This window comes from Oryctolagus cuniculus, chromosome 4, assembly GCF_051225735.1.
Source record: "Oryctolagus cuniculus isolate XC-2025 breed Fujian yellow rabbit chromosome 4, ASM5122573v1, whole genome shotgun sequence".
NCBI lineage: Eukaryota > Metazoa > Chordata > Mammalia > Lagomorpha > Leporidae > Oryctolagus > Oryctolagus cuniculus.
The window spans coordinates 75,992,947-76,210,239 of record NC_142870.1 but is presented as its reverse complement, the minus strand read 5'-3'; the positions used below and the strand labels follow the sequence as shown (position 1 = coordinate 76,210,239).

General features: G+C 45.3%; 5 protein-coding genes, 1 long non-coding RNA gene and 1 pseudogene across 17 annotated transcripts; 3 read left to right on the top strand and 4 right to left on the bottom strand.

Moving 5' to 3' along the window:
* Positions 1 to 1,388: 1,388 nt before the first annotated feature.
* On the bottom strand, positions 1,389 to 33,430 carry NR1I2 (nuclear receptor subfamily 1 group I member 2). 2 transcript variants are annotated; one of them, NM_001082067.2, is given in 9 exon segments: positions 1,389 to 1,936; positions 3,240 to 3,345; positions 3,620 to 3,736; positions 3,931 to 4,073; positions 6,438 to 6,712; positions 7,520 to 7,707; positions 9,295 to 9,428; positions 10,559 to 10,774; positions 33,101 to 33,267. In NM_001082067.2, coding segments are annotated over 8 exon segments (1,236 nt in total). In that variant the 5' UTR covers positions 10,687 to 10,774; positions 33,101 to 33,267; the 3' UTR covers positions 1,389 to 1,791.
* Positions 33,431 to 42,505: 9,075 nt separating this feature from the next.
* Positions 42,506 to 104,255, bottom strand: CFAP91 (cilia and flagella associated protein 91). 4 transcript variants are annotated; one of them, XM_070072179.2, is made up of 18 exons: positions 103,940 to 104,255; positions 100,995 to 101,071; positions 100,001 to 100,158; positions 98,812 to 98,895; positions 97,420 to 97,476; positions 89,091 to 89,272; positions 84,639 to 84,816; positions 80,231 to 80,388; positions 78,478 to 78,660; positions 75,525 to 75,667; positions 67,855 to 67,971; positions 66,397 to 66,468; positions 64,952 to 65,098; positions 61,031 to 61,252; positions 57,259 to 57,407; positions 56,596 to 56,687; positions 52,847 to 53,020; positions 42,506 to 42,832 (listed from the first exon to the last, which is right to left on the bottom strand). In XM_070072179.2, the coding sequence occupies exons 1-17, from the start codon at positions 104,061 to 104,063 to the stop codon at positions 52,848 to 52,850; spliced, it is 2,316 nt and encodes a 771-aa protein (XP_069928280.2). In that variant the 5' UTR covers positions 104,064 to 104,255; the 3' UTR covers positions 42,506 to 42,832; position 52,847. The 4 variants fall into 4 exon arrangements, with proteins under 4 accessions (XP_069928280.2, XP_069928283.2, XP_069928281.2 ...); XM_070072182.2 differs by having other exon boundaries at positions 42,506 to 42,623; XM_070072180.2 differs by lacking the exon at positions 42,506 to 42,832 and adding an exon at positions 46,513 to 46,636.
* On the bottom strand, positions 47,051 to 48,391 carry LOC149127013 (eukaryotic initiation factor 4A-II pseudogene; annotated as a pseudogene).
* Positions 104,256 to 115,207: 10,952 nt separating the features above from the next.
* On the top strand, positions 115,208 to 121,695 carry COX17 (cytochrome c oxidase copper chaperone COX17). Its single transcript, XM_002716664.6, has 3 exons — positions 115,208 to 115,405; positions 117,375 to 117,462; positions 121,577 to 121,695. Exons 1-2 carry the CDS (start codon positions 115,299 to 115,301, stop codon positions 117,457 to 117,459), a joined length of 192 nt encoding a protein of 63 aa, XP_002716710.1. The 5' UTR covers positions 115,208 to 115,298; the 3' UTR covers positions 117,460 to 117,462; positions 121,577 to 121,695.
* Positions 121,696 to 130,452: 8,757 nt separating this feature from the next.
* On the top strand, positions 130,453 to 174,317 carry POPDC2 (popeye domain cAMP effector 2). Of its 7 annotated transcripts, XM_089331754.1 has the most exons (5): positions 130,494 to 131,409; positions 134,978 to 135,177; positions 136,849 to 136,957; positions 143,109 to 143,655; positions 150,382 to 151,068. In XM_089331754.1, the coding sequence occupies exons 3-4, from the start codon at positions 136,904 to 136,906 to the stop codon at positions 143,610 to 143,612; spliced, it is 558 nt and encodes a 185-aa protein (XP_089187880.1). In that variant the 5' UTR covers positions 130,494 to 131,409; positions 134,978 to 135,177; positions 136,849 to 136,903; the 3' UTR covers positions 143,613 to 143,655; positions 150,382 to 151,068. The 7 variants fall into 7 exon arrangements, with proteins under 7 accessions (XP_089187877.1, XP_008265102.1, XP_089187881.1 ...); XM_089331751.1 differs by lacking the exons at positions 134,978 to 135,177; positions 150,382 to 151,068 and adding an exon at positions 172,184 to 174,317 and having other exon boundaries at positions 130,453 to 131,409; XM_008266880.5 differs by lacking the exon at positions 134,978 to 135,177 and having other exon boundaries at positions 130,453 to 131,409.
* Positions 174,318 to 175,210: 893 nt separating this feature from the next.
* On the bottom strand, positions 175,211 to 208,251 carry PLA1A (phospholipase A1 member A). Of its 2 annotated transcripts, XM_008266881.5 has the most exons (11): positions 208,133 to 208,251; positions 194,173 to 194,374; positions 192,005 to 192,182; positions 191,482 to 191,590; positions 190,438 to 190,539; positions 187,964 to 188,053; positions 184,188 to 184,355; positions 182,396 to 182,485; positions 179,104 to 179,212; positions 176,189 to 176,356; positions 175,211 to 175,643 (listed from the first exon to the last, which is right to left on the bottom strand). In XM_008266881.5, exons 1-11 carry the CDS (start codon positions 208,203 to 208,205, stop codon positions 175,559 to 175,561), a joined length of 1,374 nt encoding a protein of 457 aa, XP_008265103.2. In that variant the 5' UTR covers positions 208,206 to 208,251; the 3' UTR covers positions 175,211 to 175,558. The 2 variants fall into 2 exon arrangements, with proteins under 2 accessions (XP_008265103.2, XP_089187876.1); XM_089331750.1 differs by lacking the exon at positions 194,173 to 194,374.
* On the top strand, positions 175,486 to 181,131 carry LOC138849290 (uncharacterized). The gene is made up of 3 exons (XR_016233123.1): positions 175,486 to 175,623; positions 176,104 to 180,442; positions 180,564 to 181,131. It is a non-coding gene; the product is annotated as an uncharacterized LOC138849290 (long non-coding RNA).
* Positions 208,252 to 217,293: the final 9,042 nt, after the last annotated feature.

Sequence of the window (217,293 nt, the reverse complement as noted above, 5' to 3'; positions counted from 1 at the left end):
CAAATGGCCACAACCAGGGCTGGGCTGGGCCAGATGGAAGCCAGGAGACTGGAACTCCATTCAGGTCTCCCACGTGGGTGTCAAGGGCCCAGCGGGTATCAGGGGCATATGGGTGTCAGGGGCCTAGGCATTTGTTCCATCTTCCACTGCTTTCCCAGCTATTAGGGAACAGCCAGTACTTGAATCGGTGGCACTCATAGGGGATGCCAGTGTCTCATGCATCTGCTTAGCTTTGTGCCACAACACTGGCCCCTCAAACTTTTTTTTTTTTTTTATTTGACAGGTAGAGTCATAGAGAGAGAGAGAAAGGTCTTCCTTCTGTTGGTTCATTTCCCAAATGGCCACTACGGCCAATGCTGAGCTGATCCGAAGCCAGGAGCCAGGTTCTTCTTCCTGGTCTCTCATGCAGGTGCAGGGGCCCAAGCACTTGGGCCATCCTCCACTGCACTCCCAGGCCACAGCAGAGAGCTGGACTGGAAGAGGAGCAACTGGGACTAGAACCTGGTGCCCATATGGGATGCTGGCGCCGCAGGTGGAGGATTAACCAAGTGAGCCATGGCGCTGGCCCCAGCCCCTCAAACTTTGAAAAGCATTTTATTCAAAGATGGCTATAAACAAAGCAGGTACTTTCATACTCTAGCTTTGAGGACGCACAGGAATATTAGATGTGTGCAAATGGTTCTGCTCCAACACATTTATTAACTGACTATTACCATAGTCTCAGACCAGAGCAGTCCAGCATTCTGGGCTCAGAGGCAAACACGGACTCCAGTCACATGGGGAACAGACCTGCTCTCACCAAGTCACATGTATTTACCCACAACCACCGTGCCTGTCCTTCCTCTCACATACACAAGTGCCTTAGGGAACCCTCACTTGGATTCCAGATAACCACAGAACCCCAGTACAGCTCAGCATCCAAAGAAATTTCTCATGCTTCTTTTGTCACTTGTCACTTCTCCTTTTGATCCAAATTATTTGGGTTTCTGCTGTGTTTTCTTAACAATAAACTCTCTGAGGCCAGGAAACATGTGGGCCAATGTCAGATGCCCCATAGCAGGTTGCATAACAAGCGTTCTTCAAAAAGGTCATGGAAAATGGAATTACAAGGTAAGTTTACTTTAGCATGCACAAAAAAACTTGAAATTGAAGGTTAGTGATTTTTTATAACATTTTCCATGAAATTTTTTAAGCTCCTCATAATTTACTGCTTAATAAGGTGTTTGAATAAACGTGGAAACACAAAAGAATGTGCCCAGAATAAAGTCACGGCAAGCTTCTGACATTTGTGGCAGGCCTCCTGGCCTCTCGCTAGGAGACCCACACAGCCTTGGAACCCCTGAGCAGGTCGGGACAGGGGGCTGGGGGTTGGGAATGGGTGGGAAAATGGGAGCCCAAAGGGTTTGAGGTAGCAATGAAAAGACTGGAGCTAATGAACTTGGGTGTGGGTGCAGATCTTCAGATTGCCCAGCCCTGGGCACCCCTTCTCGCCTCCCACCACAGCACATGAGTGGATTTGGGATTTCCTGGGATTTGGGGATCTAGTCCAGACCACAGGACCGTTTCTAGGGAGAGGGTAGCCAGTGCACTCTCCATGGACTGAACTGTACTCAGGGCTTAGAGGGGGTGCATGTCCTTTCCTGAGAAATGCTAGTCCCCTGTGGCCACAGCAGCAGGTCTCTGGGAGAGGCAGGCTCACAAGGCATCGTTGACCAATGGTGGTGTCCACATGGGGGCTCGGAGGGCTGTGGGCCTGGCTGCCCTGTTGAGGCCTAGCCCAAAAGCAGCCGCTCAGTCATCTGTGGTGCTGAACAGCTCCCGCATGAGGGGGGTGGCGAAGGGGTGTGTGTCCTGGATCCGCAGCAGCCGCTGTGTGTGCTGGGCGTTGATAGTACGAAGCTCAGTGAGGACAGCCATGATCTTCAGGAACAGGAAGCTGTGGGCCGGCCGGGGCACAGGTCAAGGATGCAGCCACCCTCTCCCAGCCCACCACCCGGGGACCGCCTTGAGGCTGGCCAAGAGACACGGCTTGACTGAACACCTTAAGCTTCCCTTTCAGCATGGGGGTTCAAGTGGCAGCCATACTCTCCCTACTCCCACCCCACCGCAGGGCTGGAATCCTGGCACAAAGGGACCTCAGTGGGAAAATCCAGACACTGAGGCACAAACAATGCAGAGGTAGTTGTGTGGTGAGCAGTGGGGCAGGCAGCAGCTCACTGCCTTGGTTAAAATCCAGGGGCCAGGTCCAAGCAGAGCAGACGTGCAGGTCGAGCACTGCAGGCTAAAATCCCTGCCTGGCTCCAGCTCTGAACCTAGCGTGGAAGACACACCACACCTGTCAGCTCCCCCAAGATGAAAAAGAAGACATCTCCAGCCTAGGGGCTCCACCCTGGGGAGGCCTGAGCAATTACAAACACTGCCGCTCCAGCAGCCCAGGACACTGGGCCAACACAAAAGCTGCTGCAGGCCAGGTAAGGGTTTCAGTGGTAAGTTCACCCCGTGCTGACCTTGGTGTCAATCCTTATGGCCTTGGGCTCAAAGCAGGCCAAGCTCATTCTTGGGTCTATTGACAACAGACTAGGCACTAGGTAGGCCCCAGACTAAGCACTTAGGACCACTGATGGTGTGAAGTGTCTGGGAGTTGAGATCACACACTGAGGAGTTTCCCACCCGCTGTGCAGGTGCGCTTCCTGCCTGGTCAGCAGTCATGGAGAGTTGTACTTGGCACTTGCTTTGGCAGCTCTACCACCTGCAGAGCCTTGGGCAGCAGCTTGCGCCTCGCCCCCTTGCAGGATGGTGGTGGTGTCCACCTCCTGGCAGTGTTTGGAGGATTAAAGATGATGTGGTCCATGCAAAATGCTTCTGATCGATTGACTATGATCGATTTATTTATGATTAGCAGTATTAGTGTGACCATTCCTATCATAGTGGGGTTCCAGCTATTGCTAGAAGACTCTGCCAAAAGACCCCAAAGAATATCTGACTCTTTCCACCTCTTGATGACCACACTAGTAGGGAAGGCGCCGCGCAGAGAAACATCCTAGCAATCAGACACAGCCCCTGGCCCGCCCTAGTTTTCCCCAGGACTTGGCTGGCACTGGGGCTGAGTGGGCAGAAAGCCTCAGGGGAGGTCACAGTCTCCAGACTGCTCTCCCAGAGAGCCCTAGGCAGACAGAGCCCCAGGGAGAAGCCCCTCCATACCCACCCCACACCCTTCCTCCCTCTCTGCTTGTGCTCACCGGTGGGTGGGCTGCGGCCGACTGCACTCGATGTAGGCTTTCAGGGTGATGGCGAATCGCTCCTGAAGCTGGTCCACCACTTCACGCTGCACCACACCTGGGCGGTCTGGCGGGGAGGGGAAAGCAGTGTGGGGCCAGCCAGGCAGTGGAGCCCAGAGCAGGAGCCGCCAGCTAACCAGGTGCCAGAGCAGGAGTCACCAGGCGGGAAGGGAGGGAGGACTTGGGCCTTGCCTCAACCCCCCTTCCCCGGCCCAGGGAGAAACCGGCCAGAGTTCCCATGCTGGCTGTGCAGGGAGTGTGGAGCAAGGGCTGGCGGCTGGCACCTTTCTTGAGGAGGGCAGATCAAGCTGAGGGTGCCAGCAGCCCGGGGAGGCCATCACCTGGGGAGAAAAGGGAGATGGCCTGCATCAGCACGTACTCCTCCTTGTGCAGCTGCAGCTTCTTCAGCATGTAGTGGAATTTCAGCAAGGGATCCACAAGAAGTTGCTGGAAGCCTCCTGAGTATGGATGCAGGAAGGAGGGGCAGCTTTTCAGGATGCAGAGCCAACACCCAGCCTTCCCTCACCAAGGCCCATCGCCCGGTCTTCCTGCCCTTGGTCCCAGACCCCAAAGACCCTGGCAGGGGGCCCTTCCTGCCCCAGCTGTTGGCTTTCCCTCCCCCAGCCAGGGCAGGCAGGCATCCTGCAGGCACCTTCAGGGTCTTCCACGCAGTAGGACAGCCGACCACACTCCCAAGTGCCAGTCTCTGCGTTGAACACGGTGTTGAATCTCAGGAGGCACAGCTCGAGGGTGGCTCCCTTGAGCAAGGAGATCTGGTCCTCGATGGGCAAGTCCCTGGCAGCAGGGAGGGGGAGGGGATGACAGCTCCCAGGGAGGCTGCCCAGAGGATGGCTCCAGGGCTCATCCCCACAACACAGAATATGCATTGGGGGCGGGGTCAGGGAGGTGAGGTAGGATGGGCGCCAGTCCCTGGGGATTGATGCAGCTGCAGATGCTTCCTGGTTGCCTCCCATCTCTCTCCCTCACAGTCCTCTCCTGCGACCTTCACTGCTCACTCACTCAGTCTGGCATCCAAGTTCCAGGCAGCCTGGCCCATCTGCTCCAAATACCCACCCAGCCACTGACCTACCCCTGACAGCTCAGCGCTGGCCTCACCTGTTCTACCTCACTTCCCACCACCCTTGGAATGATGGCTCTGGCCGCCTCACTGCAGTAAACACCCTGCTAGTTCTTCAGGCCAAGCTATGTCTTTGGTCCTGCCATGAATCTTTCCAAGCACAGAGTCCTCCCGCAGGTGCCACTCCCTTGGCAGGAGCTCCATGTGGCTTGCCGCCCATGCTTCCTGCTGTCTCTGTTGGATTTAACAGGTGCATGCTCCTATTTCTGCAGCCTGGAGGTGTTGAGCCCCACTCCCAGTGCCTAGCCATGATGCTGCATAATAAGCCTCCATGGTCAGCCTTCCTATCCGTCCACCCCTGAAGCCATCATTCCTGACACGCAGGAGTCTCTGGGAGCCTGGGAGGGACGGCCTGCAGCGCCACCTCTCAGGAAAGCCCCACCCCGGTTATGGTCTCCTGAGAACTTCATGCCCTGTGCTCCTCACACCCAACCTTGTTTTAGGTCCATAAAACTGAGCTATAAAAGCCAGGGTGTTGACCTTATTCTTCTGTGTCTTCCCAGTGTATGGATCAGGACCTGGTAGGGAGCTGACTCTGAAGTTTGCATTCTGTGATTTTCAAATCTGCCATCTACCACTGATTAGCTGGGACCTTGTTCAAGTTTCTTAACCTTGGTAAAGCTCGGTTTCTATCTGTAGAAGGAAGGTGACAGTGAAGCCTAGGGTCTGTGTGCTCGAAACTGATGGGCACCAGGCAAGCCTTTACCCTAAGACACCTGTCAAGATGCCCGCTGAAGCTTCCCCATCACAAATCTGAGTACCTGGGTTGTCAGATGCCTGGCTCCAGCTCCTGACTCCAGCTTCCTGCTAACGCAGACCATGGGAAGCAGCAGAGATGGCTCAGGTAGCTGGGTTCCTGCTACCCACTTGAGAGATCTACACTGAAATCCTGGCTCCTAGCTTCAGCCCAGCTGAGTTCCAGCACTTGTGGAAATACTGAGTATAAACCAGTGGATAGGAGCTCTCCATCTCTTCCTCTCTCCCCCTCCTCCTCCGTGTGTGTGTGTGTGTGTGTGTTCCAGCCTCTCAAATAAACACATTTAAAAAAATATTGGAGAAGCAACAAACGACCTCTTCCCCTGGCATTACCCTGTGGATCAACATGTATCCACAGGGATCTGCCAATGCTCAAATTGCTAAGTAGCCTTCTGCCCTTGCTGCCTTGATCGAAGCTGCTGCAACCTGAACCCACTCCAGCCTGTTGCCACCCTCACCCCAATAAACCAGCCTTTCCTGTCACCCACAGGGCCACAAGGGGACCTGTGGGCTCCTGGAACACACACAACCTGCCGATGAAATCAGGGAGTCCTTGCATGTTGACTCAGCCCTGTGTGATCAGGCTGAGGAAGTCAAGGTGGCCAACCCTTGGGCTGACACACAGCACCACCCCAGCCCTAGCAGACTGCATCTCATGGATAGGAGCTTCCCAGGCCTCCTGCTGACCCAGCAGTCCCACGCTTGTGCGCTCCACACCTGGCCCCAGGGAGACCCAGCCGTTTGGCCCTCAGGACCACCCACCACCCCCCAGAGCCTTCTCAACCTTCTCTTGGAAGCAGCCTGCTGGAGCCCCGCACCTGTCCCTCGCTCTCTACCCACATTCTTCACTCTCTGGACTTCCTACCAACTCATTCTTTGCTCTAGAACGGCTGACGTGAGATTCCTGCCCTTACAAGGGAAGGAAACGCTAGGGAAAGGGGTTACTATCTGAAGTCCTCCACGGGCCATGCGCTCGTGTGCTCCTCAGACATTTTCTCACGTTATACACCAGCCCTGGAAGAAGGCATTACTGGGGAGGCGGAGATGCAGCTGCATTACATGGCAGGCCTACGGGCACAAAGCTAACGGGACCTGGAGCCAGGCCTCTATATTCTCCAGCAGCACTGGTGTCCTAGGGGCAGAGTTAAAGCAGGATCTTTTGCGCCCATGCCTCCCAAACTCAGGGGGCTCTACCCCAGGCCCTTGAGCCACTTGGTCATTTTTTGTTCTTCTCCACAACCCATTCCCCCAGCCTCATGTCCTACCTGAAGTAGGAGATGACTTTAGCAAAGTTGATGATGCCTTTGAACATGTAGGTTGACATGTCAGCCAAGTGGGGCAGCAGAGAAAAGAGCTTTTTCCCACTTCTGTCAGCTGGGGGCGTATAGTTCCAGACGCTGCCGTCTTCCCCCCGCAGCTGCAGAGAGAGCTTCATGGTGCCCAGCTCTTCTTGGATCTGTCTCCACCTGCCAGCCTCTTCCTCCGTTAGGGCCTGCAGAGATTCTGGAATCTCACAGCCACTGCCAAGCACCTCCGGCAGCTGGGACACAGCCAGGAGGTGGAGAGAAGAGAGACAGCATGTGTTTCCTAGGCCCCCACACGGGCCCCAGCCAGCCAGCCACAGCCCAAGAGGATGCTCGGCTGCTGGTGCTTATTCCTGCATACAGGCGCGTGAACTCAAGCCCCCACACATTTCTCCTCTCTGGCCTTTTCCCAAATGGTGCTTTCGGGATTTAGGCAGTTGCGGTCACGCACAACCCTGCCCAGTGGGAATAAAAGGTGAGAGGGTGTCCACCCATTCTACGTCCCCAGCATCCCAGACACTGAGCTCAGACAACCCAAAGAGGGTTTGGGGAGCTACAAACTGAGAGAGCAGACCTGAGGCCCGTGGGCTAACCTGGGTCTCTGAGATAGCTGAGTACAGGGGGTGGGAGACTTCTGGGAGAACAGACGGGGCTAATGAACACCAGCTCACATGATCACACACACACACACACACACACACACGCACATGCAACAGGTCTTGACCCTACGTAGACAGAGCTCTGAATGCCAGCAGCCCATGGAGCCTCTTAGCTCTTCCTCCATCTCTCGCTCATATCCAATCCCTACCTGCTGCAGACAGAGAGAGAAGCCATTCTCACAATGAGCCAGTCTTGGACCACCTGGGGGTCTTGCCCCTCCCCGGAGTTTCAACTGAGCTGGTCTGCTTGGATTTGCATTTCTAACAAGCCCCAGGGGATGCTGATGTTGCTGACCCAGGGACCACACCTGCAGGAGACTTGGCAATGAGACTGGAGCTTTGAGGAGTGAACCCAGAAGCGGAGCCAGCCCAGAGACCTCCTACCCGAAAATTCTTGAAATGGGAGAAGGTGGTGTCAAAGGTTTTCATCTGAGCGTCCATCAGCTCCTCGATTATCATCCGCTGCTCTCCCGTCAGCCCTTGCATTCCCGGCGGCTGAGCCTCCATCCGTTCTCTCTTCTTCCTCTTGATCAGAGCCCGTCTCTGTGCCACGGCCACATCGGACATGATCACTGCGGGGACATCCGAGCAGGCTCAGCTCCCGGGGGAGCCCCTGCAGAGCCCTCTCAAGGCTACAGAATACGTTAGGTGAAAGGGAGAGTGCTGACCGCAAGGAGCTCCCCCTTGTCCACACTTGGGGTGGTGGGCACGGGATCTGTGGGTTCCTCTGGAGAAACACCTGTGTGAGGGCAGAGGTGAGGCGGGGCTGCGGTGCTGCCCCCTGCAGTGGATTTGTGACCACACTGTGGGGCCCTGGGAGAGTGCAGGCTTCCACTTAAAAGGCACTGGGTTTACAGGAAGCTTTTGCCATTGACCATGACCTCACACAAGCTCCTTAGCCTCGCCTGCCTTAGCCGCGTGCCCTGCACACTGGAGCAAGGATGCTTGTGGTGCTGTTAGGATGAGAAGGCGCACGCAGGGGACCAAAGAGAGTGCCTCCACACATGTTCAGTAAATGGCCCTGAGAGGATTATTTTCTCGTGAATGACGCAGAGACCCCCGAGGGCTCTGAGTCTACAAGACCCTGGAGAGCTGGGACTACTGCCTAGCAAGGAACAGCAACTCTGCTGTTTCCTCTATACCTGGAGGAGGCCACTCGTGTGTGCAAAGCCCAGCTGCTGGGGTGCTTGGAGTGGGCAGATCCGCACACACAATCCTTACTCTCAGCCGGCTGCAGGCCAGGCTCCCTGCCTACGTGGCTAGAGAACCGGACCCCTAAGAGAGGCTGCCTGGGGCGGGGCCGTGAGTTTACAGACCAACACAGCCCTGGTGACTCTAGCCCTCCCCTCACCGTCCCCACCGCCTCCCTGTTGCCCACCCCAGCCTGACTCTCAAGAGCCACCTGGAGGGGCCGGGCTGTGGCGCAGTGGGTTAATGCCCTGGCCTGAAGCACCGGCATCCCATATGGGCGCCGGTTTGAGACCTGGCTGCTCCGTTTCCGATCCAGCTCTCTGCTGTGGCCTGGGAAAGCAGTAGAAGATGACCCAAGTCCTTGGGCCCCTGCGTGTGCATAGGAGACCCAGAAGATGTTCCTGGCTCCTGGCTTTGGATCAGCACAGCTCCGGCCATTGTGGCCAATTGGGGAGTGAACCAGCAGATGAAAGACCTCTCTCTCTGCCTCACCTCTCTCTGCATAACTCTGACTTTCAAATAAATAAATAAATCTTAAAAAAAAAAAAAAAAAAGTCACCCGGAGGCAGAAATGCGAGTATACTAATGTGGAACAGGCAGCACAGACCACCCCATGTCGCCTGCCTGCCGGCAAAACAGTTCCCCTACACAGAGATAGCATCTGAAAGACTGGGGGCCATCCCTCCTTATCCGCGCCTCCCCTTCCTCATTTGGTTGTAGCACCAGGATGAGGATTATGAAGAGGCGGAAAGCCCACCACGCCTCCCAGAGAGCGAGCTACAAGCCCTCCAGCACCCTTCGCATGCGCGTGGCTGCCTCTGGCCCATGCAGCAATCTCCCACGCGCCCCTGGGTTCTCCGGGAACGTGGGTGCACGTGCCACACCCTGTGCACAGGTGTCCCTGGGCGCGCCTGCGCGGGGCACGCCTGACTTCCCCCACCCGCCCGCTCTGGGGACCCGCTGCTCACTCTCCTTCTTCATGCCGCTCTCCAGGCACTTGCGCAGCCGGCAGGCCTGGCACTGGCGCCGGGTCTTCCGGGTGATCTCGCAGGCGCCCTTCCGGAAGGGGCATCTCAGCCGGGCGTTGCGTTTCACGGTCCTCCTGCGGGAGAGCGGGAGCAACGGGGTAGGGGCTGCCGCGGGGCTCCCAGGCCGCGCCCTCCTCTCTTCTGGGCTGCCACGCGAAGGTTGGGGTTCTTCCCTGGGGTTCCAGGACTCAGCTAGAGGAAGGAGAACGGGGAAAGGGGTCTGCCCTGCAACTCTCCCACAGGAAGCCCCTGGGCCACTCTCTGGGCCGCTTAGCCCCAGGCCCCAGATCCCTGTCCCCTGCCCCTGCCATCCCCCCTCCTTCACACCCTTGCAGTGTTTCCATGGAGATTGGCCTCTGCCCAGATTTCTCCTTCTTGGACAAGGAGGCCGGAGGAAACTGAGGCCAGGAGCATGGACGCACAGGAGGCCGCCTTGCCCTACAATCCCACTTCTGGATTCCGGGGTGGGTGGATGGGTGGCCAGGAGCAGCCAGAGGAACTGGTTATCCATGCGGAGGCTTTTCTCCCTCGGAGGACAGGGTGGGTTCTCCTGGTGGTGGGAGGAGGCAGAGAGCCTGAGCCCCTGGCTCTGTGCTCCCTTAAGGGGAGCCAGTGATGATGTCAGAGCTGTCCAGTAAGATGGCGGAAGAGAGACATGGAAAGCACCGAGCCAATGAACTCAGACTTCCTGTTAAGAGCGGCAACACATTTTCCTCATTGTGAAGCTAGCGGAAGGCTCCGTGCTGGGGCTGGGACTTTTCAGTCCTTAATCTTCTGGTCCTTCCTATCAGTAGGGGGGCTTATTTTATTATCTTTTTCACTTATTTTCTGCCGTTCTAACAAGCATCCCCCTAAATGTACATGAATACTCACGCGGTGCATTTTTGAATTCTGTACTTTCACTGACTGACCGTCTGGTTTTTTTCAAGAATGCATGAAAAGATGAAAGAGGGATCGTCATGGAAGGGCACCTTCCCCGAGTAGAGCGGGAAGACCGAGGATGAGGGATTTCTCTGAGATGCAAATGGCTTGGCTCCGGCGAGACTAATGAGAAGCCTTTGGCTGGGCCACCACTCCACACTCAGCCTGGGGACGGATCAAGTGGAGGTCCTGCGGCATTGCCCCGCAGGCTCATGGTCGACCCAGAGAGAGGGACCCAGTGTGCCGATGGTGGCAGGTGGGTGAGAGGCAGAGGGGTAACTACCTGAAAAAGCCCTTGCAGCCTTCACATGTCAGGACGTTGAAGTGGTAACCATTGGCCTTGTCCCCGCATACACGGCAAGTCTGGGGCCCTTCCTCCTCATCTGCACTGATGGTGGGCTTTCCACCCATGGAGTCTGCTTCATCACAGCGCGCAAGGCCAGCTTGTTTCCCACTGCCTTCAGATAGCACCTCCAGGTTGGTTTCTGGGCCTCTTGGGCTAGAAGCAAACAAACAAAACAGCCACATGGAATGAAATGGTTGTACAGTGACAGGCTGACCTTGGAACCCTCTGTTGCCTGTGTGTGTGTGTGTATGTGTGTGGCATTTCAGTCTGATGCTGCAACCAAGAGCTGACGGCTCATGGAATGAATATGAGCGGGGGCTGATGTTATCAAAAAAGATGTGACCGAGACATTCTGTGTACAACAGTAGGGCCTAGGAGAGGACATAGGAAAAAGAGCATGGGGGAGAAGGGTAGGAAGGGAGGGGGAAGGGAGGACATGAGGCTGTCTTGTTTGGATCAGGGAGGGGATTCTTGAGTGGGTTGGGGTTAGGAAGCTGTGAGTTGGTCAGAGGGAGCAGCTTGTGGGACAGACGACTTACGCAAGGTGATTTCTGGGATAGAGGAGATCCAGGGAGGTCGGTGCCTCAGGTGTGGTAGGGCCCAAGATCCCAGAGAGAGCTGGAAAAAGTGGGCTTTCCCCTGAGGAACCAAGCAGCTGGGAGCCAGAACCACAGTGCAGGAGAAAATGGCCTGTGCCCTGGCAGAGCCGGGGCTTAAGTGGATTTCGAAGAACTCGTGCCGGTCATTACTCAGGATGTCCTCCCTGGCTGAGATTCTGCACGGGACCTGCACCGAGGACGATGAGTGGAAGCTGGAGCCTGTCCCGTTCACTTCACCCCTCAAAACTCTCTCCAGGCACTGATTGTTAAGGCCAACCACACCACCGATGATGCTGCCTCTTCCAAAGCCCACATAAAACTGGGAGTGAAATTTCAGGACATACACTTCTACTTCTAATACCATGACAGATGATGGATGCCTGACAGTTCCACCTATGAAGTGACTAAGAAATTAATCTGTCCCTGAGCTTGGCCCTCCAGAAATCAGAATAAAATAGGCTGACTGGAAACTCGAACTGAACAGGTACGCAGGGGCTCGCCCCGATTTTTCTGATCAGAATGCTTGCAGACAAACAAGTATACTTGGAGTGTTCACAAAATCCTCAACCCTCGAATCTGATTTCAAGTGCTCTGGAGTTGGTCGCTGCCCTGGACACTCAGCGAAGTGGATGCCAGTCCTCATCCCACTTTCCAGCTGGGCACCAACAATCACACACATAATTCCCGAGAAATGCAGGTGAACACAAATCATGAGTCAAAGATGAACCCAGCACCATGAGCACGAACCAGCAAAAACAACTAACAGTAGAATGAGACCACAGAGTATGTTTAAATGAAGATGCTGAAGACATTAAGTAAAGATGCAAAGACCATAAAACTACCTGAGCAGATCCGGAAAAAGGAAAAAAATGACTATCAAAATGAGCAATAACTGGGTGGTGAATGGCTCACCTGCCAATAAGACCCACAAAATCATTTGGTCTGGCCCTGCCAAGGCAACGACAGGCAGCACATGAAATTATAAATCTATAGCAGGCTCATTTTTAAGATGATAATTTTGTATGGCCTACAAATGATGTAAATATCCCAATGGCTCTTGGCAGAAAAAAGCTTCCCTACCCTATAAAATAATAATGACAATGTCTTGGGAGTTAGAAAAATCTAAATACAACTAAAGTAAGCATCAAGGGATGTCAGGAAGTGGACAAAGTTTCTCTAAGGTTCTGTGTTATTCAAAGAAAAAAAGGAAATAACTTAGATTTTTATTAATAAGGTATGCTTATTTTTTAAAGATTTATTTATTTACTTGAAAGTCAGAATTACACACAGAGAGAAGGAGAGGCAGAGAGAGAAAGAGGTCTTCCATCTGTTGGTTCACTCCCCAAATGGCCGCAATGGCCAGAACTGTGCCAATCTAAAGCCAAGAGCCAGGAGCTTCTTCTGAGTTTCCCACGCGAGTGCAGGGGCCCAAGGACTTGGGCCATCTTCTACTGCTTTCCTAGGCCATAGCAGAGAGATGGATTGGAAGAAGAGCATCCAGGACTCGAACCGGTGGCCATATGGGATGCTGGAACTTCAGGCAGTGGCCTTACCCACTATGCAACAGCGCTATCCCCATTGATTAATAAAGTATGCGTCTTAAAGTGTCAAGGTAACCAGTAGAAATCTAGAAACAGAATGCATAACTTGGAAGCTAGTAGAAAGGGAGAAAAATGGAAGAAAAAATGCCTGAAAGGAGGCAGCTGGAGATAGAAAAAGAAACTGAAAAGGTGAGGCAGATATGAGAGACCTTAAGACATTCACTGATTCACTCCCCAGATGCCCACCAACAGTCAGGCCTGAGCTAGGCCAAAGCCAGGAACCAGAAGCCAGGAGCTTTATCCAGGTCTCCCAGACCCCTGGGCCAATCTTCACTGCTTTCCCAGGTGCATCAGCGGAGAGCTGAATCGGAAGTGGAGCAGCTGGGACTAAACCACATGGATGCTGGTGGTGCGGGTGGTGGTTTATCCTGCTGTGCCACAATGCAGAGCAGATTAGCATTCAGTGTAGACAGATGTGCACCAAGTGCGGAAGGGTGTACTGGGGAGTCATCTCATTGAAAACAGGAATGATGTGGCTTACAGAAAACTGTTGAGAGGATTAGAGGGGTCACCCAGACGGAGCAGCAACCCTTCTCCTCTCTATGGAGTGCTTCTCTGCCTGCCTCCATGCTGGGTAATGGAAACGAGGAGTCCTCATTTTCCCGATTAAAAACAAAGACAACAGAAAAAAAAAAACATTAAAAAAAAGAAACCAAAACCTTTTAAAATCCAGGAATAGAATGACTCTTTCCAGTGTAAGACAATCTTTCTTACCAACAGCCTATAACATACTCTGTGAAGAAACACTGGAGTTATCTTCAGTGGAATCAGAGAAAAAATAAAACATCTGCTTTAAGAATATTGCAAATAATTAGTCAGGGAGTGACCTAATTCAGTGAGATATGAGACCAGTAAAAAATAAGATACAGCTCTTACAAATCAGGTACAATTAACATTAGGTAGAAACTGTAAGAAAATCAGCTGAAAACTCAGAAAATTAGTTAGTGTTCAATAAAAAGATAGGATACAGAATAAATACGTAAGAACCAGGGGCCAGCGCTGTGGTGTTGCCGGTTAAAACTGCGTCCCATATGGGCGCTGGTTTGAGTCCTGGCTGCTCTGCTTCTGATCCAGCTCCCTGAGCCCCTGCATCCACACGGGAGACCTGGAGGAAGCTCCTGGCTCCTGGCTTCAACCTGTCCCAGCCCCAGTCATTGTGGCCATTTGGAGAGTGAACCATTGGATGGAAGACCTCTTCCTCTCTCTCTCTCTCTCTCTCTCTCTCTCTCTCTCCCCCTCTCTCTCTCCCTCTCTCTCTCTCCCTCTCTCTCTCTCTCTCCCTCTCTCTCTCTCTCTCTCTGCCTCTCCTCTCTCTGTGTTACTCTGACTTTCAAATAAATAAATAAATCTTTAAAAAAAAAGAATCAGAAAAACCAATCCTAATATTCATATGGAAACACAAAAGACTCTCAAGGCCCAAAGCAGTCTTGACCAGAAAAAACAAAGCTGCAGGCATCATAATACCTGGTTTCAAGATGTACTGCACGATTGTAACCAAAGCAGCATGGTACTGACGTGAAAATAGACACAGACACAAAGACCACTGAAACTGAACAACACAAATAAATGCATCCACCTACAACCAACTTAACTGTGACTGAGGTCCTAGAAGCATTCTCTGGAGAAAGAAGAGTATGTTTAATAAGTTGTACTGGGAAAACTGGGTTTCCACGTGCAGAAGTTTGAAAACAGACCCCCTACCTTACACCCCCTACAAAAATCCAATCAAAAGTGATCAAAGACCTCAAAGTAAGATCTGAAATTATGAAACTACTAGAGGAAAACACAGGGTAAACACTCCAGATCATTGGCGATGAATTTTTTGGATAAAACCCCAAAAACACAGTCAATAAAAGCAAAAATAGACAAATGAGACTATATCTAACTAAGAAGCTTCTGCACCACAAAGGAAATAATCAACAGAGTGAAAAGACAACTGGAAGAATGGGAGAAAATATTTGCGAACCATGCATCTGATGAAGGATTAATATACAGAATCTATAAGAAGCTCAAGAAATTCAACAGGACAAACTATGTAGTTAAGACATTTTTCAAAAGAAGAAATATAAATGGCCAATGAACACATGAAAAAATGCACAGTAAAACTAACCATGAGGGATATGTAAATAAAAAAAATAAAAACCACTAGGAAGTATCATCTCACTCCAGTTAGAATGCCTATTATCAAAAAGTAAAAAAAAAAAAAAAAAAAAAAAAAAGGTGGGGGCCTGTGTTGTGGTGTAGGGGATAAAGCCATGGCCTGCAGTGCTGGCATCACTTAGGGGCACTGGTTTGAGTTTTGGCTGCTCCTCTTCTGATCCAGCTCTCTGCTTATGGCCTGGGAAAGCAGAGGAAGATGGCCCAAGTGCTTGGGCCCCTGCACCCATGTGGGAGACCCAGAGGAAGCTCCTGGCTCCTGGCTTCAGATCAGTCCAGCTCCAGCTCCTGCTACCATTTGGAGAGTGAACCAACAGATGGAAGACCTTTCTCTTTGTCTCTCCCTCTGTCTTTTAACTCTGCCTCTCAAGTAAATAAATCAAATCCTTCAAAGAATCCATGAACCGGGCTGGCGCTGTGGCATAGCAGTTAAAGCTGCTGCCTATAACACTAGCATCCCATATGAGCACAGGTTTGAATCCTGGCTGCTCCACTTCTGATATAGTTCTCTGCTAATGGCCTTGGAAAAGCAGTGGAAGATGGCCCAAGTGTGTGGGCCTCTGATATCTACATGGGAGACCTGGAAGAAGCTCCTGGCTTGGGTCTGGCCCAGCTCTGGCCATTGCAGCTGTCTCGGGGAGTGACTCAGCAGACGGAATATCTCTCTCATTTCTCCTCCTCTCTCTGTAACTTTGAGTTTCAAACAAATAAATACATCTTTTAAAAAATGTTTAAAAATACAATGCTGGCAAGGGTGTGGAGAAAGAATTTTTTTAAAGATTTATTTATGGGGTCAGCACTGTGGCACAGTGGGTTAAAGCCCTGGCCTGAAGCGCCGGCATCCCATATGGGCTCCGGTTTGAGTCCTGCTGCTTCTCTTCTGATCCAGCTCTCTACTGTGGCCTGGAAAAGCAGTGGAAGATGGTCCAAGTCCTTGGGCCCCTGCACCCACGTGGGAGATCTGGAAGAAGCTCTTGGCTCCTGGCTTTGGATTGGCGCAGCTCCGGCCGTTGCGGCCATCTGCGGAGTGAACCAGTGGATGGAAGACCTCTCTCTGTGTCTCTACCTCTCTCTGTAACTCTGCCTTTCAAATAAATAAAATAAATCTTTTTTTAAAAAGATTTATTTTATTTTAAAATTTATTTTATTTAAAAAGATTTTACTTATTTGAAAGGCAGAGTTACAGAGAAGCAGAGGCAGAGACTTTCCATCGGCTGGTTCACTCCCCAGATGAACTCAATGGCCAGAGCTGGGCCAGTCCGAAGCCTGGAACCAGGAGATATCTCAACTACTTCAGCTTATGCAATTCTGATTGAAAAATCAAAGTGGAACACAGTTTTTACTCAGTTGGTGCCATATTTTGTGCTCAGACCAGCTGCAAACAAGAGCAGGGAATTAGCTGGAAATTTATTTATTTATTTATTTATTTATTTATTTATTTATTTTTTGACAGGCAGAGTGGACAGTGAGAGAGAGAGAGAGACAGAGAGAAAGGTCTTCCTTTGCCGTTGGTTCACCCTCCAATGGCTGCCGCGGCCGGCGCACTGCGACTGGCGCACCGCGCTGATCCGATGGCAGGAGCCAGGTACTTACCCTGGTCTCCCATGGGGTGCAGGGCCCAAGTACTTGGGCCATCCTCCACTGCACTCCCTGGCCACAGCAGAGAGCTGGCCTGGAAGAGGGGCAACCGAGACAGAATCTGGTGCCCCGACCAGGACTAGAACCTGGTGTGCCGGCGCCACAAGGCGGAAGATTAGCCTAGTGAGCCGCGGCGCCGGCCCGGAAATTTTTAAAAATTTATTTTATTTGTTGGAAACGCAGAGTGATGGGGTGGGGGCAGGGGGAGAGACACAGAGAACCTCTGCTGGTTCACTCCCAAATAGCTGCAACAGGTAGGACTGGGCCTGGCAGAAGCCAGGAGCCTAGAACTCCATCTGGGTCTCCACGTGGGTAGCAGGGTCCCAAGTCCTTGGACCATCCACCATTGCTATCCCAGGCACGCTAGCAGGGAGCTGGACTGGAAGCAGAGCAGCGAGAATTCAAACTGGTGCTCTGATATGGGACGCTGGCGCCACAGGCAGCAGCTACTCCACTGTACCACAACACCGGCCCCAGAGGAAATTTTCAACAAGTAGCATCAAAATCCTGAAGCATTTCTTCAAAGAACTGCTAACGTGAAATGAAATATGGCTTCACAGTACAATCCTTGAAGACGAAGTACAATCAAAGCAATGGCTGCCCGGAGGTGAAAGTGATCCAGCCAAAGCAAAAGTGGACCGGTCACGAGCAAGCGTCGTGGCAATAGTTTAGGTTTTTTGTTTGTTTGTTATTGTTTTTGTCTTTTTGGATGCTCAAGACATGTTTGTTAACTTTCTGGAAGGCCAAAGGATGATAACATCTGTTTGTTGTAAGAAAATTTTGAGAAAATTAGCCAGAAAAGCACACAGGAGATCCAGGCATACAAGGGGACTTCAAAAAGTTCATAGAATTGTGCTTTGTGAAAACACTGTGCATGGGTTTCAGGGTGTTTTTTTTTTTTTTTTCACCAAAACAAACTTATGCTTTAATTCCATTTTTCCATAAACTTTAGAAGTATTCTCAGGTATGTATGTATATGGATGAATTTGCAAGTGCATGTGTGTTTGCAGCTACTTCACCTGCTGAGGAGCCTCATAGCATCTCTTAAAGGAAAAGGGATGTCCTTCATGAATAGCTCCATACAGACACGGGAATAACCATTTCCCAATGGAAAACCATTTCCCACTTGGTCCCCAGCCTCCTGGAAGTTAAAGGACTTGGATTTTCCTCCTTGGAGACGAAAGAGGCCTTGTCTCGATGGCACTGTCACAGGGCCAGGCCTTGGCCCCTACCACGGGAGCTGGACTTATTCACTCTTCCTACTAACTTCCCTGGGGCTCGGTGTCCTCATGATAGGACAGAAGCTGCTGGAAGAGGCCACCGCGGCTTCCGGCATGAAGAGGAAGACAAGGGCGGGGGATGTTAGCGCACACAGGTGCCGCAGGGTGAGAAGTGAAGGAGAGGAGGCTGCTGAGGGCCCTGAAGGCACCTGCCACCCAGAGGCCGCCCCGGGGGAGAAAGTGTGGTCCCCAGGGAAGACAAGCCTGCACCTGGGAGAAAGAAAGAAGGGGAGTGGTGCACCTGCAGATGACAATGGAGGAGAGTCCTGGAGAAAAGGTGGGGTCAGTTTCCTCTAGGGAGGAGCAAGCCTCCCGGGGGTCAGAGGAGAGGAGAGGACAGGAAGCAGGTTGGAAGCAGGTTGGGGCTGGGGTAGGACGCCGGCTGGGGAAACTCAGGGCTGAAAGGAGGAGCGAGGGAAGGCTGCAGAGGCAGTGCTGACGGATGCGAACCAGATGGAATCCCCCTGCAGCTGGGCTCCCGGTGGGCTCCAGGAGGCTCAGCACAGGGCCTGTCGGGGCACCTGCCCTGGCGCTGGGAGAGGAGTCAGGAAGCAGCTCTGGGCTGCACATCGGGGCCTGCGGTTTCCTGTCGTCTGGAGGGTTGAGCCGGGAGACGCAGCACGCTCAGTACAGGCGCTTATGTGACCTGAGAGAATTCAGTGATGTAGAGCAGATCGCAACTACGGAGCAGAAAAAGCAGTCCCCAAACTGTGTGACTCTGTGTGCCTCTCCCCCTCCCCAGGCCCCGGCAGAAGGAACAACTGGAAAGAGGGGAATGACTAAAGGGAAGGGGCTGGGAAGAGACTTTGTGCCTTCAGGAAAATGAGAGGGCAGAGAGCGCTCAACCTTTGGAGCCAAATATTTAGAGACTGGAGGAGAGCACAAGTGAGCGGCGCTGCCCACTGCTCTGGGCCAATGGGCCAGGAATTAGGTATAAACAGGCAAGTGACTGTCTTCAGTGCAAAGAATAAACCTCCCGGGAGAAGCTCCAAGATACTGCTGGGTCTGTGAGTTTAGCAGCGACGGGTCAAGAAGAAGAACTGCCTACTATAGCCCGAAAAAGCAAAACGCTAGAAAGGGGATGAGCAACGGGTTGGAAGCCCTTGCCCGGGAGGAGAGAGAAAACCAAAGAAGTCAGTGTGTGTGGGGAGGGGAGGGGGGCCCGTGTAGAGCAGGTCAAGGGCAGAGTGAAAGGTCAAGGAACACCAAAGACAGCACCGGCAATGGGACTGGGGTGGCAGCTGAGACAAGAGGACCAGGTGGGGGCCCCTGGAGGAACCACAGGTGCTGCGCATGCTCCTTCAGGTAGCTCAAGGGAAGCAGGGCGGCTGCTGTCACCACCTCCTGAGCTGCTGTCACCGCTGACAAGAGTCCCTAAGACAGGCTGCCCAGCTGCAGTGCTGTGATGGCAAGCAAGGGAGAGACGGGGGTCAATCAGTGCGTGCCCGGGGGAATGAGTCAGGGGCCCTCGTCCTGACCTGCCCAGGCACCCGGAACCTGTCTGGCTCGGGACATCCCTGACAGCCTGTCTAGTCGCCCTTTGCCCCGTAAGGGACGCTCCAGGCTCACAGTTCTACCCCCCACTGGCCTGGGTGCTGATCCACCCCCGCCAGCCACTGCCTCCCCAGCTCCTGGAGTTTGCAAGGGAAATTTCAAGGAGTGCTTGGTTTAGTCCCTGTGTGGGCAGAGGTGGCCTTGGTCAGCTTAGGTGGGGGTCTTGAGCTTAAGCAAGTTAAGGACTCCTTTTTTTTTTTTTTTTTTTTTTTTACAAAGAACATGAAATTACACACACAGAAATAAGGTGCCGAGGAGAACGTATTCTTGAGATAAAGAACAAGAAAAGACATCGCAATAAATTATAAATATTAAAAAACCAACAAATTAAAAAAATCACAAAATCAAAGAAAACAGTGTAATGTTGTAATGAATTGCCTGATATGCCTCTAAGACATATATTTTTAAATTTTAAGTTCATAGCATTTATTTTATTTTATTTGAAAGAGATGGAGGGTGAGAAGAAGAGGTAGAGAAAGAGGAAGAGGAAAAGGAAGAAAAAGGAAGAGGAGGAGGAGAGATCTCCCAGCTGTTAGTTCACTCCCCAAATGCTTGCAATGGCCAGGGCTGGGCCAAGCGAAAGCCAGAAACCAGGATCTCAATTCAGGTTTCCCATGGGTGGCAGGAACCCGACTACTTGGGCTGTCACCTGCTGCCACCCAGGGTAACATTAGCAGGAAACAGGAGTCGGGAGCAGAGCCAGGAATCCAACATCCCAAGTGGCATCTTATTGCTAGGGCAAACGACCTGCTTCTGTATTTTGGATTGTGTCCTTGTAGTAGGCGGAACGATGACCCCAAAGATATCTGCTTCTGCATCCCAGCAATGCAGCTATGCTTCCTCATATGGCTAAAGGGTCTTTGCCCATGTGACCCAGCGACAGGGAGAGAATCCTGACTTCTCTTACTGGCTTTGAGGGCAGAAGAATGGAGCCATGAGCCAGGGAACAACACGGTAGCAGCCAGAAGCTGGAGCAGACCCAGAGACTGGTTGTCCCCGGAAACCCCTGGGAGCCCCTGGGAGCCCCCAGGAGGAAGCTGTCAATGGCTCGGCCTGCAGTGGGCTCAGCCCTGCTTCTCTGCCAGGCTGCGCCTCTTGGATCTCGCCTGAGTGGCGCTGGGCTTTCTTAGCAGGTGGCTGCCTATTTTTCTTCTGATGGCTCTGATCATGGGCTTTGGTGAGAGGAGAACGGGTGGGTCGCAAGGTGGGTGTCCAGGATCTGGGATTTTGACCAGAAGTCCATCACACAAGTTCTTCTTAAGGACAGGGTTCAAGGAACGCTTTTCAGAAGGAAAGGTGCTACTCCCTGTCCCCGACAAAGGAACCAGCGTATCGGAGAAACTGCCAGACTTGTGAGCAGTTCTATGAGTGCACACCCGGTGCTTCCTCCTCCGGGCCTGGATAGGAGGCTCTTACAAACCCTGGCTGGACCCCCCCCCCACCGGGAGGAGGCTGCTCTGGAGCCCCTCATCCCCCCCCCCAGCCACAGCTGCCTCTGGGGGCCTCTGGGTGGACCCAGGCCAGGTACCGGGACAAAGGATCCCCAGGTGTTCTGGGACCTGCAAGGGGTGGCACAGTTGCCCTCTCCTGAGAGACAAGGGATCCTCTGACCCAATCAGGGCCTCTCTTAGTGACTCTGAATGTCAGACAGGCAGACAGAGTCAAATCAAAGAGTCAAATGGTTGGCCAGCTGCCCATGGTGCTTCCACATTCGAAGGCATGCAAACGTGGCTGCAAGGAATCAGAAAAGAGGCGAACCGTAAGCTGCTCCCTTTCCTCCTGTGCCGTGGCATTTAAATCCCCACTCCTTGACGGTGTGGGCTGGAGTCCGGCATGCCCAGGGACACTCACACGCCTGTCACACCAGCCACTCCCGTGGAGGACCTCCTGTGGAAATCCGGAGACTGGTCAGAAACCCAGGCCTGGGCGGGGAAGGGCTGTTTGCAGGCCTGAGTGGACTGTCTTCCCATTGAAATCCCGCAACACCCCTTCGAAAAAACTGCACAGAATAAATCGTTTCTTTTGGCCACAAGGACCGTGGCATGTAGCTTTTTAATAAAGGAGCATCCCTTGCCAACACATACTACTCAGCATCACTGATGGGTAGGAGAACGCATCTAAAACCACAAAGAAATGTTGACACTCATTAGGACGGTTGCTATCACACAAACGGAAAACAGGTGTTAACAGGCAAGGATGTGGAGAAAGTGGAATTCTCGCGCCCTCTGGGAATAGAAATGGTGTCACCACTGCAGAAAACACTAAAAATAGAATTTCCATAGGATGCAGCAGCCCCTTTCTTGGTATCTGCCCGAAAGAATTGAGATGAGGGTCTTGACGAGAGGTCTGTTCACTCAAGTCCAGAGCAGCCTGAGTCCTGTGATCTTAGGAATAGAAACTACTGGAAACAGCAGGATTATTTTATATGTGTGTATCTACGCATATACATGATACTGCTGATTATCTTATATCACACACACACACACCCAGAGTCCCTGTATAAATAGCAGAACTGGCCAGAGGACAAAGCAAAGGAAAAGCAGACAATAGAAGGAGACTGGGATTCTAAGAAGTTGGCAAGTAAAGTTTATACAACTGTTTGTGTTGTTTAATGAAGGGAGTTATTTACTAACTCACATTTGCACAGGCTTTGTTGTTTGCAAAAGGATTTCAAAAATCCGGTTTTCCTGTCCAGGTAGCTGTGAGGTAGGCAGAGTGGGTTTGTCCCCCCAACGCAGGGAGCAGCACGGGGGAAGGGGGGGCTCTGGGGTGTGCCTGCATTCACAAAGGCAAGAAGCAACAGAAACCCTTTTCATTTCCCTTTATTCGGATTCTTCCAAAGAGTAAAACAGGTGTACTAAATAGGCTAACTTTTTATTGTAAAATCCGTGGGGATAAAGTGAGATCAGACATTTAAAATTCTTTTGAAATGGATCCAGCACTGGGAACAAGTCTCCTTCTAGTGGCCCTGCCATAGGGTGGGCCCCAGGGGAAGCTGAGCAATGATCACGTTTTATTAAGTCCCGTGAGAGGGACTGTGGCTGCACATGGAAGTTGGCCTCTGGGCCTCGTGCAATGTCACTGTCGGATCCAGCAGGTCCAGGGTTTATGAAAGACTCGGATCAGGGAGGAGAGCTGGCAGCAGCACAGGCAACAGGACACCCAGTACTCTCCACCAGTATTTCACAGGGCACAGGAACCTCTTGAGCTGCCTCTCACTAGCGCTGGTGTGGTGCTGCTGGTGCCAGGAGTTCTTTGTTTGTTTTGTTTTTTAAAATATTTATTTTTTAGGGGCAGGCGCTGTGGTACAGTGGGTTAAAGCCCTGGCCTGCAGTGCCAGCATCCCATATGGACACCAGTTCTAGTCCTAGCTGCTCTGCTTCCAATCCAGCTCTCTGCTATGGCCTGGAAAAGCAGTGGAAGATGGCTCAAGTCCTTGGGTCCCTGTACCTGTGTGGGAGACCTGGAAGAAGCTCCTGGCTCTTAGCTTCGGATTGGTTCATCTCTGGCCACTGCAGTCATTTGGGGAGTAAACCAGCGAATGGAAGACCTCTCTCTCTCTCTCTCTGGCTCTACCTCTCTCTGTAACTCTGCCTCTTAATAAATCTTTTTATTTATTTGAAAGGCAGAGTTACAGAGAGAGGCAGAGAGACAGAGCAAGAGAGAGATCTTCCATCCACTAGTTCACTCCCCAAATGGTCACAATGGCAGATACTGGCCAGGCTGAAGCCAGGAGCCAGGAGCTTCTTCTGGTTCTCCCATGTAGGTGCAGAGGCCCAAGGACTTGGGGCCATTTCTACTGCTCTCCCAGGCACATTAGCAGGGAGACGGATCCGAAGTGGAGTAGTCAGGACTTGACCAGCACTCATGTGGGATGACAGTGCTGCAGGCGGCCACGTAACCTGCTGCACCACAACACTGGTCCCTGGATTTTTACAGTTAGGCTGGTCATTTGGAATTCACAGAGACCCAGGGGAATTCTCTCCTACACTACATGAGGGATTTGGTGACAGCCCCTTGCCTCGGACTTCAGTTGGATTTTCTTCTGCCTGTTGGGTCAGTGTTTCATAGAAGTTCCAGAGATGTGGTGGGTGGATGAGCAGGTATTGGGGGCCGGGGAACTCTTCTCTGTCCCCTTCAAAGCACACCATCCAGAAGGCCCCCACTGGCAGGAGGGAGCCCACAAGCTGTTCTCACACCACATCCAGCGGTGCCCAAGGGGCTGATACCTGGAGTGGGAGGACAAGAGTCCGACAGCTCAGCCTGCAGGATGTGGCGTGGCGACCACACATCCCGTTCCCTGAGCTGACTGCTCTTCCAATGGCACAATCGTGAATCTCCTTTTCATGAGTCTTAGGGGCCTTTGGGTCATTTCTGCTGCCATCGCCCTTGTGCTGAGCCATCTAAGCAAGCAAGTCCAACAGTACTTTATACTTTGTGTGCCTGTGTGGGTGCAAACGTTGAAACCTTTACTCAGAATAGAGTTGATCTTCTGTATATGAAGATGATTAAAAATGAATCTTGATGAAGAATGGGATGGGAGAGGGAGCAGGAGATGGGATGGTTTGTGGGTGGGAGGGAGGTTATGGGGGGAAGAACCTCTAAAATCCAAAAGTTGTACTTTTGAAATTTATATTTATTAAATAAAGGTTTTCTATTAAAAATAAATAAATAAATAAGAAGAAGTCCACTAACTACAATGATAAAGGGAATCAAAATATTTCTGTCGCTCCCCGTCTTCGTGGAGGAACGACAGAGGACCCTGCGCTGTTCTTTCGTCTGCTCGGCCCTCCCCGGGTTTGCTGCTGGTTCTTCCCGGGTTGGCTACCATCCCTTCCACCTCCGTGGAAGGGCGGTTCCCCCTGCCACATTCCCCACTTCCGCGGGGGAGCAGCACACCGCCGGCCGGCTCTCTCGGGGGCTGCACAGGTGTTCCCTCAGATGTTCCCCTTAGATGTTCCTGGTGCATGCCGTCTCTCTCCTCCTTTATAGTCCTCCTCTGCCAATCCCAACTCGGCTGCCCACACGCCGAGTACGCTGCTCTCCTCCAATCAGGAGCAAGTCCTACAGTTTATTGGTTGAACTGGAGGCAGCTGTGTAGAAGCTGTTCTCTCCTCTCCCAGCGCCATATTGTGGGAGAGCAGATGCATAGAACAAGTCTTAATTCCAGTAACTTAGTCCAGTCCGGGTTGCTCCCCACAATTTCTCCCTAAGATATTGAGGATTGTTGAGCTAGACAGTTAAAATGCAGGGAAAAAAACCCTGCCTTGCCTTAGTTTGTCTAAAAGGACTAAAAATTACTAACATAATTTGAAAGACAGAGAGAGAGGGAGAAGGAGGGAGAGAAAAAGGGGGAGACAGAGAGGAGAGAGAGAGAGAGAGAGAGAGAGAGAGAGACATATCATTCATCTGCTGGTTCCCTCCTCAAATGGCTGCAACAGCCAGGGCTGGGCCGGATCAAAGCCAGGGGCCTGAAATCTCATCTGTCTCCCACAGGGGTGGCAGGGACCCACGGAGCTGGGCCCTCATCCTTTGCCCACCAAGTACAACAGCAGGAAGACTGATCAGCAGCAAAGAGAGGCTGGGGCTTGAGCCAGACGCGCTGTGTGGGATGTGGGTGTCCACAGTGGTGGCTTAACCCACGTGCCACAACTCTGCTCCTGGTGACAGCTTTCTGTCAGTTCCGGGAGAGCACAACAGGGCAGAGGAATCTGGGAACTGACGTTGCTTCTTCCTCCGGTTTCTCACCTTTGAAAGCCTGAAACTGCTCCTCTGCCTTCTCACTGCGGTAAGATGTAGGATTCTTTGTTAAGATACCATTTAAGACAGGGCTCAAGCTGCTGCTTGGAGACAGTTACTTTCCAGAGAGAACTGCTTTTCTCCTGTGTGATGCGTAACATTTGCTTGTTTTTCTCTTGTTAATCTGTCCTTTTTTACAGACGTGTCCCAACTATGAATTTGTGAGGGTTGAGGAAAACGTGTCTTTTTTGCCCCCTTCAAAAATAAGATGAGGGAAGTACTAATGTTGCAAAGCATTTAATAAAAACCAATAGTCAATCCTGACTTTAAAATTCTTGGGTAGCCAGGAGGAACAGAAGAGAGCCGCAGCTACCTAATGCGTGACAGCTACCAAACCCTTTTCCTGAGTTTCTTACTCCAGGGAGGAGCACTGGGACATGCACCGCCGGTGCCAGCACAGAGGTGTCCAGAGAAAAATCCCCCTGGTACAGAGCACCTACAACTACTACAGAACATTTTGAAGAATAGTGCTTTTAATGCAGGCTTCGGCTGGTGGGAGAGTAAGGGAGTCTCAGGGAGCCAAAATCTACAAGACCAAGTAAGGGAAGTTAGAAAGAAGAGGCAGCGATTGTCTTGGGGTCTCTACATTCCTGCAAGCCTGGATCCTGGGTGTTCCTGGGAGAACAGGGGACAAAGCCTGGGACCGAGGCGGGCGGCAGTGGAAGACTGGGGTTCTCAGCCGGGTGCCCCCAGAAGGGACACAGGGCAGTCCACGGCCTTTCTGCTTTGGCTCTGCAGGGAGCAGGACAAGGATTCCTAACAACAAGCCTGTCAGCAGGTAGGTTTGGGTTCAAATTCGAGCTACTCAGGAGGTCAGTCACCCCAAGTCACGGCTGTCCTAGTTGCTGCTGGCCCCCGGCCCCTGGCCCCTGGCAAAAGCAAACAGAAATTCTCTGGAGGGAAAAAGGTTTAACTCCAGCCTCAAAGACTAGCACAAAGAAGCTTTTAAGAAATAGGAGTGCACACTTTGTAAATTCACATTTATTAAATAAAAAAATAACTATATAACAAACAAAAAAAAAAGAAAAAAGAACTTAATACTTTACCCTTTTAGTATTTTTTATGTTCTACTTAAAACTATTGGTTGAACTCTGTAATTAATACACAATTACTCTTAGGTGTTTAATTAATGCTATAACTAGTACTCAAACAGTATTTTACACTTTGTGTTTCTGTGTGGGTGCAAACTGTTGAAATCTTTACTTAATATATGCTAAACTGATCTTCTGTATATAAAGAGAATTGAAAATGAATCTTGATATGAATGGAAGGGGAGAGGGCGTGGGAGAGGGGAGGGTTGTGGGTGGGAGGGAAGTTATGGAGGGGGGGAGCTATTATAATCCATAAGCTGTACTTTGGAAATTTATGTTCATTAAATAAAATAAAATAAAAAAAAAGAAATAGGAGTGCACAGCAAAAAGTAAAAAGGGATTTAAAATCGGGAACGTGGCAGGAATGCTCAGGATAGCTAAGTGTTTATGAACAGTACTCCCCAGAATTGTGCAGTGTACAACCCACACAACTGTATAAATCAGTGCTGAGGCTATCCTCTATCACAGCTATCACTTAGCATCGTGCTTGGGGCCTACAAAACGCAATGAGATACACACACACACACACACACACACACGTAATTAAGCTGTATGAAGATCAGAAAGGAAGGAATCAAATTCTCACTAGACATAGATAAATGATTGTCTATTTAGAAATTCCAAAGCAATCAACTGATAAACTTTTGGAAATAGGAGATTCTGTAAGGTAAGCAGACAAAATATCAAACACAAAGTAGATTTCTGATTAGATCAGGAAAATTCAATTAAAGACCCAAATATCTGGGACTGGCCCTGTGGAGGCAGGGATTTAGTGCCTGACAGAGGTGATACTTCAAACAAGTAAGGGAAAGATGGACATTTCAACAAGTGGCACTGGAATAATTCATTGAACTTGGTCCACCCTGGATGGACCAAGGCTCTATCTTTGTAAGTGATAAAAACCAGTGCAAGAAAGCAGTCACCTGTCGCTCTTCCTCTTCGTGGAGGAGCGACACTAAGCCCTGCCTAGGCTTCATATCCGAGTCACGGCACCATTATGTCGCTCCCCCTCTTCATGGAGGAACGACACCAAACCCTGCCTAGGCTTCATATCCGAGTCACGGCACCATTATGTCGCTCCCCCTCTTCGTGGAGGAACGACACAGGACCCTGCGCTGTTCTTTTGTCTGCTCGGCCCTCCCCGGGTTTGCTGCTGGTTCTTCCCGGGTTGGCTACTGTCCCTTCCACCTCCGTGGAAGGGCGGTTCCCCCTGGCCACTTTCCCCACTTCCGCAGGGGAGCGGCACACCGCCGGCCAGCTCTCTCGGGGGCTGCACAGGTGTTCCCCTTAGATGTTCCCCTTAGATGTTCCTCTTAGATGTTCCTGGTGCATGCCGTCTCTCTCCTCCTTTATAGTCCTCCTCTGCCAATCCCAACTCGGCTGCCCACACGCCGAGTACGCTGCTCTCCTCCAATCAGGAGCAAGTCCTACAGTTTATTGGCTGAACTGGAGGCAGCTGTGTAGAAGCTGTTTTCTTCTCTCCCAGCGCCATACTGTGGGAGAGCAGATGCATAGAACAAGTCTTAATTCCAGTAACTTAGTCTAGTCCGAGTTGCTCCCCACAGATCCCCCTTTCTTTTTATTTTTTGGCGTTGATACGCGCCTGTCTTCGGTGTCCCGCGGCACACACTCTGCTCTACTTGCTAGAGTTGCCACAGGTTCTTACAAGTCCTATCAATCAGGCAAACCAAATCCGGGTCCTCTCTTCGCCATGTTGTGAGGAGGTTTTTAGGCGCTGATGCGTGCCTGTCTTCGGTGACCTGCGGCTCATACTCTGGTCGAGCCGCCTGCTGGTGCTTACCGCCTTACTAATCAGGCAGACCGAATCCAAGCTCTCTCATTGCCATGTTGTGGGGTGACTTATTGGTGTTGATAACGTGCCCGTCTTCGGTGACCTGCGGCGCATAAGCTGCTAGCTGCCTGCAGGTGCTCATCGCCTCACTAATCAGGCAGACCGAATCCAAGCCTTCTCATTGCAGTATTGTGGGGAGGCCTTTCTATTTCTCTATTTCTCTATCTCCGGGCATTCCTATTTCTCTCATTTTACTTCTAAATTTCTGTTTCTCTTATCCCTGCGGCTTCCCGGCGCCCGCCCCGAGGCTGCTTCTCGGCGGCTTCCCGGCTGAGCCGCTTCAGCCCGCTTCTCTCATCTGCACGGCTTCGCGGCTCTGCGCGGCTCGGCTTCGCGCGCACACTCCGCGGTCTCGCACTAGCCCAGCGTTCCCTATCTACTTGTGCCCCGCACGCTCTCTCTGCGCGCGGCAGCCTCCGCGAGTCACACAGCGTAGCTTACGTCTCCGCCACTAGCATTCAATCCAAGTTCCCCGGGCTAACCTGGCGAATTCAACCCAGCTCACGTCTCCGCCCCACGATTTGGCTTCCCGTCCTTTGCTCCCTGGGCTAATCAGACGGATCCCAACCGGGCTTACGTTTCCGCTTCTGGTTTTAACTTTTCGCCCCCTATTCCCGGGCTAACTTGAGAATCCCAAAGTGGCTTTCGTTTCCGCCTCGGCCTGCCCCCCGCGGCTTCAATTTCCCTAACATTTTTCTCTACCCGGTATATTTCCCCAAGCTTTCCTCCAACAATACTCCTCCCTCATTTCTCCTGGCCTCTCCCCACAGTCCGCATCCGAGTCTGTTTGTTCTAGCTTTCACTTTCGCTTTCGACCTTAGAGATTTCTCCCAGCTTCCCCCTGTAGTCCGTATCTGAGTCTATGCCTAGGCTTTCAATAGCTCCTTCCAGCACCTTTTTCGTCCGGCTTTTCCCTAGGCTGTTTGCTAGTCTCTCTCTCCGAAATTTTCCCATTTCTTCCCGTTTCTTCCCTCCTAAGTTTCATATCCGTCCTAGGTTTCCTATCCGAGTCACGGCACCATTATGTCGCTCCCCCTCTTCGTGGAGGAGCAATACTAAGCCCTGCCTAGGCTTCATATCCGAGTCACGGCACCATCATGTCGCTCCCCCTCTTCGTGGAGGAATGACACAGGACCCTGCGCTGTTCTTTCGTCTGCTCGGCCCTCCCCGGGTTTGCTGCTGGTTCTTCCCGGGTTGGCTACTGTCCCTTCCACCTCCGTGGAAGGGCAGTTCCCCCTGCCACATTCCCCACTTCCGCAGGGGAGCGGCACACCGCCGGCCGGCTCTCTCGGGGGCTGCACTGGTGTTCCCCTTAGATGTTCCCCTTAGATGTTCCTCTTAGATGTTCCTGGTGCATGCCGTCTCTCTCCTCCTTTATAGTCCTCCTCTGCCAATCCCAACTCGGCTGCCCACACGCTGAGTACGCTGTTCTCCTCCAATCAGGAGCAAGTCCTACAGTTTATTGGCTGAACTGGAGGCAGCTGTGTAGAAGCTGTTTTCTTCTCTCCCAGCGCCATACTGTGGGAGAGCAGATGCATAGAACAAGTCTTAATTCCAGTAACTTAGTCTAGTCCGAGTTGCTCCCCACAGTCACCTTTTTTTTTTTTTTTTTTTTTTTTGGACAGGCAGAGTTAGACAGTGAGAGAGAGAGACAGAGAGAAAGGTTGTCTTTCCGTTGGTTCACCCCCCAGATGGCCGCTACGGCCGGCGCGCTGTGCCGATCTGAAGCCAGGAGCCAGGTGCCTCCTCCTGGTCTCCCATGCAGGTGCAGGGCCCAAGCACTTGGGCCATCCTCCACGGCACTCCCTGGCCACAGCAGAGAGCTGGACTAGAAGAGGAGCAACCGGGACAGAATCCGGCACCCCAACTGGGACTAGAACCCGGGGTGCCAGCGCCACAGGCGGAGATTAGCCAAGTGAGCCACGGCGCCAGCTGCGGTCACCATTTTAGACATTTAGAAAGCTTCCTTAAGTCTCCAAGAGAGCAAGATCCGTAAAGGAGAAAACTGACGAATTTCACTATATCGAGACAACAGCAACAGTAAAAACTTCTCTTGACTAAAAGTATGTTCTAAATGAAGTTTATAAACAAGTGTCAGACTTACAATATATATTACACGTATATCAAAGAACAATGAACTTCAAACAAGTGAGTATAAAAACCTGACATACACGAGGATATACATGGGCTGACAATTGAAGAAGACCAACTGCAATGGCCAAACATCATGTAAGGAGAATGCTCAGCTTCACCAGGAATCAGGAAAATTAAAGTATGAAGCTAATGGGCTACCATGTTCACCTATTTGACTGGAAAGGAATCAGTTATTGACTGCTCTGCAAGCATTGCTCGGAGCATGGAGGAACAGTCACTGCCATTGCTAGTGCTGTTTGACGGAATGAAAAACTGAAATACACATGTCCTGTTACAGAGCAATTTGACTTTCCCCATTTCCTAGAAGGAAACATTTGCGCATGTGCATGAGAGGACATATATATTGAGGTTCAATATATTAGTAACAGCAAAACATTGGAAACAGCTTAAACAGTTCTTAAAAAGGAAATGCTGGAGCTGGGTATTTGGCTAAGTGGTTAGGATGTCCGGGTCCCATATCACAGCGCCTGGGTTCAAGTCCCAGCTCTGGCTCCCGGCTCCAGCTTCTTGCTAATTCATTCCCTGGGAGGCAGTGGTGATGGTTCAAGTAATTGGGTTCTTGACACCCATGTGTAGAACCTGGGTTGGATTCCTGGCTCCTGGTTTGGGCCACAGATGTGACCCTTTGTGGGCATTTGGGGAGTGAACCAGTGGAGGAGACTTCTTTGACTGTCTCTCTGCCTTTCAAATGAATACACTTTAAAAATGTTTTATGGAAATGGTTAAGTAAAAGGACTATACACTATGAAATACTATAAGGAGTTAAAATGAATGAATTACAGCTCTCTACAGATATGGAAAACTCCAAGTCATGTTGTTCATGGAAAAATGAATTCAAAGATAAGTTCATTTGGTGCAAAATATTTTGAAATCCACTATACAAGGGGTCTTTGAAGAGTTCGCAGAAAATACATATTGTGAAAAAACTGTATGAATTCAAAAAATTTTATCAAAATGAATTGTTTTTTAAAATTATTTATTTATTCATTTATTTTATTTGAAAGGCAGAGGGACAGAGATCTTCCATCCACTGGTTAACTCTCCAAATGCCCACAATAGCCAGGACTAGGCCAGCCCAAAGTTGGGAGCCAGGAACTCAGTCTGGGTCCCCCATATGGATGTTAGGGACCCCAGTACTTGAGCCATCACCTGCTGCCTCCCAGAGTGAGCACTGGTAGGAAGCTGGGTGGGAAGCAGAGCTTGGACTCAAACCAGCCCTTCTGATACAGAATGGGGAAGTCCCAAGCTGTGAATTAACCCATGGCGAACTTCTCTTTTAATTCCGTCTTCCATGAACTTTCTGAAGTACCTTAGTGTATTCACTAGTACATATGTATACATGAATGCAAAGGAAACCGCCTGGCAGTAGACACACCAGGCAGATCAGCACTTTACTCCCCGGGGAACAGAGGATTTGGACAGGCAGCCAAAGGAAAATTTAGCTTTATCTATACTGCTTTCTCATTTTATAAGGCGCATGTAATCATGAGTGACTTTATAATTTTAAAAGATATTACCCAGAAATCTAACTTACTTTTGTAATTGCCTATTATGTTTATTCCATAATAATTTAGGGACACATTTGTTGTTTTTGGACTAGCAGTTGACAAATATTTTTTCTATAAATGGCTAGACAGTTAACACTTTGGGCTCTGTGAGCCATCCCACCTCCCTTGCAACTAATCCGTTCTGCTGTTGTGGGGCAGCTGTACGCAATGCATAATGAATGAGCATGCCTGCGTTCCAATAAAACTAAAAAACAGTGGGTGGGCCACATTTGGCCTGTGATCTGTAGTTACCTGCTGTAGACTAAGTTTCTTATATAACTAAAGTATATTTTAAATATTTTTGTGTACAGAGAAATGTTTCTTCTTGACCAACTGGTCAAAAGTAGGTCCTAGCCTCGGGGATGTTGCTCAAAGTGCTTTAGACTCTGGCCGTATTGTTAGAGACCCAGCACTCCCCCACGGAGGGGATAACCCACAGCTGCCTTTGCATGCGGGTGACAGCCACTGACTCCGGAGCAGCAGCCAACCACCCGTGGGGCAGGGGATTGTGCTTGCCACAGCTGATTCACCCAGTCAAGGTTCAGTGGCCTCAGAGGTGGCTCCTGATCAGCCCCACATGCAGAGTGACCCTTAGAGCAATGCCTCTGGCGTCGCCTCAGCCAGGCTGGGCTGTGCTGGGGGAGAAGGAAGGCCTGGTGGCACTGAGCCCTTGCAGGAGAGGCTGGGTGCTGTGGGACCAGGGTCTCCCCCTCACAACTCAAGGTCGAAAACTCACTGGTCCAGAGTCACGTTGGACACAGGGCTGTGGCTGTGTCCACACAGGTAGGGAGGCCTTGGCACTGCCATGCTGCTGTCATTGGTCCCAGAGGCTGCCAACACTAGCCACACGGAGTTCCCATGGCTCCCAGCGCTGCAGTCCCTGACTCTGGTATTTTCTCGGCTAGGGGACTCTAGCCTAGTATCTGAGAGGGGCTGGCTGAACCAGGACTCCCGGTGACTCAAGCGCAATAGAGGTTTGCAGGCAAACGCAGGACCAGGGAGCACTGGGCACAGGGCTCAGGATTGAGTGATTATCTTTGTGTTTATTTCTGCTGGGAACTGAGGAGAGCAGTGTGGCCCAGGTGATTCCCCAGGCCACGGTGATGTTGACCTTACGTGGAAAATACAATGTGTCCCCACACAGGCTTTGCATGGAGCTGGAGTGCAGCCTTCCCCCAGCCCAAGAGAAAGAAAAAACACACTGTACCTGCTTGGCAGTAACTTCCTGGCTCTGACTTCTCCCTTGGGGTCCACTTTGAAGGATCAGGAGCAAAGGATTAATCAGAACACCAGTGCACCTGAGGTAACTCCGTGCAGAAGACGGGAGGAATAGCCGAGTCCTGCGCTGGGCACAGGAGCGAGCGCTCAGTTCGCGGCCAGGAGAGGCTGGGGCTCCCGCTGGAGTGAGGGCAGTGTTTCCTCTTCCTGTCCTAGTCACAGGCTATAACTTCTCCGGATATGAGCCAATCTTGTCCCTCACCTACCCTTTCAGCCCAGGTCTGATGCAGGCTCTAAGCGGCCCCTATGTGGCACACCTAAGTCCCAAGTCCAGCACTTGAACTAGCAAATGAACAGATTACCGTATTTACTCTCATGATGTCCCCCTCCTAGTTTTCTTTCAGATGTCTTCGCTGTGGAACACCCGAGGACGGAATCTGCTCTGTCTGAGCAAACTTCATGCACTTGAGCCACTGGGGGGCAAAGTTCGTTGGAACCTAGATCTTCTAACACTCTCGTCCTAAGTCACCTTCCTGGAGAGGGTCGTTTGCTGTGACAGTGAGCAAAAACTTCAGTTCTCAGTGGTGCTGGTTGGCAGCAAGGTTGCATTAGACCGGAGGCAGGCACACAGGGAGAGAGGGAATGAGAGTAAGGTGAGGAGGGTGCCCACTTCCCTGGAACGCAAGACCCTGCAGCTCCAACCTCAGGGCAGAAAGCTGACCCGGAGCAGGGAGACCTGCACCAGGGGAAGGAGTTCTTAAAGGCCCCTTCCTGTCCCAGCCCCGGGAGCAGGGATGGCGGCTCCCTCTCCCGCCTCATCCGTCCTAGTCCCCAGCAGCAGCTGCTCCCAAGTGAAAATGACAAGAGGCCAAAGCACTGGAAGGCACAGGATACACCGCTTCTACTTGCTAGAGAGCACCACAGACTGATGGTGGGAAAAGACAACTAGAAATTTCCAAAATATTATCTCCATGAGTCACATGCAAAAATTCACGTGCATTTCCTGACTTAAATTGTCACATGCTTAAATCTTGCCCTGATGGCAAAAAAATATATAACTAAAAGGGCCAGCGTTTGGCTTGGCAGTGAGATGCCCCTTGGGGGGCTTGCATCCTATATCAGGGTGCCTAGGTTCCAGTCCTGACTCTACTGCCTGCTCATGCATGCCCTGGGAGACAGCGGGCGATGTCTCAAGTACTTGGGAGACCTGGATCACACTCCAGGCTCCTGGTTTGGGAACCCAGTGGAAACTGTCTGATGTGCATTGGGGTTGGAAGACAGTAGCACGGGAATGTATCCTGGGTGTCTCAGGCACCCCTGAGAGCTACAGATCAGAAAGGCATGGCCATAGCCAAAGGGAGAGGGAAGGCTGAAAAGGATTAAGAGCCCACCACAGGGAACTTCTGCTGAGAGGAAGAGCGGATCTTTCTGATCTGAAGGTCATTCCAGGGACCCGAAGGTCTTTCTGATCTGAAGGTCATTCCAGGGACCCAAAGGTCTGTCCAGGGAAAAAGGCACTGCCCCAGTTCAGGCAGGACAGCTTGGCAGAAGTCCTTGGCTCATGGGTAAAATACACAGCTTTCATCATCTCCCAACTCTCTCTTGGCTCACAAGGGCTTGGCCTTATCTCTCTTATAAAAATGGTGAATTATTTACAGCAGGAACAGGAAACTAAGACTAGGTTATGAAACCCCTGAGGCAAAGGCTCTTTCCTCAAGTTCCAGGTGAGATCTTCTGGCTCTCTGCTACTCTGGCTCTGTTGCCTGGTGTCGTAGACCAGAGGATGGGAGAAGGCTGTGGGGGTGCCAGGCCTCGCTGGTCTGTAACCACAGTGTGAATGTTTGGCATGATTCTATTCTCGAACTGGAAAGCATACTCTAGTTATTAAGGACTCCCAGAAGGGGGAACCACACAAATTGAGCTCAGGGGCCAGCACTGTGGCATATGCTGGCATCCCATATGGGCACTGGCTCATGTCCTGGTTGCTCCACTTCCAACCTACCTCCCTGCTAATGGCTTGGGAAGGCCCAAGTGTTTAGGCCTCAGCCACCCATGCAGGAGACCTGGATGAAGCTCCTGGCCCCAGGTTTGGCCTGGGTCAACTCTGTTATAGTCATCTGGGAAATAAACCAGTGGATGGAATATTTCTCTCTGTCTCTCTCTTTCTCTGATTCTGATTTTTAAATAAATAAATAAATCTTTGAAAAAAAAAATTGCGCTCCAGCTGTTCTAGATTCTATAATTACTCCGAGGCTCCACAAATTACACTTGTGGCAGCTGGAGTTGGTTGCAGCCAGCTTTTCAATGCTACGATGAAATACGCACTATAAGCTCCTATGGAGGAAGGTTTATTTTGGCTTATGTTTTGGACGCTCACAGCCAAGGACTGGGTAGTCCCCATTGGCTTAGCCGTCAGGGGAGGCTGGAGGATGGCACTGATGGAGCATGTGCAGAGGAACAATCATATGGCGAGCCAGGAAGAACAGAAAAAATGGCCAGGCCTGACGCAGGCTTATGTACACAATCCTCCTGCAAATCTGCCTTCCAAGGGCACCTCCCAGGGACCTGAGGATCTCCCACCAGGCCCGCCTCCTCCATGCCATGAGCAGATTGAGATTCCACGCACTAAAAACCATCAGTGTATGACTTTGGGATTTAACCCTCTGTATGGATTTGGAAGTCATGTCCTATTCAAGCCATAGCATTATGCCCTTGGCTCTCCAAAACTCATGTCCTTCTCACATACAGCATATAATCCTATCTCCGATAGTTCCAGTATTAACTCCAACCCAACTTTAATTCAAAGTTCAAAGTCTTGTCTGGGACTCAAGGTGAATTTCTTAGCCTTGAGCCCCTGGGGGGAAAATGTATATTTTCAAGACACAATGATGGGACAGGCAAAAGGTATGCACTCCCATTCCAAAAAGGGAAGACAGGCACATAAAAAAGATTAATCAGACCAAAGCAAAACTGAAAACAGGCAGGGCAAACGTCAACTCCTAAAGCTCCATGCCTGACATGCTGGGCACGCTGTGGCAGGGACAGTCCTGCACATGGCTTTGTTTCTTACAGGTGTGAGCCGCATCTCTGCAGCTCCACTAGGCACTGCCTGGTGGGGACTCTGCAGCAGCTGCACGCCCACATTTCTGCTTGCAACTGACAAGGAGTTGGAGGCTCTTGGCAGTGGCCCACCCCTACGACAGGCCCTGCCTGGAGACCCAGGTTGTCTGAAACTTTAAATCTATGCAGAGGTCTGCCGGTCTCCGTGGCTCTGTTTCCCTCTGTCCACAAGGCTGCTCTATGAGGCTGCATTCTGCCTGCAGCTTCCCCAGCTTGGGAGGCACGCTGCTGGGAGATGTCCTTGGCAGGCATTGCTGGCACCTCCACCTTTCTGGGGTCTCCTGTGTGGCTTCGCTGCCACAGCTCCACCATGCATCGCCCCCTCAGACCTTCCTTTGAAATTCCGGTGGAAGCTGTCTTGCTTTTTTGCATGCCTGCAAAGCCAGCCTCACACGGATGATGCCAAGGTCTGCCGCCAGCACCAGCTGCACCTGGGCCCCCGTGAACCACCTGGGGTACGTGGTGGTGCTGGGCAGGCTTGCTGAAAGAACCCCATGGTTCCACAAAGCCATTCTACACTCCCATGCATCCAGGCCTGTGATGGGAGGGGAAGCCTGGAAGACCCTTGAAAGCCTTCGACGTCGTCTTCCCATTATCTTGCCTAATAGCGCGTGGCTCCCTTTCATCTGGGCTGGTCTCTTCCTGTGCTGAGCACCTTTTTTGCTTCCTTTTTCCCTCTGGCCAGGCTGTGAACTTTCCAAATATTTCTGTTCTGCCTCATTGTACCCTTGATTCTCACTGTAAAATCTCCAAACAGCAGCCAATAACACTCTTATACGCCTGAGTGCATTGCTGTTTTTTTTTTTTTTTTAAGATTTATTTATTTATTTCAGAGGCAGAGTTACAGAGAGAGAGAGAGAGGGAGAGACAGAGAGAGACAGAGAAAGAGAGGTCTTCCATTAACTGGTTCACTCCCCAAATGACCATGACAGATGTCCCAGCCCCTGGGAACACAGGCTGTTGTCTCCAAAACTGCTGCTGAGAGAGAAAGGGGGTGCAGCAGGGGCAAATAAGAACACCACAAAGCTTTATTACCCCTTCCAATATTTAAATTTGTGGTAAATGTTCTACCACTTTTAAGTTCCCTTTTTAAAGTTTATTTTACTGTATTTTTTAAAGATGTATTTATTTTATTATTTGAAAGGCAGAGGTACAGAGAGGCAGAGGCAGAGAGAGAGAGAGAGAGAGAGGGAGAGGTCTTCCACCCACTGGTTCACTCCCTAAATGGCCACAAAGGCCGGAGCTGTGCCGATCCAAAGCCAGGAGCCAGGAGCCAGGAGCCAGGAGCCAGGAGCTTCTTCCAGGTCTCCCATGTGGGTGCAGGGGCCCAAGGACTTGGGCCATCTTCTACTGCTTTCCCAGGCCACGGCAGAGAGCTCAAAAGTAGAGCAGCTGGGTCTCGAACTGGTGGCCATATGGGATGCCAGCACTGCAGGCGGTGTGGCTTTACCCGCTATACCACAATGCCAGCCCCTTACTGTATTTTTTAAAATATTTTTTATATGATTGAATTTTTAAAAAGCTTCATTTAAGGTATGCAAGTTTCATGTATTCCATTCGTTCAGATTTAGGAACACAGTGATACTTCCTCCCTCCTGCCCATGCTCAACCCTTCTTCCTCCTCCTTTTCCCTATTCACATAGATAACTCTACACTAAGCAAAGAGTTAACAAACAATATGAAGAAAAAACACTGTTCCTCAACAGTAGAAACAAGGACTGATTAATTTATTCGAGAGGCACAGTTACAGACAGAGAGAGGTACAGAGAGAGAGAGAGAGAGAGAGAGAGGTCTTCCATCTGCGGGTTCATTCCCCAGATGGCAGAGAGAGAGAGAGAGAGAGAGAGAGAGAGAGGTCTTCTGATGGTTCACTCCCCAGATGGCTACAATGGCTGGAGCTGAGTTGACCCGAAGCCAGGAGCTTCTTGTGGGTCTCCCATGTGCGTGCAGGAGCCTAAGCACTTGGGCCATCCTTTTCTGCTTTCCCAGGTGCATTAGCAGGAATCTGGATCAGAAGTGGAGCAGCTGGGACTTGAACTGATGCACATATGGGATGCTGGTGCCACAGGCACAGGCTTAGCCTACTATGCCACAGCACCATCCCCTATTTTATTTTTGTTTACTTGAAAGACATGGCAGCTGGAATCTGAGATAGAGAGAGACAGAGATCTTTCAGCCATCAGCTCATTCATTTTCTTGCAACAGCACTTTTTCTTAATTGCTGTGAATTTTCAATTCTTTTTCATTGTTCTGACAAAGTTGGTTCTGAGCTGCTGCTTGTTTTTCAGGGTATCTGTGGAGGGATGAGAGTTTGCAGTTGTCTACTCCATCATTTTGTTGATGTCATCAATGCTAGTGGATGACTCATTTTGTAACCTATTTGTGCACGTCTCAGTTCTCCACAAGGAGATGATGCAGGTAGCTTGTGGTGAGGCCTACCTTTTGCGAAGAGGGACAACATAAGAAAAGCCTATGACAGGAGCTTAGGACCCACCTGTGTTGGGCTTCATACCCACATTAGTCAGAACAGTGAATGGTCTCTCTCCTGAAGGAACTTGAGGCATCTAGGAGTCATTTTGTAATTATTAGTATTTGGATCCTGAACAGATGAGTATGATGACATTCCCTTATGTTTTCTTTTAGAAGATTTATAATTTAACCTAAAGTTTCTTTTAATTAATTATTTATTTGAAAGGAAGAGAGATGGGGGAAAGAGAGAGAGAGAGAGAAGAGAGCGCAAGGTCTTCTATCTGCTGGTCACTCTCCAAATTCCTGGAACAATTAGAGCTGGATCACACTGAACTCATGAACCAGAAACTCAGTCTGGTGAGTTATATCAATATGTTGAATGCTGCATCAGTCTTGCATCTCTGGAATAAACCTACTTGGTCCTAATATATTGACTTTTTTTCCTCCTTTGAAAATTCTGGATTTGATTTGTCATATTTTGTTAATGAGTTTTGCAACCATATTCATGAGAGATTTTAGACCTATATACTTATTTTTGTTAGTTTTGTCAGGTTTTAGTATAATGATTATACCAGCCTCCTAAAATCTTAATTTTCTGAAAGATTGGTGTTATCTCTCATTAAATATGTGATAGAATTTACCATGGAAACCACCTGGGCATGGAAGTTTCATTTTGCTAAAGGTTTTTGGTAAGAAATTCAACTTAATCCAAAATATAGATATTCCTGTTTTCTACTTGGCCTTGTATCTGTTTTTGGAAAATCCTGTTTTTCAATGACTTCATCTTATCTAAGCTATCAAATTTACTGTGGTAAAGTTTTCAAAATATTCCTTATTTTCTTTTAATGCCTGTAGGATATGCAGAGGCATTCTATTTTTTTTATTGTAGTTATACCCCTTATTTCACTCTGGGAAATTAATATTTTCTCTATTTTATAATCAGTCTAAGACTTAATTAACTGTATTAACGTTTTCAAAGAATCATATTTTGGCTTTGTTAATTTTTTCTATGGTTTAAGTTTTGCTCATTAATTTCTGCTCTACTTTATCTTTAATATCCCTCCTACCACTTACTCTGGGTTTGCTTTCCTGTTCTTGCATCTTTCTTTGGGAGAGACTTAAGATAACCGGTTTTCAGTCTCTTTCCTAATAAGAGCGCCTATAGCTTACATTTTTCTCTAAGCACTGCTTTTGCTGCATCCCCCAAAGTTTGAAGCTGTATTTTCTCAACCATTCAAGTCAAAGTACTTTCTAATTTCCATTGTCATTTCTGCCTTGTCATTTTTAAAGATTTATTTTATTTATTTGAAAGGCAGCATGACAGAGAGAGGGAGAGACGAGAAAGAGATCTTCCATCAACTGGTTCACTACACAAATGACGTAATGGTTGGGGCTGAGCTAGGCCAAAGCCAAGGAGCCTGAAGCTCCATCCAGGCCTCCCATGCAGGTGGCAGGGGCCTACGTGGGCCATCTTCTGCTGCTCTCACAGGATCATTAGCAAGAAGCTTCATCAGAAGTAGAACAGCAGGGACTCCAAATGGCACTGATATGGGATGCTGGCGTCACAGGTGGAAACTTAACCTGCTATGCCACCACACGGGCCCCTGTCATTTCTTCTTGGACAAAAGTTTGTTTCAAAATGCATTGCTTAACTTTCAATGTTTGGATATGTCCTAAATTGTTGTTTTGTTACTAATTTCAAAGTTAATTCTCTCTGTGGTTGGCAAACATATTCCAGAAGGTGTCAGTCCTGCCGTTGGCTGTCACCTGGCCTCTCTTCAGCACTGGCAGAGAGGCAGTGCCTTTCTTAAAAGGCACCGGGTTTCCCTAAATCTAATGATGTCTCAATACAAAAAAAAAAAAAAAAAAAAAAAAAAAAGCTTTGTCTCAGAAAATACCTTCATTATGATTTTCTATTGCTATTGACTACACCAGTGTAGCACCATCCCAGTCCATGATCGCACGGCTGGAAACAGCAGTTTTTTTCATCACCATTAAGTGTTCTGTTTTCAAGAGCAAAGGTTATAAAGTTGTGTTTTAACTCCAACCATTATACACAGAGGGCTACCAACACCAGGAAAAGTTTTCCTTTCCTGGTAAACTTCAATTTATCGATGAGAATTTTGTAAAAACTCATTTTTAATATTTTCTCAAAGTATGTGCTGATTCTACCTTCAGTTAGGGTGGGCAGACTCTAACCCATAGGCCCAATCAAGCATCCTGGCTTTTCTAAGCAAAGCTTTACTGGGACACAGTACTGCTCAGTCACTGACGCACAACCCAATGCTGCTTCTGCCCTACAGTGGCAGAGCTGAGTAGCTGAAATGGAGATCACCTGACCTGCAAAGCCTGAGGCAGTCAACCTGGCCTTCACAGAAACACTCAGTTCTCTGCTGTGCCCAGCCTCATCGTCTCCTCCCACTCCCCTCTCCCCCTCCCCCCTCCTTCTCCTCTGCTGCTGCTGCTGCTTCTTCTTCTTCTTCTTCTTCTTCTTCTTCTTCTTCTTCTTCTTCTTCTTCTTCTTCTTCTTCTTCTATATTTATTTATTTGAAATGCAGAGTGAAAGAGAGAGAGAGACAAAGACAGAGACAGAGAGAAAGAGATCTTCCATCTGCTGGGTTCCCTCCCCAAATGGCTGTGATGGCTGGGGCTAGGCCAGGCCTAGGCCAGGAGGCCCCTCCCACCTTCTATCATAGCAGCTCTAACTCACTTCTCAGTCTGTGTTCCTGGTGCTTTACTTCAAAAGCGAAAACAACATAATCCTGACCTAGTTCAGGTTAGCTCCTTTCAAGCAACAAAACAAAGTGCAGCTGCTTCCTGCCTGGTGCAGCAGTTTTCTATTTCCTCAGGGGAACATTTTGTCACCATCCTCATTTTCTGAGGAAATGGAAATGGGCAAAGCTTTACAAGTCCATATGATCAATTTGGAAATTTTATTAAACTTTGCTCATTGTTTCTGATTTATTTGTTCTGGTGACTTCTCCTGGAATTCTTATTGCTTGTGAGACCGGTTATCCAGAGCTAACTCCTTTGCCATTTTCATCTCATCGCCCATTTCTCCCTATCCCATATTGGATACTCAGCAAATTTGTCACCAACATCACCAACAGTATTCTCTGTTAATGGCATTTATGTTCTAACTGCATTCAAATGGACATATACATTTTGTCATGGAACTTTTCTTTTTGCATTTTTTTTTCATCTCAGCCAGGTTTCTTTTGCTTTCAGGCTGCATCTGTCTGTTGGCCTTATCTGTCCTTATTATTCCTTATTTCACTTTCCAAAGAGACCCTTTCTTTTTACCTCCTACTTAAACCACCAAGATATCTCTGAAACTTTTCTTGTTTCTTATAGCAAGATATTTCCTAAGGTTGGATTTTATTCTGTTTTTAGGGTAGCATACATTTTCCTTTGTCACTTCTGTACATGGGCTCCATGGTGACTTTGTTGTTGATGGTTTTGTTCATTTATTTTTTTTCCTACTTGCTAATCATTGAACAAAGAGAGCTCTCTTCATCTCCAGCATCTTTCATTACATAGGATGGGTAGTTTCCTTTTAACTTTCTCTGTGGATCTAGAGCTCAATGGTGGGTGGATGTACCATGTCATAGCCAAACCAAAGTGCATTTTTCCATTCCAATGGAGATGAATACTTGAGTTTCCAGTTTGGGGGCCATGCCTGTTAGTGCATATATTCACACTTTTCTTCCAGAGATATCTAGGAGGTTAAATGCTGGGTGATAGAGGGTGCATGTTTTCAACCTTAGTCAATAATCCCAATGTCCTATACAAAACAAAACAAGAATGCACAAGAAATATTCAGTAACATTTATTTTTTGTTTGTTTCAACAAGCCAGCATATCTTTGTAGCTAACAAAATGTTGGAATGAAATATAAGAAAATTTTCTCTTGAGGTTGAACATCTAGAAAAAAAACAAAGAGGACATAGCTCTTCAGCTGACTATTATTACTGAAAATCATTTTAAATTATTGTGAGTTTAAGGAAAATAAATCACTTTTCTCAAGAATCACACAATGACAGGGCCATGACAGCTGCACACTTTGGGAGAAGCACAAACTCCTGGAATTCTTTACAGTGATTCATATGGTGCCTTTAAAAAAAATCAACAATCTGCAATAAAACAACACAGATGCTTATGATTACATCATCTTCTAGAAACACGCATAAACCAGATACATAGATGCAAAACTTACTGTGATACAATAAAATAGAGCCTTTGAAGTCAGACTGCCTCAGACACCTCAAGCCTGCAACTTATGTGCCCAGGGATCTAACAATTTCTTACTTCCCAAGTCTCAATGTCCATATTCCAGCACTTAAAACACAAAAAGCTTTACATTAAACTGGGCTACAAATGAAAACTCAGTATGTTTATATCATAAAATAATTCAGGCTACAAAAGAACATCAACACGAGGGAAGCAAGTTTCTTTCCTCCCAGTATGACCTCCAATCCCCACTTTCCATTCCTAGTAACAACTGCTTATCAATATTTTGTTGATCTTCCCAGAAATATTCACTGTATACTGCAGACATGCATACACACATTTGTATGTACATATTTACATATGTATTTCTAACTTCCTTCAAATATGCATACCTTTATTTTATTACTTAACAATGTTGATGATCAATGGATCATCAATAGTACAGCCAGACATGCACAATAATTAAAGTCATCATCTTTTATTGTTGGCAACTTGAAACCACAAAAAGACCACAGCTGTTTACATGTCTTTCAGTTTTATCATTTTAAGGATATGTGTGTCAAAGTAGGTGGGGAGAATACATTGCACCTAATAGTATGTTAGCTGGATTTATAACTTCTAAATATTTGCATATGACATGAAGCTCTAATTTATTCTAATTTATTGAGCTGGGTCTTGCAAATATTAGGAGCAGGGCTGCTTCTGAATGTCCCAAAGAGCAGTTTGTATGGAACATTTGTTTCAGAAAAGTTGATGCCCAGATGTTGGAGGTCATGAGTATTGTTTCTGAGTCTCTTTCCCTTTCACCTTGACTTTTAGTCAATATATTTCACTATTTTTTAATTGACAAAGACTGTATTTGTTTATCATATATAACATGTTTTTGAAATATGCATGCATTGTGAAATGGCTCAATTGGATTAATTAACATATGAATCACTTCACATTCTTTCTTGGAGGTGAAAACAGTTAAAATCTACTCAGCAATTTTCTTATTTATTTAAATTTTTATTAATATAAAGTGACTAGATTTCATGTGTTTCATAGGTACAGTTCTAAGAAGATATCACACTACCCTCCCTCTTCTCTCTCCCTCAATCCTCCTCCATCCTTTTTTTTTTACTAAAAATATTTTTACAAAGACAAAATTTCAATCCACTCTAAAGTCATGAATTTAATTCACCGCTAACCATAATATTCCACAAGTAAAAAGCAGGAAGACCATAGTTCCACAGGAGTATAAACAAAGGCTAAATATAATAATCATAACATGTCCATTTCATTCCTATACATTTTTTAGTATTCTATATTAACTGCCATATATCAGAGAAAACAATATATTTGTCTTTTTGGGACTGGCTTATTTAACTAAGCATAATGGTTTCCATTTGCATCCATTTTGTTGTAGAAGACAGGATTTCATTCTTTTTTTATAAAGGTTGAGTAGTATTCCATAGTGTATATATACCCCATTTACCCCATTTTCTTTATCCAGTCATTAGTTGATGGACATCTGTGTGGATTCCACATCTTAGCTATTGTGAACTGAGCTACCATAAACATGGGAGTAAAGATCACTCTTTCATTTATTGATTTCATTTCATTTTGGTAAATCCCCAGGAGTGGGGTGGCTGGGTCATATGGTAGATCTATTTTCAGATTTCTGAAAATCTCCATATTGTCTTCCATAATGGCTGCACCAGTTTACATTCCCATCAATAGTGGATTAAGGTACCTTTTCCCCCAAATCCTCACCAGCATCTATTATTCGCTGAATTCTGTATAAGACCATTCTAACTGGGGTGAGGTGAAACCTCACTGTGGTTTTGATTCGCATTTCCCTGATGGCTAGTGATCCTGAGTATTTTTTCATGTGTCTGTTGGTCCTTTGAATTTCCTCTTTTGAAAAATTCCTGTCCAAGTCCTTTGCCCATTTCTTAACTGGATTGTTTATTTTGTTGTTTCTTGAGCTCTTTATAGATTCTGGATATGAATCCTTTATCAGTTGCATAGTTTGCAAATATTTTCACCCATTCTGCTGGTTGTCTCTTCACTTTGTTGAATGTTCCCTTTGCAGTGTAGAAGCTTCTTGGCTTGATGTAATACCATCTGTCTATTTTTGCTTTTATTTTCTGTGCTTCTGGAGTCTTTTCCAAGAAGTCTTTGCCTATGCCAATGTCTTACCAATGTTTTCCTCTAATAATTTGATGATATTGGGTCATATAATTAGATCCTTGGTCCATTTTAAGTTGATTTTTGCATAAGGTGTAAGGTAGGGGTCTTATTTCATACTTCTGCATGCATAGATCCAATTCTCCCAGTAGCATTTGCTGAAAAGACGGCCCTTTCTTCAGGGATTGATTTTAGCTCATTTGTCAAAGATCAGTTGGTTGTAGATATGTGTGTTAGCTTCTGGGGTTTCTATTCTGTTCCACTGGTCTACATGTCTAGTTTTGTGTCAGTATCAGGCTGTTTTGATTATAACTACCCTGTAATATGTTTTGAGATCTGGTATTGTGAAGCCTCTGGCCTTGTTTCTGTTGTTTAAGATTGCTTTAGCTATTTGGAGTTCCCTGTGTTTCCATATGAATTTTAGTATTGTTTTTTCTTGATCTAGGATGAATCTCTAGGTATTTTGATTAGAATGACACTGAATCTGTAAATTGCTTTGGGTAGTATGGACATTTTTATATTAATTTTTCAATCTACAAATATGGAATATTTTTCCATTTTTGTGTCCTCTTCTATTTCTTTAATGTTTTATAATTTTGATTGTAGAGATCTTCTATATCCTTAGTTAAATTTATTTCAAGGTTTTTAAATCTTTTGTAGCTATTATGAATTGTACTGATCTTATAAGTTCTTTCTCAGCCATCGTATTGCTTATGTATACAAGGGCTATTATTTTGTGTGTTGATTTTTAGATCCTGAAAATTTACAAAGCTCTCCTAGGAGTTTCACTAGTCTTAGTGGAGTCTTTTGGTTCTCCTTTATATAGGATCATGTCATATACAAAAAGGGATAATTTAACTTCCTCCTTTCTAATTTCTATCCCTTTGATTTCTTTTTCTTGTCTAATGGCTCTGGCTAAAACTTCCAGAACTACATTAAATAGCAATGGTGAAGTGGGACTCTTTTTTTCTGGTTCCAGATCTTAGTGGAAATGCCTCCAGCTTTTCCTTATTCAATATGATCTTGTTGTGGGTTTGTCATATATTGCCTTGATTGTGTTGAGGACTGTTCCTTCTTTTCCAATTTGCTTAAGGTTTTTATCATGAAAGGATGTTGTATTTTATCAGAAGCTTTCTCTGCATCTATTGAGATAATCATATGATTTTTATTATTCAATTTGTTAATGTTATGTATCACATTTATTGATTTGCATATATTGAACTATCTCCGAATACCAGGGATAAATCCCATTTGGTCTTGGTAAATGATCTTTCTGATGTGTTGTTGGATTTAACTAGCTAGTATTTTGTTGAGAATTTTTGCATCTATGTTCTTCAGGGATATTGGTCTATAGTTCTCTTTTTTTGTTGCTGTACTTTTTTCTAGTTTTGGAATTAAGGTGATGCTGGCTCACAGGAGTTTGAGAGGATTCCCTCCCTTTTGATTGTTTTGTATAGTTTGAGAAGAACTGGAATTATTTCTTCTTTAAGAGGCTGGTAGAATTTAGCATTGTAGACATCTGGTCCTGAGCTTTTCTTTGTTGGGGTGAAAATAGTTAAAATCTACTGTTAGCAATTTTCTTCTTTTTAGCACTAACTAAATACTTAATTGAATAAACACAACAGCAAACAAAATGCATTCTAATATTCTCTTTAAAAAATCAATTTTAAAGGTCTTTCTATTCAGGCTAATGACAAACACATTAAAGGCAGATATGCTAGTTTAACAAAAGTGGTTAATTTTATACAGCACTTATATATTTTAGTCCACAAGTAGATTATTAAATGATAGAAAACATCTAATACAACCATTTCTACAGAACTAGGAAATAAATGTCTAAGAAAGAAAGATTTTACAGACCACATCTTTTATATCCACCCCAACAGTCTAACTCTAAAGAGGAAAAAGCCAATGACTTTCCTCACAACAGCTCACGACTAACGTTGCTTTGCCATCAAAAATCTGTATTTCTGATCCATTATAAGCACTGAGACAAGATTCAAATATTCCCAAAGAAAGAAGCACAAGGCACATTGTGATAGCCTATTCAGCAACAGCAAGCACTGCATTCAAACTACGTCATCCTAGGAATTAAATAAGGACAGCCACATGCATGGGCACTTCCTCCACTAGTACTGTAGAAAGTCTCAGTGTCACAAAGAATCCTCTTGTCTTCTTCAGTAACAAAGTTTATAGCCATACCTTTCCTCCCAAATTGACCCCCTCTACCAATTCTGTGAATATAGTTTCCACCATTGGTAGGTAATCATAGTTTATAACCAAAGACACTTGTTGTACATCAATCCCACGAGCCAACAAGTCAGAAGCAATCAGAACACGGCTGATGCTCGTCAGAATTCTCTCATGATGACATCTATTTCCTCTGGTCCATGTCACCATGTAGAACAGAAACTGAAGTCCCTGACACGCATTTTTCAGTGAGCCAGTCCACTTTGCACCTTGTATTGAGAAAAACAACAGCCTGCGTAATGGTCAGTGTTTCATACAGGTCACAAAGTGCATCCAACTTCCATTCCTCTCCTTCAACGTTAATATAGAACTGTTTGACTCCTTCAAGGGCCAATTCTTCTTTATTCACCAGAATTTGAATTGGATCTCTCATGAATTTTTTGGTCACTTCTAACACATCAGTTGGCATCATGGCAGAAAGCAACACAACCTGAATACTGGTATTTAGTTTTTGAAAAATCTCATAGATTTGATCCTTAAAGCCTTGGCTCAACATTTCATCTGCTTCATCCAAAATGAACACTTTGATCCACTTTGAAGAAAGGTATCTTGTGTTTAATATCACATACTCTCCCTGTGTGCCAACAAAAATATGTGGTGCTTCTGCCTGCAATTTTCAGATTTCATTTCTAACGTTTGTTCCACCAATGCAGGCATGACAGGTTGCTCCCACACAGTTTCCAAGTGCCAGAATTACCTTTTGGATCTTTAATGCAAGGAATAACAGCTCTTTGCTGAATAGCTGAAGGCTTCTCAAAACCATAAGCACAGATGCCCTGGAGAAGAGACTCCTTTAAATTCCTACCATCAAGGTTATTACAATGTCATCCCAGGTGCTCCTGATGACACCATCAGGGTCCATTCCCTCTGAGCCACCATGTTCTTTGTTATAGTCTGCAGAGTCACCAGGCATGTCCAAAGAGCCCCCCAGTACCGAATGAAAAGCTACTGCCAGCAATTTTCAAAACACAATGTGTTCTTAACTCTATCACCACACTGTACAATAGCTCTCTTGTACTTAATCCACCTACCTAGCCAAAAGTCTGTATCCTTTGACTAATATATCCTGGTATGCCACCCCTGGTAACCTCCAATCTACTGTCTACCTGTATGAATTCAACTTTTTTAGATTCCACATATAAGAGAGATCAGACATATATGTGCATATACTTTAGGCCTGGCTGAAGGTATTATGCTGGTACTTCTATGTCTGATTTATTTTACTTAGTATACAGTCATCCAGGTTAATTCATAATGTTGCAAATGACAGGATTTCCTTCTTATATTTAAGTATTTAATCCATTTTGAGTTAATTTTTATACGTGGTGTGAAGTAAAGGTCCAAATTCCTTCTTCTGAACATAGACACTCAGTTTTCCCAGTACCATTTATTGAAGAGACTTTTCTTTCTCCAATGAATATCATTGCTGCCTTTGTTGAAAACAAGTTGGCTGTAGAAGAATGGATTTATTTTTGGATTATCTAGTCTGTTCCATTGGTATGTGTGTCTGTTTTTATGCCAGTACCATGTTGTTCAATTATAACTTTGTAGTAGATTTTGAAGACAGGTATTATAATGCTCCCAGCTTTGTTCTTGCCCAGGATTGCTTTGGATATGAATTTAGTGATTTTCTAATTCTGTGAAGAATGCCATTGGTATTTTGATATTCATTGTCTTGAATTTGTAAATTATTTTCAGTAGTATGAACATTTTAACAATATTAATGTCCAATTAATGAACATATAATATCTTTAATTTTTCAGTGTTCTCTTTACTTTTCTCATCAATATTTTATAACTTTCAGTATGCAGTTATTCCACTTCCTTGGTTACATTTATTATTATATATTTTATTTATTCATTTTTGGAATCTATGGTGAATAGGGTTGCTTACTTGATTTCTTTCTGACAATCTGATTACTGATGTATAAAAAGGCCATTGATTTTTGGATGACAACCCTACTGAATTCATTTTTTCCATTCAAAGTTTTCTGGTGGCATTTTCAAGGTTTTCTACATATTAAACTATATTGTCTACTATGAAGGATGATTTGGATTCCTCCTTTCCTATTCAGATGGTCTTTATATATTTCTCTTGCATAACTGGTGTGGCCAAGACTTCGAATATTATATTGTCTAAAAGCAGTGAAAGTGGACACCTTTGAGGAAATTATTTCATCTTTTCCCATTCAGTATGATGTAGACTGTGGCTCTATCCATCAGACAGTCCCATTCCTAAGATTCTGGACAGAGGCTGTCTGGTCTGTTGGAACTGAAGCAATGGTCCTACTGATTTTGGAATCTCCTTTGGGGTCATTTTCCCTTCTTGAAGACAGGGCATGTTCACAGCACAATAGTTCTATTGTCTCATCCTGTCAAACCCAAGGATTTCAACAGCCTTCCTTAAAATCATCCTGCCTCTGCCCCCTCAATCCAAACTGGCAGTGCTTCCTCTAATATAATCCCAGAAACTACGCAGTGGCTACTCAATCACATCCCTTAGAACATGTTCTCTCATATATTTTGCAATATGGAAAAGCTGAGAATTTTCCAAATCCTCAAGTTTTTGTTCCTTTTTTCTTATCAATTCCTTCTTCAATTCATCTCTTGCCTTTCACATGTTATCATAACAGGAAGAATCAAGTTAGTCTTTTAATACTTTGCTTAGAAATCAATGTTATTGCTTAAAAGTTCTACCTTCCATAAAACAATAGAATACAGTCAAGTTATATACCACTTTATATACAATGGTCCTCCTTCTTCCAGTTTCCAATAGCATCTTCCACATGTATCTGAGACCTCACTGGAATCACTGTTAATAGCAGGCTCAGGAAAGCTTCCTGTGTCTACCCATTACCCAGTTCCAAAGCCGCTTCCCTGTGTTTAGGTACCAAAATCTGTCTTACTCAGTTGGGGCTTCCATAACAAAACACCATAGATGGTAGCTTATCCATAATTTATTTTTTCATAATTCTGGAGGCTATATTTCCATAAGAGTTATTATAAAGTCTGTGTACAATAATTCCAAGATTTTATATCCCTTTTTGTCTGTTTATGTCATCTAGTGTTTCTCCTGCTACCTGTTCACTTGTTATTTCTCCTCACATACCTGGACATCCCTGATTCTGTTTTAGAAATTATATATGAAAAACTGTTTGTAATAATAAATTGACACCTGGGATTATGTTAACTACAAAGGTAAAGCAAGTTTTATTTCTAACAGATTTCTTGAGGCAACAGGAATCAAAGTTCTCCCTAAATCAGCTTCTGGGATTGAGATTTTTGCAAACCATTCGGATGATTAGAAGCTAAACTTTAGTATATATCAAGGCTGACTTACTTCTACTATGCACAGCATTTGAGATCCTAACCAAATTAGGGTGGTTTATTAGGGCCTCAACTCTGACTCCAGTTTTTTTCTCCTTAGTTCTGCAAAGCTTTTAAAATCACTGTACAGTGTTCCAACCATATTTTTCAAAATTGACATATTCCCCCAGGCTCCAAATGCCAGCCCCAACTCTCGGAATGTCTGTCGTCTAAAAGTTGGCTGAGGCACTCTCTCCTTTTACTAGCTTCTCACTGCCTTCAAGTCGATAAAAAATATGTATCTTTTTAAATCAGTGGTCCATGCCTACTGCCTCTTTCCCTACACAGTATTAAATAATCTCACACCTCTCCCTCCATCCTTTCCTCTGTAATACAGAAGAGGGAGGAATATAGACTTTTAAGGCAACTAAGCATTTTATTTCAACCATTTAATTTATTGATCATCTTTGCTGACTGTCTTTATTTAGTTGGACTAGATTTTTTTCAGCTGGATTTTGTAACTGTCATATATGCTTTACATAGGTTTTAATTAAATTAATTTTACTGTAAGTACAAAACAGAGATTTTTTTTGCACTTGTCTGGCTTGATTTCATAAGTCACTATGAATGTCATAAATCAGGTATCATAATCAGAAATAATTGCATGTATATTTATCTCGAACTGTGTAAATTACCAGTCTTATTAAATTTGCAGTTCAGAAAAATGACACCCCAACCCTAAGGCTTACTTTTATCCTATAATAAAGTAGCAAAAATGTTTTGGTTGTTGAATTTGTGTTTTAAAGATACTATATGATGTTACATGGTAACACGTTTATATGGTCAATGATTTCGGAGAAATCATCATTAAAGACAAAAGTTTTTCAGCTGGAATTGACAGCCATAGCATGACATTCAAGAGTCACTTAACAGTTTTCTCACCGTTCTCTTTTTTAACTTTGCCTTCATCTCATTTTTTCTTCCATGACCCCTCTGATGGGGACCTACGATGCCAACAGGCACCCTTGCAGAGGGTTCTTGGTAATATGTTCAGGAGAAGGGAAGTTATGTGTATAAGAGTGCACAGTAGCAGAGCCTGCCAAGCCCCAAAGGACTAAAACGTCTCTCTAGGCCTTGCCGCCTTCCCTCCCACCTGACAGTGAGCACACCCTCAGGGCAGAGTAGCAGAAGCGGTGCCTCTTCGCGGAAGGACTTGGGGAGAAGGTATAGACAAAGGGTCACTCCCTTTCCCCTTCAGTATGACAATTTTACCTTCAATTGACTCTTTAGCTCTGTTTTCCCAGCAACCAGATAATGTGGTTTACACCAGTGAGCTACTAAGCAACTTCACTGAAGGCAAGAATGACCCCTGATTGGTAAATTACCTCTGAACGGGGAAGGTTTACAAATAAATTATTGATACCTAATAGGAAGCAATAGCACCACAGTTCCCTGAGCGTGCTGACTTTTGTCAGTGAGTGCATCTATTGTGGGATCTGGGAAGCTAGTTCTTCAGAATTATTAGAGGAGATTCTGGCTCTGGGGTATCAGGCTTTTAAGCTGGGGCAGCTCCTGCACCTTTCCAATGCGAATCTCTTTTCCTTGTACATGTGTGTATGTGTCACTCTGCCTTTCAAATTAAATAAAAAATTAAATAAACTTTTTCTTTTAAAGGTGAGGCCTATGCTAGCCATGTGAATCTGAATGTTTTGTTGAGCCTGAGACCAAGCCCTCACGGGCATTACAGAAGGTGTTTGGGCTAGAACTGGCAGGCTCTGTGCCTCCTGCTGGGCTTACAACCAGCACCAGCCTTGGGGCATACCTTAACTACCTCCACAAGAGCAAGCTTCTCTTTTCCTTTTAACAACACTGACACATTCTGTAGCTTTATCTGTTCCAAGGTACAGTCATGGGTTGAAAAGACCCATGAAAATAATCAGGAGTCCTTGTTTCCTGGATCACACGAGTTTAATTGCGGTAATATCAACTCTAATTCTTGAATAATTTCAAGAGTAAATGCCATAACCAAGATGAAGCGCCAATTTAAATACAAGTGCTTCATTTGCTTGAACAGTGGGCAACCTTTTTGTACCTTTGTTAGAGCGTGGCACAAAGCTGAACAATGCAACAGTTCCTCCTCCTCCTTCTTTCTCTCTCTCTCCCTCTTTGCAGATAGAAAATCAAACTCACCTTAGCTGTTTTGCTCATTTTGAGTTTCTTCCTCAAGCGCCCTGGCGGCATCTGAGACCTCATTTTGCTCCTGCTCCTGCTGCTGCTCAGCGAGTCTCTGTTGCACCACAGCCTCTGTGTGCCCATGGATGATCTGGTGGGCCGCGAGAATGTGCTTCCGCTGGGCATTCCTCACTGCACCAAAGCCACAGAAGAATGTTCACTCTCAAAGTCTCCATGAAACCACTGCCTAATGCTTTCAAGGGAGTAACGACAGAAACAGTAATTTTGCAAACCAACATTTAGGACTGATTGGGTTAAGTAGAAATGACCTGCTCTCTGTTTTAGAAGGATCTCTTTTCAGGGTAAACCAAATGCACACATTGCCTCTTGCTGCATCCTCTGTCCCCACTCTGGCTTGGTCTGGCCAACCTCCCCACCTGCAGGCTCATCCTCATTCCTGACTCAGCAGTCTCCCTCGCCTGGAAGGCCTGCACTCCAGATCCCAGCCCTCTAGCGGAGCTCAGCTCAGGTTCCAGGTCCCCCAGGAACTCTCTCTTGATTATGTCAGCCCACATTTACCATTTACCCCCTGAATGTGTACCAACCTGTTCACTGTTGAAGCATTTCAGGCGGGCTGCGCTGTGTTTTCCATTTAGACTATAAATGACTTAAAAGTCAAGACTTTGTCTTCTCTGAGACTCAATTCCTAACACGGAGGGTACTTTTTGATTGATGATGAGTTTCTAAGCTCATGATTTTAGAAGGTGATCACAGCTCTGAATTCTAGGGATATTTATGGTCAAGGCTTAGTAGAGACAATACTAAGCATCAGAATCCTTAGAAAGGAGTGGTGATGAAGACGATAATGTTGATGATGTTGTCCTCACACGTGTCAGGCACTGTTTTAAGCAGCTGACATATCACTACTGATTTATCTTCCCAAAACCCTCAAAGAGAATATTATTAATATCTCCACTTTCAGAGAGATAGGAAATTTGTTCAGTCGCACACTAGTAAAGGACAGTAAAAAATGCGTGAATTCTTTGCCATTTTGCTATCAGTGATTTTACAGAGGGTAATTCACACAGCAGCTCATAGCACTTAGCAGTAGTATGGTTGAAAAAGTGGGGTCTTTGGAGACACACAGATAATGGTTCAAATCTTCAAGCTCTGTGTCTCCACACACTAACTTTCTTAACAAAGAGACAAGAATACATCTACAGCTGTTGTAAGACATTGAGATAATGTACATTTTATTTTTTATTTTCAACTTTTATTTAATAAATATAAATTTCCAAAGTACAACTTTTGGATTATAGCAGCTTTTCCCCCCATAACCTCCCTCCCACTTGCAACCATCCCATCTCCCACTCCCTCTCCCATCCCATTCTTCATTAAGATTCATTTTCAATTATCTTTATATACAGAAGATCAACTTAGTATATACTAAGTAAAGATTTCAACAGACTGCACCCACACAGACACACAAAGTATAGAGTACTGTTTGAATAGTAGTTTTACCATTAATTCGCAAAGTACAACACGATAATGTACATTTTAAAATGCTTAGTATGCTCACTAGAACTTAACATGCATTTACGATTGGGTAGTTACTGTTATTTCACAAGTCTCTTTAAGGTCTTTATGACCCCTCAGCTTTTTAAAAAGTGTGATAATTCAAAATGTTCTATATATAATAATATCTTAATTTTGTATAAAGCATAAATATGGGGCCGGCACTGTGGTATAGCACATCTGCAGTACCGGCATCCCCATATGGGCGCTGGTTCAAGTCCCAGCTGCTCCACTTCTGATCCAGCTCTCTGCTATGGCCTGGGAAAGCAGTAGAAGATGGCCCAAGTCCTTGAGCTCCTGCACCTGTGTGGGAGACCCAGAAGAAGCTCCTGGCTCCTGGCTTCAGATGGGCCTAGCTCCAGTCGTGCAACCATTCGGGGAGTGAACCAGGGAATAGAAAACCTCTCTGTCTCTCTTTGTCTCTCTGTCTCTGTCTCTCTCTCTCCTTCTGCTTTTCTGTAACTCTGCTTTTCAAATAAAAATAAAAATAAAGAAATCTTTAAAAAAGAGTAAATACACTAATACATTTCTTTTGTTCGAAAAGGCAAACTAGTTCAAACTTGTTTGAAAAAGACTTAATGTGTGCTCCTGGCCTTATGGCGTTTTTGACATGGCATGAATATAATGCGAAGAGGCTAAAGGACACCCAGCTTGCCCAGACAGGTCCCCCTGGACTCCTTCAGTTCACTTCCTCCTCCGAACCCTTCCTCTGAGACCCAGGACAGTTGGGGCAGGGGGGAGGGCGGTGTCAAACTAGCAAATATTAGCCCACTGGTTTCCCCTCTCCTTCAGTGGCTCTGAAGCGAGCTGGCCTTGATTTGATCCTTGGAGAAGTGGAAATGAGATGCATATTTTCTCAGGGATCTGGAAAACATGGATCCCTTTTATAATAGAATCTGAAAATTGAATTTTGTTCCCAGAAACACTATCATACACTGTTGATGCAAATATGAATTTGGTAAAATGTAAAGCACACATGTCCCAGTCCCAGCACCTGCATTGCTAGGAATTTACTCTGAGAAGCCTGGCCAGGATATATATAAAATAGGATGCTTTCATCACTTATGGTGGAAAGAAAACACTGGAAACAAACTAAATGCTTATTACTAAAGAGTACCCATTTAAAAATTATACAACCACCATGTAATGGGACAGTAAGGTATTGCTTTGTCTTCTCCAAATGTGTTAGAACCCTGCCACACCCACATGCCTGACAGAGCAACCTGAAATTCTGCACAATACCTGCTTACACCTGCTCAGATTCTTCATAGTCCTGAAAGGTTCTGAGCTGTCAGTTACCTGAAATAGTGTCTTCTCCTGGTTCCCTCCCTGCCTCTGGGATCAGGCCCGCCACCAAAGCTCCAGCAAAACCCTCTTCGGTTTAATACATAATTTTTTTTCCTCCTCTATTGCCTAAAAGCATCAATCTTTAAAACTGTGCCACTTCTGTGGTAGGCCTTTGGTCTAGTAATTAAGGCACCTGTGTCCCAAATCAGAGCGGCTGGGTTCAGTTCCTGGCTCCAACTCCAGATCCCAGTTTCTTGCTAACGCCTAGCCTGAGGGGCAATGGTGATGGCTCAGAGCGCTAGCTGGGTCTCTGCCACTCACACAGGAGACTCAAAGTGAGTTTCCAGCTCCCAGCTCCAGCCCTGGATGAACCCCAGCCCAGTCCTGGCCACTGTAGACATCTGGATAGTGAACTAGCAGACGGAAGCTCTCTGTCTGTCTCTCTCAAATAAACGTTTTTAAATGACACTTTTGACCAATGACAAATTAGGATATTTAGACTTAAATGTGGCCCCAGCAGAAAGAAGAGATCTGTGGCTCGGGCAGAGCAGAGTAGTGGAGGTAGGCCATTCAGGTAACTGTGCTTCACACGTGCCCTGCCTCCAAAGGGCTGCTATGGTCTGAGTCATAAAATACACCTCTTCTGGGAACCTGGAAACTCCCTTCCACGGAAGGTTGTATCTGGTAATTTGTTAAGTTTATCAGAACTGCATCCCATCTATTCCAGGGGGATTATATTGTGGAATCAGACTGCACAAAGAGAACTTGGCAAGCTCTGAAATAAGAAAACTCACTCACTCTCCTTCAGAAATTCCCTCATTCCTCTGTTGAAGTTTAACTCTGGGACCCTGAAAATGATTTTCATCTTTTAAAGATCCTAAAGTGAAGTGCTGCCTCTGGCTTACCTTTCTCTTTAACAAAGTCTTTTTGCACTTCTGGGATCAGAAAACTATACACCAACTCAGCAACAATCTCCTCTGACTGAAGACGAGTTCGACTGAAACATTAAAAAAAAAAAAAAAAAAACCTTCAATTTTGTTTCTTGGCTGGAGCTGCAGATCTGCACTTGGCTCTTCCATGCTTGTTTCGGCAGCTCTACTGCTCAAGTCCTGCCAGCAACAGCTCCTTGATTAAGGAATGTGAAACATCACATTCCCAGCGAGCAGGTTTAACTCCATAGAAAACTTGGATTTGACCCTGTCCTTCTTTTACCACCTCCCACCCCGCCAACCACTAGGAAGAGAAAATGAGAAACACAGCTCCCACATGGAAGCCAAAAGCCTTGGGACGAAGTCCTAGCAATGAAGCACACGTGTATTCACAGTGCTTCTATGCTTCTGCGTGTTCTAGATGTGAGTAATATGAAAATCATCCAGACTGCAACAGATAGCTGAAAATTCAATTTCCTGTTCTCCTTCCATCTAGATGTATAACCGTGTTAGATTCTAAAGAGTTACGCTAAGAAAGCAATGGAGATTGATTGGTGGTGAAGTCTTAAGCACTCCCCACAAAATGCATCTAACAGCAAATGGGCTGTCCAGTCCACAGACAAGTTTCTTGCTACATACCGATTTTCCATTTCATAAGCAATGTCATTGATTTCCTCAGCCATCTTTTCAATTTCTGCCCTGGCGTGTTCTTCTGCGGTATTCTCTTCAGTATTTAGGATTATCTCTTCCAAGTAGGAGGATACAGTGCTTTGATGAACTTTAATGACCTACATAAAGTGAAAATACCCCCACTTACTGAGAACAGCAATGCTATCACAAACAAGAAAAACAGGCAAACACTGGTTGACTTCTTTAAAGCACGTGTATTTTGTCCATTAAGTCAATAGCTCCTTTCTTTTACCATCAAGTCAGTCTGTTTCTCCTCCACCTAGCTATCCATTATGGGCAACCCCACCCATTATGCCTACTGTAAAATTAAGGATCTTACTTTGGGGTGGGCAGTAAAGCACTGCTGTAAGATTATGGGCTTCAGTATCAACTATACTTATTTGGATCCTGGCTTTGTTCACACCAGCATTATGACCTGGTCCAATGATCTAACTGTAGCAGAGACTATGGGATCTTTTCCAATGTCCTTTCTGCCCTCTAAAATGATAGGATCCCTGGAATTTAGCTTGGCAAATTAGTGCCTGGAATAAAGACCACGTCTCTCAGCACTCAGAGCAGCTCTATGACCAAGTTCTGATCAAGGGAATATATACAGAAGTGACAGGTGCACCTTCCAGAAAGGATTCTTAAAGGGAGAGAGCCCTGGCTTCTTTGTTTTTCATTTCATTTCTTGTTGTATGAGGACATAGTTCTAAACCACCAGCTTTCATCTTAAATTAACACAATGGCCATGCCTTAGTGTTCGAATAGCAGAATGCTGTATGGATCCTGAGTCTCTGGCGAATTCATTGAACAATCGTTATTAGCCCTGATTTGCTGCTTTTTAAGCCTTCTTGAAATTGTGAAATAGAGATTTTGAAAAGTGCAGAGCACATAAATGTACAGTGTAATGAATTCTGGTAAAGCCAGCACCCATGTAGCTACTGCTAGTAACATAGAAAGGCTCTGTGGGCTCTTCCTGACCACAACCCCTTTTTACCTCCAGAGCAAGCACTTCTTTCTCCTTATAATTTCGCTCCCTAAGTATGCAGTCATGAGCTGTCTAGTTCAGTTTTTGGTATATACACAAGAAGTATTGTAAGTATTGAGTGCAGAATAGTTGTATATACATATATATGTGTGTATATATCCTGTTTCCTTGGTAGATTATGAGCTTCTTGGGGACAGGACATCATTGACTGACTGACTGACTATGAGCAGAGTGGACTTACTGAACACACTGCCAGGGAGCAGTGGGCACGCAGGACAACCAGAGGGGAAGCAGGCTGCTGCAGAACACTTTTCTATTTCAGGTCTGCATGTTTCCTTGTAACGGGGCCATGGCTGAGACTCAGTAACAATTCAGTATCTGTTTCTTGACTGGCATTGCAGGTTGACTCTGAGTATGTAATAGGTATGAGTATTGTGTAAACCTGTAAAACACCAGCCTTGACTCCCCATGCCTTCCTTATGGGTGGGTCTCAATGGCCAGCTTAATGCAGTACCAACCAAATGACGAGCCAACCAAAATATATTTGCTAAATGTCTACTATGTACGTGATCTTTGGTGGTGTTACGGTAGACAAAAAGGGAACAGACAGCAGACCCACCCCCCCAGAGCCCACTGTCTTATTTAGGAAGCAGATCACACCTACATGTGACAGCCAGGCAGCCAAGTCATACAATGGTAGAGAAGTGGATAATGTGGTCCACTCAGACCAACATGTGCACTTGTGGGTTTACACATTCTTTATAAATGAGTAAGTTTTTGTACACAATTGTGCTTATATGTGCACAGCCTACTGAGGAAATCTAGGTGGCCACATGTGTGTCTCTGTATGCTCCTCCATAGTTTTGATAATACTCTACATACTGGAAAATATGGGTGGACATTTCCTTGTGTACATGCTTGCAAAAGTGCACATATATTTAAGTATGAATGGGACTGTGTTTCTATGTGCTATTTTATGGAAATGTATTAAATATATGCCTGTCTTTTGATATATTTATGTGCAAGAATATTTACCTTCATTTTTATCAAGGGGAATCTATATGAAGAGAGGTTAGGAATGTAGGAAGGAAAATAGAAACTGTATTTTAATTAGAAAGATTGAAAATGAAAATGACAGATGGTATTTGAATCGTGGGTGTGTAGCTGATACGTTATTTATATAAGTGGTCCTGAAATCCAGCTGGAAGACTTATCCTAGCTTCCTACTTGCCCTTCCTAGAAACAGCTGGCACTTGCTGGCCTCATCACCATTCAGAAGACAGCTTCCAAGAAGCTTTGCTCCTGTCTCTGTTCTTGAGAACAACGGTTCCTCTATCCCATTTATTTTTATTCTCACCCTCATTAGTTATTCTCGTTCCCAGCTGGTTTTTCCTTCAGGGTATCAGGTAGGGGATGGTAGGGGCTGGTCTGTCAATAATTTATAAATCTCAGTAACTTCTTTTGAAGAAAAATGTGTTAAGGTGGTAGGAAGCTGGAATACCAGTGATTGTTATACATTGTTAAACATTATAGATAATCTGCAACCAAAGTTAGAACTTTGAACGTCACAACTTATAGCTTCAAACTTGCTAAACTGTACTCAGGGAGGGTAATCTGTTTAATTTGTTTAGTTTCAACCAAAAAGCTTTTTTTTTTTCCATTAAAAAGATACACACCAAATACTGTTAATGGATTGACCTTAATTCCATCAGAATTAGCTAAAACATCAAAATCTCAGACCAAATAAGACTTCCAAATTGACAAGGTGTGTTGCTTTTGTTTTTTAAGGTGTTGAGCTCAAGTAGTTCACACGTGGATTCAGACAGCTTCTTGGAGAGAAATGTTCGTAAGTTCCAGGCTGGTTCTTTCTCTCTTTCCCATTTCTGGTTACCTTGATCACAGGAACAGGGAAGCACCTCTAGGCGTGGGGACAGGGTAGTGCTAGTCATGGCGCAGCTCCCTTGAAAGAGATCTCCCTCCAACGTCAACATGTGACCTCCCGTATCCTCTATGCGGTGAGAGTACTTCCAAATAGTACTGGTTCCTAGAAGCTCCCCTGAATTTGCATCTTGGTCACCTTGGCATTTCACACCCATCACACCCTGGTCGGAATGTTCATTCACCAGCCTGGTACCCTAGTTCTCGAATGTCCATCTTCAGCCAAGCCTCTCTTCTAAGTTCCATCTTGTATATCCACCCACAGACGTGAGACTTCCACTAAGTTGTCCCAATGAATGTAAACTGAATTCCGAATTCCGTCCCTGCACTGTCCCCCTCTCCACCTGCCAGGGCAGAAGCCAGAACCGTCATCTACCAGCTGCTCACACCCGAAACATCAGACTGGATTCTGCCTGATTCTCACCCAACCTCACTGTTTCAACAGCCTCTCTGCCCCCACCCCGCCCCACCCCTGTTCCCACTCCGCCCGCCCCAGACCTATTCTCCACACAGCAAGCAGAGGAATCTGTTTAAAATACATCGCTGAGCTCCATGTGCTTATGTGCTTGCTTCATGGAACTCATGACATTTTTTGCCCTATATTCCCGTGTTACTTACGCTCCAGGAGAGAAGGGACCTTCTCGGGTTGTTTTTTTTTTTTTTTTTTTTTTCCCAAAACAGCCCACAGTGCCTTTGCACAGGACTCAGCATATAGTAGGAAAACCAAGAAACAAATGCCGGTTCACCACATGTGGCTCTTTTGTTGGACCCGCGCCTTCCAGGCAGCTTCTGAGCACCGGCCACCCGACTGACCTCCTTGAAGATCTTGTCCTCCTCGCGCAGGCGCCTCTGCTCCGCCTGGCGCCGGCCGCTCTCCTCCGCCTCCCGCATCCGTCGCTGGCGCTCGGCGAGCATGGCGAAGGCGTGGATCCTCCTCTCTTCCTGCAGTCTCACCAGCTCTTTGGACAGGAAGTCGAACATGTCTGCCAGGGCCTTTCCCTCCAGGCCAGCCAAATGGTTTTCAATCAGTGACACCTTGAAAATAATGCAACTTATTATAATATAATAGCAAATTCCTCTCTGAGCGGGGGGGGGGGGGGGGGGTATCAGGAAGGATGCTAGATTCCCCAGAACTTCTGAGAGTCAATTCACTTTCAGAACGCGCCTAGTTTTATTAGTAATATTATCTCCCCTCCTCACAGGTTCCTATTAGGAAAACTTCTTACAAGCTTAGATATGAAAAAGTAGATTCCTCAGGCGCTGATGGGTTGTGATCTCCAAATTATGAAGAGGATTCAGAAAAACCTTTCTGTGAGCCAGCGCACAGAATGGCTTTTTCTTTCAACTTTATCTAGAAGATAAAGTAAGTCTTCCCAGACATGAAGGGAAATGTCAAGGTTTTTATTAAAGATAATAGCGGGGATTAATGAAATAGAATCTCCTAGAAATTCACTCACAATACTTCTAAATCTTTTACACTTGATCTTAGCCAAAAGGCTGAGATGCTATGAAGATCGTTTTCATTTTTTAATGTCTTGTCTTTTCACACAAGTTTGGGGAATTTTATGATCTCCAGTAACATGAAAGTAGAAAACCTTCATACTTCTGAGTCTTTTAATAACTTCAGAGCTACTAAGAACCATCTCACAAACAGCCCGGGAAAAAGCCTAAATGTTTACACGATCAGAAGGAAAATCGGGAGCCTTTGGCGCTCTGGGCCAGGAGTAAGCCTCGGCACCTATCTGTGGAGTCCTGTGTCCTGGCTTTGACACATGGAGAAAAGAAACGTTTAAAGTTCATGCAGAGATTTATGTCTTAGCCACAGCTCCAGCCGTACGACCCACTCCCCGTTCTCTCTTATGGTTGCTGACCAGGGCATCCTTTCATTTTCTGTTCCTGTTCATGTTTTTTGTTAGGATTATTTGGAGACTTTTGGTAGTTTCAATCCTTTAACCTTTTCCTTGCTGTGTAAAAGGAAAGCTAAAGCTGTTATCAACTTCTTGTTCTATAGACACTAAGCCAGGTTTTCAGAGTTTGTTTTCAGTATTACTAACCTTGTATGACATGAATACCCTCTCCCAGCAATATTTGTGTTATGGGGCTATATATTTGGTGGTGATCCTTTAATATTGAGAAAGGATTTTAAGAATACTGTGATTTGGCTGGCACTGCGGCATAGTGGGTAAAGCCGCTGCCTGCAGTGCCAGCATCTCACATGGGTGCCAATTTGACTCCTGGCTGCTCCACTTCTGATCCAGCTCTCTGCTATGGCCTGGGAAAGCAATGGAAGATGGCTCAATTCCTTGGGACCCTGCAACTGTATGGGAGACCCAGGGGAAGCTCCTGGCTCCTGGCTTCCGATCGGTGCAGCTCCAGCTGTTGCAGCCATCTGGGGAGCAAACCATCAGATGGAAGATCTCTCTCTCTCTGCCTCTCCTCTCTCTGTGTAACTCCGACTTTCAAATAAATAAATAAATATTTTTTAAAAAAAGAATACTGTGATTAACTGGGTTCCTTCCTTTGATTTTTGAATTTTAAATACAGCCACAGTCATTTATATAAAAGAAAAGCTTATGTCCCTGGGCAAATCTTTTGAAGACAGAGGTCAAAGTCAATTGCATAAAGTTTTTTCATCATTTCTGTATGTATTTGATATCTAAATCAATATCTGTATAAATTTAATCTTTTATTTTCTGGTAACTTGTGATCACTGAGAAAATATTTGTAACTTTCTCACAGAGTGTGTGTAAATAATGGTGTGAAAAAGTCCTTTGGGGAAATTTACGTTCCTTTCATTTTTACCAAATTGCAGATTTTCAGCATGGGTGTGAAAAAGCTTTAAAATGATAACTTTATGTACAAGATGAAAATAATTCACTAAATTTGCCCCTTTTCACACAAAATAAAATGTAAAAATTAAAAACAAAGTTTTCTTTATTTTGTGTGACTTCCTCCTATACTCTGCTATCCTTAGATATAAGGGAAAGGCTCTTGCTGTGGTCACATGCTACTTCAGCTTTGCTCTCTCCCACGCCCCCCACTTCCGGTCTGTATCCGAAGGGAAGGAATGCCCATAGGCCTCAGAGGCCATTGGGCTAGTGGGTGAGAGGGTCGGTCAAGTGCAGCTGTCCCCGTGACACCCTCCTCCTCCTCTTCACCTACCTCCCAGCCCACACATACTTTCTACCCACAAAGCTCAAGTAAGGAGAGATGGGAAGAAAGGGCGGAATGACAGTCATCTACCTATCTCACAGCTCCTTGCGTTCATAAATATTCAGGCCAGGGACCAAAATGGATCATCCCCTTCTTTCCAGGGAGCAGAGGTGCCTCCACCTGGGGTGCAGATGCAACCTTTAAAATCCTCAGGCGGCCACCTGCTCATGTCTAACCTCCTCCCTCAGCAAGAAACTTGGGCGTGCTCAGCTAGTAAAATCTAATTTGAAATCAAGTGAGAACATTGAGGAAAGTGACTCTGCTACAGTCACATAACACCTTACGTAATTGGGAACTGCACATTTCCTGGGCCCGTTTTCCACAGAACTCAGAGAAGGAGAAGGGAGGCTCAGCAGGGCTGGAGGCTTCTGTGCGCAGCAGCAGCAGCAGCAGCAGCTCTTCCTTTACTGCCACCCTTGGATTTCAGCCGACATGCCTGAGGCAATGTGAACGTTCACTAACAGGCACACCTGAGCTGAGAAGCCTGGGCTGGCTCAGACGCATTTACTTGTCCATCATCAGAACCATCCAAGGATTCTGATTTTTCTATCAGAGTGTCAATGTCATAGAGAGACACAGAGACACAGAGCCCATCCACTGGTTTACTCCTCAAATGCCTGCAACAGCCAGAGCTGGGCCAGGCCAAAGCCAGGAATCTGGAACTCCATCAGGGGTTTCCCCCTTCAGAGGCAGGAACCCAAGTGCTTAAGCCAACACCTGCTGCCTCCCAGGATGTTCGTTAGCAGGGAGGTGGGCAGGAAGCTGGGTCAGAAGTGGAGGAGCCCTGACTTAAACCAGGCCTTCCAATATGGGCTGTGTGTGTGCCAAGTGGCAATTTAACCACTGCCCAAACACCTGCCTCTGATATTTTAAAATATATCTAATTTATCAGCTTTGTTGGTGCTACTGTTATTACTTATTCATTCTGCTAAGCTCTCACTAACTGAAATAAATTTACCAAATACAATTTTTGTGTTTGTTTTGCTTGTTCGTCCAAGTAAAGAAAATAACACCCTATTCAATTCCATGGAAGTATGACCCCATTCATCTTTAAGAATGCTGATAGGTTAAGGCTGGTGTTGCCAGGCAGATTAAGCCACTGCTTGCAATGCCAGCTTTCCACATGAGTGCAGTTGGAGTCCTGTTTGCTCCACTTCTGATCCAGCTCCCTACTAATGCTCCTGGGAAAGCAGCAGAGTGTTTGGGCCCCTGCTATCCATGTGGGAGACCTGCATGGAGGTCTAGGCTCCCGGTTTCAGCCTGGCCCAGCCCTGGGTATTGCAGCCATTTGGGAAGTGATCCAGCAGATGGATGATCTCTCTCTCCCTCTCTCTTTCTCTCCATAACTCTACCTTTCAAATAAGATAAACAACTCTTGTTAATAAAAAGGATGTTGGGGTGAAGGCATTATGGGGATGTTTCTTCTTTATCACTTCATTTATCGTTACTGTAGCATTGCTTGTGCAATAATAAAAAACCAAGGAGGAAATGGAACAGGTAACGAGAGAGAAAAGGAAGGACCTTGTTCTCGTGCAAGTTCCTCTGTCGCTGTAAAGCCAGGGTCACTTGCTTCTCGGCTTTTTTCACCAGCTTATGATCTTCTTGCAGCGCATGGCTGGTGCGCAACTCCTGGATCAGCTCCAGTCGCTTCTCTTTCCCTTCAAACATCTGTATCAAATCAAATCACAGACAGACTTGCAAGTTACCAACCCTCTGTGCCAAGCCCTGGGACTCACACGCAGGGATGTGAGACCCCTGTGAGCAGTGGGTTCTGGCCTGCTTTTTGAGAGTATCACTAAAGTTCAGCCCTCTGTTCTGGGCCTTCAGTGGCTCAGGTAGAGAAGTGTCTTTGCTGTCAGTAAGCTGTTTACTTGGTTTCCAGAAATGCTTATCAAAGGCAAAGTTACAGCTAGAGAATGATACTAAGAAGCTAGAACTCTCCCCCCATTTCCTTCCCTAAGAAACCTGGGATGGCCTTTTTCATAGCTATGTGTTCTTTTCCAGTAAACTGGTCCCTGGTTTGTAGAATACAATGTGAGGTCTGAACATAATTATGAAAGGGAGAATAAAGAACAGTGCTGGACACCAGCTGTTCACCCAGCTTCCTGGACGTACTCATTGCACCTGAGTCTCTTAACAGGTATAGACAGGGATGGAGGGTGGAAAGGAGTATCTTGTTCTTAGAATTGTAGCTATAAATCACGAGTCTGTTAAAAACTAATTAAAAATTAAAACAAAAAATGTCTAATGACTACATGTTGAAATACTTTACATAGTAGATTAAATAAAATGTATTACAAAAAAAGTTATAGGTGTTGGGTGAAAGAGAAAAAAGAAAGAAAAAAGTTCACAGGGGCTTTGTATCAGTCCATTTTTGAAGTGAGATGACTTCTCTGGCAGCACAGATACTCCAGCTAAGCCTTTACAGTCAGGAAGATACGAGCTGGATTTGCTGATAGTTAACTAAATCTCTCTTGGGGTCAGATCACTTGCCTGTAAAGTGAGATCACTGATAGAAAAAAAAAAACCTGATGACATAGGTATAGAGTAAAGAGTGTATAAAGTAGGCAAATAATAAGGTTTCAAAACTGTAGTTATTACTTAGCAATTCATTTATAATGCAAATAATTGCATATGACTGTGGAAAACTATGACATCCACCTAGTTTGTGATGCTTTAATAGTCAAAATAAGGTGAAGAAATCTGTGGGTTTAGCGATTGCAAGGAAGAAATGAGTTTCACACCACTACAGTTGCAACTGTGGCCAGTAGCAGGCAGCTCATTCCTCTCTCTCTAACACCGCAGACAACGACACCAGAAGGGAATGGATAGGTAATTCAAAAATATAGTTGACTAGGATTAGGGGGTGCAAAAGGGAAGGTACCCCAAGGAGCCGAACACAGGTGCATTTGAAAAAATTTATTCTCAAAAGAGAAAACACAGGGCCAGAGGTTGGAACTACACACCATGTTCTGCACGACTCGACCCCGGATTAACTTCTGAAGGTAGATCACAGCCATTTCCATTTCTTCTTCTTCCTAAAAGAACAGAGGGAGAACCAAGCAGTTTAAGAACAGTGGCAATCCACGCATGGGATATGTTTCTGAAGGCTTATTTCAAGCAAAAGGGGCTCGCTAGATGCCAGAAGAATTTAAAGAGAAATGAGACCTGGTCCCTTCTCTCGTTGAACACATAGTAGGTTTAGTGTTACTTACTATATCATTAAACTCCATTATTACATTTTGTTATCAGTAATCTATTACCAAAGCATCTGAAAAGCAAAACATGATGGAACTTCCATGCCACCCCTAGAAAGAAACCATTTTCACTTTTCTATACTCCTATCAAAATCTTTCTTGAAGCAACAAATACTACACAAAACATCCTTTTTTACAAAAATATTTTCATGTTTGATCACAAGTAGACAAAGAATACAGTTGGTCTATGTCAGAGTGACATAATGCTCACACGAATTTGGTAAAATCAGAATATAATGGTCAAGATTAGTTATCTACAAAAATCACCTTAAATAACTATACATCCAAAGCAGCAAGAGCAGGACCTGAAAATCTAAGCTGCCAAGTGTAAAAGAAGGCAACAGCCTAGTTAGGGGCACTGACACACGTGAGAGACGGCTCCTGCACACTCTAGAAGAGGAGATATGCTGGCCATCGGTGGGTGCATTCCGTAAAATGTGGTAACCGGCAGCCATGAGGTCTCCTGTCAACTTCCAATCCCTAGCCTACCCACTACGCTGGTGAAACACACACTACCCTCCTGATAGGCTGGTTTCTTGTCAGGATTGCTCTGTACTAGGAGCTAATGTGCTGACCAGCCAGGAAGAACATCCCAAGCCACCAGGAAGTTACATTTCTTTCCATAAAGTAATCAGCTGGCATTGTGGCATTTCCAGCACCTTAAGTCTGACTCAGTCTTTTAAATCCTAACAAACTCTTGTACCTTGCCCAAATTGAGTGTGGTAAGAAATGGCCCTTGTTTGGGTGACCCCTTTGAGCCATTTATGCCCCAGAAACTAGCCCGTCTTGATGCCATGTCTGGCATGTCACTTCTCTTGGATTCAACAGTCTTCAGCCATCTCGCCTCGTGGGAAGATAGTTACGGTAACCAATCATCACTCAATCTTTCTTTGCTTTATGAGATACATTAGGATAATCTTCTGAAGCCTATCTTTCATAGGAAGATACTTCCTTGGTGAGTTATTCTCAAAAAAGATTGGATGTAGATTTCATTTTCCTTATTTTTGTGTGTTTGATGTTTGCTATGTAAGAATAAAGACAATATTTAAGTAAGAGCTTGGGAAGCTAATACTGTTAACATTAGCTTTGTTTTCAACCCAAACTATCCTAAGAATGATTGATGGCAATACTGAGTTCAGCATGTAAATGTGAAAGTTTCAAACTTACATTGGAACTCATTTCCAAGGTTGGTGTGGGAAGCCGAGCTTGAGGTATTGATTTTCTATGAAGGAAGCGCAGAGGTTTCATTTCTTCAAGGACTTTGTTCTTCTTATCCAACAGTGCCTGAAATAATCACAACTACTGTCATTCCTTACCTCTGTATTTTCTTCCACTGTCAGATAGAGGCCACAGATTTGACAGTCAATCAGAGGTAATATTCTCTACGGCTGTGCTAGGTCAGCTTGAGAAAGCCCAAACTGGGGTGCATGTATCTCCCAAGCAATGCCAAGATATTTCTAAGGATATGTTAACCACTTCATTAATGTGGAAGATGTTTTAGATGTATCCATTTTAATCAAAACTTTTGGAGGAAGATTTAACCTTTTTTTTTTTTTTTTTTTTTTTTAGTTTTAAAAAGTTTTGTCTTACATGTTTACAAGCAACTCTAAGTCCATTCCTACTTTTTTACATGGTACAGTTTGCTGAATACATGGGCAATAGGAAATTTGCCTGCACAGTAAGAGATTCAAACATTTGGTATGTTGTTATGGGGGAGCTGAGGAACATTAAATTCCATGTGTCTCAAAGTGGAGAAAGGGCCCTGAAGGCTTGTACATCTAGAGTTTTTGAAAATTAACTTACTCCCCTAGTGAAAGAGAATGTGTTTGTGTTTTTCATGTTTTTTCTTTACTTTTGGTCATCAAAAGTTCTCCAAGATTATATATAATATTTTGTTCATTGGTTCTATTCTCAGTCATAAGAAGGGATTTTTAATTTAAAAGCACCAACAATTCTTATCTTTATGATTTTGAAATCATATTTTATTTACTTTCTTATCAGAATAATGAGAATATCAGAATACAATAATCTTATCAGAATATAAGAATAAATTCTTATCAGAATATTTTATCTTCCATAAAAATATAGATGAACATTTTTTTAAAAAAATATAAGCATTAAGTCAAAGCTTGAATCTAGTAAAGTATGCAAATTAGGAGTGAAATTCACAGTCACCTATTACTCTGGTTATAATACAGTTTCTGGGTTTTCAAAAAATAAAACTTACAGCAAGTACAAAACAGCTCTTTGGTAACCACAACTAGTGAGTCAACAGAGAGCAGCAGGAGTCTACAAGTGATTAACACCTCTAAACTCATGCATTTCCTGAGGCAAGAACTCTAAACAATACCACATGAAAACACTTCAGAACCAATCATCTGTAAGATTTTTGGTGAGGACAGGAGAAGAAAACTTGGCAATTTCCATCCAAATTATAGCTGCGCATTTACCGCGGTCCAACGATCCCAACTCTAGGAATTTATCTCCTAGCTATGTTCACACACACACCACATTACATGCAAATAAAAATATTAATTGTAGCATTGTTCTCAATATCAAAAATTACAAATGATATAAATGTCTACCAAAAGGAGGAAAGTTAAATACATTATGGTACATCTGTTCAATGATATAAATTTCTTCTGGTAACATTGAAATAGATGGATCACCAAGATATAGTAAGCAAAAGAGGGGAAGGCAGAACAGTATACGTTTACACTAACATTTATATTAAAAAAGGTTTTAACAAGATACTTGTAAGAAAGGCACTTCAAAATCTTCATGAAAAAAAGAATTAAAAGATTTTACTAGAAAAATTTTTGAAATTCATGAAAATAAAGTCTTCAAAATTTATGAAAAAAATTATGTACAAACTTCAAAATATTTCTGCACCAAAATAAACTTGTAATTCCATTTCCATAGACTTTTTGAAGTATTGTCATATGTATTTATACATATTTGCTTGTGTATTTTCATAATACACACAAACATAGTATATATGTGTACATATTTGCACAGGCACCTACACACATATATTAAAACGCATAAAAATATATTTGTTTATATAAAATTATATAAAATATCTCTGGAAGAAAAGACATAAAACTAAAAACACTGGTTGGCTCCAGAGAGAACCCCATGACTAGGAGACATGGATAGAAGGGAAATATTTCCATTAATACTCTTGTATAACCCATTTTGAACTATGTAGATTTTATTTTCTAGTCAGTAAAATAATTATAAATAAATAATTAAAATTTTGAAGGAAAAAATGACTAGATTTTCATAGTTAAAAGAAAATGGTTTGGTCAAGATGACCAATAGGGGCTGGCACTGTGACACACTAGGCTAATCCTGCCTGTGGTACCTGCATCCTATATGGGGACTGGTTTGAGTCCTGCTGCTCCTCTTCTGATCCAGTTCTCTGCTATGGCCTGGGAAAGCAGTAGAAGATGGCCCAAGTCCTTGGGCCCCTGCACCTGCGTGGGAGATCTGGAATAAGCTCCTGTCTCTTGGCTTGGATCAGCTCAGCGCTGGCGGTTGTGGTCATTTGGGGGGTGAACCAGCGGATGGAAGACCTTTCTCTCTGTCTCTCCCTCTCACTGTCTGGAACTCTACCTCGCAAGTCAATAAATAAAATCTTTAAAAAAAAGATGACCAATAAAAATCATAATCAAATAAGCAGAATACTCAGATTTTCTTCTATCTCAGCCTCACATTTTCCTTGAAGGTAAAGCACAGAGAGAGACAGAGATTGAGAGATCCAATGAGTATGAGCGAATACAAGAATATTAAGAAAGTGTTCTTATCAAAGAATACATTTTAATAAATGCTCAAAAGACAAAAACTGTGTTTAATCAGTGGATTTCATAAACAAAAGAAAGGACTCATTGGTAGACTTGTTAAGTATACTTTACAATACAAGCAATTTGAAACAACAGCAAAAATATATTCCAGCCTACATTTCTACCAAGAATGGCCCGAAAATATTGCACTGTGGCAAATCTTTCACGCTTTTCTGGACAGTTCTCTGTTATTACTATGACATAGCTCATAAGGTATTTTAAAACAATAACTTTCTACCACCTGTACCTTTGCATTTCTTTGATTCTGGATTCACAAAATACTGCAACCTTAAGGCTAAGAGTCATTGCCTGGCCATAAGCCTGATATTTAGTGACTCTCTTAACTATCTCAGTGCAACAGATTCCATAAAATGGCATCTCATCCCAAATCCAAGAGAGGAGATAAAAACAAGGATAGTTAAGTAATGTGCAGCCTTTGATATCTAAAAGTCCAACAAACATTAAAAACAAGCCAGGGGCTGGCGCTGTGGCACAGCAGGTTAAAGCCCTGGCCTACAGCACTAGCATCCCATATGGGTGCCAATTTGAGTCCCAGCTGCTGCACTTCAGATCCAGCTCTCTGCTATGGCCTGGGAGAGCAGTAGATGGCCCAAGTCCTTGGACCCCTGCATGCACATGGGAGACCCAGAAGAAGCTTCTGGCCCCTGGCTTTGGATCAGCTCAGCCCTGGCCATTGCAGTCATTTGGGGAGTGAACCAGCAGATGGAAGGCCTCTTTCTCTGGTTCTACCTCTCTAACTCTTTCAAATAAATAAAATAATAACAAAAATAAAAAATAAATTAAAACAGTCCAGCCCCTAGTCACTTCTGTATAAAATCTACACTACAGCCTACAGCCTGTTTATCTCAGTCCCCATTATCTAGGTCAGATGTTAAACTATCAACAAAATATTAAAAGCCATGCCCAAAATTAAAAAAAAAAATCTAAATCTAAAGAGGAAAAAAAAAAAAACTAGAGTCAGCCAGAATAGATTTTGGAATTATCAGACAGGAATTTGAAGTAACCATGATTACTTGATTAAGGAAACTAATGGAAAAGGTAGACAATGTGCAAGAACATATGAGTTATGTAAACACAGATGGACACTTAAAAAGAATCAAAAGAAAAGGCTAGAAATCAAAGCACAGTACAGAAGTAAAGAATGTCACCACTGGACTAATCAATAAACTTGGACACAGCAAAGGAAAGAATCAGGGAGTTTGAAGATAGGTCAAGAAAACAGGATGAGCTTTTTGGCCTAGCAGTTAAGATTTGTTTGGGACACCCACAGTTCACATCAGAGTGTCTGGGTTCAATTCCTGGATCCCGATCGCAGCTTCTGCTAACGCAGACTCCAGGAAGTAGCAGTGATGCCTCAGATGGCTAGATTCCTGCCACCCACATGTAGTCCCAGCCCAGCCCCAACCCCTGCAGGTATCTGAGGAATGGGAGTGTTCTCACCCCACCCCCAGCCTATCAAATAAAATTGTAAAGCAAAACAAAACGAAAAACAACCTTCCCAAACTGAAATACAAAGACAAAAAAAAATGGAGGGATAAAAATCAGAAACAAAACTAAGAATTGTGAAATAGCACCAAAAGCTGTCATACATGGGCAGGCTTGCTGCAGCAGGTTAAGCTTCCACTCGGGACCCCTACACCCCACACTGGTGTGCCTGAGGTGGAGTCCCCCTTGCCTTCCAATCCAGCTTCCTGCACATGTGCCTGGGAGGCAGCAGATAGTGGCCAAAGTACTTGGGTCTCTGCCATTCACGTGGGAAACCCACATGGAATTCCTGGCTTCAGCCTAAACCAATCCTGGCAGTTGCAGGCATATAGGGCATAAACCAGTGGGTGGAACTCTCCCTCTTTCTCTCTCACTCTGGCTTCCAAATACATACATACATACATACATACATACGTGGTGTGTGTGTGTGTGTGTGTGTGTGTGTATAAACTGTAATATCAGATAGAGAAGAAAGAAAAAGAGATTAGAACAGGAGAAATATTTGAGGTACTAATGGTTGACACTTTCCAAAATTAATTGAAGAAGAAGAAAGCTTAGAGAATACCAGTCAAGATAAACACCTTACACAAAATTTAAAATACAGGCGTATAATATTCAAATTGAAAAAAAAAAAAAAGAAAATTTGAAAGAAGCCAGAGTAGGTAGAAACGCCTCATCTACAAGGAACAAAGATAAGAATTCTACTGGATTTCTAGTCAGAAACCATGCAAACAAGAAGAGAGTGGTGGGAAACCTTCACAGTGTTGGAAGCAAATACACAACAACCTAGAATTTTATGCCCAGTAATATTATTCTTTAAAAATGAAAAAGCCAAAACAAAAACTTATGTTTCAAGGGATACATGAGTAGACATTTCTTCTAAAAAGATAAACAAATGACCAGTAGTTACATGAAAAGATGTTCAACACTATTAATCATTAGATACAAATCAAAACCATGCTGAGATATCCCCTCAAATGCAGTAGGGTTTTACAACAAAAAAGACAGAAAAATACAAGTGATGGCAAGGATGTGGGGAAATCAGAACCCTCATGCATTGCTATTAGGGAATGTAAAATAGTTCAGCCACTTTGGAAATAGTCTGGCAGTTACTCAAAATGTAAACACAAAGTTTCCATATGATCCAGCTATTCTGCTTAGATATATGAACAAGAACTGAAAACACATATCCACCCAAAAGCTTGTACATAGATGTGCACTGCAGCATTATGTATAATATTAGTCAACAACACAAATGACTGAACTGTCCCACAATTGATGAGCAGATAAAAAAATGTGGCAAATCCATACAATGAGTAGTGTGCAGGCATGAAAAAGAGGAAATACTGGGATATGCTAGGACAAGGATGAATGATAAAAATACTACACTAAATGAAAGAGGTCGGACACAAAAGCTCACATAATGCAGGATTCCTCTTATGTGAAGTGTCCAGAATAAGCAAATTCAAAAACAGAAAGAAGAGTGGCTTCTTGGGCTGAGGCGAAGGGGAATTGAGAGTTAGAACTCATGAGTATGGAGTCCATTTTTGAGATGATGAAAATGTTTTGGAATTACACAGTGAGTGACAGTTGTACAATCTCATAATATGCTAAAATCATCAAATTCTTTTTAAAAATTTTCTTTATATTTACTTTTTATTTATCTGAAAGGTAGAGTTAGAGAGAATGAGAGAATGAGAGAGAGAGAGAGAGAGAAAGAGATTCCATCTGCTGTTTTACTCCCCAAATGGCCACAACGGCCAGGACCGGGCTAGGCCAAAGCTAGCAGCCTGGAGCTTCTTCAGGGTCTTCCATGTGGGTGCAGGGGTCCAAGCCAACTTTGTCTACTTTCCCAGGCGCATCAGCAGGGAGCTGGATCGAATTGTAGCAGCCAAGACATGAACTGACTCCTCTATGAGGGCATCACAGGCAGAGACTTAACCTGCTATGCCCCAACACCGGCTCCAAAATCCTGAATTCTATACTTAAAAGGTGGATTTTATTGTGTGTGAATTTATTCCTACCCTCTAAAAAACAAGCAAAAAAACTCATAAAGGAGAAATGAGTTCTTGAGACAAATAAAACCTGAAATCAGCTCATTTCTAACAGATAATCCCTGCAAGAAATGATAAAGTTCTTCAGACAGATGAGAAATGATAGAAGAAACTTAGATCTATATAAAGTAATTATATAAAGAAAGTAAAAATGGCAGAGAAGAAATAGATGAAAGCAAATTGAAATCTTTTATTTTCCTTAGTTTTAATTGATATAAAAGGTAACTGCTAAAGAAATAAAAATAAAGGTGCACTGAGTAATTACAGCATATGGATTAGTAAAATGAATGAATGACAGCCGAGTCACAGGGATGGGGGGAGGAACTGGAATTATTTCCTCTAAGTCACCTGCCCTACACAAGAAGAAATACAGTATTATTTGAAGGTGGACTTTGATTATTGATATGTATAGTCATATACTAGTCCACAAAGCAAGTCTCACTAAATTTCCAAGAATACATACTACATAGACTATGATCTCTGATCACTGTAATTGAGTTAGTAATTAACTAGAAAGTGAGCTAAAATTCCTGCATATTTGGAAACTTACAAACACACTGTTAAATAATGAACAAGTATAAAATCACAATGGTTTTTCTAGATAGTAGAAATTAAGAATAATGACAATCATTACATACCCAAACTAATGGAATGTACCCAAAAACAGTGCTTTGAGGGGAATATTTAATTCAAAACACAAAAGTAAAACTGATGAGTACATGAAATTTATGAGTTGTATGTCCAATTTAAGTTAGGAAAAGAACTAAAAATTAACTCAAAGAAAGAAAAAAGAATGTAAATTAATGTAATTGAAAGAAATGTATTTATGTATATATATGTGTGTGTGTGTATGTCTGTATGTGTGTGCGTGCGTGTGTATACATCCAGAAACTTCGGGTGTGGGCCCAGCACACTGTGTGCTATCAAGTCCTACATGTGATTCTGATGCATGCTCAAGCATCAAGGTCATCAACCTTTCTCATTTAGCTGAGTTTTAAACCAAATGAGAAAGGAGTTGAACAGGGCTCCTTTTCTTCATGATGCCCTGATACCAAATACAAAAGGAAGAAAATGGACCTGTGACAACTATGAACACCGACAGAAATTCCTAAATCTAGAAATTTGTTCTACCTTGGGGTAATGTCAAACTTTACTACATAGATCCAAAATCAGAAACATTTTGCAAAAGTGACACGACCTCTTCGAATGGTGGTGTCACTTTTTCTACAGTCTGAAACGAGGGGGCAACCCTCACTGGTTCTGCACAGCACAGGCCCCTCCAGGAGAGAGAAGTGTGGAGAAGAGAGAGAACAGAGGTTGCATGACAGACCTGCTGTACACTGTTGCCCAAGACAAAGCGCTGCATTTGTGGGCAGCGTCCCTCTGCCAAAGTCACACTAGAAGCATCTTGTCTTCCAGACGATCACTATACCTTATGGACTTCTGCCAACTCATTGTCAAACCTTGCTGCTCTCTTCAGAATACCAGCCTTGGTGGTGATGACTTTTGGCTTTGGAGTTCTGATTCTTGGTTGTGTCACAAAATCTGGGAGAGATGACTCAAGTTCAACTAATCCTGTGGTGAGGAAGTACGTGTTTTTAGTATCTGGCACTTAAATTCAGCTTTTTCAAGAGTACATTGTTAATTTCAGTAACTTTTTGCCAAGTGGTTTCATTGGAATGTAAAGCACATTTCTGTATAATTATGTTCTGACTCAGACTGGAAAATAAGAAATAATTATAAGATAAAAAAATACTAGCCTACAGAAAGTAATAATTTCCATAATATTAAACAGAAAATTAATTACCTTATGATATACAGTATCACTATTCTAGAGTGGATGTTCACCAATTTATCATTCTGTTCTGGAGATGGCCAGTCAGGGCTACAAGTTCAACAATGTGACCATCAGTTCATGATCTTGGCCATGTGATGTTTCACATGTGAACTGAAATTTAAATAAGACTCTTGGACTTCATCAAAGGGATAGCCTCTTCAAGCATTATCCATCCCCTTGACCCCTACCCTTCTGTCTTTTTTTGTAAAATGTTGATTTTATTATATATTCCTTATCTGCTTTCATAAATTTGGTATAGAAGTTTTTTCTATTTCACTTTTCTTTTTTTTAAACTTTTATTTAGTAAATATAATTTTCCAAAGTACAGTTTATGGATTACAATGGCTTTTTCCCCCCCATAACTTCCCTCCCACCCATACCCCTCCCATCTCCTGCTCCCTCTCCCATTCCATTCACATCGATTCATTTTCAATTATCTTTATATACAGAAGATTGATTTAGTATATAATAAGTAAAGTTTTCATCAGTTTGCACCCACAGAACATAAAGTGTAAAATACTGTTTGAGTACTAGTTATAGCATTAATTCACATTGGACAATACATTAAGGACAGAGATCCCACATAAAGAGTGAGTACACAGTGACTCCTGTTGTTGACTTAACAATTCGACACTCTTGTTTATGGTGTCAGAAATCTCCCTAGGCTCTAGTCATGAGTTGCCAAGCTAGGAAGCCTCTTAAGTTCGCTGACTTCGATCTTATTTAGACAAGGTCATAGTCAAAGTGGAAGTTATCTCCTCCTTTCAGAGAAAGGTACCTCCTTCTTAGATGGCCCGTTCTTTCTACTGGATCTCACTCACAGAGACCTTTCATTTAGGTTTTTTTTTTTTTTTTTTTTTTTTTTTGCCAGAGTGTCTTAGCTTTCCATGCCTAAAATACTCTCATGGGCTCTTCAGCCAGATCCAAGTGCCTTAAAGGCTGATTCTGAGGCCAGAGTGCTCTTTAGGACATCCGCCATTCTATGAATCTGCTGTGTATCCCACTTCCGATGTTGGATTGTTCTCTCCCTTTTTTATTCTATCAGTTAGTATCAGCAGACACTAGTCTTGTTTGTGTGATCCCTTTGACTCTTAGACCTATCAGTGTGATCAATTGTGAATTGAAATTGATCACTTGGACTAGTGAGATGGCATTGGTACATGCCACCTTGATGGAATTGTATTGGAATCCCCTTGCATGTTTCTAACTCCACCATTTGGGGCAAGTCCGATTGAGCATGTCCCAAATTGTACATCTCCCTCTCTTATTCCCACTCCTATATTTAACAGGGATCACTTTTCAGTTAAATTTAAACACCTAAGAATAAATGTGTGTTGATTACAGAGTTCAACCAATAGTATTAACTAGAACAAAAAAAATACTGGGATAAAGTATTAAATTGTACATCAACAGTCAGGACAAGGACTGATCAAATCACTGTTTCTCATAGTATCCATTTCACTTCAACAGGTTTCCTTTTTTGTGGTTGGTTAGTTGTCACCGATCAGGGAGAACATATGATATTTGTCCCTTTGGGACTGGCTTAATTCACTCAGCATGATGTTTTCCAGATTCCTCCATCTTGTTGCAAATGACCGGGTTTCACTGTTTTTGACTGCTGTATAGTATTCTATAGAGTATATGTCCCATAATTTCTTTATCCAGTCTACTGTTGATGGGCATTTGGGTTGACTCCAGGTCTTAGCTATTGTGAATTGAGCTGCAATAAACATTAAGGTGCAGACAGCTTTTGTGTTTGCCAATTTAATTTCCTGCTTTCCCAGGCCATAGCAGAGAACTGGATCAGAAGAAGAGCAGTTGAGTCTCGAACCGGCGCCCATATGGGATACCGGCGCTTCAGGTCAGGGCTTTAACCCACTGCACCACAGTGCTGGCCCCATGCTGGCTCTTCCATTTCACTTTTGAATAACTTTGATTATTAATTACATTAAACATTTTTGAATGTCTTCAGGCTGATGAATTTATTCTTTGCTAAACTGTTTTCTAGTGTACCCATTTATTTGACTTTGTGGTTTTTATTGGTTTGTATGAACTCATTAATAATAACATTAAACACGTTCATTTTTGTTTCTTGCATATATTTTTGTAGTTTAGCTTTTAATCTAAATTTCTATAGTTTAAATATATACATACATATATATGACAATCCTCTTTTTGAAAATATTTAGTTATTTGAAAGGTAGAGTGACAGACAAAAGGGAGGCAGGGGGAGAGAGAGAGAATCTTCCATCTGCTGGCTCATTCCCAAAATGCCCACATCAGGGCTGAGTCAGGCCAAAGCCAGAAACCTGGAACTCCATCTAGGTCTCACATGGGCTAGCAGGGACTCAAGTACTTGGCCCATCATGCACTGCCTTTCCAGGAATATTAGCAGGAAGCTGTATCAAAAGGAGAATAGCTGGGACTTGAACTGGCACACTGATACAGGATGTGGGTGTCCCAAGTGGCAGCTTAACCCACTGTGCCACAACAGCAGCCCTTAAGATAACCCTCTTTTATTGGAATTCTAGCTACATAAATTGCTTACCTTCATAGGTGTTGAGATAGTGGTTTTTGACTACAAAGTCCTCTGAGTTGTTGTCCGGGAAACGACCAAGGCGAGCTAGAGGTCCATAGACCTGTGATGCATAATCAGAATAATCCTTGATGATATTTCTTCTCTCCAACTTCCCTTCTACGTTCTTTCTCTTTTCTACAAGCTTCCTGATTGCTGAAACAGAACATACTTCCATGACTGTCTCCAAAATATTTATCCAAATTAGCCGAATGCAGAATAGTAAACCAATTCTAGTTTTATGCACAGGGGAGCTACTAAATTGAATTAATTTCATGATGACTCACAGCAGCCAGAATGTAACACTAAAAACAGAGTTCTGCCATCTGCATGGCGCAGTCTGTCCCAAGACGGGCAGTAGTGGCAGATGCTGAATCAGCCAGTGTCTTCAACTGAAACTCATCAACAATCCTTTAGGACTGTATTATAAGCTCTGAGCAAGCAAGAAGTATTCAATAATAGTTTGTTAAATGAACGACAGAAACCCAAGGTAACTAGCAAATGCATGTTCTGTGGAGAGTCAGGAGAATCACTTTTCCCCACAAGATAAAGAGGACTGCAGGTTTCTCATGGTTTGTTGGGAAGTCAGAGGGGAAAAGCAACTGTACTCATTAGGAGTATACTCATCTAAAGAGTCAAGCCTACTACCTCTACCATTCCCTTTCCTTTCTATCTCATCGCAGACCCACTCCCTTGGAACCACTCCACGCGGCGTACTCTCAGTGGAGCAAGACGGCAGCACAGGATGGGAAATCAAGCACAGGGGCCTCGAGAGCCACTCCTGTGGATGCTGTTCATGCTTGACCCTCAGTGCTTCTGTGTGTGACTTGGAGTGTGAGAATTAAGTAGAAGTGCTTATACTGTATGATTAATCTACAAAAGTTAGTTAAATCCATCACTATTTATATCAAGTACAGAAATGGAAAAATGGTGACAAAGGAACACCTAGCAGCTAGTTAAATTATTTTCTCACATTAAGAAAAAGTTAAAATTTAAGATCATTAAAATAATTTTCAAGTAATGATTTGTTTTGTAATGTTTCACTCTTGCCAGAAAAATAACAGTTTTGAGTGATTTTTATATGTTGCCATTAAATATTATGCAAGTTACTAATTCACAAATGTAGTTGATAGAATTTTTTAAGATAAATTTTCACTTATTTTTTAGCAGATTTTAATGGCTTTACTTGCAATTCTAGACTCCAGCAGCAGCACAAACCAAAAACAAATCAACTCATTTTTAATCTTGCACTGAATAAAAAGAGTAAGTTGAACACTTCATCTTTTTATGTATAACATATGGATATATCTATCTTTATGTATAAAGTATATAAAGATACACACATATCTACACATATATACAACATTTTTGTGATATCAAAATTTCTTGGAGAGGGGTGGTGAACAAAAGAGACTTATAAAACATCTCTACAGGAGGCAATAATGAGTAAAAGGTTGAGAAAGTAGGGCTGTCTATCCAGAGTCTCAACCCATGAACATGGGGAATCAGCACACACATATACGCACCACACCCCGATAATGTCAAAAACTTGGCTACCTGTTACAGCACCACTGTCTGACTATTTTCCTGAGGGATTCCCCTCCACTTTCCTATCTTTGAGAAAAAATTCATTGATGCACCAGGACCAAAAGAGAAGTTTATCACAGTGAAATTGGGTTTGGTCAGAGAGCCAAAGCCAAGCCCCCTTGCCCGTTTTCTGCATTACTCGATAAATGTCTGCACTGGATTTGTGCCACTTTGGCCTCTTTTTCTTCCTGCAGCTTAGACCACTTGGCATTCAAGTGCTTCATGTTCAGTTCATTTTGATTCTCCTCACGCTTCCTCAGCAGCTCTTTCAGGACTTCCAGACGAATCTCCTGCAATCTGCAAGTGAATCAGAGAACATAAAGAAGCATCCGGTGTCTCAAACGGGTTATTCTGCGAGGGAGCAAAGGAACAGCTGCCTCAAACAGGATCTGCTCTGCAAGGGTCAGGTTCCTGCATTTTCAGAGTGAGCATGACTACGGCAGAGTGTGAAAAATGAACTGGGGTGTGTGTAGGGGGACATCTCAGAAGTGCATCCCTAAGTCACAGGAATGTGTGAGGGCGTAATTCTGGAAGATGAAGATGGTGCCAGCAGGAGAGATAAAGAAGCGCTCTCGACGTGGGAATGACGAGAGCTTTGTGGATGGTTCCAAGATGCCCAGTGCTGCCAGAGGGTTAAGTAATAGGGGAGTAGATAGGAAAAGGTTATGGCACACCATCTTAACAACAAATGTGAAAATGTGAGGGCCTGCACGGTGTAGGTACTCAATAAACCATGTTTTCCTTTCTCTTACCTTCAACTTGTTTAACTAGAGCCACTGGTTTACGTGTATCCAATTAGGTACCGGTGATTTCAAAATCTGTCCCTCCAGTACAGATATTTCTGAACCAGAATTTTTGTTTACTGGAATCTCCCATGGCAATTTCGAAAAATGTATTCATTTTGTTTTCCCAGAAATCTGCCCCTTCTGCTTACAATTGTTTTCCCTTGGCTAACGATTCCTGCTCTGAAACAATTCTTGCGCCCACACATCAACCACCTCCTGTTTTTGTCATTCTCCTAACATGGATTCCTTGCTGCTACCTTCTCCTCCTTCCAATGTCTGTACCACACAGCTGTCCAGGTTTTCCTTCCTAAAACAGCTCTGAACACACCTTCAACCCACACATTAACTTATGCACCTGGTCATTTGTCAAATATTTACTCAGTGCCCACCATCAGCCAGGCAGGACATCGTGATACACAGGATGAAATGCCTCTCCTGGGAAGCAGTGCTGCAGTGGAATAGCCACCTAAGCCACCTGCTACACACAGAAAGAAACACAGCAGCCTAAAGGAAGGAGGAGCTTCCAGTGGGAGGAGAGAGGATGAGCAGGAGGAAAGGAGAGAGGAGCTGTTAACTGGCTGAGTGTTACAGGTAAACAGGACTGGGATTGCCACATCGAAAAGCAGCAAGTCCTCAGCGGAGGGAGCCGAACTTTCCTGTCAAAGGACTGGAGGCAGAACGAGCCAGGCACACCTGCAGAACTGCTCAAAGTGCAGACCCGTGGGAGGGTGAGGGAACAACGACAAGTGATTACAGAGAGGCAGGTGCTCTTATGCCAGTAGTCACCTTTCTCTCTCAAGATAGAAATACAGTCACGTGTGCGATAACCACATTTTGGTCAACAACTGGTAGTCTCATCAGATGACAGTGGGGCTGAACAATTCCTATTGCCTGGCGACATTACAGCTGTCTTACCACTGTAGTGCTATGTGTCATGTGTTTGTGATGATGCTGCTACAGACAAACCTACTGGGCTGCCATTCATACAGAAGCACAGAACATATGAGGGGACTTAAAAAAGTCCAGGGAAAAGTAGAATTAAAAAATAAGTTTATTTTGGTGCAAATTTTCTAAAACTCATACATAATGTGTGTATGTGGTTTTTTTGTTTTGTTTTGTTTTGTTTTGTTTTTTTACAGGGAGAGAGAGAGAGACAGAGAGAAAGGTCTTCCTTTGCCGTTGGTTCACCCTCCAATGGCCGCCGCGGCCGGCGCACTGCGGCCAGCACACTGCGCCTATCCGAAGGCAGGAGCCAGGAGCCAGGTACTTATCCTGGTCTCCCATGGGGTGCAGGGCCCAAGCACTTGGGCCATCCTCCACTGCACTCCTGGGACACAGCAGAGAGCTGGCCTGGAAGAGGGGCAACCAGGACAGAATCCAGTGCCCCAACCAGGACTAGAACCCGGTGTGCCGGCGCTGCAAGGTGGAGGATTAGCCTATTGAGCTGTGGCGCTAGCCTATACAGAATGCTTCATAACATACATTTTCATGAACTTTTTGAAGATTCCTTATAAAAATTATGTACAGTACATAGTACTTGATCACAATAATAAATGACTATTCACTGGTTGCTGGCTGATGTGCTTACTATACTATACTTTCATCATATTTTAGAGTGTACTCCTACTTTAAAAATTACTATAAAACAATCCGTTGTGTTCTACCAGCATCAGTTTTATGCACCTCGTGTGGACCTCATCTCTTGACAGCATCGAGAGGCCACACTGAGTAACCTCCATCCAGGTTTGTATAGGTGCGCTCTGTGACACTCACACAACATAATCGCCTTAAAAAAGGCCATTTCCCATTGGCTATGCAACACGTGACTGCACTAGGGACAGTTCTCAACTTCACCACTGACCTCAATTTCTTACTGTAAATTGGAGATCATAGTGTTCACTTTATACAGTTGTTGTAAGCATTAACTGAGTTTATGTATATAAAATGCTAGAACAATAGTTCTCAAATTTAAGCATGTGTCAGAATAATCTGGAGAGGTTGGTAGATTGCTGGACCTTAACCTGTTCAGTAGGTCTGGGATGAGGCCTGAGAATTTGCATTTCTTTTTTTTTTTTCTTTTTTCTCTTTTTTTTTTTTTTTTTTGGACAGGCAGAGTGGATAGTGAGAGAGAGACAGAGAGAGAAAGGTCTTCCTTTGCCGTTGGTTCACCCTCCAATGGCCGCCGCGGCCGGCACGCTATGGCCGACACACTGCGCTGATCCGATGGCAGGAGCCAGGTACTTATCCTGGTCTCCCATGGGGTGCAGGGCCCAAGCACTTGGCCATCCTCCACTGCACTTCTGGGCCACAGCAGAGAGCTGGCCTGGAAGAGGGGCAACCGGGACAGAATCCGGCGCCCCGACCAGGACTAGAACCTGGTGTGCCGGCACCGCAAGGTGGAGGATTAGCCTAGTGAGCCGCAGTGCCGGCATTTCTAACAAGTTCCCAGATAATGCTGACCCTGCTGGTGTGTGGCCCACCTTGGGGAACTACTGGCTTAGAACATCGTCTGGCATGTAGAAAGCACTCGCAAGTATCTGAAAGTGTCCTCCTCCTCATCACTGATATCACTGTCTACCTCTGGCTTCTTCCTCAACTTTCAAATCTCAGCTCAGAAGCCAAATCACTCACCTCAGCCAGAACTCACTGTTCTCTCACCATGTTCCCCTCTCTCTTTGTGAACAGAGCAGCCCACCTGACAGACCGTCTGGGGGGGCGCTGGTCTGAAGGTGTTTTGCCTCATCCCCTGCCAACTGTCCTGCCCTCCTTGCCTTCGTTGTGGTCCAGTGGACCATACGGAGCTCTGGCAGGACGCAGCACTTCCCTACTCTCCCTGTTTCCTCAGCGACAGGCAGAGCCTAGCACAAAGCGGGCACTCAATATATGTTTATTACATTTATGCTCAATTGTACAAAGTATACACACCCTCTGACCAGGTACATTTTAAATATCTGATGTCTTCTGACAAGATGAGTAGAGCAAAAAGTGTGAATGTCTGAAAACAGAACTGACATTTGACATCTGCTTTGCCCCCAACATTTTCTAAGTCAATTGGAAGCTTTCCTAAACCATCATATAGAATGGATTCAGGCTTAATTGGTGGAAAGTATTATTTAAAAAAATGAATACATTCTGAATTTAGCACCAAATTGGATCCTTAACTTCCCTGTGTATGAGAGGCCTTGGTAGCCTTGCTACAAGCAATAAAGTACCTGGACACAGTCTAGGATAAAGGACAAGCTGAACAAGTACCCTTCCTCTCTTTCTTATTGGGAAGATGTAATTTCTTGGTTCTCATCATTTCTACATAGCAGCAGCAACCTCATTTCCACAGTACACCTGCTAAATGAGTGAAAACTCACCCTGCAGGAGCCTATTTGGCGGAGGATAAGGGCGGCCAGGGCCTAGGGCAGTGGCAGTGGGAATGAATAGAAGGCATCAGTTTGGAAGGTGCTTTGCAGGAATCAATGTGACAGTCTATGCAGGCAGTGAAGAGAAGCCCTCAAGGAATCGTTCAAACGTGGATTCTGTGTGGCACTTCACACACAAAGACCAGTCTACATTTTGAAGTTATTAAAGAGAAAACTATAGAGAGGTCCTATACCACATTGGGAATGTGTGATTACTCTTGAAAGAACTGGAAATCCAATTTTTCTCTAAAGGCCAAAGATTGCTTTTGAGTTGTATGCATTGTACAAATAAAAAGTGGTGGCATTCCTTCCACCAGTGCAGGGATAGTTTTCTGGGTGAGAGAGAACCTACTTTTCAATCTCCTGCTCTCGGAAGGCCCATTCCTTCCTCTCCATTGCGTTCATCATCTTCCTTCTCTTCTCAAACTGGGAGGTGTCACTCAGAGGCGGGAGAGTGGCCTCCCACGCTCGCTTCTCGCGGGCTCGTTCTATCATCTCCACCTCAGCTTGGCCGGCTGGCAGACCTCGACCTGGACGATGAAGCAGCACACCTTAGAAGCACTGGGCAACCCCGTACACCTACCGGGCCATAATCTACTCCCCTTCAGTTCTTCTCTAAATGCAAAAGTTATGACAGAATACAATGATACTGGGAGACACCCTCCAGATGTGCCTCTCAGCCGTGTCATCTAGGTCCTGCATGGCCTCTTCTGAGTGACTGAGCCATGACACGTGTTAGTTGCACATATGATGGAAAGGATTTAAGTAACCACTGCAAAGTCACACCTTGGAGTGCTCCATACTAGAAAAATCTGCATTTTGAAACACAAATAGCAACATGTGAAAGATAGGGAACCTGTTGGACAAAGTGGAAAAACATACTTTTAAAATAACAGCTAATGAAGAAGTTAATTATTAACTGAGAATTAGTTTTGTGTTTTGACCTCCAAAATGAATGTACAATTTAGGCTATCCTTCAACTCCAACCACAAGAGTTCTAAGACACAAAGACCTCCAGGTCAGGCAGACGGGTAGGGCCATTGGATGTGTCTCCTGACCATCTCGGAGACACTGAGTAAGACCCGATCCTAGCTATGCCTCCCTAAAGCAAGATCAGGGGACCCAGTCACACTCAGATGAGGTAGCCTTGGTTTACTGCATCAGCTTCCTGGGGTGAAAAGTGGAAAAAGGAAGTGGGGGCTAGAACAAGTTTCCTGTTGATCACTTAATCCCAGTAAACTGATCTTTGTTTTATTTTCATTTAAAAAAATTGAACAGAAAAGTACAGAGATATAAATGTCATATTTGTACCACATACAATAAACTACTAATATTTTCGCTTTGTTTCAAATCTTGGGTAATGTTCACACTTTTAGCAAAGAAATACATGAATTCACATGTCCTGTTTTTTAAATTAGGACATTATAGAAGAAGCTGAAGTCTTCTGTATTCCATCTCCTTATTCTGATCACCTTCTCAGAGGAAATCACAACATATTTGGTGGGTACACCATCAATTCATTTTTAAAAACTTTTTTTTTTTTTTTTGACAGGCAGAGTGGACAGTGAGAGAGAGACAGACAGAAAGGTCTTCCTTTGCCGTTGGCTCACCCTCCAATGGCCACCGCGGCCGGCATGCTATGGCCGGCACACTGCGCTGATCTGATGGCAGGAGCCAGGTACTTAGCCTGGTCTCCCATGGGGTGCAGGGCCCAAGCACTTGGCCATCCTCCACTGCACTCCCTGGCCACAGCAGAGAGCTGGCCTGGAAGAGGGGCAACCGGGACAGAATCCGGTGCCCCGAACGGGACTAGAACCTGGTGTGCCAGCGCCGCAAGGTGGAGGATTAGCCTAGTGAGCCGCAGCACTGGCCTTCATTTTTAAAAACTTTTATACATGTGTATAAAGAAGTGAAGCCATGTACAGAATAATAATTTATATAAAGATGCTAACTCATAGAAGTATCGATATATTTGGAGTAGGGATTTGAATTGCTTGGAGGTCTAAATTATTTTCAGGAGAAATCATATCTATTTGAGTTCTCCCATTCATAAACATGATATGAACCTTATTTTTAATCAAAATTTATTTACTTAAAGAACAAGTTAACATCTTCTCCCAAAATGCCTTGCATGTGCATTTAGTACGTGATTTCCTCAAGGTGTTGTCATCTATTGCTATCATGAATGTGATTTTTTTTCAATATTTTTTCTAGTTGTATATTGCTTATAGGAAAGCTACTTACGTTCAATGTCTATTTCATCATCAGTTGCCTTGTTGAACTCTCTTTTTAGTTCTAATTATTTATTTATTTTCTAAATGAGCACATTGTTTGCAAATAGTTTTGCTGCTTCTTTCTAATTCTCACACCTCATTTTTGTCTTATCTTCCTGCATTGACTCAGGGTTTCTCAACTAGGGTGCTAGTGCCTACTTGGGCAGGCACTACTACCCCATGAAGTACAGTACGTTTAGTATCCTAGCCAGCCCATCCCCCATTGTGTGCGCTAATGCCAGAGGACTTGCTAATCATTATTATCTACAAAAATGCAGCCCCTCCCAAATGTCTGGGCTAGGATCTTCTCTTTGTTGCTAAACAAAGGCCATGATGAGGGCATCAGTGCCCTTTTACTTTCCTGGAGAAGCTGCTGCAGCTCCCCCTTCAGCACTATGTTTACTGAAGGCTATGGTCGACTCTTTCAAGTGGGCAGTTTCCTTCTGCTCCAGATTTATCTGTAGTTTAGATCATGAAAGAGCACTGACTGTTACCAACACTTTGCATTCAGGGCAACATTTTTCCTATATTTTCTGTAAAGTAGTAAATTATGTTGGCTGATTTTCTATATTAAAACAAACCTCTCTGATGCATCCACTTGGTTAGAACAACTCATCCTTTCCAAATACAGCAACATTTTATACCCAGAATATTATTTAGAATTGTCTGTTGATTTCCTCACTTGTTAGATTGGCTTATCATTTTGCTTTCTTAGTTTAGATTCCTTTCTTCTATCTTTGTTTTCAAATCAAAGCTATACTAGCCTCATAAATGAATATAGTAACAACTATTCTCTTTTTCCTCCTTTTCTGAAAGAATTTTCATAAGACAGAGATAACTTGTTCCCAGAATGAATGGTAAACTTATCTGTACAAATGTTTAGGAATTGATTTTTGCTTTTTTCTTTTCACCAAGTCAATTTCTACAGCTATTCTTCAATTCAGGTTTACTATTTTTTTCTTGAACCAACTTGGTAATTCATACTTTCTTTAAAAATTTCATAAGTCATGCCAGTTTTGAAGTACAGGGTAAAAGATATTTATAGTATTCTCCCATAATTCTTCAACTGCTAAATCTGTCATTATGTTCTTCCTTCAGCTCTAATTCTCTTTATTTGCATCTTCTGCCCTTTTTCTTGATGCTCCCTACAAGAGGCTTATTATTACACTGTTATTATTATTATGCTATTCAATCTTATGCAAGAAATTATATTACGGTCCTAAGACCCACTTATTTTACCTTTTTAATGTTATATTTATAATGTTTCTGATTTTAAGCTTATTAGTACTTTACTTGTAAAAATTAAATAAGCTAAAATTGTAAAGCAATTGGCGCCGTTCTTGGCAGTAGGTACTCAATCCTCCCTTCCTCCTGTGGAGCAATTATGGTGTCTCCTTTCTCATTGTCATTATTTTTAATTTCTCTTTATGTAATCTTTTTATTAATTCATAATATACACAAAGAAAGTTGCAAAAATGAATATCCCATACAACCCCGCACCCAGATCAATGAATGGAATATTACCAGAGTCCTAAATTTCCCATCAGATTCTCTTCCTATTCTCTGCCCCAAAGATAACTACCATCCTCATACCTAGCACACTTTGTTTCAAGTTTTTGTAAATGGAATCTCAATATAGATATTGTTAGGTATCTTCCTTTGCCTACCATTATATATGTGAGACTCACTCATATGGTTACATGTAGCCATATTTTCATTCTCATTACAATATAATATTCTACTATATTAATATACAATATTTTATTAATCCATTCTATGGTTGATAGCCATTTGACTGTTTCAGTCTGAAAACAAATATGAATACTGTTTCTATGAACATTCTTATACAGGTCTTTTGATGAACATAATATACATTTCTACTAATAGAATTATAGATTCAATTTTCCTTGTCATAAGGTTAGGAATGAAATCTATGGTTGTAGGTACAAGCACATAACATAAGTCAATGGACTTAATCCTTAAAATAGCCTATAAGATACTTTGATTGTGCATAAAAATGTCTTTATTTTATTTTAGCTCCTTAATACAAGTATGGTAAAAGAATTAGCTCGCAATTATTGCAATCTTTAGGTCTGGGAAATTCTTAGCTATTATCTTTTCTTGCATCGCTTCTCTATCATTCTTTCAGTATCAATTTCTGGAGCTTATAATCCTATCTGCCATGGCTCTTTTATTAGGTCTATAGGTGCATTCTGGAATATGTCTTTACTTTTTCATAATCTGTTGGTCATTCACACGTATTCATTTGAGAAATGTCTGTGCAGATCCTTTGCTCCTTTTTAAATATAGTTGTTGGTTTTCTTGTTATTGATTAATTTAAGCTCCTTTTATATTTTAGATATTAGCCCCTTAGTCAATGTATGATTCGCAAATATTTTCTCCCAATCTGTACACTGTCTCTTAACTCTATAAACCGTAGTTGCCTGTATGATATCATTTCCAGGAATTCAACAGCGTGCATGGTTATCAATATTGTCAACTGCCAAAATTCAAGAGAACTACCAACTCACCCCAACAAAGAGTAGCCAGGGTCAAGAGTTCAGGGATTGTGTCCTGATACACTACATATTCTGGAGAGTATGGATCGGTTTGAACATCAGCATCCCGATAGTCAGTCTGAGTGCTCACGGAATACTTTGAAGGGGTGGGTAAGTACTTAGAAGAAGCAGAAGGAAAAACATATGGCTCTGTCCTAAAAGAGGAAAATTGGTTTTAAAAATGAAACTTGATATTATCACTTAAAACACTCTATAATCAAGTAGAAATAAGCCCTTGAGCTTTGCAAGTCCATTCTCCCTCCAAATGTTGAGAGGCGCAAATTTATGAATCCAGCGTAACCAAGATTAGGCTCCCAAAAGCTTGAGAAAATCATCTTGCTATCCTCCTTCTGCCAAGAAACTGAGAGGGAGAAAATACCTTAGTCTACTCATAAAAGCATATATTTATATTTATCTGTGTGTCACTGGGCAAGGCTGTAGTGTAGAGCTATAAAAAGACGGATTCTGAATCGTTATGCAGCACTTGTGGAGTTGTTCAGAACTGCTGTGTTCCTCTAGAAACACAGGAGCAGAGGAAAGGAGAGGAGAGGAGAGGAGAGAAAAGCAAGCCAGGCTTTTTCTGGCTAGATGATTCTATAAATAATGTTGGGATCACTTGTTAACATGTAGAAAAGCTAACCCATCTCTTGCGTAAAAATTAATTCTATATCTTCTTAAGAATGTAATGTAAAAATGAAACTATAAAAGTGCTTATAGGAAGTATATGCAAATATTTGTATCATCTTTGAATGAAGGTCTTTTTACATTTGATTCTAAAGCCAGAAACTGTAAAAGGAAATGATCGAAAGAACTGAGGGTAAGTTTAAATGTCTACATCTCCCCAGTGGAAAGAACAGGTCTTTAAAGAAGGAGGTACCTTTCTCTGAAGGGAGGAGAGAACCTCCACTTTGACTATGACCTTGTCTAAACAAGATAAGAGTCGGAGAACTCAAAAGGCTTCCATAGCCTTGGAAACTCATGACTGGAGCATAGGGAGATTACTGATGCCATAAACAGGAGTGTCGATTTGTAAAGTCAACAACAGGAGTCACTGTGCACTTACTCCTCATGTAGGATCTCTGTCCTTAATGTGCTGTACATTGAGATTTAATGCTATAACGAGTACTCAAACAGTATATTTCACTTTGTGTTTCTATGGGGGTGCAAACTGTTGAAATCTTTACTTAATGTATACTAAACTGATCTTCTGTAAAAAAAAAAAAAAAGAAAAGAAATTATCAATTCCCAACTTGACTCTCACTGGGATTAAACATGACAATAGGTCTGATCTGATTTCATCATGATTTAAAAAATCATCTATTATTTTTCACTTTATGTTTCTGTGTGGGAGCAAACTGTTGAAATCTTTACTTAATGTATGCTAAACTGATCTTCTGTATATAAAGAGAATCGAAAATGAATCTTGATGTGAATGGAAGGGGAGAGGGAGTGGGAAAGGGGAGGGTTGCGGGTGGGAAGGACGTTATGGGGGGGAAGCCATTGTAATCCATAAGCCGTACTTTGGAAATTTATATTCATTAAATAAAAATTAAAAAAAATTAAAAAAAATAAATGTCTACATCTCAAAATATCACAAAGCAACATAAAAGCTAAATGACAACCTCAGAAATTGGTTAATTATAAATGAATATAAATACATAATAAAGGGGTTGGCACTGTGGCATAGTGGGTAAAGCCGCCTCCTCCCATTTGGGCACTGGTTTGAGTCCCAGCCGCTCTACTTCGGATCCAGCTCTCTGCTATGGCCTGGGAAAGTAGTAGAAGATGGCCCAAGTCCTTGGGCCCCTGCACCCACGTGGGAGACCTGGAGGAAGCTCCTGGCTCCTGGCTGTGGATGGGCGTAGCTCTAGCCATTGCAGCCAACTGGGGAGTGAACCAGTGGATGGAAGACCTCTCTCTCTGCCTCTCCTTCTCTCTCTGTATAATTCTGACTTTCAAATAAATAAATAAAATCTTAAGAAAAATAAATTATATAAAGTTAGAGTCTTTCATATAAAAGCTCTTGTAAATAAATGACAGTTGAATACTCCATAGAAAATGGATAAAGGACAATTCACAAACCAAAAACTTAAACTTCTGTATTATTATCTGTCATCACTGAAACAAAATACCTACAGCAGCCTAACTTTGTAAAGAAAAGAGGTTTATTTAGCTCCCAGTTTTGGAAATCCAAGGGCATGGCCTGCCCCAAACCATATCAACCTCTAACAAACATATGAAAAGATGACAAACATAACCAGTAATAAAGTTAATTAGGATAAAATGATCACATAAGAAAAGATTTAAAAGACTAAGAGAGGGCCAGTACTGTGGTGTCACAGGTTAAGCTGCTGCCTCCAATGCTAGCATTCCACACGGGCACCGGTTGGAGTCCCAGCTGCTCCACTTCCGATCTAGCTCCCTCCTAATGCTTCTGGGAAAACAGCAGAAGATGGCCCAAGTGTTTGGCCCATGCACCCATGTGGGAGACTCGGAAGAAGTTCCTGGTTCCTGGCTTCAGCCTGGGCCTGCACCAGCTATCTGGGGAGTGAACCAGATGATGGAAGATCTCCCTCTCTATATATAACTTTGCCTTTCAAATAAAATATTTTAAAAATAATAATAAAAATAAAAGGCTAAGAGTACATAGCATTGATGAAATTGTGGACAAGTCTTTTCAAAAACCGTTGATGAAATTATAAATAGGTACTACCAACAGACTAGTATTTTATCAATCTATATCAAACCTTTAAGATATCCCTCTCCCCAGCAATTACATATCTAAGGATTTATTCTAGAAAATCACTGAACAAGTGTACAAAGGTATACAGTCATCCTTTGGCATCTGTGGGGGATCGGTTCTAGGATCTCCCATAGATGCCAAAATATGAAAGTGTTCAGTCTCTTACAAAAAAATGGTATAGGATTTATGCAGAACCTATGCACATCCTCCTGTACACTTAAATCATCTCTAGATTATTTATAATACATAATATAGTAAAAATGCTATGAAGAGTTTGTTTATTGTATCATTTAGGAGAAAATGACAAGAAAAAAGTCTGGATGTGTTCAGTGTAGATACAATTTTTTTCAAGATTTTTTATCTGCAGTTAGTTGAGTCAGTAGATGTGGGAACTGCAGATACAGAAGGTTGACTGCTCATAAAGTCTCCTTTATATGAGCGAAAACTTCGAAATTTAAATGATCATCATCAAGAGAATTTATATATATATAGATATACACAATGGAATTTACATAGCTATTCAAAGTAAAATATTTATAAGCATTTGAATATATGTATGATTCATTATAAAGTAGAAAAAATGAACATTATTAAGTAGTATGCATAGGATTACATTTTTATGGTTTTAAAAATATTTTATGCACAGGAAAATGCCTAGGTAAATATATAATAAAATACTTACTTCTGGGTAGTAGAATTATAGAGAGTATACTTTTCATCTTATAGTTTTCTGAATTTTCTCACTCTCTTTACCAGGTACATGTATTACTTTTAAAATAGAAAACAATATAGTCACTTTCATTTGAAGAAAATGTTTTTTCCTAGTTGGTAAAAGAATTGATTCAATTACATAAATAACTAAAAGATGCTTTTATTTTGAAAATAGAAGCAATTGGAGGCACTTATATATGAGCACATCATATACATACAGCTTAGCTGGAGGAAAAATACATTTTAGGCCAATTAGAAAAAAGCACCTGCTTGGAAATCTAACCTGTAACAAATACTTTAAATAAATTTTAATGTTGAATTCTTTTTAATTAATTAATTTGAAAGTCAGAGTTGCACAGAGAGAAGAGAGGCAGAGAGAGAGAGAGAGAGATCTTCCATCCAATGGTTCACTCCCCAATTGGCTGCAACGGTCGGAGCTGCGCTGATCCGAAGCCAGGAGCCAGGAGCTTCTTCTGGGTCTCCCACATGGGTGCAGAGGCCCAAGGACTTGGACAATCTTCCTACTGCTTTCCCAGGCCATAACAGAGAGCTGGATTGGAAGAGGAGCATCCGGGACTCAAACCAGCACCCATATGGGATGCCGGCACTTCAGGCCATGGCATTAACCCACTATGCCACAGCACCGGCCCCTAATGTTGAATTCTAACTAGTATTGAAATTTCTTTTCTGGAGGTTGCTATGAGTTTTTAATATATGTAGAAAATAGAAGTATTTGGTGCTTCTTATATGTTCAGTTGCAATTACTCTACTGTAAAATTATAGTTGAGGCAATAACTTCAAGTCAGCTTTACATTATCCCCAGATCACATTTTTTATTACATTATTATACCATTAACTTGACTTAACAGAATGAAGTATCCCCTTTTAAACTAACCAATATTTGAACCATCTGATCAAATGTACTTAAATTATGACAAGGCATAATGAACATTCCTGCAGTTTCCTCTTGGCTTAGTATCTTTTCAGGTGGGGCATAGAAAAGTATGCAAAACAAGAATGTTACTTTGACAGAATCCCCATAGTAACTTAACTTCTCACTTCATAGTAACTTAACTAACTCACTTCTTATTTTCTGTAACCTGTTCTCCCCCCACCCCCCACCCCCCGCCACTCTCCACACTTCAGCTGGTTTGGGGAGGAGTAAACTATGAATAAGTATAATCATCCCTTTCCCACCTCCTCCCCAAGCTTGGTCAGGACCCAAACCCCGAAAAACTCCACATCTGCTCCAAGCTTGGCTTGACCCCAACAGGACAGCATACAAAGAGGAGCTCCTCAGGGACCAGCTTTGTGGCACAGCAGATGACGCCAGCATTTGCGATGCTGGCATCCCGTACTGGAAAGCTGGTTGGATCTCCCAGCGATTCCACTTCTCATCCAGTTTGCTCCTAATGTACCTGGGAAAGCTGCTGAAGATGGCACAAGTACCTGGACCTCTTCCACCTAAGTGGGAAACCAGAATGGAGTTCCTGCCTCCTGGCTTTAGCCTGGCCCAGACCCAACTATTTTCGGCTATTTAGGGAGTGATCCAACAGGTGGAAAATCTCCCCCTGTCTATTACTCTTCCTTTGAAATAAAATAAATAAATCTTTAAAAAAGGAGGGGCTTCTTAAACTTCCAAATTCTATTAACTCCATGGCATCTTTTTCAAGTATTAATTTTTTAAATCCTTTTTGCCAAGATATCTACATAGAATCCAAAGTAAAGACTCCAACAGTTATCAATGAAAAGAGTATGGCTGGTCCCCAGCTGGTCCCCAGACAATCCACCCCTGTTAACACAAAGTGACATTATCCTTGGAAACCTGCCAGACTCCCAGGGCTGCCTTCACTCAGGGATACCGATTCATCCTTTCAAAAGGATGAATCTAAGAGAGATAGGGATATCTAGAATGTCAAATGTTATGGTTTATTTCTTACAGAGAATCTTTGTACCTTATGTCAGTTCCTTAGGAAAGAGTGAGAGAGGCACAGTATTTATCACTGTAGGCCTCTAAACTCCCTATAATTAGTAACTTTAAGATCTGAGGCAATTATGACCTCTAAAGAAGGTAATCCAATGAACTCACTCTTTTTTTTTTTTTTTTTTTTTTTTTTACAGGCAGAGTGGACAGTGAGAGAGAGAGACAGAGAGAAGAGAGAAAGGTCTTCCTTTGCTGTTGGTTCACCCTCCAATGGCCGCCGCAGCCAGCGCACTGCACTGATCTGATGGCAGGAGCCAGGTACTTATCCTGGTCTCCCATGGGGTGCAGGGCCCAAGTACTTGGGCCATCCTCCACTGCCTTCCCTGGCCACAGCAGAGAGCTGGCCTGGAAGAGGGGCAACCGGGACAGAATCCGGCGCCCCATGAACTCACTCTTAAGAAACTACCAGGGCCGGCGCCACGGCTCAATAGGCTAATCCTCTGCCTTGCAGCGCCGGCACACCGGGTTCTAGTCCCGGTCGGGGCGCCGGATTCTGTCCCGGTTGCCCCTCTTCCAGGCCAGCTCTCTGCTATGGCCAGGGAGTGCAGTGGAGGATGGCCCGAGTGCTTGGGCCCTGCACCTGCATGGGAGACCAGGAGAAGCACCTGGCTCCTGGCTTCGGATCAGTGCGATGCACCGGCCATAGCGCGCCGGCTGCAGGGGCCATTGGAGGGTGAACCAACAGCAAAAAGGAAGACCTTTCTCTCCTCTGTCTCTCTCTCTCACTGTCCACTCTGCCTGTCAAAAAAAAAAAAAAAAAAAAAAAAAAAAAAAAAAAGAGGTTATGACCATGATGCTAGCTAGTTAGCCTTAAAACTTAAAAAAAAAAAAAAATTACCAGAAGGCTCTACAGGGATGCATCTATCTCTTAGCCCTCCTTCTGCTCACATACAGCATTGCATAGACTACAGGTCTGAGCCACCCCTGGATAAACCGACACCTCACAAAGTTTTCCATCTGGGAAGAGTAGGAAATCTGTTCTCCATCTCTGTAAGAGCCAAAGGTATCCACACATAGTCTTTAAAAAAAAATCAAGGGAGAGGCAGGCATTCAGTTCTGTGGTTAAGACACTGCTTTGGATGCCAATGTCCCAAACTGAAATATCTGGGTTCCAGTCCCGACTTTCTTCTAATTCCAGTTTACTGCTAATCTGTACCCTAGAGGCAGCAGGTGATGGCCCAAGTACTTGGGTCCCTGCTACTTGAGTTCCTAACTCCTGGCTTCAGCCTGGCCCAGCCTTGACTTTGACTTAGGAAGTGTACCAACAGACAGAAGATATCTCTATCTCTGTCTCTCTGCCTTTCAGATACATAATAAAAATTTAAAGAATCTAGAGAGAAGTGGGACACTAAATGACATTTATCTTAAGGATTAAAGATAGTTGATAACATACATCCTATTGAAAAGAGACTATGCTCATTTATAATTAGGATTAACTATATCCTTTTAACTCATGCTTGAAAGCCTAGCCCTAAATAAATTTCTACACATAAATCTGAGATGTTGAGGTAGGCTTTTGGCACAGAGGTTATGACACAGATTGGGATGCCCATATCCCATATAAGAGTTCCTGGTTCAAGTCCTGGCTCTTCATTTCCGATGAAACCTTCTGCTAATGTGCATCTTAGAAGGTAGCTGATAATGGCTCTAATACTTGGGTCCCTACCAACCACATGAGAGACCCAGACTGAATTCCTGGATCTTAGTTTTGGCCTAACCTAGCAGGCATTTGGAAAATAAACCAAAGATTCTCTCTCTCTCTCTCAATGCCTTTCAAATAAAAGAAAGAAATTTACCTTAAGAAAACTTTCAAAAAAAAGAGAGAGAAAATTTTATTTTCCTGATGATTTCATGAATACCTTTGACTTTTTTTCCTCTCATAAAAACGCTGTTATATTAACACATTTGGTTTCTAAAGCAATACTCTACCTGATGTCACATCTTTGCCTCGAAACCAAGAACTGGGAATTGCACAGGCATCCTTGCTCTTGACTTCCTTCTCATCTTGGTTCATTCCTCTGTGAGGCTGAAACTCTGTTTTGTTTGTGTATCACATAGCTTTGTATAGACTAAATGAGTATTAAATGATAAATTCTAGCACACAATAATATTTCATAACTAAAGAGTTTTCTTGATAAAATGTTGGAGAATTAGCTTTAAATAAGTTTGCATGTCAGGGAAGCAAAAGGTATAAAGCACTTTCCAAGGTTGTTTTTGATGTGGTTTACCTCTATTGCTATGGTTTGAACGTGTCCCCTTCTAAGTTCATGTCGTAACACAATCCTTGCCATGCTGGTATTAAGAGGTGGGGCCTTTTAGGGTGGGAGTGAGACACCAGAGCTCCAGCACCTTATGACAGAGCTGGAGGGAAAAACTACCTACAGTCCTTTTAGCTCTTGCACCTTCCACCGTGTGTTCCTCCCTCCTGTCAAGTGTGGGTACAGTAGGAGAGCCCTCCCCAGACTCCAAACACTAGCACCTTGACCTTGGACTTGCTGTCAGAACTGTGACAAATAATTTACACCATTTATAAATTACCTAGTCTGTCTATTTTGTTATAGCAAGACAGATTAAGACACTTTACATTATAAAATACATTGTACACATACATATAAACATATGTAACCTATCAGTAACAAAAGTTACAACCAAAAAATAATTTAACTTCAAGATGCCTCATGCTTTGGTTATTTCCCTTTCTTTTCTTTCATTTTTAAAAATGCTACTAGATAATATTATACCTTTTAACAGTTTGTGGTCCACAGTGTGAAAAATATTGACTTATGAAAGCTATGTTCTAGAAGCAAATATGGAGGCAAACAGTAACTACAAAATACTGAAAAAAGTTTTAAAATAATACTTACGCGGCTGTTGCAAAAACAACATTTGATGACATATGTTGAAGAAATGGAAGGAAAGGCCTAGAGGAAAGGAAAACAGAATTGTTTGTCACTTTTCCACTGGGAGCACTCTAAGCTCTCTTCCAACTCTAATATTTGTCCCATAAAATCAATAAGCACAAGTATCCCATATATCAGCAATACTCAAACTTTGGCATAAACAAAAACACTAGGGGTGGGTAAGTTCCTATTTAAAATGCCCAAGTGTGGCTCAGAGATTTGGTCAAAACAGATCTGAGTTGATGGATCTGCACTTACTCCAGTATTTTCGCTGCAGATGAAGATCAAGCCACACTCTAAGACACAGTACCCTATATTTGGGCTACAGCTGGCCATGAATTCCCCAGCAACTTCTCAAGTTCCCTGAAATTCTCAAAGGTCTAGGAATTGAATATGCTATAGTTAAGAAAAATATAGTTTAAGAAAAATTAGCATCCCAAAATTCTCCTAAGGAGGCCGCTTATAAATAATAATGTCGATTAGGGGCCATATATGACACCTGCATCCCATATGAGCACTGGTTTGAGTCCCAGCTTCTACACTTATGTCTGTCCTCCCTCTAACTCTGCCTTTCAAGTAAATAAATAAACCTTTAAACAGTATGTATACATATAAGTAGGAATAATGTAGATTAGAAGTTTACATTGTCAAGAAGCTTAGATAGATATAGCATCAAGCTTACCTTCTCAATTCAGGTAAGGCCTTTAGTAAATCCCCTTCTTAATTTTATCTGAACATGTGATTATCACATGAGTGTTAATCACAAATGAAATAAATGGTTTTGGTGACATTCACACAAAGAGAGCAGAAGTCGCCCATTTAGATACTTTCAACAATTTCCCCAGCATTAGTATGACTTCACGATATCCCTGCTGTGTCTCACTTCATCTGATGACTTCTTTTCCTTCTCAAACGTGCATTCTCAGTTTTAAACCGTGCCTCTGAAGTCAGACGGGCTTTGTAAGACTCCCAGTTCTGCCACTGGCTGGCTTACGTGGCCTTGACAAATCCACTTCTCCTGACTGTCTCAGCCTCATTTTTGGTAAAATGGGGATAATATAGGAGAAAGTCTTCAACAAGTTCATGGAAAATGTGTATTATAAAAAAAAAAGGATGAATTTCAAAAATTTTTGCACCAAAATAAACTTACCTCTCAATTTTATTTTTCATGAACTTTTTGAAATACCCACTTATAGCTTACATTTCTGTTGTGAAGATCTGACAAAGCATATTTAAAGCTCTTAAAATGGTGCCTGGCACAGTGTATGTACTTAAGCATTTTAGCTTTTATCATAATCATTCAGAGGTTCTCTAATATTATCAGGGCTCAATTGCTCATTGATAACTACTTTCTACCTGTCAAAGTATTTATAACGATTCTTTCCAGTAACATCAGGATCCTCACAAGCTTCTTTAGGCATCTGGAAAGAAGTATCCATTCTAAAAAAAGAAGCAGAAAAATATTATTCAAGTCTAAAACATCATCTCCACATAAGATTTCTAATCATTACTTCCATGACTATAAAGCAGATACACAAAGTGTCTTACACTGAGTGAAATATTCTCTTACATGCACCTGTCCTGCTTCTTACACTGAATACCACTTTCTCTAAGCCAGTAAACCAGGATCCAGTAAGAAATGTGAGTAAAGTATAGATTTATGAAATACCTCATACACAAATGCCCAATTTTAATTAAAAGCATATGAGAATAAAAAAGTTTTTTTTTCTTTTTATTTATTTTTTGACAGGCAGAGTGGACAGTGAGAGAGAGAGACAGAGAGAAAGGTCTTCCTTTGCCATTGGTTCACCCTCCAATGGCCGCTGCGGCCGGCGCACCGCACAGATCCGATGGCAGGAGCCAGGTGCTTCTCCTGGTCTCCCATGGGGTGCAGGGCCCAAGTACTTGGGCCATCCTCCACTGCACTCCCTGGCCACAGCAGAGAGCTGGCCTGGAAGAGGGGCAACCGGGACAGAATCCGGCGCCCCAACCGGGACTAGAACCCGGTGTGCCGGCGCCACAAGGCGGAGGATTAGCCTAGTGAGCCGTGGCGCCGGCCACGAGAATAAAAAAGTTTTAAAAGAGAATCTTTAATGTCAAGACTGAAACATATGATTATTTTTTAATATAGTAAATGTGAACTTTAATTAACATAAGGATTTCCAAAGACTCATCTTTAAAGGTACTTTGCTTGTAAGAGTCCAAAAAATATTTTTGATACTAGCAGAGAACAGCACTTATAATTTCTAAGATGGATCAAAGGACAAACAAATTCAGTCTTCCTTACCCAGGTGACAAGTATCATTTAATACAGCTGTTCACACCAACCCTCTGAGACCATCTACTAATAATCAGACTACAACTGCTGCTCCTGAATCAAGCTTGTTTGCAACAAGAGGTTTAGAGAGAGAATTTGGCCTAGGTGTAACATCTCAGCGCTACATTTTTCAGTCATGCAGAATAAATAAATAAAAACTTTTAATAAGAAAAACATATTCATAGAAAACGTGAGTCGCTTTAGGAGCAGAATCTGCCCAACACTTACGCGGCAAGCTGCCGGAGCGCTTCTCTGCGTTTCTCCTCATGTCCCTTCCACTCCCGACTGATGAATGGTGGGACAGGATCTGATTTGCTCCAATACAGAGAATATCTTGGATAATGGTTCAGGTTACTGAACATGGTTCTAAACCTGGGAATTTTTCTCTAATGTTAGAAAACGGAAGCAAGGAGGAAAAGAACAAACTTATGCCATCAGATTTTCTAAAGCATTCCAATTATATGATAATTATTTTACATTAAAAGGTATAAAACAACATATATAGGGGCTGGTATTGTGGTTTAGTAGGTAAGGCTGCCACCTACAATACCATCATCCCACATGGGTACTAATTCAAGTCCTGGCTGCTCCACTTCCAGTTCAGCTCCATGCTGATGGCCTGGGAAAGCAGTGAAAGATGGCCCAAGTGTTCAGGTCCCTGTACCCCTGTGGGAGACCTAGAAGAAGCTCCTGGATCCTGGCTTTACCCTGACCCACCCATCTGTTGCGGCCATTTGGGGAGTAAACCAGAGGATGGAATATCTCTCTCTCCCACTCCCTCTCTCTCTTTGTAACTCTTTCAAACACATAAATAAATCTATAAAGAAAAAGCAACATATATAGCATAGGTAGGAAGAGGGCTTATTGGTATACATAGAATATTTCTAAAAAGAATGTAAAAAAAAACTAATGATAATGACCGTTTATGTGTTGCAGATAGGGCTAGAATGTACTTCATACCATATATGTTTTTATACACTTGAATTCTTTTAACACAAGCATATATTACTTTTCCCACTGAAATAAATTAGTGTATGGGCCCTCAACTCAGTATTAGTTAATTAACCCTCACAATGGGTCACAAGTAGTAAGATACCTTGCCCCCTAGTAATCATGGTAAAATAATTCCTGCAGAACCTAAAATCCAGAGATTTGGTGATTAGTCAATCCAATCAGTGCAGTTAGCCAAACTAGTTAGTTGCTTTAGTTGAATTAGACGCACCAGTCTGCTTCGAAGCACAGTGGCTTGGATATTTGCTTGTGTGTGTTCTTTCTCACTTGACACAATAAACAATGGATCTGCAAAACAGACAAAAGGAAGTCACATAGGGATAGAACACATCTACTCCTAAGCTGAGACTAATGGCAAAGCAATACAGCTTAACTGGAACACAGATTAGAAAGTCTAGACATTGCCTAACCAGTCAGAACCTCAAGACCTTGTGACTCTACCCCACCTACCAGTAACAGTCTGCCAAACGCATTTCTTTTCTGCGTATTCCAAGTTAGCTTATGGAACTGGAATGTATAGAGAAGCCTAGCATGTTCTCAAGCACAGTACTCTAAACACACTCTCTTCTCACCTATGAACATACGTTTTTCTGGATCTAGGTAGCCTAAGAAATCCTTCCAGAGAAAAGATTCTGTGTAAGTGCACTATGCCCAATCGCAAGCGAGAGAAACAATAAGTTTAGGCACTCTCTCCCATGTTCAGTACATTGGGAAGGAGCAACAGCATTAGCCCTAAGAACTAATAAATGTGGTAAAAAATATCTAATAAGAGACATTTATTCTCTGCCAAGAGATAAAGGCGACCAGCTCTCTTCAGAGTAAGTCTATTTTTACCACACAAAGGCCATTTAGTGGAAGCAGACATGTGATACCCATCAAGGTTGAAAGGCTGCACAAGATGCAGGCTCTCTTAATGCTTTAATCCAACAAATAGTTAATTGACAAGCCCTAAGCACATGCAATACAATTTCAAAAATTGTTTGCACAAGAATAAACTTATCTTTTAATTCCATTTTCCACAAACATAGCACCTTTATGCTATGTTCTACGTGAATAGAATAGAATACATCAACAAAGAGGTAACAATCCCCAACTTCATGGGATGTAGGTAATAAACATCCATCATTATAAATTATACCTTATAAGTTATACAATAAAATTATATAATATGTTATCCAAGGCCAGTTAACTCATTGGTTAGCCAACAACCAATCTTATTTCTCATTTAAATTTTCAGCTAAGATACAAAGAGACTCCATTCAATTGGTGGAGAGTCTCAGTGTTAAAAGGTCATACGGATTGCCACCCTAGTCCTTGTCATGGTAGGAAAAATCCATACACAAGTAGCTTTCCATCAGATTTAAGAAGGAAACATGTAACATGCACAGCAAGAAGCCTAGGGTTGCCAAATAAAATTCAGATAAGTAATGAATGACATTTTAGTATTTGCATGGGATGAAAAATTTATACTAAAATTATATTTGTTTTTTGTTTGTTTTTTAACAAGCAGAGTGGACAGTGAGAGAGAGACAGAGAGAAAGGTCTTCCTTTGCCGTTGGTTCACCCTCCAATGGCCGCCGCGGCCGGCGCACCGCGCTGATCCGAAGGCAGGAGCCAGGTGCTTCTCCTGGTCTCCCATGGGGTGCAGGGCCCAAGTACTTGGACCATCCTCCACTGCACTCCCTGGCCACAGCAGAGAGCTGGCCTGGAAGAGGGGCAACCGGGACAGAATCCGGTGCCCCGACCGGGACTAGAACCCGGTGTGCCAGCGCCGCTAGGTGGAGGATTAGCCTAGTGAGCCGCGGCGCTGGCTGTATTTGTTGTTTATCTCAAATTCCTATTTAACTGTGCACCCTGTATTTTTATTTGGTAAATCCTGCAACCCTACCAAGTCAAAAAAACAAACAAACAAACAACTATAAAATGCAAACAAGAGAGCAGAGGAGTGCAGTATTGCAGTATCTTAGCTCTAGGCTTTCCTGGTTACCCTTTGCTTCCTGAGCATGAACGGCTGTGAGACCTCTGTTTTATTGCAACAACCCAGACTTTCCTTTAACCTATTCTGGGAGGATTTCTGTTCTCTGAAAGGGACAGGGAAACACGTATCAATCTCTCTGTAGAAGAGATGCTTAGGGATAAAAGAAACAACAAGGGAAAATGCTTCATCCATCCTTACCGAAGATGTTTATCCCCATTCCCAAATTACCTTTGAAAAAAACACGGTGATACATTTACAGGAACTTACTAAATGCATTCCATATCATGAAACCAAGAGTGATTAAAGAAAACCACTGGCCAGAATATGAAAGCAATCGTTACACAATGCACCATGAAGGAAATGGCCCTCTAGAGTTCCACCGAAGAGATTGGGAGTCCCTGATGTGACACCACGTGGTTGAAAGTAATTTAAGATTCAGGTGAAGAGCCTGGGGCTCCTGAGTGCAAAACTGAAAAACAAAACCGTGCTTAAACTTAACCGGCTACAATCCCCATAACAGTAAACACAACAATTCAATAGACATTAAACACCCAGTGTACCAGCACTGGAAGGGGCTGCGAAGCCTACAGAAATGTATGGATAGAAACTTTAAGGTCCAGAAGAGATAGGACATAAACGGACAAGCAAGACATTAAAATAAATTGGGCTTTATCGGTCCAAAGAAGAATCAGTGGAGCTGGTTTATAAATGATGCTCTGATAGATAAAAATAAATTTTAAGGAGAACAAACAGACAGATAAACTGGCACTTTCTTCACCTAGACTGCCACCTGTGGAGTTGCCCAGAGAATGAGCGCAGTGTGAACGTGGGAACACGGAATGAATCTCCAAGTTTTAAAATCACTCCCTACCAAAACGCCCGGACCAGGTGTCAGAAGATGGCTCAGGGCTGAGGAAATTACTAGAAAAACACGGTTAGGAGGACGGCGGCCCCGAGCGAGCGCAGCTCCAAGAGGCAGAGGGCGCCTGCGGCTTCAGAGGCGCCCCAGAGCTCGCGCCCACCTGGAGGGCGCAGGGCTGCCCCTAACCAACAAAAGCCCACCGCACCAAGGTCGGTGCAGGGACTCATCTGTCAAGCCGCTAGCCCGGTGCACCACCTGGAAGCCCGACCTGGTGCAGAAGTCCATACCCCAGGAGGAGGTTTCCGGAGGCCCTTACCGTACAGATAATCGTAAACCCGATTGGAGCAGAAGCGGCCCACGGCCCCTGACCTCTCCCCACATCGCGGCTGAGACACCTGCAGGTTGACCTGAGGCTCCCTGACGGTCACGACGTGGCTCATGGTGCCGCTTCTTTGCTCAGGCCAAGCGGCCGGTCTGCGAAGGAGGCCAACTGGTGCGTGCCCCGTAGCTATGGTAACCTGCGCGGCTGCGCTGGGGTCAGGGGTGGGGCGCCGGGGAGGGGCGGGGCCCGAGCGCAGTGGGTGGGAGGGAGGAGAGAGAAGAATAGCGGGAAGAGGAAAGATTGGCAGGCGTGGGGCGGAGCGTGGGGAGGAGGGAGGAGAGAGGTGGGGATGGGCGGGAAAGAGGAGGTAGCAATGGCCTAGCCTCTGGCTGTGCTTCCGAGACGGGGCGGGGAGCTGTCGGCTGGCCACCCACGTTCATGGCCAGAAGCTGGGGAAAAGGCTACTCTTCAGGAAGTCCTGCAGCAACGTGCGGGGTACAACTGGAGCTTCTTTCCGAAATCCCTGGGAAATCTCAGAGCCTCCTGAAATAGTGCTTTCATTTCGGAAAACCCCTCTGCTCAGAGCCCTGGGATTCCTGTGAGTGAGAAGGAATCCCAGTGCTTGAGTACTGGGCCTTGGCACCCATCAGGGATAAGGGGCGCTTGGTAACCGGCAGTAGCTGTTGACCGCAGGAAGCTGCCCCTGACTGAGCCCTGGGCATTAGGGCACCCGAAAGGACGCCACAGGCACGAGTCTGCTTTTGAAACCCAGCATGAGGAGGTACTTTGCTCTGAGGGGAGGAGAGAACTTCCACTTTGCTTATGGCATTGTCTAAATACTGGAGTTTGTGGATTCAAATGGCTTCCATAGCCTTGGCAGTTCATGTCAAGAGCCTCGGGTGGTCACTGACATCATACATGAGAGTGTTAATTGTTAAATTAACAGCAGGAGTCACTGTGCACTAACTTCCCATGCAGGACCTCCGTCCTCAAAGGGTTGTATTATGAGAGTTAACAGTAAAATTTGTTCTCAAAAATTTTGTTTTAGTTTATTAAGTGCAGGATATTCTCATGTCTCATAAGTTTTAGTTATGCCTAAGTGTCCAGCTCCATTGCTTGTTTTTCTTAGGTGTTTCCTTAATCAACGATAAAACTCATTCTCAAGGGCTTACTTTCTTTTAATGTAGTAAGTGGAGGATATTCTTAGGTCTCACAAGTTACAGTTATATCTAAGTGCTCACAAAAGATGTATCATTCTTGGGTACTTCTTTAAAGTTAATTAAGTTTCTAAAAAAAAAGTGAAATTAACTTTGAGGTGCAATGACTTTGAGCAGCCCTTGTCTGGACTATTGAGGAACAATTTCTTTTTTTTTCTTTTTTTTCTCGTGCAAATTGTTGAACTCTTTACCTAGTATAGAGTTGGTCTTCTGTGTGTTAAGTTAATTGAAAATGGATCTCAGTAGAGAATGGGACTGGGAATGGGAGAGTGAGGGGAAGGGGTGGGAGGGCGGTATCGTGGGAAGAATCACTACATTCCTAAAGTTGTATGTATGAAATGCATGCAGTTTGTATTCCTTAAATATAAGGTTTCTTTGAGAAGAAACAACAGCAAAACCCATCCTGGCAGAATTTAAAGAGCAGCAGACATGATTCCAGCGTTAGTAATGAACCCATCACTCAACCTTCATTTTGCCAATCTTGTTTCATCTTTCCTTCCCTCCCCCATCCCATTTGTAAAAGAAATCTCAAACATAATCTTATTTTATCTTTTTTTTATTTTATTTTTGACAGGCAGAGTGGACAGTGAGAGAGAGAGACAGAGAGAAAGGTCTTCCTTTGCCGTTGGTTCACCCTCCAATGGCCGCTGCGGCTGGCACGCTGTGGCCGGCGCACCGCGCTGATCCAATGGCAGGAGCGAGGTGCTTCTCCTGGTCTCCCATGGGGTGCAGGGCCCAAGCACTTGGGCCATCCTCCACTGCACTTCCTGGCCACAGCAGAGAGCTGGCCTGGAAGAGGGGCACCGAGACAGAATCTGGCACCCCGACCGGGACTAGAACCTGGTGTGCCGGCGCCGCAAGGTGGAGGATTAGCCTAGTGAGCCGCGGCGCCAGCCCCTTATTTTATCTTTTATCTACATGGCAAAGTGATAAAGATTTTTTTTTAAATTTTTAATCACTGTTACCTTAGCTAACAGTGATTTTCTAATACTTTGGATAATTACTACTGGGGATTCTTCTACAGAAAAAGCTTTCTCAAACCAACTCACTGATTTACTGAAATACATTGTAGAGGAAAGACTGGATAAATGCTAGATTATTTGGGGCCAGTGCTGTGGCGCATTGGGTAAACGCCCTGGCCTGGAGTGCCGGCATCCCATGTGGGCGCTGGTTCGAGACCCGACTGCTCCACTTCTGATCCAGCTTTCTGCTATGGCCTGGGAAAGCAGTGGAAGATGGCCCAAGTCCTTGGGCCCCTGCACCCATGTGGGGGACCCAGAGGAAGCTGCTGGCTCCCGGCTTCAGATCCAGGATCAGCAAAGCTCCAGCCATTGCAGCCAATTGCGATGTGAACCAGCAGATGGAAGACTTCTCTCTCTCTGCCACTCCTCTCTCTGTGTAACTCTTTCAAATAAATAAATCTTTTTTTAAAATGCTAGATTCTTTATTAAATTTCAGAGAAATAAGTTGGGGCCAGAGCAAACTCCAATGTTAACCACACCAAGTTGTTTGTTTGTTTAGTATCATTATGAATTCATGCATTTTTTACATACCTGATGTTTTAATCTGTTATGTTCATTATTCTTTATGATGTTTAAATTATCTCATGAGGCTAGTAGCACCCCTTAGAGTTGGCTTTTTTGGGGCCGGCGTTGTGCCGTAGCAGGTAAAGCTGCCACCTTAAGTACCAACATCCCATATGGGTGCCGGTTCAAGTCCCAGCTGCTCTACTTCGGATCCAGCTCTCTGCTATGGCCTGGGAAAGCAGTAAAAGATGGCCCAAGTCCTTGGGCCCCTGCACCTACGTGGGAGACCTGGAGGAAGCTGCTGCCTGCTGGCTTCAGATCAGCACAGCTCCTGCTGTCACAGCCAATTAGGGAGTGAACCAGTGGATGGAAGACCTCTCTCTCTGCCTCTCCTTCTCTCTCTGTGTAACTCTGACGTTCAAATAAATTTTAAAAATTTAAAAAAAAAAAAAAGTAGGCTGAACTTGTCCTTAAAAAAAAAAAAAAAAAAAGAGTTGGCTTCTTCATCACTTTCATGTGACTCACAGATACTTCCCTAATAAGCTCCCTGGCCTTGCGACTCCTTTGGCACACACCCTGGTTTTAACTCATTGTTGCTTCTGAACTTTTGCTTAAGAAAACTCCTTTCCCTAAAATGCCTTTTCCTGTTTATGTCCCCGACAAAGATTCTTCGCTTAGCTAAACTTTAGTCTGGCTCCTAAACCTTTCTATGTTCTTTCTTTCTTTTTAAAGGTTTATTTATTTATTTGAGAGGTAGAGGTAGAGAGAAGGGGAGAGACAGAGAGGTCTTCCATCTGCTGGTTCACTCCCCAAGTGACTGCAATGGCCAGGGCTGGGCCCATCTGAAGCTGAGATACGAGTTTTTCTAGGTCTCCCACACTGGTACAGGGGCTGCTGCTTTCCCAGGCCACAGCAGAGGTGGATCAGAAGTGGAGCAGCCAGGACTGGAACCCATGCCCATATAGGATGCGGATACCACAGGCAGAAGCTTAGCACACTCTGCCACAGCGCTGGCTTCTCTATATTCTTTCTTATAAAATCCAACTTTAGCAAAGAACCCTGCCAAGTCAGTCTGACAAAAGCCTACCCTCTTCCCATCCTTTATTTATTGGATTACACTCATATACAGGAAGAATACTGTCAGGTCCCTTTAGCTAGAATCCCCCTCATCCCTGAATGTTCCCTCTTAGTAATTTCCCATCCAGTGACCTCCTTGGCTGTATGTTCCGACTTACCCATGCTTGCATTTGGCATTGATCCCAGCCTGTCTCCACTGCAAGAGCTGGTTGCAGTGGTCTTTATGCATATCTCACTGGTCCCAGATACAATCTGCCTTACCCTGCTTTACAAGTACCTCTGAATAACTTTTTTTAATATAATGCTGCCAACTAATATAAGCATCCTGCAACACTTGGCTCCAACTTTGCCATCTTTATGCATTTTCTTCAGGGTCCCCAAATAGAGTACAATGTCGTTCGTTCTTCGAATGCTATAGCGCCAATACGGTGGACCACTGTGTATAGTAATTGTTTGCAACTCTGTTCTCCCTAAGGTTGAGTTCACTGAAGACACAAGACTGCATATGGTCACTTTTTTTTTTTTAAATCTCTGAAGTACCCAGTACATTAATAAAATGACTACCATATGTATAAAACCATACATTTGTTAAACAAATACACTGAGTGTTTACTAAATGATGGGTGCCGACTTCAGGGTTTACTAAAATCTATGAGCAAACAAAGAACAGATGTATGGCTAAAATAGGAATGACTGTTAAAGATGTGATTTATATACTTATACCCTTCTGAGAAAATTTGTATAGGATTCTGAGGAAAGCAGATACAGAAACAAAATACAGTGTTCTAATGTCTATTTCTCTGTCTGTGGGTAGAGCTACATTTCTCAGCGCCTCCCTTCCGTTTTTCCTTCTTAGAATGCTCCTCACTCACACCCTGTCTTCTCACAGTTGGCTCCTCATCATTTGAGGTCAACTGGATTGGCATCTCCTCAGACAGACATTTCCACTGTCAGACAAATTATCTGAGGTAGCCAACAGCTAATGCCTCCCTTCTCCTGCCATCAGAAACACATCTAGAGTCACTATGATATTGCCTTGATTTATTTTTATAGCACTGAAATGTTCTTTTTAAAAATCTATTTATTTATTTTGTTTCCTTCCACTTGAAGTAAACTTTGTGAGACCAGAGAGCTCAGTGTGCTACTCACCCTGAATCCATCCACAGTTCTTAGGTCAGCAGCTGGCACAAAGCAAGTGCTAAAGAAGAAATCATTTGAATGAACTGATCTGCTTAACCTTTTGGCCAGTCATCTGTCTGCCATCATTGGTCCTCACTTCTATCTCACTGCCAGTTTCATATCTCCATGATCTCTAGGATGTTCCATACCAAGTGCGCATTGGTTAGTCAAATGCAATACATTCTGAGTAAAATACTAGGACAGTATTAACTGTATGAACTTTTAAAAAATGTATTGATTTTAATGGAGGAAGGTGGGGAGAGAGAGAGATAGCTCCTACCCACTGAGTTCACTCCCCAAATGCCTGTAATGGCCAGGGCTGGGCCAGGCTAAAGCCAGGCACTGGAAATTCAATCCAGGTATCCAATCAGGATGGCAGGATTCTAATCATTTGAGCCATCAGCACGGCCTCCTCCCAGGGTGTGCATTAGTAGGAAGCTGGAATCGAGAGCAGAGCCAGGACTCAAACCCAGGCACTCCAGTAAGGACTGTGGACACCCTAACTACTAGACCAGACACCGGCCCTGTGTGAGTTTTGAAATCAGATTTCCTAGATTTGAATCCTGTTCTAAAACTTAAAATTTGTATGTTCCTTAGTTAATCATTTAGTATCCATGTGCATCTGGTTCCTCATTACTAAAAAGGTGACATATTACAGTAGTCTCAGGGAAGATTATAGGAGATAATACCCACAAAAGACTTGTAAAGGAATATGGTAGATAGTAAGTGCCTTCAAAATGTTAGATACCATTTCTCCCTAATTAAAGGCAAGGACACACATGTGAATGGTCTCATCTCTGTCTCATTTATCAGCTCCCCTTCATTTGTGGATATATTCCATGCAATCTCTGTTTTAGGTCTGTATTTTTAGATAATCAGCTGGTAGTGGACAGACATTTATGGTGGCCCCAGGAACTCAGCCTCCTGGTGGTTCATGCTTTTATTTGATTTTGAGCATTGTGATTTGCTATTAATCAATAGAATTTGCTATTAATCAAATGATGGGATATATGTACACAGTTATGTGATTCTAATACATAAGACTGTAATGCCCATTTTACTGGGTCTCTCTCTCTCTTTCTCTCTCTCTCTTTCTGTCCTTTGTTGGCTTTGAGGAAGCAATTAACCATGTTGGGGAACCGTATGTGACAAGGAACTACAGGTGGCCTCTAGGAGCTGAGAACAAATGCCAACTTACAGTCAGCTAGAAACCAAAGCCCTGAATCTGCAACTTCTGCCAAGCATCTGAGTGAGACTGGAAATGTACATTTCCCTTGTAAGAACCTCAGAGGAGACCATAATCTTGGCCAAAGTCTTGACTGCATTCTTCGAAGACTCCAATCAGAGGAGCCCCTTAAGCCAGGAGCAGATTCCTGGTCTGAAGAAACCGTGAGATGATCATGCATATTGCCATTAGTTTTGTGGTATTAGTGTTACTCAGCAATCTTAACTCTCCTTGAGTTGTTACCACAAAATACTAAAGACTGGGTGGCTTAAACAACAGATATTTATTTCCCACAGTTCTGGAGGCTGGGCCGTCTAAGATAGTCCAATTCTATTCCTGGTGAATGTTCTAGACCTTGTATAGCTACCTTCCTGCTGTGTCCCCTAAGATAATAGTGATGTCTGAACTCTTCCTCTTCTTAAAGGGCAATTATCCTATGCTGGGGGCTCCAGCCTCATGACCTCATCTAAATATAATTACCTTTCAAAGGCCCCATTTTCAAATGCCATACTTTGGGGAGTAGAGTTTCAGAATCTGAATTTTGTAAGGACACATATATTCACTCCCTAGTAACAATGGTAAATGATTAATACATGACCTTTATGAAATTGGGTTCTGCATCATTTAGTTTACTTGTATAAAAGAAACTTTGATAATGAAGACAAATTCCAATTAATAAAATTTAAGCACTTGGGCCACCCTCTGCTGCCTTCCCAGGCATATCAGCAGGGAGCTGGACTGGAAGTGGAGCATCCAGGACTCAAACTGGCATCCATATGGGTTGCGGGCTCTGCAGGCAACAGCCTCACCTGCTGTACCACAGTGCTGGCCCCAAGATTTGGGTTTTTAAAAACTCACCATCTCTTCCCGTTTAGCTTTCTTCACATCATCCTGTGGGAACTGAGGTTCAGGGAACCAACAAAAAAAAATACTGATGTTCTCCTGTTTGTGTTGTAATAAACTATTTTTCATCTGTAACTCAGAAGTTTGATGGCTGGGAACTAGAGTAAAATCTCAAATTCTTCAGAATATTTGGAAAACTATAAAAACTGTACAGAACTTATTTATCAATTCAAAACTGAAAAGTCCTTTTGACAGAGGCAGACCCGTGAGTCATATGCAAAAATCACCTTGCTTGCTTTTGTTAGACTATCTGAAGTCTACCACCTAGTAACTACAGAGGAGAATTTAGACCTGTAATTCTTTTCTCTCAACATATGGTGTCACCCCTGCCCCACTAACTCCAGCTGCGCATGCTTAACTTGGTCAAGTCTCTACACTTGGGTTCAGTTAGGCATGAAAAATGAAAAAATGGTTAAAATCCTTTTTAAAAAAGATTTATTTCTTTTGAAAGGTAAATTTACAGACAGATAGGGAGAGATAAAGAGAGAGACATCCTCTATCCACTGGTTCGCTCCCCAAAGGGCTGCAATGAGCAGTGTTGGGCCAGGCCAAATTCAAGAGTAGGAAATTCACTGGGGTATCCCACAGGGGTGACAAGGGTCCAAGGACTTGGGCCATCTTCTGCTGCTTTCCCAGGCACATTAGCAGGGAACTGGATCAAAACTGAAGCAGCTGGGTTTTGAACTTGTGTCCACATGGAATGCCAACATGGCAGGAAGTGGCTGAACCCACTATGCCACCACACCAGTCCCTAAAAATACCTTTATCGTGGAAGATTTTACAAAGTATTTCCTTAGTTGTTCCTTGTTATATTGCCAGGGCTGTTACTTTATTCATAAAATGGCTGTTTGGTGCCATTGGTAGCTAATGTTCTCATTTAGTACCTTTAGCTTGGTGGTTAAGATGCCAGCTGGGACACCCACATCCCCTCTTGGAGTGCCTGGGTCTGAGTCCTGGCTCTGCTCCTGATTGCAGCTTCCTTCTAATATGTACCCTAGAAGGCAGCAAGTGATGGTTCAACCATGTGAGAGTCCTGGATGGAGTTCCTGGCTCCCAGCTCTGGTCTGGCCCAGCCTCAGCTGTTGTAATGTTGTAAGCATTTGGGGGTAAACCAGAGGAACAAGATCTCTCTCTCTCTCTCTGCCTTTCAAATCAATAAATAATTTTAAAGAGAATGTTGGGGGCTGGCACGGTGGTGACTCATGGTAAAGCCACCCCCTGCAGTGCTGGCATTCCCATATAGGCGCCAGTTTGTGTCCTGGCTGCTGCACTTCCAATCCAGCTCTCTGCCATTGCTTGGGAAAGCAGTAGAAGATGGCCCCTGTACCCACTTGGGAGACCCGGAAGAAGCTCTTGGCCCAGCTCCAGCCGTTGCGGCCAATTGGGGAGTGAACCAGTGGATGGAAGACCTCTCTCTCTCTCTGCCTCTCTTTCTCTCTGTGTGTAACTCTGACTTTCAAGTAAATAAATAAATAAATCTTTTTTTTTTTTTTAAAGAGAATGTCAGATATTTTTTTAAATGTCCACCAAAGTCACCATTTCAAGTCCTGCTGCCTATTAATTTAGCAATTGTAGCAATACCATAGAGTACCAACTCCACTTAAAAGAGTCGAGTATTGCTGGTTAAAATCAGAATTGAGAAGTTGATCTGAAACATACCAAGCAAACTAACCTTAGTTACCTCTGTAAAACAAATTGTTGAATCCCATCTTTTACTTGGTCCCATATGCCCACCTAGTTCAATTTAATTATCTCTAATGACAGCTCTCAAGAATTGTTGTATTTTCCCTGAGGAAAGTAGGTTATTTTGGCCGGTGCTGCGGCTCACTAGGCTAATCCTCCGCCTGCGGCGCTGGCACACTGGGTTCTAGTCCCGGTCGGGGCGCCGGATTCTGTCCCGGTTGCCCCTCTTCCAGGCCAGCTCTCTGCTGTGGCCCGGAAGTGCAGTGGAGGATGGCCCAAGTCCTTGGGCCCTGCACCCGCATGGGAGACCAGGAGAAGCACCTGGCTCCTGGCTTCGGATCAGCACGGTGCGCCGGCCGCAGCGCACCGGCTGCGGTGGCCATTGGAGGGTGAACCAACGGCAAAAAGGAAGACCTTTCTCTCCGTCTCTCTCTCACTGTCCACTCTGCCTCTCTGCCTGTCAAAAAAAAAAAAAAAAAAAAAAAAAAAGTAGGTTATTTAGATTTTTCATGAGGTAGAACAGGAAACAATAAATTTCATGTGTGTATTCCTACTCTTCCTTTAATGCCAAATGTAGGCCATCTCACAAGTCTAAAGACATTCAGGGTGGGAAGAAAAGTGAAGAATAAGGATAATATTAAAAAAAAAATCAGAAGTTGACCTTAAAGCTTACTTGCTCATAAATTAAAAACTAAAAGAAAAAGTAGCCCACATGTGTGGGTTAGCAGTCCCCGTCTGAAACAAGATGCAAATTAAGTAGCTGGAAATAAATGACTAAATATTCACTCATTCTTTGGTCCTTCTCTCAAGGGAAGGAGAATATTCTGTCTTGGAGAAGCAGTTGTTGAAGAGTACAAGCATCACAGTGCTCAGGAGGAAACTGAGGGTTTGTTCATTTCATGCACACAGCAGGTTAAAGGAAGTGTGCGGCGGAGACAAGGTTGCTACCCAACCTTTTTGCCTGAGGTTTGGCAATACTAGTTTACCTGCCACAAGTCACAGAGAGGGCGAGTTGTCACAGCAGTACCTGTGCTCTCTTCACTAAAGCAAAGAAGCAATAAACAAAAAGTGAGAATTTGATACAAAAAGGTACTAAGAAAACTAACCTTAGAGTTGCCCCTGAAAACAAATGGGTAAAAAGATCTTAATTGCAGAAAACCTGTTCTATCTTTTGATCTATAATCTGCATATTCAGCTTATCACAATCCTCTTAACTCCCTAAACTGTCTTAGATATTTATATATCCCCCACACACCAATAGTTTCCAAGCTAAATCGCTGAAATAGACTCATAGACACAAACATGGGTTAGGTGATACTGAAAGTTTGAATACCAAAACAGCTATTACCAGGCAGCTATTGAACAATGCTCCCAAATCCTGCTGTAAAAATCAAGTTCATTCCCTGAATGTCTTTAGTTCTCTGCAAGACAACATTCAATGACTATGTTTACCATATTGCAAATAACGTGGGCACCACTTTATTACTTTACCTAACTGAAGTCAAGAAATACCAAACAGGAGGTACTTTTCAATTTTATTAATGATGTTCAGCAAACCCATGACTGAACAATTCATAATGAAATCCATTGGCAAGGAGTTATACACACAAATCAGCTGAGGAGTTAACACCCAAGGTGGGCAGGAGAGGCATGTGGGCTTCGAGGACCTTTCTCCGCTCCCCAACCCCAACACTTGTGGATTGGATTGTGCAGATGTCTTTGCCTGATTGTTAACTAACTCTATGAAAAAAATGGTCAAGGACAACAGTAGATAGGGGACAGGAAGAAGGCAGGTGATGACCCTGAGTGAAAAGATGGGAAACCAGTGTTAGTCAAAGGAGCTGGCTTTCACTAGTGCTTTCTCTTGTTTGGCTGAGACAAGTCATTTCACCCTCTTAGGGTTCAGTTTCGATATTCGTAGCGGGTGGAAAGATTGAGAGCTCTCTTAGTTGTTTTGCTGTTCTCATCCTAGGTGAATCCTAGCAAGATGGTTGACACCTTTGGCGACCTCTGTTTTGTTTTGAGACTTATTTTATTTGAAAGGCAGTTAGAGAAGGAAAGACAGAGAGCTCTTCCCTTGTTGGTTCACTCTCCCAACGGTTGCACCAGGCCAAAGCCAGGTTCAAGAGCTTCATCTGGATCTCCCACATGAGTGCAGGAAGCCCAAGCACTTGCATTATTTTCTGCTGCTTTCCCCTAGGTGCATTATCAGGGAGCTGGATCCGGAGTGGGGCAGCCGGAACTCGAACTCCCGTCCAAATGGGACTCCACCATTGCAGACGACAGCTTATGTCGCTGCGCCAGAAGAGCAGCTCCTCGCCTTTCAATCGGCTTCTCTGCGCATGCGCCGAGGAAGCAGCCTCCCCCTGACCTCAATTTCACCTCTTCTGCGCAGCCGTCGTTTAATCCCTCGGCGCTCCGGAGGAGGAGGGCGGGACTTCCTGTCCTGTTTAGAGCGACCGCGGAAGTGACTGCGGACGAATCGGCTCTGCAGAGGCTGCGAGTTTAGGGTGTCTGCGTTTTAGCTGCTTTCGGCGAGAAAGATGCCGGGTCTGGCGGCCGCAAGCCCTTCCCCGTCTGAGCCTCAGGAGAAGAAGCCGCTGAAGCCCTGCTGCGCCTGCCCGGAGACCAAGAAGGCGCGCGATGCGTGGTCAGTGCGCCGCCGGGAGGGGTTCCGGTGCCTCTGCCGCTAGCCCTCGCCTTGCTGTTCCGTGGTCCACAGAGACGTAGAGAGCCCCGTAGGTTTCGCAGTCGGCCACGTGTTGACTGAACCCTTAGCCCAGTGCGAGGGGACGCCGAATGGAGGAGAGAGAGGTTAGATTGGCCCCGGGTTCTGTTCACGCCCTCACTCCTTCCGATAGATGGCTGCTGACCTTCTGTTAGGAGTTAAGCACTGCCTTAGGTTCAAAGCTGTAGAAAAGGGTAGACACTGACTTAAAGGAGCTTAAAGTTAATGGCCACTTACACCAGTAATTGCTATGTCATGGAAAGGCCTATGCTAGAGGATTTGGCAAGATTAAAGAGTAAACGTGTTCTGGTAATTTCTAAGGCTTTCTCCCCAAATCTAGAAAAAAATAGGCCACTGGACCCATTGCTTATAGTTCCAGAAGGTTCACCTTCAACCCTTTGAAGGCAACCCGAAGTTAAAAAAAATCAACCAGTCTGTATGATCAGCCTGCCTGTCGGTTCAAAACAGCGCATTTAAATTATCATCCATACACAAAAGGTCTTGTTCCTTATCGTCTTATGTAACCACTATTGTAGAACAAATCTCTTTAGCCAGAGGCCTCAGGTGCTGTGAATGTGCACTTCTCCCTCCAGCTCTTTTGTGTCTTCATAAAGCAGGGAAGTCCTAAGTGGTATCAGGGGGTAACAAGAGGGTAGGAGCTCAGTGCCTCTATTATAGTCGGTGCTTTGCAAATAGGACTGTGAAGAGAATTGGAAGGCTGCAGTCTCCTACTGAAATTGCTCCCGTGTTAGCAGTAAGTGCTTACGGAATGTGTGGACAGTACAGCATCATGATTAAGAGCCAGGGATCCAGAGTCGAGGTTTGAACCCTGAACCACCAACTTGGTGACCTTGAGCAAATTTTTTAATATTTCTGCCTCATGTGTTTGTAAAATAGGCCTAATAAAAATATCTACCTAACAGTCACTGTAAAAGTCAATGATAAAAGCCACATCAAGTGCCTGACACAGTATATATGGCTGTTACTTTGATAAGGAGCTCCGTGTCCCTGGCAGTACTTCATTTGAAGGCAGCCTTTTGAGCTTTTGAAGGATGAGTGGGAAGAACCTATTCCCATCTTTAAATTCTTGTTGCATGAATTGTCTCTGGTGACTGTGACTTTTCCCCACATAGCTGTAGTGAGGAATCAGTTTTTTCTTATACTTGAACTTGGCTTGATATTATTTACAAAAATTACATATTTTTGAAAGATTTATTTATTTTAAAGGCAAAATTACAGATTGACAAAGATCCTCCATCTGCTGGTTCTCTCCGCAAATGGCCTCAATAGCCAGGAGCTTCCTCCAGATCTCCATAGTGGGTGCAGGGGCCCAAGCACCTGGGCCGTCCTTTGCTGCTTTCTCAGGTGCATCAGCAGGGAGCTGGACTGGAAGTGAAGCGTCCTGGACTCGAACCAGCACCCATGTGGGATGCCGGCATTGCAGGTGGTGGCTTAACTCACAATGCCGCTATGCAGGCCCCTAAAATTACATTTGCATAGCTGATTATTTTCTAAAATTTGCATTTTCAGATCCTAGAAATAAAGCTGTGTGATTTTAGTCTTTACTTTGTGCTCTTCATTTAGGATAAATATGGTATTCATTCAGCTTATTTCATTATATAGCAGTGTTACTCCTTGGACTAGAAGCAATATTTGATATGTCTAAGTATTTCTTCTCATCAGACTCCCCCTAAACCTACTTACCTGTGGAACATCTTGGAAGGTGTGGAAGCAATAACAATATCAAATAAAAACAAAGCTGTTTTGCTCTATAGCGTTTTAAATTGTTGTGTTCCATCCTATCCTTGTTCTGCCTCACTCCCCATACTGCATGCTTATTTATTGTGTTTAATGCCTACTTGGTTATGTGACAAGTACATTTTGTTTATAGCATCATCGAGAAAGGAGAAGAGCACTGTGGACATCTAATTGAGGCCCACAAGGAATGCATGAGAGCCCTGGGATTTAAGATATAAACGGTGAGCTTACTGTTTCTCTATTGCTTTACAGATTTAGCAACCATTGGGCAACGTGCTCTCAGAGGTAGTTCACCTGGTTAAGGGTAATATGCTTAAATATCACTAAAAAACCACAGCTCTCAGTATAGGAGCAGATGTTGCTGACAAATTGGGAGGCATTTATTGGATTTAGGAAGGGGAGAATCTAGCTTTCAAGAAGAGGTTTGACAAAAAGCTTTTGGATTCAGTAGGACCAACAGTCGACAGCCGTAGTAAGTTCAAAATGTTTCATTGTCCAGCTTAAAGGAACTGAAAGGAAAATGTTCTCTGTTTCTCGTCTCCAGTGTTGCAGTATTCAGTATTTTCAGTAGGAAGTAGGTAACAAAGGGAAGTCCTGCTGTCTGCGAGAGGGAAAGGGGACTGTGGCTGTTTCTTTTGTACCATGCATCATTCTCATAAAACTGAACTCCACACCATTTTTGAACTTTGAATCCAAATTTTTATGCTTAAAGGGACCTTAAGTGATGTGTATCCAGTAATACCACAAATAAATTATTTTCTTTTCTTTGGAAGCTCTTTCTGTATTTATTGACTTAGGTCACTCCCCCACTTCATTCAGGTCTCTATTCACAAAGAATGGATGTTCTGTTTTTTCACTTATGGATCCCTTTGGTCGACTTTCATGGGAATTGTTCTGGATTTTTTTTTTTTACATTCCATTCATAATTTGCATCTTATGAATAATCTTACCTCTTAATAAATTACAAAGAAGGTATGTACTTATCCAATTAAAAAAAAAACTTGTTATCCCCTCCCTCTACACCTCCTCCTGTAAACTGGCATCCCTTTCCCCTCATTCCTTTTTAGTACTGTCCAATATAATGTTCTGTGATGATGGAAATGTTCTGTATCTGCACTGTTCCAGTGTGGTAGCTGCTTGGCTAGTGAGACTGAGGAACTGATTTTTTTTTTAAAGATTTATGTATTTATTTGAAAGTCAGAGTTACACAGAGAGAGAAGGAGAGGCAGAGAGAGAGAAAGAGAGAGGTCTTCCATCTGCTGGTTCATTCCCCAGTTGGTCACAACGGCCAGAACTGTGCCGATGCGAAGTCAGGAGCCAGGAGCTTCTTCCGGGTCTCCCACACAGGTGCAGGGGCCCAAGGACTTGGGCCATCTTCTATTGCTTTCCCAGGCCATAGCAGAGAGCTGGATTGGAAGTATAGCAGCCGGGACTCGAACCAGCGCCCATATGGGATGCTGGCACTGCAGTCGGTGGCCTTACCAGCTACGCCACACTGCTGGCCCCCTGAATTACTAATTTTAAAGCGTTTTAAAGCTACAAGTAGCTAGTGGCTACTCTTAAACTCCATCACCTGTGTATCATCGGTTTTTGTATCTGCTTGCTTCACTCCAACTAGAATGTAAACTGAGAAAGTAATGATTTTCTGTATGGCTCAATGTCATATCCCTTATAATTTTCACAGTACTTGGCACATACTAGGTGCTCAATAGAGTATTATTAATTAAATGGATGACTAATTAAGGAAACTAAAGCTTGTAGTTATGAAATGGCTACAAAGGTGGGTTAAGCAGGCTCAGAACTGGAGCCTTGGTCTCCAGGCAGACTTTCCTGCTATGTCCCTCCCTGAATATATGCACCACACTGCCACTTTTAACTTATTAATAGCCAAGCGATAATGTGAAGCCACATACCAGTGTAAAAGTAATAGAGAGCCTGGCTTCTTTCCCTTTCACCTCTCTCCTGCCTCTTTGGAATTTCATGTATGGCCAGTTAATTGTCTTCAGTGAGGTATGAAAGAGAAGGGATAAGGGCTTGGCCACAAGCTGATAAATGTATGACCATAGAGGAAAACAGTGTAGTCTGGAGACCTGTGGCTTCATTTGGAGTCTCCTGATGTCTCATTTAGCATGGTTTTCACTTTAGCTACATTTAACTTTCATTAAACACTAATCCTCTTTGGATATTACTTTTTTCATTTATAAAAGGAAAGCACACATGATCTCTATATAGTATATCTACTACCATGTATACATAATACATTTACATGGCTTTTAGACTAGATAGTTAAATAAATCCCTTGGTGAATCGTTTTGTAAAATAAATAAATTTAAGGGAGAGTGCATCCTTCATAGCAGTGATCATCAGAGTTTCTGCATTCAAGATTTAGATTGTAATGTTATTCCTCAATAAATGGAGAAATTTTTTAAAAATTTTTAATATTTTTTATTAATGTGCAATATTGGTACATTTTCATGGGGTACAATGCACTGCTTCGACACATAGACACAGCTCCTCTCTTCAGTTGTTTATTCAGAATATAATACATTATCATGAACTGTGGTTTCCCTAGTGCTCTAGTGTTCTGCAAAGTAGATCTTGATTGTACCTTGAACTCAGTTGATTAAGAGTAAATCTATTATACATGTTCTATACTTCATATAAAAGTAGACTGTGTTCAGCCAGTAGTTCTTACACAGAGGTCGTACTTCACAGTCACTTGAGGAACATTTTATAGAATGCACAAGCCTGGGCCTCACTCTGTATTTGTTGACTCAGATGCTCCTAGATGATTTTCAAGTGAGCCTCTCTTTAATAGCTATTTGTTTAAGCTAAAGAATGAATAGTAGTAGTGATCATGTTAAAAACAAATTATAGTGGCAAAGGCAGAGACTTAAAAACTACAAAGGGAAAACAGGTACAATAGTGGTAATTCTAGACAGTTTTTTCTATCTTACGACTGTACCACTGAAAGAGAAAGTGGATGGACCCAGAACCTGACGAAAGTATGAGGAGGATGCAGCTGGTCTTTGGTGCAGCAGTTAGGATGCCTGTTGGGTTACCTAACTCCCATATGGGAGTACCTGGCTAGAGTCCTAGTTAAGAAAAGATTAATAACTATATATATAAAAGGAGGCAAAGGGCACATAGTATTTTTCTGCCTTCAGTAGTCAGAAGAAACCTGGAGAACCCAGTGTGGAGGCTAATGTTACTGAAAGAAATTAAAGGACTAGCACTGAAAGTAGTGATACTCAGTATTTATTAACTTTAAACTCAATACTTGGATTTTTAAAATATGCTGATTTCACACATAAAAATAAGCAACTATTTATGTGTGAAAATGTGGTCCTGACAAAAAGCTCATTTCTGCCATTCAAACATTTATTCCTTCAGTAGGTATTAAGACCCTGGGAAATGCCAAGATGAGAAAGTTGACCCTTTCTGTCAAAGACTTTACACCCAGAGATAACAACCAAGTTGACATCCAGGGGCTTTCATGGGGTGGGCTGCTGTCATTGAAATGCTGAGTGGCTTCATTTTTGGTTATCTTTCCTGCCCAGATTTAGAAAAAGACAGTTTGGATGTTTGTATCTTTATGAAGCTTATCTTCTTATGTAAACCAAATGAAGGGGAGGGCTAGATGGGGAGAAAGTATTTTCATAAGACTTGAAGAGTTGACTAGCCCAGTTGAATGATCTCTGTAGTGTTTGTTGTGAGCAAGAGGCTGGGGGAGGGAGAGTGTAAGGTGTGTGGAGAGAAACCTTGTACAGACCTACAGACCTACAGGACCAGCAGCCCCACCCATGCAACACTCCCTTTCTGATCTTTCAAAATGGATTTTTACATGGTTGCCCTTATTTTGCCCTTGTGATTAAGTGAGTAACTTTCCACAGGAAGTATCTTGTGTACTGAGCTGACCTTCTGTCTTCTAATTTGTGGATCTTAGCCAAACATACTTAAATCAGCCAAGAGAGGAGTTTGCAAGTCTCTTCTCTTGAGTATCTGTAAAAATAAACTGCCATAGCCTTTTTTGGAAGATATTTTTGAGAAGATAAAGATATCTATGTATATAGAAACTTATTTATGAGTATTATTTTTATTTCAGAATGTCTAAACATTAAACACTGTAATGCCTTGAACAGTTTTAATGATGTTTTAGTTAGGCAAAACTAGAATTTAAAAATGAAGTTCTTTGATTTTGTGAGAAAAACTGTGGCAGTTGGTTAATAACACTTAATCAAGGTGCTTTTATCTAGTGATTTTCATTCCCTAACTCCATGGGTCTATTAGATGTTGGAAACCTGACTTTCTAAAATGAGTATTTTTTTTTTGCAGGTGATCTGCTCTGTGAATGAATAATCCCTGAAGAATGAAGAATAAATAATTTTGGAAGTTCCTTAGTGAGCTTTAGAAAAAGTATTTATAATTTATTAAAAAAAGGAAAATATAAAAAATCTTCAGGTGTGTTTCTTTTTGTGTACCTCACATGCTCATATTGCTGTTTGATGTGTGTGTGTCTTAAAGCATATAGCAGCAAATCTTCTAACATGAGTTTCTTATGTTCTTGTTACTGTGTCATTCTGGAAACTTTGGATGTTTGTGGTGGAGAGAAACCAGAGGCAGGTCTCACCTGATGAAACCTCCACAATTAGGTGCATGGAAGTAGGAATAAATAACCCTCTACCAATTGAGAATGAATGTGCTGGCCATATCATCTAATTCAAGACTCACATTTTGTTTTTCATGTTTAGTTTTCATAAGGGAAAGAACTAGACAAGACTGTCTTGAATTTTGAAGCCATTTTTTTAAGACTAGTTTTGTCATTTTGAAAATTTTGTTTAGATTTTGGACCAGAGTAGGGTGATTTGGCTTAGAAGACCTTAGCTGTTTGTGTAACTAATCTGTATATAGCTAGTTACGCTTTAGGATAGACCAGATTGTAAGTTTAGTGCCTGGAGGACAAATAGTTGAAGTTAGAGGCTGGATTGATTCCAATAATTAATTAAGTAGCTCATGCTATCCTATAATGATACCTGGTGGGACAGAGTGCAGTTCTTTTAGTGTGGGAAGTAACCTTGTGGTCTTCTTAGTTGCTTATGGTCTAATGAAACAGTTGATCCTATTGTGCCTTTAAGTACACTGAATTTAAAATCCCAAGGACAAAAGATACTGAGGATGTATACTGTTCATGTGTTATTGTATGATGGGAAAATTGCCTTCTCTATAAAATAAAAGCTGAATTAAATGATTTCTTATGATTCCTTCCTATTTAAGAGTCTGGCTTTCACACTTAGGTTCAGTAGCTGGCTGAGTGGAATCAGAAACACTTCCTGGTATCTGTTCTTACTTGAAAAAAAGATGAACAAGGATAGAGATAGTACTAATTAACAAGATTGTAAGTGCTAATTACAGTGATTTATTTACAGCCTTTGGCACAGTATCTAGCACTTAGTATTGTTTAGACATTCTCTAGTTCTCTGATTCTGTGTTCATACTTTTACTTGAATATCCATTTGGATATATAATACTTTTAGTAAGCACTTGATAGTTTATAGAAAAATCTTCTGGGTAAAGAACAGAATCTTGAACTTCTAAGACAAATATGAATCAACTTATCACATAATAGAGAGATTCTTAGCAAGTGGTTATCCAGACTCTGAATATGTCCTGGGACTATAAAAAACACAAATCCATAACCTTGTCACCTAGTGTTAACTGTTTTATATGTGGTGTTCCAGACTTTTCCTATGTATTATAATTTTTTAAATCAAGAGGAGCTCATTTTTCTAGGTTACATTTTTTGATGAGATTATAATGTTACTTGCTTTTTCCCCTTGATATATTTTACCAACAGTGAGCATAGTACTACAATGTTATTAGTATTGACTGTTGTCCGGCTTACCATAATTTAACCCATTATGGTTTTTTTTCCATTATATATTGTTTGTACATTGACCCATTCAACAAGTGTGAGAAAAGGAAAAAGATGAATAGGATAAACAAATGTTTTATAGAGTGTCTGTGATGTGTCAGATACCATTCTGGGAATTAGGTCCTAGTATGGAATAAGATACATAGGAAATATATGGATTCTGGATTTTAAAAAATTTGGTTTTTTTTTTTTTTTTTTTTGAGACATAAGGAAGAAGTCACAATCCCATCTTCAAGAGGACCTTTTTTTGATGACCTTTTCTCTGTGTGTGTGTTTTTGGCTACTCTATAACACTGCAATGCAAGTCTCCTGAGAAAGTCTTTACAAGTGTCCTTTACTAATTGCTTAGCTAAGAATAGGCCAAAGGCTATGTATGGTTCCAAGGCCTGATCTCTGCTTAAATACACCTTAGTATCTAAAGGTGCCTATTTCCTTAAGTTCTTAGAAACACGTTAATTTGTTGTTTGTTTGTTTGTTTATTTGAGAGGTAGAACTTCCATCTGGTGGTTCAGTCCCCAAATGCCCACAGTATCTGGGGCTGGGCATGTGCCATGAGCCAGGAGCTCAGTCCAGGTCTCCCATGTGGGTGGCAGGAACCCAGCTAACTAGTTGAGCCATCACCACTGCCTCCAAGGGTCTGCACTAGCCGGTAGCTGGAATGGAACTCCAATACAGGATGCAGACATCTTAACCAGTGCTTAACTGGCATCTTTACTGCTAGTCCAAACACCTACAGCCCCGCATTAACTTTTTTAACCTTTGCCAGATTGGTGTGCTTACCTGATCTATAAAGGAACAAAAGTTCTCTTCATCTCTGCTGTAATTGAAAGTACATCTCACAAGCCTTTCTGCCCATTCTTCCCTGGTGCTTAGGATTTCCTAAACATGATGTGCAGCATTTTGGTAATAATGGTAGGAGATGTTGCCAAAGTAATTTGGAAAAGAAAGAACTTCACCTCCATGTGGGTGACAGTCATGTTCTAATATACCTCTTTGCTAAGTCCATGCTATTCATAGTCATCCCTCAACTCTTACAGGTACATTCACACTGTTTTAACAGTTTCCTTGAAATGTTTGACATGAAGGTTGATGAAAACGGAAAGTCTTAGCAAAGACTACAGGTCTCATGTGAGGCTGGTGGAGAAATTATATTAACTATTCATAATTACATGTTTGTTCTATGTGCTTTCAGTGAAGTGCTGTTATTTGCAAGGAATGGCCTTATGTGTTGAGTATTCAGTTATGAATCAGACATAATATCCTAACCTCAGAGAGATGAGAGGCTGTTTAATTGAACCTTTTTTTTAATAAGAAATGAAATTTTGTTCTCAATTTTCATGTTAATATGATATTAATACAAAGAAAACAGATACTTTATACTTCGTAGATAGAATTCTAAGGATATAATGATACTTCCCTTTTTCTGTCTCACCCAGCCTTCCTCCCTCCCTCCCTCCCTTCCTTCCTTCCATCCTTTTCTTTCTTTAATTTTTGAGATAACATTTTTTTTTTTTTTTTTTTTTTGACAGGCAGAGTGGACAGTGAGAGAGAGAGACAGAGAGAGAAAGGTCTTCCTTTGCCGTTGGTTCACCCTCCAATGGCCGCCGCTGCAGCCGGCGCACCGCGCTGATCCTGGCAGGAGCCAGGAGCCAGGTGCTTTTCCTGGTCTCCCATGGGGTGCAGGGCCCAAGCACCTGGGCCATCCTCCACTGCACTCCCTGGCCATAGCAGAGAGCTGGCCTGGAAGAGGGGCAACCGGGACAGAATCCGGCGCCCCAACCGGGACTCGAACCCGGTGTGCCGGCGCCGCAAGGTGGAGGATTAGCCTATTGAGCCACGGCGCCGGCTTGAGATAACATTTTTAATTTGGTTCAACTTTTTCTGAGGACATAGGCCAACTATGTGCTAAGTAGTATACAAAGATTAAGAAGACGTGGACTGTCCTCAAAGAGCATATAGTGGGAACATGTCTATAAGATACAGAAATACGAAGTTGAATGTTTAATGCTTGATAGATGTTCCAAGACGCTGTGCCAAAGAGTGCATGTGGGACTATGTTCAATGTTTGTTTCTTAGCTATTAAAACATGTTAAGTGTATTTGTATCTTTGTTCATTGTTGTGCTTTTGACAGCAAATAATAGAAAATGCTTGTCAAGAAAAATTCTCTCATTATTGGGAGTCCAGCCTTCAGGCAAGCTCTAGATACAGTGTAGCATAGGTTTGGTGATGCTCTCCAGTGCATAGCTCCAGCTGTTGCAGCCCACTGGGGAGTGAACCATCGATGGAAGTCTCTCTCTGCCTCTCCGCCTCTGTGTAACTCTGACTTTCAAATAAATAAATATTAAAAAAAAAAAAAAAAAGGACTATTGTTCCCTGAACACTAATCCCTTTGCAGTTCCTTAGGGAGATCTGAGTAAGGATGTACTCAGCTCAAAGCATCAGAATACCTAACTCCACTGACAGAAACAATACAAAAATTCACTTACCTCCCCTGTGAGGAAGGTTTGAGACTATGGCTCAGTGAGTCTGTCAAGTAGCTAGGCTTTGTTTTTCTGCTCTTTATCCATTCTGAGGTGTATCTCATGACTGCAGTAACTTCATGTGTTACATCATCATTGTACTGCATTCAAGCCTGTATGAAAGGTAACAGGTGCTACCAGGGAGTATACTTGTGACAGAAACTCCCTTCTCCAGCTTACTCTTCCAGCTCTTTGGTCACATGACTGCCCTAAGCCAGACTGGAGTAGGAGTTATGAGATGATACATTGCACTTGACTTTGACCAGTATGTGTTCAGGCCCTGGCAACTGGGAGGAAAGCCCACCTTCTTTAACGTATTACCCAAGCAAAGTCAGAGTTCCATAAACCAAAGTAAAAAGGGAAGTGGCTATAGGGCAATAGCCAGTAGGGTCTGCTTAAGATCAACTCAGCAGGATGTATCCAAAGCTTAAAATCATGCCTTTCTTCTATTTTATTTAAGATTTATTTATTTGACAGGCAGAGTTAACAGAGAAGCACAGGCAGAGAAAGAAAGGTCTTCCATCTTCTGGTACACTCCCCAAATGGCCACAACAACTGGAGCTGTGCTGATGCAAAGCCAGGAACCAGGAGCTTCTTCTGGGTCTCCCACACGGGTGCAGTGGCCCAAGGAGTTGGGCCATCTTCTACTGCTTTCCCAGGCCATAACAGAGAGCTGGATTGGAAGTAGAGCAGCTGGGACTTGAACTAGTGCCCATATGGGATGCCAGCACGGTAGGTGGCGGCTCTACCTGCTAAGCCACAGTGCCGGCTCTGCCTCTGTTCTATTTTAGTATCTGTATTAGGAAAGCATTAATCTCAAGTGTAGAGTCTCAAACTATACTCATTTGGGATGAAGAACCAGCTCCCCCAAAACCCCAGTTCATCACAGGCCAGTACTAGGAAAATGAAATTTTAAAAAGGCCTGGCCCAGATCTGGCTGCTGTAGGCAGAACCAGAGGATGGAAGATCTGACAATCTCTTTTTCTCTGCCTTTCAAATAAATTGAAAATCAAAAGATTTTAAAGAAAAATAACACAGACTTTCAAAAAGATACGTTCTATATAAGCCCAAAGTGTTTGTTACTAAATTCAAAGGCTCTAAGTTTCTCTGTCAAAATTCTATAAAATGTCTTAATATTTATTCTGAATTTCTGTCCTTGTCTCAGCATGATCTAGTAACAACAGTTGGAGATCGGCCCCAGTTCAGGACCTTTGAGCCAGCTGACATAATCTGGCCCCAGCCACCTCCCCTGCCCCGTGTCCTGCTTGCTGCTGTTTTGGATTTCGCTACAACAAGCTGGTCTGTGTTACCGGAATATGCCATGTATTTTTGTTTTGTTTCTGGGCTCGACTTCACATTCTGTTCCTCTTGCTGGAAGGCCCTCTCCAGCTGGGGAATCCCTACTCATCTTTGCAGGCCAGCCTAAATGTCACCTTCCCTGTGATGTTTTACCTGAATTCTTTGCTCCCCCATTAGCAGTTTTCCTCTGTAAGCTGGATATTCTTATTCTATTGAACTGTGTTGTTTTCTGGGTCAGTCTCCCCCGAGACCAAAAGGTCCTTGAAGCTGGTAACTGTCCTGTTCATCTTCACATCCCCTGTTCTGGCACACATAGTTTGTCCTGAATAAACACTTACTGAGTTGAATCAGCTCAACAAATGATACGACTTCTACTTCTTTCCTTTTGTCTCCCTCAAATATTTTCTGCTATGTTTCTGCCTTCATGTCTGTGGATTTCCTGATAAGAATATTACTGTTTAGACACACCATCAAGTTTTCTTCTTCAATTCTGGGTTTAAAAGTAAACAAAACAACTTTCCATTTGGATCACAGGTCTCATCTTACAGGCCTCAGAGTCCCTGTGACTGCTGGCACCACGTGGGTTTGTGCATCTGTGTTGTCTGACATGGAAGTCGCCTGACAACGTGTTGAGGTCCCCTGTGGCAACCTAGGAGGCTGTGTACAAACTTGTTGACTCCCCAGAGAATCTAATAGGGTGGCACCACACAGAATATGCAGTTTAGAGTCACAGTGACCTAAGGCTTTAATCCCTTTCACACACCCGTCTATGACCTAGGGCAACTTTCTTCGCCCCCTCTCAGCCTGCGTCTTCCATTAAAAAAAAAAAAAAGTTTTCATGGGATCCCATGCGGCAACAACAGCTGCTTGGTCAGTGTTAGTATACTCGGCTTAGATGAGCACATGTGTGGATGGCAGGGAAGCAGGCCAAGTGAACAGAGGTTGGTAGGTCTGCCTGTCTCTTTAAAGGGTCAAGGCCAATCCACTGGCAAGCTTGCTGAGAAAGATGACCTGCTTTGAAATTCTATAGGGCAGAGAATGCCTGCGTGGCTTCTCTGTTCCTGTGCTTCTGACTTCCCTGCTCACAGCTGGCAGGGACACCTACTCCGGGCACCCAGGGAGTGCCTGACCCAGGTGCAAGGAGGAGCAGCTATTGCTCATTAAGGTAGGCAGGCTGGTTGGGAGGCAGGCAGTGACATAAAGCAACATCTAGAAAAATCTCTCCACTCCACTGATCCAGTCACATCACAGACCCAAATCATTGCCATGAGGGAGGCTGGGGGCTATTACTTCACCAAGACCAGCTCATCACTGCTGATTTTTTTTTTCCTACCTTTGGGAAGCAGAAAATAAAGTACACATTTGTTGGCTAATTGATTGTATTCTTTTTAAGATTTTTTTTGTTTGTTTGAAAGAGTTACAGAGAGAGGAGGAGAGACAGAGTAAGAGAGAAAGAGAGCTTCCATACATGGGTTCACTCCCCAAAATGGCCACAAAGAACACAGCTGGGCTGATCCAAAGCCAGGAGCCAGGAGCTTCTGTATCTCTGACGTGGGTGCAGGGACCCAAGCACTTGGGCCATCTTCTGCTGCTTTCCCAGGCGCAGTAGCAGAGAGCTGGATTGGAAGTGGAACAGGTGGGGCTTGAACCAGTGCGCATATGGGATGCAGGCGCTGCAGGATGAAGCTTAGCCTGCTATACCCCAACACCAGCCACAGTCAATTGATTTTAATCAAGGAAAAATCCTGACTCCCCACTCTGCTTCTCCTGTTTCCGCCAGTAGAGATACTCCCCCGCTGCCCATATGGACGATTCTACCCCAAAACCTCAAATCAGTTACCAGCTCTTAAATCTTCCTTCCCACAAGCTGCCCTTCCTGCAAGGCTGCCACCATTCTTTAAATTAACTCAGACATTGTGCTTCACGCACTGAATTGCCATGTTTTCTGAAGACTCTTTCCCTTAGCTGGGCTAAAGCTTGGCTCCTAGCAGGCACTCAGCAAATACTCATTGAGTTGAAAACTTCTGCTCCTTGGCATATTTGACAATTTCTAATTGCTTTAGTCAGTTATGGCAGTGGGATAAAGGTCCCTAAGATTGAGCCCTTGAATAGCACTGGGAAGTTACTGGGCTTCCTCTTCTCCAGCTCAGGAACAATGGTGACAGCTGTAGGGGCTAAGCTGCCAGTGGGGAGCAGCGAGCAAGAACAAAGGAGTCACAGTCCTTAGTGTTTATGTACTCCAGTTATTTCTTGGTAGCCCAAAGTACATCCCCAAATTCATCTAGATGTTTCTGTCTTGGGATTTTTTTTTTTTGGGGGGGGGGGACAGGCAGAGTGGACAGTGAGAGAGAGACAGAGAGAAAGGTCTTCCTTTTTCTGATGGTTCACCCCACAATGGCTGCCGCGGCCGGCGCACCATGCTGATCCAAAGCCAGGAGCCAGGTGTTTCCTCCTGGTCTCCGATGGGGTGCAGGGCCCAAGGACTTGGGCCATCCTCCACTGCACTCTCGGGCCACAACAGAGAGCTGGACTGGAAGAGGAGCAACCGGGACAGAACTGGCGCCCCGACTGGGACTAGAACCTGGTGTGCCGGCGCCGCAGGTGGAGGATTAGCCTAGTGAGTCATGGTGCTGGCCCTGTCTGGGGAAATTATCAGACTTTATGGAACTATGAGGTTGGGAGACATGGATCTGAACTTATATTTCTTACTTACTGTGCAAACCCCGTGGAACAGAATATTAAATCTGATAGGCTTGGGTTCAAATCCCGTTTCTTCTACCTCCTAGCTGTGAGAACTTACCTCTCTTAGCTTGAGTTCCTTTCAGATCTAGAAGGAAGATAATATTTTCTTTGAAGTGTTGTTATGATGGCTAAATAAAAAGTGTGTAAAAATGCCCAATTCAGGTCTGTGGGTATTAATAGGTGTTGGTTATAATTCAGAAATATTGGAGGTGGGGGGGTGGCTGAAGACCTGGCCAATCGTTTATTAACTATTACCGGACCAGGTATGTGCAGGGGAAAGTCAGCCTTGAATTCAAAAAGCTGCTCCACATAGTTATTTTTTGTTGAATGGATGTTAAATAAATGCCTGGATGACATTTGCGGCGTGGGTTAATAAGGCTTTCAAGGGGGTTTCCAGTTCTTGCTTTTAGGAGTTTTTTTCTGATAATAGTCCCATACTTTCCTACTTTGATGTGTCCTTTTACCTCACGGAGCCTCCTGGCCCTCCCCACAGCGGGGGCTCTGCCTGGAGCCTTGAGGTAAACCCTACCCTCACATTCCCTTTGTCCCTCCCTGCCAGCCTCTTTGCCCGGAGGTCTTATCTTGTCCTCTGGGAGGTATGTTAAGTGCTCCGCCAGCCTGCCTGTGTGCCTGGCCTGTTTTTTCTCACTGCCAGTACCTCTTAGATTCCAATTCCAAACATGGTATCCATCTGGGGTCACCCTTTCTTCCGGTGCCAAGAGAGAACGCATTCCAAATGGAACACAAGTGTGCCTCCCAGGCCGGGCTCTCCTCACTCTGCTTGGGGACAGCAGAGAGCAGGATGTGCGCGCTGCATCCCACGCGGCCGACCTTTCAGTCTCGCAGTGCTGCCTTTCCCGCCGAACAGCCCAGGCTTTCTGCTCAGAGCCAAATTTGCAGACTATCTTAAGGAACCCCAGGCGGAGGACGCCTGCCGGAGCTCTGCTGAAGGGGGAGACAGACAGAGAGAGACGGAGAAAGAAAAGTTTTTCAAACTCTCCATGAAGTGTGCTATGTTCTGCCATTCATTCCCAGAGTCGCAGAAGCATTCCACTCGGGCAAGGGAGCCTGCGGCGAGCAGCACAGGTGAGAAGAGCCTGGGAGAGCAGATTAATTCATTCTCTGCGTTTTCTATGTGAGGACAGTAGTAGAGGCCAGTGGGGCTTTGAGAAGGCCCAGAGATGAGTGCCAACAGCAGCAGCTCAGCGGGCCAGCTCCTATGGCAGGGGCCGGTGTGTATCAGCTGGAAGCCGGATATGGAAGGAGCTGTCTACCACCTGGCCAGCTGCATCTTGCTCCTGGGCTTCATGGCGGGCAGTGGGGTGTATGGCTGCTTCTACCTTTTTGGCTTCCTGGGCACTGGCTACCTATGCTGTGTGCTGTGGGGCTGGTTTCATGCCTGTGGCCTGGACATTCTCCTTTGGAGCTTCCTGCTGGCAGTGGCTTGCCTGCTCCAGCTGGCACATCTGGTCTACCGCCTGCGTGAAGACACCCTCCCCGAGGAGTTCAACCTGCTGTACAAGACGCTGTGGCTGCCGCTGCAGGTGCCCCTGCAGACATACAAGGAGATTGTTCACTGCTGCGAGGAGCAAGTGTTGACACTGGCCATGGAGCAGACCTATGCCGTGGAGGGTGAGACACCCATCAACCGCCTGTCCCTGCTGCTCTCGGGCCGGTGAGCTCCTCCATCATGCCCAGAACTTTCCCCCTCTGGCCCACACTTCTCATTTCCTAGCCTGTCCCTTTCCATTTCGTGTCCCCGTCTACTTAGGAAGGATGTGGCAAGTCAAACAATCTAAAATAGATTTTTCTAAGAGTAGATTTGCTTCCTCTTTCTTAGCATTTTCCAGATCACGAGATGACTGTTTGGCAAGAATGATGGTGTGTGCTCTTGCTACTGGGTATGGGGTAATTGTTTCTTGAGCCACACCTGAAATGACTACACACACGCTCACACACACACACACAAACACACACAAAGCTGTGGCAGCCTCTCTTTGGGAAATGGGACCTCTCCCAGAGTAGTTTGTTCCTTCCATAATCAGTCAACATTTTCTAAGCACCAGCTATGTGCAGGGAACAATGCCAGAAACTGAGAGGAGTTTTCCGTAATCCCTATTCCTGGCTAAGTCATCAAGGAAACAGCCCCCCATGTATTTGGGACATCCTGTACAGACTCTGTAAGGTAGCCTCTGTGCGTAGTCAGTTGTGGAGAGAGAATACCCCTTGTCCACTTTTCCATTTCTCTTGTTCTGTTGAGACTCTGGCATACCAAGAAGTCGGGTACAGATGAGGGTCCAACAGTGAGAGACAGATATAGCAATGCCTGTGTGTTGTTGATGTGGTGGAGACACGTGCCTCCTTTGAAGATGGACAAACATCGGCAGAAATTAGTCTTAGTTAGGATCAGTGAATGCCCAGGCAGCCTGGATGTGAATGTTGGCTACTGATATCTGCTAAGAAAATACCGGGAGAATTTGTGCTGCACACTTGGTAGGCATCGGTGATTTTTTTTTTTTGAAACATGGCCCTACTGGTGCTTCTGTACCCTACCTCCCTACTAGCTTGCTTGACAACAAGACAGTGTGGTAGAAAAGGTAAGATGGTAATCAGAAGAAAGAAAGAAATCAGATAAGACTGCCAAACACACAGTGTTGTTTTTTAAAGTTTGATAATGATGATGATGGTACAACTAATAATAAGAATGATTAGAATACATATTATATATTAATTATATAATCTAAAGAGTTGTGTGTCTATGCTTTGATGTGGCTTAGGCTTGGAGGTCCTGGATTGAGTGAGCTAAAAAAGAAGACATTTTGTGGGCAGGCCTCCCATTACGTTTATGAGTTAATTGCAAGTGTAAGCAAATGCAACTCTTTGGAAACAAATAAAGATGTAAATACAGGCCTGCACCGCGGCTCAATAGGCTAATCCTCCACCTAGCGGCGCCGGCACACCGGGTTCTAATCCCGGTCGGGGTGCCGGATTCTGTCCCGGTTGCCCCTCTTCCAGGCCAGCTCTCTGCTGTGGCCAGGGAGTGCAGTGGAGGATGGCCCAGGTGCTTGGGCCCTGCACCCCATGGGAGACCAGGAAAAGCACCTGGCTCCTGCCTTCGGATCAGTGCGGTGTGCCGGCCGCAGCGCGCTGGCCACGGTGGCCATTGGAGGGTGAACCAATGGCAAAGGAAGACCTTTCTCTCTGTCTCTCTCTCTCACTGTCCACTCTGCCTGTAAAAAAAAAAAAAAAGAAAGATGTAAATACAAATACATCAGGACTAGTGCCAAAATGCTTGCTACCTACAGGTCAAGGCTTGAAGCAAAGACAATGGAGGGTCCCATGATGTCCCTTGCTCCTAGCAGCTCCTGTGTTCAAATGGGGGACTTGAGACCAGCAGAAGTGCCCCCTTCATGGGATGGTGCTCATTTGCTGGAAGCCTATTACAATGGCAGCTGGTTCATGTCTCATGTATGATTGTTTTAACATGAACTTGTTTAAGTCCCCTTCCCCGTGATGGGGGCATGAGAGTTTACTCCTCACTGTAGCTTTTCTCAGTATGCATGGCATCAAAGGCCTGCATCAAAGTTAGACCATTTTGCTGTTTTTTCTTGCTTTTCAAGGTTTGGACCAAGAGTCTTGTCATTGTTGCTGTTGTCTTTCAGTGTCAGCCTGTCTCAGTTTTGTGAAGGTGGTCACAAGGAAGAGACCTCCAGTCCCTGCTGGAGAATCCTTGTTCCTGGGGTGGTGATAGTGAGGGACTAAACACTTCAAAGTGGAAACAAGAGCTCCATGCCCGGAAACAGGGCCCTCTTGTGTAGACCCCCTCATCTCACATGTGGACTCTCATCTGGAGCCCTGTGCTCAACCCTCAGAAGTCTTTTTAGGGCAGTCAGTTCCTTTCAAGACTCAGGGAGGCAAAGTGACTTCCCCAAAGTCTATCCTGCTGCCAGTGTGTGCTTACCATTGGAGAGCTTCCCTCACACACAAAGCACAAACTCCCTTGTATACAAACTCCCGAGCAGGGAACAGACTGTCTATGCTGTTCCTTGAGGAGGAAATCACCTGTCATCTAGGAAGTGCAGAAGGGAGAAGAGACTGATGACAAAGGAGAGAGTCTACTGCTTTCAGTGGCTTCAGTAGGCCCCACAGGCCCACACTAGGATGTGGTCACTCTCTTCCCCCAGACTTGCCTGGGTAGGCAGATTCCTGGCCCGAGGCGATGATGGGAGGGTCTGATGTGCATAGTGGCAGCTCCTTTCTCTCCTGTAGGCGTCCTTTCTTGGAGAAGCTTTTCCTTGAGGGTTTAACTCCTTTTTATGGTGACACAGTGAGCTTGCTCACGCCTCTGTTCACTCTTTCTTCTCTCCCCGCACAAACACATGTTAAGGCTAGGGCTCCAGTGTTAACTATGAATGGTACTGTCCCAGTATGACGGTCTATCAACAAGAGTCAGGAATTAGTGTTTGTCATCATGGTCAGTGACAGAGATACCCACCGTATTTCCACAGAGAAGCGCAAAGTGCTGAGACAGCAGTAGCTAGCTTAGCAGCACTCACTGATCTGGGGAGGTCAGACTTGGAGGACAGCTTAAGGGGAGCCTTGAGAAGAGGTTAGCTCGAGACAGTGTGTGTGAAAACCCTGACGTAGCAGAACACAGCACTCGATTTTCTCCTGCATCCATTCGTTGCCCAGGGCAGTCCTGCCAGGCAGTCTATGAATTACCTGCTCTCCTAGGAGCAAGCATATCTCTGCCGTTGGAGGCTGTGGGCTGACTCCATCCTCAACTTGACTTGAGACCTACATCCCCTTTCATCTGTCTTTCATCTTTAAGTTGTCAGGCATCTGGCAATAGTTTATCAGTTGGTGATGGTGTTTGGAAATTTGTATGCTGCCACATATATTTCTAGGCATTCATTAAAACAGCATGACTCAGGAGTGCTAATATCTCATTGGCCAGGACTTAGCCATGGCCGCATCTAACAGCAAGGGAAGCTGGGAAATGTAGTCTTTAGCTGTGCAGCCCTGTGTCCAGTTAGAACTCCAGTTCTGTAGAGAAAGACAACAAACAGAGATACTGGAGAAGAGACTGGACTTCCCAGCTCTCCGTCTACCCCCAGCATTCTCTGCTTTTCGATATTCTGTTCAAACTTCAGGACACAGCTCAGATGTCATCGTCTTTGAGACGTCTGCCATCCAAAGAGAACCAACCTCTCCCCTTCCTCTGTGTTCCTCTTTCACAACAGCACGTAGCACACTGATTCGCCGTCAGTGATTGATCGACTTGTGACTTCCACTCAGCTGTGAAGTTCTCAAAGGCAAGGGCCAGCTCAGACCCGTCGCTGCATTCCCAGCCTCCCGGAACTCAGAAAGTGCTCTCTGTGTATTTGTTCAGCCAGCCACGCTCCAGAAGTAATGGAAGGATAGCTCCATCTACATGGACAGGGTGTGTCTTTGAGATCTTTCTTGTCTTCCCCCCTTGCCAGATAGAGGCACCTTCTTGCCTGATATAACTTGCTTCAGAAGAGGGGTTAAAGACTCAACTCTGAGGCTTTTTTGGAGAAAAGAAATAAAAGCCCATCTTGTATCCTAATCTTCTTCCAGATGCAACATCATATCTGAAATTCGTTCAGTACACCCAGACACAGCCAGTGACGTGCCTTTGGTTCTAACAAGTCATCCGCTGCGGCGCCTGTCCCTGCAGGCCAGAGCACCAGGCTAGGTGCCAGCCACCTAGACACAGAGTCAGCAAGCAGCATGAGTGATGTTTCTAAGTCCAAAGTTGTGGAGCCAGCCCTGTGGTTGTGAAGACAGGCAAGTCAAGGGCTATAGAAAAGAATATTCACAACATGAAAACAAATATATCAATTGCGATTATTGGCAGTAGCCACAGGTGCCCTACCACCCTCCAAAAGCTCTGGTGACAGGGTGCAACATGGAGTCGTGTCTGGAACACAGACTCTCAGTCCTGCTGCTTGGTAGCTGTGTACCCTTCAACTCACCACTCAGCCTTTCTGAGCATCAACCTCTTTAGTTGCAAAACATGGGGTGGGAGGGATAACCTACCTTGGGTTATGGTGAAGATTAATAAGAGAACACTTTAAAGTGTCGGAGTCTGAAAAGCAGTTACAATACAAGCACGAGATGTATCAATCAGGGCTCTTCATGCAGCCTGTGTGGTGCAGCTCTGCGTTGCTGGGAACACTCTATGTTGTACTGTATCGGAGCCACAGGCCGCAGGGGCCATGGTGATTCACACAAGTGAGAAGCTGAATTGCTACCCTGACTTATATGCAAGTGTAACTGGCCACACGTGGCTAGTGGACAGAGAACTCTAGAGCACTGGTTTTCACCTTGGCTGTGTATCCTGGGGAGACTTAAAAATGATACTGTCTGCAACCCACCTTCTGAGATTCCCCGTTCCCTGCTCTGGCATAGGCCCAGTCCTAGGTGATTTTTGTTTTAATTTTTTTTTTGACAGGCAGAGTGGACAGTGAGAGAGAGAGAGACAGAGAGAAAGGTCTTCCTTTTGCCGTTGGTTCACCCTCCAATGACCGCCGCGGCCGGCGCACCGCGTTGATCCGATGGCAGGAGCCAGGTACTTCTCCTGGTTTCCCATGGGATGCAGGGCCCAAGCACTTGGGCCATCCTCCACTGCACTCCCTGGCCACAGCAGAGAGCTGGCCTGGAAGAGGGGCAACCGGGACAGAATCTGGCGCCCCGACCGGGACTAGAACCCAGTGTGCCGGCGCCGCTAGGTGGAGGATTAGCCTAGTGAGCCGCGGCGCCGGCCCCTAGGTGATTTTTAACACCTGATCCACTACACTCTTATCCCCCCAAGTCTTCCACTCTGCAGCATGGAATTGGGAACCATGGGGAGAAGGAGAAGGAGAAAAAAACAGGAGGCAACCCAGGGCTCGGGAGTGGAGGCAGCGTGGGTTTGCTCCTGAGCTGCTTGCCTGTGGTCGTGAGGCTGCTCCTGCTTTGGTCTGGCCCTGCTTTGGGCGAGGTATTCCTGCTGGAGGAGTCAGTCATGTGGTCAGCAACACAAAACCTCAGGAAGGGGGTCGGGCAGCCGTTTCCCTTTTCCCACACGGTCTCTCCTCTCCCTTTGCAGGGTCCGTGTGAGCCAGGACGGGCAGTTTCTGCACTACATCTTTCCGTACCAGTTCATGGACTCTCCTGAGTGGGAATCGCTGCAGCCCTCGGAGGAGGGGGTGTTCCAGGTAACAAGGAGCCCCACGGCAGCACCACGTCGCCCCGATGCACTGTCCCCTGTCCCTGCTTATATCTGTCCTTCCTCCCCACCTCCTCCTCTGCAGGAAAAGTGCCTGGACCCTGGCGGAGGTGGGGTAGGGCGGGGAGGTACTGGGCTCTGATGGAGAGGCCCTGTTGCCTTTTTTTTTTTTTTAAGATTTATTTATTTATTTGAGAGGCAGAGTCACAGAGAGGCAGAGGGAGAGAGAGAGAGAGAGAGAGAGAGAAAGAGAAAGTCTTCCATCTGCTGGTTCATTCTCCAAATGGCCACAATGACTGGAGCTGGGTCAAGTTGAAGCTAGGAGCCAGGAGCTTCTTCCAGGTTTCCCACATGAGTACAGGGGCCCAAGGAATTGGACCATCCTCTGCTGCTTTCCTAGGCACACTAGCAGGGAACTGGATCAGAAGTGGAGCAGCCAGGACTCTAACCAGCACCCATATGGGATTCCGGTGCTGCTGGTGGCAGCTTAACCTGCTACGCCACAGCACTGGGCCCCTTGGACCCATCACTCTTGTGCTAAAATACTTTCAGAAAACCCTGCTGGCCACATGATAAAAACTCACACTCCTTGCAAGGTAGTGTAAAACCTTCAGTGAACTCCAGTCATATCTCCCTATGTTTTCTGCTTTTACTAGCTGTGCAAACTAGTGACACTTCCCTAAACACCCAACAGTGTCCTGCAGCTCCAGGCCTTGGCTCCCACTTTCTCCCCACACCAAAATACACATCTGAGATGCATTGCCCCCTGTGGACAAGACACCTCACTTGCTCCGTGAGGCCTGCCCAGACTGACCTCGCCAGCTTCCCCCGCCACACACACAGCTGCTGGCTCCTGCTCACCTGCCTGTCCTCCTTTTCCTTGCTACTCTCTGATGAGTGCATTTTCCTTCCTGTCTCGTGCATGGTGAACTCTTAGAAGTAAAACTCTAGGCTTCTCTTTTGCTCTGCCCCAGGTGCCCAAGGACAGCATCTGGGACCCAGCAGGTGCACAGTGAAGGCTCGGTGCGCTGGCTTGCTAGGGACTACGCGGGCTTCACATCCACACTCCAAGGAGGGGCTCCAAGGGGAAGTCTGGCCACCTGGCTCCTACCCTCCTCTCTGCCAGTCCTTCAGATTTTCCTTGCAGTTCTCACAGCCTGAGCGGCCAGCACATCTCAGGCCCTGCGTATTACCTAGCCTCGGCTTTTCATTCTCACAACTCTATGGGTTGCCTGTTATTATTGTTAACAGATAAGGAAACTAAATCCCCAGATCACCATGTAATTTGCCCAAGGTCTTCAGCTACAACGTAGCAAACCCAGGGAGCCTGGATCTACTATTTCTATTCTGTTTTTTAAAAATGGGAGGGCATCAGGGAGTGGAGTTTCTCATGCACACTCACACTCTTATAGGGACTCCCCTGTCCAGATGCTTTGCTGGTGTTGGGTTCCATGTGTCTCCTACCACTTCTATCAGGGAGTCCCTGGAAGCAGAGTCTGAGCCAACCCCGGAACAGACGCATGCCTGCCAGTGCCGCCTGGCAAGGCCAGCTTCCGCCCCCACCCTGACACTTGGCTCTGTGATGACGAAGCCTGAGAGGCAATCCTGATCCCACTACCAAGCTTACCCGCCACCGACCCCTTGATTGTGGTCCTGCCTGCCACCTGCCACCCACCTGCTGTCTCTAACCAGCCCAAGCAATCTCCTATGGGAAGGCTCCCAGGCCACAGGAATATGCAAGAGGGCTGAGTCAGGTCCCAGGCTAGGCCGACCAAGCTCTGACACTGACACCGAGCAACAGGTGGTGGCAGGCCGGTGTCCTCCCCAAGTTATGCTCCAGAGGAAGGGCTGTAACCCCAGATGGCCTCTCAGCCTGGAATGTCGGCATGGGCGTGGCCCTCCCATTTATATTTTTAGTGTGCACCCACACATTTGCTGCTGGCTGTGTAAAGTCCCATTTCCTCTCTGCAAATGTCAAGCATCGTTCCGTGTTATAGTTCATCCTGTCCCTCCCTTTACATCATCTTTGTGGCCTGAGAGAGCAATCCACACTGGCTGCCTGAAGGATAGCTCACATTGTGGTTGACACAAATGCATCAAGTCCATCACACCTCTCGACAACTCAGTTAGATCCAAATGCATTGACTGTTCAGCACCGTGACTCTCCAGTTAGTCACACAGCACAGCAGGGAGGAGGAATCGCACAGAAATCATCATCATTGCTCCGACTTGCATCCTGTGTTGCTGGCCTAAACCCTATTATTTATGCTATTTCATTTAATCCATTCAAACAACTGCTAACGTGAGTTTTAGAGAAGAAGCTGGATACTGCTCAAAACTTCACAGACATGCCCCTATGGCAGGCATGTGGGAGCTAATCCAGACACAGTTTCTGGAGGGCTTTTGTGGGAAGACCTTGCACAGGCCTTGACCAAGTGACAGTAGATGGTTGCATGACAGTGGTGGACTTCCCTTAATTTACCTATCTGCTTCAGTGAAATTATTTTTTTGAGCACTCGTTACAGGCACCACTAAAGGTAAACAGAATAGGTGAAGACCCCAGCCCTCACACACTTAATCACAGACATAATGAATGAGTTAAGTCATAGCATGCTAGAAGGTGCAAACTGCTGGCTAAAGAAACGACGACATAGAATAGTATAAGGGAGTTACGGTTGCAACTTTAAGTTTGGTGGTTATGGGAGTCCTTGTCATGTAGGTTACCTTGGTCACAGACCTGAGAAGTGACAGTGTGAGCTCTTTGGATATCCTGGGGGAAGAACAGATATCAGACAGAGGGAAGGGCCAGTGCAAAGTCCCTGAGGTGGGGCTGGTGTAATTGAGGTACAAAAAAGGAGGCCAGAGCACCCAAAGCAGAGAGAAGGAAGAGAAGTTGCAGCGGTGATGGGGTGCCAGGTCACGGAGGGCCAGAGCATATATTTTCTAGATAGAGCCAAGAGAATTTCTCAAAGGCTTAGATGTAGTATGTGAAAGAAAGTGGGGCTCAAAGACAATTCTGAAGCTCTTGACCCAAGCAACTGCTAGGATGGAGCTGTTATCTGCCCTAGTAGAGCTGATTGGGGTGGGGGGCAGAATAGGAAGTTCAGTCTGGAATGTGTTTGGTTTGTGTTATCTATGGCATTTAAGTGGAGATGCTGAATAGACAGTTGAATATTTCAGTCTGGAATTCAGCAATGAACCCTGGGCTTGAGACATACATGCGGGAGTTGATTGTGCCCAGTTAATATTTAAAGCCACTGGACTGGGTAAGATCACCAAATGAGTGAGTGTGGACAGAAAAGGGATTTAACAATGGAGGCCTGGGACTCCAGTGTTAAGAAGTTGGGGAGGGGCCAGCCCTGTGGCATAGTAGGCTAAGCTTCTGCATGTGACGCCAGCATCCCATATGGGTGCTGGTTCTAGACCTGGCTGCTCCATTTCCAACCCAGCTCTCAGCTATGACCTGGGCAAATAGCAAAAGAGGGTGCAAGTGCCTGGGCCCCTGCACCCGTGTGGGGGACCCAAAATGTGCCCCTGGCTCCTGGCTTTGGATCAGCTCAGCTCTGACCATTGCAGCCATTTGGGGAGTGAGCCAGCAGATGGAAGACCTTTCCCTCTGTCTCTCCCTCTCATTGTTTTTAACTCTATCTCTCAAATAAATAAATCTTTTAAAAAAAATAAGAAAAAGTTGGGGAGAAAAAGGGGATGCAGTAAAGGAACCTGAAAAGGGGCAGTCAGGGGAATGCACCGGGGTGTGTGTCAGCCTGGGAGCTGAGTAAAGGCATGGCAAAGAGCAGGGGTGTCAGTGGGCTTGAATGCCCAGGAAACTGACCACCGGATGCAGTGACTCAGAGGTCACTGATGACCTCATCAGGGACAGCGTTTGTGGATTGCCAGGGACAAAGCCATATAAGCTTAAAGAGACAGTGAGAAGAGGAATTGGAGACAGTGAGAATAGACAGGTTTCTCAGGGAACTTTGCTAAAAAGAGGAGCAAATTCCTGGAGTGGTAGCTGGCCAGGGAAATGAAGTGAAGAAAAGGATACTGTCCTTTAGACGGGAGAAATCCGAGCTTGTGCACAGGGATGCCCGCAGCCTTCAGGATGGAGATGTTCATGTGTAGATTAGCTCTTACTGAGACATACCCACCATGTGCTCTGGAGGGGAGGTCTGACCTGGGAATCGTGCAACCACAAGATTGTGAAAACTGCTTGCAGAACTGTTAGCAAGGGACAGATCTCCGGTATTATTTTCAGAATTCTCATGAAGCAACGTGTTCAGAGAGATTACATCATTTATGTAAGAAAAACCAGCTTCTGGTCTTGAGTTTGGGGTGGGGTGGAGGGGGTGAGAGGGGGAAATGAATAAAGGAAATGGAGGAAGGGCTAGCAGAGAGGAGGGAAGAGGAAAGGAGGGTAGTGGGAGATCAGGCAGGCAATGCAGGAAGTTAAAGGATGATATATATTCGCTATTTGGAAAGTCAACCCTACGTTTAATTAGATAATGCATTTAAAGTGCTCAACACAACACCCGGCTCACAGTCACCTCTTGATAAATGGTAGCTGCCACCACCATCATCATCATCACCTCCACTGTCTCCATCCACAACCATACACCATGAGCCCTGCCATCCCTAAATATTATGCCAATCAAATTATAGAAAAGTATGTGACTCCACACCCATTTCTTATACTATCCCAAGCATATTTCCATTTTTGAAAAAAGATTTATTTATTTGAAAGCCAGAGTTACAGAGAGAGAGAGGGAGAGAAAGAAAGCAAGATATCCCATCTGCTGGTTCACTCCCCAAATAACAGCCAGGAGCCAGCAACCTCTTCTGGGTCTTCCACATGGGTGACAAGGATTCAAGGTATTAGGGCCATCTTCAGCTGCATTTCCCAGGCCATTAGCAGGGAGATGGACCAGAAGCGGAGTAGCCTTGAAACAAACTGGCGCCTATATGAGATGCCTGTGCTGCAGACAGCCATTTTACCTGATGGTCCTGCATGTTTCCATTTTAACCCTAGCTTTACCACTTGTCATTATTTTGACGAGATTTATATAGCACCTACTGTATGCTGGGCACACATGATTGCTTATATCCCCTGCAAGTGCCATTTAACTAGGCATCGTGGACATGTAGTGAGTGCTCAGATGAACGAAGAAATGGAGAATTGGGTGCCCTCAGCTTTCTGCTCTTGAGAGGCTGTCTTCCTCTGGGCCCTTTTCCTGACTACTCATCAGATCTTTCTGTGATACACAAAGTAAGAGCAACTTCATGTACCTGAGTCCCAGGCCAGAGCCCCATCCACTGGATGCAGCTTGCCCTGCCAACCAGAAGCTTTTCCTGTAACTAAGCTTCTTTCTACCCTTTCTGTGTTCCTACCCCTGATCTACGAGGGCACTTCAAAAGACGAGTTTATTTTGGTGCGAAAAAAATTGGAGTCCATGCATAGTTGTTTCATAATATGCATTTTAAGACCCTTCACATGCATGGATTTGAACATCTTTTGCATCAAAAAATGAACTTATCTTTTAATTTCATTTTCTACAAACTTTTTGAAGTATTATCCTTCTTTATTCTGAAAATGAAGTCATCAGCATTTTGACCTCTCTTCAGAGCATTAGGAAGCTTGTTCTAACTACCTATCTTATCTATCATCTATTATCTATCTATCTATTTATCTATGTATCTATCTATGTATATATCTACCTACTTATTCTAACTATCTATAATCTATCTATATCTGCCTATCTATTATCTATCAATCCTCTATCATCTATCTATCGATCATCTATCTATCTATCTATCTATCTATCTATCTATCTATCTATCTATGTCAACTGCAAGACCCAGGACCTTCTTCTGCTACTAGTGGTGTCAGCCATGGCAGCCTAGGAGAACTAAGGAACTGGGAGGTTCCAGAGCGAGGGGCTGGCCGACCCCAGGACTCCTGAAACAGGACACCCCCATCTCAGTGCATGCAACTGAAAGTCTTTCCCTGGACCTCCTCCAGGCAAGCCCGTGGAGGTACTTCAGGAAAAGGACAGCCGTGTTCCCAGTGACTGGCTGTTTCTCGGTGCTCAGCGTGGGTGGATTTTCTAGCTTCAGCCTCACTGTCTGCTTCTGACCCCTCTCAGGTCACCCTCACAGCTGAGACGGAGTGCAGCTACGTTTCCTGGCCCCGGAAAAGTCTCCACCTTCTCCTGAACAAGGAGCGGTACATCGCGCGCCTCTTCTCAGCCCTGCTGGGCTATGACATCTCAGAGAAGCTCTACACTCTCAACGACAAGCTCTTTGCCAAGTTCGGGCTTCGCTTTGACATCCGCCTGCCCAGTCTCTACCACGTCCTGGGTCCCACTACCCCAGACGCAGAGCCAGGGTCTGAGAAGGAGGAGGAGGAAGCCCACATGCCAGCCGTGTCTCCTCAATCCGTGGCCACCGCTGCCCAGCAGATGCCCCCTTGTTCTCCCCCTCCAGCTGCCACCAACCTTCCTGCACCTCCGTCCCGGGCCAGGATGTCCAGGCCCGACAGCGGCCTCCTGGGTGAGGACTCCACCAGTCTGGTGCTGGAGGATTTTGAGGAGGTGTCAGGATCGGAATCATTTATGGATTATAGGAGTGATGGGGAGTACATGAGGTGAGGGGAGAACTAACATGGGCACAGTCGCCGGCTGAGGACCCAGTGTAAGTACTCGGAATACAGCTGCCACACATTCCTGCCAACAGCTGGGCTCAACACAGCTTGGAAGGGCAAATATCCGTCTGCTGCATCTGCTCTCAGAGGGCTCACGGAAAGTGGCATGAACCCAGTCTTGCAGATAGCAGCTTGCTCTGGGTATATGCAAGGCCTGAGGGGTTTCCTTCTTTCCTTTCCTTTCTTTCCTTTTCTTTTCTTTTCTTTTCTTTTCTTTTCTTTTCTTTTCTTTTCTTTTCTTTTCTTTTCTTTTCTTTTCTTTTCTTTTCTTTCTTTCTTTCTTTCTTTCTTTCTTTCTTTCTTTCTTTCTTTCTTTCTTTCTTTCTTAAGATTGACTTATCCATTTGAAAGGTGGAGTTACAGAGAGGGAGAAGGAGAGAGAAAGAAAGCCAGGAGCCAAGAGCTTCATCCCGGTCTCCCACATGGGTGTAGGGGCCTAAGCACTTGGGCCATCTTTTTCTGCTTTCCCAGGAGCATTAGTAGGGAGCTGGATGGGAAGTGGAACAGCCGGGACTTAAACCAACGCCCATATGGGATGTTGGCACCGCAGGTGGCAGCTTAATGCAGCTATGCCACAGCACCAGCTCCAAGAGGGGTTTCTTAAAAACTCATTTATTATTATTAACTGTGATTGTATTTTGGAAAATGGGCTGGTTGACATTTGGAGGGCACTGATAGGTTACTAAATTTTTGCACAAAATTGTATAATAGCTGAGGCCACTTCTGGGGCTAAAGGGAATTTTATCTGGCATACATTTTAAAGGAAAGAGAATGCTGGCATGGTCCTGGTTCCTGATGATCGTCTTCCAGACATATAGTCCATTCTGGAACACAGTTGTTATTTGGCCTGGACTGGGCAGGTGTCCCTGTTACAATTGCATTTGGGGGCGGGCATTTTGTCTAACAGTTAAGCTTCCAGTTAAGATGTTGACATCTCACACAAGAGCCCCTGGGTTCAATTCCCAGATCCAGCTTTCTGCTAACGTGGGACTTGGGAGGCAGTAGTAATGGCTCAAGTATTTGGACCCTGCCACTGCCTCGACTGATACCCTGGCTTTGGGACCCAACCCACATGTTGCAGCCATTTGAGGAGTGAACCAGCAGATGGGAACTCTGTCTGTCCCTGCCTCTCAAATTAAAAACTAAACCAAAAAAATGTGTAGGAGGTGAACTTTAAAAAGTTGTTGGATGGAATTAAAAGGTAAGTGTATTTTGGTATAAAAAAAAGTGAGAAGTCCAAGCATAGTTTTCTCGTGGGACATGTTTTCTACAAAGTTTTGATGTCTCTTCCTCTTGTAAAGAGACTTGTGATTACAGCCTAATGGCTCAGGGAGGAACTGTCCCCACCTTGCTTTCCTCTCGGCCAGTGGACGATGTTCAGGTTGTTGGGGGCAGAGGACTGGACGCTGCTCTGATAATACTGCGCTGTGCTTGGGTATGGCCCTGGCTTTCCCCCAGCAACCCACACCTGAGGGAGGTGGGGTGGACGGGAATCTGGGCAGGCCCAAGGGCACCTGTAGGACTTCCCTCTCAGGGTAGTGTACAAGGGAGGCTACATTCGGCAGTTCTGGAAAATTGCGTTCTCATTGCCCCAGGCTGCTCTCACAACACTGTGACATTTGCTGCTGGGGCTCTGCCCAACCATGGTGGATGCCTGGCTTCAGCTGAGGAAAACCTCACCCTTGTCAATTCACAAAGCCTTCCCCAGGAAAGGGGGCACTAAGAAACCCAGCATGCTTTGGGAAGCCCTGAGACACCAGTCCAGGGTACACAAAGTGAATGAGCGAATGTTTGCGTGTTTTGAAAAACAAATTGTATAAATGATGGAAGAGGTAAGAGAGGAGAATGCTAGGAGGTTACATAATTCCTTGTGTGGCTACAGAATTTATAATCTCCGGCGGTACCAGTGTCCTCAGCTGAGCGATCCTGGGGTAGTTCCAAGGATCTGTCTACGCCAAGATCACTACTGGCTTCCCCGCTGGCACTGTCACCCCTGCCCAGCACACTGCTTCTGTCCCGTCGACCCCTCTCTGCCAAGCACGCCTGCCCACCTGTCCGCTCTTCTCAGCTCCCAGCAGCTCTCTGTGTTCTAGGCTGCTCCTCTGGGTTCCTTGCTTTTCCTGGTCCTGTTGGCTCTCCCAGTTCTTTTCTCTTTCTGATTATACACAGCCATTGGCTGCCTCAGTTTCCTACTCTTGAGTCTCTTCTTCTGAGCTCACTTCTCCCTCTCCATCTGTTCTCTGTCTTCTCCCACTTTATTGTTCACTGATTTATCTCTCCTTTCTCCCTCTTTTCCTTTCTCAGTTCCTTCCTTGCTTTGTCTTCTCTTCCTCCAGGGCCTCCCTGGTTCCCCTCATTTTATTTGTTTTAATTGGAACTCCTCCAAGATCAGTGTCTTTCCGTCTATTTTTAAAAAACCAGGCAAAGGTGTGAAAATTCCCAACTTTCTGAATATTTTCCACGTTTTGGGGGCAGGCAGCTTGGGGGACAAGAAAGAGGCCAGGACTGGGAAGCCTGCCTCCTCTGCTTGTCTTCTAAGCAAATGTATGGCCTTTGGCAAACCATCCAACCTCCCTGAACCCTGCTTCTTCACTGGAGTCTGCTGGCCCCACTGTCTCCTCTTGACAGATGTAAGAAGGCAAAAGCTGAGTTTTTCACACAAGATAAAGGGAAGTGGTCAGCTGTACAGCGGGACTTGAGTCCCAGGAAACCTGTGTCTTTTCCTAGTAGCTCTTTAGTTTTCACAATTGCTCTGGAGCCATGGCCACCCTGGTGGGTGGCGGGGCCGGCTTGCCTAGAAGTTCTCTCACTTTTGTCCCTGAGAAGAATCTGTCACCTACCCTGAGATCACTGTGCATTCATTGTGAAAGATCACAACTCGGTCCCCAAGTCCTCACCCCAATACTGTGAACCTCATTCAACCTCTTCCGAAAACTCGAGTTGGGAAAACTGCTAAGGTAACTCACCTTCTAAAGCACTGGCATGTGCAGTAATGAAACAGTAGCAGGTGTTTTATGTTTAAGTGATAGAAACGGAAAAGACATTCTCTTTCAAACCATAGGGTTTTCAGAACAACTTGAAAATATGGTCAAACTGCTAAGTTTCAGATGGTTCTCAATTTAGTCTGTGATAAGAGGATCATTGAACCTGAGCTCCTTTTCTGGCATGGTGGTTTTGGATGCATGGTTTGGCTTGTTTCCATCCAAGCCCCTTCAGGGTTATGACAGTGAAATAGGTGTTTCTCCATGTGATTGGTAGCAGTTTGTCATCATTTCCTTTATAAAGTATAGCACAACTCACCATCTGTTTCCTGACTCTTCTGTTACCAAAATTTGTTCTGACATAGCACTTAAATAAGAGGCACGAAGCTGCTGAATTCTGCAGCATTGTGAATGACATAGTCCGGTCACATTGACACTGGGGTTTGTCTCTGACACCAACTCAATTGGAAACCAACTTAAAACGGGCAGCGCTTCCACTGGAATTCATTAATTTATTTCTTTATTTGCTTGTTTGTTTATTTTTGCTCATCTGAACATGACAGACAGCAATGGCAAAATTTGTCAGGTGGCTAATTTTCCTGCAAATGTTTGTTTAGCACATCAGAAATATTGTTTCTCTTGACATGGAACTCTTTTTTTAAAAGAGTACTTTCCTTCAGTCTGGTGGTGCCCATAATTGGAAATTGGCGCTGTGAGGATATGGACCTTCCAGCCAGAACTCAGGTTACCCCTGCCCTCACTGGGATTTTTCCCATTTAATTTATGGGCAGCCTCCTCAGTGATCTTCCCTCTAGGAGGTGCCCTGTGAATGGGGGACTCGTCTTGGAGAAGTGCATCTGTGAGCCGGTCAGTTGACTTGGATAAGGAGTCCATTGTCACAGACTAAGCTGAATGCTGTCTGAAATTGGGTCAGTTTTTTTTAAAGATTTATTTATTTATTTGAAAGTCAGAGTTACACAGAGAGAGAAGGAGAGGCAGAGAGAGAGAGAGAGAGAGAGAGAGAGAGAGAGAGAGAGAGAGAGAGGTCTTCCATCCGCTGGTTCACTCCTCAACTGGCTGCAACGGTTGGAGCTGCCCTGATCCGAAGCCAGGAGTCAGGAGCCTCTTCCAGGTCTCCCATGCAGGTACAGGGGCCCAAGGACCCGGGCCATCCTCTACTGCCTTCCAAAGACACAGCAGAGAGCAAGATCAGAATTGGAGCAGCTGGGACTTGAACCAGCACCCATATGGGATGTCAGCACTGCAGGCGGCAGCCTTACCTGCTATGCCATAGCACCAGCCCCTTGGGTCAGTTTTTGATTCTGTTTTTATGTGGTCCCTAAAGCTCTGCGGCTTGGAAAGTGAAAACTCCATTTTGTGTGTGTTCTCTCTATTATTTAAACAAGCAATACAGTGGTTATAATAAGGAGGCCAATTTTCTGTGGTCAGAGAAGGGGCTTGGGATATAGTCCCAAAGGCCCGAGAAGCAGTCCCACATTTTGGACATGGTGTATGCTTCAGGCACCATGCTAGGTCATCACGGAAGATACCTAGGTAACAGGCCGGCGCCGCGGCTCACTAGGCTAATCCTCTGCCTTGCGGCGCCGGCACACCAGGTTCTAGTCCTGGTCGGGGCGCCGGATTCTGTCCCAGTTGCCCCTCTTCCAGGCCAACTTTCTGCTGTGGCCAGGGAGTGCAGTGGAGGATGGCCCAAGTGCTTGGGCCCTGCACCCCATGGGAGACCAGAAGAAGTACCTGACTCCTGCCATCAGATCAGTGCGGTGCACCGGCCGCAGCGTGCCGGCTGCGGTGGCCATTGGAGGGTGAACCAATGGCAAAGGAAGACCTTTCTCTCTCTCTCTCTCTCTCTCTCACTGTCCACTCTGCCTGTCAAAAAAAAAAAAAAAAAAAAAAAAAAAGGAAGATACCTAGGTAAGAAGTGGAAAGATCTGATCTCAAGGAACAGGACAAGTATAACAGCTCCAAGTTCTCAAAAGAGTGGGAATTAGAATTCAGCTTGATTCGGTGTAGTGCTTTGGGGAGAAATTGGATTACCAGGGGAAAGTTATAAGAAGAAGAGGATTTCAGCTTCTCATTAAAAATAGATTGCCCATGGGGTGGTGAGTTACTCATCACTGCAAGAGTTCGAGCAGGGACCAGAGGGAATCTTCGGAGATTGTAGGAGGTGATTCAGGCTCTGGGGAAGCAGCCTTAGCTGACTGCTGATAAGGCACCTCTCACTGTCTCTGCCACACCCTGATCCCATGGTTCTCAGGGCTGGACACTCATCCTACCACTCAACTACCATCAAGGACAGGCGGTTCACCTGCAGAACAGGATCTGTATGCCTATGTCTCCCTGACCAGGTGACTATGAAGAGTAATAGAAGGAAATTATATAAAGCAGTTTCAAGTTGCAAAGCATGAGTTAAATGTGTGTGTTCTAAAATCCTGCCGTGTATACTATCATCCAGCTCTGTATCATCATCATCATCATCATCATCATCATCATCTTCATCCTCAGAATTACATGCTTTTCCCTCATTTCTCCAAGTTTGGCTTTCCAGGGCAGGCGCCTAATCCTGTGACAACAAAAGGTGGAGGCCTCGCGAGAACCTGGGTGGCCCCTTAGCCTCTGACTTCAGTGCCGCCACCCCCAGCCTGCCCTCCTTTGTTTGTTCAGGCCAAGACAGCCCAGGTGCTTGCCCTTGGAAGTGACCCTAGGTGCATGGGAGCTGTCAGTGCTGGTAAACAGCACCTTTCTCCCCGAGCCGACGGGGAGACTCCTGGGCTGGGAGTTGGTCTTCAGAGTGGCGTGGTGGGAAGTGGGGTCTCTGGTGGTGCCACCTCGGCCTGCCACAAGCTCTGTGTGAGAGTCCGGTGAGCTGGGGGCCAGGTCTCTCCCCACCCTGAGGGTCATAGCAGCCTTGGGGGCACCCTGCTGCCTGTGCCAGTCTTGTCCTTTCTGTTTAACGGGCCTCGTTCTCCCAACTCTCATTTTTAGAAAAAAAAAAGGGGGGGTCTTACAAAACATCATTTTTTTTAAAAAATTATTTATTTATTTGAAAGGCAGTTACAGAGGAGACACAGAGAGAGAGAGAGAGAGAAAGAGAGCAAGTGAGCGAGAGAGAGCTTCCATCTGCTGGTTCACTCCCCAAATCTCTGCAGTGATAGGGTTGAGCCAGGCTGAAGCCAGCAGCCAGGAGCTTCTTCCAGGTCTCCCATGTGGGCGCAGGGGGCCAAGGACTTGGGTCATCTGCTGCTGCTTTCCAAGGTGCATTAGCAGGGAGCTGGATCAGAATTGGAGCAGCTGGGACTGGAGCTGGTGCCCACATGAAATGCTAGCACTGCAGGCCACGGCTTAACCCACTGCACCGCAGCACCAGCCCTGAAACTTAGCATTTTTCAATTCAAGTATTGTTTTTCACTCGGTCTGTTGAGCGCAATGGAAGTAGAGCTCTGAAGATTGTTCAGAGAAAAGCAAGAGTTGATTTCCTTGTCTCCTTGCCTATAAAATACTCCAGAGGCTTGCTCTTGATAGCTTCAAAGCTGACACATGCTAGTATTCTGGAATGAAATGGCTGCCTGATGCACCTTCCCCTACTATGTTAGGCTCTGGGGACAGCTAAATTATGGGGAAATACTAGAAGGGGGGAAAAACTGAAAAGAGCCCTGGAAATTAGGTGAGCTGTCCGGAGCCACAGTGCTGACACCATCCCTCTTTGTCTTTCCACAGCTTCTAGAGCTCCTCTCCAGAGCCACTCTCAAGTTATGTCCCGAGGACAGGCCCCTTTGGCTCCAACCCACACTCCTGAACTTTAAGGATCAGTGGGCCACCCTTCTCCCCATGGCCAGCCCGCCTCCCCGCCGTGTTCACAGGACGGTCCCTCACGCGCACCCCCTTCCCCTCACCCACCGGAAGCAGGCTCACTGGCAAGGTGGGAGCAGACACAGAAGGGGCCAGCACCAGAGCTACGCCGAGGGCCCTGTGTGGCTTTGGGAAATGCACTGTCCTGAGCCCTCTTTCTGAGAGAGGCAGCCAGAAGCACAAAAGTGTCCGCGCCTTACCAGCTGCAATCGTGAGCGTGTACGGCGGGGGTTACAAAAGCCACCTCACTGGGTTATTGTGAGCATTAGATGAACTGATTTAAATAAAGCACCTGCAACCCAGCACGGCGTCCAGAGAGCACCCGATAAACCCCTCAGCTCCCGGCCGAATGTCGTTTTCTTGAATCGTGCGAAAGGATCTATGGAGTCGGCTCTCTGGAAACTTGTCACTCGTGGTTATGTGTCATTTTTCCAGTCCTATTCAGTGTATGGAAGTAGAAATTTAAAAACCTTGCTTTCCCTCAGGCTTTTACACTCAACTTACCAATCACTTGTTCTGTTTATAAGCCTACTATTAAACTATTTTTAGAAAGTCTTTTTTTAAGATGTATTTATTTATTTGAAAGTCAGAGTTACACAGAGAGAGGAGAGGCAGAGAGAGAGGTCTTCCATCCACTGGTTCACTCCCCAACTGGTTGCAGCGGCTGGAGCTGTGCCAATTCGAAGCCAGGAGCCAGGAGCTTCCTCCGGGTCTCCCACGTGGGTGCAGGGGCCCAAGGACTTGGGCCGTCTTCTACTGCTATCCCAGGCCATAGCAGAGAGCTGGATCAGAAGTAGAATAGCTGGGTCTCAAACTGGTGCTCATATGGGATGCTGGCACTGCAGGCAGCGGCTTTACCTGCTACGCCACAGCGCTGGCTCCTAGAAAGAGTTTTTTTTACAAATGCAGTTAATTGGATTTCCTTAAACATTTAAAATATATATAATGTATTCTCTTTTCTTTTTTCCATGAATACTCGAACGTATATTCTATTTATCCGTTGCTGTGGAATACCTATCCCTAAACCATCACTTAATGGAATATCTTGCTCGTGACTGTGAGACGTGTCTGGATTCAGCAGAGTGGTTCTTACTCAGGATTTTTATGTCAATGTAGTCAGAGTTGCTGGGCCTAGAAGCCTCTAGGAGGTGTCCCCACTCACCAGCCTGGAGCCTAGACAGGCAGCAGCTCAACAGCTGAGGGCTGGGACAGTGCTGGCTTGCTCTCGCTCTCTCGCTCTCTCTCTCTCTCCCCTATTCATTGTTGTTGCTCTATAGCACTCTGTTGCATCATTATACCAAAGTTTACTTACCCATTCTACTCTTGACGGGCATTTGGTTTAACTTAAGGCAGTTTCCGATGTGCTGCTGTGAACATTCGTGTACGTAAGTTTGGGTGTACATATGCGCACATTTCTTGGGTGTTTACCTAGGCATTGGGTGTTCAGCCGTGGTAACACAAAGATTTCCTAGGTGGTTGTTCCAGTTCCCATTCCCACTAGCTGCATATGAGAGATTCCAGCAACTTCTCATCCTCCCCGGTAGTTGGCATTGCCATGTTTTCCCATGTTAGCCATTTGGGCATATACAGCAGCATATCATTGTGGTTTTAACTTTCATTTCCCTGAGGAATAGTAAAGTTGAGTGCTTTGCCTTCACCATATGGATATCTCCTATTGTAATGTGTTTGTTCTGGTTTCCTCTCCCTGTAGCTATTTGTGTGTATGCTTTTTCAACTTAAGGAAATTCTTTAAATATTTAGGTTAAGAGTCCGTGCTGGCTATATATAACCAAATATTTTCTATTTGGGGCTCTTTTTCTCCTCCTGTTTTGATGAACATAAGTTTTATAATTTAATATAGTAATTTATCAACCTTTTCCTCTGGTTGGTATTTCCTGTGTCGTGTTTAAGAAATCTTCCTCCTCTGAGGAGCCTCACCTATGTTATCTTCTAGACCTACCATCAGCCTGGATTTGGCTTTGATGTATGGTATGAAGGGAGAGTCAAAACTCATTATTTGCCATTGGATTTAATCCACTAAGCAACACTCATTGACATGATTGTCTTATCTCACGCAGTATTCAGTGTCCCTCTGTCATATAGCAAATGTCCCTGTATCTGTAGATCTGTTTCTGGATCTTCCATTCTGTCCCAATGGCCCATACTGCTATCCTTGACAATTCTACTTGGTTATAGTTATTGTAGCTTTATAATAAGTTTTGATATCTGGTAGTCTTCAAACTGTTCTTGCAGTCTTGGTTATTTGTGGCCTTTTCCTTTATATTTTCATATAAATTTTAGAATTGGTTTGTCAATTTGACAAAATAAATAAACCTTGCTGGCATTTTTATTATAATTTTTGTTCATACTAAGGGTAGAGTTGATCAAGAATTGAAATTTTTATAACATTCATTTTTCAATCCTTGAACAAAATTTGGCACTTTATCTATTTTGGTCTTTTTTATTTCTCTTGATAGTGTTTGTAGTTTTCTATGTAGATGTCTCTGCTTTTTTTTTTTTTTTTTTTTTTTGGCTTTGCATTTGCAGACTTTGTAGCTGAAGAAACTGGTTTGTTATCTTAGTGGCTATCCTGGGTTGCAAGGCCTGATTTCCATTTTTGGTATTCTTTTTATTTTTTTTAAGATTGTACATTTATTTGAAAGGCAGAATTACAGAGAGAGAGAGAGTGAGAGAGGGAAAGACAAGAAAGAGATCTTCTGTCTTCTGCTTCACTCCTCAAAAGGCCATATTGGCTGGAGCTGGGTCCATCCGAAGCCAGGAACCAGGAGCTGCTTAGTTCTCCCACGTGGTACAGGGCCCAAAAACTTGAGCCATCCTCCACTGCTTTCCCAGGAGCATTAGCAGGGAACTGGATCAGAAGTGGAACAGACAGCCTTCACCTCTGCATTTTTAAGGATTTATTTCTGATGCCGACGCTGTGGCATAGCAGGTGAAGCTGCTGCCTGCAGTGCCGGCATCCCATATGGACACTGGTTTGAATCCTGGCTGCTCCACTTCCGATCCAGCTCTCTGCTATGGCCTGGGAAAGCAGTAGAAGATGGCCCAAGACCTTGGGCCCCTGCACCCTCCTAGGAGACCTGAAAGAAGCTCCTGGCTCCTGGCTTCTGATTGGTGCATCTCCGGCCATTGTGGCCATCTGGGAGTGAACCAGTGAAGACGTAGATCTCTCTCTCTCTTTTTCTCCCTCTCTCTCTCTCCTACTCTCTGCCTCTCTGTAACTCTGCCTTCCAAATAAATAAGTAGATATTTTTAAAAGATTTATTTCTAAGTATTTGATGAATCTGATGTGATTGTAAATGCTGCATTTAATTTTTTAAAAAAGATTTACTCATGTATTTGGATAGCAGAGTGACAGAGAGAGGGAGAGAGAAAAAGAGATCTTCTATCTGTTGGTTCATTTCTCAAAATGATCACAATAGCTGAGGCTGGGTCAGGTTGAAGACAGTATCCAAGAACTCCATCTAGATCTCCTGAGTGAGCCGCCATCTGCTGCTTCGCAGGTGTGTTAGTAGGGAGCTGAATCGGAAGTGGAGAAGCCAGGTCTCAAACCAGCTCTCTACAGGGATGAGCCAAAAGGCCTGCTCCTCTGTTTAATTTTTTTTAACTTTCTAATTGTTTATTAGCCATGCATACATACAATCAATTTTGCTGTTTTACACTTTCATCTATGATCTTGATGGATTCCCTTATAAATGCAAACCATGAAGTCATTGTCGTAGATAGAGTTTTACCATCTGTAAATTATTTCTTAATTTCTGACCTACATCTTCCTCCTCCTCCCCTTCTTTTTCTCTTCTTCCTTCTTCTAATGGAGCCTGATGGTCCTGGGTGGGGCCTTCAGTATAGGGATAAACAGAAAGGGTGGTAGAAGACAACTTCCTCTCAGACCAGGCCTCAGGGAACAGGAAGGCTTCTGTGCTTTGCCATTCACACAGTGCATGCTGGTAGGTTTTTATCATCTCGCATCGGATTGAAGACGTCCTCTTCTGTGCCTAAGGATTTTCTAATTGTCTTTTGTGAATGAGTATTGAATTTCTGCACTTACTAGGATTATTTTTCTCCTTTATCCTGTTAATGTTTTAAGTACATTAATAGATATGCAACTGTTAAAACAACCTTGCATTCCTAAAACAAAGCCCAGCTCATTCTTGGCATGAACTCAGCTTCATCATAACACGTTTTCCTCTCTGTGTATTTCCCTCCTTATGTATTTCTGGGCTTGGTTTGAACATTTTTTGTTTTTGTTTAGAATTTCTGCACCTTTGTATGTTGTAGTATCATCATCAGGCTTTGGTATCACAGTTACGCTTGCTTTATAAAATGAATTGGAAAATCTCCCCCCCACCCATTGTCATCCACTGAAAGAGATCTTTGAATCAAATTATAGCTTTTGAACCCCATCCCATTTGCCTTGCCTTGCCTGCTCTCCCTGACTGTGTCTTCTCTTAGTTGCTTATGCTGCAAACCTGGGAGTTTTTCCATCAGTCCTATTAGTTCTGTCTTCAAAACATCCTGAACTCAACTCACCGTCTCTGCTGGTGCCACTCATTTCAAACCACCATTAAGTAATATCCAGATAAACCTCAGTTCATGTCCTGATTTGCCCTGTTCCTCTCTGTAATCAATCCCACTCACAACAAAGAGGCCACTTAAACAAGTATAAGACCTTATCACTGTCGAGCTCAAAATTTCAAATGACTTCCTATCACCCTTAGGATAAAACGCATGCTTCTTGCCATGTAGTATTAGTCAGGAGACGCTTATCACTACGTGGAGCACAGAGGTTTGTTTTTCTCTAACTCAAAATCTACCAAACAGTCTGCATGACTGAGAAGGTCAACCGTGCTTCCGGTTGGCCCTCTGTGATTCAGCCAACGTCGACCATCAGGCTGGACATCTGAAGGGAGAGACAGCTCAGCGCCCCTGTGCTGGCTCCTCCGTGCTTGGCTCAGGAGTGACACCCGTCCCACGTCTGCTCTGCTCGCAGCTCCTTGATTCAAAATAGGCACCTGGACGCCCTTAGGAATCAACGTGGAGCTCTGTGGATTAAAGGGACTGGAAGATGCGGGAAGGGAATGGAATGTTTGATGCGTTCCAGTCTTCCAGAGCACCTCTAAGCCTCGAGGCCCACCTGCCGCTGTCCCCTGCTACTTCACTCTGCGCTTGCACCTGCTCACCCTGTTGCAGCCACACTCGTCATTTTGCTGTTCCGCAGGCACACCTCACTCTTTCTGCATGTGGCCTGTGCAGGTGTTCCTTCGTCTGGAACACTTCTTACTCCTACCTTCGCTAGAAAGGCTGCTTCTGCTCTCTCAGTCCCCAGCTGGACTGTCCCCAGGCCAGCTAAGACGCCCGCCTCATTCACCATCACTTTCCATCCCTTGGCCTTTTGTGGACGGTCAGAGCTGGCTTTTCGTTTTCCTCTCCTTTTGGGATTCTAGTTCTGTGCTTGGTAGAACTTAGGGGTCCCACATGGCTCATACTGTTTTCTCATTTTATTCTGGAATTATGGTGTGTATCTATTCTGCCTCTCCCATGCACATTTTGCAACACAGCTCTCTTGTCAACCTTTGAGGGCTGCTGTGGAGAGTAAATAAAGAAATAAGCAAACATCAACAAAAAGCACAATGTTCCTTGTAAACTGAGTCTCAACACTACCTGGGGTCGCATCAGTGCCAGGCCTGGGGGTCCCCAGAGCAGGACTGTCCTTACAAACTATGGGTCCTGGGGGTAAGGGCCTCTGTCAATCCTTTTTTTTTTTTTTTTTTAAGGTTCAGACTTTACATGGGAGAAGTTGTGCTGTTTTACCTAATAGTTTATGGAAGACAAAAAGGCAGTTGGATTTCAATGAGCTTTTCAAATAAATTTTTAGGATTAGAAAATTAAAACCACAGCATCACTTTGGGTATTTGAAAAATAGCTTCCTATCTGCATTCAGAACACTTCCGTTTATTTAGTGCACACAAATGCTCGCCATGATATGGACTCGGATGCCTTGACAGTACCTCCACACAAGAGTCCTACACGTGTAAACAGAACGCCTGTGAGCCATAGCTTCTTATTTTTCAGTAATAAAGTCTGGCATGCAGTGAGATGAGCTCTGGCGAGGGGGGCAGTAAATAGCCAATTTTTTTTTAAAACAAAATATTTATTTATTTATTTGAAAGTCAGAGTTACACAGAGAGAGGAGAGGCAGAGAGAGAGAGACACTGGTTCACTCCCCAACTGGCCGCAATGGCCGGAGCTGTGCCGATCTGAAGCCAGGAGCCAGGAGCCTCTTCCGGATTCCCCACGTGGGTGCAGGAGCCCAAGGACTTGGGCCATCTTCTGCTTTCCCAGGCCATAGCAGAGAGCTGGATCAGAAGTGGAGCAGCTGGGTCTCATCCCTATAAGGGATGCTGGCGCTGCAGGTGGTGGCTTTACTCACTACACCAAAGTGCTGGCCCCAGTAAATATCCTTTTATCGCATGAATACCTAACTGAGTATCCACTGCTGGCAGGGCTGTTGCAGGGGCTTCCCTGCTGACTCCCTCCTCATCTCTGCCCTCAAGGAGCTAGAAAAGGTGATGCACAGTTTTCCAACCCTTCCCCATCCTCCCCACTCTCTCCACTGATGTCTTATTAAATCAAGTTCCATGGGCCTGGCTCCTATCTTTCCCAGGAGACTTTTCAGTGCCCCATTTAAGCAGGCATCTTGCAGCTCTCAAATAGTTTAAGGTGAAGCTGGATCCTTGACGCATAACCAAACGGGCGCCCTGCCCGTCTGCTGTGGCAGGCGTGACAGAAGCAGTCGAAATCGCTCCGTGAGCTACGCAGGCGCATCAGATCTCACTTCCCGTGGCTGAGATCAGGGAGGGCTCACGGGGACACTGACTTCGAGCCGTGCCTTAGAAGACAGAGTTTGGAAAGGCAGAGGCAGACCACGTGGGAGCAACGGTTCTTTAGTGGCCAACTGGGGACCTGCACTCTGATCCAGAGCCGATGGGAAGTGACAGAGCCCAGGGCAAACCGTGTTCATTGCAAATGCCTGCCTCTGGTGGGGTGCAGCTGTCTTGCAAGTATCCCTGCAGAGATACAAAGTCAGGAGGAGAGGAGAGGCCAGAGCAACAGCCAGTGGGCCCGTGAGGTGCACAGCCCAGAACCAGGTGACGAGCACAGCGAGAGACTGAGGGAAGTTGAGCCCTTCTGGGAGCTCCTGCCCCTGGTTTCCTGTAGACACCCACACAGATCTTGAGGATTGAAGAAGTGTGCGCAATGCTGTCAGCAGTTTCACTTCCGACTGTCGCTGACTTCACGCCTGGGCAGGTGCGGGTGTCTTGCGTGCAGAAATCTACCTGGAGCTCCTGAAACCTCATTTCACTTTTGGTTCACTTCTCTGACATGCTCCTTCTACACAACACACACTTGCCAGCTGTCACATGATGGCTTCCCTTCAGAAGGGACTGCCCAGGACACAATCAGCTCACAAATCAGACCACTCCAGGCTGTGACCAGAACCTTTGCTCAACGGCCCTCAGAAGCATCCCTCCAGGATGATGCAAACGTGGCCTCCCTGTCCCCACTCCCCACCACATCCTCCCACCGCTGTTTGCATTGACCCACCCCCGCCAGGACTCTGAGTGCTCTGGGACCGTGCCCTCAGCACTCACCTCACTCCCTACTGCAGGCCCCTGAGGGTTGCCTAGACTCTGTGGTCCCAGCATCCGGCACAGGGTCACATGCTTGGCACTAGTGAGGAATCCTTAGCCACTTGTTAGACTCAGCTGATAACCGGAGGTAGGATGATTCATGCACCCATTTCCCTGTAGGCAAGGTTAGCACTTGGGATTTTTGAGACATTGGTTCTACTTTCTAGTTTCCTTTTGCCTCTCTTCCCTATTCAAGCCAGGATCCTTTCTCTTTGACCCTTGGGTCACCGAGGAAGGAGGTATTGTCTTTCTTTCTCTCTCTCTTTTTTTTTTTAAATTGTTTATTTATTTATTTGAGAGGTAGAGTTACAGACAGAGAGGGAGAGACAGAGAGAGAGAGCGAGAGCAAGAGAGAGATCTTCCATCCGCTGGTTCACTCCCCAAATGGCCACAAGGGCCAGAGCTGAGGTGATCGAAAGCCAGGAGCTTCTTCCGGGTCTCTCACGTGGGTGCAGGTGTCTAAGCACTTGGGCATCTCCCACTGCTTTCCCAGGTGCATTAGCAGGGAGCTGGATCAGAAGAGGAGCAGCCAGGACATGAACCAGCACCCACATGGGATGCCGGCACCAAGGGTTAAGGCTTAGCCTACTAAGCCACAGCAATGCCCCTAGGAGATGATTTCTATGTGGTTTCTGCAGGCTCTGCCAAGTTGCTCAGGCCTGACGGCCCTCCCTCTCCTGCCCGCGGGCAGTTTGTCCCTCAGTCTCGCCCTCCCTGAAGTGCCTGAGAGGAAAACAAGAGCTCCTCTCCTGTATCCTCCCCAGTTTCTTCGCTTTTCCCCTGTACTTGGTTTATCTCGTCTCTTTTGCTTCCTTTCTCCCCCCCAAACTATCGAATGTCTATCTTGACTTCATCAAAAGCAATTATGCTTTTAAGAAGCTCTCCTATTTGTACCGTTAGCTTATCTAAGCCAGTGAGCCTCACCTGAACACAACTGAATATATAAAGGACCGTCAAAAGTTTATGGAAAATATGCATTCTTTAAAAACTATGCATGGATTTCAAAATTGTTTTGCACCAAAGTAAACATCTTTTAGTTCCATTTTCCAGTGGACTTTTGGAAGCGCCCTTGTGCAGGTTTAAGAAGGCCTTCATTTGTCATGTGTGTTGGGGGGGTGCTCATGATTCCAGTGTCTGGCCTGGTGGAGTGCTAGACCTCAGAGCTGCTGCTGGCATGGATGAGCCCTGGAGACCGCAGGATCCTGGGAATTCCCCCCTGGCCCTCAGTAGTGGAAGTTCATCACTCCCCTCCCTGCTTCCTCTCTGTCCACAGGGATTCTACTGTAATTACTTAGGTAGAGTAGTGATTCTCAGCCCTGGCTCTACAGTAAAATTAACTGGGAAGGTTTTTCAAAAATGCCAATGCCATAGACAAAACAAGATGGCCATGAAAGTTGGTAATTAGTGAAACTGGATGATAGGTACTTGGGAACTTGTTGTACTGCCTTTCTCATTTTATACATGTTCAAAATGTTCCATAATAAAAAATAAAAGTAAACTTATGGGACCAGCATTGTAGTATGGCAGGTATAACTGCCGCCTGCAATGTTGGCATCCCACAAGGGTGCCAGTTCACGTCCTGGCTGCTCCACTTCTCATCCAGCTCCCTGCTAATGGCCTGGGAAAGGCAGCAGAAGATTGTTCAAGTGCTTAGGCCCCTGCAACCTATGTAGGAGACCTGGATGAATTTCCTGGCTCCTAGCTTCAGCCTGGCTCAGCACTGGTTACTGTGGCCATCTGGTGAATGGAACCAGTGGATGAAAGATCTCTCTCTCTCTTTTCTGTAACTTTGACTTTCAAATAAATAAAAATAAATTTTAAAAATAAATACATAAAATATATTTATTTATATAAGTAAATGCACATGCATATGAAATAGGAAAAATACCAATGATTGGACCCACAGCAAAGCAATTAAAACAGAAATTCGGGGTGGGGGGCTGAGTGGGGAATTTGAAGTTTTAAAAGCTTCCCTGGGATTCTGAGGTCTGTGTTGGTTATATGGGGATATGAAAATAACAGAACTGATTATAGTAGCTGCCACTGGACTGTGACCTTTTGATGAAATGCTGGATGTGGCCTCTGATTCCTGATCTGGATAATTGGCCAAATACTCCTGGTGTGGCTACCAAGGCTATATTCCACCTGGTCTATACTGAAGGATTTTGAAGTAATTTATAGACCACCAACATTAGCTCATGGTAGTTCTTTTTATTATTTTCCTACTAATGTGTGAGTTTCCAGAGAAAAAGCCCTGTCTTCTTAGTATTTACATTCTCAACACCTGGCACATGGCCAAACACCTTGCCATTATTAGCAAGTGTTTGTTAAACTGAGTTTTTAAAAAGCAGAAGAGTATGGGATGATATGAGTAGGCACTGGGTTAGATGGCCAAGGTTGCAATTTCTGCTCTGCCATTAGCTTCGTGTCTGTGAGAGTCCTGAATCCACTCAGGTCCGAGGCATCTCCCCCACTCTTCCCTGGCATCAGGAAAACAACAACACAGAGGCACCATGCACCTGGAGAGCCTCACCGTTCCCACAGTTTGTCCCAGCTGCAGATCAGGGAAACACCCTGTGCCTCCCGGGCCCTATCACTGCCCCAGCTATGAATCAGGCAGCTCCAGGGACTCCCTGTGTCAGGGACACCCTGTCTCATGGTATCTGGGATCCTCCCCAGCTGCTCCAGCCCACATCCCACAGTCCTTTGTTCAGCCGCTCCAACTTATCTCCCACCTATCTCCCTCCTCCCTAGACACAAGCTCCCTATAAAGCCCCAGCACTACACATGAGCCCTGAGCTCCTCACCCTCTGAGGCTGCTCCTGGCAGTTCTTCGCCCTAATAAAACTCTTTTTTTTTGCTCAGTGTGGCCTTGGTTGTCATTCTTGCTCGTGGTTGAAAACCCCAACAGTGTCATTGTCTGCTTACTTAACTGCTGGCCATCTCAGCTTGCTTGTAGGTAAAATGGCAAACAAAAACAATACCAAAAACCAACCAACCAACCAAACCAAAAAATCTTCTCATGAGGTTGTTGGGAGAATTCAATGAATGTGTGTCTACAAAATCACTTAAAACCACGCATGGCCTGAAACAGGTAAGGATGCAATGAGTTGCGGATTTTGTCGAGAGGGGTCTCAGAACAGTGGCTGGTACACAGTAGATCTCCAATAACAGCCTGCTGGGTGAGTGAAAAATCATTCTAGGTTTGCGATTGCTTGTCTCCAATTTTACCCATTTGCCTGTCCTCTCTCCATAAGAAACATGGCACAGAGCAGGTCTAGGATTAAACCTTACTTTGAGAGTCAACAGGAGTGACCTCAGGGTTGGGGTGGGTTGAATTTTAAGTACCAACCAGGAAGGAGGCCTTGAGTGGAAAAGTTGGGAGGGCTGAGGATTGCAAGAGAGAAGGGACATTTTCAGCTGAGTCAGTCGGACCCTCTTTGCTGCAAGGTGGGGAGACCACATTTTGGGCTGCCTTTCTCAGGCTATTCACTTGATCTGTACTGGACTCACCTAGATCTTCCCACCTCCACTCACTTAGACCTGGTTGGATGTTAGACCTTGAAGACAACAGAAGAAGGCAAAAGAAGAATCTATATTCAGATAAACACTGCCCTTAGTTCATTCTCAGGAGATTATTAAAGCTCGTGGTCACATGCCATACAGAATCAGAGTCAGGGAAAGCCAGCCCAAGCACAGGGCAGGTTTGCAAGTGCAAAGTAAACGGAGAATCAGCCGTGCTTTTCTCTAGTGGCTTTTGGGGAAATTCCCCTCACCTGACAACCCCAGGTTCCTGCTCTGACTCTCTGGGGCTGGTATCTATTGGACAGTTTATTTTAAAAGCACAATAATAATCATAATGACCCTTGATCAACTCAGTTGGAGCTAAGGATTTGTTTTGAGAAAAAGGAAGAGAGAAAGCCAAGGGAAAGGTGAAGATTCTCCTACAGAAGTTCCCGATTTCCAGGTTCAGCAGTAAGGAAGCCCTTCTCTGGAGATATCAGCAGGAGGCAGTGACACTTTTGGAGCTGGAGAATAAGTTGCGAGTGTCTTTGGAAGGCAGTATCTGACCCAAGCAAGAATGGGCTGGAAGGGAATCAACTGGAGGGAGAGACCAGTTCAGGGGTTGGTGTCAGCTCAGAGCCTTACAGAGGGAGCCAGGGAGGCAGGGCCAGCTCGCGGATGTATTTTAAAGAACCTGAGAGGTGCTGTTGGGTGTAATAAAGCCTTAGGGGGAAGATAGAATTGACTATTTTTAGCACCATGATGTTCTGAGTCACAAATGACTCAGGCCTCGAGGCCGGATGAAGCAAAAGAGGAACAATTTAGGGTAAGATGTTGACTTGGTTTGGATGGCTTGAGTGTGAGCTGCTGTGAGGACACTAAACGGACACATAATGCAAGCAGTGTGGCTTCCCAGACGAAAGGGTGCGCACTGAGGGTTAGCAGGAGCTCAGGGCCTTCAGAGAGGCATCGAAGGACTCAGCGCTGGGGTGTTCTTACACAGCCCTCCTCTAACGAGAAGTCAGCCCCCTCTGAGGAAGAGTCATGGGGTCTGGGCTGCTGTGATGGTCATCCTAGGCCTAGGGTTGCCCAGTAGTGAAGGCAGAGCAGGTGTTGGAAGCTCAAGGGAGTAGTCACTTTCAGAATGTCAGACCTGGGGCTGCTCAGCAAGGACAGCAAGGCAGAAGGGAAGATTTATGCTTCAAGGAAGTATCCTCGGTATGCAACCGCGTTTCTTACAGAAACTTAACATTACACTCTAACGCTGGCAGGTGAAACTTTAAAACAAGATGAACACACAAAGACCATCCCTGGCACTTAGGAGAAGACTTCAACCCCTCCTCTGAAGTCCAGCCTCTCTGTGCTCGGCTTTCCTTCCCGGCCTTTGTCTGCACCAATAGGATTAGTGTTTTTAATTTATTCAAGTTTTTATTTGCATTCTTACAATGGGTTATTCTGTGGAGGACACAGAGAAAGAGAAAGCATAACTGCTGTTTTTAAGGACCTCCCCCTGTGAGCATAGTAGTCTGGCATATAAGATGCCTTCAAAAGGTTCATGGGAAATATATGTTATCTTTTTATTACATCTTTTATTACTATTTTGAAGCTCCCTTCTACATGCAATAAGCTATTGGCCACCATCGAATGGCAGCAAAGACACTTTCTGATATGACATATGAGTGGCTATGCTTTTTTTTGGAGAATATAGAATTTTAAATGGACCCTGAATGAGAGGGAGAATTCTAGAATCAGAGAGCCTCAGAAGCAACAGCCCATTATGGTGCTAGTGACCACAGCACACCTTGAAGGGAAGGGGAAACTCTTTTCTGCCAAGGGCATTTGATTTTTATAAAATCATTCATGGGACACACAAAAAGATCAGTTTATCAGGCTGCTATAGATTTATTGGATTCGGAGTCCCACCTGAGGTTGCCTTAACAGGGTGTTATACAGCCCATGGGCCAGATGCTCCCCAGCTCTGCATGGCTTCAGCTCCCTAGGGGACATGACAGATAATTTCAGTCAGGCAGAGTTGGGCCAGATTGAAGACAGCTCAATTTAGAGAAGGTGTTTAGGTTGCAAGTTCTAGAAACCAGTTTGAATAGACTGATTTGTGAAAGCATAACACGGTGATCACATCCCAGATTCTGAAGTCAAAGGGCCTCATGTGAATCCTGACGTGTTAGCTGTAGAACCATGGGCAAGCTGCTTCATTTTCCTTGTCCCTCAGTTTCCTTGTATGTGAAATGAAACACAACATGGGAAAATGACATAAAATAATTCACAGAAAGTGATCAGAACTCTATGTGGCTCAGACTAATTGCCCAATGTCTTAGTACTTATTTGTTGCTAGGACAAAATAGTTATGCTGGGCAGTGTATAAAGGAAAGAGGTTTCTTTAGCTCAAGATTCTAGGGGCTGGAAAGTCCAAACAGCATGGTCCTGGTGTCAGGCAGGGGACTTCTTGGCTGCATTGTGCTGTGGTGGAGAAGTAGAAAGGAAAACAAACACACACAGAAGAGGCCAAGAATCGGGGGGGGGGGGTGGCCCCAATGTACAGTAACACCCTCTCTGGAACCAATACAGTTTCCCAAGGCCTGACCCATTCCCACAAGATGGGCTCAATCCACTCATGAAGTGGCACCCCATGACCTGATTCCCTTCCACTGGGCCCTCACTTTTAAAGGTTCCACCACCCCACTGAGGACCTTGCTTCCAAGACATGGACCTCTGGAACACAGTCAAGCCATATCCAATCTGCAGTCCTCAGGAGGCTTCATCTTTCTTTGTTGGTGAAGCTGATGATGATGACCATGATGATGATAAAGCAAAAAAGAATTCATTCATTTTTTCAAATATTTATTTACTTGAAAAGTAGAGCGAGCGAGAGAGAGAGAGAGAGAGAGAAGCAGAGAGAAAGAGATCTTCCATCCTCTAGTTCATTCCCTAAATGGCTTCAACAGCCAGATCTGGGCCAAGCTGAAGCCAGGAGCCGGGAACTCCGTCTTGGTCTCCCACCTCGGTGGTGAGGCCCAAGCACTTGGGCCATCTTTCACTGCCTTCCCAGGTGCATTTGTAAGAAGCTGGATAGAAGCCAAGCAGCCAGGACGCCAACCTGCCCTGTGATATGGGATTCCAGCTTCATGAGTCACAGCTTAACCTGCTGCACCACCCAATGCCAATCCTATAGGATTTATTATAGGAATTTATTATAGGAGCACAAGGGGGCCTTAGGGAACTCAAGGTCATAAATGCCACTAGGTTTCAATATGGGACTAGATCAGGAAAGCAAAACACCGTCAGGGATCCAGGCAGCATCTTCTGTTTCTGTTTCTCTTGGAGGTCTGCAGCATGTTTCTCTTCCCCATAGACCAATCTCTGTAGCTGCATTCTCATGGTAAACTACCGCTGCCCTCAGCTCCCGAGTTCACATGTAAATATTCCAGCCACCAGAGAATCCTGGTTGCTTCTTAGTCATGATTCAAACTTGCCAGAGGGAAATCTAACTTGTCCAGCTTGAGTCAGGTGTCTACTCCTGGTCCAATCAGTTGGAACTAAGGTCAAAGACATCCAGTACAATTGGGGCTGCCCATCTTGTAGATGAGGGTCAGCTGTCAGGGAAAGGGGATGACGTCTCAGCTCAAAAGACACCTCGAAATGTCTAGTGTCTGTAAGGTCACTCTAGCCTTCTGACCTGAGGAATGTGATTCTTAGCCATTGATTTTTTTCACTAAGAATTCCAAAGAAGACATCTGGTACATAACCACCAAGGTCTCAGGATCTGACAAAATGAGCATAATCTGCACTCCAGATTTTTATTAAGATAATGTTATGCAGAATTCCACTTCAAATTCATCTCCTGAAATAGACCTGGTAGTACATTCTAATGTACTAACCAACTATCTTTTCCTAAGATTTGTCTGTTCCCGTGACTCTACCCTTTTTAGGCAGTAGATGAGGAAGAATCTGGTGCCTCAAGGAGGAATGGCAAAGTAGAAGTAAAAACAAGAGTCAATTCAGATGTTTGGTTTTTGTTTTGTTTTGTTTTTTAAATGTTGTGAACAATATCTGGTCAAGAAATAAAATAGAGGCTAGTGTTGTGGCATAACAGATTAAATTCCTGCCTGTAATGCTGGCATCCCATATAGGCACTGGTTTGAGTCCTGGCTGCTCCACTTCTGATTCATCTCCCTGCTAATGCACCTGGGAAAGCAGTGGAAGATAGCCTAGCTCCTGGCTTTGGCCTGGCCCACCCTTGGCTATTGCAGCCACTTGGGGAGTGAACCAGCAGATGGAAAATCTCTGTTTCTGTCTCTCTCTGTAACTCTGAATTTCAAAGAAATAAGTAAACAAACCTAAAATAAAAATAAGAAATAAAATGATAAATATTAGAGTAGAAACAGAAAATAAAAAACTAGAAGTGATCAGTGAGCGTAGTCATTAAGATGCCGATTGAAATGCCAGTTGCATTCAATCTCTGGTCCTGGTTCCTGCTAATACAGACCCTTGAAGGCAGTGGTGATGGCTCAAGTCATTGAATTCCTGCCACTCAGTTGGGAGAACTGGATTGAGTTCCTGACTCCTAGCTTTAGCCAGGCCCAGCACTGGCATTTGTAATCACTTGGGAAGTGAACCAGTGGATAGAAGTGCCCTCTCTCTCTCTCTCTCTTTCTCATTTTGATCTCAAGTAGTTCACTGAAGAAATCAAAAGAGGAATCAAAAAATTTCTGGATACAACATATCAATACTTATGGGATATAGTAAAAGCAGTGTTAAGAAGAAAGTTTATAGCAATTGGTGTCTATATTAAGCAATTGGAAAGGCATCAAATAAATAAGCTATCAATGCATTGCAAGGATCTAGAAAAACAACAACAAATCAAATCCAAAATGAGTAGGAGAAAAGAAATAATTAAAATTATAGAGTATATCAACAAAATTGAAACAAAAAATACAAAAAATCAGCAAAATGAAGAGCTGGTTTTTTGAAAAACAAAAACAAAAACAAAATTGGCACACCACTGGCTCAACTAACCAAAAAAAGGAAAGACCCAAATAATGAAATTAGAGATGAAAAAGGAGGTATGACAACAGATACCACAGAAATAAAAAGAGTCATCAGAAAACTACAAAGAGCTGTACGCCAAAAAGCTGGGAAACCTAGTAGAAACAGATAGATTCCCGGACATATAAAACCTACATAAATTGGGCCATGAAGACACAGAAAACCTAACAGATCCATAACCAAGATGGAAATTGAATCAGCAATGAAGGCCCTCCAAACAAAAATAAGCTCAGGACTGGATGGCTTCACTGCTGGATTCTACCAGACGTTTAAAGAAGAACTAACTCCAATTCTTCTCAAGCTATTCAAAACAATTGAAAGGGAGAGAATCCTCCCAAATTCTTTCTATGAAGCCAGCATCACCTTAATTCCTAAACCCAAAAAAGCTGGAACTGAGACAGACCAATTTCCTCTTGAACATAGACATAAAATCCTCAAAAAAAAAAAAAAATTCTAGCTAATCGAATGCAACAACACATCGGAAAGATCATCCACCCGGACCAAGTGGGATTTATCCCTGGTATGCAGGGACAGTTCAACAAATCAATCAATGTGATACATCACATTAAAAATTGAAGAACAAAAACCATGTGAGTATTTCAATAGATGCAGAGAAAGCGTTTGATGGAATATAACACCCTTTCATGATGAAAGCTCTGGGCAAATTTGGTATGGAGGGAACATTCCTCAGCATAGTCAAGGCAATTTATGACAAACCCATGGCCAGCATCCTATTGAATAGGGAAAAATTGGAAGCGTTCCCAACTGAGATTCTGAACCAGACAAGGATGCCTACTGTCACCAATGCTACTCAAATAGTCCTGGATGTTTTAGCCAGAGCCATTAGGCAAGAAAAAGAAACCAAAGGGATACAAATTGGGAAAGATGAAGTTGAACTATTCCTACTTGCAGATGACAGGATTCCACATATGGAGGTTCCAAAAGACTTCACAAAAAGACTGCTGGAACTCAAAGCAGAGTTTGGTAAAGTCATAGGATATAAAATCAATACAAAAAACCAACAGCCTTTGTATACACAGACAATGCCAAGGCTGAGAAAGAACTTCTATCCCATTCACAATAGCTACAAAAAACGTCAAATACCTTGGCATAGATTTAACCAGGGATGTCAAAGATCTCTATGATGAGAATTACAAAGCATTGAAGAGAGAAATAGAGGGAGATACAAAAGAATGGAGGGATCTTCCATGTTCATGGATTGGAGGAATCAATATCATAAGAGTGTCCATGCTTCCAAAAACAATTTGCTGACTCATTGCAATGGCAATCAAGATACCAAAGACATTCTCAGATTTAGAGGAAATGATATTGAAGTTTATGTGGAGGCTATGTGAGACCTGGAATAGCTAAAGCAATCTTGTATGGCAAGAACAGGGATGGAGGCATCACAATGCCAGATTTCAAGACATACTACAGGGCAGTTGTAGTCAAGCAGCCTGGTACCGTTACAAAAGTGGATGTATAAATCAATGGAACAGAATAGCCGTAAATCAATCCAAGCATCTACAACCAACTTATATTTGACAAAGGAGCTGACATCAATCCCTGGAGCAAGGACAGTCTCTTCAACAAATGGTGCTGGGAAAATTGGATTTCCGCATCCAGAAGTGTGAAGCAAGACCCCTACCTTACACCTTGCACAAAAATTCACCCAAAATGGGTTAAAGACCTAAATCTATGACCTGATACCATAAAAATATTAGAGAACATTGGGGAAACCCTGCAAGATATTGGCATAGGCAAAGACTTTTTGGAAAAGATCCTAGAGGCACAAGCAATCAAAGTCAAAATCACAAATGGGATTGTATCAAATTGAGAAACTTCTATACTGCAAAAGAGACATTCAGGAAAGTGAAGAAGCAACCCACAGAATGGAAGAAATTATTTGCAAACTATTTAACTGATAAAGGATTTATGAGCAGAATATGTAAAGAGATCAAGAAACTCCACAACAATGAAACAAACAATCCAGTGAAGAAATGGGCAAAGGACTTGGACAGACATTTTTCAAGGGGGGAAATCCAAGTAGTCAACAGACACATGGGAAGATGCTCAGAATTGCTAGGTATCAGGGAAATTTAAATCAAGGCCATGGTGAGGTTTCACTTCATCCTACTTAGAACGGCTTTCATACAGAAATCAACAGACAACAAATGCTGGTGAGGATGTGGGGAAGGGAGTATCCTAGTCCACTGTTTGTGGGAATGTGAACTGGTGAAGCCACTATGGAGGGCATTGTGGAGATACCTCAGAAATCTGAATATAGACCTACCATATGACCCAGCCATCCCACTCCTGGGAATTAATCCAGGAGAAATGAAATCAGAGTATGAAAGAGTTGTCTGCACCCCCATGTTTATTGCAGCTCCATTTACATAGCTAAGACATGGAATCAGCCCAGGTGCCCTCAACTGAAGACTGGATGAAGAAATTATTGGATATGTAAACTATGGAATACTCACAGCTGTAAAAAAAAAATGAAATCCAGTCATTTACAACAAAATGAATGAGTCTGGAAAGCATCATACTTGGTGAAATGGGCCAGTCCCAAAGGGACAAATACGACATGTTCTCCCTGACCTGTGATAACTAATGGAGCAACTCAGAGGCAATTCTGTAGAAGTGAAATTGACACTTTGAGAGGCAATGACTGGAACAGTTCTTGACTTGACTGTTGAAGAGCAGTTGTTTTTTTTTTAATATACTATTTGTTGAACTCTTTACTTAACATAGAGTTAGACATATATGTATAAAGTTGATTGAAAATAGATCTCAGTAAAAAAAAAATTAGAGTGGGAATAAGAGAGGGAGGAGGAAGAGGGATTGGGAGTACGGGTGGGAAGGTGGGAATGGTGGGAAGAATCACCATGTTCCTAAAGTTGTAATTATGAAGTGTATGGTATTTGTAACTGTAAAGCTGTATAGTTCTACATACATTCCTACAGACTTACTTCTAAGGGAACAGTTTAAAAACTTGCAATGGGACCCCAAATCCCCTTAAGCTGGGTAGTAAAAATACCATCTTAAGTGTTAAAGTGGTCATATGTATAGGATTAAGTATCTGGCAATAATAACAGATAGAATTAAAAGGGAGGGAGTACTCCAACAGGGGAAGCAGTCCACACAGCAGACTCAGCAGATTCATAGAATGACGATCACTTTAAACAGCACTCTGACCTCAGAATCAGACTTAAGGCATTCTGATATGGCTGAAAATCTCACAAGAGCATTTCAGGCATGGAAAACCAATATACTGCGGCAAAAATGTCCTACATGAAGGACCTCGGTGGGTGAGACACTAATGTAAAGAAGTGGTCATCAAAGAAGGAGGTATTTTTCTCTGAAGGGAGGAGAGAATTTCCACTTTGTTTATGGCCTTGTCTAAATACTGATGGAGTTTGTTAATTCAAAAGGCTTCCATAGCCTAGGCAGTTCATGTCAACAGCTTCAGGTGGTCACTGACATCATACATAAGAGTGTTAATTGTTAAATTAACAACAAGAGGGCCAGTGCCGCTGCTCACTAGGCTAATTCTCCACCTGCGGCACCAGCACTTGGGGTTCTTGTCCCAGTTGGGGCGCCGGATTCTGTCCTGGTTGCTCCTCTTCCAGTCCAGCTCTCTGCTGTGGTCCAGGAAGGCAGTGGAGGATGGCCCAAGTGCTTGGGCCCTGCACCTGCATGGGAGACCAGGAGGAAGCACCTGGCTCCTGGCTCGGATCTGCGTAGCTCTGGCCGTAGTGGCCATTTGGGGGTGAACCAATGGAAGGAAGACTTTTCTCTCTGTCTCTCTCTCTCACTGTCTAACTCTGCCTGTCAAAAAAAAAAAAAAAAAAAAAAAAAAAAGGTGTAAGCCAAAATGTCTGAAGATGGGGAGGAAGGCAAGCTCAGGTAGTTTGTGCTTGACACCTTTAAAAAAAAAAAAAATAAATTAACAACAAGAGTCACTGTGCACTGACTTCCCATGCAGGTCCTCTGTCCTCAAAGAGTTGTATTATAATTATGTCTAAGTTCTTGCAAAAGATGCATCATTTTTGGGTGCTTCTTTAAAGTTAATTAAAGTTTCTAAAAAAAAAAAAAAAGAAGTGAAGTTTTGTTTTGTTTCCATGCAACTTGTTGAACGCTTTACTTGGAATAGAGTTGGTCTTCTGTGTATAAAGTTAATCAAAAATGAATCTTAGTGGAGAATGGGATTGGGAATGGGAGAGGAAGGAGAAGGAGGCGTGGGAGAGTGGGTGGGAGGGCAGATATGGTGGGAAGAATCACTATATTCCTAAAGTTGTGCTTATGAAATGCATGAAGTCTGTATTCCTTATATAAAAGGCTTGTTTGGGGGGAAAATACATTTACAAAAAGGAAGAAAGAAAAAGCAGAAGACTTAAGTTAGTAAAATCAGGAATGAAAGATGAGACATTAGGACTGACCTTATAGAAATAAAAAGAATTATAAAAATACCATTGGGGACCAGCTTTGTGGCACATGGGTTAAGCTCTCACCTGCAATGCTGGCCTCCAATGTGGATGCCAGTTCAATCCTGGCTGCTCCAATTCTGATCCAATTCCCTACTACTGTGCCTGGAAAAGCAGTAGAAGATGGCACAAGTCCCTGGACCCTTGCCACCGATGTGGGAGACATGGATTTAGTTCCAGGTTCCCGGCTTCAGACATTTAGGGAGTGAACCAGTGTATGAAAAGATCTCTCTTTCTCTGTCTCTCTCTACCTCTCTCTCCGTCACTCTTTCAAATAAATAAACCAATGTTTTTAAAAAAAACCATGCACAAATGTGTGCCAACAAAATAGGCAGCTTAGATAAAGTGGACACATTTCTAAAAAGGCACAAACTAGAGAAACGGACTCAAGAGAAAAAAATCTGTGTAGAGCTGAACCCAGCTGAAAGATTAAATGAGTGAAAAACTACACACAAGGAAAAGCCAATGCTGAGATGGCTTCACTAGTGAATTATATCAGTAAATTAAGCCTTGGAAGTGAAAATATGCCATGGGATTACTTAGTTACTCATTTCCTAACAAATATTTGAGTATCTACTGTGTGCTAAGTGCTAGTTTTATGACAAAAAAACAAGAGAAAGTCTTTGGCAGCCAAGGAGAGATTTATAGACAAGGCGCATTTTGTGAACCACAGGCAAAAAATGCTGCTGTGAACTCATGGGGTCCTTATTCCAGGGTTACACAGAGGGCTGGGTATGTGTGCCAATTAACTGCTTCCCTAATAGCAATCACCTCCAACCACACTCATGTCTCCTCTCTCATCTCCCCTGCTCTCCTGTCTTCCTCGTTTTCTCTGTTTGTTGGAGCAGGCAGCCCCGCTCTTCACAATGAGTATGCATATCCTCTTCACCACTGCCCTCTCTGTAGTCCCTAGACAATGGCACAGCTGAAGGCCACAGCCACGAGAAGGCTTTCCTGTGGTGTCCTCCAGGTGCAGACCACCAGACGTCAGAGGATGCTGGCAAGTGGTTTTCTCCCTCATCAACCCCTCCCAGTCTCTCCCTGGCACCTTGGGCTCGCGATGTTGTAGAGAGTGTTCCCACAATGCTGCTGGAGATGGGGTCCCTCCAGCCTGTCACCGTGCTGCACCTGTCGGGCCAAGACCCCATCAGCATCTGTGATGAAAAGGGCTGAGAAGCACGAATCATCATTTGCCTGAAAATCAAGTGGTGCTTTTCATGGGAAACTTCTCTGGAGTCTGAGTATTTTCTCCAAGAAACACCTGCACTCTCCCCAAGACCCTGCAGCCTTGTTCTCGCCTTTTAACAACCTTTTCTTCCTTAGCCAACCTACTCTGCACACATTGGCTGAACAATCACATGGGATCCACACTTGGAAAGGCCTGTGCTTGGTTTCGTTTTCTGCTGACATCATCTTGAAATTCTTAATATTTTTTTTAAACAAAGAAGCCCATATTTCATTTTGCATTGAACTCTGCAAATTATGTAGCCAGTCCTGTGGGGTTTTATCACGGGTCTTTTAGGGGGGACTCCCCTGGACACAGTTTGAGAGAGTCTTGTTTCTGAACCTGGTAGAGTGGGGGTGAATCACCTGGCTACAGGACCACACAGATGACATTTGAATCCTGGTTCCTTTACTTACTAGTCTTGGGATTTTGAAGGTTCCTCAGAGTCTCAACTCTCTATTTGTGAAGTGGAAATAATTATAGCGTATATCTCATAGGCTCACTGAAAGGATAGAATTTGCATATATTAACATATGCAGAATGCTCAGAATGGTGCCTGTAACATAGTACCAAGCCATGCAATGGTAGCTGTTTTGGTTGTGTGGATATTCCAGGGTCCAATTGCTTTGCATCTTGCAGCAGTGTGCTTTGCACTTGGAGGTGAATCTGACTATGGAATTGGAGACATTCTGTAATAGTCTCTGGGAGAGATCTCAGCAGGGTGTTGGGAGCAGTGCAGATGCTGAGGGGAGACCCAGGTTCTGCCTTTGCCCAGCTAGCAAGCAGACTTCCTTGTTAGCTCTCTCTTGTTCCTAACTCCACAGATACCCACCCACAGGAAGCCAGGTTTCCCACCACGTGGGCCATGGGGCACAGGACAAGAGGATTTTAGGTACCACACAGACCCAGCGTAAACAGAACGGAATCTCGCAGTGAGACAGGTATGCCTGTTGTGTATTCTTTTATCTACTGATCACACAGAGAAGAATGCCTCCTTTCAAGGTTGACAAGTTTTTAACATCTCCAACACACTTGCTAATCTAAGGAAAAGACAGGCCTGGGGCTCAGAGACTTCATCAGGCCTCACCATCTAGCTGGACTTGTTTTTTATTTTTATTTTTATTTTTATTTTTATTTTTATTTTTATTTAGACTTGGGCCATCTTCTACTGCTTTCCCAGGCCATAGCAGAAATCTGGATCAGAAGTGGAGCAGCCAGGTCTCGAACTGGTGCCCATATGGGATGCCAGTGCTTCAGGCCAGGGCGTTAACCCACTGTGCCACAGCACTGGTCCCATCTAGCTGGACTTGTAAACATTGTTCTGTCCACCTTGTATTTCTTTCTAGGATTAATTTATGCTCCGGGAAACTGGTTTTCCATTTAAGGTCATGATCCAAAGTTTCTGAGGGGGAGCAAAATAACACAGAGTCTAAAGGGGCTTTAAAATCAGAAGATATTCATGAAGACCCACAAAAGCTAAAAAAAGGAAAGTACGAGGACAGCCGCGTCAGCTTACGTGACCCCCATCTGGCTTCAGCACCTCACAGCATCATTTTGCTCACGGAAGTGAGATTCCTACACACGTGGAAGGGAAGCAAGGAGCAACAGGGAAAACCAAGGAAGAAGAAGGCTGAGCGGCCAGCTGCCAGGAGAGCAGTGACAACAACAGGAAGTACAGCTCGATATAGCTCAGGGCAAGGCCTCTCTAGAGAGTTCTCGCTGGGAACGCAGTCCAAGAGGGAGTAGCAGAAGGAGGGGCTTGGGATTTTGAAAAAAATAAATAAATACATAAGAAGAAATCGCAAGCCTACATACGGGGGGACACGTGGCTTCTGCAGGCATGTTATTCTCACATTGCGTCATCTGTCCTTTGGTTGCATTTGTACAGCCTGGACAAAGGCTGAGACTCTGTCTCCTGGCGCCGGGGGTGACTTGGCCCAGATGGAGTAACTGTAGCCTGCTGCTGACATCATTCCTCCTGCCTCTGTTGCACAGAGTCAATCAGCGAGTCAGCAGTTTCCTTTTAGAGAATGTTTACTTAAGTTAAAAAAAAAAGCCATAAAGAGTGGAAGCCTCCAAGGGGAGCCCAGATGAGGACAGTGTCGAGGGATGTGCCATCTCTCTGCGCCCCATCGCCATCCACTCTGCGCCCTTCCTGGTCTAGCAGGGAGCGCCAGCAGGAGGCTGAGTAAAGCCAGAGAAACCGGGTTCCTGGCTCCCTCCCTGCAGGTTGCAGCCTCCGCCTCTGCCTCTCACGCTGACTGCAGGTCCACGGCCCCACCGCCTCAGGCTCCAGGGGCCCCTCTTGCCTGGCCTCAGGAGGGGGAGGGCAGCAGCCCCTACTGCCTCAGCCGCCCAGGGAACCTTTCTTGTATTCAGTTCTCCTCCTGCAACTACCCAATTTGAGCACACCCCCTCTGTTTTTTGCTGAACTCTGGCAGATACAGATTAGTTCAGGAATGCACCAAGAAAATCCTCCTATTGTCCCCAGCGCTTCCAGAAAGCCAGAGAAGGCAATGGTAGGGGGTAGTGAACGGGGCCATCATCCTGTTCTCCTGCCATCCGTTCTGTTGGTCCAGAAACTTCTTTTCAGCTGTCATTTTAATACAGATAATTTCATTCTACTGCATTCTCCAATCCTACAGGCTATAAGTCTCATTTTTTTGGTATGAAGCATAATATTCTGTTCCAATAAAAAAACAATTAAATGACTCAGATATTCCATAAAGTTTTATTAAAAATGTTCTGTGACCGTTTCTCTGGATGCCTAGGACAGATGCCCTTGGACAGGAGGCGAAATGGTATCTGCGTTAGGCTTTTCACTCTGGCAGTAGGGATCGGGTTCTGTAAAATGAGTCATCCCCTCCCCCCCCAACCACCACCATGGTAGCTACATGTGGGGAAAATATCCAAGACTGTGGCCTTCCTCTTTGGAACGAGCAGTCAGGAATAAGGCGTGCATGCGTGTGTGTGCGCACACACACACACACACACACTGTCCTGCGTAGGGGGTGGGGGGAACAAATCCAGGGAGCTGTGTCCTGCTCAGGCTTCTTCTATACACAGGCTATTTTCAGGGCATGAGAAACAGCCACACTGGCTTGCAAGGTCACTGGCTCAGGTAAGCAGACAGTCTTTTTACTGCAAGAGAAGATAAACAAGAGGGCAGGTTCTTGGGTGCTGGGGAGAGAGGGCTGGGAATTGCATGACTCTTGTGTTTCTGTGATGTCTGCTCCCACAGAGTCTCTTCCTGCCATCAAGTGCCCAGGGCTGGGCAGACTGACACCAGCGCCTGCTGGTGGGAGGGCACAGGGGGTGTGGAGTTCCTAGCCACAGTTCCTAGTCGTGAATGTGACCAGTGGAAGATACATTGGAAGTAGGGGCCCAGGAGGAGAAAACATGCAGTGAGGAAGCGGGATCTTAGCTAGAAACCTAATCTATAAAGCAGGTTAAGTGGAGGGTCTTGCACTGAAGCGGGGCAGCGGGGAGTTGGTGTGAGGAGTTGAGGCCCTCCCTCTTTGGCTTCCTTCCTGACATCCCCAACCCTAGGTGGCCCTGCAAGAGGCCCAGGAAAACCCTGGGTCTTCATCATCTCTCCTAGGACCTAGGGAGAGATGCCACGCGGGCGAGCGGCACGCCTCTGGGTCCGGAACAGCCATTGAGTGTGTGCGAGTGCTGGAGCTCACCTGTCGTGCACAGGTAGAAGGGACGTGCAGAAGCTCCCGACGATGGTAGTGGTCCGGTCTTTTTTCCACATCCGGCTGGAAGTCTGAAACTTGAGCTTCACCTGGTTTATCTGGCACGATGGGTAGGGGTAGGCTATGATTCCCTTCCCCTGGGATTGATGCTTAGGTCTACAAGGGAAGAGGAAGAGGAAAGTCAGTGACTGTAGCCCGCTGTGCCTATGTGAGCCCTTCGGCTGCCCTTTGGCTGCCGATAGCACTGGTTGGCTGCCGTGTGTGAGGAGTTAGGTCCCCTGGAGCTAGGGACCACAGTTCGTCATGTCACCCTCTCCAGTCCCTCTGCCCACACAGCCACAGCTCTGCACGTGACCCAGAAAACAGGTTTTGATTTTGGGGAAGAAACAAATGGACTCTGCAGCAAAACAGTAGCTCTTGGAGGTGCCTGTCTGGAAACCTGTCACTCGTATCTGGAAACCCGTCTTGCATTCTTGGATTTTTTCACATTCACATCCCATTATCTGGAAGTAGAAGCACTCTTTCAAGACCTCTCAGTTCCAAGAGCGTGGTGTGAGAGGCTGGTATTGTGGCACACAAGGTAAGCCTCCACTTAACAGTGCAACACCGGCTGCTCCATTTCTGATCCAGCTTCCTGCTACTGTGTTTGGGAGGACAGCAAAAGATGGCCCAAGATCTTGGGGCCCTGCCATCCATGTGGGAGACCAGGATGGAGTTCATGGCTTCTGACTTCAGTCTTGGCCCTGACCCACCCATTGCTGCCATTTGGGGAGTGAACCAACGGATGGAAGATCCCTCGATACCTACCCCTACCTCTCTCCCCCAACCCTTTCTTCTCCCTCTTTCTCTTTCACTCTACCTTTCAAATAGATAATAACTATTTTGAAAAAGAATCTGGCGTGAAGACTGTTTCCCTGCTTTAGGCTAGACATGAATGTGTGGACAGGGATCAGCACCAAGCCTGATCTTGAAGCCAAACAGCTGGAATGGACCCCAGGTTGTACTTCCTCCAGCTGTGTGGCTTTGGGCAATGTACCCAACCCAGTAAGGTAACTGTGGAGACACACAGCCTGGTGTATACATCCGGAGAGCTTGAACAGTGGGGTGTGCGTGGTACACACTGACCTCAGCCTAGAGGTTCAGAGTGAAGACAGAATCCAGGTCTCTCTAAACCCACCCTCTTGGCTTTGTCTCAGCTTCCTCCTCAGTTTCCAAGATCCAGGCACCACTTTGGACAGAGACAAAGATGAGGAAGGCATAGAAGACAGAGGTGAGGCAAGGATTGCGGGAGGAGTATGACGTAACCTACCTAGCAAGGTACTTCTGAAAGGACTGTGGGATCCTGGACAGAGACAAGAAATGGGGACACCCTGTGCCCATCAACAGGCTGAGCACAAGGCATGGCTGTCCTGGCAGAGCCCTGAGGGTATCATGTTGGGGAGTCCATGTAGGGCAGGAGAAAAGGAGGTGTCCCTTGGGCCCTGACCTCTGTGACCCTCTCTTCTCCTCCCTGGGCTCTGAGGCAGCAGTGGCTTTGAGAAAGAGGGACCCCGCCGTTCCCTCACTACTGCTTAACAGGCTGGGCCCATTCTTGTCAAGCCACTTTCCCTTTTCTTTCTGGTCTGTGCAGTGTGGCAAGTCCTCTTTGTTGCTTTTTACTCCAGGGTTAGTCATACACTGTGATTTTTCCTTCCAGGGAAGATCCTGAATAACTTAGTTTAAAAGCTCTTCCTCCCCACACACCCTCCTTCTCATAAGTGTTTTGAAATATGTCAGAGGGAAAAAATAAGATGATTCCTTTAGAGAAACTGCCTGGGTCACGGAGCTTGTAACACATGAGGGATATGAAATCTGCTTTAAGTGAGTGGTTTGGGGACTTGGCTGGGGTAAATCCTCTAACTAGAAGGAAATCTTGGGGTTTCACAAGGTTGCAGATAGGAGGGAAGAGCCTTTACCCTTCTGCCACCCCCAAGTTCTAATCTGTAAGATGAAAACTCAAGGAACTTCCTTTTTATGGACTTGTAATAGTCTACTGTATGGATTTACAGTCATGCATTGCTCAGTGATGGGGATTCATTTTAGGAAGTGTGTTATTATTTTGAAATGCAGATGTAATATACATATAAACACTGAAAAAAAACCTCAAGGAACTGAAGATAGAATCTAATCCAGTTGGGGTGGCCTTCTTCACAGGAGTCAGGTGCATCTCCCGTGGGAGGGGCAGGCGCTGATCTGGGAGCTTTCAGCTGCTGAGTCCATATCCAGTTGAGGTTCTTTTGCCCTCTCACTTCAAGGCTGCTCCCCCCAGCTCCCATGCCCGAGCTCCTCCAACAAGGGAAGGAAATGTCAAACCCTAGTTCCAGGTACCTGAACCACTCAGCATCAGGTCCTCCTGGCCACTAGTTTGGTCCTTGCCTTGCACTCATTTGCTACCTGGCCTCGCGCCTTGGGTTCTGATCGGGTCACTACTCTAGGTTGTCCCTTGCCAGGAATAGGGGCTTTTCAAGGTTTAGGCCAACCCTCCCCCAGTTTAGTGACTGAGGCCCTCCCATCTGCTGGCACCCCTGATGGCCCTTGCCTGGGTTCCTGAGCACTGGATCCTGTCCAGGACCTGACTGCTATGTCCTAACCCCTGTGGAGACACCCTTTCCCTCTGCCTACCTGCCACATGTGCTACCATCTGAATACATTGTGCTTGGGCCCAGTACTGACCCACCCCTGGGACAGCTCACCCATACATGTCTTGAGTGGATCTATAGTGCTGCCCCCAGGCTGGTTGGCGGGACCTGTGTGTTAGCAATCACACAGTGCCTGACCTGGGATGTCCCAGTGTGTCTACAGGGAAAATGACAAGGGCAGCTGCTGCTAAGGAGAGAGGTGAGCCACAGGGGACACTTGCGTACATGGTGATCTTGACGGACGAGGTGACATTGCTGCCGAGGAAGGTGACCTCTATGCTGGTGTCTTTTTTTCTTGGCTCCTGCAAGTAAAACTCCACGAGACTGTGATGCACTAGGAAATCAAAGCACAACAGAGACTGGGCCACAGGGCAGAGGAGGGGCATTGGGCAAAAAGCCCCAGCGAGCACAGTGTGGGTGGTGATGGGCTGCACTTCTCAGCAGCTGTGTGCCCTGGAGCACATCACCCATCTTCTGAGCTGCTCAGCTCCTCACGTGTCAACCAAAGAGGACCACAGGAGACACCCTCAGGTCTGAATGGATTATTACACAAAGGCATTAGGATGAGCACCATGCCAGGAAGCATTCAGTAAGTGTTCATTTTTAGTATTTATTGCAATGCTAGAATGTCCCCCCCCACACACACACACCCCATTTGGTAACCTTATCGTGATGGTATGAGCTTAAAAGAAGCAAAAACGATCTGTCACATATCACTATTGTTTGAATGTTTGTGTCTCCTCCAAACTTCACGTTTAGACATAATCCCTGGTGCATCAGGATGAGGTGGGGCCTCTGCAGGAAGTGTTTAAGTCCATGAGGGCTCTGTCCTTGTGAATGGAGGCCCTTTTGCATCCTTTCAGTTTCTTTTTTAAAGGAATTTATTTAAGAGGGAGAGAGAGAGAGAGAGAGAGAGAGAGAGAGAGAGAGAGAGAGCTTCTATTCCCTGAGTCACTCTCCCAAATGCCTGCAACAGCCAGGGCTGGCCAGGAAGAAACCAGGAGTCCAGAACTCAATGCAGATCTCCCGTGTGGGGAGCAGGGACCCAAATATTTGAGCCATCTCCTGCTGCCTCCCAGGGTCTGCATTAGCTGGAAGCAGAGCTGGGATTCATACACTGATACACAGGAGACTAAGCCTCTGCCTGCAGCGCCAGCATGTGGGTGCTGATTCGTGTCCCAGCTGTTCCTCTTCAGATCCAGCTGTTTATGCCTGGGAAAGCAACAGTGGATGGCCCAAAGTGCTTGGGCCCCTGCACCTGTGTCAGAGACCCTGAAGAAGCTCCTGCCTTCAGATTGGCTCAGCTTCAGTCGATGCAGCCATCTGGGGAGTGAACTAGCAAATGGAAGACATTTCTCTCTGCTTCTCCCTCTCTCTGTAACTCTACCTCTCAAATAAATAAATAAAATCATTTTAGAAGAATAAGAGGAGGAGAAAGAAGAAGAAGGGAGACCAGAGGAGGAGTGGAGGCAGCAGAGGGTAGGGAGAATCTTGATTCCGGAGTCAGAAGACCTGGCATTGAAGTCTAAAGGACCCCTCTCTCTTCTGCTAAGGGTTGACCAAGGTAAGGGAATTATTTCTCATTGGGTTTCAGTCCTGGAGCTCCAATCACTGTGCTGGGGACTTGCTGTTTGCTCCTTTATCCTCACAACTGATTCTCCATTTGTTCCCTTTTTCCACATAAGGATATAGAGGTTCAGAGAGGCTTGGTCACTTGCTCCTGATCGCACAGCTGGTAAACAAGGAAGCCAAGATTCAAATCCAAGTATGTGTGAGCCCAGTGACTGAGCTCTGAGCTCCATAGTACATTGCTGGCACTAGGAAGATGCCACAAAGATCCTTGCACTCTTTCTCTGAAGGGAGGAGAGAACCTCCACTTTGACTATGACCGTGTCTAAACAAGATAAGAGTCGGAGAACTCAAGGGGCTTCCATAGCCTTGGAAACTCATGACTGGTGCATAGGGAGATTACTGATGCCATAAACAGGAGTGTCAATTTGTAAAGTCAACAACAGGAGTCACTGTGCACTTACTCCTCATGTAGGATCTCTGTCCTTAATGTGCTGTACACTGAGGCTTAATGCTATAACGAGTACTCAAACAGTATATTTCACTTTGTGTTTCTATGGGGGTGCAAACGATTGAAATCTTTACTTAATGTACACTAAACTGATCTTCTGTAAAAAAAAAAAAAAAGAAATTATCAATTCCCAACTTGACTCTCACTGGGATTAAACATGACAATAGGTCTGATCTGATTTCATCATCATTTAAAAAAATCATCTATTATTTTTCACTTTATGTTTCTGTGTGGGAGCAAACTGTTGAAATCCTTACTTAAGGTATACTAAGCTGATCTTCTGTATATTAAGATAATCGAAAATGAATCTTGATGTGAATGGAAGGGGAGAGGGAGTGGGAAAGGGGAGGGTTGTGGGTGGGAGGGATGGTATGGGGGGGAAGCCATTGTAACCCATGAGTCGTACTTTGGAAATTTATATTCATTAAATAAAAGATAAAAAAAAAAAAATCTCAAAAAAAAAAAAAAAAGATCCTTGCACTAATCCCACTCAAGCAGATCAGAAAATCAGTTACAATGAAGGTGGCCATATAATTTGTTATCCAAGCCCGTATACTTTTTCCTGTCCCCCCAAAAGCCAACAGAACCCCATATAGATCTGGAAGTACATCTAGTTAAAATGCTTGTGGCTGGCGCCACGGCTCACTAGGCTAATCCTCCGCCTGGCAGCGCCGGCACACCGGGTTCTAGTCCCGGTCGAGGCGCCGGATTCTGTCCCGGTTGCCCCTCTTCCAGGCCAGCTCTCTGCTGTGGCCAGGGAGTGCAGTGGAGGATGGCCCAAGTACTTGGGCCCTGCACCCCATGGGAGACCAGGAGAAGCACCTCGCTCCTGCCATCGGATCAGCGCGGTGCGCTGGCCGCAGTGCGCCAGCCGTGGCGGCCATTGGAGGGTGAACCAAGGGCAAAGGAAGACCTTTCTCTCTGTCTCTCTCTCTCACTGTCCACTCTGCCTGTCAAATAATAATAATAATAATAAAAAGTGACAAGTGCACAGCTGGACTGTGGGAAGGGGAGGAGGGTGGAGAGCAAAGCTTAGCTTCCTCAGGGGCCCTGATCCTGCAGGGCTGCCAGGATGACAGATGGAGGATGGGCACCAGGGAGGGGGAAAGGAGTGTGCAGGAAGGAGGGAAGCCAGAATACACTCCCAAATCCCACCCTAAGGAGAACCCCACCAGAAGGCAGGTTGCAGGAGGACAGGGACTTGGATCATCAGTACACACACCGGCAGGTGCACCAGGTCCTCATCAACAGAGCAATCAGTTGCTGTCTGAAAGACCAGGAGCTGTGGCCACAGCCTATCAAGAAATCTTTGCCCACGTCCTTCACCTCCCACCTTGGCCACCACACTGGGCTGGATGCAGCCCAAGCTGGAGCCCGGACTCTTCTAGCTGGCTCCATGGCAGAGCTAAGGGCATGCATTTCTCCCACCTTGCTTACCACAGTATGGGGCCTTGGATGTGGTGAGGAGGTAAACTCTCACTTCCTTGGGAAGTGGTTCTATCTTGATACCACCTTGTTCTGCCAGCCCTAGAAATAGAGAAACAAAGATAGCAGAGCCTGAGGAAGACATTTCAGGGCCCCACAGCACCCAGCCATGTGTTCCTTAATTCATATATCCATTTATTCTACAGACAGCTACACTGCAGGCTCATTATGGAACACATTCTGTAACAAGTCTAAGGACAGCAACTCTGTCCTGTGGGGATAAACACACAAACAGGGGATATGTTTTTCAGGTTGTTTGGCTCATTGTTAGTAGATAATTCTAAGAAATTTTAAATTATGTCTTCAACTTGCAAACAAACTATATTACAGTGGCCTTAATGGCACTTAAATCTTGTGCAGTGAAAGGAGCATGTTAGATCTGAAGACTAGCAGATGGCGAGTTAGGGAAAGGCATTCCACAGTTAGGGTGCAGACACACAGGGTGAGGAAGCTACCCTAGGGTGTCCAGCACATGGGGAAAGGTAGTGAGAGGGAGGCTGGGCAGACAGTGTGAGTGGCTGTGACAGCAACTGGCCTATCCTATCTGGGGCAAATTACGATATATACTCGATGAATAGGAAATAAAGGGTTGTCTTGTTATGGAAAGTGAACCTTCTTTGAACATTCTATCAGGCAGTGGCCAATTAATTTGAATAATCAATGACAAGCACCACAATTTTGAGGGCAGCCGGGGGTGGAGGGCAGTGGAGAGCGTGGTGGGGGCGGGGAAGAGGGTGTTTTCACTACTCGGGAGTTTTTCCTGGAGATTTTCATCTTGGACCACCCCACTGTATTTGCAGCAATGATGTGCCCAGGGTTGAGTTTAGAAGCCAGGCCCTGGGCCTTCTCGGAGTCCATTTCCCCAATGAGCTGGATCATCCAGGAATGTGCCCATGTTGTCCAGCAATTGGGCATCCCCCCAGGTGGCATGTGGCCACTACAACCTCCTGCCTCTCAAGGGGGCTTTGTGAGCCATTCTTGGGGATTCCCCAGATGCACTGACTTAGGGTCTATGAAGAGCTGGAGAGCAGCTGACCTAACTATGAAAAACATCCCACCTGAGAGTGGGGTCAAGGGCTCTGGACAACCCAGCGTTTCTAGGATGCTGAGGCTGGACTTTTCAATAAGGGGCTGTGTGTGGGAAAAGCGTGTGCAGAGCAAGTTTGGCACCAGAGAGGGTGAAGGGTAGGTCATGGAAGGGCAACTGCCGTCTTCCAGGGGAGAGCAAGCTGAATCCCCTATCAGTTAATTGTTATTTTCCCCACTTGGGGAGACTTCTTGACTCCAGAAGATCAAGATAGAATGAAATGACAATAACCAGGGTTTGCCATTTCCCCAAATTTTCTCCAACTATTCTGTTTTTTCTTCTTTTAATTTCAAGCATTAAAATGTTTTCCTCTAAGGCCTAAAGCTATCTGTTCTTTAAGATTTGGCTCAAATTCTACCCACTTGTGTGCTGTTTTATTTAAAGATTTTTAACTGAACATCTATTTTGTGATAGTTCTGAGAATTAAGATGACAGCTCTATCTGTCCAACTGGGCAATTACAGGCACTTCAAACCCAATAAAAGCAAGCTCCGGGATCTGTCCCAAACCTACTCCTCCCTCTGTGTTCCTTGTCTCGATAAAGACATCAGCGTTCATCCTGGTACCCAGATTCATTTTTTGGTTTTTCCCTCTTGCAGCCCACACCCAATCCTGTTGGCCTGATTTGTAAAAGGAAGCCAAAGAGGTGCCATTTTACCTATCCTTGGGCAGGAGAGGAGAAAAGGGTTAAAGCAATCCAGACACTGTCCCTCCAGGAAGGCCTTGTAGGTGGCACAGGGAAAGGCCATCAGTGGACAGGAGTTCTCCAGGGCACTGATGTAGAGATGCACAGCCCGCATGTGATCGCAGATCAGATAACTGTAACCTGAGCAGGGGAAAAACCACGACCAAGCTTTCAGTGAAGACAAATGGAAACTCCCCCCATGCTGCTTACTGTAACTCGATTGACTCTGGTATTCCAGAAGGCTATACATACAGGGGATGTCCCCGGAGCCACGCTTTAAAGAAGTATTAATGAGGCCGGCGCCGCGGCTCACTAGGCTAATCCTCCGCCTAGCGGCGCCGGCACACCGGGTTCTAGTCCCGGTTGGGGCGCCGGATTCTGTCCCGGTTGCCCCTCTTCCAGGCCAGCCCTCTGCTGTGGCCAGGGAGTGCAGTGGAGGATGGCCCAGGTGCTTGGGCCCTGCACCCCATGGGAGACCAGGAAAAGCACCTGGCTCCTGGCTCCTGCCATCGGATCAGCGCGGTGCGCCGGCCGCAGCGCGCCGGCCGCGGCGGCCATTGGAGGGTGAACCAACGGCAAAGGAAGACCTTTCTCTCTGTCTCTCTCTCTCACTGTCCACTCTGCCTGTCAAAAAAAAAAAAAAAAAAAAAAAAAAAAAAAAAAAAAAAAAGAAGTATTAATGGATCTGGTTACTGTAGCCTCCCCTTTCCCTTTTAATTTTCCTGAGATTAATAAACCTAATTTACAAAATCAGTTGCTTCATTTGAGACTCACCCTTATGTGGTCATGCAAATTCGCTTTCATAAAATGGGAACATACAGAGTTGGAGGTGCTGACCTCACTTCCCAAGATGGGTATCTGTCTGTATGTTTTTACCTTCTTCATCATCACCCTACAACCAAATTTTCACACCGTCATCACACTCAACCCAGCACTGAGATACTCAAGGGAGTCAACAGCAGTTTACGGTCAAGCTCCAGAGCCTCACTGCTGAGGCTCACTTGGCCAACTGCCACACTGAACTTACCAAATATTCTTTTTTTTTTTTTTTTTTTTTGACAGGCCAGAGTGGACAGTGAGAGAGGGAGACAGAGAGAAAGGTCTTTCTTTTTCTGTTGGTTCACCCCCCAATGGCTGTGCGGCCGGCGTGCTGCTGCTGGCGCACCACGCTAATCCGAAGCCAGGAGCCAGGTGCTTCTCCTGGTCTCCCATGGGGTGCAGGGCCCAAGCACTTGGGCCACCCTCCACTGCCTTCCCAGGCCACAGCAGAGAGCTGGCCTGGAAGAGGGGAAACCGGGACAGAATCCGGCGCCCCGACCGGGACTAGAACCCGGTGTGCTGGTGCTGCAGGCGGAGGATTAGCTTATTGAGCCACGGCGCTGGTCACTTGCCAAATATTCTAATTTACCAAAAATTTGGTTTGGTTGCCATGGTTTACTACTGAACAATTTGCAGCAACCCACACTGGATGCGCTGGCTGGTGCTAGGAGGTGTGTAAGTGACCCTAACTGCAGGGTTCCAGGGTCTCCCTGAACCTCGAGCCTCCCTGCCTTGGGAGCAGCGGCCAACACTGAGCTCTGTGTTCTTTCCTTCCCCACAGTGCAGGGACACTTCCATGGCCAATGTCCTTCACTGCAAAAAGAAGCCAACACAGAGGCAAACAACACCCTTCTCAGGCTGTGTTAGGAAGGAAGAAGTCAAAAGTGGCCAACTAAAATGCCATGGGAATCAAACCATGCCATCTGACCACAATTAAAGAAACTTTTATAAATTCTTAAAATAAGCATATATTGGGAAAATTAGTAAATTTAGAGAAATAGTTTAGTGATTATTCAATAAATTGTCAAAAGACTTCTTAAGATTTTAAAAATTTTGGGGCCGGTGCCGTGGCTCACTTGGTTAATCCTCCACCTGCGGCGCAGGCATCCCATATGGGTGCCGGGTTCTAGTCCTGGTTGCTCCTCTTCCAGTCCAGCTCTCTGCAGTGGTCCAGGAGGGCAGTGGAGGATGGCCCAAGTGCTTGGGCCCCTGCACCCGCATAGGAAACCAGGAAGAAGCACCTGGCTCCTGGCTTTGGATTGGCGCAGCACTGGCCGTGGCGGCCATTTGGGGAGTGAACCAACGGAAGGAAGACGTCTCTCTGTCTCTCTCACTGATTGTAACTCTACCTGTCAAATAAATAGATAAAAATCTTAAAAAAAGATTTAAAAAATTTTGTAAATCAGAAAGAGGCCAAAAACATAGTATACAGAAGTCAACATTTAAATTTTCCATAAGAAATATGGATATATTGGGTATATAAGAAGATGGAACAATTACTGATGCTTAGTTTTTGATGAATTTACTATTATTTAAAACATGCAACAAAGACTACAAAGACATGCTTAAAAGTTCATAGAAAATGGAATTAAATTGAAATTCATGTATTTGAGGAGTCTTCAAAAAGTTCAAAGAAGGTATATATTATTAAAAAATGCACAGGTCTCTATTGCACCAAACTGAACTTATCTTTTAAAAAATGATTATTTATTGGGACAGGCTTTGTGATACAGTGGGTAAAGTTACCACCTGCAGCACTGCCAGCATCCTATACGGGCACTGGTTTGAGTCCTGGCTGCTCTACTTCCTATCCAGCTCACTGGCCTGGGAAAGCAGCAGAGGATGGCTCAAGTGCTCAGTCCCCTGCACCCATGTAGGATACCTGGAAGAAGCTCCTGGTTTCTGACTTCAGCCTGGCCCACTCCTGTCTCTTGTGGCCATTGGGGAAGTAAACCAACAAATGGAATTTCTCTCTCTCTCTCTCTCTTTCTCTGTGTGTGTGTGTGTATGTGTGTGTGTGTCTCCCTGTCTCTGGAACTCTGCCCTTCAAATAAATAAAATGAATCTTTTTAAAAATGTTTATTCATTTTTATTTATTTGAAAGGCAGAAAAACTGGGGGTTGGGGGTGAAGACGGAAAGAGGTTCACTACCCAAATGTCTACAACAGCTGGGCCTGAGCGAGGCTGAGCCAGAAGTCAGGAACTATATAGGATCTCTCACGTGAGTGGCAGGATTCAGGTTCTTGAGTCACCGTCTGCTGCCTCCCAGGTGCATTAGCAGGAAGCTGGGTCTGAAGACGGAGGCAGGCCTCAATCCCAGACACTCTACTGTGGGATGAGAGTCCTAAATGGCAACTTAACCTGCTGTGCCACAGCATCAGCTTCTAGACTTATCCTTTAACTCCACCCACAGCTTTTTTGAAGAACCCTCATCTATTCACTGAACATATTCAAAAAGAGCATTTTTGTACTTAAAAGGGAAGCAATGTATATTCATTAAAAGTGTTCAAGAAAAATTTCAAGAAGCTTATCTTGAAATCAACTTTTAAAGAACTGTAGAGGTTAGTAAATTTGGTGAAATGGTTACCTAGCGGATCCTTTGGCTGGCTGGCTTTGGACACACTGACTCAGCTCTGCCATCACCAGGCTCTGCAAAGGAGGTACCTGGTGTGGCCTACACCACACATGAGGGCCCAGCGAGGAATAGAGATTACTGGCTTGCGTAATGTCTGGTCACAGCTGGACCCTAGACAAGTGGAGAGGGCAGCACAAGTGTGGCCCTGGCTTTTAATTTCAGACTCTCCTCCCCCAGGAGTCCTGGGCCCCCAAGACATCCCTTCAGTAGGTGCCAAGTAAGGCCTTTGGGACATAACAAAGGCCACCATCAAGAAGACCCTCTGCATGACCGTTGGTCCTTTCCAATCTCCGACCTGCGTGAATGAACAGGGGACAGCCAGGTTGGTCTTGGCCTCCATTGACAAAGTAGTCCACGTGTCCGACAGGAATCCGAATGCCTAAATCTGAAAGGAGGCAGAACCACATTACCTTCAGGGGCACATTTTCCTGATCCCACATCAGGGCCCACCAGCAACAGAGCCTGAAGTCCGAGCTTAAGAGCCTGCCACTCCGTGCCCACCTCACCCCAAGAGCCGAGAGTAGGAGCTGGAAGGAGCCAGGGAAGCGTCCGTTTGTAAGTGACTCCACCTTTGCCTAATAAAATTAACAGACTATCCCTAAATACATTTTTATACATCAATAGGAGTTATACACTTTGGTAAGTTTCCTTGTTGGATAAGATATTACTTCAAAAAGGTCATGGGAAAGGGAATTAAAAGATAACCTTATTTGGGTGCAAAAAACTTCGAAATGCACTCCGTTTCTCATCAGATGCATTTTCCATAAGCTTCTTAAAGGCCCCTCCTAGTTCTGTTTTCCTTTGAGCAATAGTGCAGACAAGTAAGTTCTGGGCCACGTTTCCAGTCTCCTACAAAACATTTTTGCAGTCTCCCGCCTAAGTGGAATGCTGATATGGCTACAAAGAGCCGAGTTTGGCGGGGGGGGGGGGGGGGGGGGGGTAGGGGACCCTTATCTTGTCACTGTGACTACATCCCAGGCCCTCCAACATGCACCTCTGACCCTTCAGATTGAGCGAGGCCTAATCTCCAAAGACCCTCACTGTCTCCTTCATATTAACCTGTCACTATTGCAGGAAATTGTATGTTATTTGCTTAATGTCACCTACCCTGGGGTTAAGCAAGGACCTGGAATCCATCCCTGACTCCTGCCTCTCCCTCACTCCCTACACTCAATCCATCATAAGTCCGGTCGGTGTGACCTCCCAAATCTGCTGGTATCTTGAGTGTCTCTACTTCTCTCCACTTCTAATACTACTTAGTCTTTGTTCAAGCACCCACATTCTCACCAAAATAACTACTGCCCTTCCGATGGGCCCCCAGGCTCCCCTGAGTGCCCTGGTCCAGTTCATTCTCTGCAGAGGAGCCACAGCAATCTCGTACAGGAAGCCAAATTACTGCCCTGTTCTCGCTGATCTTAGAAGAACATGGGAACTCCAGGTCATGGCCAGCCCGGCCTCAGCAACTTGGATACTTTCCCCAATAATACCATGTGAGGTAATTCCCATATCCAAGTCGCCTTCGGTCACATGCCCTTCATTATAATCATCACGGAGTGTAATAATCCTGTCTGTTGCTTTGGATGTCCGCTCCACTACTGCAAGACTTCTGCTTGTCTTTCTCCCACTTTCTCCACATCTAGCACAGGCCCTGGGCACCTAGTGCCTAATAAGTGGTTATTGAATGAACAAGCGAATGCCCGCCCACGTAGCCTGTAAGTTCCACCAGAGCAAGGACCCTCTTCAACGCATTGTTCATTGTCATAGTCTCAGTGCCTGCTTTTTGGTCCAATAAACATTGATTGAGTAAATGGAGTTATTATGACTTTTTGTCACATCAGAAAAAGGCTCCAAATTTGAAGGAGTCTGAGAAGTCTCATGCAGGAACTAATAAACCTAATAAACCACCTGGTTAGCAAAGTCGGGATAGAAGAGAAGTTTAAATGTTACTGATGACCAAGGCTCATTAACCTTACATGGCTGGACAGAGGCCTATAGGCATTGGTTTCCTGTCTGGATGATGAAGGTATGACCAAGGGCAGGTAGCATGGCTGTGGGGGGTTTCTCCCAGGAGGGCGCATCTGTGACTCTTGGATTCAGGAAGTCTGACTGAAGTAAATGAAACAGGGATGCCTCTTACTTGACCTGAAATTCTTCCGGTCAGGGACAGTTGTCATTTCTCCTTGTACCCATGACACTGAGCACTGTGCCTGGGACAGATGCATGGGCATTCGACAGCAAGTAGAGATGAGCAGGAATGCCTAGCACCTTCCCCCGTTGGTCAGAAGAGCTTAATTTGACCATGAGGGGTGAAGAGTTGAGGGGTCTTTCCTGTGCCTGTCTATGCTGTAAGGGAGACTCTCATTTGCCACTGAACTGAAGGGCTGGACTTATTCTTTGGTGGGGGGAGGGTAAGTCCTGACCAGCCCCTGTACTTGGGGAGTGGAATGCCCCGATCCCCTGGGGCCAGGCACATCCACCCCAAAAAAGCAGCCTGACTTTCCCCTGAGTCAGCCAGGCAGCAATGCCCTCCCTCGGACTACGCAGCGCAAGGTACTAAATCAGATAGTGAGATTCCCAACCAAACATTTTTGGTCCATGAATGAGATTTCTCATTTCAGTAGTCATAGAATGAAAGAGCTGGAAGGCTCTCTCAAGACATTTTGGTAAACTCCTCACGATGTCACAGAAGCCCAGGGAAGGTGCGGACCCCAGCCTCCCAGCCCTGTCCTGGGCTCCTTCTGCACCCCCAGGAAGGTCGCCCCAGCTCACTGTCGGTGTCTGTGTGGATGGCTTCCACAAAGAGGGCGTCTCCGGCATCCAGGCGCTCCTCCAGGCTGGCTCTGGTGTACTCCGGCCCGGCGGGGTCCAGGCCTGCAGGGACAGCTTAAAATCAGGGACCCCTTTCCTCTCGGCTATGGAAACCCTCATGGATCCAGCACACACCTTTTCCAATCACAGAGTCCCCGCAAGCACCAAAGGTAGGAAGAAGTAGCTTGGGACCACCTTCCCAGGAAACCCCACACTGTCGTCTCTCCTGAGATAACCCCTCAACGACCCAGTTTCTCTGGCTCTAAATAAACAACACCAACCATGTGGCAAGGGTTAATGGGAGTAATATTGACCTTTGTGGTGTAATAGCAACAGTGCCAGCTTTTTGAGTAGTTAGTAGTTACCATGTGCCAGGCTTACACTGGGCAGTTTTGCACACTCCAGACTTCACAACACAGCAAGATGAAACTCACCGTTCCCATGCGTTAGTTTGGATCCCCTCCCTCCTTTCCTCTCCCCAATGTAAGTGGACCGGGCCACAAGGACGTGGAAGACCACGGAAAGCAAGGTGAAGAAGTGGGAACACATCACTGAGTGGGTTAGCGCTGTGGGCAATTGGATCGCAGCCCTGCCCGAGGACCCCTCTGGGGGCTTCTGTAGAATGTGACTCAGAACTGCCCTGCCAGAGGACCAGGGAGCTGAACTGCTTACCACACTCACCCAGTCCCTCACCGACTGAGGGAGCTCCTCACACGGTGATTTCCACAGTGGAACAAGGTGCTGCGGGCTATCACAACCCATTTTATAGATGTAGACACTGAGGCTCAGAAAGAAATGCATGGCTCTTACGTTGATATTAGAAACCATGCCAAACAACACAATATCATTTTCTGCAAAAGGGCACCATGAGGTTTAGGGGTACCAGAGGGCACGATCCTAGGAAGAGAAGGCTCAGCACTCCTGCTGCTCGCCTCAGACCGGGCATTTCCAGGCCACTCTCTCTGACTTTGAACCCTGGGGGGGAGGGGCAGCGAGGAGCAGTACCTGTGATGCGTCCCAACTGGCCTTTGTAGAAATGTCCCACCATGCCCGCAACGTGGGCCCCCAGGCTAACACCAATGATGTGGATGGAGGACTCCGACACACCCAGCGCCTAGAACAGGCACCGACAGTGAGAACCACTGAGTGGGCCCTGGGCACGACACATCCGCCACGCATGCTTTGCCCGCTTCCTGGACGGCCCCCACTCGCTTTCCTTTTCGGCTCCAAAGTGTGTGAGTGGCGAGCACGGCCGCTCCCTCTTTCGCGACTACTAAACGCCAGGCGACCTACACTCGCCATGGGCTGTGCAGTGGCACATTTTACAGGGGAGCAAAGGGAGGCTCGGAAAGGTTCAGGAATCCGCTCGAGGTCAGCACTCCAAGCAGCCAAGTCCAGGTTCGCCCCGAACGGCGACAGGTCCAGGGCAGCGCTGCGTCTGTCCCCACGTGTCCTCCAGCGCCGCTTCTTTCTCACCCCCCCCCCCCCCCCAAAGCAGCCCGAAGGCCGGCTCGGCTCTTGCACTCACCAAGAGTTTGCTGAGGAAGCGAGAGATCTCCAGGCTCAGCCTCACCACATTTTCCACCGCTGAGAAGTAGACGCCTGTGGAGCCGTACACCCAGTCCACGGCAATCACGTTAGCGTCCTCTGCACGCAGGAGGACGCTAATGAATTTGTCGATCCAGGAAGGCTTTGTTCCTAAAGCCCTAGACATGGAGCCAACGAAGGAGAGGACAGTCACCTGCCAAGCTGATATCCACGGGAAAACTCTGTGGGTCAAGAAACTCGGGGCGGGGGTGGTACATGAGGTATACATCACACAGCCCCCTGAGCATGGGAAGGATGTAATTCCAAAGTCCCCAGGCCTTACACCAGTATATGGAGCATTTGTGTGCGATATGCAAGGTGCATGTTGTTCCTAGTAGACGCAGCCTTGTGCCAGGATTCACAGCTCCTGGCAGCTTCCTTCCCTCAAGCACCTTTGTGCAGTGCATAAACCTCATACGCCTATTCACTGCACTGCTCCCGATTCACTGTGCTATTTGTGGAAAAGAGAGCTTCGTATCTTAGAGTCGAGACTGGTGATCTTAATTCTTATTCTAGAATATAGGCTCTTCCCTCGAGGATGTTTTCCTTCAGTCATTCACCCACCCATTCATTTCATTAAGCCCCTATAGGCCAGATGCCTTCCATGAAACAAAGACAAATGAGATACAGCCCCTAACCCCTGGATCTTACAGTACAATGAGACTTCTAGGGAAAAAAAGAGAGGGGGCGGGGGGACAATAGAAAATATTTCAGAAAGCTTTCGCAACACACTGGGACCAGGAAAGAAGTTTTATCAATGGCTCCCAGGATAGGAGCAATCCGAGCATGCCTGTGGACAGAGGCACGCAGATGGGGCCTGTGCCATGGAATGTGGTTTGGGGGTTTAGGAGCAGACAGAGTGATCAGTCTGATGAGCTTGGCAGCTCTATTAGCTACCCCTGGGTTGCAGGCACACACTGGGCTTCGGATGGTGGCTGAGTGCAAGATTTGCTAGCGGGGAATCTCTACCACGAGAGTGTAGAAGAAGAGCGATGCTTAGGAGCTCTAAGTGGGACCCCTGGAATGCAGGGCCCCGAGGGACAGAGAGGCGGGAGAGCAGGAAGCGGTTTGCCTCCAGATCCAGTTGCCCTGTGGCTCGGCTGTTCCATCACACTCTCCCCTCTGCCCTCCCAGAAGCTTTGTTCTGTTCCTGGCTTTTTTGAAACTCTGTTTGAAGGAACGCTGAGGACTGCCTTGAGACTTATGTTACCGTACAACTTGGATTGGATAACAAGAGATTACAAAGAGAAGTGGCTCACTCCTCAAAAATGCTGACCTCTGGGTATGATGAAAGTCAGGCCCTAAAATGGAAGTTTCTTAGGTCATGAAACCAGCAAAGGAGGGAAGAAGAGGAAATAAAACCCTGAGAAACACCATTTTCTTGGCCCCAAGAGATTGCACAGAGCCTGTGACCTCACTGTCTGAGAAAGAGTGTGTCATCCAACCCACGTTCCAGGTGGAAAATTGACCACGGAGCCCATCCCTATAACTTCCCTTTAATTTCGATGTGGAAAGCTAGTGTTCAAGGTCACACATATGGATTGCTTCTGGGTGTGTAGACAAAACTGAATAGAGAAGTTATGGGAATGACTAACAAGAATGAATATCTGTGGTGGGCTTTGCAGCCCAGTGGGTGAAGCCCCAGCTCGGGACATCTGCACCCCGAATCCGAGTGGCAGCTTGAGACCCAGCTGCTCTGCCTCTGGTCCGGCTCTCTGCTGAAGCATCTGGGAAGCGGCAGATGATGAGCCAGCACCTCAGTTCCTGCCGCCACTGTGAGAGGCCTGAAAGGAGTTCCTGCCTCCTGGCTTCAGCCTGGCTCAGCCTTGGCTTTTATGGCCATTTGGGGCATGAACCAGCAGATGAAAGATCTCTCCCTCTCTGTCTCCATCTCTCTCTTTCTCTTCCTTTCAAATAAATAAATACATCTTAAAAAAAAAAAAGAATGAACAATATCCTGTGTGCCTTTTGATATGAGACACATTCCAATTCAGCAGGACCGGAGAGGTGAAACCGGAGACAGGAAATCCATCCCTCTGGCTCCCTGCTGACTTCCTAAGGCTCTACAGTTCTTAGCTGAGTAGATCCTACAGGTTGATTAGCTCCCACCTGAATCCATGAATAATCAGTTTGGTTCCCAGAGTGGCGTTGAACCCAGAGTTTTGGATGTCACTGCTCTCTTCTACCAGCTGCCCACAGCTGGGATCCGCAGGGACAAAGAGAAGAAACTGGACTTTAAGGTTGGTGCCTCGGAGGAGGTTGGCATTCTGGAAGTCAGTGCACTTTGGCTGCAGGGTAGGAGGTGCATCCCCTGTAGGAAAACAAGACAAGAAACAGCCACATGAGGGCATGTGTCCTTAAAAGCTGTTCTTAGAGGGAACAGGAAAACAGAGATTCCAGGCATGGGGTTATTACAAACCAGCTAGTGCAATAGTCATTCACTTATTTGCTAAAGACTGAGTCAGTTCCATAACTAAAATATGTGAGTATCTGCCTTGCCTAAAAATAAAGATCCCAGAGAAGAATCTGAGTATTTCCCAGCTAGACAAGGTGAAGGCTATGGTGAAAAGGCCATTGTTATGGGCTGAATTGAGTCTCCTCAAAAAAAAAAAGGATCCACTGAAATCCGAACCCCTAATCTTTCTGATTATAAGCAGATGTGGAGATAGGGACTTATGAAGGTAATTAAGTTACAATAAGACTCCTAGGATGGACGCTGCTGCAATATGACTGATGTCCTCATAAAAAGAGGGAGTTTGGACAAGGACAGGGAAAAGGGGATATGTGAAGAAACGCAGGAAGAAGACAGCCACCAGCAAGCCAGGGAGGAAGGCTTGGAGCAGATCCTTCCCTCACAGCCATAAAGAGGAACTGACCTCATTGACACAGCACCTCCCCATTCCCAGCCTCAAACGCTGTGAGATAATAAGTTTCTGTGGTTTCAACCACCCAGCCTGTGGCACTTTGTTATGGTAACCCCAGCAAACTAACACAGATGTCTAAAAAGAGCCCTGGGTAACCAAACGGAGCAGTTGCCCTGGTGCCAGGCTCACACCGGTCTCAATATCTGCATGGTTAGTTGCCTCCCCCATTCAAGTCATTGCTTGCCTAGTGCCATCTTCTCTGCTTGAGCCACCTTTCAAAGTTGTAGCCTGCTTCTGCTCCCCAGCCCCATTCTCTCTGGTTTCCTTACCCTCAACTCTTTTGTCTAGCAAACATCATCTATTAATCTACTATAGAATGTATTAACTTATCGTACTGATTTTTATTTACTATCTCCCTACATAAGAATACACAGCCAATGGAGCAAGGATTTTTATCCATTTTATTCACTCAACTATCTAGAATAGTGCCTGGCACACAATGAACCCCAAAGCTATTTGAAAAGTTAAACTAGATGCACTTTTGATAAGGCAGAGCAAGAAAAAAGAAGGAACTCACAAGTAAACAATATCTAGAATAAAAATGGGATATTCATGTAGACAACAGCAGTTTTTTAAAACCATAAAAGAAAATGTTTATACTCACCAAAAAAGACAGATATTTTTCTAGAATTTGAATACTTTTTTTTGAAAAAATGTAACAGGCCGGCGCCGCGGCTCACTAGGCTAATCCTCCGCCTAGCGGCGCCGGCACACCGGGTTCTAGTCCCGGTCGGGGCGCCGGATTCTGTCCCGGTTGCCCCTCTTCCAGGCCAGCCCTCTGCTGTGGCCAGGGAGTGCAGTGGAGGATGGCCCAGGTGCTTGGGCCCTGCACCCCATGGGAGACCAGGAAAAGCACCTGGCTCCTGGCTCCTGCCATCGGATCAGCGTGGTGCGCCGGCCGCAGCGCGCCGGCCGCGGCGGCCATTGGAGGGTGAACCAACGGCAAAGGAAGACCTTTCTCTCTGTCTCTCTCTCTCACTGTCCACTCTGCCTGTCAAAATAAAAAAAAAAAAAAAAAAGAAAAGAAAAAATGTAACTTGCCAAAACTTAGTCAAGAAATAAATAACAGAAAATCAGATGTAAAACTACAGCATAGAAGAACTGAAACAGTAGTTTTACATCAATCCAGTGAAGGCTCTAACAGGTAGCCAACTTTCCAGAGTTCTGCTAATGCTGCAATCCTTATCTCCTATACGTTGTTTCAGAGAACTCTTAGATGAGAATAACCAAAACTTCAAAAACTAGACAATGACAGGAGAAAGGAGAGCTAAAGGCCAACTTCACTTAAAAACACAAAAAAGTTCTTAGATAAAATAGCAGCAAATTCAAACCCATCAAGAATAATAAGAAAAAAATATATCATGGACAAGCAGGGTTTAATCTAAGGAATAGAAAGAATGTTTCAACACTAGAACATGCAGTGATATCACTCACATTTGGACACACTGAAGAAGGAAAACCATTAGCCCATCAAAACAGATACCAGCACCTAACACGCCTTAACATAAGAAAGTCTGCCAAATGCCCGGAGAAAGGCTCAGCCTATGGGTAACACATTAGAATCATCTGTGTCTGCTATCACTACTGTTAAACATTGTACTGAAGGCCCTCGTCCTACCCAGGGAAAAAAGACAATAAAATGTGATAAAAGTTATAATGTTTGAAAAATCAGGAGAGTTAGCAATAGTTGAAGACTCTTCTCCAGTCATCCTGAAGCTGTACAGGCGGGGAGGAGTGGGGGAAGCTGTAGGCCTGTGGAGAAGGGGAGGAGACAAAGCCCAACTTCAATTCAAAATTAAAATGAAACTAATCTAGTGTAGTTGTCTCTTGATATCCATAGCGATTTGTTTCAGGAACCCCCACAGATAAAATTCACAGATCCTTAAATCCCTCCTATAAAATGATATATTTATATATAAGCTACATACATCATCCTGTATATATATTTTTTAATATTTTATTTATTTATTTGAGAGGTAGAGTTACAGACAACGAGAGAGAGAGACAGAGAGAAAGGTCTTCCCTCCGTTGGTTCACTCTCCAAATGGCCGCAACAGCAAGAGCTGCGCTGATCTGAAGCCAGGAGCCAGGTGCTTCCTCCTGGTCTCCCATGCGGGTGCAGGGCCCAAGCACTTGGGCCATCCTCCACTGCCTTCCTGGGCCACAGCAGAAAGCTGAACTGGAAGAGGAGCAACCGGGTCTAGAACTGGTGCCCATATGGGATGCCGGCGCCGCAGGCAGAGGATCAATCTAGGCGTTGGCCCCCTTCCTGTATATCTTAAATAATCTCTAGATTACTTTTAATATGTAATGCAATGTAAATACTCTGTAAATTATTGTTCTTCTGACTATATTGTTTAGAACACAAGAAAAAAAGTCCAGACATGGTCAGAAGAGGTGCATTTTAGTATTTGCAGTCCACAGCTGATTGAATCCATGGATGGGGAGCCTGTGGGTATGGAGGGCCACACTCATGTTAGAAGTTAAAATCGTCAAGGTGGTGGTGACTAACAGGGGATAGAAAGGATAGGCTTTAGGGTCCCAGTAATGTTTTTAAAATTTATCTGTTTATTTGAGAGGCAGAGTTACAGAGAGGAAGGGGCGGGGGGGAGAGAGAGAGAGAGAGAGAGAGAGAGAGAGAGAGAGAGAATCTTCCATCTGCTGGTTCACTCCTAAAATGGCTGCAATGGCGGGATCTGGGTGATCTGAAGCCAGGAGCCAGTAGCTACTTCTGGGTCTCCCACATGAATACAGGGGCTCAACCACTTCAGCCATCTTCCACTGCTTTCCCAGCTGCATTAGCAGGAAGCTGGATTGGAAGTGGAGCAGCTGGGACTCAAACTGGTGCCCATATGGGATGCCAGGCCACAGGTGGAGGCTTAACCTACTATACTACAGTGCTGTTGATAATGTTTCATTTCTTGATCTGGATGATGGTTACATGTACAAATTCACTTTGAAATTTCATCCATTTGTGTAGTAATAATTTGTAAACTTTTTGTATATATTGTACTTTAACGAAAAGTTGACTCGAGAATAAGTCTACAAATGAAATATTTAAATATATGACGAAATCAAGTGTTTACAAAGGTAGTCTATAAAACTGATAAGTGGATTAAATTATTCCAGGTGAAATAAACTTTAAAAAAATCCACTGATAACAGATTTTAAGAATATGTATGCTAAGAATAAGTAAGTAGTACCAGGATAAAAATAAAGAGCATAAGAAGCTACAATATAATTACAGACACAAATGATAAAATGGTAGGCAGGGCCGGCGCTGTGGAGTAGCGGGTAAAGCCGCCATCTGCAGTGTTGGCATCCCATAGGGCACCGGTTCAAGTCCCAGCTGCTCCACTTCTGATCCAGCTCTCTGCTGTGGCCTTGGAAGGCAGTAGAAGATGGCCCAAGTTCTTGGGCCCCTGGACCCATGTGGGAGACCCGGAGGAAGCTCCTGGCTCCTGGCTTTGGATTGGCTCAGCTCTGGCCGTTGTGGCCCACTGGGGAGTGAACAAGAGGATAAAAGACCTTTCTCTCTCTCTCTCTACTTTTCCTTCTCTTTCTGTGTGACTCTGACTTCCAAATAAATAAATAAATCTTAAAATAAATATAAAAAATAAAATGAAGTGGTAGGAGCAGGCATTTGGTGGAGAGGTGAAGATACTACTAGTGGGACACTGGCATCCCATATCAGAGTGCTTAGCAGTACAAGTCCCAGCTCGGCTTCTGACTCCAGCTTCCTGCTAATGTGCCTTTTGGGAGCAGACAATGGCTCTAGTACTTGGATCCATGGCACCCATGTGGGAGACCCAGATTGAGTGGGCATTTGTGGAGTGAACTGTATGTCTTCCAAATAAATAAAATTGTAATGATAAATCATATAGTAAAAAACTAACTAGAAAACTTGGAATGAAAAAGATAGTTATGGAAAGAAATCAATACTAAAATATCTAGCACAGCTATAAAAGACACTTTTAAAATAAAGTACATTTTAAATGTATAGATGATATGGGAAGGTTCCAACATTTATTTAGTAATTGTTCTCTAAAAAACAAAATGGAAGAAAAAGCAGTATTTTGAAAAGAAAATTGCTAAGAATTTTCCATATCTAAAAAATGGTATGCATTTTTCAATCAGAAATTATTCTTGGGAAAATGAGCAAGATAAAAAATAAACTTATACCATGTAGATAATAGGATAACTGTAGAATGTCAAAGATTAAAAGCTACTCTTAAAAATTCCCAAATACCTTGCAAAGCTTGAAACAAATGGACAATTTTCTGGAAAAATATAATTTACTGAAATCAACTCAAGGAGAAATGGGAAACTCAAATAACACTACTAGCATCCAAAATTGAACTGGGCAGGGGCCAGCATCATGGCCCAGGGGCTCAAGCTTCTACCTAGGAAGCTGTCTTCCCCTATTGGAATGCTGGTTTCAGCCTTGCTGCTCTGTTTCCAATCCAGCTCTCCAGTAACGGGCCTGGAAAAGCAGCAGAATACGGCCCAAGCGCTTGGGCCCTGCCACTCATGTGGGAGACCAGATGGAGTGCCCAGCTCCTTACTTCAGCCTGGCCCGGCCCTGGCTGTTGTGGTCCTTCAGTGGGTGAACTAGCAAATGGAAGATCTCTCCCTGTCTCTCCCTCTAGCTTATCTATCACTTTGCCTTTCAAGTAAATGAAATAAATCTTTAAAAATACCAGCAAAAAATAGATTAGGAACAATTCACAGGCTAAAATATCTTTTTTTTTGCTACGTGTCTACTAAACAAAGGATTTTTACTAAGAATATATAAGGATCTGATACAATCAAAGAGAAAAACGAACAGAATAGACAAAAATTAGTAAAAGAATGGACAAGCCACCTAAATAAATTTTGTAGAAAAGGAAATCATAATGTGAAAAAATTTAACTTTATTTATAAGCGCTGAAGGGAACATTAAAATGACAGAAAAGTAGTATTTCATTTCCATCAGATTGACTATAATTAAGTCATCTGATCACACTAAATATTAATGAGAGGGAAGAGGGGCCCCATGCCTTCTGGCAGGGATATGAATTGTACTGGTCTCTTGGAGAGCGATTTGGCTATACCTGGTCAAGCTGAGAGCACTGCCTTGGAGCTGGTGATTCCATTTTCAGAAATCGATATTCAATTTTCACAGGGTGGCCTTTGTGTAATAGAAAAACTTCTGGAAACAGTCTAGCTGGACTTTAGTGACAAGAAATGGACAAATAAACTGTGAGTTAGTTAACAATTGAACAACCTATAATATTTTAAGAGGAGAATATGAAGCAACAAATGTCAACATGTATTAAACCTGGAAGGTGAGAAGGTTAGTACAAGCAAACATGTCATTATTTAGCGAACTTCCCTATATTCTTGAAATATTTTGTAATATTTTTTAATTTACAAGAAGGAGCAAAAATGAAAAAGAGAGAGCGGAGAGAAAATCTCTCAACATGTTAAAATGTTTTTGTGTCTGCATGGTAGGCATGGTAGTATTTTTTCTTTCCACCTATTTTTGTATTTTTTCTAAGCTTTTTGTAATGAGTCTATTCACCATTTTTAGACACTCAGGACTGTACACAGAAGAGAGGGCTGCCAGAGGTAGTAATCTCACTACCTAGGTCATCCCTGCAGGTCCCTGAGTGGTAAAATTAGAGATCTTAAACTTTTAAACTTTCCTCCTCATAGTCCCTCTGCCCAAAGGTGAATTCTATGCATATTTTCTTGTGATGCTTTCCAGGAAAACCTGTGTACATAAACAGTCATAAATTGCATATGCTAATATATTTCTTTGTATTGTTTTTGTAGTGGAAAATACCTAGAATTTGGCCAAGGAGAAAAGAATTCTATTTTGCAAGTTTAACAGCATGGGGCTTGCAGACTACGTCAATTAAACTGGAACAAAAATCAAACAGAACACCCAGCTCTTCAGAGAAAAGGGAAGTGGTTGAAGGGAGGAAAAACTTCAGAACTCCTCCTAGGATACTCTTTTGTCATAAAAAATGTAGAAAGAAAGTGTTCCAAGCAGTGATACCCTAAGTCCCTGGGAAAGAAGAACTGGACAGATGGGCCTCCCTGATTCTGGGCTGGTTTCTCCCTGGTTTCTTTCTTTGTACTCCAAGGTACAAAGCCAAGGTGTTAGATTCTGAAGGCAGAAATTTCCTCTTCAGGCATCTGCAATGGGTTTTCAGGACTACAGGTTTCCAAAAGTCAATTTTCAGCTGGAGAGAGCACCTGCCTCTTTCTCATTCCTGGAAAGACTCATCCATATGGGTAAACAGCACTCTCAGGTTTCCCTCTGGGCCCTAAGGCTATTCCTGGATAACACTGTATTGTGCTGTTCCTTTCATTTTTCCTCCTGGAAAGACACAGGAGTGCTAAGCATGGTGAAGGGAAGCTGGCAAGTGCAGGGAACTGTTACAGCCTCGGCAGGTGATGAGGATGGGAGTTGAGTGGCAGACAGCAGGGACTGGTGGTGGCAGTGTGCCCCTTTCATCCTCGTTTTTGCAAACAGCTTCTTGGGACAGGCACAGGGAAGAAGCTCCTCCCATCTGCATTTCCTGTGCCTTCCCCTTCACACTTCCATCTCCAACTCCGGCCTCCTTTGATGCTGGCTAAGGATGCAATGCAGATCACCCAGGTACTTTACAGTGTTCCAGCCAAGGCCCTTTAGAAAGCCACTGACACACCTGTGCAGCCAAGGGCCAAGTATACTTGGTTTGATCTGTGGACAACATTTTCCTTTGATGCTCATTATCAAGATAGTTTATTTTCTTTCTTTCTTTCTTTCTTTCTTTCTTTCTTTTTTTTTTTTTTTTTTTTTTTTTTGACAGGCAGAGTTAGACAGAGAAAAGGTCTTCCTTCCGTTGGTTCACCCCCCAAATGGCTGCTACAGCTGGCGCACTGCGCCAATACGAAGCCAGGAGCCAGGTGCTTCTCCTGGTCTCCCATGGGGTGCAGGGCCCAAGCACCTGGGCCATCCTCCACTGCCCTCCCAGGCCACAGCAGAGAGCTGGCCTGGAAGAGGAGCAACCGGGACAGAACCGGTGCCCCAACCAGGACAAGAACCCGGGGTGCCGGCACCGTAGGCGGAAGATTAGCCTAATGAGCCACGTTGCTGGCTGTTATCAAGATACTTTCAATGGGGATGCGGTTCATCAAGACTCTGGAGCCCTCACCAAGTGTCTGGCTATGGAAGCAGTGTAAGAAGAAGGATGCATTCCCTGCCCTCCATGAGATCACACTCCAGCTGCAAAAGCCCAAAGCAACATGCAAGAGATTGCATCAATGCAGACCCAGAAAGGTAGAGAGTAGGGAACCAAGATGGTGATGTTGGGAGAATCTGCACCGCAGGGGATTCCCATGAGCTGACAGCAATGAGGGAAGTCGAGATACTAGGATTGCGGAGGACAGCCTGGGAGAAGACAAGGGCTTGACAGGTTTGGGAGGATCCCGGAGTGCATGTTGGCTCCAGGGTGCTTGACTGTGGTCAAAGAGCTGAGCTGTGGCTACTGAGGGCCTGGGTGAGGCTGTGCAAGTGGAAACACATGTGAACTGAGGTTTTCTGAGTCCAGGTGGGGCCCTGGCAGTGAACTCTGTGGGTCTTCAGAGGCTCCAGGTGATTGCTGAGGAAACTGAAAAGCAGGATCTCCCATCTCAACCCAGATACCCCCCTGCAGAGCAAGAGCCTACTCTCTGGTGAGATAAAGCATTGCCCAGACCCACTTTTAGATGAGGTGAGTGAAGAGCTGGTTTTCATGGACTCACTGAGGACTTTCAACCAGAATCATGTGAGAATGGCTAGATAACCGGGTAAGAGGAAGTGGAGATGAGGGGAGAGGCAAGGAGTGGTACAGAGGAAAAGTGCTGGTGCCTTGCTTGCCAAGTGACTAATTTTCACAGAGCTCCTACAAATCAAGGGGAAAAAAAAAGCAGACAACCAGATAAAGAAAGAGGCAAGAGACATAAACAGGTGATTATTTGAAAGCAAATGAAAATAGATACATAAAAAGATGCTCAACTTTAATCATAATAAAAAATAAGAATTAAGGTAATAATGTAAATTTTGTTAATTAATTAACTGTTAATAGAAAATATATCTACTTAGCCTATGAAATTGACAATATCCAAAGCATTTGCTATTAGAAAATGTTGGCAGAGAGAAAGGTTTTTGCTATTAGAAAGCGTTGGAGGCCGGCGCCGCGGCTCACTAGGCTAATCCTCCGCCTAGCGGCTCCGGCACACCGGGTTCTAGTCCCGGTCGGGGCGCCGGATTCAGTCCCGGTTGCCCCTCTTCCAGGCCAGCTCTCTGCTGTGGCCAGGGAGTGCAGTGGAGGATGGCCCAGGTGCTTGGGCCCTGCACCCCATGGGAGACCAGGAAAAGCACCTGGCTCCTGGCTCCTGCCATCGGATCAGCGTGGTGCGCCGGCCGCAGCGCGCCGGCCGCGGCGGCCATTGGAGGGTGAACCAACGGCAAAGGAAGACCTTTCTCTCTGTCTCTCTCTCTCACTGTCCACTCTGCCTGTTAAAAAAAAAAAAAAAAAAAAAAAGAAAGCGTTGGAGAGACCGTTGGGCTCACCTACTAATAAATAGCTATAACCTCTTTGAAAGGCTTTTTTTTCTCCCATATGCCAAAAATGTATGAGATACAAATCTTTTCAGATTCAGTCTATAGTGTTTAAACAGCGATTGCAAATAATAAGACAGTTCCATATGTTGATAGAAAAGGATTTTACGTGTGTACATAATACATCTATAAACAAATAATATATTTACATAAATGAAGTCATGCTTTAAGAACAATGTGGATTTTTCCATTTGCATATATTTCCATATATGACTTGTATCTATTCTTTGAAGTTTGAATCTTAAAAATTGCGATTTCCACGTGTTTTCACTTCATTTCCATCACCTGCAAGGTTGGCAGGAGTTTATAAAAAAAATAGAAAAGAGGGCTACAGAACCACACACTGGCTTGTCCAAGTCTGAAAAGAACCATGGTTTTCCATGTTGGGGACTGAGTGCCATACAAGGGTTAAAGAAAGGTTATCAAAGGCCTGGTAACTCCCACATTTCCAGATGGAAAGTACATCGCAGGGCGTGTGTGCACACAGCTCCTTCCCCATGGGTTGCCATGCATTGCCTCGCTCCTGATCTACCTCTACCTGCCTAAGGCGAGTTCTGTAGATTGCATCCTACACATGCTTTCATTTCAATGAAGCCTTCTTTGGCTAAAACAGTTTTGATTGTGTGGCCTGGACCAAGAAGGGACTGGGGTGCTCTCACAGGGACAGAGCCAGCTTGAAACCACAACCACTTTGTAAGCAAATGCAGAGATGAGAGAGGAGCCACAGGGGTGTGGATTGTGATATGGGCTGTCTCCTGCATGCTGCTGGGAGCTGACCTGAGGGTAGGCTCTGGCCAGCCCTGCAGCGTACAGCAGTGCCTTCAGTGGGGCTGGCCACTCTGGCCTTTGAGAAGCTGACACTGCAGGCCCAGTCTTGGCCACTTCATCTCAGCTACCTCTGTCCCTAGCTCAGCACCACAGGGTTCTGAACCTCCTGCCACCACGTTAGAGCCCTGACCTCCTGGGCAAACATAGCTGTGTTCTCAGAGGACCCACAAGGTGCCAGGCAGGGCCACCTCCTGCTCTCTTCTCTGGCTAGCTTGTTGTTATAGGGCTAGTCATTTCACTCAGCTACCATCGTGGCAAGGCATGGAAATGAGACCACAGCCTACTTGATTTCCTTGTCAGCAACCAAGGTTTTTGGTTTCTCCAATGCCTTGCAGGTGCTCTGGGGATTCAAGAATGAATAAACACAGCCATAACTGCCCCTGGTTAGCTCAGAGTCTAGAGAAGACAATGAAATCAAATAGCTCCTCCCCATGTCGCCCCAAGAAGTAGGGGCATAAGACGTGTGACCTGGCAACTCAGGTCCTGAGAGAAAGCACAGAGGGCTGCCTGCCCCAGCAGTAGGAGGTGCTCAGAAGCCACCTCGAGAAGACAGCTGAGCTGACTTAGAACCATGAAGGCCAATCGGACCAAGAAGAAGCGCAACGATCTTGACCTCCACAGTGCAAGGAAAAAGCTGAGTGTGCCGTGGGCGGCTGTGGAAGATTGTGCAGGCAGCCAGCCAAGAAAGTGCGGAGAGCCCCAACTTCCCCAGAAGCTGTACCGGCCAGTGGCTGCCCCCAGGTGATCAGGGCCTCCTCGATCAATGGGCACCTGGGTACCCCTGAAAGTCCCTCGCCCCTCTTTACCTAATGTCTCCGCCTCATTCCTCCATCTTCTTGCCTGCTTCCTTCTGGCTGCCTGGAGGCAATTGTTTTCTTTCTCCAATCCTCTTTGGCAAATGTCTATCCCTCTCAGCCATACACACACACACACACACACACACACACATGTGCGCACACACGCGCCCATGCATACACATTCTGTCTCTGCTTACTGCTAGCCCATTTAATTTCCAAGATAGCACTTCTAAGAGTAAGAATAAGACAGCAGGAAACAAAGGCAAGGGGCCAAGCCAAGGCTCCTCAAAGACCCTGCTAACAAGGTGTTACAGGTTCTTTTCTTGCCAGAGTATCTACAATGCTTCCCACACATGCGTTTGGAACTGGAGCAGAGTTTTCCCTGACCCTCAATCCTGCTTCCTTATTCAGGATTTCTGGGTTCCTTTTGTGTGTGCCTGAGGTCCCAGGCTTGCTCAGAGATGAGTTTTCTAAAAGAGTTTAGAAAGAGTTTGCTATTGGTCCTCTCACCTCTCAATTTTCAAATCAAAGCATTCAGCTGGTGCCTTTGACCCTAAGCAGACATAACTGCTGAGCAGAGACAAAGCAGGCCTAACAAACAAGCTCACTTCTCTGAATGGCACCACAGCTGCCTTCCTGGGAGCCGCCCATCTTCTCCCCAGAGTGGCCCGTGGCAGCCCCATTTCATCCACTTCCGCCAGCCCAGGCAGCCACACCTAATAAAATCACCAGGGAATCAACAACTGCAAAAGATCATCCCCTGGGCACAGGTGATCTCATTTAGTCTCATGCAGAATTCCTCATCTGGACAGGCTTCTTGCCAATTACAGGTTAAGAAAAGTCACTTCCTCAACATTACACAGCTACTGAGACATAGAGCCAGGATTCAAATCCCCTTTAGCCTGAATGGAGAGCCTACGCCTTGTCTGTTCAACACACTGCCTCCCCAAAGCAATGGTGGCAGGCCACTCAGTGAGCATCTGCTGTATTTGGAGCAGACATTAAGCGTCCTAAAAGAGGCAGAAGTCCCAAACCCTCACCTTGTGGGAACAAATGGTGATCATATGTGAAGCTACTGGCACCTTTGAAAGCCACCCACGAAGGCAGGGAGAGAAAACACATGTTCAAGTTGAACTTTGGATCAGGGGAATGAAATGTCATAAGGGACACGGAAAATAGAGATTAAGGGGCCAGTGCTGTGGCATAGCAGGTAAAGCTGTCACCTGCATTGTTGGCATCCCATATGAGCACTGGTTTGAGTCCCAGCTGCTCCACTTATCTTTTTTTAAAGACTTATTTATTGGGGCCGACGCTGTGGCGCAGTGGGTTAACGCCCTGGCCTGAAACACTGACATCCCATATGGGCGACAGTTTGAAGTTCGGCTGCTCCACTTCCCATCCAGCTCTCTGCTATGGCCTGGGAAAGCAGTAGAAGATGGCCCAGGTTCTTGGGCCCCTGCACCCACGTGGAAGACCCAGAAGAAGCTCCTGGCTCCTGGCTTCTCCTGGCTTCGGATAGGCGCAGCTCCGGCCGTAGCAGCCAATTGGGGAGTCAACTATTGGATGGAAGAATTCTCTCTCTCTCTCTCTCTCTCTCTTTAAAAGACTTATTTATTAATTTGAAAGTCAGAGTTACACAGAGAGAGAAGGAGAGGCAGAGAGAGAGGTCTTCCATCTGCTAGCTCACTCCCCAAGTGGCTGCAATGGCCAGAGCTGTGCTCAAATCAGCGCCCATATGAGATGCCAACTCTGCAGGCAGCAGCTTTACTCGATACACCACAGCGCCGGCCCCAGGCTGCTCTACTTCTAACCCAGCTCCCTGCGGGTGCTCCTGGGAAAGCAGTGGAAGGCGGCTTGAGTCCTTGGGCCCCTGCACTCATGTGGGAGACCAGAAGAAGCTCCTGGCTCCGGCTTTGGATTGGCTCAGCTCCAGCTGTTGCGGACACTTGAGTGAACTAGAAGATGGAAGACAGTGCTCACTTGCTCTTTGTCTCTCTCTCTGCCTCTGTGTAACTCTGCCTTTCAAGAAATAAATATATGTTTAAATACAAAAAAAACAAAAACAAAAACAAACAAACCCAGAGATTACCCGAGGCTAGTCTCAACCACTCTAGGCAGGAGGAATGGCATGTGCTCTGGCTGTGGGGTGAGAATGAATGGTCCTGTGCGGAAGACAGGCAAACGAGCTGCTGTGTGCAGCAGCGGGAGGGGACCCTGCTGGGGCCGGTCTCCTGCTTGGTGGAGAAGGCAGTCTTGGTTAGACTCCAGTGATCTCCCCGCAGGGCGGGCGGGTGTGTTAATTCGCTATTTTAGGCAAGTGGGCAGGTTCTTTACCAGGGGAAAGATACAATGCAAATGGTGTCTGAGGGAAGTTGCCGTAACAGGCTTCTGTGGTTAGAAGGGACTAATCCTACTGAGAGGGATCTCAAACCTGAACTTTGAGTTGGGCTGGCAGGATTAGCAAGGACACCTAACAATCTCAGTGACAAAAATCATTGTTGGTTTGGGAAAAAAAACTGTAAGTTAAAATTCAGTGTATCCTGAAATCATCACTCTTTATAGCGTGAAAATGCATATGAATCAAATTTTTATTTTCTTGCAGTCATCCTGCCTTGTGCAAGGTGAAGAGGATTGTAATGTGGGCTTTAGAAAAATGAGTCAGATAACCAGGGGAAGTTCAGTTTTTGTGACCTGAGAAAGAATCCTGCTCACTATCATTCCCATTATGATGGTAGGGGGGGGTTTCCCTTCTTTTAAATTCACCTTAGGAGAGGCCAAGGGCTTTTAGGGGACCTTCCAATGGTTAGTACTGCGTAAGTGGACGGCTGGAGAAATACTGCCATTGCCTACAACACGTTCCCCCCAGGCCTGAGCCCCCAGCTTACCTGAGCTGGCAACGCAGAGCCACCAGAGGAGCGCCCCCCACCAGAAGCATCTCTTGCAGGGGCCTGGGGGCATCGCTGAGCTGAAGTCCCAGAGCTGGTGTGAGCCGACTGCTAATGCCAGAGATCTCGGAACGTAGCCGTCTCAAACACTCTCTGGGAGCCTGCTACTCATTAACTGGCCTCATGACCATGAAAGAAAAATAAACTCTGCCTATTTGTCTAACCTCCAGTTTTCAGTTTCTTCTTCTCAATGAAAATAAATACACTTTCCGTTTGTTTTTTATTTTTTTAAACCAGGGGACATTGAAACACAGTCCTTCCTCTCTGTGCCTAACATGCTCAGGAAACCACATCCCGCGCCTCTCCCATTTCCCATGACAAAATGCTGGTAACGACCAAGGCCGGCTTTCATCTCCAGCAGTCACAAACCCTTGTTGGATTGAATTCTCTGTGCACTTGTTTCTTGCCCTTCCGGGCAACTTGAGGGCGATGGCTTTTTTTTAAAAAAAGATTTTATTTATTTATATGAGAGGTAGAGTTACACACAGAGTAAGGGAGAGACAGAGAGAAAAGCTCTTCTATCCACTGATTCACTCCCCAAATGGCTGCAACAGCTGGAGCTGGGCAGATCTGAAGCCAGGAGCCAGGAGCTTCATCTGGGCCTCCCACGCGGGTAAAGGGGCCCAAGCCATCTTCCACTGCTTTCCTAGGCCATTATCAGAGATCTGGACTGAAAGAGGAGCAGCCAGGACACAAACCGCCCACAAGGGATGCTGATGCCGCAGGCAAAAGCTTAGCCCACTATGCCACAGCGCCGGCCTCTCTTTTTATTTTTTTAACTCCCAGTGCCTAGCCCAAATCTAAGCCAACACCATGTGTTAAGTATGCATTTAATGGACAGGCTAGAAGAAGATGACATTGGCTTAGCGGAAGCACTATGCATTCCTAGACTCTTGGACTAGAAGAAAAGTGCAGCCTCTGAGATGTTCAACTTTCTGACTTCACAAACAGGGAGACTAAGTAGCAGAAAAAGAAAATGATCTGTAGACACCCTGCTGGTGGAAACAGCAGAGCTGGGCCTGGACTAAGGGTGGTTCCAGTGTACCATGTGGCCTCCTCACTCAGAGCAGGGGCAGAAACCACAGGCAGCTATTTCTAGACAGGTGCAGGATGGCAGTGCGGTCAGTGGAGCAAGGGCCGGGCTCTTGCCCAATACTTGCTACATTGTCACAGGTTGCTGGGAGGCAGACAGTTACCAGCTGGGCCTTTCAGGTCAGTAACTCTGTGCAAGTTCCACACGCAGTTTACACAGCTGGTAGAGCAGGGAGAGGTTCCCAGCTTGTACAAGGTCATGTAGAACTGAGACTTAAAGCATGACAACCTAGTCCTGGAATCCAGGCTGTGAATCACTACACTGTACAGGAGCAAGCTCTGCAGAGGCAGCAATGCCATGCATGGCTAAAGACAAGCACAAGATAATCTTGGAGGGGCCACCCTCACTTCCTCCTTGTGCGATGATCTCATGCATCCATGCTGTGGCTAGAGGGAGTGTGGCACTGTCGCTCCCCGTCTTTGTGGAGGAACGACACTAAACCCTGCGCTGTTCTTTTGTCTGCTCGGCCCTTCCCGGGTTTGCTGCTGGTCCTTCCCGGGTGGGCTGCCGACCCTTCCACCTCCGTGGAAGGGCGGTTCCCCCTGCCACTTTCCCCACTTCCCGGGGGGGAGCAGCACACCGGGGGCCGGCTCTCTCGGGGGCTGCTCAGATGTTATCAGGATGTTCCCCTTAGATGTTCCTGGTGCATGTTGTCTCTCTCCTCCTTTATAGTCCTCTTCCACCAATCCCAACTCTGCTACCCACACCCCGAGTACGCTGCTCTCCTCCAATCAGGAGCAGGATCAGCTCCTGCAGGTCATCACTCAAGTTGGCGAGAGGCAGCTGCGTAGAAGCTGTTTACTCCTCTCCCAGCACCATATTGTGGGAGAGCAGATGCATAGAATAAGTCTTAATTCCAGGAACTTAGTCTAGTCCGAGTTGCTCCCCACAGGCACTAAGTGGGGCACAGCAGAGGTCGTTGCTGAGGGCTGCTCAGATGTCAGACACCAAGCCAGGTGTATTGGTTCAAGTCCTCAGGGAAGACATCAAGGTAGGAGCAGATGTGCAAGAGATTTATTGCCCTGGCACCTGTGAAGAGCAAGGGTCTGTGAGGCAGGTCTGACACGTGGCAAGGAGCAGGAATGGGGGTTATCTGAGCAAAGTCTTGTACTACAGCTATGGAGCTTAGAATGTTCTAGCCAGGCAATGGGCCAAAGTCTCCTGTGAAAACAGTCCCACGTCTTGTAGGAATGGACCCTCGTTAACAGTCACCTCCTACTCGGTTATTAGCTGGGGCCAACCTCAGCACGAGGGCAGGGCTTATTCATAATGCAGCAATTTCTAGAGGGAATGATTTCTGTTCAATGCCTTCTCCCTCAAGGCCGGGACAGAATCTTGTTCTGTTTTGCTCATGAAGGAACCCACAGTACCTAACAGGGGCGTGCCACGCAGCCAGTGCTCAAGAGTTATTCGCTAAAGGAAGACATCAAACATCCAGAGTTGTTGTGGAAAATGGAGTCCCCAGCTGGTTTTACTCCAAGTTTTGGTCTCAGCAGTGGGCAGCTAGTGTGAGAGAATTCAAAATAGATACTTAGATGAGGTGCAAAAGGAGTGGGATTTATTCAATGGGATGGTGCACATTCAGAAGTGAATGTGAGCAGCCTCTCTCCAGGAAGAAAGACTGACCCCTGCTGCACCTGCCCAAGTCCCAGTGATCCCTTTACCAGGAAGGGGCTGGTGCCCTAATTGAATACACAATTGGAGCAGAGTTTGGGAGGGGCTTTGGTGCAGGTGCTGATTTCCAGCAAGGCATCACAGGAGTCTCCACATGGAGCTCAGCATATATGTGGCAATCATGGCGTCGTGCACGTGATGAGACAGCGAGGCTCAGGTACGGGATGGGGAAATGAGTGTGCTGAGCCCACAGCCCTGTTGGATCAGCACAGGACGGGGTAAAGTTTTAGTGGTGCATGGCTCTGACAAGGAGACTGCTGGAAATCTCTTAGCTCCTTTGTTAACTAGCTCCTTACCTAGTCCACGCAAGTAGTGTGCCCTACTTGTTTAGGGAGGAGCTCCTGGTCACCCACTTTAAAGTGGAATCAGGTGGTTTTATGTGTCTTGCACCAGGTCTACACGTTCGCAAGCCAGTAACCAAGGACTCGATGTGCAATATTCTTTGGTCCTTGCTCAGTGTTTCTTGCTGTGTGCTGAGTGCCTAATACTTGAAGGGAGGAGGGGAGGGAGAATAGAAGGGAGGAGAAGGCTGGCACCGTGGCTCACGTGGCTAATCCTCTGCCTGTGGCGCCGGCACCCCGGGTTCTAGTCCCGGTCAGGGTGCCGGATTCTGTCCCAGTTGCTCCTCTTCCAGTCCAGCTCTCTGCTGTGGCCTGGAAGGGAGGAGAGAGGCTAACCTATAGACTACCACTGCTGAATCTACTGAATTCCTTCCATCCAGAGTCTCAGCTTCCTCTCCTCCTTTCAGGATCCTTAGCTGACAGTTCATTGTATGACTATGCTTTTATTTATTCAGTGTGTGTGTGTGTGTGTGTGTGTGAGAGAGAGAGAGAGAGAGAGGGAATAATGGTGCATTGCTACTCTCAGTGTCTGTATGGGGGCATCAATACAGCTACAAAGTAATCTCAGGAAATGAAAATTCTAGGTTTTGCTAGTTTGTGACTATAAATCAGTTCACATTCATTTCTAAAGTGTATTTTAAAATAGTTTTGCATATATATGCTTTAGGAAAATCAAAAGTTACAAAAGCATTTGGTGAAAAATAAATCTCTGGGGGCTGGTGCTGTGCATAGTAGGCTAAGCCTCCACCTGCGGCGCCAGCATCCCATATGGGTGCCGGGACACAAACTGGTCCTCCTCTTCTAATCTAGCTCTTTGCTGTGGCCTGGAAAAGCAGTGGAAGATGGTCCAAGTGCTTGAGCCCCTGCGCCCATGTAGGAGACCCAGAAGAAGCTCCTGGCTCCTGGCTTTGGATCGACCTAGCTCCAGCCATTGTGGCCATTTGGGAGTTAACCAGCAGGTGGAAGACCTTTCTCTCAGTCTTTCCCTCTCTCTGTATCTCTACCTTTCAAATAAATAAATAAAATCTTAAAAAAAAATAAAAATTAATCTTTAGCCCTCTTTCCCCAGTTCCGCAGATCCTGCACAAGGCAGCCATCAACACTATTTCATTGCATAAGCTTCTGAGACGTCCTATCTCATCCTTTTTACATTTTTTACATAGTTGCTGATCTACCATGCAAACCTCTTTAAACCTTGCTTTTTGCACTAAACAAAATACTTTGAAGTTCCCTTATTCTGTCTTAAACATTGCATAGACCCCGTTAGATAGAACATGTTGTGAAATCTTAAAGCCCAACCCACAGTGGGCTCAGGTCCCAATTCTACTCGATTTTCAGGAAATCCAAATTTTTTTTGCCAAATTGCTCTTTTTTTTTCCTACAGGCAGAGTGGACAGTGAGATAGAGAGAAACAGAGAGACAGAGAGAAAGGTCTTCCTTTTCCGTTGGTTCACCCTCCAATGGCCGCTGTGGCCGGCGCACCGCGCTGATCCGAGGGCAGGAGTCAGGTGCTTCTCCTGGTTTCCCATGGAGTGCAGGGCCCAAGCACTTGGGCCATCCTCCACTGCACTCCCTGGCCACAGCAGAGAGCTGGCCTGGAAGAGGGGCAACCGGGAGAGAATCCTGTGCCCCGACCAGGACTAGAACCCAGTGTGCCGGTGCTGCAAAGTGGAAGATTAGCCTATTGAGCCGCGGCGCTGGCCACCAAATTGCTCTTTAGTACGAAGTGAAGAGTAATACTCTGGAGCCTCCCTGGCTGACGTCTTGTATGTACGGTGTGTGAATTCCTGTGCATGCACACACAGGCATGCATGCACACACTTTCTCAGAGTAAGTCTTAAAAATGAGCACAGTGCAGGACAGTGCTTGGATCGACTCAGTTCTCTCCTTTTCTGGCTTGTGGTGCTCAAGAACTGTAGAATGTGCTGGGATTGCAGCTGCGGGGAACTTGCTGGAAGGCCCTGACTCTGTTCCAGTCCTCACCTTCACCTTCAGAATCATGATGTCCTTCGAAGCTCTAACCCAATGAATCATATGACCTTGGAGCATATAACCCAGGTGGGCTGCTTCCCAGGCCCCCTTAGTGTGTTGCAAGTGAAGCACCTGCAGGAGGGTCTCCATGTGCCCCAGGCAGCTTTCTGGGCCTTGGGAGACCAGATCACAGTGAATGTCCCCACTGCCTGTCTGCTTCCTGAAGTTGCTGTGGCAGCGGGCAAGGCAGGGGGCTGTTCTGACTCACCAGACTCAGACAAGTTGGAAACCAGTGGGTGATGAACCTGCTCCCCACACAGGATAATCTAAACGTTTATGGAGTAAGAGAACATTTCACACCCCTTGTACTCCAAACCACATAATTTTAGCTTTCATTCAAAAAGCATCTAATTCTGGTTCCCCAGAAAGAATAGGAGGCAACCTGCTTTACATTTACCCAAACAAAAGGCCAATCATGGTTTTGACAGAGAGGCTGTGTGCCCCCAGGCGACCACAAGCCTCTTAGTGTTGAGAGGCTGAAAACTGTAAAATGACCAGTTGATGCTATATAATTGTGGATCTATGATTCAGTGTTTATTCTCTGAGATCTCCTAGCTTCAAAGTGAAATGAGTTTTGAGCTTTCAGGGCAGATCACTGGGTGTGCAGTACTGCAAGGTAATACCACGAGAAGGTGAAGGAAAAAAAAAACCTGGTGGGCCCCTTGCGGTTGTGTGAAAAGTTTCCCAAGTGATGGCGAAAGCGGCTGGAAATTGTAGCTCTGGGAATTCCCTGGGTCTCCCGTGTCATGTCAGGCTTGTAGAAAGAGACAGTAAATACATTCAAAAATAGATACGAGGGGCCAGCATGGTGGTGCAGCGGGTTAAGCTGCCGCCTAGACCAGCATTCTATATGGGCGTTTGTTCATGCCTGGGCTGCTCCGCTTCCAATCCTGTTCCCTGCTAATGTGCCTGGGAAAGTAGTTGAGGATGGTCTGAGTGCTTGGGCTCCTGGAGACCTGGAAAAAGCTCCTCGCTCTTGACTTCAGCCCAGGCCATCGCCAGCTTTTGTGGACATTAGGATGGAAGCTGATGGAAGGTCTCTCTCTCTTTCTTTCTGTGTGTGTATGTGTGTGTGTATCCTGTGACTCTCCCTTTCAAATAAATAAATAAATCTTTATAAAAAATAGATACCATAGCCTTGGAAACTCATGACTAGAGCCTAGAGCCTAGGGAGATTTATGACGCCATAAACAAGAGTGTCAAATTGTTAAGTCAACAACAGGAGTCACTGTGGACTTACTCCTCATGTGGGATCTCTGTCCTTAATGTGTTGTCCAATGTGAAGTAATGCTATAACTAGTACTCAAACAGTATTTTACACTTTGTGTTCTGTGTGGGTGCAAACTGATGAAATCTTTATTTAATATATACTAAATCAATCTTCTGTATATAAAGAGAATTGAAAATGAAAAAAAAAATAGATACCAGTGATATAGAGGTAGTATGTTGACATTCTCCTTCCACTATGATAATGCTGATATTATTCTATGTAAAATGTACAACAATCCCACTAGGTAGGAACTACTAATTAGTCCCATTTTGTACATATAGAAACAGGTTAAATAACTTGCCCAAGGCTAAAGTGACAGAACAGAGATTTAAATCAGAATAACTGCTATCAGTGACCACATTCTTAACCACTACACTAAATATAAGTTGCCTAATCTCTTCAGGATGGGCCTCATTAGCCCAAACTTAGTCCCCAGTAACCTGAGGCTCTCAAGGGTCAGTGATGTGCCTGGTAGCAGAATTAAGTTTCAATGGCAGCAAAATAGCACAGGCACACCTTTTCTTAGGTCTAGTTACATAATGATAGCCACGTTTCTGCAACAGGGATAAAAGGTACACCTTCAGAGAGTGTGATCCTCCCAGGGTTCCTGGATTCAGGGCTGCTGGAATGAGGGACACCAGAAAGCCCACCTTACCCTTACCCCAAAAGGTCACCCCTGCCAGAGAAGTTTTCAGTGGAAATCATTCTGCTGGAGACTCATTTGTTGGTTCAAGGCCATGTTTCCCAATGTCATTCATTCAAGTCTCACCTTCCCCTTTCACACCATCTCTGCCTACTTACCACCTGTACTAATATGGATGCAATGCTTTATTTGCATAATCTTTAATAAATATATAGTTGAAGGAAGATATATACAGACATATATTTTAGAGATTTATTTATTTGAAAAGCAGAGAGAGAGAGAGAGAGAGAGAGAGAGAGTCTTCCGTTAACTGATTAACTCTCCAAATGGTTCCAACAGCTTAACTTGGGCCAAGTTGAAACTGGGAATAGAATTTCATCTGGTCTCCCACATGGGTTGCAGAAACTCAAGTACTTGAGCCATCACCCACTGCTTCCCAGGTACATTAACAAGCAGTTGGATTGGAAGCAGAGTAGCCAGGACTTGAACTGGCACTCTGGTATAAGATGTAGCTCAACCCACTGTGCCACAATGCCTATCCTAAAGATTTATATTAAGACAACTAGCCCTGAATATAGGCTGACGAGTGGACTGTGTCACCACTACTGCTGGCATTGGCTATGAGGGAGGGTTGTCCCTCATAATGATAGTAAACACTGCTTTGAAGTATGGTCTTCTGTTAATAAATACAAACTTCTATCCACAGTTCTTTTTTTTTTTTTTTTTTTTTGACATGCAGAGTTAGACAGTGAGAGAGAGAGAGAGAGAGACAGACAGACAGAGAGAAAGGTCTTCATTTTTCCGTTGGTTCACCCCCCCAAGTGGCCACTACGGAAGCCAGGAGCCAGGCGCTTCCTCCTGGTCTCCCATGCAGTGCACCTGGCCCAAGCACTTGGGCCATCCTCCATTGCACTCCCGGGCCACAGCAGAGAGCTGGCCTGGAAGAGGGGCAACCGGGACAGAATCCGGCGCCCCGACCGGGACTAGAACCTGGTGTGCCGGCGCCGCAGGCGGAGGATTAGCCTATTGAGCCATGGCACCGGCCCCACAGTTCTATAGATTGGGAGAGAACAAGGGATCCTCTTTGATCCTGTCCCTGACTTCCAAATGCTCCACTTTAGGCTCATGTTCTTTGGGTGTTACAGGGTTGAAAGTCATGGGATCCAAGTCCAGAGACCCTGAGAGGGTCACCCAGATAACCAAGGCCCAAAAAGGTGAAGTAGGGTCACTGACAAGTGGGGGCAGGGGTAACCATACCGAATTCAGAGACAGAAGTTCACATCAGGCCCAAACATCAAGTGGGGTCTCCTTGGTGACCAAGAGGCACAATGAGGGCAAAGGAAAAGGAGGCTCTCTGGGGAGAGGGGAAGTGGTGAGAGGAGAGTGAAGAGATGCTGCCCATTGCATAATTAGGCTATTATAGCTCTGATCCCACCTTACACCTGCTGCCAGTTGTGGCTCTCAAACCCACAACTAGCTTTCCTCTTGATTTGACCACTGAGTCGTGAAGTGAAGGAGAGAGAATAGACTTGCTACTGTTACCATCTTACACCATTTTGATTCTGTCTGGAGTTTTCTAATGCAGCTAACAATTAGAATATAGTCTAGTGTGTGCAAAGAAAAATGGTTTTAGAGACTGTGACACTGTGATATATACTAGCCCTTCCTTATTTGCAGGATTGCTTTCCATGGCTTCAGTTATCCGTGACCAAATGTGGTCTTAAAACATTAAATGGAAAATTCCAGAAATAAACAATCCATAAGTTTTACGTTACACACTGTTCTGAGCAGCATGATGAAATGTCACACCATCCCACTCTGTCCTGCCTGGGACCTGAACCATCCTTTTGCCCCTGTATCCACACAGAATACGCTAGGTGTCTCCTTAGTCACTGGGTAGCCATCTTGGTGATCAGATTGTTGCAGTATTGCAGGGTTTATGTTCAAGTAACCCTTGTTTTGCTTAATACTGGCCCTGAAGAGTAAGAACAGTGATGCCGGCAATTTGGATATGCCAAAAGAAGCCATAAGGTTCTCCTTTAAGTGAAA

Bases quoted from the DNA above. Each gene is read 5' to 3' on its own strand.
- POPDC2 (XM_089331751.1), top strand. From the start codon at position 130,916: ATGAGTGCCAACAGCAGCAGCTCAGCGGGCCAGCTCCTATGGCAGGGG. The intron at 131,410-136,848 runs GTGAGCTCCTCC...CTCCCTTTGCAG, and splicing joins TCCCTGCTGCTCTCGGGCCG to GGTCCGTGTGAGCCAGGACG. The intron at 136,958-143,108 runs GTAACAAGGAGC...GACCCCTCTCAG, and splicing joins CGGAGGAGGGGGTGTTCCAG to GTCACCCTCACAGCTGAGAC.
- PLA1A (XM_008266881.5), bottom strand. From the start codon at position 208,205: ATGCCCCCAGGCCCCTGCAAGAGATGCTTCTGGTGGGGGGCGCTCCTC. The intron at 190,540-191,481 runs GTACTGCTCCTC...CTGTCCCTGCAG, and splicing joins CCAGTTGGGACGCATCACAG to GCCTGGACCCCGCCGGGCCG. The intron at 182,486-184,187 runs GTAAAATGGCAC...CTCTATTTCTAG, and splicing joins CCTCTCCTGCCCAAGGATAG to GGCTGGCAGAACAAGGTGGT.
- COX17 (XM_002716664.6), top strand. From the start codon at position 115,299: ATGCCGGGTCTGGCGGCCGCAAGCCCTTCCCCGTCTGAGCCTCAGGAG. The intron at 115,406-117,374 runs GTCAGTGCGCCG...TTTTGTTTATAG, and splicing joins AAGAAGGCGCGCGATGCGTG to CATCATCGAGAAAGGAGAAG.
- CFAP91 (XM_070072179.2), bottom strand. From the start codon at position 104,063: ATGAGCCACGTCGTGACCGTCAGGGAGCCTCAGGTCAACCTGCAGGTG. The intron at 67,972-75,524 runs GTATAGTGATCG...TGATTATTTCAG, and splicing joins AGTTGGCAGAAGTCCATAAG to GCACTGTTGGATAAGAAGAA. The intron at 57,408-61,030 runs GTCAGTCGGGTG...CACTTTATGTAG, and splicing joins AGGACAAGATCTTCAAGGAG to GTCATTAAAGTTCATCAAAG.